The 256,090-nt window shown below is 34.8% G+C and overlaps 6 protein-coding genes, 2 long non-coding RNA genes and 1 other non-coding gene across 23 annotated transcripts; 4 read left to right on the top strand and 5 right to left on the bottom strand.

Moving 5' to 3' along the window:
• Positions 1–1,422: 1,422 nt before the first annotated feature.
• Positions 1,423–33,875, bottom strand: LOC143246538 (SPARC-like). Of its 3 annotated transcripts, none has more exons than XM_076493415.1 (9): positions 33,274–33,424; positions 17,444–17,529; positions 15,598–15,769; positions 14,124–14,141; positions 9,770–9,885; positions 8,941–9,079; positions 7,205–7,412; positions 3,552–3,700; positions 1,423–1,891 (listed from the first exon to the last, which is right to left on the bottom strand). In XM_076493415.1, exons 2-9 carry the CDS (start codon positions 17,504–17,506, stop codon positions 1,839–1,841), a joined length of 918 nt encoding a protein of 305 aa, XP_076349530.1. In that variant the 5' UTR covers positions 17,507–17,529; positions 33,274–33,424; the 3' UTR covers positions 1,423–1,838. The 3 variants fall into 3 exon arrangements, with proteins under 3 accessions (XP_076349530.1, XP_076349531.1, XP_076349532.1); XM_076493416.1 differs by lacking the exon at positions 33,274–33,424 and adding an exon at positions 21,589–21,690; XM_076493417.1 differs by lacking the exon at positions 14,124–14,141 and having other exon boundaries at positions 33,274–33,875.
• A 9,314-nt stretch (positions 33,876–43,189) lies between these two features.
• LOC143246539 (UPAR/Ly6 domain-containing protein bou-like) lies at positions 43,190–54,175 on the bottom strand. Of its 6 annotated transcripts, none has more exons than XM_076493421.1 (4): positions 53,556–54,175; positions 53,244–53,325; positions 46,393–46,542; positions 43,190–46,071 (listed from the first exon to the last, which is right to left on the bottom strand). In XM_076493421.1, the coding sequence occupies exons 2-4, from the start codon at positions 53,296–53,298 to the stop codon at positions 45,842–45,844; spliced, it is 435 nt and encodes a 144-aa protein (XP_076349536.1). In that variant the 5' UTR covers positions 53,299–53,325; positions 53,556–54,175; the 3' UTR covers positions 43,190–45,841. The 6 variants fall into 6 exon arrangements, with proteins under 6 accessions (XP_076349536.1, XP_076349533.1, XP_076349534.1 ...); XM_076493418.1 differs by having other exon boundaries at positions 53,453–53,590; XM_076493419.1 differs by lacking the exon at positions 53,556–54,175 and adding an exon at positions 53,517–53,540.
• Positions 54,176–57,988: 3,813 nt separating this feature from the next.
• On the bottom strand, positions 57,989–97,740 carry LOC143246542 (uncharacterized). 2 transcript variants are annotated; one of them, XR_013026025.1, is made up of 3 exons: positions 97,667–97,740; positions 69,896–70,141; positions 57,989–58,097 (listed from the first exon to the last, which is right to left on the bottom strand). It is a non-coding gene; the product is annotated as an uncharacterized LOC143246542 (long non-coding RNA). The 2 variants fall into 2 exon arrangements; XR_013026024.1 differs by lacking the exon at positions 57,989–58,097 and adding an exon at positions 64,335–65,018.
• Positions 58,013–58,094, bottom strand: TRNAS-GCU (transfer RNA serine (anticodon GCU)). The gene has a single exon. It is a non-coding gene; the product is annotated as a tRNA-Ser (tRNA).
• On the top strand, positions 60,492–63,626 carry LOC143246541 (uncharacterized). 2 transcript variants are annotated; one of them, XM_076493429.1, is made up of 3 exons: positions 60,500–60,602; positions 61,083–61,238; positions 63,051–63,626. In XM_076493429.1, the coding sequence occupies exon 3, from the start codon at positions 63,081–63,083 to the stop codon at positions 63,447–63,449; it is 369 nt and encodes a 122-aa protein (XP_076349544.1). In that variant the 5' UTR covers positions 60,500–60,602; positions 61,083–61,238; positions 63,051–63,080; the 3' UTR covers positions 63,450–63,626. The 2 variants fall into 2 exon arrangements, with proteins under 2 accessions (XP_076349543.1, XP_076349544.1); XM_076493428.1 differs by lacking the exon at positions 61,083–61,238 and having other exon boundaries at positions 60,492–60,602.
• LOC143246540 (glutamate receptor ionotropic, delta-1-like) lies at positions 91,640–124,016 on the top strand. Of its 3 annotated transcripts, XM_076493425.1 has the most exons (9): positions 91,645–91,831; positions 93,739–93,845; positions 94,655–94,755; positions 99,624–99,714; positions 101,408–101,569; positions 107,799–107,940; positions 112,057–112,274; positions 121,417–121,706; positions 123,714–124,016. In XM_076493425.1, the coding sequence occupies exons 2-9, from the start codon at positions 93,753–93,755 to the stop codon at positions 123,913–123,915; spliced, it is 1,299 nt and encodes a 432-aa protein (XP_076349540.1). In that variant the 5' UTR covers positions 91,645–91,831; positions 93,739–93,752; the 3' UTR covers positions 123,916–124,016. The 3 variants fall into 3 exon arrangements, with proteins under 3 accessions (XP_076349542.1, XP_076349540.1, XP_076349541.1); XM_076493427.1 differs by lacking the exon at positions 101,408–101,569 and having other exon boundaries at positions 91,640–91,831; XM_076493426.1 differs by lacking the exon at positions 93,739–93,845 and having other exon boundaries at positions 91,647–91,831.
• A 4,409-nt stretch (positions 124,017–128,425) lies between these two features.
• Positions 128,426–152,661, top strand: LOC143246543 (transmembrane protein 19-like). Of its 2 annotated transcripts, XM_076493432.1 has the most exons (7): positions 128,426–128,538; positions 136,904–137,020; positions 138,928–139,065; positions 143,253–143,507; positions 145,523–145,738; positions 148,824–148,957; positions 149,822–152,661. In XM_076493432.1, the coding sequence occupies exons 1-7, from the start codon at positions 128,457–128,459 to the stop codon at positions 149,834–149,836; spliced, it is 957 nt and encodes a 318-aa protein (XP_076349547.1). In that variant the 5' UTR covers positions 128,426–128,456; the 3' UTR covers positions 149,837–152,661. The 2 variants fall into 2 exon arrangements, with proteins under 2 accessions (XP_076349547.1, XP_076349546.1); XM_076493431.1 differs by having other exon boundaries at positions 148,824–152,661.
• Positions 152,662–156,873: 4,212 nt separating this feature from the next.
• LOC143246544 (glycylpeptide N-tetradecanoyltransferase 2-like) lies at positions 156,874–207,815 on the top strand. 3 transcript variants are annotated; one of them, XM_076493433.1, is made up of 14 exons: positions 156,875–157,056; positions 159,216–159,263; positions 165,338–165,422; positions 169,795–169,942; positions 171,734–171,858; positions 179,686–179,777; positions 181,720–181,836; positions 183,438–183,608; positions 183,818–183,926; positions 184,853–184,924; positions 191,649–191,747; positions 196,881–197,045; positions 200,821–200,958; positions 201,340–207,815. In XM_076493433.1, the coding sequence occupies exons 1-14, from the start codon at positions 156,911–156,913 to the stop codon at positions 201,358–201,360; spliced, it is 1,536 nt and encodes a 511-aa protein (XP_076349548.1). In that variant the 5' UTR covers positions 156,875–156,910; the 3' UTR covers positions 201,361–207,815. The 3 variants fall into 3 exon arrangements, with proteins under 3 accessions (XP_076349550.1, XP_076349548.1, XP_076349549.1); XM_076493435.1 differs by lacking the exon at positions 196,881–197,045 and having other exon boundaries at positions 156,874–157,056; positions 201,340–202,577; XM_076493434.1 differs by lacking the exon at positions 159,216–159,263 and having other exon boundaries at positions 156,879–157,056.
• Positions 207,816–218,550: 10,735 nt separating this feature from the next.
• LOC143246036 (uncharacterized) lies at positions 218,551–237,974 on the bottom strand. The gene is made up of 2 exons (XR_013025733.1): positions 237,581–237,974; positions 218,551–218,767 (listed from the first exon to the last, which is right to left on the bottom strand). It is a non-coding gene; the product is annotated as an uncharacterized LOC143246036 (long non-coding RNA).
• Between the last annotated feature and the right edge of the window lie 18,116 nt (positions 237,975–256,090).

A 256,090-nucleotide genomic window follows, 5' to 3' on the forward strand; every position in this document is an offset into this window, starting at 1 on the left:
TAGCAAAGCCACATCGGGCTATCTGCTGAACTCACCGAGGGAAGTCGAACCCCTAATTTTAAGGATTGTAAGTCCGTAGACTTACCGCTGCACCAGCGGGAGGCACACTTGAAGAAAACAAAAAAGTAATATTTTATGGCACAAAGGAAGGACCCATATCTGGATAAATAGGAATACCAAATATTTTTGTTGTATTATACATTAGGTAACACGCTTTCTTCAAGACTGAAAAGCACATAACTTATTAAAAAAAACAAACTATACCCAACTTACGTTCAACGAATCAGTCTCTTAACCCTAATAATTTCTAGTAGAACTGTGAAAAAGCAGAGAACAAATTAGTAACTTTTAAAGTAAATGCCCCCATGCTAAAAATAATTTTCAGGTTAACTGATTACTATTTTTAATGGTAGTTTGTTCACTTTAGTACAAAATACATAATAAGTCGCCCCCCGCTAGTACAGCGGTATGTCTCCGGATTTACAACGCTAAAATCAGGGATTCGGTTCCCCTCGGTGGGCTCAGCAGATAACCCTTTGTGGCTTTGCTATAAGAAGACACACAAACACACACATAATAAGTTATCTGCGCTCTTTCATCAACAAGAAACTGTAATCCCGGGTTTTATCGTTATACGTTTACAAACTCTTAACTGACTCATCTGGGCACTTCGTTTTAAAAACAGAAACCACACTTTTTGTTTGGCATGGTCAGGTGGTTAGGGCGCTCGAGTCGTAATCTGAGGGTTGCGAGTTCGAATCCCCCCCAAACAACTTCGCTCTTTCATCCGTGGAGGATTATAATATTACGATCAATCCCAATGTTCGTTGGTAAAAAATAATTGGTGGTAAATGGTGATGACTAGCTGCCTTCCTTCTAGTTTAAAGTTCTAAATTAGGGACGGCTGGTGCAGATAGCCCTCGTGTGTGTTTGCGGAATTAATTTCATATAGCAGACACGGCAAATATTACAATGTAGCTTTGAGTATCTGTATCGATTAGGTTTCTTGATTGTATGGATACAAAGAGTTCTAAAGGCTATTTGGGAATTATTTGTCGAGATTCTTTGTTTGTTTTGAATTTGTTGCAAAGCTACTCGAGGGCTATCTGCGCTAGCCGCCCCTAATTTAGCAGTGTGAGACATAAGGGACGGCAGCTAGTCATGATCACACACCGCCAACTCTTGGGCTACTCTTTTACCAAACGAATAGTAGGATTGACCGTAACATTATAACGCCCCCACGGCTGAAAGGGCGAGCATGTTTGGTGCGACCGGGATTCGAACCCGCGACTCTCGGATTACGAGTCCAACGCCTTGACACGCTTGGCCATGCCGGGCCCATTTGTCGAGATGACAATGCCCATTAACGTGTAACTTGCAAAAGTTAGTTCTGTTGTAAAGAAATGCATCTACGACACTAGAAAACTCGATCGGTCATCTTTATTTACAGGAAATTATAATTAATCACTCTTGAAATTTCACTGTTTAGGAAAAAAAAATTTAATATGATAATACAATGGTTTTCACTGATCAGCTACTCAATTACATTCTAAAAAAAAAATTAGGCTTAGCTTCAGTAAGTATTTCTATTTAAATGTTAAACGTGGACACATTTTCACGTATATTTATCAAGTAATGCATCACGGAATTACGAGTATCACTTATATAGCAAAATTATACAAGTACCAAACTGTGTAAGAAGTATCAATTGAAAACAACAACAACATAAGCATTAGATATATGCATAAGAAAATAGAATAACTGATTTGTTTAACTGCTTAAGAATCTATTCACGTTTCATAACCAAAGTACATCTTATTTTCGTCTGCTTCTTTATTCTATTCGTTTTGTATGTTTCCAATCACAGCTGCACATTTATCTTGGATTTCGTCTGAAAAAAAAAAAAAAAAACAATTACAAGTTGAAATGTGCAAGAAAAACATTTTGGGATCTCTATTGCAAATGTGAAAGGAAATTTTCAAATTATTGTTAAACTTACATTGTTATATTGTTGGTACTTCCACTTAAAAAAGAAAATACAACCAACAAAACTGACTTAAATATCACTTTTAGCATTGCACAATTGGTTGATAAAAACGATTTCCTGACATATTTTGACCTCGCTAAATCAAAAGTTCGTGCAGCTTAAGTAATAAAGGTTTAACAGGATCAGTTTATAACCAACTTGAGTAATAAAGGCTTAACAGGACCAGTTTGTAATCAGCTTGAATAATAAAGGCTTAACAGGATCAGTTTATAACCAACTTGAGTAATAAAGGCTTAACAGGACCAGTTTGTAATCAGCTTGAATAATAAAGGCTTAACAGGATCAGTTTATAACCAACTTGAGTAATAAAGGCTTAACAGGACCAGTTTGTAATCAGCTTGAATAATAAAGGCTTAACAGGACCAGTTTATAACCAACTTGAGTAATAAAGGCTTAACAGGACCAGTTTGTAATCAGCTTGAATAATAAAGGCTTAACAGGATCAGTTTATAACTAACTTGAGTAATAAAGGCTTAACAGGACCAGTTTGTAATCAGCTTGAATAATAAAGGCTTAACAGGATCAGTTTATAACCAACTTGAGTAATAAAAGCTTTTCCAGTTAGAATCTCCTTAGTTGAAAACTATACCCAACACTGCTATTAAAACACATATGGTTTTATTCCACCTATCCACTGTTTGACTGGTAACACACAGAAAAACATTAAGGACCAACACTTGAAACATTAAACTATAAGTGGAGTTGTTTACTTGTATTCATAACCGTAGATTAACATGCTAACTATTCCACAGAAATTACCAATTACTGGCATGTGGTCTCGAGCTTTCTCAAATTACCAGTCATTGAAATTTAGCCTCAAGCTTTCAGAACATATCAGTCACTACCATGTGATCTCAATATTTCAGAAATTACGAGTCACTGAAATGTAACATTAAACTTGAAGAACATACCAGTCATGAATACAGAAACCATTCATAGATATAAGTCACTAAATGTTAGGGCTTATGGTAGCCCTAACTTTAACGCTTAAAACTATCACAAGCTTTATTTACTTAGAAAGAATGGAGTGAATTTTAAAACTACTACACGCTCAGTGTTAAACTTAGTTTTCGTTACAGTGTACTGAGTAGTGATCAAATGATGAAACAGACCGAAAGTTCTGATTGGTTTTGTTCTATTACTTCAAACAGGCTTAATTAAAAACTGAAACAATTACTTAGTACGTCTGTTATGTTCGAACTTTCATGAACAATTGAACACCTTTTAAGACTTCTACTACTCACGTCTCACATTTTTGGTTTTAATAAAATGAATTTCAAAATTTTTTTTTATATATCCTTTCATTTTTTTTATCTAAATAACAAAAGAAAAAATAAATGACTGAAACAAAAATAACCAACATATTTCTAAGTATTTTTTCCCTATACCTTGAGTTTCTTTTGCGCATGGAAACTCAATCATCTGGCTATAAGCAAACCACGGATTCACGTTAGAAAAGCACAAGTCGCTAAGGGTTTGCCCTGTCAGAAAGAGGGTTACTTACTTTCTTTAAGACCGAGACATTTTCCCCATTCGGCGAGGGTTATGATGAGGTCGTCGTCAACGTCACAGCTGCTCAAAAAAGGGGCGATACAATGTTCCATAACAAGTAGAGGTGCTCGAATTGGGAAGAGTTCGTGTCGTGAAATAGCCCTTAGTGTTAGAAACAAAACATGAGAAACAAACATGTAATGTAAATATAACACTAACTGCGTAACATACAGAACTGTACACGGTTACAGTAACAAGGTACACTGTTTACAAAAAGAACTGTACACCGTTATAGTAACAATGTACACTGTTTACATAAAGAACTGTAAACCGTTATAGTAACAAGGTACGTTATTTATAAAAAAAACTGTAAACCGCTATAGTAATAAGGTACGTTGTTTACATAACAAACTGTAAACCGCTATAGTAATAAGGTACGCTGTTTATATAACAAACTGTAAACCGCTATAGTAACAAGGTACGTTGTTTATATAACAAACTCTAAACCGTTATAGTAACAAGGTACGTTGTTTATATAAAAAACTGTAAACCGCTATAGTAACAAGGTACGTTGTTTATATAACAAACTGTAAACCGTTATAGTAACAAGGTACGTTATTTATAAAAAAAAAAACTGTAAACCGCTATAGTAATAAGGTACGTTGTTTACATAAAGAACTGTAAACCGCTATAGTAACAAGGTACGCTGTTTATATAACAAACTGTAAACCGCTATAGTAACAAGGTACGTTGTTTATATAACAAACTGTAAACCGCTATAGTAACAAGGTACGCTGTTTATATAACAAACTGTAAACCGCTATAGTAACAAGGTACGTTATTTATAAAAAAAACTGTAAACCGTTATAGTAACAAGGTACGTTGTTTATATAACAAACTCTAAACCGTTATAGTAACAAGGTACGTTGTTTATATAACAAACTGTAAACCGTTATAGTAACAAGGTACGTTATTTATAAAAAAAACTGTAAACCGCTATAGTAATATGGTACGTTGTTTACATAAAGAACTGTAAACCGCTATAGTAACAAGGTACGCTGTTTATATAACAAACTGTAAACCGCTATAGTAACAAGGTACGCTGTTTATATAACAAACTGTAAACCGTTACAGTAACAAGGTACGTTGTTTATATAACAAACTGTAAACCGCTATAGTAACAAGGTACGTTGTTTATATAACAAACTGTAAACCGCTATAGTAACAAGGTACGTTATTTATAAAAAAAACTGTAAACCGTTACAGTAACAAGGTACGTTGTTTATATAACAAACTGTAAACCGTTATGGTAACAAGGTATGTTGTTTATATAACAAACTGTAAACCGCTATAGTAACAAGGTACGTTGTTTACATAAAGAACTGTAAACCGCTATAGTAACAAGGTACGCTGTTTATATAACAAACTGTAAACCGCTATAGTAACAAGGTACGCTGTTTATATAACAAACTGTAAACCGCTATAGTAACAAGGTACGTTGTTTATATAAAAAACTGTAAACCGCTATAGTAACAAGGTACGTTATTTATAAAAAAAACTGTAAACCGCTATAGTAACAAGGTACGTTGTTTATATAACAAACTGTAAACCGTTAGAGCAACAAAGAGTATTGTTTACATAAAATAACTGTGGTCTGCTTATGTAATACGATGATGTGTTTGCCTCTTTCGCTGTTGATGTTTATATGGTATTAAGATGTGTTATGTACTGGTGTTAATATGCCACCATGATCGGTTGATCTGGTTTTGTTAGTGTTTAGGTTGTTAGTTGCTTTCTTTTCTACACTTCTTACCAATAAAGATTCAACCAATATTCCTCATTACAACTATTTGAAGTGTTTCTAACTGTGAGGAAGATGCTACTGACTTACCAGAAGAGTTGGATTGTTTGGAAAATAAATGGCAGATGATTTTAATTACTATAAACGCAATGTAATGCATGTGGGTTATTTACTTTGAATTATGAATATAATTTGGATAGGAACAGTGTTATGGAAGAAAAATATCTTGGTATTCTGGTGCATCAGTCTCTTGAGCCATCCAAAAAAATGTATCATGGCCAGTAGTAGGGAAAATACGATTTTAGGTTATATCTACAGAAACACTAAAAACAAGCCTAAAAAGGTTATATTTTCATTGCATAGTTCACTGGTTAGGCTACATATGGAGTATTGTGTTCAGTCTTGGGCTTCTTACTTTCAGAAGGACATTGAACTGTTGGAAATGGTTCAGAAAAGGGTTACTAGAATGATGTCTGGGATGAAAGATAGATTGAGATCTCTGACCTTCTTTTCTCTTGAAAAAAAAAGAATAGTTATGATTTGATTTAGGTGTTTAAAATTGTTAAGGAAGTGGATGGTGTTGGAGCATCACCAACTTTGTTGTTTTCGTATTCAATTGTAAGAATGGTAGGACTACCATTGATAGCCTTTAGAATGATCTGTTTTATAAGTGGTGAATATTTGAACAATAAGGATCAGAATTAAGATATTTTAATGTTTTGTTTAATTTGGTGGATAGGACAGCCTATATGGATCAAAATGTCCCCTACTGTCCTTTAATATTATGTTATAGCGTATGACAATATGTTGATATCTTTGTTGTATGATGGCATGTTTATCTGATTTAATTGGAGCATGTTTTATTATTATGCTATGACAATGGTTTGATCCAGTTTTTATTAGTGTTTATCGGAAATGATGTGTTTATTTGATTCTATTAGTGTTAATATGATATGATAGTGTCAGGTTTTTATGCAGCTGCATTCTTTACAGTAAATGTCTGTGATTTGTTGATGATAATTTCAACAATAAATGGACAGCACACATTCCACTTTTTTCTTTTCTTTTTTCAAAACGTAAGTACAAAAATTCTCTACACTATTGGTTATCACAATTGTATCCAAAGCTTTAAGTAACGGTTTCCTTTTCTTCAAATTCTACACATACTGTAGTGGTCCACTTACGTTCGAACACCCTTTCATAAAACAAATGATTCTCCTAGGCCTTTGTTGTTACAATACCTAATGGTTAAACCCACAATCACGGAGCCTAATTTCACTTCTTCACTAACTTATTTACTCTAACCTGGCCCCTTATATATGAAGCGTCTTTGATTTTATTTTTGTTTGGACTTGTTTTTGTTCATTTGAATATATATTTTGAATATATATATATACATTGTTCGACTGAGGCCTAAAACATTCTACAAACTACTGGACGTTATGATGTCGCAATACACACTTAGAGCAACAAGGCAAAAATCCGAAGAATCGAGTAACGTAACGCCGATTCATAACAACTGAACCGCACAACAAATACGTCAAAAGCAGTTACACACGTAAACTAGTGTTAAATTATCGCTTCTAAAATTATTAAATTCAACCCTAATTCCCAATAAGTCTCTAAATAAAATAGTTGTGTGCAACCAACAGGCAATGTGCAATTGATTTTTGTTAGCATTTACATGGTACGAAAACGTATTTATTTGACTTTAGAGTTAATATAGTACGACTATATTTATATGCATGGTGATGTGTTGATCTGTTTTCCCAAAAGCAAATACATTAAAGATAAACGTTATTCAGTTCGTCTTTCTGCCACGAGTTACTAATATTTTAAAAGAACAGTATTAGTTTATACGTCACCTATCTTCTGGATGGACGTCCAGGTCGCAGAATTTCCAGATAATAGCGTTCGCCCACTTGTTTTTATTATTTTCCGCTTCCTTTTCCAGTTCCAAGAAGTGTTGGTTTAGTTCATCTCGTTGGGCTAGTTCCTGCATCACAGTGAACAGCCATTCACGCATACGACGAGGAAAATCTGCCATTTCCTCTTCGGAACACTTCGAGATTTCTTAAGTATGGAAATACACGTGTTAAGCTGCCAGTCCGTATCATATTTGACCAGCGATATAAAACCAACAACTATGGGTATTTTGCGTACAATCACGCGAAAGTACAGGGGTAAATAGCGTGTAATAATGTATTAAAGCTGTTTGAATATAATGCTATTATATACTTTTTTGTACTCTTAATTTCTAAAGTCTAAAGAATTACATTAAGCCTTTAATCCAGACGAAAGTTGTTATATTGAATCTATATATTTAAAGCCAGTTAGAAAAACAAAAAAACTTTCTCAAACAAAAGAAAAGTGAAATGTAAACCATCCCGTATTGTTGTCAAACAAACTAAATATAAGATACCCAACTACATTAACGTCAAAACTGAAACATGATTTAAGGCAAAACCAACAGAGGGCATATTTCTTTACAAAAATACTCGTAGAGAATATTATTACATTTAATAGACTTAAGTACTTAGTGTTCTTAAATATGCATTCAGTTAGAAAATAATATTGGTAAAATGGATTTTACCAATGTGATACCAGTCTATAAAGTTGTCTGAACTTTAGTCCTACAAGAATGTCGCAGAATGGATAAAATTATCAGGTTATTGGCACACTACAGATATGGTTTAGTACTCGATACGGGAATTTAAAACAAAATTCATTGTATTGTTTGCTGTAGTCTTTATTTCGGGTTTTTGTTTCACGAACTTAATACTTACAAAACTTAGATACTAAAACGAAATTCTAAAAAAAAAAGGCCCAGTATGGCCAGGTGGTTAAGGCACTCGACTCGTAATCCGAGGGTCGCGGGTTTGAATCCCAGTCACACCAAACATGCTCGTCCTTTAAGCCGTGGGGGCGTTATAATGTTACGGTCAATCCCACTATTCGTTGGTAAAAGAGTAGCTGCCTTCCCTCTAGTCTTACACTGCTAAGTTAGGGACGGTTAGCGCAGATAGCCCTTGTGTGGCTTTGCGCGAAATTCGTAAACAAGCAAACAAATGTATCACTGGTGATACGTAGAGCCGATATCGATGGTAAACAACACAATTAGTACAAAAATTTGTAATAAGTTCTATCTGAGTTTTTCATGTACATATTCAAGTCGCTCTCCTCACTTGTAGACTCACTCTCTAATCGCATGCTCACTAATATATTCTGCCCTTCAAATTAACAAAAATAATTCCGCATATCCTTCAATCGTGCCATGACAAACAATCACATCCTTCGCATTAATGGGTAAGGGCTAAATACGTGGATTTTTTTTACTAGGTTTGTTTTTGATTACGTCTAAGTTTGTAATTTTAGAAAAATCAAACAAAGAATAGCACGCGGACCTGAAACGTTTCAGAACTACTGAGTTAAATAACAAAGAGGATTTGTTTATAGATTCGTTTTGCTAATCATCGAACTCGGGATGACCAATAAGTAATTGTACTTTTTTACAATCCAAAACGTAACCGTGAGTATTAGCTCAAACGACTCTAATCTACTATCCAGTGTAATTATCTGCAGAAAACAAGGATATCCCTACCTCTACAAGAACCATAATAATCAACGTGGACGTGTTTGTACTTTTCCTTGGCACATTCATCACGACCATCAACACACCAACATCTCATGCGATACAACTCGCAATAGCTGTTCCAAGTCTCGTTGTGGTTGCTACATACCTGTAGATGGCGGTAAATTCCATTATGAAAAATACGCAAAATAAAATTATTAAGCCATAAGGTAATGAAGATGAACAAAATACAATTTAAAAAAAAACACAATTCTTAAAATTAATTTTCAGTTGCATTTCTTTATTACAAGGATCGTTCTACTTATTAAATACTAAATTGGCGTTTACCCTACGAAACTAACCAGGAAAAACATACACAACTTTAAGTACAAAATAATGTTACTATTGTAGCAGAAAGAACGTTTTAAGAAAATACTCGCCCTTTTAGCCGTGGGGGCCTTATAATGTAACGGTCAATCCCACTATTCGTTGGTAAAAGAGTAGCCAAAGAGTGGGCGGTGAGTGGTGATGACTAGTTGCCTTCTATCTAGTCTTACACTGCTAAATTAGGGGCGGCTAGCGCAGATAGCCCTTGAGGAGCTTTGCGCGAAATTCAAAAACCAAAATAAACAAACAAGAAAATACTTTACAGACAAATAAACTAAATACATTTAAAAATTAAAGTCTGGGTTTATTTTTTTAATCACTCAATAAATGAAATGTTTTAAAAAGCTCAAACTAAAATGTGCTATTCGGCCTTATTTTCTACTTTCATTACATTTTTTTTTAATATGAACATGTCTAAAGTTCGGTGAGATTTGAAGTCAGTGTCCTCAAGAAAAGAAATGTCGCTTTTTACCTTGCGACGTTCATCTGTTTCTGCTGAACATTCAGAAATACATTCACAAGTAGGTTTGCCTTCATCATCTAGAACACAAAGACGTCCGGTTCCACAGTGGTGCTTAGCACAAGGATCTGTGGTGAAAGATGTTCCCGTCAAACATTAAACTCTTCACACACTGCAAGTCAATAAGTAATAAATAATCTCAAGTAGAAACTTACCCACACAGTGTTTTCTACGTCTTTAGTAATTAGTTATATACACAAACCCACATCACTCAGATGCAATGTTTTCGTAAGAAAAACTCGAATAGAGAAGGAAACATTCTAAGACATGAACTTAATTTTGAAACATTCTAAGAAATGATATTAATTTTCTTATTTCTTGACAAAATTATAAATGGGGCTTCTGATTTTCAATTTTTTACCCATAAATACAGATGCAAAGATAAAGAAATAAACTAGTGTATATCTAGAAAAATACTGGGAATGATTGCGCAATTCATGTACCCCCTATTCCCCAGTTCAGTGAATTGTTACCTCCCGATCCCTCCGTTCGGTGAACTGTAACTTACCCTATCCCTCAGTTCAGTGAATTGTAATCCCCTATTCCCAAGTTCAGTGAATTGTAATCCCTCTATTCCCCAGTTCAGTGAATTGTAATCCCCTATTCCTCAGTTCAGTGAATTGTAATCCCCTATTCCTCAGTTCAGTGAATTGTAATCCCCCTATTCCCCAGTTAAGTGAATTGTAATCCCCCTATTCCTCAGTTCAGTGAATTGTAGCCCCCCTATTCCCCAGTTCAGTGAATTGTAACCCCCTATTCCCCAGTTCAGTTAATTGTAACCTCCTATTCCCCAGTTCAGTTAATTGTAACCTCCTATTTTCCAGTTCAGTGAATTTTAACCCCCTATTTGTCAGTTCAGTGAATTTTAACCCCCCTATTTGCCAGTTCAGTGAATTTTAACCCCCCCTATTTGCCAGTTCAGTGAATTTTAACCCCCCTATTTGCCAGTTCAGTGAATTTTAACCCCTTATTTGCCAGTTCAGTGAATTGTAACCCCCTATTTGCCAGTTCAGTGAATTGTGCCATCTCACACCTTCCTGACTTGCATCTTTGTTCTGAAAGGGTTAAACGCGCCCCAACAAATGACAGAGATTAAATTAACATGAAAGTAATCGTCATATATGCAGTAAGTGATGTAATACGAATTAAAGTAGACACTGTGCAGTGAAGGCATTTTGGAAAATGCAGATGAAAACCTATTTTTACTTTTTATAAAATACGACTTTTTGTCCATGGACCTAAGACTCCAAAATAGTTATAAGAATAGAACGAAAAATTAAATTAATAAACACCGAAAATCAGAGATCCTCATTATAATCAAACGGCATAAACTGTCGATTATTATTTTTCGCTAAAGAAATGTTTATTTGAGTAAACAACTTTCAGACCCAGCATGGCCAGGTGGTTAAGGCACTCGAATCGTAATCTAAGGGTCGCGGATTCGAATCCCCGCCGCATCAAACATGCTCGTCCTCTCAGGCATGGGATCGTTATAACGTGAAGGTCAATCCCACTATTAGTTGGTAAAAGAGTAGCCCAAGAATTGGGGATGGGTGGTGATAACTCGCTGTCTTCCCTCTGGTATTACACTGCAAAATTAGTGACGGATAGCGCAGACAGCCCTCGCGTAGCTTTGCGCGAAATCCAAACACAAACAAACTAAACGATTTTCACGTGTTGATAGATATTATGAATTATCTTTATTTTCACGAAGTACTTCTCTTCGGGCATGACCTAAACTAGTTTGTTTATACATACAAAAATCATCCTCGATATGATAAATAGGTGGCGCTATATACTGCGCGGATAAAGAGCGTTCTTTTGACACAGAGTTATATTACCAGGGGTTCACTCAATAAAATGATGGTATTTATTTCGATGTAATCAAGATCTAATGGTATAATTGACGTTAGTACACAGGGAAAGTTCCCGAACACAGTCTACATAAGACTGCTTTTCACGCGCTAAAGCAGAAGACTAATGTGTCTAATTGACCTTTTGTTTGTTCATTTAGAATTAAGCACAAAGCTACACAATGGGATATTTGTTCTCTGCCCACCACGGGTATCAAAATCTGGTTTCTAGCGGTGAGACTCCAAACACATACCGCTGGGCTATAAGAGGGCAACTGACACTTTGAACACGCTGAAAAGATACGTGATTACCGTATTTGTGCAGAAACAAAAATATATATATAATTAAAAAGTAAATTGTTTTTGTTTGTTTTTTCAATTTCGCGCAAAGCTACACGAGGGCTATCTGCGCTAGTCGTCCCAAATTTAGCAGTGTAAGACTAGAGGGAAGGCAGCAAGTCATCACCACCCACCGCCAACCCTTGGGCTACTCTTTTACCAACGAAGAGTGGGATTGACCGTAACGTTATAACGCTCCCGTGCCTGAAAGGACGAGCATGTTTGTTGTGACAGGGATTCAAACCCGCGATCCTCAGACTACGAGTCGAATACCTTAACCACCTGGCCATGTCCGGCAGAAAAAGTATATTATGAATGTAATTACTCTGACAGTAAAACTTTAATGTTAACAAATTTTCCTAACGTGAGGTAAAAAAAAAAGTGAAATGAAGAAATTGGCTTAAGAAAAATCCATAATGGTTAGACAAAGAAAGCAGTGGTATCAAACCGTGAATAAGATTGAAATATATTATTTTAAAAATATTTGATGGAAAGAAGCAAGATTCTCATAAGATTAGTTCATTAATTAGTCAGCGAGATTGAATATTTAATTTGTGGGATACTAAATATAAAAAAAAAAATAAAACCACTCTTTCGTAACAGCTGAATTCTCATTCGCCGTATTAAGGCGGTAAAAAATTGAAATGTGTTTCAATTCGAACAGTTCGTCTGATTGGTTATTTCTTTCAACTCAATCGTTGAGCCCCCCCGCTCCGAGTTTCTTTACCGACTGTCAAAGGAGTTCAGCTTCTCACAATACTTGCAACATCAATCAGACAAACAATACGAAAACATGCGTCTAAAAACAATTAGTAAATATCCCATTGCGAGCCCTAGTCGTCACCTTAAAGTCATAGCGGATATTACTTTGTGGTAATAATACCCAACTGCGTTGAGGATATCCCATTTACCAGACAGAGTCCAAACACTGATGTTAAACTAGCCAGTAAATATGGAAAATGAATTAAGGGTACGGAGCTGAGTGCTTACATCCGCAACGTCACAACTCCCACTGCCTTTCACTGTCTGCAGCCAGTTGTGAAAGAGCAGTTACACGTAGTTCTTATAATTCCTAAAGTAGAAACGAATACATCAGCGTTTGAGTTTTGTTTGTCAGATGGGTTATACGCGACACATTTCGGAACTATTATCACAGGCCTTATCTGCTGTGACTTTAAGATGACATACTAGGAGTGACAACAGATTCTATAATAAAGTCTTTTTAACTCTTGTTTTATTTTACGTCCACTACTGTTTTATAATGCTGATTTTAATCGCTTATTAACAATTAATGTAATTATTAGTACTGAACACATTGAAATTAAAAGAAAATACGCTGAACTTTTAAAAAAGATCCTAGAGTACAAGCTACAATGTGGGATTGTAAAATGTATCCTAGGTTTTGGAGGTGACTGAAGAAATAGAACCCACATCGCGGTGGGGATACACCGTCTATCAGTCTGTATGTATATGATTTATTACCGCCATATTTTCGCTAGTAAAGGTATCGTCAGGCAAAAAATTTTCACTCTTTCGGTTTTGTTTTGTTTTTCATTCTGCTAAGGCCTGAGAGTTTAGCACCAAGAAAATCAATACGAAAAACCTAAACAGTTTGAATACATGAGTGTGTGTATATACACATAAACATTGGTACATTAGTTACGAAAAGTCTGTGTGTATGTGTGTCTATTTGTGTTTGAGAAACTGCTCGACCAATTGTCACTAAACATCGCAGACACCCTCAGGTCCCTGATCAGGAGTGTCGGAGTGAAGGAGGGTTCAGGAGTCAGATCTGATACTTTATATCCCCCCCCCGAGAGCCACATATATCTTTCCCACGCGTTGAATGGGTGCGTCAGTTAGTGTTAGTACAAATATATATATTAATCGTTAATTAAATCTGTGTTATTTATTTGTCGGGTGAGAAAAGCTGAATCGCAAAAAGCACTGTGAATGTTTATTTTCATTCACTCCCGGATTAGGACAAGCTGTAGATCTTATTGCTGGCATTAGTTGCAACATGTGGGTTAAAGCTGAAAGTACAGCAGTTCTATTGCTACAAGTTTCACACCTAGCGGAACAGCAACACAGCAGTTAAATATAAAATTACTCACGTTTCTGTACGCTCTTCCCTGAAACAGAAAAAAAAAAAAAAAACATACGTATTGGTTAAGTGTTGTTGTTTCCATTGTTTCACGACATATTACAAAATCGCACTGAATATTGTTCATTGAAACTTTTAAACAATTTTGAAAACACAAGAATGAAGTGAAAGATCAAGTTTCTTTTATCGAGTTTTAGTTTAAATTGTACATAAAATTCATCGTATTTGTTCGGATAATTGATTAATTTTGATTAAGCTGCTTCCAGTAAACCGAAACAAAACGTTACAATAACACAAGTTATAGTAGGGCAGCAGGTAACACGATAGCAAGTTGAAAATAAATTTAATTATATTTGGGAAACAGTAAACGAGAAGTTATTGTCGCTTGTTTATAAAATAATTATTTTTTTAAAACTGATGAAAGTTTCATTAGAAAACTAATTTTCTTACCTTTTAACATCGATGACAAGTCTGTTTGTGGAAAAAAAACTTTTAAAAATGTTACATTTTTTTATTTTTCTGTTATCAGTTGGTCTTGTAATATATTTAAATACTGACTTAAAATGAGCTATGAAAACTTATAATTTTTCTATGAATGGCCGTCGTAGTGGAAAGTCTATTTCAAACGTTTAAACCTACACGATGACGTTCGCATGAAGTCACAAATGACGTATAGCGTTGAACAGAAACTTGAAAAAAAACGTTTTCAAGGTTTGTCATTTCTAAATTATACGTTAAAACTTTTCGAATAAGTTTTATTTACGAAGCCTAATAGAAACAATTATTCGACACAATACATACAGATAGCAATCCCATAATATAAATACTTAACTTTCTGTAACATAATAAAAACCCTCATTATTCGACAGAAGTACACAGACACTAACCACACAATCCAAATATTTAATCACCTGTAACATCGTAAAAAAAACCTCACTATTCGAAAAAAGTACGACTACTAATCTTATAACTCAAATCTTTAATCACATGTAACACAATAAAAACCCTCATTACTCGACAGAAATACACAAACACCAATCCTGTAATCCAAATATTTAACCGCTTTTAACACAATAAAAACCCTCATTACTCGACAGAAATACACAAACACTAATCCTGTAATCCAAATATTTAACCACCTGTAATATAATTAAAAAACTTCATTATTCGAAAGAAGTACAGACATAGTAATCCTATAACCCAAATCTTTAACCGCTTTTAACACAATAAAACCCTCATTACTCGATAGAACTACACAGACAACAATCCTGTAATTCAAATCTTTAACCACCTGCAACACAATAAAAACCTTCATTAATCGGCAGACGTACACAGACACTAACCTCACAATCCAAATCTTTAATACCCTCTTCTAAAGAGAAAAATTCAATTGTTTAAAGAACGTAAACAGAGTTAAACTGTATTTATACACTATATTCAATCTTTACATCTTGAACATCTAACTAAAAACTCCGTCTTTCTACCTTCTCTGTATCCTCCACCCTCCCTGTCTAGTTCCTCAATATCCTGTTCATCATCCTCGTTCTGGTCATCTTCCTCAGCTTCGTCATCGGCGATCAAGTCCAGTTCGTCCTTTTCATCAGAGTTTGCAATTTCCTCCTCAAGGGTTCTCTTCTCCTCGTCTTTCTCACGGTGCTGGTAATATCAGTAATTACTCTTAGATTCTGATCTTTTCATCACCACAGGATTCAGTGATTTCAATGAACAATAGTTTAAACATGTGACACAAAAACTACATGTGGGCCAGACTGGAGTAATTTTTCGTTGTGCTGGAAAATAAGTGATTCAGAATGCCATGGAATTTTATCCCCACTGGATTTACACCGCGAAAAACAGGGTTTCGATACCCGTGGTGGGCAGAGCACAACTAGCCCATTGTGTAGCTTTGTGCTTAATTCCATTTAAACAGGCAAATCTAGCAAAGTGGGAGGCATGTCGTGTTTTTGTTTGATTTTTCAAACACACCAACGAGGTATTTATTGTTCGTTTGACCGAAATGAATATAAAACTTTGGTTATTTTAAAACTGGTTAAAGGACAAATAAAATAGGTGTAAATATTATATAGGAAATTGGTAATACACGCTTCAATATTTTTGAGTTGTTAAGCCACAGTGTAAAATACTTAAACATATAACCCATTTTTAGCATCACATACACGGAAAGGACAATTGCTATAAAAAATCGACACCTGCAGTGGCCGGACAACAAGTTAATAAAGTGTATAAGCGAATTATGAGGTTCAGAATTTCTTCTCACTAAAGTTAAATCATTTTGTTTGTTTTACTGTACAAAATACTACAGTATTAGCACTGGGCTTATTTTAGTGTTAAATCAGTTTGGTTCACAGAGACTGTGAAATTCCTTCTGGGGTTGGTGCTGCTAATCTTACCCCTCACCACTTGTAAAAGACCCCTGAAAGCTAGAGCTGTTTCACATGGTGTAGATGGGTCCTGTGGAAGAGATCTGTGTTTAGGAGGTAGGTTAGAATCCCTTCATTTGCAAGTATATATTACGTGCACTTTAAGCTGTAGTTGTGTTACAAGAGTGAAACTCAATTACTTGATGTGAACTGTGATGTGGTAGGGTACAGTTGATTGGCTGCTTTCCCTTTGATCAAAAGTTCAAAATTAGGGACAGTAACAGATAACATTAGTAGCTTGACGACAATTACAAATCGATTTTAAATAACTACTGATATTTGGTATAACTTGTAGCCCAAATGGCCAGAAAAAAACATGAAATCCAATGCACATTATGAACAAACGGAGGAAGTACTAGTAATTCACGTTTTATTTTGTTTAATGAAAGAAACGAACAACAAAATAAACCATTAGTTTATCACGTCGTTGCTGGGTGATTTATTTCCACAAATGATAAAACTACTGATTCACTGAAATTCCCAGAGTCTTAAATACAACGTGTGGTTAGAATGTTATGAAATAACTTCTCTTTATCTGAAGCTAAATTATACTACAAACCTGTTACCTTAATGTTTTATGAACAATCTGTTCAATTGGTTTCTGTAGTATAGCAACACTATATACGCATTTGATAAAGTTAACAAAGAAAATAATAAGAATCAGGGACAAAGAAAAATATTAATTTTCAGTAAAAATGAAATGTTTAGTTTTCAAAAGGTAGTTTGTATTTTAGGCCCCTCCTTCTAGTAGAACAGCAATATGTCTTCGGACTTAACAACGCTAGAAACATGGTTTCCTTAACCGTGGTGGGCTGGAAAAATATAGCCCATTGTGTAGCTTTGTGCTTAACTTCAAAACAAACAAAGGTATATTTGTTATAAAACTTACTTTTTTGGCCAAAATGGCGGTACACAAAATGACGGCAAGCACAAAACAAAACGTAAATTTCATCTTTCTCGACTGTATCTAAACACCTAGAAATATATAACAAGACAACACTTAGTACATACAAATGTATAAAAATAACATCTCTGAAAGGAATATTCTAAACACTTTAAATGTGAAAATTATATACACATAATTTTAGCGAAATTTGAATTCAAATTAGATTCGTATCGAATCTGCGAGTATCATGTTTCTAGGTGTTAAAAGGGGGCGCTATTTTTACTTGTTCATAATCACTAACGTATGTGACATAAATATTTATTTACTTTATTAATTATTTGGTTTATGAAAATTTTAAACCAACTCATGAAAAATAATAGTCTTGTTTCCGGTTTAAAGTAAAATAAGTTATCAGAGTAATAATGTTTATCAATGAATAATTATATTCCTTTATCGTAAATATATGGTAATATTATTGAAGTGAATTAAAACTACTTTGAAAACACATTTAATAAATCCTCCAAACAGGAAATTCGGTAACATAAGGTATTACGAAACAGTAATGAATGTATATACATGCTGTGTTTTAATTTAGGTACAACTGAGCTGAATATAAACCCTAATACATTGAGAATGCAGTCTTTATTAAACATTTAAAAGAAAAAACGTCGTATGTGTACTTGTTTCAGCTCGTCGTTTCTTCATAGAGTCATAAACAGCTCAATCAGACTAAATGCACGAGGTAATTTTATCTAAAGCAAAATCACATATTTACTTAACGTGACTGTGATACTACGTAACTAGTCATCCTCATTCCCCATTGGTGGAACTGTGATTTCTATATGTTACTTGAAACAACCTGGGATGAAATTTGCTATAACCTTACATAATATTGCACATAGCGAGCAGCAGGAAGTATCACCTCATGACAAAGGTACTTATGATAATGAAACAAAAACGAAGGTAACTTGAAACAAGATCAACTTATCAGTTTTCTTGACCACTTGTTACAAAACAAAAATCCTGTACATATTTTGAACAAAGAAATGAATTTAGAATTAGCATTAATACCATAGAAAGAAAGAAACCAACGGTGTATTTTTATACCAGTGATGTAAGGGTTAGCGGTTTTCTCCTGAATCCCCTAATTCGATTTTGAGACTGTTTGCGTACTTTAAATATTACTAAGTAGAAGTGATCACCCTTAAACATTCACACAAACACCAGGTGGTGTGTCCTATCTTTCAGCACTTTTTTATTTGATCTGTTATTATTGAAACTACTTTTTATTTATGAGTAATGTGTCACATTGACTTTTCCAGATAACCTTATGTCTAAAGATTTTAAGTAATGTGTCACACTGATTTTTCCAGATAACCTTAAACCTTATGTCTAAAGAATTTTAAGTAATGTGTCACATTGACTTTTCCAGATAACCTTATGACTAAAGAATTTTAAGTAATGTGTCACACTGATTTTTCCAGATAACCTTATGACTAAAGAATTTTAAGTAATGTGTCACATTGACTTTTCCAGATAACCTTATGTCTAAAGAATTTTAAGTAATGTGTCACATTGACTTTTCCAGATAACCTTATGACTAAAGAATTTTAAGTAATGTGTCACATTGACTTTTCCAGATAACCTTATGTCTAAAGATTTTAAGTAATGTGTCACACTGATTTTTCCAGATAACCTTAAACCTTATGTCTAAAGAATTTTAAGTAATGTGTCACATTGAATTTTCCAGATAACCTTATGACTAAAGAATTTTAAGTAATGTGTCACATTGAATTTTCCAGATAACCTTATGTCTAAAGATTTTAAGTAATGTGTCACACTGATTTTTCCAGATAACTTTATGTCTACAGATTTTAAGTAATGTGTCACATTGACTTTTCTAGATAAACTTATGTCTGAGGAATTTTTTTTTTGCTTTTAAAATTATTCTCCTTGGAGGAAATTAACACAAGATAAAACTAATTTGGAAATATGTTAAGAAGGAAACGAGATATATTTTTCTTGCCTATATATATATCGGATACGACAATCACTGCAGTCAAGTGATTATGTTAATAGTTCTGTATCCGTTTGTTGTTAGTAGACAACTACCTTCTGTATCCTGATATTGGACAACCTTTCGCCATCCAGCACTTAGACTTTACCTGCAGCATTCTGTGACTTCCATTTTCTAGTCCTATTTAACATTTCATAATCCCGTTATTCTCAAAAGTAATTTTGAGGCTTACGACGTTCAAAATCAACAGAAAACAGACAGCCCATTGGATACCTTTGGGTTTAACAATCAACAAACAAAATCAATGTGGATGTGAAAACACTTATTCTGACGAATGTCGTGAATTCACATTTTTCTTGGGTGTAGCTTACTCCGAATACTTGATATTCATCAAAGTGTGAAACTCACATTTTTCTTGGGTGTAGCTTACTCCGAGTACTTGATATTCATCAAAGTGTGAAAATCACATTTTTCCTGGGTGTAGCTTACTCCGAGTACTTGATATTCATCAAAGTGTGAAAATCACATTTTTCCTGGGTGTAGCTTACTCCGAGTACTTGATATTCATCAAAGTGTGAAAATCACATTTTTCTTGGGTGTAGCTTACTCCGAGTACTTCATATTCAGCAAACTGTGAAAATCACATTTTTCTTGGGTGTAGCTTACTCCGAGTACTTGATATTCATCAAAGTGTGAAAATCACATGTTTTTTTTCAGAGTACAAATAATTATAATCATATTGCTCAATCAGCGCTGATAAGCTTCGTGTAAGCATGACAGAGATTAACCGTAGTGAACAGAGACTGCATTAAAAAATAAAAATCCTTCCTTTCTGAACACCCAACGACTCCCTGCGATGGGCAGAGCGACGTTAGCCCACTGAGTAGCTTTGTGCGAAAACAATCAGAGATCAATTGAAACTTTTGCTTCCCCCTGAGTCAGTCAGCGATAAGTTTAAGAAATCAGAATACAAAATGTTAAGCTCAGCAATACGATTCCTAACTCATTGTTTAGTTTAGGTTTCCATTATTTCTTGCTCCAGTGTATTTGACCATACAATACATTGTTTCATGGATGATTGTCTCTCTACATATGTTTGACCATTATTTTATCTAATAATGTTTGGTGATAATTAGGTCCAGTAATACTGGTGAGTGATAAACGTTTGCACAAAACGAAATAGCAAAAACCTCCAAACGTTTCTTACATTCGAAACACACAGTGCGATGAAATACAAAAATATGACACAGTGAAAGATTTTCGTGAGTTTTAACTTTCTGGACTCGTTTCCTTATGACATTAACCATGTTATTAAATCTTACACTAACAGCCTTGTTTGTAAGTTACTTAAGTAATATATCTATATACATAACGCCTACTGGACAAAAGGTCTTATCGACACTAGATATAGGAGAGTGGCATGGCATGGCCTGTTGGTTAAGAAACTCGACTCGCAATATAACGGTAGGAGGATCGAATCCTCGTCCCAACTAATATGCTCGCTCCTTCAGACGTGGGGGCATTATCATGTGACGGTTAATCCCATTATTCGTTGATAAAATAGTAGCCCAAGAGTTGGTAATGGGCGGTGACGACTAACTAGCTGCTTTCCCTCTAGTCTTTCACTGCTCAATTAGGAACGTCTAGTGAAGATAGCCCTTGCGTAGCTTTGTGCAAAATTCACAATGAACCAAACCAAGACATGAGGTTTTGTTCGGGTTGACGTATTGTAACATATTATCCTTTACTTTCACTAATGGGGTCTTTCAATCTAGTGCATCATCTCACTGAACGCTCGAGTGTTTACAAGATTAACATACCACCACACCTGAAACTTAACATTAATTCGCATACCACCACATACGAAAACTTAATAATCGTTATTTTGCGACATCAACTTGCATAGCACCACACTTAAAAAGTTAATACTCGTGTTTTCACGACACCAACTAACTTATCACCACACCTAAAACTTAATATTAATTCGCATACCACCACATATGAAAACTTAATATTCGTTATTTCACATCACACTTAAAAAAAAACCTTAACACTTACTGAGTCGTGGCATTAGCAACAACAACAAAAAAAACCTTCGCATGTTTATCGCGTGTCTTACTGCTACACCTACCTACTTGTTGGAGGAACACCACAAACTACTGTTAGAACAGCTCATTAACCTGGGGTTTTGTGTTGCGATTAATATTGTTACTTAAGACATCCGTAGATAAATGTGATGATAACACTGCATAGACGCCATTGAATTGTCCCAAATCAAAGGTATGCTTTTTATAAAGATAATATTTTGCGGCAGTTTATAGCGTCCCAAATATAATGTCTGGTATTCAGCAATAACTAGAAAGGTGTTTCTGCTGATAAGATAATTTTTTCTAAGTAAATCAGAAAAATGGTCGTTTATGTTGTGTTCCTGCAATGATTTCATTCCTGGTTGTTGGTATAGTTACCGACGCAACGGCGATCAACGCTTATGGTTGAACATTGTTTTACACGAAATTCTCAGATTTTGTAAAACCAGAATTTGATACGTAAATAAGCAAACACAGTTCGGTTTTTATCTTTCTTTCGAAATCATTAGAGGATTGAATTAAAGTTGCCTTTTAGAGATTCGTATCAGAAATCACATCTAGAGTGAAAAAGGGTAGATTGTGTTACATTAAAATGACTTTGGTGCTTCACTGCATTATTAAGCCTGGGTTATCAGGTCCAGTCATGCTCCACCTGAAAACCGTGCATCTTGACAACAACCCCGCAGCATAATTTCCATTACGAAAATATTGTCTTGTCCAAAGTACACCAGTCCTTCCTGCGTGCCTTTCATAATCAATCTAGTGTACGAGGATGACAGTTTTTCAGTAGCTATGTGAACATACTAGCTGTACAGACATCCACAGACGCTGCGTCCGACCACTTGATTTCTGTTTTAGAATGAAAAAAAAAATGAACACCTGTTTTATTTTTCAGCTGCTGGAGGTATTCAACGGTTGAACGGAAATATCATTGAATAAAGTTGCGTACACATAACATCTTGTGTTGCTTTCTGAAACGGAGATCCTTTGTTATATTATGCATTGTTGCCTGGGGCACATGGACAGCTTCTACCACCACCCTTTGTGTTCATTGATTTTCGCCTGTTGCAGGGCGCCGCACTTTGTTTACCATAGCTTGCTGTGCGTGTTTTTATGGGTGATCTTACTGCCCCATGTTGATTCGTGTTCCTTTGTCTTACAATGCTGTTAATTACATAGTATGTTCTTTTTGGGTGTATGAATATTTTGCGTCGCAAAGTGCTCTCCCATCGCCTTCCCAAAAGCGATCAGTCTTTAACTTTATACTGGCTCTGATTGCTGGCTTGCATATTAAAAATATTTTCAACTCAAGTCCAACTTGATGATAAATTAGTAGTTTTGATTTAAAGTCAAGTTGCAAGTTTTAGAGTTACAAGCACCCAACTAGAGCTCTGAGCGATCGAGAGGACATCTAATGACGTAAGAGTTCGAAATCTTTGGGTTTCTTTTGTAGACTTTTATACGAAAACCTGTCCGCAAATGAACGTTTAAAATTGGTTCACACATTTGCGCGTTATTTTTGTTTTTTTTCTCTGGTTTTGAGCTTTAAAAAATAAGAACGTGGCCAGTAGAGCCCTATCTTTCAAATGTTTCACATGGAATACAAGATGTGAGGAATTTCACTGTATAATATGTACTTTTTTTAATAGCTTGGCTGAAATATCTGTGTATTACAAACTTTACATTGTTGCTGTTTGGAGCATCCACCTTGATAATATTAAATTCCAAAATGAATGTAATTTAAGACTGAAAATTTACTGTACTCCAACACTCGTTGTCCACTCATAAACCGTACGGAAACAACCGTATACAATCTTAGTTAAATTCCTCCTAATATTAAATTTCAGTGTGTAATGTAAATAACAACAAAAAGGTGGAGTGGTCTTGGAAACACATTTCTAGTGCGCATGATCCCAAATAAACAAACGACAAGCATTGAAATTGACGCTGACAGCCATCCCAAATTTAATACGTACCAGATGGTTGGTTCCGTTTTTTTCCACTGTGAGTGAATGTCGCTTTACGTAATGTCGGTGAAATGCGGATTTCATCTCTCATGAATGCGGTTGTTAAATAGTTTAAAATGTGTCAGTTGTGCATTTTATTCCTTTAACATAAAAATTCACATCAGTAACGAAGCCTGCATAATGAAAGAAAGCAAGGTCACACGTTCTGTTTTAAATGTCCTGGAAGTAGCACGCAACAAGCTAGACCGAATGTTTCTTACAATATCTTATTTAAAAGTAACAGATACAATACTAGTCAACAATACATTTGAAACTACTTGTGTTACATAATAAGTACAAAGTTTAGAGTTCAGCATTAAAACCTTTGTTATTAAAAACTTGAAATTTCACCTCTAACTGTGAAGAAAAGAAGGTAAGTTGTCTCACAAATGATTTACAGTCAAATTTTCGCTTTTTTTTTAAATTTCTAAAATAATACAGAAATTCTAATCGCAGAAATCTACAAGTTCGTTTGTCTTAGGCCTAACATTAGTTAAATTTTTATTATGCACGGCTTATATTCGATAAAGAGATAAACTAACACTGTAACTTGTGTACGTTTTTTGCTTTAGTTTAGTTAGGGATAACCTTTACAGTACCTAATAGTATCAAGATATAAATTTGTAATGTTATTTTATGACCTAACGTTAGACCTTAATAAAAACTTTGTTTGTTACATCCGTTGAAATTCAGTGCGCGCATGCGCAGTTAGAGTAAGAGTAGCTCTTTTAAAAAGTATGCCTCCTCTTTTACCAACGAATAGTGGGATTGACCGTCACATTATGTGCGACCGGGATTCGAACCCGCGACCCTCGAGTCGAACACCTTAACATACCTGGCCATGCCGGGCCTAGTTACACCTGAATACTACTTTAAAAAATTTGTTAAGAAGATTTAATTCCTCCTAATACCTAAAACTATTAATTAACATTTTAAAATATATGAAAATGAGTTAATTAAACGAAGTATTTTCCGTTAATTGAAAAAAAAAGGTATGTCACAAAGGCTTAGTTCAACTTTTATACAATACGTTTTTCTGTGACGTTCGGTGCACGAAAATTACAAACATATACGTATTTGTGCGACATTTTGTTCTTGCAATCCGCCAACTTCTAACAGATTAATGACTACCCAGTTGCTGAAGGCAATGAAAACGAAAACTACGTTTAACTGTCACATGTTGGACAGCCACACATTGGACAGTGAAGCCTACTATTGTTTCACGACTAAAATAAATCCCCTTCAAACAGCTGTCAAAAAAGAAAGACAGAGAGATGAATCCTTTACTTTTTTTATTCCCTCTACATGAAGCTAAGCGAATCAGTTTGACGGAGTACACGTGTTTATATTTAATATTTTTATTACGCCCACGTGCTTCACTTGAAGTAACAGGACTTCGAGAAAAAATTTAAAACATGTGGGAAATGTTGAATGAAAGAGGTTTCCACGGTAGGCTTAGAACCGGCTGAAACTCACAAGATGTAGCGCAAACTAGATTTCATCTTATCTCGGTGACGTGTCTGACGAAGTCGTGCCTTATTCAGGTTAGACTTTGGATGCGCATTAACTATTACGTTTTTTTATGTGAATAAAAATCAGTTGTTAATACTAGAAATAAACGATCTGATAATACCAGAATGTTTGTATTTAATGAAACGCCCAACGTTTCTCTATACAGCTTCCTCAGGAGCGTTCAATAAAACATACAAACAGAAACTGACGGTACAAAGCTTCAAGCATGCCTACATAAAATGTGTAAAGCAACATCCAGTATGCAGAATACAGTAATTACCTTATATAAAAGGTTTAGTAAGGAACAAGCTACATAATATTTAAGCTACCTTAACCAGAAAAAATTTGGCTGCAACCCGCCAGATTAAACATGGTTAGGTTACTTAAATATATATAAAGAATTTATAAAATAAATATGGTCTGACAGTAACATTGAGAATATACGTAATTGTGCAATAACTTATTAAAGAAACTTAAGTTCTTCAAGTAACGTTCCAGAAATAGGTGATGAATAACTTAGTAGTTAGGGTTCCGAACTGTAAATCCAAAGGTTCAAGCTTCGAATTACTTTGTCGCAAAAACGTGTTTCGAGTTCAGATCATGTGCGTTACAAGTGTAACAGTTAAATCCCACCATTCGTTTGTTTTTTAATTTTGCTAAAAACTACACGAAGAGTACCTGCGCTAGCCGTCCCTAATTTAGCGATGTAAGGCTAAAAGGAAGGCAATTAATCATCACCACCCACCGCCAACTCTTGGGCTACTTTTCTACTAACGAATAGTGGGACAGACTGCACATTATAACTCTTCACGGCTGAAAGAGCGGGCATGTTTGTTGTAACGGATATTCGAACCCGGGACCCTCAGGTTACAAGTCGAGTGTCCTATCCTACTATTTGATTAGAGTAGTCCAAATGTTGGCGGTAGGTGCTGTTGACTAGCTGAATTTCCTCCAGACAGCTGTAGTTTACCAAAAAGTTCCGAAACAAACAATGCATAAACTCAACTACGGTACAGTCCTAATATTCAAGTTCCCTAAATAATAAACAACAGTTGTTTTTGACTAATTAAACATATTTTAGGAATATATTTATATATAAAGCTACTTCAACTTCAAAACTATTAAAATTAACTTTGTGTGGAGAATGAGTTTCGTATAATTTGTCATATACTAAAGGAGACTATTTTATCTAGAAAATAATTAAAGTAAGTTATCGTTAAACAACCAAAGCGGTTTTTTATCTTTTGTTCTGGAGATGTTTGGAGATTTTTACGCTCTTTCCTTTACTTAACCTAAATATTTATCGATAATGCCAGCCTCGCCAGTGTTGCTACCCGCATTAAACAGCTTTTCAAGTGTCTGTTTATCCGCTCTAATCGGTTTTTACGTGTCTCGGTTCTTTTCGGTTCTCTGAACAAAATTCACCGACTTTACTTCATTCATTTTTCCAGAGTAAATAATGTGAAACAAAGTAGCTGGGTCATGAAAAGTCTTTGTTACAAAATGTTTCGTGGTCCTATTGTGCTTTTTTTTGTTGTTCGGATCAAAATATTTTTTTTAAATTAAATCTGCGTTACGAGAAACAAAGTATCTTAAATAGATGTGTGAGGCGAGATTATTATATGCATGTATATATACATTGTTATCTCGACGTTATAAACATGCTTACTTTTTGACTTAGTAGCTAAATCTGTAAAATCGAAAATAAATCTACAGTGACAGTTAATGTTGTTTTGAATTAAGCACAAAGCTACACAATGTGCTATCTGTGCTCTGCCCACCACGGGTATCGAAACCCGGTTTTTAGCGTTGTAAGTCTGCAGACATACCGCTGAGCCACTGGGGAGCTACAGTGATAGAAGCGACAGACACCCCCCGCTAGTACAGCGGTAAGTTTACGGATTTACAGCGCTAAAATTAGGAGTTCGATTTCCCTCGGTAAGCTCAGCAGATAACCCAAGTGGCTTTGCTGAAAGAAAACGCACACACACATAAGCGACAGATTTGTCATTACACGAAAAAACAGACGTCATTTTTTAACAGACGAATAGAAAAAAATATTAATAACCAAGATTCGGTATTAAAATATGTTATGTATTTTTTACCCACATTCTGATGTGTTGTAGTATAAACAACCAAAACAATTATAAGGATTTATACTTCACAGACGTAATTCTTGTTCGCACTGTAGTGTAACACTTGTCAAACAATTTCGTAATATAAATAATCTTAACCATTCATTACTACAGTGTCTGTCGTATTCCCCATCGCACCAAACATGCTCGCCCTTTCAGCCGTGGGGCGTTATAATGTGCGGTCAATCCCACTATTCGTTGGTAAAAGAGTAGCCCAAGAGTTGGCGGTGGGTGGTAATGACTAGCTGCCTTCCCTCTAGTCTTACACTGCTAAATTAGGGACGGCTAGCGCAGATAGCTCTCGAGTAGCTATGCGCGAAATTCAAAGAACAAACAAACTGTCGTATTCCAGCTAGCCTGATGAATCCTCGTATTTGACTTAAGGTCTCCTTAGCACTGGATATAGCAGTATAGAATGGTTGACATATTACTATACATTCTTCTTCACGTCTGCTCAGAATGCATTATTAGAAATTGTAATATAATAGTACGTACAAAATGTCAAAGATATTTTTTACGCAAATATTATGGAAGTGCAATATATCAACTTTATTACTTATTAGTATTAATCGCCAATTCATACGTATCGATACGTATAGTTTATTTAATATGTTTAATGTAACTGATTTCGAAAAAAAAATTATCCTGTTTTCTTTCGAAAGAACAATGTATTTTGGAAATAGTTTCTACGATTACTAAGATTATAGTGAAACTAAGTCGAAGACACCTGTTGAAATCAAACAAAATCAACTCTTGAGACTTAAAATTGTCTAAGGCGTCAAAAACGAAATAGAGTATCAAACATGTAATTCAGTTGCATATGAAAAACAAATAATTTTAAAATACAAATGTTGTGATATTCTTACCCAAATGAATTGAAAAGTATTATTTCTGGTATTTTCTTCACGACATTTTGTAATTACTTAACTAGGCCCTTGAAAAATCTGCTTTTCTTTCTTCTGTGGAATGTTTTGCCGCTATTTTCAAGTTTACAAGTGTTAGTCTGTTGTTTTCTATATTTCATAATTAATTTAGCCTTACCAAATAAAGAGACTATGTGAAAATATTTAAAACATTTTCTAAAAATTTGTATGAATTGTCATTCACTGAACTATACGTTTTCGATAAAGTTTCTTCTAATTAATGATCAACTACGTTAGTAACACAAGCCAATTAAGCCTAACTGGATTGCACGTGTTACGTCATTTTGTAAATGTTTATCGACATCCTGACACCAAGTGGCGACAGTTCAGAGTTAATGTTTTCATCTCCTACATTATGTTCGTGTGCTATTAGCAAGACGTTAGTAACAAGAGGGCGTTGTATTTCAATATGTTTTATTTTGCCGGGGTTGTTAACCTTTAATTTCAACTCATGTCATTGGTGTCTTTTTTTTTTTTTTACCCACAAATAAACTGGAAGATGAGAAAACATCTCTCATCAGCTGTTGGATCATATTGTGCAAATTTACATTAATAACAAACCCACTATCAAGGCCACCTCGGTTCTACCAGACCTATGATAAAAAAACGACCCAAGGCTTTATGTTGCTTCAGTATGGAATCGAACAGTTTAATGTTGTATATATTTAATAGAAATTATGGAAAAATCGAGAGGCCTTTTAGCCTTTAAGGAAGGCACACAACTACACGATGGTCTATGTGTGCTGTACCGCGACATGTATTGAAACCCAGTTTTTGGCGTTATAAGAGGTAACTTTGAAAGCTGGGAGGAACAATATTATGAAAATTTATCTGAATTAAAACTTCAAAACGAAGTAACGCAGTACAATTTAGTTTTAAGTTAAATATATTAATTAAGGTATGTAACAAAAATTATATTCTTTTCGTTGTTTTCCACAAGCATATCACAGATTATGAGAATGCGCATGCTTTTCTAAGCTCAATTTACACTCGCATCTTTATCACGTGCAAATATTAACATGTTCGTTCATCGTTTGTCTCTTACAGATCACACACCAACCATTAACATTTGTAGTTTGGTGTAATTGACGCTTTTCTAGTTCGAAGTGTGTCTTTCAAACTTTACTTGTGATTAATTATTTTGGTTTATCATGTGTTGTTTCACAGATGCTTTTTTTCTCGTATAAATTTCTGTTTTGGACACAAAAGTCAGTGGTGTCACCAATCGAAAAAATCCCAGTAGTTTACATGATCGAGTAACGAATGAAATCTGGATTATCGGCATGTGTTCGAGCGTTTATTTTTAAATCCCTGCAGTATTTTATATGACCGAGAAACGAATTGTATCTGGATTAACATGTGTTTGAGTGTTTTTGAAATCACTGTGGTATTTTACACGACCAAGTGTGAAACAGAATCTGTATTAACAACATGTGTTTGAGTGTTGCTTAGTGCACAGCTCTCTGCGTTTTGTGCACCTAGGGGAATCGAACCCTGGATTTTAGAAATTGTAAGTCGGTAAGCTTACCCCTCACAACCGAAGACCATCAGCACATGAAAGAAGTTTTAACACTGGATTAAGAGCTCATAGAAATCCTGTGTGGTTTAAAAAACTACATTTTGTATATGTTAGATATTTTAAACATTTCCTTCCATTTATGGCCCGGCATAGCCAGGTGGGTTAAGGCGTGCGACTCGTAATCTGAGGGTTGAGGGTTCGCATCCCCATCGCGTCAAACATGCTCGCCCTTTTAGCCGTGGGGGCGTTATAATGTTACGGTCAATCCCACTATGCGTTGGTAAAAGAGTAGTCCAAGAGTTGGCGGTGGGTGGTGATGACTAGCTGCTTTCCCTCTAGTCTCACACTGCTAAATTAGTGTGATTTAACACTAATAATTAGTGTTTTAACACTGGATTAAGAGCTCATAGAAATCCTGTGTGGTTTCAAAAATTACATTTTGTATATGTTAAATATTTTAAACATTTCCTTCCATTTATGGCCCGGTAAAACATAGACAGTTTTACCTGTCTATGTTTGGTAAAAACATATTGTTACATGTTGTTTAAAGTACCCCTAGAAACATACAAGTCGCACGCACGCAGACACACACATAAATTGTTTATAAAAATATGCCAAAATTTCAACGAGATCTGGACCTCATCGATACTTTTAAGGTAATCTAATTACATTCAGTCATTGTTACGGTATTAAAATTTAGTTTTTTTGTGTGCGTGTGACTTGTATGTTTAAGAGACCCTCTAAACCAGTGGTTCACAACCTTTTTTATGCCCCACACCCCTAAAAATTTTTAATATGTTCTTGCACCCCTCACAGTAATTATTTATTTACGAATAAAGGTGAAGGTGGCCAAAACAAATGTTATATCGCACCCCTGGTTGGGAACCACTGCTCTAAACAATAATAACATGGACCCACTTGCAAATTGGTGCAATACTTTATTAAGATATGCCTAAAATCGACGACATCTGAACTTCATCAATGCTTTTAGGATTAATCGAGCTAAATTCAGTCATTGTTATGACATTAAAATTAACAGTATATGAATGCCGTAACAAATGCCTTTTCGTTTCGACATTTGACGAATGTAGAACCAATATCGCTTTCGTTTCGAATGTTAATAAATGGACATTACATAAAAAATAAGCTGTTACGTCATTATAAAAAATATTATTCAACAAAAGTCTGCGAGTGTATTTAACCACTTATAACTGGCAAACCGCTTGACCGATTGTCACAACCCTGTAACCCAAGTACCGTTCTCTCCCCCCCCAAAAAAAAAGCGGACAATCTTTTTACCTGCACGAAATTATATTACTATTCTATCTACGTCACGTGGTTGATGTGCTTCCAATCAACAAAGTACTAATACCGAAACAGTAATATATTGAAACAATACTCAGTTTTGTCTGTCCTTCAAATGTGCGTGCACCTTACCATTTAACTGGTCATGCGCACGCACCTGATGTCAACAGATATAAAAAAGACATTTGTAAATAAACTTTAGTAGACATTTTGTACAATAACATGTTAAAAATATATCAAAGTCTTTAAAAAGATATAACGTTAGGTCTTACAATAGCAGTATACATTTACTTATTGATAGTATTACGGTAAAGTTTAATCCTAATTAAACATAGGTGTAGGAGACTGGAAGAGCATTTGTTTGTTTGTTTGTTTGGGAATTTCGCACAAAGCTACTCGAGGGCTATCTGTGCTAGCCGTCCCTAATTTAGCAGTGTAAGACTAGAGGGAAGGCAGCTAGTCATCACCACCCACCGCCAACTCTTGGGCTACTCTTTTACCAACGAATAGTGGGATTGACCGTCACATTATACACCCCCACGGCTGGGAGGGCGAGCATGTTTAGCGCGACGCGGGCGCGAACCCGCGACCCTCGGATTACGAGTCGCACGCCTTACGCGCTAGGCCATGCCGGGCCGACTGGAAGCGCAATCCCCTTACTTAGCATTACATACAGCCATTTGAGCAAAAAGAAGCAGAAGATATAGCGATTCGGGCAATTTTTACTTTCACTCATTAAAAACAAACAATTGTTAGCAGAAGTTTCCTACTCATAACCTCATTGGGGCAAAACATTTTACAGCTCCCCTCTGAAATACCCCACGTACACCTATGTAACTGAAGTAAAATAACACGTTACAGTGTTGTTTCTTTGTTGAATACTGATCGTAGCTAATATTAGGCCTAAGGCCAAGGGAACTTGTAGATTTCGATATTCGCAATTTGAATTATTTTGCATCATTCTAGAAATGTTACCTTTAAAGATCTCTCGTAGTATCTGCCAGAACCTTGTATGTATTTAACGATTAAACATGTGATTAATTTAAACAAATATTTTCTCTCTCTCAAAGAACAGTGAAAAAATACACACATCGAAACTACAACTCAGTCTACACGAGCAAATATCACACGAGAGCGTTTTGAACGATAACGTTCGTTCCGTACCTTTTTAATGAAATAACCTAAACGTCTTTTTTACAAACTATAGGGTGGCCCGTAACTTCCTACCCATCCATATGTCTTATGTATCCAGTGTATTTGTGTGCTGTCTCTCATTCTCGCTGCATAATATTATGCGACTCCATGTTCTGTTGGCCCGGCATGGCCAAGCGTGTTAAGGCGTGCGACTTGTAATCCGAGGGTCGCGGGTTCGCATCGCCGTCGCGCCAAACATGCTCGCCCTTTCAACCGTAGGTGCGTTATAATGAGACGGTTAATCCCACTATTCGTTGGTAAAAGAGTAGCTCAAGAGTTGGCGGTGGGTGGTGATTACTAGCTGCCTTCCCTCTAGTCTTACACTGCTAAATTAGGGACGGGTAACACAGATAGCCCTCGAGTAGCTTTGTGCGAAATTCAAAAACAAACAAACCATGTTCTGTGAGACATTTTCAAGTGTAAATGAGCTTATATCGGCCATATTTCTCCGAAACAAAAGAAATAATTTTATAATACCTGCGTAATTGAATATAACATATTAACATATGGATGGGTAGGGACTTACGGGCCACCCTGTAGTTTGATAAGACACCTCTGATTTATAACTAACTAATTCGACAAGCATAACCAAGAAGAAAATAATGAGATTTCGTTAATGATATAATAGGGCAAACTACTTTAGGGGCTAGTCACCTGTGAAACTCTCGTACGTTTACTATATTACACTAGCTAAAATATCTTCACCCTTAAGAAGCAAAATATAACAAACACTATGCCCGATAAAAACAAACAAACATAATCTTATCGTAACTTTCCCATGTATCATGTATCAAAACCAGTAGATCTTATAAATTGTTACTAAATAAATCTAAGTAATTCTTTATTTTATTGTAATTATTTGTTTTCGGCCTGAAATTGTGTTGTTACTGGAAATCATTTTACTTTTAGAACACTACGAATTGCCTACGTAAGTAACAGCGTTACTAATAACTAAATCCAATTGTTTCTTTATATCCATGGGTTGTTATATGCAACGAAACAAATGTCGTGCCAGGATTTAGACTTAAAAATCTTTAAAGACAAACAAAAACGATTGTTGTGATTGTAATTTTACAGCTATAATGAATTATTTTCGTATGCAAACTAACTCAAGAGAAAATAATTATTTTCTTACCTTTAATTTCTTGGGATGTATATCTCGCGCTCTAGAATTTCCCGCCCAATGAACACACCACTTATGAAATGTGCAGTTTCCTGTATTTGATAAATAAAGCCACAAGGCGATCCCTAACGACCGCTTGATAAGTTGAATGAAGCTGGCAATTGGTAAAAATATATAATGCTCCCTCTATCGGATTATCTCCTCACATGTGTGTCGCTAACGGGATGTTGTGATTGGTTGTTACCGCCTTTTTGTTATTCTTTGTCTTGTTTGATTTTTGGTATTATAATCAGAGACAAACCTCCTACATATATATCATGTCAACAAGAAACACAAAAATGAACTCAAGTATCCCAGCTTCGGTTATGAGAAACAGCTGCGTTTCAGGATATTTGTATATATATATATACATATATATAATCCGCTCGATACGTTTAGGGGGAATAGAAAATATTCCTTGACTGCCATGTTAAAAAACAGAGAAAAGCGTCGCCTCTACAATTAATTAGCTTTCAGCGATGTTTACATGAATAAAACCTTTCTGTATTCTCAAGACGGCTGGTATGGGTATTAGCACTTTAATTCAAATAAAGTACAGAACAGCGTTTCGACCTTCTTAGGTCATTTTCAGGTTGACAAAAAGAGGTAGTTTCATATGCTGACAATTTCATATAAATATTCAGTTGAAGATTTCAGAGAAAGAACGTAGCATAGAAGAAAAGAATAATAATTTCTATAACTATGAACCTCGTGTGTGTACGTTCGCTGACGTGTCACTCAACCCCAATTATTTCTTTAATAATTATTTGTATGCAATGTATCTCGCGTGGGTTTGTGACAACGTGGGCTGTTTATTTATTTGTTTGATGTAGCACACGAAGTTATACATCTGTACTCTTACTACCAAGGGTATCGAAACATAATTTTTGGCATCATAAGTTGAGTGATTGGACTGTTTAAATGGAATTTCAATACCAATGATATTTGTTCGCACGATTGCCGTCAGAAGTCTGTTATTCGATGACATTATTTTCGTATTTTGTAACACTAGCAGAAACAACTGGTTATTTTTTTATGCAGTTTGCCTTAGAAGCTGTATTATTGTACGGGATTTCTTTGCCTTTTTTGTGACAGTATCAGTGACTGTTCGTTGTCTTTTCTACGTGGTTTTGTCAGTAGTTGAGTCCTTGGATGATATTAGCTTGTTAATAACAGAAGTAACACTAGAAGAGTTCTATTTATAGTTTCTTATGTCAGTGACAAGTTTGTATAGAATACGTGGTGGGAATACTGATGTTTACTGTGATCTTTCGTTATACTTTAAAAACAAACAAACAACAGTAGTGTGAAAAGGATTCCTAGTGAAAGTCGAAATCAGGAGCCCTAACACATGATAGGGTTCCTCGTGTGGTATTCAGCGTTATCATTCACGATGGGGTCTCTTACACTCAATAACACTATGTAACACAAATTTTGTTCCTGGATAGTATGTGTTATTACACTATGTAACACAAATATTGTTCCTGGATAGTATGTGTTATTTCTTAATTGCTTATGTTGTAAAAGTACAGAAAATGGCCATTATTCTCTTCAAACTTCGCTTTTGTGACCTGGATAATGAAATTTCGAAATTAACCTATTTTTCAATATTAAAACGGGCAAATTTGCATAAGGTCTAAATAAAACAACATGTGAATCAAGATTTACATGTATTTATACTGAAGTTACACAAAAATGTTTAGAAGTGAGTAGTTTTTCGAGATTTGCGACTGTAATGTAAATCACGCTCACGTATCAGCCACCAAATATAGTCTCGGCATTCGACTTTGTTAGACTACGATCTCTGATCAACTCATTGAGGTCTCTTTAGTTGGAATGGTATTGGTTTCTCTCTCCAGCTGCACCTCTGAAATTGTAATCTGGATCTTCAACATCTAACTCCTCTTCTGATTTGCTGCTCTATTCTGAGGATGGCTGCTTTCTCTCTGGCGGAGTGGGTACAGGGAGCTCAGGGCAGTGTGGCACTGGGGTGATGGATGATGGAAAGTCCGGATACATAATAGCAGATGCTTTCTTGACAGACCGACGTTTAGAAGGGTCGACCATGCAGAAGTAGTAATTGCTTGATTGGTCAGTGGGTTCACGCCAAATTCTTGGAATAGCGAACTTCATGGCTCTCTTTTCCCCTCTGTACCATCTTCCAAAAGAAAAGAGCAAAATAATATTGTTATTATGAAGAATAAAGTTATTTTATCTACAACTAATGTGTAAGAGGTTCATGCAAAATATTTTATATGTGATAGTTTTTCTATACCATTGGAAATTTAAAAAAATATTAAAATATATTTAAATTTTAAAAGGTCTAAAATTTGTATAATATAAAATCTTACTATTCTAGCAAGCAAAAATTGTCCGTCTTACCTTCTAGACTTTTTTTTTTTTTTTTTTTTGCAGTGCTTGCAGGTAAAAGGGTTTGTTTTGATCCCTAACAGGTATGCCGAAATATGACTTGCAGGCTTCACACATTTTAGCAGATGCTGTCACAGAGTACTTTTTCGCTCTTGTCTTGATAAATTTGGCCACGTACACAGCAGAATGCGTCTGGAGAATGCTTGCAGCTTCTTGATTCCATCTCTGATAAAATCAGATAGGTCTATGTGTTCACTTAGGTAGCTATAACTAAACTGAAGTTGTTAGTGGTAAGCCCCTGTATATATATATTACTATGGAAAGTTCTAGAAAATTCTCGCAAGTTCTACAACATTATACAAAATTCTTGTAAGTTCTACAACATTCTAGAAAGTACTTCAAAATTCTTGTAAGTTCGAGAAAATTTTCTGTCAGCTACTCAGCACTGAATCTAACTGGAATGTTCTGGAAAATTGGTAAATCTGAAAAGTTCATTACCCGGGTTACAAAAGCAAAGTTTGAAGAGAAAAATAGGTCTTTTCCATTTACTTTAGGCATAAGCAATTGGGAAAAACACTTTCTGCCCAGGAACAAGAAAAAATAAAAATTTTGTTACATAGTGTAATAGGACACTGTGTTTGGTGTAAAGAAACCAATGTCAGAACCAACAACATAGGATAGGATTTCTCGTATGTTCTATCAGATTAAGAGTATCCTTCAACAGGATAATTTTTACGGGGAAGGGTAAACAGAGTTCGTTTAATATATTTAAAGTAACAAGAAGCGAACGATTGAATCTTATCACTTTAAATAAATAAAATAAAAAAAACATGCGGCCAGCACTTCCAGGCAGTGAGTGCATTATGAAAGTTACGGCTGTATCCTTTTATTCGATCTGTTGAAAGAAGCCCAAGAGTTGGCGGTGGGTGTTGATGACTAGCTGCCTTCCCTCTAGTCTTACACTGCTAGATTAGGGACGGCTAGCGCAGATAACCCTCGTGTAGTTTTGCAAGAAATTTAAAGTAAATCAATTCTAAAAAATATTGATAAATTCATAATTGATTTTTTTACTTCATGAATCTCACATAAAACAGCTGAAACAGAGGTTAATTAATTTCGGTTTGAGAAAATTGCGTGTTACACTACATAAACATAAACAAACATTTATTGTTTATCAATGACTCCGTATCTACCATAGTAGATTTCTTGATAGTAATTTAAAAATCATTTAAATTAAAAGTGATCCTTGTTACAGGTAACAATTGGAGTAATACTGGTGAATATTTATATATCATATAAGAGACTGGACTAACATTACAGCTTCTATTGGGAGATAGTAACACGTGCTCTATAATCCTCTAGCAAATAAAAATAAAATATTGTTAACGTCACATAGCACTTTGCTGTTCATTCTCCACTCCTAGTTGTCTTAAGATGAGCAAAAAAACAAACAAACCAGACAGTATTTAGACTTTATACGGAAGTAAATATTCCGAAAATGTAATGTGTTGTTTCTTTTGTTACCAGCAGACGGCGCTACTGTTGCACGACGATAAAACTTGAAAATGCTTGCGTCTTTCTTTTTTTTCTTGTTATATCAGACATGAAATACAATATGTTTCTTTAAAATTCACAAGAATCGATGCAGTCCATTGATCGTCTAACAAATGTACAATGAGTAGCAGCAGTTATTGGCTCTGGTTAGAAACGAGAAGTTTAGTATATTTTATTCTTATGTTGAATAATCGTATAAAATTACCACAGGGACTCCATGAAAACGCATAAAATTAACACCAAAAGACTCCATGAAGACGTATAAAATTACCGCCAAAAGATGCCATAAAACTTATGAAATTACAACCAGAGGACTCCTTAAAATTTACAAAACATGCCTCCAGAAGACAAAAATAAAAATCTCTAAAATTATCACCAGAAGGTTTCATAGGATAGTAAAACATAGTATGAAATCCTGAATATCTTTTATCATTAAAGATAATGTTTAATTTCTCTTTGCAATTCATCTAAGAAGAGTGCTATTCCCAGTAACGTGCTGTTAAGAACAATCCAATAACAGTAATAGAATATTTAGAAAAGTACGATTGACACATCTTCCATTCTATAAAAAAAACAAACTGAGAAGCGTGGGCTTGAGGTATGAAACACACACTGCTTCAAAGAAACACGAAGACGGAGTGTGCACACGTAATGTTCCCAGGAGTCACGATCAGATGGAGTGTGCACATGTAATGTTCCCAGGAGTCACGGTCAGATGGAGTGTGCACATGTAATGTTCCCAGGAGTCACGGTCAGATGGAGTGTGCACACACAACGTTCCCAGGAGTCACGGTCAGATGGAGTGTGCACACATAATGTTCCCAAAAGTCACGGTCAGATGGAGTGTGCACACACAACGTTCCCAGGAGTTACGGTCACGTAAGCTTCTTAAATATTTCTTATGGTGAAGTAAGACTTCTTTGTAGGGAAGAGTTTTATCCTGTTCCTGTGTTTACATTTTAACACTGAATTATTTCATGAAACCATTGTAAGTAAATATTTCACCTTGTATGAACTGATATGTTTTCAAAGAAGTATTAAAATATGAGACAGAACTGTTTTTGTTCTCCCCTTCCTATATATTACAGGTGGAAACAAGAGGGTCTAGAGAACAGGGGGAAAAGAACAATTACAGAAAATTTGTTACTCGCTTTGTGAAGCTCTAAAAAAAAGGAACAATTATTCTATGTTTATTGTTAATCTTATATTTTTGTACAAGTTCTTCCCCCAATTTCCAAACTCTTGTATCCGCTCTTGCGCATAGAAAGATGTAATATAGTTATTTCCTTTGGGATTTCAAAACAAATTAAAACGTGTAATACAATGGTTGCGATATATTCAGATAATTGTGTCATATCTGAGCCGTTAGATGGAGATACGTGAGCTTGAAAGTAAAAGTTATCTTAATTAGTATTTTTAAAAAAAGGTGGCGTTGATTGTTTGTTTTTGACTTTCACACAAAGCAATTCGAGGGCTATCTGCGCTAGCCGTCCCTAATTTAGCTGTGTAAGACTAGAGGGAAGGCAGCCAGTCATCATCACCCACAGCCAACTCTTGGGCTACTCTCTTACCAATGAATAGTGGGATTGACCGTCACATTATAACGCCCTCACGACTGAAATGGTAAGCATGTTTGGTGTGACAGGGATTCGAACCCGCGACCCTCGGATTACGAGTCGAACGCCTTGGCCCACCTGCCCACCTGCCCATGCTATAAAAGGATTAAAACAATTCTGGGCCACAGGTAAGGGGTTGAATCTAGGGTCGCGGGTTCGCATCCGAGTCGCGCTAAACATGCTCGCCCTCCCAGCCGTGGAGGCGTTATAATGTGACAGTCAAACTTTCTTTGGTAAAAGAGTAGCCCAAGAGTTAGCGGTGGGTGGTGATGACTAGCTGCCTTCCTCTAAACTGCTAAATTAGGGACGGCTAACAGATAGCTCTCTGATTTCAAAACAAACAAACAAACAAGTTAAAATCACAGGACTATATAAACTCTAACTGGGGTCAACTAGTTAGTGACATCTAAAGTATAATATCTATTCTTGAATATTACATAATTTTGTTATTTGCATACATATTTTGGTTTATATATAACATTGAATAATTCAGTATTATTTGTTTCTAAAAACATATGCCTATATATAAATTATTCACCTTCATCTAGCTTATATCAATATGTGTTTGATCTGACGTGTGTGCTCGAATTATTGCTCACTAAAAGCTAAACATAAACAGACGTATTTGTTTTTATCATTACGTAATTCATAAATCATAAACGTGAGCAACAACAGCTTTAAACAAAGAGTTGTTTAGTTTAAGAATACAACTAACGTCAACTTGCTATATTTTAAGCAGTCGAAGCATAAGATAAAAAAACTTTATGAACAAAAATATATTTTACCATAAGATGTCAGCAGCTGTCCTATACAGCACCGTAAACACAAATAGAATTAATGGATAATTGTGGTCGAATCCAAAAATGTTAAGTAACGAGAAAAATACAAAATTTTGCTTTAGTTTAAATAATAAATTATATACACACAGCAAAGTAAAGAACATTGCATCACTTCATTCGCGTGCTTTAAAACTGAACTTATGTTTGTTTCTGTTCTTGTTTGTTTGTTTTTTCATTCAAGCGTTTTTTGATGGATTTCACTTGTGTTACATCAGCCCAAAGATACAAACGCTGTAATATGAAAATTAGAATATTGCTAATGTCACATCCATTATTAAGTATACTTAATTAAAGTGGAAAATGCGTTACTTTTAAGGATAAAAACGTGCGAGAAAGAGCGGGAAGCGGCAGTGTCACGAGATGTCATTCTTTGCCGAGTTATGTAAATTAAAGACTGGTAACGAGAGTAACTAGAAGAAGAGGGAAAGTTTTTTTTTTTTTATATATTAATCTTTGTTTACTCTCGCCGCTGATGTGGTATTATTTCAGATTTATTTAAAATATAAAATACGAAGTGGGTATGATTCAGCTACCTAGACTTACTGACGTCATTAACCTTGTTGCTAGCCCTAATATATAGTTGTAAAATACACACATTTGGTAATATCTTGGTAAAATAATGTAAGGAACTGCTTGCTATTGTCGCTAGATGCCAGCACCTCTTCCAGCATTCGATATGACATTTAACGTGCGTGGTTTTCTCATAGTATAAGCCACATCGGGCTATCTGTCGAGGGGAGTCGAACTCCTGATTTTAGTGTTGTAAATCCGTAGACTTACCGCTGTACCTGCGGGAGATGACATTTAACGTGTTTGGTTGCGGTTTTTTGTTTGTTTTTTCAAGCGATTTTAAAGTAGATTTGACATTTCTGACAATAATATTACAACAGTCACCACTCACCCTCGAGCTACTCTTTTACAAACGAATAATGGGTTTGACCGTAGATTATAACGCCCCCACGGCTGAAAGGACGAGCATGTTTGGCGCGATGGGGATGCGAAGCCGCGACCCTCAGATTACGAGTCGCACGCCTTAACACGTTTGCCCATGCCTGGCCCTATTATCGTCTCTCACACAATTTGTTAAGATACCTTAAATATAACAGCCATCTTAACATATATTTTTATTGTAATCAATACAGAGTAATAGTTGCACAAATTTTTTTATATAGTTTATCTGTGTTTCCTAGATTCGGTATGGCCAGGTGCTCGACTCTTAATCTGAGTGTCGCTGTTTGGATTCCCATCACACCGAACATGCTCGTGCGTTTACCCTTGGGGGAGCTATATGTGACGGTCAATCCCACTATTCGTTAGCAAAAGAGTAGCTCAAGAGTTGGCGGTGGGTAGTGATGACCAGTTGCCTTTCCTCTAGTCTTACACTGCTAAATTAGGGACAGCTAGCGCTGATAGCCCTGGCGTAACTTTGAGCGATATTCGAAACAAACCTATCAGCGGGCAGTGATTGAGTGCAATGAATATTTTGAAAACTTTACGTGAATCTTAGATCAAAAGATGGAAAGGATGTTGTATTGAATATTACAGATCTGTTCTAAGGGGTATATAATGTTGAGAATGAAGCTAAACATTTACTTCTAATTCTGTAGAAGAGCAATAGACGTATTTTATGCTTAAAAAAACTATATAAGCAGAAAAAGACTACAACAGCTTTTGTTGTTGTTTTTTACTGTTTTGGCTATAAAACTGCCATTTTCTTCGATATATCACAATATATTTAACACGTTTTATTGTAAACACGAAACTTTTGAAACAATACGTTTCTTTTACGAAGTGATATTAATGACAGATCTTTGTTTCTTTTTTTTCTTTGCCCCCTAGTGGCACAGCGGTATTTCTGCGGACTCACGCGGCTGCAATTCGAGTTTCGATACCCGTAGTGAGCAGAGCACAAATAACCCATTGTGTAGTTTTGCGCTTAAATAAAAAAGACAAATAACTTTTTGTTATTGTTTTGTGTTGAGCATAAATCTAACACAATGGGCTATTTCTGCTATGCTCACAATGGGTATCGAAACTCGGTTTTAGCGATAAGACATCAGACGTACCGTTAAGCCTTGAGAGGTGAGATCATTATGAAAGAAACTATTAACAAAAAACAGTAGCAATATTACAGGTAACTATATAAACCGGTGATCATCGTATTTGACTACGGATCTCAAATTCTGTGATTTGCACCTGTTACCCTTCCCACAAAACTTCTTTCGCATCTTTGGGACGTTGATATTTTAAAAGAGTGACAGTCAAATCCTACTATTTGATTAGAGTAGTCCATGAGATAGTCTTGACGTTATCCACATCAGTTCTAAATTAGCGAAGATTGCCCCCAGAGCAGCTGCGGGCGAAATTAAACAAACATAGGCAGTGTTTTATTTTGGCATAAACAGCTTGTATATTTCTCTAATAAACAACAACACAGGAACAGTTTGATTCTTAAAAGTAGAAATTACGTGAAAAATAACTACGTAAAGATTTCTTTAAAAAAAATTTTTTTCGTTTTACACGTTACAACATCGTTACGACAATTTACAAGTTTCTTCAGAAAACTGAAAAATTTATTGTTTGATGTTAAACACAAAGCTACACAATGGACTATCTGTGCTCTCTCCACCACAAGTATCGAAACCCGCATTGTAGCGCTGTAAGTCCGCTGGGGGGAGCAAAGTTATTTATACATGTATTTCTTGTGTTTCACAGATCTAATGTCATGAATTTTGAACTCAGCTTTGAATTTTTCCCGAGATTTTTGCGCTTTTGTTGAGGGGTAGGTGAGAGGGGTGAAAGTATATAACAAAAATTAAGTCCAGTGAAACGATACCACAAAAAGTTAAGCTTCCCTTGGTGGGAGAACACGAAGTCTACGGATTTACAACGTTAAAGTCGGGGATTCGATTCTCCTCGGTGAGCGCATACAACAGATGGGCCGATGTTGCTTTGCTACAAGGAAAAACACACACACGTATACACACAAATAAAACTAAGTTAACGACTTTGTGAGCTTCGTATGGGTTTTCTTCTCGAGGCCCAGCATAGCCAGGTGGGTTAAGGCGTTCGACTCGTAATCTGAGGGTCGCGGGTTCGCATCCCCGTCACACCAAACATGCTCGCCCTTTCAGCCGTGGGGGTGTTATAATGTTACAGTCAATCCCACTATTCGTTGGCAAAAGAGTAGGCAGCTCAAGAGTTGGCGGTATGTGTTGATGACTAGCTGCCTTCCCTCTAGTCTTACACTGCTAAATTAGGGACGATCAGCGTAGATCACCCTCGTGTAGCTTTGCGCGAAATTCAAAACCAAACTAAAACACTTAACGATTGTTGTCAGATGCATCTTTAAAAACTGTAAATTATATAAAACGATTACCTCAAACCATACATTTACTATAGTGAGGTATGTAATGACACTACCAACCGATGGAAATTCGTTATCATTCGTTTTGTGTATCACCAAGAAACCTGAAACAATAAATATGGAGATTCATAAACTAGACAATATTTTTATCGTCCACCAGAACATTTATTTCACAAGTTATATAAACATTAAGTTCAGCACAGTATTGTAATAAACATAATATTTACTGTTTTTAACAATGAAAACTATTACTTTTTAATAAAATAAAATACACCGAAAAAACAATGATTAATATAAAAGTTTCCAAACATTAAGTACTGTTTTATATTATCATAATACACGGGTATCAAGAACTGGAAACAGATACACTGGAAGACAGAAGCGAGATTCACGATGATAGGCAGGAAATTGACATACATTGAAACAGGAAGTACAGGGCTTCGAAATAATAGGAAGGAAACTGACAACGGAGGCGGAACAACAGGGTTTTTACAGTGATAGGTAGGAAAGAGTCATACAATGACAGAGAAAAGATATGAATACATACATTAAAATAAATAAGGATTTCATCCTTGTGGATTACGTAGACATTTCATGTCTTTAATTAAATATAGAATATTTGAGGGGTAACACTTCACTACACACTATCAGTACGAGTCGCTGCATAGAAATAATAATACAAAAAGGGCCTTTGGTGATAAAAAGGTTGGAACCACTAGGCTATGTCAAGTACCCCATGTTTTGAGATATTGTGCCTACTCAATATTGAGAGCCAGAGAAACTGACAGTTATTAGAACAGTCTCAGTTTTTTTTACGTTATCACTTCGTGTCCTTCCATCTATTATTTAATTAAAGAATATTTCTTATGGTCCCTCAATAACTGCTTCGTGGACCCCAGGTTTGTAACTGGTATAACCCACACCTGTAAATATAGTAGTGGACTACTATACATTTCACTGTAAGTATTAGAAGACAAGGTACCCTTGTCCTCTAATAGGCTCAACATCATTAGAGCATTTAATATATGAACATATGCAGTAATAACAAGCAAACTGGCTTATATTCATGTATCTTAAACGATGTCCTTGCTTTTCTCGTTAAAAAGACTCATTCTGCGACGCTTCCAGAAATAGACCAAGTTTAGAGTTCACTATCTAAACTGTTTGTCGTTTTACTTCTGATCTACGTATTACACACTTTAACAGCGCATGAATATTACGGTACATTCACGATATATGAATGTGTTAAACCTAATTCTTATAGATATAGACCACCAGCTTCATGGTTTTTGAGCCTAACTTGTCTTCATAATCATAGAACAGATACATTTCCAAATTTCAACTGTTTGGGACAAATTTGTTGTTGGAATATTAAATGGAGAGATATTTATGTTAAAAACGGGGAAGGGTTTAAAAACTTACAGTAACTTTTTTTTTAAAGTAAACTATTTACTCAGGGGTCATCTACGCTCCGCCCACCATAGGGAATCGAACGCTATATTTTAAAATCCAAAGTCTGTAAAATTACCACTGACCCACTGACAAAATCGTGCAATTCGAAACTATATAAACAAGCCTCACTGACGAGATGGAAACTTCAGAATGTTCAGACTGACCATATGTCCTTTATTCTCTGATGAACCTCTCTTAATAAATCAGCTGTGTAATCTGCTTTAATTCTGAGTTTTATATTTAAAATCATTTAACAACAATATATACTCGTGCACACAAAATTAGTAGCAAAAATCCACAATGTTTATATTTATAAGCATCACTGATAAAGTGATAACTGTATATTAATAAACAGTAAACTTAGGGAGTCCAGACCTCAAAATCATGGTTTGATTCCCTGAAGAGAGCCCATTGTGTAGCTGAAACCTAATCATTTCACAGTAAGTAAAAACTATGGTAACTCGTAAGCGTAAAATATGGTGAAACAGAAACCTAATCATTTAACTGTAAGTAGAAACTATGGTAACTCGTAAGCGTAAAATATGGTGAAATAAGCCTAATCATTTAACTGTAAGTAGAAACTATGGTAACTCGTAAGCGTAAAATATGGTGAAATAAGCCTAATCATTTAACTGTAAGTAGAAACTATGGTAACTCGTAAGCGTAAAATATGGTGAAATAAGCCTAATCATTTAACTGTAAGTAAAACTATGGTAACTCGTAAGCGTAAAATATGGTGAAACAGAAATCTAATCATTTCACTGTAAGTAGAAACTATGGTAACTCGTAAGCGTAAAATATGGTGAAACAGAAACCTAATCATTTAACTGTAAGTAGAAACTATGGTAACTCGTGAGCGTAAAATATGGTGAAACAGAAATCTAATCATTTCACTGTAAGTAGAAACTATGGTAACTCGTAAGCGTAAAATATGGTGAAACAGAAACCTATTCATTTCACTGTAAGTAGAAACTATGGTAACTCGTAAGCGTAAAATATGGTGAAACAGAAACCTATTCATTTCACTACGAGTGAAACATACGTAAACGTACAAGTCCAAAATATGGAGACAAACAATATAAATTTAAGAATAGAAAAAGAAAACATGGTGAAATTTAAGTTAAAAGTAACAAAACAGAAGACTCCACATTGCACTTAAACTGAAAATGTATTTCGGGAAATAACATTTTTCTGGCGCGGCTTTAGAGCACACGCCTTACAACCATCAGTGTCTCAACAACAGCTCTAACAAATATTGTTGTAACAAATACTCTAACAAATATTGTTGTCTTCAGTAAAAGTATTTCAACATTCTTGAAGCCTTTGTTTTCAAACCTTGAACTTCATATCATTTTACACCAACCGAATAACACACGCGTTACAATAATAAGAAATGCTGATAATAAGATGCTGTTTGTGCTCCGTTTCTTCCACGATGAGGCGATGTTACAGCCATCTCCCGAGCACGTGTACACGCACGAACGGTATTCACGATCGTCGCCAGGCCGACGAATATACTCACAATAATTGCCATGGTGACGAGATGAGCAGAAGCGCTTCGTGCCTATTTCACCTGTAATACAGAAAGACAACCAATCACAATGCTCTTAATAAATATTTAAGTAAATGCAAAAGAAAAAAATCCTAATAATTAATACAAAATTTCAATGATTTCCTTAAAATTATTGTTGCTTGATCAAAGTGTGAAAAAACATAACGATAATTAAAAAAAACAACTAAAAACGTGAGTTAAGTCTGTTTTCAAAATAAAATAAAATAGATAGTATAGTCTTAATTAATAAACCCTGTAAACACGTCTTGTATATAGACAGATGCACGCTGTAAACAGGAATCCACGGCAAGTCACTTTGTAGAATATTATATCGTCCGTTACCTTCATACATTCCTGTAGTCTTAACGCAAAATTGCGACTCAAAGATATCGTCACACGACTGAGGCTCGAGCTGAGAGTACTTGGAGTGGAAATCTTCGGAGCAATGCATGTCAGTATTGGACTCGCATCGATAGCATCTGATGGCAAACACTAGAATATAATTGTTTTAAAATATGTTATTAAACAGCTAGTGGATATCAATAAAATGCCGACATACTGAAATACTCTTTTGATATTCTATGCTAAAAGAGAGTCCGCCATAAATTCAGAAACATTTTAATAACTTATGCCACACAATCAAACTAAAACTACTGAATTTTTCCACTTTATTTTACGACTTTGTAAATAAAAATGTTGTTTGAGATGGTTACTTTATGTGGCATTCTAACCTTACCATCTGCGGAATTTTTTTTACCAATATACTTCTTGAAAAACAACACAGGAGTTCCTGCTTGTTTGTCGCGTTGAATGACGTTTAGGCTTCTGTAATGAGGCCTCGTCGTCGCGGGAGACCTTCAATAGCAGGCTTATAAATGATGGATTTTTAACTGGTAAACTTTTAGTTAAAAACAATGAACGTTTACGCATTTAACAAGGGTAAAACTAGACACTAAAATCTCGAGCCAGATGTAATCTTACGGTTAACGTGAAAAAAACTGTGAAACTGACGATTTCAGTTCGTGTTCCGTCTCCACAGAACAGCTGCCTTACCTCTAATCTATCAGTTCAAACGTAGGGAGACTGGCACTTGTGCAGATTTGCGTGAACATTTTAAAAAGAACAACAAAAATATTTCACATACTTACCAAGTGAACTTCGAAACAGAAATGAAATAAAAACAACAACATAAATTTAATAACCATTTTTAAAACTATAAATACGAACCTGTTTTACATATTCAACAGACAAGTTTGAAACTAGAAATACAAAGGATTTTCATATATATATATATCCATCAAGACGGATGAAAAACTTCCTGGAAACTGATGTATTTGAATCCTTTCAATATAATCTAATATTGTTGAAATATACAGCTTCGATGGTGGATATATATATATTTTTCCCCTCCAGTAGATTACTGAATCTCAGTTGTTTACATCATAAACTAATCCATCATGACTACATATATCCTATAACCTGGAACAGAAAACGGATTATCAAAGCTAACAAGCTAAAAGTCGTTATATTTGAACAAGATTGAAACCGGACTGCTTGATCTAACGTGTAATCGTGAGCTATAAAGAATTCTTCACAGAATACTGCGGAAATGTACAGGGTGGCCCGTAAGTCCTTACCCATCCATATGTTATTATGTTATATTCAATTACGCATGTATTATAAATGTTTCTTTTTCTTTAAGAGAAATATGGCCGATGTAAGTTCATTTATACTTGAAGAGCGTATTGTCACAAGTACATGGGTACATGAGTGCAAGAATACTGGTGACAGTACACAGATACACTGGACACAAGATATATGGATGGGTAGGGACTTACGGGCCACCCTGTATAATCCTTTTAGATGTGCCTCAAGTTTGCTACTACTCCAATAAGAATAGATATTTTCGTTCTCTATCAAAAATATCTTTTTATATATCTCTTATTGTTAAAATTAGACAGTGTAATTTTATTTTTCTTAATGTAAAACTATTAATTATTACGTAGATATACAACTAAAAACTCAATATTACGTCAAAATGTACACAACTAAAAACTTAGTATCAAGTCCAAGGTTTGAGCCCGTGATATGCCACTAACTATACTCCGCAGTTTCGAATGGGGATTGTTATAAAAGTGACAGTCAGGTACACAATCCATTTAGGGTGTTCGTATGGGCTGTTGAGAAGCTGTCCCCCATCTGATCACTCGTAAATAATTAAGTGCTATAAACACCCCGTTTAGCCCCTATGTAGCATAAGGTTCCGCTAGAAACGAAAATATCAAATTTGCAAAACTGAAAGAAAAAAATATCTTTCAAAGTTGCAGCTGAAAAACGTATCTAGTCTTTGAAATCTCTTGGCATTACGTTCTTGTAACTGCATCCCAAGTATCTTTCTACGTGACGTTTTCTCAAAATTCTCGAGTTCTAGAACATGACTTACCTTCGTTAAACCTCATTTGAACGTAGCTCGTTTGGCGAATGCTCACTTGTCTCTGGAACTTCTAACAATGCCTTCAAGACGACAGTGACATTAACGTGCATTATTAATCAATCGAGATTAATTCAAATAAACCGTATTATAAAGTAGCAAGTATGGGGCCTCAGCCCACCCAAATCTGCTGACCTCAGATAACTGAAGGAAACAAGCACGGATCAAAAGTGTTGCTTAAAAGATATGTACATGTCAGTTTTCTTCGGAAAGCACATTAACATGGTATTCAAACGTATTTCACACACACTGATGTTATTGCGTATCTACGAAGATATTAAGGTTTATTATTTGCCTAGGACAACGATTAATTTTAATACTAATATTGTAATATTCTGTTGCTTCTTATTATATTATTTCGAAGTGTTTTTAGTTACTGATCAAACACACGTTTCACTTTTTTTTAATAGGTTCTCTCTCCATCTGACTATCATAACGGTTTGGTTGACGGCTTCAAGACCTCCCTGTGACAACGAGTAATTATAAACCTTCCTCACAGGAAAAGCAAAGAACCATTTGTTTCCCTTTATATACAACTTTCTCTAACTTACAGTTTCAGGTAATGTTATTAAATTAATATTCGGAAAAATTAGTTACATAGTTTACAAATGATTGGCCAAGTATAAACACAAACACGTGCATACCGCTTATATTTTAAAGTGTTTATATCCTAAATGTGGATATGTAACAATAAAAAAACGTTTTGTATATCAACGGCATCAAAGTTTTCAATCACTAAAAACATTCTTATTAATAACTTGTTGCACTGTTTGACGTTTGTGAAATCAATGTGTTAGCTCACGCAAATAAACTACAATAAATAATACCATGTTTGTACATCAATTGATTATTTTCCTGTACAGCTACTCAATAACAAGAAGTTATTACAAGTGTAGTTAATTAAGGTTTGTCTGTTCTCTGTTTGTCTACTGTCATCAACTAAGTGTTTCTTGTTCATTGTTTGTCTATTTCATTGTACAACCATTCAATAGAAGAGAGCCACCAGATAGGTTAACAACTAATGTTTTATGTTCATTGTTTGTCCATTTCATTGTACAACCATTCAATAGAAGAGAGCCGCAAGAAAGGTCAACAACTAATGTTTTATGTTCATTGTTTGTCTATTAACTCTATTTCATTGTACAACTACTAAACAGTAAGGAGTATCACAAATGTTATTAACTGAGGGATAGTTGTTAATATTTGTCTGCTTTGTTGTTCAACCACTAAGTAACAAAGATCTGTCAGAAAAGAATCACAAAAATTTTTCCGACAAATTTTTAACTGAGATCTAAGTTTGATCTTACATTGTTAAAGCTGTTTCCAAAATAATAACAATATCTCTGAATCCATTTCAACATCTCTAATGTTCTTGGCGACATGAATACTGGAAAGCATTTTTTACGCAGTATTTTTACCATGGTATATTCCAATGGTAATATAGTTTTCTCTCCTCTTTCTTATTATTAAGTTTGTTTTGGAATTTCGCGCAAAGCTACAAGGGTTATTTGCACTAGTTGTTCCTAAGTTAGCAATGTAAGATCAGAAGGAAGGCATCTAGTCATCACCACCCACCACCAACTCTTGGGCTACTCTTTTACCAACGAACAGTGTGACTGCCCGACATAATATAATGCCCCCACGGCTGAAAGGGCGAACGTGTTTGGTGTGACGGGAATTGGGAGTCGAATGCCTTAACCACTTGGTAATGCCAGGTTATTATTAGGTAGGGTTCAACAGCATTTACAAATACTTTATGTGCCGAGAAACCACCCTATTGAATTCCTAAGCGAAAATTCAACCATTCCAATATTTTACTATATAAACAATACAATACGTATACATAATAATGTAATGAGATCGCCGACATGTCTGGTGTAACAACCAAAAAAACATTTCTAAAATAGCAGCATTTTCGTCTTCTACCTACCTACCTGTTCATGTTAGCAGGGCTAGCCCCTAGAAGGATCGAGCTATCGCTACAAGATTTCTCCAGCTTATTGACTGCTCTGTGTGTATCCGCTTTTGATATTCTAATGAATATATACGATTTCTTTTTTTTATAAATGGTAATCTTGTAATGCACGTATTTAAATATTTTTAAAACCAATGCAACCCAACAGATGACGCTATATACAGATAGACTACCGACACTTTCTAAATAAAGTATATAATTTATACAGGTATAATAAAAAAAAAAAAAACACGAGCATTAAATACTATGAATTTTAAAATGAAGTAAAGATGTTACTAGTTCGATAGGTCTTCACTATACGGATCACAATGCCAAACAAACTAGAGATTGAAAATTGTTTTAAAATCTGTTCAACTGGTATCGCTTTAATTATTTGTGTACTTTTAATTACAGCATTTATTTTGTTTGTTTGTTTTTTGAATTCCATGCAAAGTTACTCAAGGGCTATCTGCGCTAGCCGTCCCTAATTTAGCAGTGTAAGGCTAGAGGGAAGGCAGCTAGTCATCACCACCCACCTTCAACGCTAGGGCTACTCTTTTACCAACGAATAGTGGAATTGACCGTCCCATTATAAAGCGCCCACGGCTGAAAGGGCGAGTATGTTTGGTGCGACTGGGATTCGAACCCGCGACCCTCAGATTACGAGTCGAACGCCTTAACCCACCTGGCCAATTTATTTTGTGTTGGATACTTTTTATAGCAATTCTACAAGTAACCAACGATCCATACTTTCCCGTTAAAATTTTATATATAAAGCACAAAAATCCGTGTATCTGTCTCTATCCTTTAACTACTCCTAGGTCGCTGAGCCAGTTTTAACCAAACTTTGTAGAATGATAGTCTGAAACATGCTAATTGGGGATTAACAACTCTCTCTATACCCATTATTGTTCTAACTGAGCATTTATCATATTTGTTGTAAGTTACTGTTAACAACATTCATATACAGTACTACGTTCTTAACCAAACAAAAATTACTTTATTAAAATTTTCTATTCCCCGATAGAATAGAAAAGCGGAAAGTCTTCAGATTTACTACGCTAAAAATCAGGGATTCGATTTCCCTCGGTGGAAATTGCTCGATGTAGCTTTACTATATGAAAACACACATACATACTAAACTTTCTATAACACAACATACAAAAAGTTGAGGAAAGAGCACACACAACCATCTCTGGCGCTAGCACTCGCTACGGAAGATTGCAATTAAAAAAATGGTTTCAATTATTGGAGTAATACATAAACTCAGATAAAATTGATATTACAACAGCCACATAACGTTGATATAAAAGAGACGTTCCTTGAGTTATAAGTGCATCCCACTTTAACCCGTGACCTTACAACTTCATCCCATAAAGACACCTCTGCAGCCAACAACCCTCAATTGATTAATAGCATGAAACATTGTGGAAGGATATTAAGAAGTGGGTGTTGAAAGCGGGTAGCATAAAGCACACCTACTGTCACTATTTTTTCCGCTACCTCTCCGCACAGTCATCTTGAAAATCGCACAGTGTACACCATGTCATAAGAATATACGTATTAAGTTTTTAAAGGTTATATAAAACCTCTGATGAGGTAATAATGACTATTGTAATAATGTGTTGTGTTATAAATAAATTGTGTGAAATTGAAAGTAGAGTTTCTGTTATTTATCATAGCATCCACACCCCGCACACCTTTTTAAGTCCATAACCTGGACAAAGAACGGGTACCTCAACTTGTATGTAAAAACAAAAACAAAACGTTAACCCAAAGTGACATATATTTGTGCCTGTAATGTAAAGGTTACTTGCCAACAGTATAACAACTGTGTTTGTTTTATTTCCCACACACGTGTGACGATAGCGATACACTAAAGGAATCACACTTCACACATACCTGCATAGAACAGACGAATGAAAATTTGATATTTAATTTTCAATAACCTTCAATAACTAAATATGTGGCGCGTAAGTAACAAAACTAAACAATAAGGTTAACCCTAAAATACCTCAATACCTGTTTATCACAAGCTAACGTAGAGCTGAGAGTGGTCTAGTGGATAGCGTGTTCGGTCAGTGAATTCGAAGGTCGACGGTATTTTTTTTTGCCACGCTTTGGGAAAACTTTCAAGCTCACGACCAGATGAGAGTAGGTGTACAGTTGGTAGTAGGTGCTTTCGACTAACTGCTTTACCTCTTATTTATTAGTTCAAAATTAGTGACGACTATGTATTAATGCGTCTCTGCTCAAATATTCTGAAACAGACCCTTAAACTTGTTTGTATCGTATCTTTCACTCGCCACTCAGAGAATTTCAAAAATACACAGCACTCATGCTACTATTAACATTACAAATACTAATGTAATTTTGTAAAATATTCAGCTGACAAACTGCTTAAAACAATAAAAAATAAACGTTAAGCCGAATCTACTGTTCGAATTATCACTGAATTAAAACGGTTAAACCTTAACAATATCAATTACAACTTAAATTAATATAACTTATAAAGTTACGATACAGAGACTAAAGTAAAATTATTTTCAAAGTTCATGTTATTTCAATTCGTGACGTAAACAAAAGTAACATCGTTTCAAGAATACTGGAGTAACACTAACATTTTTTTTTGTTCTTTTAGTTTTATTTTCAAATGCATTTCTTACATTACGTTAACTAAATACCCTGTTTGTTTTTTAATAGCTCCTGTTTTCTGTAACGACAACATAAACCTAAAGGGGGCCTCACCTGTATTCACAACCAGCAAGTTGACGAAACTACACAGCACCCATTTCGTTGTCATTATTATTTGTTTGAAATTCGTAGACTTCTGAAATAATTCAGAATAATTAAGTTTTACTAAAGTTTAACTAGCTTTAAAAAAATTACAAGCAAGACATCCATTAACTTTAAGTGCTATATTGAATGGTATTAGCTTTCGATTAAAGTAATATTACCTGACTACATATGCATTCGTACTACAGTAAACAACTACATGTATACGCAAATATTCTACTTTACCGACGAGCCGCGTATCTATCACCAACGGTATTTACTTACGGTCAACCAATCAACGTAAGGAAGTGACGTACACTGGTGTTCGAATTGCAGAAAAGAATTTGGTGAAACCTATTATCACGAGGGTAGGTAAGGTGAAAAATGGGCGTATTTACGTTCACGTTTCCAACGGTCAACATACTGGTATCTAATGTACAGGGTGACCCGTAAGTCTCTACCCATCCATATATCTCATGTGTGCTGTCCCTCATTCTCGCTGCATAATATTATGCGACGCCATGTTCTGCGAGACATTTTCCTCAACATAGCAGGGGTTATTGTTCCAAATGCCGCGGTAACAGTTACCTTCAACTCATCATAGTATTATAACGTTGTTTAGACACAACGTTCTTTATTTATCCCCAAAGAGAATTATCACATGTTGTACTTGTCACAATACGCTCTCTGAAAAAAAGAAAAGAAACAAATTTATAAAACATGCGCAATTGAATATAACATAATAACATATGGATGGGTAGGGACTTACGGGCCATCCTGTACATTGCGGTCAAACATTCACACTAGTTGATAAGTACTAAGTTGATAAACAACGATTTACAAGCATAATAAAAATTATTTAATGTGGTCAAGTACACGTTTCAACAACACTTTGGTTTGCTTTCTTAAAAAGAAGATAAACCAGTGTTCTGTGGCTCAGCGTTAGCAGGGGCGTTGCTAGGATGGGGGTGGTATAAAATACTGAAGACCACCTCATTAGTATTCTACAAAATCTACTACTTTCTAATGTTTCAATAAAAAAACCTTGACTTTCGTGTATCTCGCTTAAATTCTTTGTAGAAAATAACAGCTCTTATTATTACTGTGAGAAAGTTGTTGTTTGTAATTAAAAAAAACAAAGCTATGAAAACAGCCATCTGTGCTCTGCCCACCACAGGTATCGAAACCTGTTTTAGGAGTATAAGCTCGCAGAAAAAAACAGCTTCAGTCTGTAGTACTGGCTACGCCCTTGATGCAAAAAATCGGTTTTAGATACCCCCAGCAAACAAAAAAATGTCAAGGCACTTCCACCAGCCTTAAACTTTACTAAATAAAAGTTAAAACCTGAATTCGATATCTAAGAAATATAACCGTTTTAACAACAGTCGTCACCTTCAGGTTTTCCTTTTTCTATTTTTAGTGAATTTTAAATCTGATAGAGAAACCTAGAAATTTGTGCTTGATCGTTGTCATGGATGAAGCTACGCAATGGGTTATTTGTGATATGCCCAAAACGAGTATCGAAACTCAGTTTTTAGTATTACAAGCCCAGGGATTTACTTATGAGCCACTGGAGAGTAATTTGAAAGGAAAACAAACAAATGAAGCACTGTTGTGTAAATAATTCCAACTGTAGCTAAACGTATTCTTGCTAAAATTTATAATTCATCGGTTTGTCACAATGTGTTACCTTATCCACCGTTTACATTCTCCAAGTTGAAAACTGTTAGCACCACCTATCGAAAAATCACGAACTGTGCAATGATTGGTCAACATTTATCATAATAATACTCAGTTTTGTTTGTCATGTAAATATGCGTGCGCGTGCACTTCATTTCAACGAATGTAAATTAACGACAAATGTAAATATATTTCACTCAGTAGTCATTTTGTATAACAAAACACTGAACTTTTACCAGTTTTTAAAAAAGTGTAACGTTATGTCTCAGATTAACATTCAAAGTTTATTTACTGACAGCATTTGGAAAGGGAAAGTTTAGCCCTAACTAAAGTGAAAACACGAACATAAGTTTCAGCGTTATTTCTTAACTAATGTTACAAATAAGATTAGAATTGTTGTAACGGATTCTTGCAGTCCTGCAAATGAAGTATTATTATGACAAAGCTATTAGTTTGAACGTAGATGTGTCGTGGGTCTGTGCTACTATTTAACATTCGACCATTTTGGAACGGTTTGTTTGTTTCAAGTTAGGCACGAAGCTACACAATGGGGTATCTATGCTCTGCCCACCACTGATATCGAAACCCGGTTTCTTGCGTTATAAGTCCTCATACACACCGCTGTTACATTGGGAGTATTAATGTCTTGTGATATGTTCAAATAAATGAGTTTAATATACATAACAACACGAGGATGTTTGTAAAATGGGTAAGATTATTATAATTGAATGATATGTTGTTTTTCTTGATTTAGTGGAGGAGGCGGTGTTTGAGAACGGACATTCGATCGTTGGCGATCTTTACCTCCATCAGCTATGCCAATTTATACCTAACTTTGATACGATATTTTGTGCAGATAGATTAAGATAATGAAATAGTAAAAAAAACAGTAATATGGTTACTACTATCCATATCTAGGCCCGGCATGGCCAGGTTGGTTAAGGCGTTCGACTCGTAATCTGAGGGTCACGGGTTCGAATCCCTGTTGCACCAAACATGCTCGCCCTTTCAGCTGTTATAATGTGACGGTCAATTCCACTATTCGTTGGTAAAAGAGTAGCCCAAGAGTTGGCGGTGGGTGGTGATGACTAGCTGCCTTCCCTCTAGTCTTACACTGCTAAATTAGGGACGGCTAGCACAAATAGCCCTCGAATAGCTTTGTGCGAAATTATAAAAACAAACAAACAAACAAGGATCGTAGAATGTGTCGATATGATAGTATCGCTATGCCTTTGCTTTTGGCTGTGCCCCGCATGGCCACGTGATTAGGGCGTTTAAATTCCCATAATGCCAAAATATGTACTTTTTTTTTTTAATCTACTAACGTCATTGTACATGATTGGATTTAAGTGTTGTTTTTCTGATACAATTCATTGGTTGGATGAAGAATGTTAGGGTTAATTTATGTGTGGATAAAACTTTTAAAAACAATACTTTTCTGAAATTTATAACATCTTTTGGAACAGGGATATTTAATTTCTTCTGTTCATTTTTTTATATTTTATCCTGTTGATTCTTTCTCAATTTGATGAATATTATTACACTGTAGGTCCAAACTATTCTGTTGAATATCCTTCTCCGAGACAAATAGCAGTTCTGTATCTCTCATATTATACTTTTCAGTGTGTTTACAAGAAAGCTGAAAATGTTACAGCTACTCGTGTTATTTATTACACTCATTGAAATTCAGAGAATTATATTTTTACCATATTTTGTCTGTCTCTGGTCAAGTTTTTAATCAAGACTTTAAAGCTGATCATAACAAGAGAAAAAGCAATTAGTAATGATCAGAAGTTTGATATATAACTTACTTTAAAGGTACTTTACTAAGCCTGGCCTTACAAAATATAGCAAATAGCCAAGAACAACATCCAACATTAAACACAATTATTACCAAATTAACAGAAATCTTGTATCATTTTACACTAGGTCTAGTGATAATAATCAGTCAAAGAAATTGGACATTCTTCAAGTTTTATATTCTATCAACACTAATAGTAAAGTCTCCCGATAGCTCAGGGGTAAGAAAGATAACAATCGGTGGGGCAGAGCGGAAATACCCCTCAACAGGTAAATTCTCACGTATCTTAATCAATGCTGTAACCAACCAAACAGCTAATTTAACTTTAAACAGTCCTGCAAATTAATATAAACAACTATCAATTGTTATGTTTTCAAAATATCTCATTCCTAGAAGCAACGACACGCACCGAACATTCTATATTATATATTCAATCATTAAGGTTTTGTATTCATACTAAGCCACAACAATTCAGACCTCTTTAAGCCTTAGCTATATTACAAGTTTATGATCCAAATATCAGTTGGTTTTGTTGTTCTTTACTCAGAAATATATTCTTTGTTTATCATTTCAAAAATGCATGATTGTATAAACACAGAACAAACACATTCTAAACTGACGAAATAGCTTATGCATTTTAAACGTTTTGTTAACTCTAAAATCCCTCACATATTCCTGTTCTTTTCTAAGCTTTCTCAAGCTAATTCTTGAAAAACCGTAAAGAAAACGAAATAAAGATGTCCAATACGTATTACTAATATATAGTGCTGCCATCTAACAAAATAATATATAAAGTAAAATCGTTTTGCCATCAAATCATGCTCTCATTCTCTAATATTTAATAAGTGATTATAATCTTTTGACTGTTTTACTATATGATTTCTTTCACACAGTGTGTTTGATTTATTTGATTTTAATGCAATTATAAATAAAATTGAGAAAATCAAACATTTAATTTAATATTAAGAAACATTTAAATCTAATTTTCACGTAACTACTCTACAACTTCGTCTTATTAGCCATCGATCACTAAACTCTTTAGAAAATGTACATACGCATTAAAGATTTTTAATATTTTTTACACTTGAAAATACATTTAAAGTAAAGTATTTGGTATTCAAAAGCAAAATCAGTATTAATATATATTACAACTTAATAACAAGAATTTATTATCATTATTATGTTTAAAGGAATACTTGTACATGCACTGCGTATTTTCAAATGTATTTATATACATAAGAGAAAAATTGCAAAACTTGAACGACGAGGATGGGATTCGAACCCACGCGGGCAGAGCCCAATGGATTAGCAGTCCATCGCCTTAACCACTCGGCCACCTCGTCTTGCTATCAAAAATTAAATGAGACCTTTATCAAGAAATATTCTAATATTTTTAATTTTTTTATTAATTTTGTATTTTAGAAATTTACATAAAAGTTTGGTTTCATTACTATTATATATAACTAATACTAATGCGATGTTGAGTCATAAAAAAGCAAGTTCCGTCTGTTAAGCCTAACGAATCATATAATACTGACGTTTATATTATCCAAAACGGCATTGGTGCAAGAAGTAAACCATCCCTCTGTTTGCATCGGCTCAAGAGTTCCAACCAGGAAAGCACAAAGTTACAACAAAATTACGAAATAAAACTAAAAGTGGGATATTTAGCTAACATCACATTAAACTTAAGAGGCGCCTGACCTGCGATTTCCTATAATTCGACTTGTGTATATATTATGATGACATGCTTCTGTTGTCACATGCGTAATAAAACCGAATTTTATTTATACTGATAATAGATGTGACTGTTGTTTTCGAAAAGTTATTTTCAGTTAAATATTATAAAATTATCAATGGTATATATATATTTTATGAATGTAGAATTAAGAAAACTTTTAATGTCTTTTGATAAAAAAGGGCCTCAAAAGAAGGTAAAACAGAGAAAAGATAAAATAATGTGTAATAATCAATCAACAAAACTGTAAGTTTTCTAAAGGCATCTCAAGAACATTATTCACCACAAAAGTCCTAAATACGCCAAATTAGAAAAAAAAAAAAAAGGAATTTGGAGGCTCATAAATTTTCTAGAGCAACCCGCGAAAAATGTAATTTGTTAACACAAACTTGTAAAACGTACCCTAAAATGTTTTTACTCATATATATATAAACTCAATGCATTGATTTTACAGTTCGATGTATGACTTTTATACTTTGATATTATATTAAAATACAAAACTAAAATAACAGAGAGTAAGAAAAATCTTCAAATAATGTTCGTTTATCAGGAATGACTCGGATTGTTCATTGAAAAGTGTTTTAAATATCTGCTTAACAGGTCATCAGAGCTTTACAATACTGTACATTATTTCTGTTTATAACGGTATCTTTGTAATGACTGAGTCACAAGTTCTGGAAAAGTATTTAAGTATCATAGCAAACGAGTTGAATTTCTTGTTGATCTGCTTCGCTCCGATTACATGATAATTAAAAAAACAAAAGAATAGTGGCAAACAGTTTCACGTAAATGATACAGTTTCAAATGGAGTATCGCTTTAACAAGCTTTATTAATAGCTACCAGTAATTTAAAAAAATATATACAATTACAGAGTAAACGATGTTAACATTATCCATTGAAGTTTTTGGATTTTTTACAGTAATTTGATAATCATTGAAGAACATAGGTACAGGGTAAAACAGGAATTGCCAGCAAATAATGGATAAACAATAAACATTACAGCTGGAGCTTCATTGTATTTAAAACTTCATACAACCTTCCTATGTCTATTGTAGCATTATATTAAAAAGAAACAAACAAACAATTAAAAGAAAGCCTTTTCAAAAAAATAAATAAATGTAGAGATGGCCAATATCAATCCTTCGAAATAATGAAAACAAGACAGTAGGGATGGCATTTGTATCATCCTTACATAATAGCATAGGCAAGAATTAACATAGACCAATATATGTAACTATTCAAATTAATCTGAGTTTAATTCTACTGCACAGCGTGTCTGCACTGTTATGTAGAGATGATGCAAACGCTAGTCCTACTATCTTGTTTGTATTGTTTTTGAAGGACTCGTATTAGCCACGCCTACAGTTACTCCCTCTTTTTTTGAAAAGTTTTCTTCCCGTGTTTATATTTATCTGTTCTAAGCCATTTTACTGTGAAAATGCCCTGGATGACTTGTTTACTTTTCGTGTCCACTTAAAAGCGCTGACACTCGTTTAAGTCCATTTTTACAGTTGACGACAGTGAAAACTTAGTTTTCTTGTTTGTTTGTTTTTTGCAACAAAATACAAAACGCAGACTAGTAAATAACCAAACTAAATGTTTGAACTTGTCTTAAACGTATTTTAACGTCCTAGTGTAGCACCTTTGCTAACATGTTACCAAACCACTACAGTGCCCCCCACTAGTGCAGCGGTATGTCCACGGATTTATAACGCTAAAATTAGGGGTTCGCTTCCCCTCGGTGGGCTCAGCAGATAGCCCGCTGTGGCTTTGCTATAAGAAAAAAAAAACACCAATCCAGTAATGAAAGAGGATTCAAACCATTAAATTCCTATGACACATATGTGAAAGCTTTCTAATGTCCTATATTATTCTGCATTCTTATAACATGCACTTACGATAAATCAATACTATACTATTCAATCTTCACAACCTCTCCTAGCAACCGGTAAACAAATGAGGTTTATTTCTTGCTTGTTTTGTTACAGGAATGCACGCGATTCAGTGATTTAGTGTAATAAGAACTCGTGCGCTTCGTAGTTGTTAAACCGTGGCTGGTAACAATCAGCAACTCTTAACAAGTTTCTTACCCCGACTTTCTTTAACAGAAAGGTAATGTCAATATTTTCTGTTCTGAATCTCAGTTGTTTTTTTGTTTTTATCCCCTGTTTTTTAAGCCTTTTCTTCTCTACACATTGTAACAGTCTTTTCTCTACATGTATAATGTTTGAATTTGGATAATAATATAAGATATACCACTGTAATAGGTTAAGAAAGTCATCGGTAACTTGTAGTTAGATGCCAGAACTCATGGAACAAAACTAAACATTCAGCTATTTAAATAATTAAAAAGGTTCACCTTACAATACTCGCCATCATCAGGTCAATAGATAACGTAAACAATAATATATATTATTCATAATAGTTTCGTCGTGTATTGCATTAATTGCGGTGAAGCTTTGAAAAACAAATAATTCGATAAAGATTATATTTTAGAGATATTTTCATTATTAATAGTAGTTAACTTATTGAGTCTAAATGTTGTACGACACATACACACAATAAGATAATTCGTCTTTATTTTTCTTGAAGCGAAAAAAGTCTCCCACGGTAGCACAGTGATATGTCTGCAGATTCACACTGCTAGAAACCGGGTTCCGATACTAGTGGTGAGTAAAGCACAGATAGCGCATTGGGTAGCTTTGTGCTTAATTCCAAACAAACCAACAAGCAAAAACAAAGAAGCAGGTTAGGTTTTATCATGCTTTGCTATGTCCAACACTTGTTTATTAAAGTTTATTCATTTCATACAAACATTTTAAAACTCTAAAATTAAAATTTGATGGGGCTGTTTTTTAAAAGCAATGATTTACCCCAAAAAATATATTTTTATGTATATTTTAATTTATTTCGTATATTCTATTACGTGAGTGATTTTTTTTCGTTGAAACTCGAACATGCGCTAGGTGATCCAATAAAGTCCTGTCTTTGTTCTCTATATATATGTTTATTAATGTTATTATTGTATTTCATGAAATGTTGTGAAAACCGTTTCGACTGAGTACTTTATAAGATTCTGAAATTGTTCAAATATCCAGTAATTTAGCTCACTTTATAAAAATGCTAAAAACGGAGACTTTGTAGTTTCATGAGTCAGGTCTATCTATCTCGTCCTACAACGTTAAAATACAAAGTTCGATTCCTAGAGGAGGGATGCGCGCGTGTAGCCAATTGTGTTGTTTTAGGATAGCAATCTAACATCCTATCAGCTGTAAGTTTGTTTTTGCATTTCGCTCAAAGCTATGCTTGAGAACTATCTGAGCTAGACGTCCCTAATTTAGCAGTGTAAGACTAGACGGAAGGCAGCTAGTCGTCACCACCCACCGCCAACTCTTGGGCTACTCTTTTACCAACGAATAGTGGGGTTGACCATAACATTATAATGCTCCCACGGCTGAAAGGACGAGCATGTTTGGTACGACGGGGATTCGAACCCATGACCCTCAGATTACGAGTCGAACACCTTAACCCACCTGGCCATGTAGGGCCTTACACAGAATCATTTAACATTGTGCGAAAATTCTGGAACAATACCATTAGCAGTGTTCGAATTAAAATCTTTATTTCTCACTCAATATAGTTTAAGAAACACAAATTGAACCAAAATACTTGTGTGGAAAATACTAATTTAGTTGATAAAATAAATAAAACATTCCAGCAGACATTATCTATCTGAAAAAAATGCTGTACTAAATAAGGGAGTGTGTATCCGAAGTTCTTTTGTTTAAGTCCCGTCACCGACATAAGAATCTAGTGTTTTGTACTTTGGGACCATGGGTGCATAATAAACACGATACTCAAATCCCACTGTACAATAAGACTAGCTCTCGAGTTGGCGATGGAGGGAAGTAGGGCTAACTAGCTGCCTTCATGGGTTCGAATCTTATCACTGAACATCCTCGCCTTTTCAGCTGTGGAGGCGTTATAATTCACGGTCAATCCCAATTTTCATTGGTAAAGGGTAGTCCAAGAATTGACAGTGGGTAGTGTTTGACTGGCTGCCTTCCTTCTCGTCTCACTTTTAAATTAAGGTCAGCTAACACAGTTGGTCTTTGAGTATAGTTCTGCTTAACATTTATATTTCTCAATGAAAAAGGTGAATTATAATCGACATCATGTGTAAGTCGTTATTTTATTTGGATAATAATGCACCAATAGCACTGGCCTTTCCCAAAGATCATGTGACAGTATGGATTTGCGCGAGCGATTTCATTTATACAGAATTTCACCTTGTTTGATATAAATGACATTTTATAATTAATTTATTAATTGTATTACCTGTTTAGTTAAACTTCTGTAACACCTTTTGTGTAAACTTTTCTAAAAATACGTGTGTGAAGAAACTATTCAAATAGAATTTTGCTTCGTGAAGTTCGAGTGCAATTTATAAATGAAAGAAGGTTCAGACATTGAAAGTAGTTTTCTATATTAATATCCAAGAATTCGAGTACATAACGATAGTTTCACGATTTTACGAAACGTTTCTGTTTGTTTCAACAGGCACATTTCAGGTCAAAAGCCGCCGTAGAGATGAAGCAAGCTATTCGTGCGTGTTATGGAGCCTCGATTGCTGCATCTGTGGCGGGAATTTTGGTGCTTTTGGCGGGAGTTGTCGCCATGATGGTGACAATTCGTTTTAAAGCAGGATCGGATGGATACGAGAGTCTGCAATTCGTAGTGGCGGTAGTAACATTGGGGTTTATTATCTTACTGTTAGGATTTGCTGGATGTATCTTAGGGTTCTGGGCTCACATTAAAAGAGATCAACCAGTCCCGAAAGAAGAACCGAAAAACGATGACAGTAAACCTGCTGTTGTTCCGGCATTTCACTTGGCAGCTCCGGCTACGTTCTTGTACGCTACTCCTTCAGTTGTCGCTCCCGTCTATTCAAGAAACTAACTACTTTTTAGCAGGACAACCGAATAAACTTACACCTCTAGTTCCCGAACCTAAATAAACTGATGAAGAGAACCAGTAAAACATTAACGAAATTAAAAGTTTATCCATCGTTGGGAAATGTTCAGTGAGTCTGGGAATTTTAAAGAAAGAAATTAAAATAAAACTGTGTCAACTGGATATATGTATAACAAATTTCATAAAACGCGGGTTGTCTTTTTGACAACTCAGCCATGGTTTCAATTATGACAACTTAAATGGTGTAGTTTATCCGACTTCCGTAATCTTTCTATTTCTGCAAAAGTTTAGAATTATAACTTACTGTCAGAAATGTTGTCAAAGTACGTGCGATAAAAGTAAACTTGAAACCGAGTTTATTTAAATAAACTACTAACCGTTAAGATAAATGGGACAGAAATGAATAAAACTTGTTTGCTTTACCACAACTTTGCTAAAAGTTTCTCTTCAGAGCACGTTATCGAGAGGGCGTTGCTGTTTTTCGTAATATTTTCTCTTGTAATTAGATTTTAGTGTATTTCTACAACATGACTCAGTGGGTTTTTCAAATTTTCCGTACAGTTGTTAGTAACAAAACATGAATAATATTTTATCTTTTATCGTTTATTAAAAGTGGTTAAGTGGAGATAAAACGTACTTCGTTATGACGTATACACTAATATTTATCATTTTACTATAGTTTTTAACTACTTTTAAAACTAACTTAGAATGATAATGAAACTTTGATCAGATATATTTTTGAGACTCTTTCCGTAGTTGGTTAGTTTTATTTTTAAAAAAATAAGCAAAAAAAAACACAACCATACTTTTTAGTTGTTATTATATTAGAAGTCTTTACGAAACTATCTATCGCAAAAGAAATGTGGTACGCAAAAGTTTTGAGGAACCTTTAAGGTAGTTATAAAAATGTTACATTTTGTGATCCTATTATTAGTTAAAGAGTTTTGAGGACCATTCAAGATATTTATAAAAATATTACGTATTGTGATGTCATTAGTTAAAGAGTTTGGGACCCTTTAGAGCAATGGTTCCCAACCTTTTTTATGCCCCGCACCCCTAAAAAAATTTTAATACGTTCTCGCACCCCTCACAGTAATTATTTATTTAAGAATAAAGGTGAAGGTGGCCAAAACAAATGTTATCTTGCACCTCCTGGAACGCTATCTCGCACCCGTGGTTCGGAACCACTGCTTTAGAGGATTTATAAAAATTGTACGTGTTGTGATCCCATTTGTTAAGTGCAATAACTTCCATTGAAATAATTCTGAGGGTGAATCAATATGGGGCCTTATATTGAGAAAATACTCACTAATTCTTCTGTTGCCTAAGTAAAAATATTTAAGGGATTCTTAAAGGTTTTTCAAATGATTAATAAGGATCATCTGAAACAAGGATCAGTTATGCCAACAGCAGCCTACTGGTTGCCCGCTCTCCCTCTTTGGTAAACATATGTGAATTAGATGTTACTGTTCGTAGACACCAGGGGTCTTGGAAGTTGGCGTTTCGCTCGAGTGTTGCGAAAATTAATGTTTCGGGTTGAAAACAATATATTTTCTAGAAAAAGAAAAATATTTGTTACATCCGCTTTTATGACATATCAATGAAATTGTTAGTCAGTTAATGTGAAATAACAAGTTTAGGTTATATAGCAAACCACATTTTGTTCATTCGAGTCTTGCAATTTCAAGATATGTGAATTTTCGTCAACCCAGTTGTAAATCTATGGGGCCTGGCATGGCCTAGCGCGTTAAGGCGTGCGCTTCGTAATCTGAGGGTCACGGGTTCGCGCCCGAATCGCGCCAAACATGCCCGCCCTCCCAGCCGTGGGGACGTTATAATGTGACGGTCAATCCCACTTTTCGTTGGTAAAAGAGTAGCCCAAGAGTTGGCGGTGGGTGGTGATGACTAGCTGCTCTCCCTCTAGTCTAACACTGCTAAATTAGGGACGGCTAGCACAGATAGCCATCGAGTAGCTTTGTGCGAAATTCAAAAACAAACAAACAAAATGTAAATCTATGATACGAGATACCACCTACCGGGGCTTTATTTTACTATAAGTAGAAAGTTTAATTGGTTTATTGTTTATTTATTCATCCAAACTTTTATTAAAAGTTAGAAAAAAAATGTCCAACTGATTCTAACGTTTTTTTATTTATTTATTTAGCTAATAAAATATCGACATAAATGGGGAAACAAAAATGTTATAGCGCGATATTAAAGATATTCCAAGGTTATAGCATTTAAACACAAATCCCATTAGTTTTAATAATTTCCTTAATGTAATAACCTCTCAGGTTTGATACAGAAAAATACACTTACAGCTAAAAATGAGTAGAGTTATTTCAAGTTATTGAGCTAAACAAATTTCAGTCCAGTCAACTTGGTTAATAATAGGACGAGAGAACACAAGTTTTTGTACAGACAAACCAGGCATCTGTTAAGACAGTTTTTTATTGTTTTTGTTCAACAGTATGTTTGACTTATAGAATGAATTTCCGTCAGAATAGTAAACACCAATGCTTTACAGGAATTTATGAGAAAAAAACGATGATTTAATGAGAAATAAAGGGTGGATTTAAATATATCCATTTGCCAAGGGGGTGTTACGATATATCAAGTAATCAAAGTGAAAATTATCCATGCTATGGCCACCTAAAGAGTTAAGTTCCTATTTTCATCACTTGAAATGAATCAATGATAGAGAACGTAATAGTGCACTCTTAGAATAAAGTTACACTGTTTCTGTTTAACTGAGGGACATAATACTTGTTTAAAAACATAGAAGTAAGAAAATAAAGAGTTCTGAATAGGAAATACAGTGTTGGAAAATATGATTAATACGGTGTAAAACATGGTATTGTTGAAGGAGCTGAAGTTATTGTTACGTAGTGAAATACAGTGTTGGAAGATAAGATTAATACGGTGTAAAACATGGTATGGTTGAAGGAGCTGAAGTTATTGTTACGTAGTGAAATACGGTGTTGGAAGATAAGATTAATACGGTGTAAAACATGGTATTGTTGAAGGAGCTGAAGTTATTGTTACGTAGTGAAATACAGTGTTGGAAGATAAGATTAATACGGTGTAAAACATGGTATTGTTGAAGGAGCTGAAGTTATTGTTACGTAGTGAAATACAGTGTTGGAAAATAAGATTAATACGGTGTAAGACATGGTATTGTTGAAGGACCTGAAGTTATTGTTACGTAGTGAAATACAGTGTTGGAAGATAAGATTAATACGGTGTAAAACATGGTATTGTTGAAGGAGCTGAAGTTATTGTTACGTAGTGAAATACAGTGTTCGAAGATAAGATTAATACGGTGTAAAACATGATATTGTTGAAGGAGCTGAAGTTATTGTTACGTAGTGAAATACAGTGTTGGAAGATAAGATTAATACGGTGTAAGACATGGTATTGTTGAAGGAGCTGAAGTTATTGTTACGTAGTGAAATACAGTGGTGGAAGATAAGATTAATACGGTGTAAAACATGGTATGGTTGAAGGAGCTGAAGTTATTGTTACGTAGTGAAATACGGTGTTGGAAGATAAGATTAATACGGTGTAAAACATGGTATTGTTGAAGGAGCTGAAGTTATTGTTACGTAGTGAAATACAGTGTTGGAAGATAAGATTAATACGGTGTAAAACATGGTATTGTTGAAGGAGCTGAAGTTATTGTTACGTAGTGAAATACAGTGTTGGAAAATAAGATTAATACGGTGTAAGACATGGTATTGTTGAAGGACCTGAAGTTATTGTTACGTAGTGAAATACAGTGTTGGAAAATAAGATTAATACGGTGTAAAACATGGTATTGTTGAAGGAGCTGAAGTTATTGTTACGTAGTGAAATACAGTGTTGGAAGATAAGATTAATACGGTGTAAGACATGGTATTGCTGAAGGAGCTGAAGTTATTGTTACGTAGTGAAATACAGTGTTGGAAGATAAAATTAATACGGTGTAAAATGTGGTGTTATTGAAGAAGCAGATATTGTTACGTATTTAAATACAGTGTTGCACGATTAAATTAGTACGGTGTAAAACATGGTATTGTTCAAAGATCTGAACTTGTTACGTATTTAAGACTAAAGTTTTATTGTGTTGAATTATAGTTACTTTTTATTGTTCATATTTTTCATTCTTCACATTGTGACTTGTTATTCTAGATGTTGAGATAAATATTTCCTTATATTCTACACAATGAACTTTGGAAGTATTTTTTATCAAGTGTGAAAGTTTTACTCATTGCGTATTACTACATTTCTTATCACGAATGCTTAGTTAGACGTGTCTTCCGCGTGAAGAAATAGTTGCTGTTTTGTACTACAACCTACAGACACGAACCAAGTTATCGTTGTTTGTTCGAATCGATCGGGTACAAAATAAAAATTAATTCTGTTGAACAATCTGAACTTACTCAAAATGTTTTAGCACTAGTTGTATCAAGCGATAATGCGATTTAAATATGACGTCATAGTTGTTTCAGCGGAGCTTTAGGCAGAGCGGACATGGTTGATTTGAGAACTAATCGACTGCAACTGCTCGTTAAAAAAAAAAAAAAAATGATACGACGTTTCGGCTACTATGCTGAGGTCTTTTCAATAAAGGAATTTGCAGTCTATTGCTATTTTCAAACCTGCACCATAGTGGTTTCACATTCTGTAGTTTTTAACGTGAAGCGATTTCACTTCAGATATCGTATTGTTTGTGTTTTGTCTAACCGTAACAATAGTTCAATACGATTAATACGTATGTATTATTTGTATTTTGTCTAACCGTAACAATAGTTCAATATAGCGCTAAGTTAACTACTTGCACCACTATACACTAAGGCGTTGTATGCCAGTCGGTCAGTAGACAGTAAAATGACGAACACAAAGGACGCTTAACGATGCAAGTTATACTGTCGTAACGTGAATAAAACATGCGTATGCCATTAATCACAAGAAAAATTATGCACTCTGTAGGATGCAACACATGACATATGAACTTCAAAAGCAAAAAATAAAAGTATTTGTTAATTTTGGCTTTAGGTTCTGTTGTTTACAATTTTATGTGTCATAATTCGAGGTGAATTTAATATAGCACCTACACTATTTTATGTTATACCGTCTTGTACATTATCAGGTTAAAGTTTGGTGCAGCGTTTATTATTGTTAAATAGTAAACATTAAACTTGAGTAATAACAGTAATAAGACCTTACAGTATTGTATTACTTGCATTAGCGAGATTACACACGGTCACGCCTGACATGATCTGATGGTTAGGGCTCTCGACTTGAAATCTGAGGGTCATGGGTTCGAATTCCCGTCACACCAAACATGCTCGACCTTTCAACCGTGGGAGCGTTATATATAACGTGATAATCAATACGTTGGTTAAAAACGTTGACGGTGGGCGGTGACGACTAGCTGCCTTTACTCTAGTCTTACACTGCTAAATTAAGGATAGCTAGCGCAGATGGACCTCGTGTAGCTTTGCGCGAATTTCAAAATAAACAACACAAAAGGTGATATTATGAACTGTATATAAAACAAACTCAAAACTCCATAAATATTGTGAATATTATTAACATAAAAAAAAGATTTAAAAATAAAGATCAACGGTTGACATTTTATTAACAAAGAAACACAAATAGTTTAACACTAGAATTCTGGGTGAATTCAATAACTATTCAGAGTAATTCCATGAAGATAATTTACGTCGCCGCCATCTTGAACGTTTGAGATGATTGGTCTGTTTTGAATTTCGTGCAAAGCTACACGTGGGCTGTCTGCGCTGGCCGTCCCTAATTTAGCAGTGTAAGACTAGAGAGAAGATAACTAGTCAACACCACCCACCGCCAACTCTTGGCTACTCTTTTACCAACGAATAGTGGGATTGACTGTAACATTTTAACGCTACCACGGCTGAAAGGGCGAGCATATTTGGTGTGATTCGAACCCGCGACCCGCGGATTACGAGTCGAGAGCCCTAACCACCTGGCCATGCTAGGCCAGGTTGGGATGAAGTAATAAGAAAAGTCTTAAACCTAATTATGATATTTGTTGTTTATTGTCAAAATAAGATTTTGTTTACTCTCGGGGGAATAAAAGCAGTTTACTATCGTATGATATACAATGCACTGATACTTTGTATACTTGTTTGTACACAAAGCAGTCAGGCTAACAGTGAAGACACTCTTTAAATAAATCGTTACTGAAATGTGGATAAAAAATTAAATATAGGAAGCATTCAGTTATGTTTGTATTTCATGTTTGTTTATCTAGATCACAAACAATAAATATCTGGCACGTTTGTTTGACGCTATTTTGTAAAATTATTTGTATCAAAAGGAGACAGAACTAATATATAGTAGTGATTTTTAAACTATTTCTAAATATTTGATTAATATTAGTCAATGTTATAACGGAACGCAAAATATACCTGGTCAGGTGAGTTAAGGCGTTTGACTGGTAATCCCAGGGTCGTGGGTTCTGATCCTTGTCGGACCAAACATGCTCGCCTTTTCAGTCGAGAGTTGTGGAGACGTTATAATGTGACTGTCAACACCACTATTCGTTGGTAAAAGAGTAACCCAAGAGTTGGCGGTGGATGGTGATCAGTAGTTCCCTTCCCTCTAGTCTTGCACTGTTAAATTAGGAACAGCCAGCACAGATAATCTTCGTGTAGCTATTGCGCAAAATTCAAAACAAATAAATCAAACCAAAACCTTGAATAAAAACAACCTGAATTACGTCAAGACTTGTTTTAAGGATTTTAAAGTTTTGTTTTGGTAAAAGTGACGAATAAAAAACTTATTTTTTGCTTGACTATAGACGAAGCCAGAATATCCAATATTTGAAAGAACGAATAAATATGCTTAACGTAATCTTTACTTTTTAGCATAGGTAAAACAGTTGTTATAAAACAGAGTTTGTTGTTAATTATAATTTAAAATAATATCGATAATTCAGTGTTGCCCCACCATAAATACTTGAAACCAGTTCCCTGGTGGAAAAACTCAAAACTATTTCGAATAACAAACTATGCCTTTACAGTTTAGGATAATTATTTGACGATAGTCATTAAAAGTTCTGCCCTATGGAAATGTTTACATAGTGTTAACGCTAAAATCCGAGGTTCGATGCCCTGCGGTGGACGCAGCAGATACCTCAAGGAGGTTTTGCTCTGAAAAAAAAATGAACAAATAAATATTACAAAATTATTGTAATATTAATATTAGAAATGCAACTCTGGCGGAAATTTAAATCACTAAAATGTAATCCTGCACAAAATAGGGCGGGAAAATTAAAATACAGCGAACAATCTATAAAGCAAAACTTTATCCCAGTTCGTTTGATTGGGTGTTGAAAGCTGGTTTCTCGCGATAAAAGTCCGTAAACGTACCGCCATGCCACTGGAGGGTGATAGAAAAATACCTGATACTGCTGTCTGTAATGGAAAACCAATTAGTTTACATTTCTGAGTGTTCTAACTCAGAGCAGACACTGTTTTCTGCTATTGTTTCCATTTTAGTCACAGAATTTATCTGTTTAGTCAATTAATTTCAGTCGATAACCTGAGTTTTCGTTTTGAATGTTTAATGGATTGCAATATTATAATTAAATAGATGGTATCAAAGTTACCGTTCCTTGGCAAGATAAATAAACAAGTTTTATTCGTTAATGCTTGGTTAACAATAAAGGTTACCTAGGTAACATTTAACTCGTCATTTACCTAAAGTACAATGTTAATTAATTCGGCATGTGAAAGTCAGTAACCCAGAATGATTAGACTAAACTATATCAAATACTCTTCTGTTGCACGCGAGTTATAATAGCGTTTTAACTTAACTTAAAAATATTAAATTAAAACTACAATTCCAAACATAACGGTAATTACAAGTCATTTTTATTTATCAAGAGAAACAATAAACAGAAACCTTAAAAAATACACCTTTTGTTGTTTAGCTGAATTTATTTCTAGCCTGGTTATTTCTATTTATAAAACTGGTTTTAAACAAATAACTAAAAGCGACAAAATACCCTTTTAGGGATGCAAGTAGAATAAAAAGCATACTTTAGACAGACCCGGCATAACCACATGTGTTAAAGGTGAATTTTACAGAAAAAAGAAAACTTTGCAGTCAAAGAACTACTCATACTGATTAATTTTGCAGATTCACATTTTTTATAAAAAATATGTGCTAATAAATGAAACATAGAACTTGGTGCAGAAAGAGCCCTTTCCGAGCGGCAATCCGAACGCTTTAGTTTTTACGTTTGCCGCTAGAAAAAGTACTGTGACGTAATAGTTGCCAAACAAACCCCCAACTCCAGCGCGTTGAATGTAAATAAGCATGGCCAGTGCATACGGAGAAACAAAGGTGGAGTCTGTTTTGACTTTGTGTTCTGAACAGTGTTGAGTAGCACCATATTAATTCGAACCTACTCTGAACGAACCTAAAACAGTTACTTTTGACACAGCTCTGACAAGTTCTAGTGATGAGGACAGTTCCACGAGCGAGTTGTTTGTTTTGGAATTTCGCACAAAGCTACTCGAGGGCTATCTGTGCTAGCCGTTCCTAATTTAGCAGTGTAAGACTAGAGGGAAGGCAGCTAGTCATCACCACCCACCGCCAACTCTTGGGCTACTCTTTTACCAACGAAAAGTGGGATTGACCGTCACATTATAACGTCCTCACGGCTGGGAAGGCGGGCATGTTTGGCGCGATTCGGGCGCGAACCCGTGACCCTCAAATTACGAAGCGCACGTCTTAACACGCTAGGCCATGCCAGGTCTCCACGAGCGAGAGCAGCGGAACTGGGAGTGATACTGATAGCGCCCAAGCCGGTTGCGAGTCGGTCATACCTCCAGTGGAAGAATGGTAAGCCTAAGTCATGACAACAAATATGAGCTGTATTATTTCACGTGCAATTTTAAGCATCTCGAAACCTGTCTGATGTTTATAAATTATTGGTATCACAGACTGGGTTTTATTTGTTTATACTTTGCCGACTATGGAAACTAATACTCGGCCCTTCCACAATCATTGTTTCGGGTATTTATGACTCGTAACAAAATGAATTTCAATTATACGTCATAATTCTGTCTATAAAATCAAACTAGATGTAGCATTATATTGTTTTGGAATTTGGAATTTCGCACAAAGCTACTCGAGGTCTATCTGTGCTAGCCGTCCCTAATTTTGCAGTGTAAGACTAGAGGGAAGGCAGCTAGTCATCACCACCCACCGCCAACTCTTGGACTACTCTTTTACCATCGAATAGTGGGATTGACCGTTACATTATAATGACCCCACGGCTGAAAGGGCGAGCATGTTTGGCGCGACAGGGATGCGAACCCACGACCCTTAACGCGCTTGGCCATGCCGGACCACCATTATATTATAATAGTTATTGTTTATCGCTTTATACTGCACACATACCTTTAAGTTTGTTCTTTTCGTGATGGCATGGGATGGCTTCAGAGTGGTGGAACCTGTACGCTGCAGGCTGAGATCAGTCCTCAGCTCTACACGAGGAAAGATGGTGAGGACGATCCTGTCTACTGCCGATGGTTTTTTCAGTCTTAACCTGCCTGGCTTGAAACTTACAGAATCCAAAACAGTGGGATCCGACACAAAACATTAGCGTTCAAAGTTATCTTGACAAAGCTTTGCATGGTGTGAAGGAGTCCAGTGTTTCCTATTGACCATCCGCACCCATTGTCGCCATCTTGCCGATTCCTTCTCTTTGCACGGAAACGAAAAGAAGCTTTTGCCCGATGCCGAACCGTTTTTACAAACATAAACAACGCAGTCAACCATGTAATCATGAAACAAACATAAAGTAGCAATATAAAGACAAAAAATAGTCTCACAAAGTATGTAATCCAAAAAAAGCACCGATAGATTTACATAAAACAACAGCACTGAAAGAAACAAAATGATCGGCGCGCACCGAAGCGTGTTTGGCAACTATTACGTCATAGTTGTAAAACGTCACGGAAAAAGCCGAATGACCGAGAGGAACTTGAGTTCAAGGACCCGCATATTTTGTTTCATTTTTTACTCAAAAACTAAAGTGTTTCAAAATATGGCAACCACACAGGAATTATACCGAACCAAAGTACGGTTTCTAAGGCAATTATTACATTTGTTGGAAATTCACCTTTAAGGCGTTCGACTGCTAATTTGATGGACACGGGTTTAAATCCCCATCGCTCCAAACATGCTCGCCCTTTCAGCCGTGAGGGCGTTATAATGTGACGGTCAATCCCACTATTTTTTGGTAAAAAAAGTAGCCCAAGAGTTAGCGGTGGGTGATGATACTTAACTGTCTCTAGTCTTACACTGCTAAATTAGGGACGGCTAGCTCACATAGTTCTCGTGTAGCTTTGCGTGAAATTCAAAACAAACAAACATGTCTTAGGTCGAAACGTTGTTTTCTGCTTTATTAGTTAAAAATGAAAACAATTTAGTTATCAAGGAAACATCTTTGTAGAAATTATATAAGAACAAAATATTAATGACGTTTAATTTAATACACCTATAACAAGCATGCATGTTTTAGAAATACTAGGTGAATTTAGTAAGTAATTTAAAATACAATCGCATCAATATTTTTGCACTGAACATAGCTTATATAGAGTACTTATGTTTCAGAAAATTGTGATCTCCAGGTGCGACAGCGGTAAGTCTACGGACTTACATCATTAAAATCAGGAGTTTGATTCCCCTCGGTGGACCCAGCAGATAGTCCGATGTAGATTTGCTGTAAGAAAACACATACGCACAGAAAATTCTGTCTAAAGCGAGCTTGACACGACCTGGTAGTTAGAACGCTCGATACGCAACCCGTCTGAAAGTCGAGGGTTCGAAGACGCTCACCCTTTCAGCTGTGAGGCGTTGTAAAGTAACAGACAATCCTACTATTCGTTCGTAAAATAGTAGCCCAAGAGTTGGCGGTGGTTTTTGTTGACTAGTTTCCTTCCTTCTAGCTTATCACTGCTGAATTAAAGATGGCTAACGCAGATTTTCCCCAGATAACTTTGCGCAGAATTAAAAACAAAAAAACAAAAAACGTAGAAGCGTCGCCCAACAGACAGAAAGGATAGCAGTGTGGACACTTAAAAGCGATAACTATTATTCTTTTAACTGACATCAGCTTGTCTGGTATAGCATAGTTGAAATACGAAAGTCTTCGTGGGTGTTTTGTGCGATCCTTATTTTTGTGTGTAATGTATAAAAATATCGTTACATACGAAACTGTTGGTCACATGTTCTATTAATAAACAAGTTCGCATTAGCGTCAGTACGAAACTGTTGGTCACATGTTCTATTAATAAACAAGTTCGCATTAGCGTCAGTTTTTGCTCGCGTTAACTTTAACGTCCTTAATTCACTTCCACATTTTGCGATTATATATGTGTGTACATATAAATCATTACTTTAAAAACAAGCCGAAACAAATATAAATTAAACAAAAAATACTGAACTAACTGAAAATATCCAAGGGTACAAGCTATAATGTGGGATTATAAAATTACCCTTGGATGTGGAGGTGACTGTATAATTAGGACCCACACTGCGGTGGGGATGCACTGTCTATCAGTCTTAACCTCCATTCGCCAGTATCACATAAGGAATAAAAGAGCAGCAATAGATATAGAAATAGAAATTAAGAGAGCGAGATGTGGGTGCTCAAGCCCACAATGTCCTACGTCTACATCACCCTTCATTGCCTGCAGACAGTTGTGGGAAGGTGACTGCTTCCCCACGTAAAGAAGGAAAATAACTGAAATAAAAGTAACAAAAAGAAGATATGGAAATAAAAAAACTAATATAATTAGTGAGAGGTTTTGATTTGCTGTTTTTAACACAGTCCTTCTTTATGATTTTGCTTATTTAACTTCAATAAAATATATATATATATAGTATTTGAACTTTTAACTCAAGCAATACACTTGAAGGATGACCACCTAAAATATAATGTAGACAATATGTCACAATATAATCTAATATTATTTAATACACCGTTCCGTGGAGTTCTGTTTGTAAACTGTAAAGAAAATCTGTTCTACAAAGTCTCATGGAACAAATATTTTTTTGTAAATTACGTGGAACTATTTATTCTTCCTTGTTAATATAACACTGTTAACTTATAACAGGATACTTGTGTATACAAGAAACCATCTCTGAATCAACGGCAAAGAATATAACTATTTTGATAGGTGGTCGTGTATCCTATCAGGACCGGAATCCCAAAGTGTGTAGGACACATTGCTGTGTAGAACATAATCCACAATCGTTTTGCCATTCTGTTTTGTTCAATCCCATTACTAGTTAAGGCAGCGCATCCCAAACTTTATCGGTTCACGACGACCTTTAGGGTTTCAACAATTTCTTAACGGCGCCCCTAGGCAAAAAAAAAAAACATAACAGACCCATTTATTAATGGTAAGGTTCAAACAACATAATACTTAATAAGTATTTGTGTTCGAACAACTTAGCAGCCGCTTGAAAAAACAACACGCTTAAATTGAAAGTAAAAACTATATTTTTATTTCATTTTTAAATGACCACAATCACTAATGGGATGTGTGCGCCTGTTGAGCACTACACAGTTTCTCAAACCTTGGAATCTGATTGGACACCGACACCTCATTTCCTGTTCCACATTAATTTTCGCGCGGTACTTGCTTTTTATCACAGCAACCGCCAAAAACCCAGCTTTGCAGAGATATGACGTCGTACATGGAATTAGGATTCGCTGAGCTTTAGCTTTTACTGATGTCCAAAACCCAGCTTCATGCTGCCAAAGTTTGTTCTTAAAGCAGTCTTCCCCCGGAATGTGAAAAGCCTCACACCATCGCAGAAGAACTGATTGTACCGGGTACAGTGGATATTTTGAAGCTTTCAACATTTTGCAACTCTATAAGTCACCTTGTAGGATGCTAGCAAAGCATTGCTTGGTATTGCTGCTTGTTTCAAAAATGTACTTTTTTGTTCTTTCAATTCTTCAAACTACTAACGAGATTTATTAACCATATTAGGGTGACTGGTCTCCAAGTGGCGTTTTAGTTTACTTGGAAGTATGCACTCTGGAGCCAAAGTTTTTGACATAATACACACTATGGACACTCTTCATGATTGTCATCTACTGAAGTAAAACCAAAATCTGGATAACTATCGTTATATTTCCAATATTTCCGTTTCTTCACAACTTTGCCACTGGTCTGTGGTTCTCTTCTTCACTCCCACACTTCTTATTAATGTTTTAAAAAATTCCTTTTTCATGCACAAGGACTAAAAATCAGCAAAATAATTCACTGAACTTCGCTAGACCTTGCAGACACTTGATCACAACACCCTTCAGTTATTTCGATTACTCACAAGGACTAAAAAACAACAAAATAATTCACTGAACTTCGCTAGACCTTGGAGACACTTGATCACAACACCCTCCAGTTATTTCGATTACTCACAAGGACTAAAAATCAACAAAATAATTCACTGAACTTCGCTAGACCTTGCAGACACTTGATAACAACACCCTTCAGTTATTTCGATTACTCACAAGGACTAAAAATCAACAAAATAATTCACTGAACTTCGCTAGACTTAGCAGACACTTGATCACAACACCCTTCAGTTATTTCGATTACTCACAAGGACTAAAAATCAACAAAATAATTCACTGAACTTCGCTAGACCTTGCAGACACTTGATCACAACACCCTTCAGTTATTTCGATTACTCACAAGGACAAAAAATCAACAAAATAATTCACTGAACTTCGCTAGACCTTGCAGACACTTGATCACAACACCCTTCAGTTATTTCGATTACTCACAAGGACAAAAAATCAACAAAATAATTCACTGAACTTCGCTAGACTTTGCAGACACTTGATCACAACACCATTCAGTTATTTCCAATACTCACAAGGACAAAAAATCAACAAAATAATTCACTAAACTTCGCTAGACTTTGCAGACACTTGATCACAACACCCTTCAGTTATTTCCTTTACTCACAAGGACTAAAAATCAACAAAATAATTCACTGAACTTCGCTAGACCTTGCAGACACTTGATCACAACACCCTTCAGTTATTTCGATTACTGACGGACCCGGAGAGTCGACAGGTATTTATATACAAAATCTAAGGAACGACTAGGCTCGACAAGTTACTGGCGAAGCCAAAAGTACAAGTAAACAAAAACGTATCTCAAACATTCGAGAACCTCATCAAAAGGAATGTAGCACGATCTAAAGTTAAAACTGTGAACTACCTCGAACTACCAGTAGTTCGCGCAGTGTCTGACAAATGTCGATTTCGATGTATTTCTTTTCGAAAATTTGAAACATTCTGCGGCCCACAGTTTGGGAACTACTGAGTTAAGGTGTTTCTTGCGGCCCACAGTTTGGGAACTACTGAGTTAAGGTGTTTCTTGCGGCCCACAGTTTGAGAACCACTGAGTTTAGGTGTTTCTGACCAAAACATTATTACTATTCCATCATTAATTTAGTATTCCTCTTTCCTCGACCCGGCATGGCCAAGCGTGTTAAGGCGTTCGATTCGTAATCTGAGTGTCGTGGGTTCGCATCCCCGTCGCGCCAAACATACTCGCCATTTCAGCCCTGGGGGCGTTATATAGTGCGGTCAGTCCCACTATTCGTTGGTAAAAGAGTAGCCCAAGAGTTGGCGGTGGGTGGTGATGACTAGCTGCCTTCCCTCTAGTCTTACACTGCTAACTTAGGGACGGCTAACACAGATAGCCCTCGAGTAGCTTTGTGCGAAATTCAAAAACAAACAAACAAACAATCTTCTTCCCTCGTATCCTTCTAAATATATTGAACTTAATTATAAAATGTCTTCGTATTTTTTGTTCTTCCCCCTTTTGTTCTCACCTTATTTGAGAGCAAGACGTTGGATACACTTTTCTCATCCTCATTTGAGAGCAAGTCGTTGGATACACTTTTCTCATCCTTATTTGAAAGCAAGTTGTTGGATACACTTTTCTCATCCTTATTTGAGAGCAAGTCGTTGGATAAACTTTTCTCATCCTTATCTGAGAGCAAGACATTGGATACACTTTTCTCATCCTTATTTGAGAGCCAGACGTTGGATACACTTTTCTCATCCTTATTTCAGAGGAAGTCGTTGGATACACTTTTCTCTCACGACTAGGCTGAGCTTCCTCCGCCAAAGTTTCTCTAACGTCTCTTACGGGTGATGTTTTGAGCAACCAGTGTGCCATCCACACCTGTTGCGCGTAACACCTTGTATCTTGTACCACTTTACTTTTGCAGGTTAAATTTGAACCCAACGTCGATTTTTCTCGATAAGAACAAACAGCCAGAAATCTTGATTCGTTGTCTCAGCTGTTCCTCATGGCTTTTACAAAAAGTTCGAGAAAGGTAAACGTTCCGTACAGCGCTGTATCAAGACGATCGTAAGGCCTAGCCACCTTCTGTTCGTAGGCCCTACCAGCCGTATAAGTTAAACCACAGGTTAACTTCTAAGGAATATTTTCATTGACCCATAGCTTTCGTAAGCCCTCAAATTTTTGTAGGACCTATTGTACCTAATAAATAATTCGGCCAAAATTCTATAAATAATGTACAATAGCAATGCTATGGCAATTATCTAAATTAGAGTAAACAAAATAACCTAACTCTTCCGGCAGAAACCAATTATAACGTATTTGGACGTCATCCAGTAACAAACCGGCGTATACCTTTGGATTACTCATAACGTACGTAATACATGTTCCTGTTGATGTTAAAAGGCAGGGATACTAATTACAACATGCCCCGCCAATTCTGCCTCTATTGAAATGAAAATTGTTTGATAAACAGTGTATGATTCTGCCGTGTAGGTAAGCAATAACAATGTATGTATAACAAAAGGAAGTTCAAATCATTAAATTACCCATGTTATGAAGCCTCGATGTAAAAAAATGGCGGCGAACAAAAGCAAAAGGAAAACTATCGAATAAATTTGATTTAGCGCAACAGCTTATATTACGGACACTTTATAATGTTTGTGATTCCACTGAAGTTAACTTCTTGCTTTGTTCCAGAACATATGTATTTGCAAATCGAAAAACTTATCGCAGTTTTAATTTTATCAAAGTATACGGTAATATAATAATATTTGTTTGTTTGTTTTGAATTTCGCGCAAAACTACTAAAGGGCTATCTGCGCTAGCCGTCTCTAATTAAGCAGTGTAAGACTAGAGGGAAGACAGCTAGTCATCACCACTCACCGCCAACTCTTGGGCTACTCTTTTACTAACGAATTGACCGTCACACTATAACGCCCCCACGACTAAAAGGGCGAGCATGTTTGGTGCGACCGGGATAGAATAATATAAATATATGCTTAACGTGAACAACACTTGCGATATTACCTCGAAGTCATCTCAATAACGTGTACATTTCAATACACAAAGTGATATTGATTAGTATTGTTAACGTCACTTAAAGCGACATATACTGGTTAAACTGTCAGGTTAGAGAACCATAAGGCTTAGACATGGCATCTCTGATTTAGAATTGCTGACTTTAAGAACAGTAACCAATCAACAGCATCGGTCACCGTGTAAGACAACTTTTAACCAAATAGCAGCATTGAATTTCACGTTTATAACTCCTGGATATTTGAAACAGCGATTCGAGCGTAACCGCTACGTAGCCCAGAACGATAGCCACTAGATAATGTTTGCATAGCTTACTATTTAAATCTTTGAACGCAGCTATTAAAATATTATGAATATATACAATATTTACATAGTTCAAATATAAAAGTTACAGCCATGCATATTAACAATGAATAAAACCAGAACGCAAACTAAAACGTGAGGTAAATTACGTTTCCCCCAAAAAGAAAAATAAATTGTCACACACAGTATTTCTAATACTATACTTATAACTTATACTTATTACGTCTCCTATAATAGTTTGAAATGCACATCGAATCTGAAGTGATAAATGCGTTTCTATGGTAATGGTATCAAACTAGACCTCGTTTTCACTGTCTCAGACACGCAAACTGTAAGACCACATCCGGTCAACTCTCGAAACATATCTAAGTAAACTATAATTACACTTAATTTTGCACGTGTGAATTTTGAAAATGTGTGTCTTTTCATATACTCTACGCTTTTCGTATTGTTTTAATTGTCAAGGTTACCAAAGGATTGTGCAGGTGGTTTAGCGAATTCATTCTTCCTGCATTATTCGAAATTTGTTTTACCAAATTAAAAATAATAAACTATTCAACTATATTGATTTTATCTAAGTAACGATACAACGTCCCCCAGTGGGACAGTGCTATGTCTGAGGACTTATGCTGCTAGGCACCAGGTTTTGGTGTTTTTTTTAACTTCGCGCAAAGCTACTTGAGGGCTATCTGCGCTAGCCGTCCCTAATTTAGCAGTGTAAGACTAGAGGGAAGGCAGCTAGTCATCACCACCCACCACCAACTCTTGGGCTACTCCTTTACCAACGAATAGTTGGATTGACCGTCACATTATAACGCCCCCACGGCTGAAAGGGCGAGCATGTTTGGTGCGACCGGGATTCGAACCCGCGACCCTCGGATTACGAGTCGAACGCCTTAACACGCTTGGTCATGCCGGGCCTCAGGTTTTGATATCGGGATGATGGACAGAGCACACGTAGCCCTTTGTTTAACTTTGTACATAATGAATAAAACAAACAAACAATAGAAACAGTTTTAGGTTTCGTTATCTGTATGACGCTTCACTTACGTGTGTCTACGTTTCTAACATACTGCTGAAACGTAACCCACATATTAAGACCTGAAAATGTGGTTTTTGTTGTCAATCAATGCGTTTCTTTATAGTTAAAACTGTCAACAAAACATTTCTTTTATTTAATCTTAGTAGTCGTTAAAATTGTATTAAATGTTTTTTTGCAGTTATTGGTTAGGAATTAAAGAAACTTGTACTAGCGACGACTGACTTCCTTATAACAAATTAGAACCCAACATTTTTTTTTTTCAGATGAACTTAATTCAAAATAAACTCTCTCTCTCTCTGTGGGTATTTGGGTATTGATGTTTATATACCCAGTAGGGTCAGGTTTCGTTAACCTCTTCTTCATTCCTTTAAATTCTGGGTTTGCAACTGTCGAGTGTATTTATACATTGTACAGGAGGACCAAAGTATCCCTCACTTACTCAGGCCCCTTTCAGGGCAATGTCCGTGCACAACCTGCACACACACATGGTGCAAATAAAACATTTCTCTCATAGTTCCATAGATTATTTACACTTTCATTAGTTAGATATTAACTGTAAAACGTTTACATAAAAAACCCTTTCAATGTTTAGTAATTAATCCCTAACCTAATGTGGAGTCTAGTTAATAGGTGGCCTTTTATTTATTTATAAAATATATATTTACTGGAGAAAGTTGCTCAGGTCTATCATCATCAGGTAAACAATACCTGTCTAGTTCATTTACTAGTTCGTTTTTCTCCAGTTTTTTGTCAAAATGGTTTATTGTACTATATAGGAGTCTATTGTTTTATGTGTGTGTATTTATGCATGGATTCTGATGATGTTGTTCTGGGTATTTCATAAGCTGTTGTAAGTAGTGTATTTTGTATTGTCTCTAGTTTTGTTTGAAGTTGTTTTTTGCTTACATTTATCCATGCAGGGGCTGAATAGTCAATGATGGGTCTAATTATGTTTTATATATTTTCATAATGTTGTCTGCCTTAGCTCCACTGTTTTTGCCAGTTAGACTCCTAGCATAGTTTGTTCTTCGTCAAATTTTTGTTCTAATATTATTTATGTGGTTTATTTACGTTAGTTTTGAGTTAAGTGTAAGTCCTAAAAAGTTTGCAGGTGTACCAGTCTGAAGTGGTGCTCCATTCATATAAATCTGAGGTTGTGCTTTTTCTGTTTAGTTAACTTTATGAATAGTACTAGTGTTTATTTTGATTCTATATTTTTGACAATATTCACTTATTCTATTTAGTTGTGGTTGTATGTTTGTGGGGCTGATATTGCTGGTGTTGCTGCACTTGTTCAGACTGCCACATCGTCAGCAAACCGTGAGGAGTATCCATTATTTGGATCTTTTAGAGACATATTATTCACATACATGATGAATAGGATAGGGCTAACTACCCCTGCTTGAGGGACACCAGCTTCTGGAGTAAAATGCTTTGAGAAGGTCCCTTCAACATTAACTCTAGATATTCTGTTTTCCAGAAAGTTAAACAGCCAGCGAATAGTTCCCTGCGGTGGTTCCATTTCTTGCATTCGGAACCGGATACCGTTATGACAATATATCAATATCGAGAAAGCAAGCGACAATGTATTCTCGTTTATTAAAACTATCAACAGTTGCTTCGGTTAGCTTGAATAAATGGTTTGCAGTTTGTCTGAATTTCCTGAATCAATTTTTTTTTTCTGGTAATTTTGATGTTGTCTCCAGGAATGTAAAGAGTCCGTAACTGACTATTCTCTCAAGAATTTTTCCTACACAGCTGGTCAGGCTTATTGATCGGTAGCTATTTGGGTTATTGGCTGGCTTTCCTTCTTTATGGAACATTAATACATTTGCATGCTTCCAAGAAACCGGAATATAACCAGAGTATAATGATAAAATAAAAACTGCTGTTAGATGTTCAAGTAATTTCGGTGTGTCTTTTTTAAGAAGAATGGCTCGTATACCAACTTCTCCTGGAGATTTATTTTTGGTGTTTGTTATTGCTTGTATGAGTTCCAGTGCTGAAATTGTGTTTGTGTATTTGTTTATATTGTTGATTTGATAGTTATTTAAGTTGACTGGAAAAAGTGGTTCAAATAGTTCACTGTTATTCATTATAAAGTTGTTCACTTTGTTATAAAAATATATCCAAATAAACGAATTTTTAATTTCACGCAAAGTTACACAAGGGCTATCTGCGCTAGCCGTCCCTAATTTACCAGCGTAAGACTAGAGGGAAGACAGCCAGTCATCACCACCCACCGCCAACTCTTGGGCTACTCTTTTACCAACGAATAGTGCGATTGACCGTCACTTATAACGTCCCAACGGCTAAAAGGACAAGCATGTTTGGTGCGACGAGGATTCAAACCTGTGACCCTCAGATTACGAGTCGAACGCCTTAATCAACCTGGACATATCGGGTCACGAAAAACAGAAAATACAATTCAAGAAATTGCAGTAAAGAAATTCATCCAATAAAGTGCAGTATAGAAGCGATGTCACAGCGAAACAGGTCACGTGAAACTAGTTGCAAGTTGTTTTAAGTGAAAGCACCAATCCAAGACTTCAGAAAAAGCGAAGACGCACAAACATATACACGACTTATTTCTTTAAAATAACAAAAATTCCAATTTACCCATATCATAACATCAAAGAAATTATATATATACATACCTTTACTAGATGGCGCTAGTGACTTTCCAAATCGTAAACGACTTTATTTGCTTATCTCTCGGTGCAACAGAAAACATTGTTCGAATCTCATATTTGTCCACATTACTTCGAGCTAAGGAAATGCACTCAACTTCGCATAATGTAGGGTGTACAGTTTTTATCCGTATCTTGTTTTTCCGAGGTTATTAAAACGTATATTTCTTTGATCGCAATGAACTTGAAATGAGCAATTTTAATGTAATTTTAACTTAATCTGAATTTTATTCGTGGCTTCTTCAGTTTTTCCTGTCGCACCGTGAAATACTTCTTTGAGTATTTGTTCACCCATTTCTAACATTAATATACATTAAATTCTACACTTGAGGCAAGAAAAAAAAATTTCACACTGTGGATTTAACCTTAAGGCTTCAAATACATTGTGTAACTGTGGGATAACAAACGTACCAATGTTATTTAACGTTATAAACATGTACTTTCAAGTCAATGAGATATTTTACTTACATGGTATGATAAATGTATATGCAACTTGATCAACGTAGCATCTTATAATCCTATGACCAAACGAGTCCTACACTTTTTAACCCTTCAAGTCATTTTAGCTCTTGTACATCATAGTACCTGGTAAAAGATTGAACATATCATATAGTTTTGTTATGTAAAGTACAGACGAAACAATGGAACAATGAATTCATGGTGTAATGTACATCATTATTCAGTATTTTAAACTAGCATGTTAAGCATGCTCGTGGTACACCTATATTAGAGTTATATCCTTCTGTGTACCCATGTTATGTGGCGCACCTAAGAGTTTGAATTATATTATATAGCCCGTTTGTGTTACGGTTAAATCATGTGGCCTGCCTAAATTGTGTTTTTATCGTGCTGTGCACCTAAGAGTTGGAGACATATTGTGTGGAACATCCACGCATCCGTTAAAAATCTGTTCAAACGAGGCTTTCCTAATTTGAACTTTCGCGCAATACATTTTCTTTGGTGCAAATGACAAATACGAAAGCTCAGAAGATTAAATATTCAAGACTTATCCAGGATTCTGAACATATAGAAGGAATGTTCTCATCCATACTAGAGTATTCTGAACTTATAGAAGGAATGTTCTCATCCATACTAGAGGATTCTGAACCTTTCGAAGGAATGTTCTCATCCATACTAGAGGATTCTGAACCTATAGAAGGAATGTTTTCATCCACACTAGTGGATTCTGAACTTATAGAAGGAATGTTCTCATCCACACTAGTGAATTCTGAACTTATAGAAGGAATGTTCTCATCCATACTAGAGGATTCTGAACCTATAGGAGGAATGTTCTCATCCATACTAGAGGATTCTGAACTTAGAGGAGGAATGTTCTCATCCATACTAGAGGATTCTAAACTTATCGAAGGAATGTTTTCATCCACACTAGTGGATTCTGAACTTATAGAAGGAATGTTCTCATCCACACTAGTGGATTCTGAACTTATAGAAGGAATGTTCTCATCCACACTAGTGGATTCTGAACCTATAGAAGGAATGTTTTCATCCACACTAGTGGATTCTGAACTTATAGAAGGAATGTTCTCATCCATACTAGAGGATTCTGAACCTATAGGAGGAATGTTCTCATCCACACTAGAGGATTCTGAACTTATAGAAGGAATGTTCTCATCCATACTAGAGGATTCTGAACCTATAGAAGGAATGTTTTCATCCATACTAGTGGATTCTGAACTTATAGAAGGAATGTTCTCATCCACACTAGTGTTGTCTCTATTTTCAAACTTAAACAGTTTTCTAAACATAAGAACAGGTTCAGGAGACACGAAGATCGGAAATGCAGAAGGTGTGAACAAAATGAAGATGGAACATGAACACAAGTTTGAAGAGGTGCAGAAAATAAGAAGGAAATAAATGGATTGAAGAGGAAAGAAAGTAGGAAGGAAATGGGTGGAACTGGAAGACGGGTGTATTTGTATTTTTTACTTATAGTAAAGCTACTAATTCTATCCCTAATTTTTAATTGCTAACCAGAAGATTTGTTTGTTTGTTTGTTTTGAATTTCAGGTTACTGCTGATTTCTTGCCTTTCTTCTGGTTAGAGCCATGCATGGCCAGGTGGTTAAGGTGTTCGCCTCGTAATCTGATGGTCGCGGGTTTGAATCCCCGTCACACCAAATATGCTCCCCCTTTCAGCCGTGGAGGCGTTATAATGTAACGGTCAATCCCGCTATTCGTTGGTAAGAGTAGCCCAAGATTTGGCTGTGGGTGGTGATGACTAGTTGTCTTCCCTCTAGTCTTACGCAACTAAATTAGAGATGGCTAGCGCAAATAGCCCTCGAGTAGCTTTGTGCGAAATTCAAAAACAAACAAACAAACAATAAATCGTTCAGAGAAGCTGCGATTGTGAATGGGCTGCTTTACTGTTTGAAAATGGGTTAGGCTTATACTTGGAGTGTAAGTGCTAGGAAATTGAGAATAAATTTGGTTAACAATAATAGCGCAGCGCCTTCTATTAAAACTTTGGGGGGGGCATAAATTACATTTACGTGATATAATGTGATCTCAGGTTTCACCTGAAAATATACGCATTATTTCAAAGCTATAAAGAAGAATGGTAATTGGAAAAGAAACAATTTTTTCGGATGTTTCATTGAAAGGAATGTAAAATTCTGAAGTCTTGATATGAATATTCTGCTATTAATGAAACTAGTCGAACCAAATTTTGTGAACCACAATTCCTATATAAATGTATTTTCACCACAGTGAGCATATATGGAGCGGTTTTATCCGCCACGCTCACACCTAAGTGTTTCTATCCACTACACATATTCTTCCTAGGCTGGAGAAATATTGGTGACATTATCTCTGGTGAAACTCTATTAACGAGACCACTGAGGTCTTTTTCTTTTTCAGTTATTCTTTGAAGAAACCCAGTTAGATGCTCCTTCACTCACGTTCAATTACTGGTGTAGAAGTTTCCGCTGTAATGGTCATGTTTTATCAACAGCTGTTTATCCTTCACAGTTTCCACTGTAATGGTCATGTTTTATCAACAGCTGTTTATCCTTCACAGTTTCCACTGTAATGGTCATGTTTTATCAACAGCTGTTTATCCTTCACAGTTTCTGCTGTAATGGTCGTGTTTTATCAACAGCTGTTGATCCTTCACAGTTTCCACTGTAATGGTCATGTTTTATCAACAGCTGTTTATCCTTCACAGTTTCCACTGTAATGGTCATGTTTTATCAACAGCTGTTTATCCTTCACAGTTTCCAATGTAATGGTCGTGATTTATTAACAGCTGTTTAACCTTCACAGTTTCCACTGTAATGGTCGTGATTTATTAACAGCTGTTTAACCTTCACAGTTTCCGCTGTAATGGTCATGTTTTATCAACAGCTGTTTATCCTTCAGAGTTTCGGCTGTAATGGTCGTGATTTATAAACAGCTGTTTATCCTTCACAGTTTCCAGTGTAATGGTCGTGATTTATTAACAGCTGTTTATCCTTCACAGTTTCCACTGTAATGGTTATGTTTTATCAACAGCTGTTTATCCTTCAGAGTTTCCACTGTAATGGTCATGTTTTATCAAGAGCTGTTTATCCTTCACAGTTTCCGCTGTAATAATCTTGTTTTATCAACAGCTGTTTATTCTTCACAGTTTCCACTGTAATGGTCATGTTTTATCATCAGCTGTTTATCCTTCACAGTTTCCACTGTAATGGTCGTGATTTATTAACAGCTGTTTAACCTTCACAGTTTCTGCTGTAATGGTCATGTTTTATCAACAGCTGTTTATCCTTCACAGTTTCCGCTGTAATGGTCTTGTTTTATAAACAGCTGTTTATCCTTCACAGTTTCCGCTGTAATGGTCATGTTTTATCAACAGCTGTTTATCCTTCACAGTTTCCACTGTAATGGTCGTGATTTATCAACAGCTGTTTATCCTTCAGATTTCGGCTGTAATGGTCATGTTTTATCAACAGCTGTTGATCCTTCACAGTTTCCACTGTAATGGTCATGTTTTATCAACAGCTGTTTATCCTTCACAGTTTCCGCTGTAATGGTTGTGATTTATCAACAGCTGTTTATCCTTCACAGTTTCTGCTGTAATGGTCATGTTTTATCAACAGCTGTTTATCCTTCACAGTTTCCGCTGTAATGGTCTTGTTTTATAAACAGCTGTTTATCCTTCAAAGTTTCGGCTGTAATGGTCGTGATTTATCAACAGCTGTTTATCCTTCACAGTTTCCACTGTAATGGTCGTGATTTATTAACAGCTGTTTAACCTTCACAGTTTCCACTGTAATGGTCATGTTTTATCAACAGCTGTTGATCCTTCACAGTTTCCGCTGTAATGGTCATGTTTTATCAACAGCTGTTTATCCTTCACAGTTTCCACTGTAATGGTCGTGATTTATTAACAGCTGTTTATTCTTCACATTTTCCGCTGTAATGGTCTTGTTTTATCAACAGCTGTTTATCCTTCAGAGTTTCGGCTGTAATGGTCGTGATTTATCAACAGCTGTTTATCCTTCACAGTTTCTGCTGTAATGGTCATGTTTTATCAACAGCTGTTTATCCTTCACAGTTTCCGCTGTAATGGTCTTGTTTTATAAACAGCTGTTTATCCTTCAAAGTTTCGGCTGTAATGGTCGTGATTTATCAACAGCTGTTTATCCTTCACAGTTTCCACTGTAATGGTCGTGATTTATTAACAGCTGTTTAACCTTCACAGTTTCCACTGTAATGGTCATGTTTTATCAACAGCTGTTTATCCTTCACAGTTTCCACTGTAATGGTCGTGATTTATTAACAGCTGTTTATTCTTCACATTTTCCGCTGTAATGGTCTTGTTTTATCAACAGCTGTTTATCCTTCACAGTTTCCACTGTAATGGTCGTGATTTATTAACAGCTGTTTATTCTTCACATTTTCCGCTGTAATGGTCTTGTTTTATCAACAGCTGTTTATCCTTCACAGTTTCCAGTGTAATGGTCGTGATTTATCAACAGCTGTTGATCCTTTGCAGTTTTCACTGTAATGGTCATGTTTTATCAACAGCTGTTTATCCTTAAAATTTCCCCTGTAAAGGTCGTGTTTTATCAACAGCTGTTTATTCGTCACAGTTTCCGCTGTAATGGTCATGTTTTATCAACAGCTGTTTATCCTTCACAGTTTCCGCTGTAATAATCTTGTTTTATCAACAGCTGTTTATTCTTCACAGTTTCCACTGTAATGGTCTTGTTTTATCAACAATTGTTTATCCTGCACAGTTTCCACTGTAATGGTCATGTTTTATCAATAGCTGTTTATCCTTCGCAGTTTCCACTGTAATGGTCATGTTTTATCAACAGCTGTTTTCCTGCACAGTTTCCACTGTAATGGTCATGTTTTATCAACAGCTGTTTATCCTGCACAGTTTCCACTGTAATGGTCATGTTTTATCAAGAGCTGTTTATCCTTCACAGTTTCCGCTGTAATAATCTTGTTTTATCAACAGCTGTTTATTTTTCACAGTTTCCACTGTAATGGTCTTGTTTTATCAACAACAGTTTATCCTTCAGATTTTCGGCTGTAATGGTCATGTTTTATCAACAGCTGTTGATCCTTCACAGTTTCCGCTGTAATGGTTTTGTTTTATCAACAACAGTTTATCCTTCAGATTTTCGGCTGTAATGGTCATGTTTTATCAACAGCTGTTGATCCTTCACAGTTTCCGCTGTAATGGTCATGTTTTATCAACAGCTGTTTATCTTTCAGAGTTTCGGCTGTAATGGTCGTGATTTATCAACAGCTGTTTATCCTTCACAGTTGCCAGTGTAATGGTCGTGATTTATTAACAGCTGTTTAACCTTCACAGTTTCCACTGTAATGGTCATGTTTTATTAACAGTTTTTGATCCTTCGCATTTTCCACTGTAATGGTCATGTTTTATCAACAGCTGTTTATGCTTAAAATTTCCCCTGTAATGGTCATGTTTTATCAACAGCTGTTTATCTTTAAAATTTCCCCTATAAAGTTCATGTTTTATCAACAGCTGTTTATCCTTCACAGTTTCCGCTGTAATGGTCATGTTTTCTATATTTATAAAATCTCCTCTCTACCTTCTTTGTCTCCTGATGTCTTTGAAGAGCACTTTTTATTCCATACACGTTTTTGTCTCCAGTTCCTGGCAAGATGTTCTTTTAAGTTACACTTGAAATATCCATTTATTTACACTTCAAATGCCCATATAAATATTCCATTCTTTGTGACTAATTGTCTAACTAATCATTTCAGTTTCTCTCGCGTATTCCCAGGAAGTGAGAGATAATGTGATGTGTCTGTACTAATTGGTCTATAACCTCTAGGTGAAACCTTCAGTTATTTATCTGCGAACTTAATGGATTTAAGCTCCATTGCCAACTAGAAGAAGGAATGGACCTACTTTTCTCCAGCCTCTTGTGCTCTGGTATTGATGGATTGTTCACACGCCAGTGAATTAACCATTTCATATAGAGTATCTGGATAAAACAACTAAGCAACTCTTTCCAAATCTTTTAAAAGTCTGGTTAAGATCTTTTGTTTCCTTCTCATTCTACTCCTGAAGTTTGATTGGTTAATTCTTTTGGATGTGTCTTTCCACACCGGTCAGTTAAAGCATCTACCAGTACTTTATAATTATTACGGCTCTTTGTTAATATTAAATAGGCACTAAAATGAATAGTTTGTTTTTAACTATTGCGTCGTTCACATTGGAAACGACTTCTAATTGAAACTGATATGCCTCTAATGGTGCCTTTCCATCATAATAAGTTGTTTTCTTGACTGGGTGGTTGTGTTGAACTGACCAGCTAAGTAACGAAACTAATCTTCGTAGTAACAAAGTTTTAGTTGTTATGACACTTCTACGGTTACAGATGGACAAACCACAGTACTAACCGGTGTATACCAAATAGGTTCTTCTATTCCACATTTGGATGAATTATACTGGTGACTGGTTTATTCTTAGAATTTTACCATTTCGTTTTACGAATATTTCGTTCTGCCCTTGAAGTTGTTTCTAACCTCATTCATCTTTTATTTGAGGCATCACTAGATATGTAGATGCCTCGAATAATTATTTTAATAAACAGTAAGCAATGAAGTATAAGAAAATATGTTTATGAAGCAATAGTGTTTATACAGGGTATTCGGAAAGTCACTGTGCACTTATATATTTATTAACAGACATGTTTCAATATAGAATACAGGAGGTAAATATGAATGACAATTATAAACAATGTTGAAAGTGACCCCCCGTTGGCATCAATACATACTTGGATCCTTCTTATTTTGTTTCTAAACACCGCTATCAGTTGCTGGCTTGAAATAGACTGAATGAAATATTATTACAAAACTGCACAGTGACTTTCCGAACACCCTGTAGAACAATGACAACTCCAAGAACATACCAAGAAAGTTTCCACTGTATGATCAAATGATATCAAATGAACTGACACTATCAAGGATAACAGAGGAGCTATTTCAGACAGATATTCAGAGATAGTCACTGATAAACTTCTGCTACAAGTTTAGATTGGAAGAAATAGACGCTATCAAGATGGTACGAAACGTGGATGATGAACCTTAGATAGAGGACCGACAGTACAGTATAGGCTATTGTTTCCAATGAATGATTAAGTAACAAACTTAGAGGTTTGTAAACAGGAAAGGAACTTTGACCATTTGAAGACGCGTCCTGACGAGCTTAGGAAGTCATAAACAGGAAGCGAGCTGGCACTTTGCACTACGAATAGGCCGACAAATCACCTCTCCACTTATATAAGAGGTTCTAGAACAGACACAAGAATATATAAAAATCTTCAAAAATCTCGCAGGCACTTCGAACTGATCTGATCATTCAAGAGGAAGGAGAGAAGATGTCTCTTATCGTTAGTAGAAACGCAATTTCTCGCCCAAACTCTTTGTAAGTATTATTATACCATTCTTGCTTAAACATCAGTCATCATGTTAGTAGAGTTAAAATAAGTGCCTATGATAAACATGAATAAAGATAAATTGTATATATATATATATGTGAGTGTGTGTAAATACTAAGTGTTTGGTGACTTCAATAAAAGTGTTCTTGGAAGTCTTAGTTTCGAGTTTTTTTGTTTTAACTGTAAAGCCTCGTGTAAGTACCTGTGTGCTCCAATCACCCACTGCATCTTCACTGCAAATATATATTTCATGTAACAGCAGGTTGTATTAGTCGAAACTCCAACGGCTAAGCCAAAACAACCCACTCGTCCTGCCTGCAAGTTAGCCCACGACGATGCTACATATTATAATATTCATATAATTCTTCAGTTTTGTCGTCACAACATTTCTGTTTTATCGTCGTAACCCGTCTCTACATCTCCAACATCTTCGTTGATTTCGTCTTCAGTATGATTTGGTTTACATAAAAGCAAACTGTTATCTGTATGTGTCACTTTTAAATAAGAATCCGTTAAAGTCTTATTGTGTAAAAAGTCCTGAATAGATTGTTTATCTTAGCCTGATAACACATTGAGTGGGGTCTCACTTCACTCTGTACATATATATATATATGCTAATTTATTTATTTTTACACCATGTGTTTATATATGTATTTATTTTTACACCAGGTGTTTATATATGTATTTATTTTTACACCACGTGTTTATATATATATATATGTTAATTTATTTATTTTTACACCATGTGTTTATATATGTATTTATTTTTACACCATGTGTTTATATATGTATTTATTTTTACACCAGGTGTTTATATATGTATTTATTTTTACACCATGTGTTTATATATGTATTTATTTTTACACCATGTGTTTATATATGTATTTATTTTTACACCAGGTGTTTATATATGTATTTATTTTTACACCACGTGTTTATATATATATATATATATGTTAATTTATTTATTTTTACACCATGTGTTTATATATGTATTTATTTTTACACCAGGTGTTTATATATGTATTTATTTTTACACCATGTGTTTTATATATATATATATGTATTTTTACGCCACTTTCTTTCGTGCTTCGTAGACTCAAGTCTAAACAATACAACTAGAAGGTATAATTGCTGTGTACCAACTGTTCTGGCAAACAAAATAAGCAGACATGCAATAAATCAGTTTATGTTTATAGCTTTCAAAAGCATTATTATATAAATATAACAATAACAGTAAAGACCTGCAACATAATAGTGACTTATTCAGACGGAGGTAAATTCGTATAATTTTGAAGTGACTCGTATTTGCTGGGAAGAAATAGTCTACCAACAATGAACGAATACGGAATCCAGAAATACAGATCCATTGTATACCTTGCTTTCTTTGTAAAGTTCTCAGACAAAAACTAGTTTCATTTTTATTGTTTACGCTAACAAATCAATCTGAATATGATTATATACATTAGATGTTTCTTATTCACCACAACAACGAACGGCTCTAAAACATGTTACTATTACAACTCGACAAACCTAGTTCTGATAACCGTGGCGGGCACGGTGCAGATAGTCCATTTAGTAGCTTTGTACCTAACTACAAACAAACAGATTCGTAATAAACGAAGAACAAAAAAAAACTATAAACAACCAACCAAGTTTAAATATTTACGTGGATCAATTTTATCACGGCCGCAACTCAACGCGTTCTCGAGCACATCACTGTCACGTTCAGAAGAACGTCACAAAATCTATACCTGTGATTGGACGAATTCGTTATTCATTTCACATAGAATTATTCTAACGGCCAACGGTAATTATTTGTCCGGGTTCGTTAGTTTTGGTACCGAATTGATTAAGTATGTACGATTCAAATATTTGCTGAACATTCATACAGAGCAGCAGACCAATATGAGGGATTACTTCAACAAATGTACCATTGCTGCTTTAGGAACAAACAATCTTAGCTTCTCACCTGATGTTTTAAGAATCGCGGCTGATGAGGTATAACGTTTTCATAATACATCGCATCTTTATTATATTTACTTAATGATTTAAGAATCTCATATAATATTTATTATTAATTATCAATTTTATACAATATTTTGGTTAAAGATTTGCAATACTGTATTTAAAGTTTAGATAGAACATTTCATTATTATTCAACTTTTGAAATCCGATAAAAGGTTTATTAGCTGTCAGCAGGTTATTATATTTTTATTCTTTAATAGTTTTACGTAATTTTTAATAACTACTATTTGACTATTTAGGCAGTTCTATGTATTAGACTCAATGACTTCTACGAACGTACCAGTAAAAGACATTATAGAGAGAGAACAGAAGGAATTCTTAGGGGGTACCCTACAGTGTGTTTGATGGCGTATAGAGGTCGCTGTATTAGGCAACCCCAATTCTCTCACTACCTTAAAACCCCTCTGTTTTACATTAATAATGTGTTACAAGTTCAGTAAAACGCACACGATACTACTTGAACTACCTTAATAAATTATAAGAATCGTCATTTATGTGTCACGTTTCCTGCCAACTCGAATAATCTAATGCCTTTTATCCTTTTACGATCGAATTGTGAGGCTAATGTAGCGATGGAAAACAGGCGGAATATAACGACTGAATTATTAGGGTTAGTTTCTTTCTCTGTAAGATAAATATTAAAACTTTACGTAAACTTTGTGCACGTAATTAAGCCTATTAAGAAACAAATATTATTAAAAAATATTAACTTTCACTAAGTTTTAAAATATGCCTGTTATTTTCTTAACTACAGTTTAAGCCATTTCTGTTCATTTTGGCAGTATCTACCATATGTTCAGGTGCAGGAGAGAGATGGACTTGTTGAACTATGTGGACCAATGGCTAACCTTCTAGACATACTCTCGACATCCTTGTCTTTCGAGTAAGCACCCAAATTTGTATTATTTTAACAAATGATTTATATAAACAAATATTTATATATTTATAGCATAAAAGTCAAACCAAGGCAAAACTGTATACAAAAATGAGATAAAACTCAGAATGAAAACGAAAACATGTTTTCTATTTATGTTCAGTTGTATTCTTTGTTTGTTTGTTTTTTAATTTCGCGCAAAGCTACACGAGGGCTATCTGGGCTAGCCGTCCGTAATTTAACAGTGTAAGACTAGAGGAAAGGCAGCTAGTCATCACCATCCACGACCAACTCTTGGGCTACTCTTTTACCAACGAATAGTGGAATTGAACGTCACATTATAACGCCCCCAGGGCTGAAAGGACGAGCATGTTTGATGTGACGAGGATTCGAAGTAGCGACCTTCGGATTACGAGTCGAGTGCCTTAACCACCTGGCCATGGCGGGCCAGTTCAATTGTAGCCTGTCAGTAAACTGTTATTAGGTCCTCTCATTTGCGAAAATATAATTTTCGAACTTAATTAACAATTTAAATTTTTCTTTTGCAAATTCCCTGAATATCCATAAGCAAAGAAACGAAAAGCGTTTACTGTTTATAATCTACATCATGAAATAACATTTTAATTCTTTATTTATTCGTACTTCAAACAACAACAACAACAAGAACTTTCCATCACTTGTAGTATTTCATAAACTTTAAACTACCAGTTAATACCTGTTGAATACGGTTTTTATACGTTCAAAATATCGAAATGTATATGGAACAGATTAAAAATATATTTTCTGTTGACTGCACCTTCCCAGTATACAAAAGTTTCACCGATTTTGAAAGTATGGTTTAATGGAAAGTAATATAAAGTACAGAGGGCGCTTTACTTATGCTTTTTGGTTAGAAATATACGCTTACATAAAGGTTCATAGAGCACTGCTGTCAAGCGATTTTGACTTACCACGATGGGTAGCGTTAATTTGCACAAGGCCATAAGAGTGTTTCTATGACAACCCAACATACTTAAAATTATTGAAACCTAAACATGAAGTACTGCGAAACAGACAGTATGCGCTTTGAAAGAAACTTATTACGACTTTCTTGGTAGCTGGAAAGCCTACGCCTCCAGTGATTTAGAAGTACGTAAATATGCAGGTTAACGCCGCTAAAATTAAGGTTTTGATACCTGTGGTGGCCAGAGCATAGACAGTCCATGGTGTAGCTGTGCGCTTAACAACAAACAAACCAAAAAAGTCAATATTATTTTAAATAAGAAATATCTGTCTTCCTCCAGATTTTGCCAAGAATTAGTGTAAGATTGTCAACCTTATGAAACCTTTTTTAAAGTATTATATCCCTCAGAAGCTCAACGGAAAGCCTGAAACTTACAACGTTAAAATGGAGTTTCTATACCCTTCGTGGGGTCATCGAAGATAGCCCATTGCATGGGTACATGCTTAACAATAAGCAAACAAGGATTTGCTGTTAAAAACGTCTCACCTATTAATTCTTTTTACATAAAAATTCCGTAACATTTATCAAAAGTTCTTTAGTTTGGATTTAGATATATAAAAAGGTACAAAAGGTAAAAACATTTAACTGAATTTTTAGAATGAAAAAGTAGCAAAGAACCTTGTTTATAAGATTTGGAAATGTTAAGACTAAAAGATTTAGTGAGTTAGGACATCGAGATAAAAAATAATACGATATTTTTTATATATACGAAGGGTCCATCGTTGGGTCAAGAGTAACTTTGTAGAAAATTCGGGAATCAGTTCTCCGAATGGACAAAACACAGAATAGCCAATTATTCAGCTTTTCGATAAAAACAGAAATCGAAAACAAACGGATACACGGAGATAAAGGGAGGTGGACGTATACTCTGTTACCTGAACATTACTGGCTTTATATGTACCTGTTGTCACAAGAAATCTTACCAAACCAAACTGTGCGTGTATCTAACTGTTGACACCATATTGTTATCACACTATATTGTATATGTACGTCTAATTATTGCTACCACATTCTTATCACACTATATTATATTCGTACGTCTAACTGTTGCCACCACATTCTTATACTATGTTGTATACGTACGTCTAACTGTTGCCACCACATTCTTATACTATGTTGTATATGTACGTCTAACTATTGCCAACATATTCTTATCACACTATATTAAAAATGTACTCTAACAATTGTCACACATTCTTATCACACTATATTGTATATGCATGCCTAACTGTTGTCACTACATTCCGTACCACACTAAACCGGGGGTTCTTAATTTATGGTCTATGGGAGGGCTTCAGAGAGTCCGTGAATGGGGAGAAAAAATTTCCCTCCACTGTTTTGTTGGTATGTGTATGCGAATGTGGTTATGTACATTTTTCTGAAGAAGTAGTCCATAGTTTCAAATTAGATTCTCAAAGAGTTTCGTGACCCCATAAACGTTACGAAACACTTCAGGAAATCGTATGTGTGCCTAACCGAAATATACTCAAGAAATGAACATTTAATATTTGTTTTAGTTTTTTTGGTAGACCTACTAAGTGGCCAAGTTTTATTAGAACAGGCCTAGTTTTAGATAGGTGTCTCCAAGTTTAAAAACAGCTGACTGACATAAAAGGAGACAGATACTTACAAAACGAACAATGAAAGTCACAATGCCTAATCGTAGGTATTTAATGAGAATGTAGGAAGAATTTTCATTCTCTCTATTTTCTAGATAACTTTTATTTTTGTATTTTCTGTCAAACATAATTCCGTCAACAAGACAGTTATAATGATTTCTTAAGAATGTACCGTTCTTTCTCTTTGCAAATAATATATAATCAATTACCTTTTTTGGTAATTATGCGAGTTTTTAGGGGAAATTACATTTCGATAGAAATACATTTTAGTTCTACTATATCCCACATTCCAACTCACCATCCGTCCAGGTTGAGCCCTCCAGGAATTCGTTCGTTACCTTCAGTTTATGGCCGTCTATACTTGAGTAAATGTGACGATGTTATGAAGCAGTAACAGTGGCTCAAATTTGGCTTTTTGCCAAAGTTGCTGTTTATTATTTTTCCTACTTGAGTGTCTTGTGTGGAAGTAAGTTAGTACATGAATGTGAATGTATATCAATAGTGATGTGTGTTCAGGGGTGTTTGTATGAGTTAGAATACCACCCCTTACCATTGCATTATTTGTCACGAATTTGTTTCGTACAAACGATGGTATTGCTGTAATATATTTTCAGAATCTCGTGTAAGCTTAACACAATACTAAGTACACCCGTGACAAGTAATATTGTTCAACTACGAAACTTACAAGAAAGTTTACATGATCGTAACAAGTAATATTGTTCAGCTACGAAACTTACAAGAGAGTTTACACAACCGTGACAGGTAATACTGTTTAACTCCGAAACTTATATGAGAGTTTACACAACTGTGACAGGTAATACTGTTTAACTCCGAAACTTACAAGAAAGTTTACATGATCGTAACAAGTAATATTGTTCAACTACGAAACTTACAAGAGAGTTTACACAACCGTGACAGGTAATTCTGTTCAACTCCAAAACTTATAAGAGAGTTTACACAACCGTGACAGGTAATATTGTTCAGCTACGAAACTTACAAGAGAGTTTACACAACCGTGACAGGTAATACTGTTTAACTCCGAAACTTATATGAGAGTTTACACAACCGTGACAGGTAATAGTGTTCAACTCCGAAACTCACAAGAGAGTTTACACAACCGTGACAGATAATAGTGTTCAACTCCGAAACGTGAAAGAAAGTTTAATCTAAAAAATATTTTTTTTATTTTTTGACAGATTGCTTAGGCAGGGTACTCACGATGAAACTGAACTGAATGTACGGCAATTTCTACTCATTCGATTTTGCTTTGCTTAGTAATAATGACTAAACTGTATTTGTATTTTAAATTAAAAAGAAATAAAGAGACACCTACAAATATTAAAACTGAACCACTATTACAATTACATAAGCTATACTTATTTCTTCACATAAATTAAACAGGTATGTAAATTTAAAGATTTATAACTAACTAAATCTGATTGGCTGAGTAACAACCAATCATAGTTTAAACTATCAGTACGTCCCTCTACTCTGGAGTAGTACGTAACCTCTGTCTTCTGTTGGTACTTTTATTTGTGTGTTTTGTTTGTTTTCTTGGAATTTCGCACAAAGCTACTCGAGGGCTATCTGCGCTAGCCGTCCCTAATTTAGCAGTGTAAGACTAGAGGGAAGGCAGCTAGTCATTACCATCCACCACCAACTCTTGGGGTATTATTTTTACCAGCGAACAGTGGGATTGACCATCTTAATATGATGGGGTGGGGCTTGGTCTGTTGGTCATCACTCCCTCCCTGAATGTCCCAATATTCATGTCGAGTGACTTGTTATCGTAAAAACGCGCTCCGCACTTCGGTAACAAGTGATGACCAAATGTAGTCAAAACTGGCCCAACATGACTAGGTAGTTAGGGCGCTTGACTCGTAATCTGAGGGCCGCAGGTTCGAATCCCCGTAACACCAAACATATTCGCCTTTTCAGCCGTGGGTCAAACGCACTATGCATTGGTAAAAGAGTACCCCAAGAGTTGGCGGTGGGTGGTGATGACTAGCTGCCTTCCCTCTAGTCTTACACTGATAAATTATGGACGGCTAGCGCAGATAGTCCTCGTGTAGCTTTGCGCGATATTTAAAAGACAAACAAACAAACAAGCAAAGCCGTACAGAAAGTTTGAAATGCGAGAGGACATTATTAACAAAGTTTCATTAGTAATCTGTTGATAGTTATTATTGTATTTAGTAAAGATAAGATGTTAATGAAAAATACACACGTTGTAATCATGAGTTGAATTCTGGCAGATACAAGGTATTCATTCCTCCTGACCGCAAGTGGGGAAGAAATATGCCAAATGGGAGCTGGAACGGTATGATTGGTATGCTTGAACGTAAGGTAAGTTCATATAAAAACACCAGCTACATCAAATAAAATGTAATAAATATATTGTTTTGGAACTGAAATAGCCTGAACTATCCGTAAAAAAAAGGATATTTCTTGTTATCCTTTTTCTTCTTTCTCTCTCTTTCAGGACTGATTAAAAACAAGTACCTACAAGTATATAGGCTGTTGTTTATATTAAGCTCCTTTGAACTACAACGCCTCTATGATCTATATAAATATACGAATACTGACTGATATAGGTTGTATGGATCTTCACAAAAATTGTTAATGAAGATCAATACAACTGCTAGTACAGCGGTAAGTCTACGGATTTACAACGCTAAAATCAGCGGTTCGATTCCCCTCGGTGAACTCAGTAGATAGCCTGATGAGGCTTTGCTATAATTAAACACCCTCATTAGATCTACGCGGTGATTCAAATTTGCGGTTTTACATTTTGTGTTTGCAGTTTTCATGGGAGGTTTTGTGTTTTTTTTACAATTACATATAAGGGAAGCAACTTCTTATGTCCTAAGATAACCTTTCATTAATCATGAATTTACACAACTTACATCCAGGAGTGTAATACTCCGACTAATAATAATAATAATGGTGCCCACCTATTACCATGACAAGTGTAATTTATACACTGAACATTGTTTGAAATGTATGACTAATTTAATAGGCCCGGCATGCCTAAGTGGTCAGGTTTATTTTGAAAGCAAATACATTTGCTCAGATGTGCTACATGTTTATTACATTTTTGTATGTAAATATCATCCCAACGGCCCCGCCATCGCGAGGTGGTTAAGGGACTCGACTCGTAATCTGAGGGTCGCGTGTTCGAATCACCGTCACACCAAACATGCTCGCACTTTCAGTCGTGGAGGCGTTATAATGTGACGGTGAATCCCACTATTCGTTGGTAAAAAAGTAGCCCAAGAGTTGGCGGTGGATTGTTTGTTTGTTTGTTTGTTTGTTTTGAATCTCGCACAAAGCTACTCGAGGGCTATCTGTGATAGCCGTCCCTAATTTAGCAGTGTAAGACTAGAGGGAAGGCAACTAGTCATCACCACCCACCGCCAACTCTTGGGCTACTTTTTACCAACGAATAGTGGGATTGACCGTCACATTATAACGTCCCCACGGCTGGGAGGGCCAGAATGTTTGACATGACGGGGATGCGAACCCGCGACCCTCGGATTACGAGTCGCACGCCTTAACACGCTTGGCCATGCCGGGCCCGGCGATGGATGTTGATGACTAGCTGCCTTCCCTCTAGTTTTACACTACTAAATTAGGGACGACTAGCGCAGATAGCCCTCGTGTAGCTTTACGCGAAATTCAAAAACAAACAAATATTCTTTTTTATTTATATCGGAAGCATTTTAACGGTTAAAACCGGAAATAGGAAGCTTTAAATGTTTATCTTTTTTATGAACAAGGTGAGTAATAAACCAATAATGTTAGAAATGTATACTCTCCCACAAAAAAAATCTACTGCTTGTTTTCTTGAAAATCCTGTCGTTATTATTTGTGACGTACTTAATATTTATGTTTGTAAAACAAACGTCTGTTTTCTACAAATTCTAACCGTGTTTTGTTTCATAGTTTGTAAACGTTTACTGTTAACAACAAAACAAAGCTTTAGATGAAATGGCTATTAATATTTATGATTATATATGATAAATATCGTCTTTTGCAGGAAGTTGATGTGGCTCTTGGTCCATTTTCAATCACATTCGGTCGAAATAAAGTGGTCAGTTTCAGTTACCCACTGATGATAGATTCCTACGCCATTTTAACAAATCATTTCAGTGATGATAAACTTGCCTTATTTAGTTTTTTTTTGTCCTTTGACTGGCAGGTTAGTATACTATTTAAACATTTGGTATGAAGCTTATTTTTAACAAGCGGTCGAATAAGAAACTGGACCTTTAAAATAAAATAATAAAATTTTAGTTAATATAAGATTGATCAAAACGTCATTCGATGATGAACCAGTTTAATAGCTTTTACTACTCTTAACTTTCTTTTTGGGTTATTTCTTCTGTTCTGTATCACGATATGTATTATTGATAACATACGTGTTTTTTATGAATTACAATTATATGGTAGAATTAATACGTTTGCTGATGCTCTTTGTTAACTTATACTTCTAGTTCTGCGTAAGAATACAAAATGTTACAAATTCTGACCTACGAACTGTAAAAAATTGATTCAGTGAAAACGAGTTATTTAGAAGTGTTTTTAAACCTTTGAACCACGTAAATACACCAAAAGTAGAAAAATTACTGTGTTAAAAATAATGCTTATTTAAGTAAAATTCAGAGGTTAGGTGTCTAATTTTCTTTGCGCAATGCTACACAAAGGATAGTTATGCAGATTCATCCGGTAGATTCTAGAAAGCAAACAGTGAATAACGTCTACCATTACCAATTGGGCTTCTCTTGTTTGATTGAATTACAAGATTTAACTTTTACACTTTTCTAAAATTAAGAAATGCTAGCGCAGATATGTCCCGAATAACTTATATATCAATATCCTGGTGAAAGTTCACTGCCTTCTGACAAGCAATTTACTTACGTAAAACTTGTTTTCGTTACTATTTTACTCAATATTCAGTTAAATAAAGGTTTGAAGTTATAAAATGTGAACGTTATGGGTCCAGCCTTGATAGCGTTTTATTTGGAGCTAAAGTATGTGAAACAGAAATTGTTCGTAAAACGTTTGAATTCACCCTAAAAAGAACAAAAGTGCGAAGCATGGCTAGGTAGTTAGGGCGTTCGACTCCAAAGCAGGTTCGAATCCTCGTCACACCAAACACGCTCGCCATTTCAGCCGTAGGAACATTATAATGTGACGGTCAATCACACTTTCCTTTGGCAAAAAAGTAGTCCAAGAGTTAGTGGTGGGTATTTATGATTAGCTGCCTTCCCTCTAGTCTTACACTACTAAGTTAGGGACAGTCGTCTAAGTTGAATGTGACAGTCGTCTAAGTCACGACCCGAAAGAACGAACGGAACACTGTTACACAAACTGTAACTAGAAGTCGAAGGCGGAAGGTGTTACATTCCACAGCTAAATAAAACTTTTTTTTTTTTTTTACTATAACATAGTAAGTTACAGCGTACGGCATTAAACAGGCGTGGATATTAACATCTAGTTTCAAAGTATACATGCGAATTGTTTTTGAAATGAATTTCACTAAACAACTCAACATGACAGGACAGTGTGACACTTTGACGTAAGATGATGACTATATTAAGAATTCAAATGAGTTGAAATGATCATTCACGACATTCCAATGTCGCCTGCTTACCATACCAGTCAGGCTATACAGAGACGCCGCTAAAACATACATTGTCTATCTACAGATACAAATGTTATGTACATACACTTCATATGCTACCACAGAGTGTCAAAGTAGAAGTTAATCAAATATACCACTTCGTTTAATGGGTGAGAGAGGAAATCTGGGTTAATTTGTATGGTTTAAGAGAAGTCCTGATCAATGACCTTATGGCTTACCCTGAAAATTATTTAAACATTGACCCAGTACTGACAAGTGGCAAAATTACAGGTAGCCCCTTCCACTCAAAACTCCTGTCAGTGTTATTATAATAAATAATCAGTATGCAGTACAAGAGGCCCAAAATATTTTGTGTTGCTTGAACAAAAACAACACATTAATGTAACTGTGGCATTTATACAAAAGAGTGCTTATAACAGAGTTAGTCTAGTTTTATTATACTATGTATTTACATGCCTTTCTATTTTGTTACATTTAATTGTAATGTATGTGGGAAATATTAGTGAGCGCATTAAATGTATAAATGTTTTGCATAATATTTTCCCGCGTGTATACTTGCATGTTTACATTAAAACAGAGTAGTGGATAGAATTATGAACTGTTCATTTAATGGTGAAAATTGTTGATTATGCTACAGATACGTATGTTCCAGTTTATCGTGAACGTTATTATTTAATTTATTTTGTGATTTAATATTCATTTATTGTTTAGTTTTCATAACAAGAGAGTTAAAAAAAGTTAATCATTTTAATGACGATAGTTATGACGAGTTTGGTTACGTAATTAATTAAGAGTCGTACGTTGTGTGTGTGAGGTTCGTTTGTTGCAGTGAGGTTCATTTGTTCTGGTGTTGTTGATGCCAAGCTACTTGAATCTTCGCTTTATTTCTAGTTACCTTGAATGACTATTGTTACGTTATAGCGTCGCTTGCGTAGCTTATAGAAAGTTCGAGGCCTCAGTAAATAAGATATATATGCGTATATATAGACGACCAAGCGAGAGCAAGTTAAATGTGAAGTGAAAGTTCACTCAGAAGAAAGTTATAAAACGTAAAGTCAGCTAGCTTGTGGGTGATAAGCCATAACAGACGATATTTTAAAATTGTTTTCACAGTTTAACAGAATAATTTGTCAAAACGTGTTCTAAAATAATTGAACCAATGTGTGTGGACTTTGACGAAAAGAAGACAATTATAATTATTTAAGATTCGAGATATAATTATGGTAACCCACAGAATAATGCAAGCGAATCTATCGCAGATTGCACAATAAGAAAGAAAGTAGAGAAAAATAGTTTGTCTTATCAACTGGATTCCCTAAAATAATTGAATCAGACTGAGTGAAATTTTGACAAGAAAAGATAATTATTTTAAAGTTTTAGATAAAACTGTGATTTCTTATAGTGGAAAGAATTTTCGTGGATGCGTTTGACGAGTTTTGAATATATTATTTTAAAACAAGTGGATTGTGTGCTGTCTGTTTACTGTTTGAATTTATCACTAATAAGTCACAGACATCTACTGTAGAAGAATCCTCAGCCCATTTATGTTCAAAATTGTGACAAAACTAACCCATTGTAGTGTACTATACTCAGTTGGAAAAGTCAAGGCTATGTCCTTGGTATTTCTCTACTCAATCGTGTTTGAAAGATTTGTGAAATTACTTTGTACCATACGTTATCTACATGTCTAGAGCATGACACACACGTGGACTTACAGCAGATATTGAACATATATTATGGTATACAGATTAGACAACGCTAGACTAATGAAAGTAACACGTCTCATTTGTTTTTTAATTATTTAAGTATGTAACCATACATTTAATCTATTTATCACTTAAAACTTGTTTGCACATTAATATTTATATTTGTATTTTCATAACTTGTCATATTTTTTCTGAACTAACCACCATTTAAATATACCAGATCAAATGTAAACAGTATTTTCACACGTTGATCTGCACATGTCTTGTACTACACCCACTGGTAATATATGATTTTCATGTAAAATAAAATAGTTTGTATAATTAAGTAACCTGACTTTGTTATGTCGACGTTCAAAGGTGATTCCCACTATGGGGAATGATATTTAGTCTTAATAGTAGGATGTTCTTGAGAGCCGTGTTCTAATCAGGAAAACGTTAACATTTCATCCAAAAGATTTCGTTCTGCTTTCAGAATAATAAATTTAGTGAAATATCTTAATCTGGGTTTAACCAGGTGATAAAGGTACAGTATCCTGATAAATTATTTATGTTTTCTTTACTATTAGAGACTGGTTACGTACACGAGTTAAGTTGCACTAAAAATTAGAGAATTGTAACAAAGTTTTCCCCTAAACTTCAAGTCTTTAATTATAAGACCTTGCAAAGACCATTTGGAGGGAAGAGGCTTAGATCCAAAAGACCTAGTAGGAGGTGAAAGGAGGATGCGAGAAGATGATCACTCGGTCATAACTCGGTAAAATGAAGAAAGGGGAATTTTCAAAAGAGTAACAGTGGTATATTTATTGTCTTTAGATCTAGTAAAGTATATTTAATGCATCATTGATGAAATAGGTGTAATGATTCATATTACTTCTTTTTAAATTCGTCTTGTATATCATTTTGTTTTCAAGAATTTGTATCATTTTTTGTCATAAATTATCAAATAAATGTTATTATATTTATTTAATAAATTGTATTAATTATTTTCACCCACTTCAATTAAGAATGTTGAATGATTGGAAGTGCAGATGCAAAATAACATTCTTCACCACCCTAAGAAAAGGACATGACGCGCTACCTGTTGTTCATTGGCGACAACATTTGAGATGAACATTTTTCTTTGACATGTAATAAACACCAAGGAAAGAGAACATTTTACTATTAAGATTTAATGTATTCTTCATATTACAGGCAAGACGTGTATTTTGTGAATGATTTTTGCACGAATTTCAAAGTTAGAATTAGGCTTAGATCATCCTGGCTTGACAAATGTATTAAAATAGAATAACAAAATTATCCAAACGTCTAGTTTAGATGTAAAACTACCATAAACTATGAGACGGGGTTGCCTGGCCACTGTAAGTTCGACTACTACAGATCACGTGACTATGCTACACATCACGTGACTAGTGTTATTTATAACTATGGGCGTGCCATCCCTTCCCATTTTCGTTTAAGATTTCAAAAGACCTGAGTTGCGACTATCGAAGGTTATATCTAAATAAAACCTAGCTTTATCTGAATAACACCAACAAATATAAAATTATTATAATATCACGTAATAGTATTGAACATCTTTATTGACTAAGAGCAGGATAAATTTGGGATATGAATAAGTAAAATAAGAGAGATTTTCGTGAAGTTCCCATGGCAACAATGTTTCAATAGCCATTCAACGCAAGGCAATAAAACCTGACCTAATCTTGAACGAAACGTCGATTAAGTATATGGAGCGATTAAATTAAACCAAAAGCCTACAGCAAATTTACCACAAAACAGATACAATTACCGTAATAAATAATATATACATTAGTACACTTCCTGTCAGTTTTATAATTAATGTGGTTAGTTTATGTATAATTTATAAATATATTTTCGTAGATGGGCAATTTAAGCTATTTATTTTTGTCTTTCTAACTGAGCACGAAGCTACACAATTGGCCATCTTTGTTCTGCTCACCACGAGTATCGAAACGGTATAAGTCCGCAGATATACTACTGTGCCACTGGGGAGGATAACATATAATGCACTCTGTACAATATAATTCCATTAGTACTGAAAGTAGTATATTTTCAAGGTTGTAGAAATAACATTTTTACTTTCCAGTTTTTTTTATGCAATTACCATATTTTTTAAATTGTAAGTCCAGAATAAATGTACATTTCATTCTCTCTTCTAAAGGGTATTTTAAAAGCAAATGCATTTGCTCAGATGTGCTAAATGTATATTGCGTTCTTGTATGTAAATATCGTAACAAATGGTTCAAGATGGCCAGGTGGTTAAAGCACTCGACTCGTAATCTGAGAGTTGCGGGTTCGAATCCCCGTCACACCAAACATGCTCGCCCTTTCAGCCGTGGGGCATTATAATGTGACGGTTAATCCCCTATTCGTTGGTAAAGAGTTGCCCCAGAGTTGGCGGTGGGTGGTGATGACTAGCTGCCTTCCCTCTGCTTTGCTTGTTTGTTTTTTTAATTTTACGCAAAGCTACTCGAGGGCTATCTGCACTAACCCTCCCTAATTTAGCAGTGTAAGACTAGAGGGAAGGCAGCTAATTATCACCACCCACCGCCAATTCTTGGGCTACTCTTTTACCAACGAATAGTGGGATTGATCGTCACATTATAACGCCCCCACGGCTGAAAAGGCGAGCATGTTTGGTGCAACAGGGATCCGAACCCGTGACCCTCAGATTACGAGTCGCACGCCTTAACCCACCTGGCCATGCCGGGCCTCAAACCCTTTGCATCTTTGATGTTTACAACTTAGAGGCAAACAGTTACAATACTTTATTTTCACTAATTAATGCTAATAGTTTTCAAAAGTGTCGCCCCTACTGAAATAGCGGTAAGTCTTCAGATTCACAACGCTAAAATCAGGAATTCAATTTCCCTCAGTGAACACAGCAGATAGCCCAATGTAGCTTTGCTGTGAGGAAACGCACACACAAAAGACCTCTAAGAGGCAGCTACATTTGTAGATAGTTTGTAAAATACATTGAAGTTTTAATATATTTGATATTCTTGCGATTAGAATAGCCAGAAAGCCTGACGTTTATAACTTTCAATTATCCACAGGTTTGGGCTACACTGGTTCTAACTCTTGTCCTCGTTATGCTGACCGATGCTGTCTTAAACGTCTACGATGGACATCATAAATCATTTACTGTCCATTTGAGAAACTCACTGTGGAATTTTGTACGAGCCATGCTTCTTCAAGGTAATAACTGTCACAGTTTTCATATATGAATAACAAATATAATTTTATAAATGTGGCCGAGTAACTGCTAAAGTGAGTACGTAAAGGGAAGGGCGCAAAGATACAAAAAGTAGTTCTAAGAACTTACGCACAAAAGTTAAACAATAGACTGGAGCACTCATAAACTGATGAAAGATATAACAGTAACGGAAGTATTAATAGCCATCAAAACCACAAAAAACAAAGCACCTGGAGAAAATGGTGTGCAAGCCATCCTTCTAAAAAATGATAAAAAATGAAATTATATGAACATCTAACAGCTCTATTTTACTTATCATTTTCAAATGGATATATCCCTGTTTCTGGGAAGGAAGCAGTAATATTAATGTTCCAGAAAGAAGGAAAGCCAGCAAATAAACCAAACAATTACCGCCCAATTAGTCTAACCAGTTGCATCGGAAAAAATTTAGCAAAGAATAATTAGTGACCAACTATCTTTACACTTAGATGCAAATTCAAAATTACTTGAAATTCAAAACGGAATGAGAAAATATAAACAAACTATAGACCACCTAATCAGATTAACTGAAACAATTACAGAGAGCTTTAACAAAAACGAATCCATTGTAGCTTGCTTTCTCGACATTGAAAAAGTATTCGACACGGTGTGGCAAAACGGATTACGTCACCGGTTAACGGAAATGGATTTACCCCAGGGAATTATTCGCTGGCTATCTAACTTTCTGGACAATAGAACGTATAAAGTAGATGTGAATGGGGCCTACCTGAGACAGGAGTCCCACAGGGAGGGGTAGTTAGCCCTATCTTATTTATCATGTATGTGAGTAGTATGCCACTGTCCGACCTTAATTTGGTTTTGCATCACAATTTGCTGACGATGTAGCAGTCTGGAAAAGTGCTCTCACTCCTTCAACGGCAGCAACAAACCTCCAACCAGTCCTGAATAACTTAGAAGAATACTGCCAGAAATATATAATAAAAATAAATATTCCGAACAATCAAGTAATACCATTCACCAGATTAAATAAACCGAAAAAGATCTACCAAAGTTATATATGAACGGGTCACTTTACAGATTGCTACTTCGGCTAAATTTAAAATGGATACAACATACAAACAATATCCTGACTGGAATCTGGCTACATGTACACTCTTCTGAAAAAAGTTATTGTAAAATGACTGGTGGGACTCTGGAAAGTATCGACAAAATAAGGTTGGTTTGTTTTGAATTTCGCGCGAAGCTACACGAGAGCTATCAGCGCTAGCCGTCCCTAATTTAGCAGAGTAAGACTAGAGGGAAGGCAGCTAGTCATCACCACCCTCCGCCAACTCTTGGGCTACTTTTTTACCCAGGAAGAGTGGTATTGACCGTCACATTATAACGCCCCCACGGCTGAAAGGGCGAGCATTTTTGGTATGACGGGGATTCGAACCCGCGAACCTCGGATTGCGAGACGAGCGCCTTAACCCACCTGGCCATGCCGGGCCAATAAGTTCGGGAGCCAACATGTTAAAATGTGGCTACACTTGTCAATGAGTTTGTTTCTCATTTCGTTTTCTCTAGCAACGTTACATACCATGTCTATGATGGCTAATCTTTATCTTATGATTAATGGATCCAAGTAGTTTCATGTATATATAAGATATAAAACTTAAGTATCTATAGTTCTTTTAACTTAAACATGATTTATAATGTGGTTCTAATGTCTTGTCTTTATTTTTGTGTGAGTATAAAAATACAACGTTGTCATCTATTTTCTACATCATAATTTATATTTCTAATTCTATACCTCATGTTTAGTTACAATGACAAAGTCTAATCTGTTTATCAAGACAATGTACACACATGAACAGTGTGAGCGTGATAGTTTTAACACTTGGTTTCTCCCCGCTAATAAAGTCTACGGATTTACAACGCTAAAATCAGGGGTTTGATTCCCCTCGGTGGGCTCAGCAGATACTCCGATGTGGCTTTTCTATAAGAAAACACACACACTTGGTTTGTGAGTCAATAATACTTAATTTTCGAATCATAGCAACAGAGGGACAGCCTGCGGGTCAGTAAGACCGAATTCTGGGGATTAAGTTGGAAACAAAGAGATGTCACGGTTTTTCGGTTTACAAATTACTACCTATGATACCAAACTAGTCAGAAAATTCCTTCATATACATGCGTTTTAACCACTACTTACACCGGTTATGGTTTCACACAATCTTGACTTGATTATTCAACATTATCCTAGTACAACACGTTCAACCCACTTTATACTGTTATGTTTGGTTTATAATGTTTTTATTTGTTTGAAATTAAGAACAAAGTTACACAATGGGCTGTTTGGAGTCTGTCCACCATGAATATCGAAATCCGGATTCTTAACTCACCTGGCCATGCCGGGCCTGTGAGAAAGGAGACAATTGTTTAAAAAGTTAGTTCTAAACATACCGAAATCTACCGAAACGTAAGAAACCAGTAAGCCTAAAGTCACTTAAACTGCAGATGTTTGTATTTTCCATATTCCTCTTGTCAATTTCGGGTTCCAAAACAGTCGTTTGTAAAAATAACATTTCAAACAAAATCAAATGTGAAATGTTACTTTAACAGCTCTCTGATTTTAAATTCGAAAACTTAACAGGGGTTTAGAAAAATCATTTTCGGTTTATGTGATTTAAACTTATACTTAGTGGACGGTTGGGAAGATATTGCTATCAACATTACATTCTGTTAAAAAAACTTTATCAGTTTCATTATGATCCCGTTTAATATTGTAATATTCTACTTCAACACCAGGTAACTAAATATATTTTATTTATGTGAAAAGATATGTACAAGTAATTACGTTAAGAACAGTTTCTTTATGTAGCTAAATTCGAATGCGATTTTCGTTCCTAACTCTATTGATGGATTCAGTGACTGGTCATAATATTATAACCACACTGTTCCAAAACACTTCATTTACTTGTTTTTGCGAAATAGACTGATCTTGTGATGCGTCGGTTGAAATGTATTTACATCATGCTAATCTTAAAGACGAGGGGTAAAAGCATTTCCGGGATCTCCAAAATTCTGAGATGCCTGAATTTGTGTATTATGTAATAAGAACATCATTGTTGGAGACTTTTTCTGGCCGGCTGTTACATCTCTAGTAAGAGTCTGTGATAATCGAAAGAGAGTATATTTGCCACTTGGAAACACTATAACCACTATCCATAGATGTCAGAAATCAGGACAAATGTTACTGTGTAGACATATGAAAGTAAACGAATCATTCGATTATTTCAGCTTTTAATGTTTGGTCAGGATTTGACTGTATTGATCCGTACTTGCGAATAAAGTTACAAAAACTGTGTTATGATTGTTGTTTTGAATTAAGCACAAAGCTACACAATGGGCTATCTGTGCTCTGCCCACCATGGGTATCGAAACCCGATTTTTAGCGTTGTAAGTCCGCGGACATACCGCTAAGCCACCGGAGGGGAACCCGTGTTAGGAATAGAGTTAACAATCAATCCTGTAACTATAAGTTCACAAAAACTGTAATGTTTCAAAAACTGTTTTAGGAATACAGTTAACAATCAATCCTAAAACTGATTCTTCCAAATGGAAACAGTAAAACGTGGCATGAGTAGTGTTTAAGCCGCAGGCTATGAATAGCGAAAGTCTGGAAGCGCGTGTTATGATTTGTTCAATTAGGCTTCGTTCTTGTACTGCACTGATTGACCAGTGCGCCCCCCAGTGGCTCAGCGTTATGTCTGCGGACTTACAACGTTAAAAACCGGGTTTCGATACCCGTAGTGGGCAGAGCACAGATAGCCTATTGTGTAGCTTTGTGCTTAATTCAAAACAACAACTTGACCAGTGTCTTCCGAACGCCCTCTAGTGGTACAGTGATACGTCCGTGGACTTACAACGCTAGAAACCAGGTTTCGATGCCCGTGGTGGGCAAATAACCCATTGTGTAGTTTCGTGCTTAATTGCAAACAAACAAAGCCTTCCGAGAAAAAGTTCCACGTATGTATTCTTACTCTTCATCTAAACAAAATAACGAGCAGACGTGCTGGTCAAGAAATTAATTATTTTATGTTCTTAATTATTTTTTTCCGATCGTTAATTTTCAGGTACATCACCGTCCCCAGTAAGACTATGGAGCAAGTTTTTACACAGCTCCTGGTGGCTGGCAGTACTTGTCTTGATAACTGCATTCGGCGGCCAACTGAGTGCGCTACTATTACTCAAGAAATCTACTGTTTTGATTAACAGTCTAGAAGACTTGGTCGAAGCTCGTGACATAACGCCATTGATCGGACAAGGGAGTTCCTTTCACGAGTTAATTCAGGTATTTCATAATATTTCATAACTCTAAAAAACTGGCGAATCAAGTACTTTTTTATAACTGTAAAACAGTTGCAGCAGGAAACCTAAAAGTTGGCAAGAACTAGTAGGAAATCGTAACAGAAGTTTCTGGAGTAATTCTTAGGTGGCCCGGCATGGCCAAGCATGTTTAGGCGTGCGACTCGTAATTCGCGGGTTCGCATCCCCGTCGCGCCAAACATGCTCGCCCTTTCAGCCGTGGGGGCGTTGTAATGTTACGGTCAGTCCCACTATTCGTTGGTAAAAAAGAAGCCCAAGAGTTGGCGGTGGGTGGTGATGACTAGCTGCCTTCCCTCTAGTCTTACACTGCTAAATTAGGAACGGCTAGCACAGATAGCCCTCAAGTAGCTTTGTGCGAAATTCAAATACAAACAAAACAATTCTTTGGCGGGGACTGATTTCGAATCAGGAGGGCAGGAGGCATAAGAAACTAACACGTATGACATAAGTGGTACGTACCCCCCTCGTTTCTAATTAGTGTTTGTACACAATTATCAACAACCATGTCACATTCATTTTGATTAATTGTCCCCATTTTCCAGCAAAGATAAGCCCAAGAAGGGCAACTGTCCCCTCGTCTCTAATTAGTGTACATACACTCTTATCACCAACTATATGAAATGTTCGAATAAATAAGTTTAACGTATAACAACACAAGAATGTTGTTATACAACAGGAGAATATAGTCACCATTGAATGATGTTTTGTTCGGCTTGACTTACTGTTTTTTATCCAACATTTTAATGTTCACAAGAAACGTGTTATAATGTCACACCATTATAGTTTTTACTATTGTAAGCGAGTTTCTTTTATTTTGGTAGGCTATTCTGTCACGTGTATGTTTGTATCAGGGAAGTGTGTGTGTGTACACAGTACAAACTTCTAAACGAACATATTCTTCTCACTCTACTAATGTCTCTGTCTCTCCATCTCCACAAAAGTACTGTATAATATTTTTGTAGTGTGGAAGAATAATGCCCCGTTTATTTAGGGAGGTTAATCCTGCCCAGTAATTTAATATGTGCTGCTCTTCGGTTTGGTCACTGTACAGTGAATGTCACATCGAAAATCAGTCTAGCTGGTGTTAGAATTAAAAATGGAGTAATTAAATATCGAAGTTGTGAATTAACTACTAGTCCAAACAAGAAGATTCACGTGTTTCTACTTACGTAATAAAAATAACTAACGTTTGTTTTGGGTTCAAAACATTCTTTGTCACAGCGAGTTTCAAGTAATCGTAATGATGTTTCTAGAATTATTTGTTTAATCTAAAAGTTATTTTTCGAAAGATTAGTTCTACTATTTCGTAAGTGGAAACATTATTTTTAATTACTCGTGGCGCCAGTGCATTAGGTCCGCATGTGGCGTATACATGACGTCATACAAGCACCCTAAGAATAGAGACTAATAAAGTTCTCCGTGACGAGAAGCAGAGGCGAATTCGGGAAAATTGTGACCCCTATTGCAAATCTACATGCACCCAGGATAAAAATTTCGCGAAGTTACGAATTGCACATTGTGTAATAAAAACGTTTTCCCAATATCATATAAGTAACAGTTCCATTGTAATATGATGATGATGATGAAACTCACAATTTTTTTTGTACAATGAACATTAAAATATTTTAGTACATTAAAAATTATACAATAAAAATCACGCGCCCTGGTGAAATAGAAGTTAAATGGAAATTAATATAATATAGTTATTCTTCTTTGCAATATTCCTAATAGGCGCCCCCATTGGCACAGCGGACTCACACCGCTAGAAACTGGGTTTCGATACCCGTGGAGGACAGAGCATAAAAAGCCCATTGTGCAGCTTTGTGCTTAATTTTAAACAAACGAACAAACTTTGTGTAGGCCCATGCCAACTGTATTTACCGTATTTTGCAGTGACGAACGAAAGGTTGTAAGTGTTAAAGTCTGTAAAGGGTTGGTTTGTTCTGAATTTCGCGCAAAGCTACAAGAGGATGATCTGCACTAGCCGTCCCTAATTTAAGAGTGAAAGACTAAAGGGAAGTCAGCTAGTCATCACCACTCACCGTCAACTCGCGTGTTATTTTTTTTATCAATGAATAGTGGGATTGATAGTAACATAATAATGTCCCCACAGCTGAAAGGGCGAGCATGTTTGGTGGGACGAGAGATTCGAACCCGTGACTCTCGGATTGCGAGTCGAGCGCCCAAATCCCCTATCCATGTCATGTCTATTATAAGGACTTAGCCGTGAGCCACGGAAGGAGGTTAAGGGTGGAGTAGGGGCTGTCAAATTTATAATGACTATCTGGATCAAAGCATTGTATAAATGTCATATCGATTTGTAAGAAAACCTTATTGTTGCACAAATAAACGAAAACCTGCCAGTTCTGAAGTGGGTCACAAATACAGATAGAATAAGATGTATTTCTCATGTTAAGATGACAACTTATTACACCAGATGGAAGAATAGTAAAGTCTGTTGAAGCTCCATGTATTTTTAAAAAAAACTAACAGAAACAACTGAGATGAAATAAGTACATACAACTAGTTTGCAGAATCATAAAAACATCCAAAATGTTATACATGTTTTGGGTAAAACCAACACCAAACAAATTTCCGATGTAGGCAAAAGCAAGCAAGGTTATGAATACCAAAAACGTGCCATCCTTACAAAATAACCACAAAGTTATAACTTGATGGACTATACTGTTACGTCTTTACCCGAAAGAAAGTCAAATGTCGTTTGGAATGTCACCTATTTTAACCATTCAATCCACTTTACACTTGTGTATTGTCTGTTAGTCAGTCAGTAGACGCTACAGTGATGTCACACAAAGGACACTTAACGTTGCAATTTATACTGTCGTAGCAGTAGTAAAACGTCCGCGTGTCATGAATCACGAGAAGAATCATGCACTCTGTGAGCTTCAACACAGCGTGACATATGAACTTCAAAAGTAAGAAACAAAAATGTTTTTTTTTTATTTTGGTTTTTATTTACTCGTAACAGAGAACACTTTCGGGGAGTCGGCGGAAATACATGTAGTATGTAACAATACTTTCGAGATGTCACGATGTCTTAGTTATTATTGTAAAGTTTCTCACTTTACAAGGAATTTTGTCTTGTGTTGACATATGTTTACCTGGATGATTTCGTTATTCCTTTATATTGCGATTTTCTTTGCCACTAGGACAATATGTATTAAATTTGTGAGGACATTTCATTTTAATCTCTTCACAGCGACAAAACGGCATGTCAGTGGACTCACACCGCTAAAAACCGGGTTTCGATACACGTGGTGGGCAAATCACTGATGGCCCATTGTGTAGCTTTGTGTTTAATTGTTTGTTTTTTAAATTTCATGCAAAGCCACTCGAGGGCTCTCTGCGCTAGCCGTCCCTAATTTAGCAGTGTAAGACCAGAGGGAAGGCAGCTAGTCATCACCACCCACCGCCAACTCTTGGGCTACTCTGTTACCAACGGATTGTGGGATTGACCGTCACATTATAACGCTCCCACGACTGAAAGGATGAGCATGTTTGGTGCGACGGGAATTCGAACCCGTGAACTCAGATTACGAGTCGAACGCCTTAACCCACCTGGCCATGCCGGGCCGTTGTGTTTAATTCTAGACAAGTAAATAAATAAACAATACAACGCTACAACCTGGATTGCAATACCCATGGTGACAACGCACAGATAACCCGTTGTACAGCTTCGTGCTCTAACTTCAAACAAACATTTCAATTCTGCGAATGAAGTGGACAGGCTTCAGTTATACTGACATTCCGCAAAATTCGTTCTACCCAAAATATTTTAATCACAATTTTGTCTATTTCTGTTTATTGATACCTTTTTTAATTTGCACAATCGTTGCATTTGTATTTTCATTTCAATCCTGCGAGCGAAGAATAATATCCTAAACACGCATAAAAGCTGGTTTGTAACAGCGATTAATTTGTCCTCAAGTTTTTTTTTATGCCATGAAATGGCAATTGAGCGAACTCGTAACTGAAATAATACTTGTTCATAGTTATACGCTAATACCTTACATATTTTTGTTATATATCTTTCTTTAATCTAGGGCGACGTCTCTCTGGAAAATTAATATATTTTTTTAAATTTTCATTTGGTTAAAAGGATTTTTGACGAAAGATTCTGTGTATATCGAACCCATAAAGGCTTCAGTTCTGATTAAATTGCAGTTTATAAAAGGTTTCTCAATGAATTAATGACTTCCTAGTGAAACTTTGTGTTTCGTTTCAAAATATTTCCAGCTGACATTAAATATTTTTCTTACAGTCCTTACGTATTACAATTGAAATATCCTAAAACTGAATTAAATTGTTAACTTAGATTTTTGTTTGTTTGTTTTTGAATTTCGCGCAAAGATACAAGAGGGCTATCTGCACTAGTCGTCCCTAATTTAGCAGTGTAAGACTAGAGGGAAGGTAGCTAGTCATCACCACCCACCGCCAACTCTTGTGCTACTCTTTTACCAATGAATAGTAGGATTGATAGTACAGTATAACGACCCCACGGATGAAAGGGCAAGCATGTTTGAAGTGACGGGGATTCGAATCCGCGACCTTCAGATTATGAAGCCACCTGGTCATGCCGAGCCGTAACTTAGATTTAGAAGTTAACTAAATGTCGATATGTATCTAATTTATGACAACTGCCAACGCGATTGATACACGCAGTTTTCTTTTTCAATACAAGTAAATCTTAATTTACAAACAACAATAGAGTGTATTAATACAAATTTTTACAAATAATGATTTATTGACAAAAGTTTAACAAATTTACAAACAATATTGAGTCTTTTATCTGGTCTGGAACTTCTATGATATGATATCGAGAGTTCACGATGAGCGAATTAATTCTGAGTTATATAGGTACAAGTTACTAACAAGGAGCTAGTTAGCTTTGTATTTTTCTTTTTCCCGCCGGTCACAAGTCGAGTTTTTCCACCGACGATGTTACGTAGTTTTAGTAAAATACTAATGACTGATGTGAATCTGCTGAAGTTACATGTTTTTTTAATGTTCGAAATTTAAATTTATAAACATTCCTAATCAATATATCTGAAGTTCCCGATTAATAAGCGAGGAAATGTGTAGGCAAAATTATAGCTTTCGAGGTTCAGTGTATAACAACTATAGTAAACCAATAATATATACTGTCTCTTTGCGCATCGCGTTGGTTACATTTATAGGCGTGAAGAGAGTTACTAGAAATTTCAGCCTGCACAACAATATAGACGATACACTAGTGTTTACGTACACAAATATATTGTTCGTTCTTACCCTCGAGAATCTTCTGCAATTTTAGTGAATTGGCAGGAATTTTGCGTATAGACTTAACGATATAAGTTGTGTACATTTCTAAATATAAATTTAGCTCAAACGAACATCGATATTTAAACACATATAATGGTAAATCCATCACACAACAGTAAAATTTAGTCTGGAGAGAAATCATAAATCGAACAGATTTGAAAAGTCGATTCCAACACAAAATTCAGATTGACTTCACCTGTTTGATTTTAGGGTTACTAACTGATAATGCATTATTTTCCAACTTTCTTTTCGTTAATGAAGCCCCCTACTGGTACATCGGTAAGCCTACACACTTTCAACGCTAATATCAGAGGTTCGATTCCACTCGGTGGGCTTAGCAGATAGCCTAATATGGCTTTGCTATAAGAAAAAACATACACACGTTAATGAAGTATCCTAGTTTGATTATACAAGGCGGAATTTTGTCCTTTCGCTTTAAGAAGATAACAAAGGATTTAGTTCCAAATGAAATGCTATTTCAACTTGTTAATAAAGATAGAGACAGGCTTTTATCTTTTAGACCGTTATGGCCGATGTTCGCAATTAACTCTGATTGGCATTTATGTTTTTATGAAAATCTGGCTTTATATGAGTGTTACGGGGTTCGAAAATCAAGGGGATTGCGATATATTTTTTAATTTAAAAGCTATTCTCATCTTATCAGGTAAAGGAGCGAACAAACTGGGCCTTTCTTTTATATGAATGCGTATTATGTTGTTATTCATATATGTGCTCCAGCATCTAATGGCCCGGCATGACCAGGTGGGTTAAGGCGTTCGCCTCGTAATCTGAGGGTCGCGGATTCGAATCCCCGTCGCACCAAACATGCTCGCCCTTTCAGCCGTGGGGGCGTTATAATGTGACGGTCAATCCCACTATTCGTTGGTAAAAGAGTAGCCCAAGAGTTGGCGGTGGGTGGTGATGACTAGCTGTCTTCCCTCTAGTCTTACACTGCTAAATTAGGAACGGCTAGCGCAGATAGCCTTCGAGTAGCTTTGCGCGAAATTAAAAGAAAAACAAAAACAAACAAACTCCAGTATCTATTTGACCTCTGCTGCCCCCAGTAGCACAGCAGGATGTCTGAGGACATACAACGCTAGTATCCATGTTTCGATACGCGTGGTGAGCATTCTGTTGCTTTGTGCTTAACTTCAAACAAACAGATCTCTGCTAACCGGAACGAAGTTTGACTGTTCTGAACGCTAAACTCAAATCGAATTTCTAACAGATAATAGAAGTCAAAAATGTACCTAACCACAAAGTTTGAGACTGAATACCAATGATGAAATTGATTATAATGAAATTTGATGTCATTTTTTGTATATATATATATATATTCCTTTGTCTCAAAGATATTATTTGCGTAAATCTAGATGACGTAACTTAATTTAGGTTTCTTTTTTCTTTTTTTTTTACCTCGCTCAGTGAAGACCAAAAGCTCTAACTCTATAGGCTAATGTTGGTTTTTGTGTATAGGTGTGATTTTGTCAGTGAAAAGTTGGTCTAGGTTGTTATGTACACCAAGGGAACTCCAGCCACTACAGGACCATAAGCGTCTCATCAACTCTCATTAAATGAAGAGTTGTTTCTTGTTTTCCTGGTTCTTTCCATCTCTAAGTTCACTGTTTTATGAGTATTTACGCTACCTTGATTTTATCTTTCTTAAAGTAAACAGGCTATTCTTGTCTTAAACACCTCTTACCCCTTGTGGGTAATCTGATATTTTAATTTTATCTCTAATTACGTAATTATAAATTTTGTGTTCCGATCCAGTAAACTAATTGTTAATCTCCTAGCAACAAAATCACAAAGTAACCCTGTTATTGCCAATGGATAACTAGTTGAATTCCTCTGTTACACTCATAAATGTTCTTGGCTTTATCGTACAGGACAAACATTTAGTTTAACACATCTGGTATTGTTCTTGGTTACGAGGTGGGTATTTCATGTGGTATTAACAATAGAGTTGAGGCTTAAACTGTGGCAGAGAGGTAGCAAGTCAGGCATTATTATAACCTGGAATTCCACAATATCAACATTAAAACCAGGTCTACTACTAATCCGGAGGCACGCTTACTGTAGAAAGAAATGGTCCCTCTACAAAAAGAGAGGAAATGTTTCGTGTGCACTAGAACACAGCCTAACTGAATTGGTTAGATGAGTGATGCTTCATGATGTTTCTGTAATACCCAGATGTTTGACTTGGGCTACAGAAAATATTCTAAACGCTCAGCTTGTTTGATTTGCACCCCCATGCTAATCGTTGAACCAACAAAATCCATCCACTAGGCTGAACTAACCAAGGCTAAAATTATTATGGATTTAATCAAAGCACAGTCCCCGCTTTCTCGTTTAACTATGGATCCATATGCATGGAAACATCAGCAGAGACAGTTCTGGAAGAGGTGAGAGAAACAGAACCAAGTTAATTTTCTGGGGGTTTGGAAAGGTCTAGAAAGGAAATTACTTGTAAAAGTTGAGAAAATGTCAAGAAGTACCTGACTCCATTTTTTAAAGTCGTTGGGAAATACGTACCCGCTGGGCTATTTGTTCTCTACCCACCACTGGTATTAAAACTAACGGTGTGAGTTTGTAGATATACCACTGTGTCACTGAGGGGTGGGAGGTGAAGGAGTGAGAGGACTTAGTTTCAAAGATTTGTGTCTCTGCATCAGAATACATTTGATGGACTTTGACAGACGTTTGGAGCATATCTCAACAATGCATTGCTACGAGATATGTTAGACCATTCAAAGAGACATAGAATCTGCATCAGCCACCAAACACTACGGAATTATTTTTATAAGTAAACATGATTCTATTTTTAAAACATAATTTAACTCATAGCGATGAAGTAATTTAGCAATAATAAAAGTTAAAATACTGGTATTTGCGCCACCTGTCGTCCGTTGAATAATGAAACGCATTAATACGTCAAACAATGATTTTTTGCCGTCTTTTTTTTTTCTTTCTGTTTTGCAAGAATTCAAATTAAACAACTGAAATAACTTGTTAGTATATTAAGTGATTATTGAACTGTTCCATTGTATCTTTAGTGACTTATACACACGATTGGGAAATCAACATTTTATATTCGCTTACGTAATATATCAAGTTTCGACACCTTACGTGTAGTGTTGTTAATCGTCTGGCTCACTGCTGAGCTAACAGAGGGAGGAGATGTTTGTATAACGAGGCTTACCATATTGAAATAAAACTATCTTAAAGAGGATATTTTTCCTCTTTTCTCATTAAAAGAGATTGGATCATTGAAATCGATTCTATACACACAGTTTAATTTTAATATAAAAACGAGGAAGTAGCTGGGTTTTTAAGTTTATCTACTGTCACGATACTGTTTACATTTATTTCAAAACGTATCGCATAATTATTTAGACTTTTAATTCATGCACTATGTCTAAAACACTCTCAGTGTAAAACCCAAAACAAAAACTGCATCGTCGCAGGTCTTTTCTGTTCCAAAACGGTGCTCTGCCCACTACGAGTATCGAAACCCGGTTGCCAACGGTGCGAGTCCGAAGACATGCCGCTGTGCCACTGGGAGAACTATTTCTTAAGAGTTTGTGTACCTCCGCAGCGAGTAAAATAGCAACTAAAACAAGGCTGTATTTAATATTTCTGTCAGTGTTTCGTTCATTATGTTTAATCTCTGCAATGTTAAAGCTAAAAGGTAAAGGATTTTTTTTTTTTTCTTTTCAGAACCCGTAATTTACTTTGTGGAGTTTTGAGTCTTAAACTGATATTCTCTGTTTTTCTGTATGTAGAGCAGCAGTGAAGGAAGTTTGCATGAGAAGTTACTCAGACGAGTACAAAATGAAAATGGTTTTGTGTTGGTATCGGACACCACATCAGATTTTGTTCTCGACTTAATTGAAAAAGGAAAGCATGCTCTATTGATGAGCACGTTCAATATTCAGTACGCCCTTTCCAGGAGAGTTGCAGCAACAGGCAGATGTAATTTTAATATTATCGAAGATTCTATCTATTCCAAACCGTATGCAGTAGCCTTACGTAAAGGCTTAAACAGAACCGTCGTAAGGAAACTAAATGAAAAGTAAGTATGCTATAACGATAGTTATTATTAATAAATTGTCAAATAATTGTAACACTAATAAATAGATGTACACATAAAAGTTCATTATTTACTTCTGTACGTGTTTTCTTATAGCAAAGCCACATCGGGCTATCTGCTAAGTCCATCGACGTGTGTGGCGGAGAAATGATTCATAGTTACTACGGTGTGGTTTGTTTTGAATTTCGCACAAAGCTACTCGAGAGCTATCCGCGCTAGTCGTCCCTAATTTAGTAGTGTAAGACTAGAGGGAAAGCAGCTAGTCATCACCACCCACCGCCAATTCTTAGACTACTCTTTTATCAACAAATAGTGGGATTGTCAGTCACTTTATAACGCCCTCACGGCTGAAAGGGCGAACATGTTTGGTGTGACGAGGATTCGAACACGGGACCCTCAGATTACGAGTCCAATGTCTTAACTACTTGGCTATGCCGAGATTAGTTACCACGCTAAAAATATTAGATATAATATCTCTGCTTAACTCTTTTTCTTGATATGTCAGTAATTTTGCACCATAAATCAATGAATGTCAAGTTTGGAACATGATTAAATTTATAACAATTAGATTATTAACATCAAATTTAGTTATGACTGTCTTCCGTGTAGCCAGTGAAATATCACTGAAAAATGCACCATTATGTCATTGAAGAATGCTAGCTTAAAATGAAATTTAAAAGACAGTTAGACAAGCCACACTTGCTAACGACTAGTAATCAGACATTAAGGTTTAGGGTAAAATGCTTTCTTTACAACTTATCAAAGGGACGACGGTGAAAAAATAGGATATTTCAGGTTTCACATTCTAATCACTGACATTAAGAACAAGAGAACATCTTCGTTTGACAGTTTTCTACTTAACGTTATCAATGAATGAGACCCAAATATTCCAGAATACTTTTTGTTTCATACGGTTAGAGAATGAAAATAGTTCAAAGTTGTTTGACAGCCTTTTACTTCACGTGACCAGAAAAGGATATTTAAGATGTGAAATGTTGTTTGGCATGCCTCTGTTTCAGGAATATCGGCTAAAATTTGGAACACGATGTGTCATGCCTACACAGTAGTTTAATGGTATTTGATTTGAAGGACTTGTACGTGCTAGCGAAAAGGCGCGTGGCTACAGATGCGACTCCTGTCGTTCAGCAAAACGAGTTGATGATATTTGATGATTTTAATGGTGAAGGAAGATGACTTTATGCAATGCGTTGTTTTTCGAATCGGTTTGGAACACACCAAGTGCATTGGATTGTTGCTTACAGTTTTCGAAGAAACATCACTCATAAGAGTGCTTCACAGATTCTGCGATCCATTTCCCACAGTTTGTATGTACTCTACACATTACTGAATGTTAACGGTTCTCAAACAGGTTGTTAGTCTGGGATGACTATATCATATTGCTCTTAGCGCCATCTCGTTGAATATAGTTGAATCTTCGGAATTGCAAAAGGGTTTTATGTTTTTTTTTGTTTTGCTTTGCTTATTTGTTTTTATGTTTTACTTCTTCAAGCGTATTTTATTTCTGACAGATTCTAGCAATCCTTTACTGACACACTACATGATCATTCTATTTTTATTTGCAAGTAAATGTTCTCATGTGTGTGAGGTCTTAATAAAATGACCGCAGATATTACTTGTTTGCCTGCTGTGAGATACACCACGCTATAACAACGAAGAAACAACAATACTCCATAATGTTTCAGGAGAAAAAAATTACATGTTGTGAAAATAATCTTTTTCCAAATAGTTTGCTTTTCAAAATAACTTTGCAGTAAACTTTATTTTATGTAAAGTATTATCTATACACTAAACTTGTTCGAAATAACTCTAAATTTATTTTTAAACTTTATTGTATGAAAGTATAGTTAAAATTGGACATTAAATGATGAAAATACAATAACAGTAATTTACAATATCTCATCACAATATATTTTCAATCTTCTAAAATACAGATATTTTTTCGATAAATATATTTCTTTTTCGTGATAGGATATCGTTTGTGGTTGACAACGGGCTCTTTCAGAAATGGAATAAGGAAATGTTCAGAAATTATAACAATTGTTTAATGCCAGCCGGAGATTATGTGAACCAACTCAAAATCCAGAATTTTACTGGCGTCATCATTTTGTTGCTTGCGGGGTTCTTGCTATCTACCCTAGTTTTTGTCTCTGAAAAATTGGGTTACTGTTGATTTCTTCTCAGTGGAAACTCACGTTGAGTTGTGTAAACTAAAAAATCCAATATTAGTTGGTAATTAAACATTATTTCAGCTATTAAAATGTATTTGTTGGTGTTTAATTTTGGATTATTCATTATTAGTAGAAGTCTTCACATTAATGAAATGATGTGCAAACCAATCGCTTAAAATTAAACTTTTTTCATAAACAACAAAATGCATAAATAAACAGACATAAACAACAAAATGTACTGGGTCTGACGAAAATATCCTTACGTTTTTGTTTATAATTACTTTCGTCGTGTTTTTATTATACTGAATTAATCGATAAAGAAAGCGTCTGCACTGCTAAGTCGACCGAATCAATGAAAGAACATTCCTATTTCTTATGCTTATTACAGGTGTATCATTAAATATTTGTATCACGCAACATAAATGTTTAGAAACAACGATACATCATACCAATATTTACGTTAATTAATTATTCAATAACAATGTATATAACCTCAAATCAATGACTTAAGACAGAACCTATAACAAACTAGCACAAAAAAAAATCAGAAAAATTACGTCATGTTTTTGGTTTGTTTTGATTTTTGCGCAAAGCTACACTAAGCTAGAAGGAAGGCAGCTAGTCATCAGCACTATCCACCAACTCTTGGGCTACTCTGTTACAAATCAATAGTGGGATTGACCCTCAAATTATAACGCCCCCACGGCTAAAAGGGCGAGCATGGTCGGTGTGACGGGGATTGGAATCCACGCCCGTTGGATTACGAGTCAAATGCCTTAACCACCTGGCCGTGCTGGTCAATTACGTAATGTAAACGATTTCGACTAGTTCATCGGAGGTAACATTTACTAGCACAAAATATTCAGTTTTAACTATATATTAACATATTTGTTTACAGTTAGAAAAATCACCTTGTCAAATAATAACAATATTTTTTTAATATCTTAATTTTCAATAATTTTCTATAGAGGTGTCGCTAAGTGTTTAAAAGATTCGAGGCTCGGAGATTGTTGACATTTTTGTATGATATTGATCAAAGTTTTCTGTTCCGATTTTTCAAGACACCAACTGAGTATTCGAGGTACGAGTCCAGTGTGTCAGTGCGTAGTGATGTCCTTTATTCTCTGTAAACTTTCGATAAACGTATGTATAAGTTTCCAGTATTTTAAATGCTCAATTTTATACATCTCATAATCAGATAAACAAGTACAAATTATTTTGTGCTTGTTTGTTATACACACACAATAATTCAAGAAGTACTTTAATAGTTGTTCATAAAATATTATGCGTCAATAACTATTTAAGGTATCCTAAGCACTCATTAATTAATTTGATTGAAGCTCTCTACACAGATAATAACTAAAATATTTAATTAGTAATGAACAAACTACGTTACTTATAAAGGCTAGAAGACATTATTTCAACTGGGTACCCCAGCTGTTAACGATATTTTCGGCCATAAACTCAACATTATCTCACGAGGTTCGACCAACTCGGAGGAATTAGGTTAGTCATGGATCCACATACTGAGCTAACAGTGTAGGATAATCATTACAATACAAAGCTAACTGAAAATAGAAAAAAAAAAAGTTGATATATCAAACATTCTAATCAACACTGCTCGATTAAATTTTGAAATATTAAAATGTAGACAGCTTGTAGAGTAAAAATGATAAACATTTTAATTCACTTATACATTTTGCATGTGTACTTTAGATCGCGGATGGGCCCGGCATGGCCAAGCGTGTTAAGGCGTTCGACTCATAATCCGAGGGTCGCGGGTTCGAATCGCGGTCACACCAAACACGCCCGCCCTTTCAGCCGTGAGGCGTTATAAAGCGACGGTCAATCCCACTATTCGTTGGTAAAAGAGTAGCCCAAGAGTTGGCGGTGGGTGGTGACGACTAGCTACCTTCCCTCTAGTCTTACACTGCTAAATTAGGGACGGCTAGCGCAGATAGCCCTCGAGTTGCTTTGCGCGAAATTCAAAACAAAACTTTAGATCGCAGCTATGTGAAAGTTTCTTAATGTTAGACGAAAAAAGTTAAATAATGACATGTACTGAGATATTGTTTAGCCAACGGAAAAACGGGAAGAATGGAACAGGGAATATTTTTGATAAAAAAGAAAACTTACAGATAAGTTACATCATATTTCTATATAAAAACAGCTTCTCTGTACAAATTATTAAACAACTGTTCGCAATAAACAATATCAAAATAAACATTACACATAAAAGTTTGTCGTTGTTTGTTATCAAGCACAAAATTACACAAAAGGCTATCTGTTCTATGCCCACCACAAGTATTGAAGCACCGTTTCTAGTAGGATAAGTCCACAGACATACCACTGTGCCCCTGGGATCTCCACATAAACGAGATATAAATAAAACCGGGGTACGAACTACGATGTGTGAATAGTAAAATACAACCGAAAAAGAAGAGTTTGAAAAGATAGCATTATATTAAGTTGTCCACTAATAAATATTTTTAGCTGCGAAGTTTGGTAAAGTAAAACCAATGTTGTAAAACATGCTTTAATTGAAGTACGCACCATTTGCTTTAACAAACTTTTGCCAACGTGTAACTATGCTGTTTATGTCTTTGTTGTGGAAATAAGAGTTTCTATGGTAAATGAATTCCCTGAAAGCTTCTTCTGTAGCTGCCTGGTTTTGAAAGTGTTTATTGTTCAAAAAGTTGTCAAAGTGCTTGAAAAATAAAAATCTGTAGAAGAAAGGTCTGCGGATGAGGAGAACCGCGATTCCCCATTTGTTCGATTTTTGGAGCGTCATCCTTGACAGGTTTCATAATTCCGATTTTGTTTATCTTCACTCAGCTCATGAGGAACACACTTATCCAACTGTTTTGTCTGTTCAATTGCACTCAGGCGGTTGGCAATGCTTGACTTGCTTGTGCCGAGCTTTTCTGCAAGCTCGCGTACCGTTGTGCGAGGATCTGTCTCGACTGCTTCCCTTAATGTGTTTTAATCTTAGAATTTCTTCCTTCCACGACCTTTGTGGTCTTCAAGACTTTCATCTCCATGTCGAAACGTTTGGAACCAGGCTGAACTATACGTTCAGTAACAGATCCATGGCCAAATGCGTGGTTGATGTTCCATGTAATTTCTGTAGCTTTTCGTCCAAGTTTGGAGTCTTAGAGGAAAATCAGACAAAAGTTCTTCTTATCCATGCTGCCTTTGAGGTTGCAAAATTTACTCTGAGTAGAGTTGAAATAGCAGACAATTAAGACACCCTGTAAACGACAAACATTGGATTAAACCAATGAACCAACGATAAGTTACTCAATATTCAGCTTCTAAATGTCATGTGAGTATTCCGACATTTATTTCTAGACAGTCTAATATAAATGATGAATAATGTTACTCGTACAACAACAGCAAAGCAAATTTAAAGCTATAAATCTATTTGGAAAGTACGAAAAATTTTCGGAATAATTGCATGGACATTAATTATTGGAAAACACATTGTTGTGTAAGCGATTCTAGAAAAATGATGCATAATAAACTAATAAAATAAAATAAATATGACTAACAATGCCAACGATTGATATCTGATGGTCACAAAATTGTCGTTAGTGGTTTTATACGACAGTAATATTTTACAATATCTGTTTTTATTTCATTATTTATTACATTGTTATTTGAGTAATAATGAAGAAACATTTAAGTAATGTATTCTACATCCTTTGCATTGTGTTCTTGTTACTAGTAATTAAAACAACAACAACAAGAGGAAATCATAAACAGCTGCGGCACTTGAAATTATTGTTGATAAGATTAGAGTAAATTAATCTATGCGAACTTTTTTCTTTCCTTTTTATTAGCTATATCAGTACTAGTTATGAGGCGCGCATATACCAAATTCGAATTTATTACTTATTAGAATCCTTTCCAACCTACTTTCAAAGTACTTTTTTCAGACAATGTTAGAGTAAATGAAAACTTGGACGCGATCAAATACATCAAACGAAAGGATTTAACTTTCTGAGTCTTAAACTGTAATTAGATCTCTAACCTGTCAAGAGATGGCAGAAGTAGATGTTAAAAGTTTATTCTTGAAGATTCTTTGGAGAAAACTCGGTTGAAGAAAGTTCGGAGCCATTGTATGAATTGTTATGTTGGAGCTACATAAAAAAAATAAAAAGAGTTTGTTTGTTTTTCGCACAAAGCTACTCGAGGGCTATCTGTGCTAGCCGTCCCTAATTTAGCAGTGAAAGACTAGAGGGAAGGCAGCTAGTCATCACCACCCACTGCCAACTCTTGGGCCACTCTTTTACCAACGACTAGTGGGATTGAGCGTAACATTATAACGCCCCTACGGCTGAAAGGGCGAGCATGTTTGGCGCGAGGGGGAAGCGAACCCGCGACCCTCAGATTAGGAGTCGCACGTCTTAACACGCTTGGCCATGCCGGGCCAATAAAAAGAGAGAGAGAGAAATCTAATATATATATATATTTATTTTTCTATAACTCGCTAGATGTCATTATCAATCACATGTGGACTGACTGTTGAGACTTTATCAACATGATTTTGGCTTGTTTACTTGCATGTCTTCTCTTAATATCTTTAATATTTTGGTTTGTGTACTGTGTAACAGGATTATTTGGTACTTTCATATAATACTTTCGATATATATTTTAATATCAGGGTAATTTTTGAAAATATAGTTGTTATTAGATATAACTAAGATGACAACTACCGGCAATAATATTATTCGTAGCCTAATGCACATGGCAATTTTAATCTATAGAGTTCGAGAAAGGTTTTGGTGATATGTAAATTCTGGCTTTTCCGGAATGTATATCTCACCGTATTACGTAGAAATTGGTGTATCATGAGATAATTTAAATAAAGAACAGTCATATGAATTATATAGTTCAAGGTTAACTTTTAAAACCAAAAAAGGCCCAGTCATCACTGTAACTGAGTTAGAGATAGTAGTAACCTCTAATCTTTGTTTCTCAATGAACGGCCCACCAGAAAAACATTAAACCTTAATCTCATATTGGTAATCTTACCAATGTCTTCATCTTGTTGGGGTGAACTTGTAAGAGTTGAGTAGTGTTGTTTTAAACATTGACCAGTTGAACGGTTTGATCTGGTTTCCTCAGGTTGGAACTTAAATCATGACCTTACTTAGCAGCCATTTAGTCCTTATTGTGGCACTGAATGATAGCCAATTACAGGACTTCACTTCCCCAATGTGATTAAGGCAACTTTAAGAGTTTAGAAACCTGATTCAGAGTTAATCCCATCTAAAGAGATTTTTATTAATAAATACACACCATGAAACAATTTTTTCAACTAGCACTAGGAAAGAATTGTACTTGCATGAAGATCAATATACATTATAATGTTAGTCTCAGTAATTGATTAGCTGAGTAACAACGATATCAAGGTGCTTGATGTAGTAATTAATTACAAAATACCATTAGTTTCAGACATTTCTCATGTGTTTCCTTTAATTATTGGGTATCTATCAAGCTAGAACAAATGAATGAAAAAGAAGATATAATATTTTCATCGAGGTATACACGAATTAAAGCACATGTTACCAGGATAATGTTCAAAAACCCTCTTTTTTTTTTTTTATACTGAAAAAGGGTTTACACTCAACAACAAAAACCAAAGCAAAAATCCTTTTTTTAACTCTTATCAAAACTTTAGTAAACTCATTTTAAAATAACCCTATTGCAAGTAATAATAAAATACTATTGAAAAACAAATGGATGATTTTTATTTTGTTATACCATGCAACAATATATACATGCATTTGCTATGAAAAGTTAATCCAATAAGTCATAAGTACTAACATTATTGACAGTTTTAATGATAGAACAACTCATTAAGTAGCTTTCTCTAAAAAACAGTTGTATGGGTTGTGTCTTGCTGTATACCATTATCAAACAATTCACTGGGCTTGTGCATGTAGATACGACTGGCAGGTAGTTTACAATGAAATAAAATGAATATGTATTATGTAAAATATTCCGATATCATTCTTAGGAAGGAAATAAAATATAAAACTTAGAAGAAGACATAAAATGATGAAAGGAGAAAGTAAAACATATAACAGTATGTATGTCGTTTTATAAGTAGACCTGGCGTGGTCAGGTGGGTTACAGCGTTCGACTTGTAATTTGAGGGTCACAGGTTTGAATCCCTGTTGCATTAAACATGCTTGCCCTTTCAGCTGTGGGGGTGTTATAATGTGACGGTCAATCCCCCTATTCGTTGGTAAAAGAGTAGCCCAAGAGTTGGCGGTGGATGGTGATAACTAGATGCCTTCTGTCTAGTCTTACACTGCTAAATTAAGGACAGCTAGCATAGATAGCCCTTGTGTAGCTTTGCACAAAATTCCAAAACAAACAAACATTTTATAAATATTATAGATAAATGTATAAAGTACAACTTAATTAAATGTTTAGCTATGTATGACATGAACCTTTTCAATTCAAAGATTTTCCTTCTCCTTATATTTATTACAGGCATCAGTGTATGTATATCTCAAGTATGTTTGACTGTTTTTTTTATAATATGAAAATTCATAAACAATGAAAAAGTTTTTTATTAATTTGTCATGCCAAATTAAGAGTCTCAAAATTATTAAAAGTTTAATTGGTTTATCTTGAAGTCCCTGCTGGTACAGTGGTAAGTCTACAGATTTACAATGCTAAAATCAGGGGTTCGATTCCCCTTGGTGGGCCCAGCTGATAGCCTGATGTGGTTTTGCTAAAAGAAAACATACACACACATTTTATCTTAAAATCTTAACCTTACCTTTGAAACCTTAGAATCATTATAAACTAGAAGTTGAACCTGGAACATCTATTCATTAAATTACTGTTGCATCATGTGGATATCAAATGTCATAAAGGCCACTTTTGAACCTAATCATCATAGTGTCTTCCACATGAATCAAGTGTATGTAGTATGATAGCTGTCTAGGATAAAACAACTAAAAATTTTACATCCATTTATAGTAAATAGTAATCTGACATAAACTAAGGCCCCCAATACTTTGAATTTCACAATTACTTTTCACCTGTCACACCTCAGTAAAAGAATAAAATCCAACTTTGTTTTCACTGAAGTATATAATCTTATGAAAAATGACAGAAATTACATCATCTAACAAACTGGTGTGAAGCTTTAATAAATGTATGTTATCGCTTAAAACTGTTTATAGTATATTTTGTGATAAAGATATTGTACTGATACTTCATATTTAAATGGCATAGCATGGTTAGGTGGTTAAGGTATTCTACTCATAATGTGAGGTTCGCAGGTTCAAATCCCCATCACACCAAACATGTTCGCCTTTTCAGCCTTGGGGGTGCTATAAGGTGACGGTCAATCCCACTATTCGTTGGTAAAAGAGTAGCCCAAGAGTTGGTGGTGGGTGGTGATGACTAGCTGCCTTCCCTCTAGTCTTACACTACTAAATTAGGGATGGCTAGTGCAGATAGCCCTCATATAGCTTTGCTCAAAATTCAGAACCAAACCATATTTAAATTATTTTAACATATTTTTATATGTTCCCTGGCACTTTAATAATATTCTAAATTGGCCAGGAATCTCTTCTTTTTAAAAAAATTTTCAAAGATTATCATAATATCCTCTTGGTTGAGTCATGGAGTCCAATAATCAGTTTGTTTGTTTTACTACATCAGTATCATTGAGTTTGTTAATTCTATATATGAGGATGGCAAAGGTACTCAATAAATGTAATACGAGTCTGCATGATGAAAAATTAACAATGACAGAGTTTTACTTCATCAGGTGGTTGACACTCATGTTAATTTATTTCTCTACTAAATAAGGCAAGAAACCATTAATAAGATACCAAACCAAAAAATGACCAACTCACCAACTTGCTTATCTTTTTACTTGTTTTGGTGAGATATCCATACAAATAATTTATCACTAACGTAAGTGTGTTTCTGATCAGTGCATGATGTCATTACTTAGTCATAATAACAAGTAGTAACAAAAATAACAGTTAAATTATGTTGTCATTACCCCTTGATATCAGTGTTTGTACAAAACTTTTGTGTCCCTCTAAAAAGCTTAAGTTCAGGGTGAAACAAGAATTACCAGCCAATGATACATGAACATTAGATGACTTTAACATAAAGGATATCCAGTGTTTTGTACACTACACAATCTGTGTCATTAGGGAGCCAACTCCTGAATTATATGTGATCAATACAAAGAATTAATATTCATATTAAATCTTACTACACACATTCATAGAATACACCAACTTTCAATCAGGAAAAAAAATGTCATAAAACAACTGATAAAAACCATTTTGTCGATGTAAATCGACATAGGAGTGACAGTACCAATAAGAATGCAAACAAGAATATAGGAACCTAATATATAAATATGCATACTTTAATTTAATATTACTGCAGTTGGACGTTAAGTATTCCTGAGTAATGATATACGGTTTATAATAATATCATGGTCCTGTCAGAGTAGATCTCAATGTAGTCAACTAAGAGCCTAGAACTTATGTACAAGGAAAAGCAAGCTAAGATAAAACGTAATTATTAAAAACTCTTGGTACTAGGTCAGTCAAATGGACCAACCTCGTAACCATTTTGTACTTATGCATTTTACACTGTAACAGTAAATTTTAGTATTGAAAGTCACGTGGGGATGATCTATGTATAACTGTATCATTCCTATATCCTTGATTGCATTATTTTTGGCACTGACATATCTACTGCTATAAACTATTTTTTATTATTTGTTAAAATGTGGATGATTTATTACTAGGCAACAATTATGCATGTGCTTGTGAAAGGATAGAAAGTTTATTGTCAAGTAGCCTATTTATAACTTTCACAGCAAAATCATCTTATACATTTTGCACTTTCACCTTGTCAAGTTGCATTTATCATACTTGTCTAAGTTATTCATTTCAATGAAGAGTGGATTGTACTCTAATCTATAACAGTATCATACCTTTATTATTTTTGGCACTGCTATTCCCACATCACTTTACATTTACAAAATGTATTCTATTACTTGTATTAGTGAGTGGCTTGAAGTACTTTATTACTGTGAATGTACAACTCTGTCTAGATATGTAATTTTGTTTGTTCCGACTGCCAGTAAGGAATAAGAAAACTAAACTTCATTTTTATGATAATTCAGAAGCTACAGATACAATTAAAATAGAACAATTATATTAATTCTTGCTGACATAACCTGTAAAAAAATCTTAAGATTGTGTATTATAGTTTTACATAATGTGTATAAAAAATGTTATGTTAGGGTTATCTGCCACTTATGTAGAGTTCACACATTCTGAACATTAATCTGCTGTACTTATCTAATAAGATAATGCTGGTGGACATATCTCATTAGAGTTGATTAAACAATATTTATTTATTTTATAATTTAAATAATGATGATGATATAACTCAAAGTTCTTGTTGGTCTTTCCTGTTATGTTCTCTGTAATTTAATCAGAAAGTATATATTATTAACAAATTTAAGCATTTCAAATTCCTGTATGTTTTACTTTGATTTGAGTGTATGTTTTTGTATTAAATGTTTTCATGTATTTTAAAGGAACTATTTTAGTATTAAGAACCTTTGAAAAAAATTTAAATTTTGTTTTGGAAATCACATATTAGGTACTATCATAGAAGAGTGAACAACGTTTGACCTTCTTCAAACGTTGTTCGCTCTTCTATGTAAAATATTTTCTCAACCCAAACGAGCCGTTTTTGCATATACATTTCTCTACAAGTGGGTTTTCTCGACATCACTAGGTACTATCAGTTGTACCCATGTGGTACATGGTGATAAGCTTATGGAAGCTGATTTTCTGAAATATGCTAGTGTCAACATAAAGATTGAAAGTATATAATAATAATATTCTTTACAATCAACAGGAATGATCATTTAAATAGCATTTTTTTCCTAGATTTAATTGTTGTTGTTTTTTTAATCAACAAAGCGATCTATAATATAAAAGCTAAGTTATACATCTGCTTGTTCAAACCTTTCAGCCACCTGTTCCTTATACATTTTCACATTTCTTGATCAGTCAGCACCAAACTTGACACAGTGACATTAGATGACATGAAGAAGGTTGTGAAGGGGTGGGTTGGACCCTCTATCATCTATAAAAATAAATGTGAACATGTGCACGTGTGTGTTCCTCATATATTTCCACATTTCTTAATCAGCATCAAAACTGACACAGACATAAAGGATGAGATTTGGGGGGGACCTACCATCTAATTTCATTTTGATAGAATTATTGAAAATGGTTCAATTTTCTTTTCAGTGTTGGTACCTTTATATACTTTTATTGTACTTGTAATGTTTATTATATTGAGGAGAAAATAGAAGCACAATTTCCTATCCTTTATCAGAAATGAGTTTTTATTTCACCTATCCAATAGATAGGTGCTCCAGCTAGTAAATGATATATGACTTAAAAAACATACTTCTTAATTTAAATGCGTCTATCTTGAAAGAATCTCTGAACAGTATGTGAATAATAAAAGTATACTTAATTATATGTTTCTAATTTTTTATATAACTTTGTACATCTTTAAAGGGAACAACAGAATTCAGTAACCCAACTTTTTGAAACTTTTTCTCAGAAGTTAAATATAAAACATACAGTGATCACTTTGACAAGCCATCATTTTTTTACATTTTCACTGCAGTTTAGCAGATAAATATTTCCTCATAAAATGTTTTTATTCCTGAAGAAGTAAAACTGAATTACCAGATAATTCCCCTTATTTTGATCATTAGATAAACTTGTAACTCTGACTTATTGTTTTAAATTTTTAAACAAATTAGTTATATTTTTATATATGTTTTCACATTTACAATTTGTGACACTGTAACACAACTAATGATCTTGAAATTCCAACGTGATTATTTCATGAGAAAAAGTAAAACGTTAGATTCTAACTTCCAATGGGCCACCTTCAATTCTGTCATTAAGTTTTTATCAACAAGTACATGGAGTACCAGTAAACCATAATTACCATTTTTTTTCATGGGACTAGACAGGAAAACTACCAGCTAGCTATTAGTGAGAAGTATTTCATAATAAGCACAAATATATGGCAAAACATCTTAGTTTCTCAGTACTAACTTCTGTTTAAGAGCTTTGTGGTGGATATAATACACGTAGATATAATATACATATAATGAAATCCTTAAGTCTCAAATAGACTAAGTCATAACAGCACCATCTTGTAATACCATTTTCTTGAGTGTACTTGTTTGTTCAGTGTTTTAATTGGTGTGTAACTGCACCTACATGTATTTAACTATGTGCTTTTGGTACAATTTTCAGAGATATTTGTTTGCCATTTATCTGGTTCTTATTTTATCAAAACAAGTGGATTTACTACTTTTCTTTAACTGATAGGTATGTCTACATCTAACTTAAAATTTATGAGATAACTTACTGAGTAACTTAAGTGTTAGGACTCAACCATCATTCAGTTATTTTTGGGACAGCATTTGCATCAACTCTCTTCCATTATGTCTACCAATCTGTTTTAGTATTTTTACTCACATGATTGAACTGTTTAGGGAAATCTTTTATTGTCTCTCAGGTATCTATCTACAACCATGTTTACAAGTTGGTTAATATAACAGTTAAGGGCAACAAGGGACCTCTTGTTCCATTGAAGTTGTCTCATTTACTAAACTAAACTTTTAAAAATATATCTACAAAGCCAACCCAAAAGCAAAATGTATTTTCATTCTGGTAGTGTTCTGAGTACCGAGTCATACCTGATCATCTTAAGATATTTGGATTTATCTCTTGTAACATTCACCTATATTATTGTAAAATGTATCAATAATTATGTAAACTATTCTCTACATTGTAGGTTCTCTGTGTTTGTATCATATTGCATAACTTGTCTACAGATACTTCAGAAATTCTTTTAGTTTTAGTGCAGAGGAGTTTAAGATAATTTGTGTTTAAAATTTGTAATCTGTGTTGTTTTATTTGTAGCTTATTTAATTCTTTAGCATTTTCCTTTATTTTTATGCATTTCTGCCTTTGTATGAAGACATAGCTTAAAGAGGAATTTTATCTACAGTCATTGGCCCCAGTATAATAATAGATCAAGGACCCTTAACAGCTAGAGGGTCAAATCAATGAAGGTAACAACAAATTTTACACAAAGTGCTCAGATAGAGTGTTGCTCTCAGATTTGGTACATTATACACACACAGACAGAATATATACAGATATATTTTGAGAAGGGCCCTTTTCAGATGCAGGCCCTCTGCATTAGATGCATCGACATAGTTATGCCCCTGTCTGCAGCATCACCAGAACTGAAGATACTTTAATTAATCTATAACACTATTTATACCTTGTCTGTGTTCTCAATTTGCTCCATTAAGCTCATCACTTGACATTTTGTATGTTTTCTTTTCCCCAGATTCCCATTTATTGTGTTTCTCTCATTTAGAATTGCTACTTCCCTTGGTGGATTTTTATTTGGTACATCTAGATGTTTATTAAACCATAGTGTACATTCACAGTGAGAATACAATCTTATTGTCTTTGTTGTACATCAACAGTGTCTCATGTCTTGCATGTGATTTCCAAGTTTGAATAAATTTTCTTGTATGCCTTTAATGCATTGCTCTTCCTCTTTTTCCACGCCATATTTCCTTTATTTGCACACTTCCTTTAGTGGTATTGTAGATTCATGTTCACCAGAAAGGAAATGATTGTATTTGTAACTAAGAATTCCATTGGAGTAAACAGTAATGAGGGTGTAACCTCATCTTCTCCATGTCCATTGTCTTTTGCACTATAATCATATTTCCCTGTGCTTTGAAAATATAGATTTATTAGCTCATTAGTCGTGGCATACTTTTCTCCCATTTTCACATAAAACACTTATTTCCTTAGTTATTCAAAAGAATTTCACACTTTTGCATTTTCATTTTAGCTTATGAAAAAGAGCTTCCCTCTCTGGCTAGGATTTTCTGGGCTGTGTCAATCCCATTGGTTGTTGCTGCTTGGGGTCTGAAAGGGAGGAGTGTTTCTTGGTCAGGTGCTGCTTCAGGTGAGACTTACAGAAAGAAATTCAGTTCAGAATTTGTTTGTACAGATCTCTAGATGCTCTGTATTAATCACACACATTTAATAGTGTTTGATACAGTTGTGAGGACGTACTTTACTTAAAATATTGTACTGTGTTTTATCTTGGCTGATAAGTGTTTTGATATGTCTTTCTATATATAATTCAGTACAACTGATTTATATTTTAAAATATTTTCAGTATTTCACTTTTAGTGCTCAGAATAGGATGAATAATGCTAAACATCGGTAAAATACTTTGGTATAGTATGCATGTATGTTATAAAAAGTTGAAATTTGTTTGTTGATGGTACACTAATTATGAACATGAGTTCATTTGATCTTACAAACTTCTTTATGTCATGAGTAAACTTGAAATTTTCTTGATTGTACTCTCTATATGAGATGTTAACAGTTTTAACAGTCTTCATACTGTTAAACATGACACCAGTCTCTTTTTCACTTATCTACATATTGGATTTTGTTGACATAAGAACCCAAAGAGCTATCTCTAATATTTGAGCAATTATGATGCTGAATATATCTGAGTATTGGATGTGAAAAAATACAGACAAGCTTAAGGTCTATTTTAAATACATAAAACTTTTCTTTATAAGTAAACAAATTTGTAGTCGTTGCACAAAAGTGTTTTTTGTTATTTTTTTATTCTGAAGTGACACCATTTAAAAATTATTGACATTGCTGTAGTGAATTAGTGATTAGATGACATTTTGGTTTATGGAAGAGGATTTAGAAATTAAATAACATACCAGTTCGAGCAGCAAATTGGCCATTTCAACAACAGTTTGTTGTTTATTAAAGAACAAGACTAGTATACTGATGAACAAATAAGACTGAAATTTTAGAAAAAGTCAAAATATACCATAAATTTATTGAAGTAAAGCATCATTACATTAAGTATAGTGCTAAAAAAAACAACAAGTATAAACATTTTGATTTTATGTAAGTAAAAATTAATTCCAGAATATGACACAAATGATCATTTGTGTTACAGTGATGCTACACTGTAGATTACTTGAGCTCTATCTATCATAGGAAAGAAACCAAACATTGTAGCACTATAAGTACTAAAGTTTACCACTGAACTACAGGGGAATACCATGTAAGGAACGAAAAAGGATATCAGTTTTTTATAATTTCTAAAATCTGCTAGTATGTGTAATGTGCATTTCAAGCTTTCAAAAATTTCTTGATGCGATTGCTTCAATCACATATTTTGGTTCTTTATTTTAAGATTTTATTCTGATAAACTTATGTTACATGAATATTAATAAGGACTTGAGTTTAAAGTGCATAAAAACTTTTGGTTTGTTTGGTTTTCTTATAATAAAATAAATTGTTAGTATTGTTTTTTTTTTAATTTATTTTGCATTAAATTTTCTTGATAGTACAACCTGTGTCATTGTATAGTACCACCCGTGTCATTGTACGCAGTATAGGTTTCATAAATTGTGATATAATTTATCAAATGCAGTGGTGTAGGAAGTTGAACCACTTTGAGTCTGGTGTGTAATAATGGGTGTGTCTTTAGAGCAAATCTCCTTACTTTGCTCAGTCAAGTAAATCTATTGGGGCATCCTACTTAATTTGCTTCCTACATCTCTGAAAAGTTTTTACTGGAAAGAATGTTTATTGTGATATTTATTAGTTGAATACAGAATAAATATACCCTTAAATAACGTGTGATGGTTACTGTTATTCATTTGTTTCTCATTAAACATACTGTAGAAATATGAATTTAAATTTTTATAAGGATTAGAAAAGGCAAATTGCAATTTAAAAATAGAAACAACATTGATTTTGTTTGCAGTATATATTAAATGCATGTTTTGCTTTGTCTGAGAATAAAACTTGCACTGTTCTTTACTACAGGATTCTTAGTTGGCTTTCTCCTAACAGTTAGCAATTACCAATTTATTGTTTGCTTGCTGGCTTTCTTTGTGTCATCTTCGAAGGCAACACGATTTCGCTCTTGGCAAAAAAAGAAATACGACAGTGAATTTAAAGAAGGTTTGAAACGTTTTATGATTGGTTAATTTATTATTTCTTTTCACAACCATTACAAATTACTAATACATATTTAAATTTTATGTGATTTACATATTTAAACTCTGTCCACACTTCATACAAATCTTTAACTTTGGTAAGTATATAACAGTAAATGTACATGAGAATTGTAATTCCATAAATTTCTCTGGTTGAATGCTTTTAAACATCAGTGAGATTCATAATCAATTTTTTCTCTTTTATGAAACTAGATTTTAAAAAAAGTCTTAACTTTCACAAAAAGTAGTTTTGCTAGTTTTAACTATTAACAAAATCTTGACTTTTTTTTAACATCTGAAATGTATCTGTTACAAATATTCCCAGTTTTACAGAAATTATATAAGTTATAACTTAATAAAGGATGATTTAATAAATATTGTTGGAAAGGTGTCTGATGTTGGGTAATTTTTTATTTAGTTATTTTTTTTAATCAGAATACAAAGTCTAATCCACTTAATAATAACAAATGTGTTTTATGTCTTCATCTAAATTTGCTGATAAGATTAAGTTAGCAGTAAATGTTAATACAACAGTTTCATTTACTTACTAATTCTCTTTCTGTACAAAACTTACAGCATATCTCTTACATGTCTTCCAATACGAAAATTCTTTAAAAGTGCTAATAAGGCTTAATTGACTTTTATATAGTTTAAATAATGTCTTAAACTTTCAAAAAGATTCTAGTCACAAACATAAAAAAATTAAGGACAACAAGGATCAATGTAAGCTGTCCAATCAACTAAACAAAATTAAACTTTAAAGAAAATCAAACCTAACACTTACCATTTGATTATTCTTTGAGCCTTCTATTAATTTTACTGAATCCACCATTTGCTGCAACTCATTCTAAAAGCCAATTACCCTGTTATAAAAATAAAACTGTCTTAGGTGAAGATGAATCCTACCTTACCAAAATTGATATTTGTTTCTCCTGAAAGATAATGCATCAATATTATCAATATCCTCAATAACCGTGAAAATTTCACTCAGATCCCTTTTAACTTTATTTTCTGAATTTCAACTTGTCATTGTATAACAACCTTTCTAACCCAGGTATTATTCTAGTAGCCGTTCTTTGAACCCTTTCCAATAGTTAAATGTCCACATTGAGAGCCAACCTGGCCGTTTATTTGTTGTTACCCTTTTCTATTGAAAGAGTACGAACATCTTGAATATTTAAAAATTTATCAGTATCTTTAATTAATTTATTTGCCATGTTACACTACAGATAATTCTAATTACATTCATTTAAAATTTGTTTTTTTAAATTTGTTATAAAATCGTGTTATTCCTGATGTACTTATCCAGTAAAATGTGAAACTTAATTGAAAAATTATCACTGTGTGGCTATAGTAAAGAGTATATTTTGGCCTGTAAACCTTCATAACATATTACCGAATGAATGTTTGATCATTTCATGGTACTAATTCATATTATTTACTGATAAATAACTACTAGTTTGTATTTAATTGAAAATCCTATTATCTGCAATCCATATGAATGGAATAAAACATTTAATTGTAGTTTAAAAATATACTATATAGAACAGTTATCATAAATTTATATTATAAATATTGGAAAAATGTGCTTCATTTATATACTTGTATTTGATATAATGTGTAATACTCGTATGGCTATGTGCATTAACCTTGCATTGACAAAACTTCCTGTTGTTGGAAATTAAAAGAACTGCAGCAGATATAAACAAAACAAATCAAAGCTTTCTCAATATAAAATTGTTGTTGTTTCAACCTGAAAGTCTTCATACAGAAGCTAAAATCTTATATATTTCTTTCTCAACAGACAGTTACAATCCATTAAAGTTTTCAATCTTACCAATAAAAACTGTTGATTAATAAGATAATCATAATTAAGCAGTTAAACAGAACATAGCAACATTGACAGTTTAATTAGAAAATAAGTACAGACCTTCAACTACAACAAATAGTTACAAGAGAAAGTCTACTTATCAGTTATATATATTTTTAACAACATTGTTGATTAATTAAATGTATGACCTGTGAGAGGAGGTAAGTGTAGAATTGCACCACTGATCGTTTTTAAGTTCAAAATTATTAATGTTAGCATGCATTTTACAATTCATACTTGTCTAATTGTAATACTTCTCTTCTACTACATTAGGCATTCAGTAAACTGTATTGAAGCAATGTAGCTGTTAAATGTAGCCCCATGTACTTCACCTAAATGGTCTCATCTAATGCTCAAAAGTATCTGCTACATATATAATGCTTTTTCGTTTTGGTACAACATTTGTTCAAGTAACACAGGCCTCCAAATTTAAACTTCATAAACGTTGTTTTGGTTTTAATAATGGATTTTTCCATAATTCAGTAATGCAGTTTTTGAAAATAGTATTTTTTTTTATCACATAAAGGCTTTTAACAGGCTGGAAAGAAAAATTGTTACCTAGATCAAATTATAATTTCATTTACCACAATGAACATTGATTATTATTATGTTTGTTAATAGACATACAAACTGAAGAAAAGTGATGGACACTAATGTCAAACGAATATACATTCACATTTTTTATGAAATCTACACCTATTAGTCTCAAAATTACATGTTGTGTTCTTTCCTTTATGTATGAAATTATGATGTTTTGTGAAATATCTGTAGCTGATGGAGAAAAATGGATATCATTTTTGGATTCAGCATACTGAAATTACTGTGGAACATGTAAAAATTTTAAGACAATAATACCATCACAGGTCTGTGTAATCAGCATTAAACAAGTCAAAAGATTCAATTCTCTATGTGAGTGATATTTAATGTGTGATTACTAGGGGTGCATGTTGCATCATAGTGGCCAGCATAGTGCATATCTAAATATTGATGTTGCAATAGTTATATATCTAGACACTAAAATTTTGCCAGCAGTTTGCTACAAAGTTTGACAGTCTTGTCTGTAATTTATTATCTATGTTACTAACATTGTCTTATTTAAGACTTCACACTTTAAGGTGCTCTTTCAAATTTTCAGGTTTGATCAACTGAATGGCAGCTGACAAGAGAAGTAAAATATCCTCTTTTGTTATTGTTAATTTCTTATATTACTTTGCATGTATTGCTTCTTATAATGTTTGCTGAAAGTTTGCCAGATTTCATAAAGATACATAAATTATATCTGACAATGTATCAATACAGTTGTATCACATCTTCATGAAATGATGCTCATATCATTTCACCGTATAACCACACCTTCAGAAATTACTATCCAGATATTGTCATATAGTTTCTGTTAATAAGAGAAAGGAAAAAAATGGCACTTCTTGAATACCACCTGGTGAACTTTGAGATCATGAGGACTATCTGCAAATTCCTAAATAGTAAACAATCCTTCAAATGTAGAAGTGCTCCCTAATCTCTACCTCTGAAACCATTTAATTTTTAGAAGTTGGTAACAAACCTAAAATAGCATTGTTACTTACAGATTTCCTTGCCAAGTAAAGAAAACCTTCCTAAATAGTTTTAAAAAAACCTGTCTTCTCATGGTTTTATTCTAATATGTTTCCCTTTGTAAAATTTCTCAGTAATTTCATCAGTTGCATCTGATGGTCTGTGTCAAGTTCCATTTAAAACCACTACCAGAAACCCAATTTGATTCAGTCACTTTAATGTTAACTACAATATCCTCAACTTCAACAGGATGTAACTCACAATTTACATACAGAGCCACTTATTATATAAATCCTCCTCTTAGTATCTATTTCTGTTCAGTAACCTATAACCATGTATTTAAAAGAAGTTTCAGTCACCAAAACAGTCTACCTTTAATCATGGTTCAGCTATTCGCATAACATGAAAATCATCCATTTAGGCTAATCTCCAAGTCATCTATTTTAGTTTTTTTTACTTCAAGTATTACAGTAGTAACAATTTAGCCTAGTCTTAAAATTGGTAACAGTATATTGTAGCTTTAAATTTAGTTTTGCTGTTCAAGTATATGTTTCAGTGCAGAAACTTGCACGTAATTTAACAAATAAAGAGAAATTAAGAACATAGATATTTTTGAAAATCACAAATGATATTACCAATTAAAACTTACAAAGAATTTGTTTGTGCGAGAGACCATCATTTGTTTTGTAATAATGTTCAATTTTTGTGATTTTTGTTTTTTACAAATTCAGGAGGTGAAAGAAATTGGGTTCAAGTGGTCTGCAATGGAGGGGTGGCTTCTGAACTGGCTCTTCTTTTGATGATAGAATGTGGTGTGGGAGAGAGACCTATTAATTTTGATAATGACTTCAGCTGCTCCTGGCTTACTGTTGCTGTTATTTCAGCACTTTGTGGAGCAAATGGTGACACATGGGCTTCAGAGCTTGGTCCAGTCTTTTCAAGAGCTGACCCAATATTAATTACAAACTTGAGAAAAGTTCCCAAAGGTAAAATTTGTTTCAGCTAAGTCTTCAGTATAAGTGATAATTTACAGTTGGGTATGACCTAGAACTTCAATTAGAATAGCTCAGAGTTGGCAGTGAGTGCTGTTGGCCAGCTGTTTTTCATCTACCGATTCAGAGTGTGAACAGCTAGTGCAGCTAACCATTGTGTAACTTTCCATAAATTTCTGAAAACAAACATCCAATTTTGATTATTTGTTTTATATTAAAAAAGTGAAACACTTAAGCTAATAACTTGCAAGTGATTTAACTCTAGCCTTAATTTTCAATCAAAAAATTATTTGGGATTTAGAATAGTTTTTCTTGCCCATAATAGTCTTATTAGATATTTACAGTTTAAAACTATAGTCGTTTTACATTATCAGATCAAATGAATGACTTGATAAATTTATAATCCCAATTGGAATTATTAGTATCTTTTATTTTAATAGATAGTTATATGAGGGTAGATCCAGAGCTGAACAAAAGAGGTAGCAGCTATGGTATGCCACCTCAGATGTAGGCTTCTTATAGACTCAAAAATTCTATTTTTCATTTTAAATTCTGATCTTTGTTAAAAATAAAACATTCAGGTAATTTTAAAATCTCAAGTATTCTTGTGACAACCATGTTAGACCAAACAATTCAGTGTTTCATTCTCTTCTTCCTTGTCAAGAGATTTCACATATGGTCAGTCTTCCGTATCATTGTTTATATCTGCCATTGGAAACATTATTCACTCCCACAGATTTTATATTGTCCTTTGAACCGTGCTGCCTCGTTATAGCCATAGTAATGAATTTTCTCATTGCAGATTTATTTCCTAGTCTACTACGATAATCATTAAAATTCCTTAAACAAAAATAGCCTACCTGAAATATACACTCTGTTTTCTTTTTTTCCTTTTTATAACCACTTTAACACTTCTAATAACTTATTTTCAATCAATTATCTCTAAGTAAAATTGAGGAAAGAAAGAAAGCAAGCTACAAACATGAACTTTCAAAATGCTGTTGTTTACAACACAGAAAAGTTCAGAATTAATAATTCATTAAGTAATAAAATAAATTCAGTCTAATTTTTTATTGAAAATTCCTGCAATTTCCTTAATGATATGAATTTCATGATTTGAAATAATTTGATTGACTTTGATATTGTTGTGATTCCCGTGAACCCTTACAGAAGAAGATGATCACATGAACATGAAACTTGAGCATCACAAGGCACTATTCTATAATCTTGTGGCCTAGTGTCAGTGTTTTATCATTATAAGCATTTCACTTACAGGGCAAGATACACATGATAATACAGATGTTAAGCAAATATATCTTAATTTAAAGATAAACAGTTTGTGGTTCCTCTATGTCTGCCAAATTACTATTTTCTCAAAAATGTGACATTGCACAGGTAAATGGAAAATGGTTGGTTTCTAATGTAGTCTTTATGAATATTAACAACTTCAATAAATTCAAAAATAATTTGAATTGCGTATTCCATATTTTGTGAGGTTTCTCTCATAGCTGCTAAAATTCTTAAGCTTTATTCCAAGGATTGGAGACATCAGTAGACTATGTCTACCTCTATTTTAGTTAATTGTATTTTGTACAGCTAATTTATCAGTGTGTTGGTTTTTATTGGTTTTTCTTTACAATATCATTCATCAAATAATGTTGAAACACTTACCATTCCTATTTTTTCCAACAGTTCCACACTTTTTGTATCTAGTATCTGTTTTTCCAGGAGAGAGGATTAAAGAAAACTTAAGCTCAATTAAGCCTTTCTAAGGCATTCAGAATTAATTTGGAGCCATAAGGACTCTTTCAAAGTTTTAAGACAGCACTGTAAATGTAAGTTTGGTGACAAGAGATCTAAACTAACACAATCATGCCTTATCAGTATCGTCAGATTTTAGTGATAATCTGAGTACAATTATTAAGTAAGTTAAAAAGGTACAATAAATTTTTTAGTGTTTCTTGATCATCACAAGATGTCTACATGACTTGATTTTTCAACACAATCAGGAACAAATGGTGGAGTGTCAGTACCTGGTCTTCTGTTTAGTGCCTTTGGTGGGACACTGATTGGAACGTCTTACTATATATCCCACCTTATATTTCACAATGAAGAGCATCTCTTCACCAGCATACCACAGTGGCCAGTTATCATCATAGCTACATTTGCTGGTTTCTTTGGATCATTTGTGGATTCACTACTGGGGGCAACTATTCAGTTCTCAGGTTTGATGTTATTTCATTATGTCCCATAATTTGCATATTACTTATCTTGTACTCTGCAGTCTTACATTGCCAGAAACTGGTTTTGATGGACACAGCACAGGTGGTCTGTAGTGTAGCTTTGTGTTATCTACAAATAAATTTAGTTTGCAGTTAAAAACTTGGATTTTTATTTTCCTGTCACCTTTTGTTTTTTGTTTTTTTCAAAACAAATCACATATTTGTATAAACAACCAAAACACACAAAGTTACACCTGTTGATACAAATAATAACAAACATTATATTTCTTGAACTCTTCTGTTTTTCTTCTTGTTTTGTGATGTCAAAGGTCATTCTTCAGGATCTGAATTGACAGTTAATCTTTAATAAATGTATTTAAATTCCTCTTTTCAACTGAACAGAAATATTCTGAATCAAATACATATGTTTCAATAGATACAAAGATAAAATATAGTCCTTACATAAGTTAAATGCTCAAAAATGAATTAATTTGATCTTATCAAACATGCTTTCTCTTCTTTTCTTTTCCATTATCAGCATAACTATCTGGAAGGTGTTACATTATAAAGTTTTAAAATTGGTTTATTTATCTTCTTCAATAAAAAGCATTTGGACAGAGAGATTAGTAGGTGTGAAAAGGGCCTGTCAGTAGTTTAAATGCACATATTGATGTTTGTTAATGTACAACCAAAACAAATAGAAAATAAAACTCTAAAAGACCTTTTCAAAAATAACTTATTTTATCAAGGAAGCAACTTAAAAGTTATCTAAGTTATAGAATAAAGCTTATAAAAAACAATTTTTTTAAGAAAGGTATTTTAAGTTGTGGCAAAAGAGTAGCAGCATATGTAATTTTCACATTTTGTAATGTTGCATGAAATTTTTTTTTTAATTATTAATATCTACTTAGCTTTTTTTCCCAAATGGAGACAAGCACAATGTTCAGATTAAGATTTTAAGTTTACCATGTGAAAGTATGATATACAAGTGCCACACGTGCACACTCCTGTAGTATGTATTTTATATTCACAAAAATCTTTAAACAGATCTGACATTTAGAATAAGTAATTAATATGGGCAGTTAACCTGTTTACCTAAGATGCTAAAATGTTAGGGTAAGTAAGAGCTTCATTGTGAGTATTGATACAGCTTTAATTTCTGCTTAATGTGCAAGTTGACCTCTCAGTGGCTTTGTGTTTAAATTTCCTAAAGTTCTCATTTGTAACATGGTAAGTCCAGCTGAGTTCATTTACTAAATCCAGTCACATTTGTGTACTGAACTCAGCCCTTGGTGTTACTTTCAGTAGCTAGGTCTGTTTCATAAGATGGTGATGTTGAATCCTATTCATCCTTTTCTTAGCATACAGTTTGTTATATTGATCCTCTAAACTACAAAGAGAATGTAAATGGTGAATAGAGTTTTAGCATTTTCAAACAGATTTACTTCTGATTTGATGAAATGTTTACAAATTGTCTCATTCCCCTTTTTTTATGTATATGAATTAAAGTTGGTTCCAAGAAAGGTACCTGGTATGAAGGGATGGTCCTGTGAGGAGAGGTTGAAGTTTCTCAGATTGTTTTCTCTTGAAAACAAGAAGAGTAAGGGTGGATCAGATTGAGGTATTTTAAAATTGTGAAAGAAATTGATAGTGTTTATGCATTATCTTTGTTCATATTTAACAGTGAGAATAGTAGAACTAGGGGAACATGACTATAAGTTTTGGCAAGGTAGGAGTTATCTTCAACTAAGATAATTTTATTTTTCTCTCAGGGTACTTGACCTTTGGAGGATGTTGCCTTCAGCTATTGTAGAGGCAGTAAATTTAAATCAGTTTAAGAAAAAGCATGATAAGTATATGAATGGTTAGGGCTAGCTTTAAACGTTTTTTTAAGTTAGTTCAGAGTGTGAAACAGTCAAGATGAACCACTTGGTCCCATGTTGTCTCAAAACATTATGTTATTTTATCAGTTACCGCCAACAAGAAGAATCATTTGTTTTGTTATATCAAGTCTTTAAGGCTGGATGACTGACTCAATCACTATAATCAAGTAACTATAAACAGTTGGATTACACAGATTGGTTTCACATGAAGTAACTGATTAATTGTCTTTGGGGCTGGATGACTGACTCAATCACTATAATCAAGTAACTATAAACAGTTGGATTACACAGATTGGTTTCACATGAAGTAACTGATTAATTGTCTTTAAGGCTGGATGACTGACTCAATCACTATAATCAAGTAACTATAAACAGTTGGATTACACAGATTGGTTTCACATGAAGTAACTGATTAATTGTCTTTGGGGCTGGATGACTGACTCAATCACTATAATCAAGTAACTATAAACCGTTGGATTACACAGATTGGTTTCACATGAAGTAACTGATTAATTGAAATTATTATTTCCATGTATTAGTGTATTTGATTATTCCAGTTATCCAAATAATCAAAGATATTGTTAATTATGCTTTTTCATTATTATTTTTTATCAATTCAGTGTCATTAAGCTTAAATTAGTAGTGTCATAATTCACAGAAGTAATAAATTAATCTAAATTAGTAGCTATTACTATTACTGACTATATCTATTTCATCTATCCAAATATTTAGTGGAAATAATTGATTAGTTGAATAGAACTGATTAATGAACCCAAGATTAATTGATTATCACATTTTGCTAATTGCCTAGTTTTACAGATCAGGTGTAAAAGTACAATACAATAAGTTGTCAGATTGCAAATTACAACTGTCATTAATGCGTCTTGACTTGTTTTGGAACATTCTCTGTAGCTCACTAATGTCCATTATCTGCAGGTTGGTTTTAACGTTAATTTCTGTAGTTTCAAAGTATTTCACTGAAAACTAGTTTTTCTTTTTCTTATTACACTGATATACTGAAACCACAAATATACTTACAGCAGTGATTTGATTTTATTTAACATCAGTTCCAAGTATTAACTAAATAACAGCTAAATTTCTAATTTATTTTAAATAAAAAATGTGTACACGTACATATATATGTGATGTACATTTTTCTTAAATGTTACACATTAATGATTAGTTAAACATGCTTTTTTCTTCAGGTTTGAATAAAAGAACTGGAAAAATTGTAGCAGCCAGGGGAGTTGAAATTAAACACATCAGTGGGATTGGACTTTTAGACAACCATGCTGTCAACCTTGTATCTACACTTGTCACAGCTCTTCTTATGCCTGAGGTAGCAGCTTCCACCTGGACTGTGTTTCAATAAGTTATTCAAAACCAGATATTTTTTTTTAACTATCTTGTGTTGTTTCTGAATATTTCAGCCAATTGATATTAGCTGTATATATGTTAACACTTTAGATATGATAAGAAATGATGTATTTTTTGTTTTAGAAAGCTTTATGTGAGAAAACTTCTCTATTAACCTTTTATGTTGAGAATGTTTCTGACTGCTATACTTATCACATGTACATAATTTTCTTAAGGTCATAGTGATTGGCAGTTGTTGTTTTGTTGTTTTTTTTTGCTACTTGTCCTTCAAAAACCTTTGAACTTATGTGCATTCATGTAATTTACATGTTCACTAGAATAATGTTCATCTTTTGCAAGTATTAATACTTGGATGTAAGACATTAGTTGTTTGTTTTAATTTTAATAAGCTATAAATCGTGAGACTGGAAAAACTATGTCAACTTTAAAAAGATCTTATAAGTTAACAAGTAATTTGATGAAAAGTATAATATACATCAAATACATGAAAATATTTGTATGTTTATGATGTAAGTGGAAAAGAACAGTAAGGATAATATTAGTTGGTTTGGTTAATTCATTGTGGGCAACATTACAGCCAGTTTTCATTTGTATTGTGAAAAAAATTGAAAAATAGTAAGAAAATAAATATCTCTCAACTCTAAACTTATCCTCGGCACTTGTAAGTAACTTGTTAGTTTCAACATCACAGTTTTGAAGGTAACAAATGAACAATTAATTGTGGTTACGTATCCTTATAATGTACATTGTTTGATTATACCCATTTGTAAGTAATAATTAGTGTTATCTATGATCATGCCTTCTCTATAGAACTCTTTTTTTGCAGCTTAGAGTCTTGTGATCGGAATAGTAATCTCCATCTGAACGTCGTTACAGTTACAACTTTCTTTTTCTACTGTTGTCTCTGCAGCTGATCCCTAATTTGAAATGTTTGTGTTCTGTAGGCCTTAAGATAGTATATTTTTTCACCTCTTCAACTTGCATGCAGTTAAAGTCTCAGTTCAGATAGAAATTCTCAGCCACAAAAATGTTTATTTTCAAATAATTTTTTAACAGAAATGTTTATTTGCATAAATAAATTTAGTAAACTTTTTTACATCATTCCATTAAAATGTTTATTTCATGTTATTTCAAACAGTCATAAGTGTTTTATTCCATATAGCATTATATAAATGGCTATAAGATAATGTTCACATTATGTTTTTGAAGGCTGTGCCTTCTTTAATGTTATGATATAACTGTTATATATATATAGGTTAGGAACTAACTGGAATATTATTGATATATGTACACTCTTACAATTGATGTACCATATCCCATTTTATTCTGTATTTCTTCTTGTGTGGTTTATCACCCCAGTGAAGTTATTCTGAAGTACTCTCTGGGATTTTTTAGGCCTTAAGACAACATTTCTATGCTGAGTCCTTTGTTAGGTTTGGAGTAGATGAAGGAAAATGGTGTCTGTTGTATAATGGAAATAATAAATGACACAACATAGATCTCTAACTGTATTCACATCTGATTGGTTATTAATATGAATCCAATTTTGTTGATTTCTTTTAACAATAGGTTCCAGATGCAGCTAAAAATTAGTAGTGAAAAGTTGGTGCAAAGGTAGTGAGGAGCAAGGTTGGCTTCTCTGGAATAATGGAAAACACACACTCTCTGGAATAATGCCCCTTGCTAGTACAGTGATATGTCTACGGATTTACAACACTAAAATCAGAGGTTCGTTTACCCTTGGTTGGCTCAGCAGATAGCCCGATGTGGCTTTGCTATAAGAAAACACACACTCACCTCTGGAATAATAACTAGTTGACAGCTAATAATTTTCTAACAATTTATATTGGAATATGTTAATAATTTTAAAATTGAGAAGCAGATCTTCTGGTTAAATTAATGTGATTTTAAGTTTTATTTGAAAAATTATGGAGTTCATTACATTTTGAAAATCACTGGTATATCCAAAACACTAAAATAGGGACAAGTCATCCAATTGGCTAATGGAAAAGTAAGTTTACTGTATTTGCAGAGAAAATTGTACTTATGGTCCTTAGGTAATACATATAGTTCAGGGGGTCTGAAACTATTAACCAGTTGGTGGATAAAATTTTCTGATATTATAATTTGTTATAGTTGTTTCTTCCACTGCATTTTTAATTATCACTGAAAGAAAAATCTAACTCTTCTTTATGAACTTCCTAAGCTGTGAATCACAAAGCTAAAAGTTTAAGACAATATACCACTTAAAATGCTCAACACTTTCAGTTCTGGGTATGTTATAAAAGTGATAGTCAATCTGTTATTCAGTTACAGGAATGAGACAGGTCCTTTTTGAGGTAATGCTAACTGACTGCCTTCCATTTGCCCAGTAGTTCAAATCTAGGATGACTAAACTTGACTGTTTAGACTATGTGCACCTAAGTTTATGTTCACCTTGAAAATACTAATACCAGCACTTTAAAAACTTCTTACTAAATGACAAAGAAAACACTTTAAGAGTTGAAGAAGTAATTACAATTTTGTAGAAAAGTGTTGGTTGTCAGGACAGTGCAATGGCTGATGTATTATTTTTACAATCATTTGATCTTTTGTAGGTTCTGTGTAGAAATGTGTTCAAACTAGGTGGTTGAACGACAATATTTCTACAGAATAAACTTGTGTATGTTTATCTTTTACCATGTGTGAACTGTAATTACCTTGCACATTTAATGCATTTAAACCTAAAATCAATGATGCACTCTTTTATACAGTGTAATCTAAATTCCTTTTGACATTCTGAATATTTAAATATCTTTAGTTTAAATATTTGTTGTACTATATTTAGATCAGTTTTGTCTTTTCTTTTTTAAATTTGTAATCATTGAATTGTTTTATGGATTTTGCTTAATTTTGTGTTTGTATTGTTGCATAGACTGCTTTACTGTGAGGTGGAGATCTCTGTTCATTCACTTTTTTGTTTTGTTTTGTTTTAATAACAATTGTGAGAGCTCTACTGAACTTCAGATTTGAATAGCAGGTATCCTACAAAGTTATAGTGTTTGTTCTAAACAGTGATTTAAGTTTTCATGAGTAAAAGACTAAACAAATCATTTGCCAGAAGACTAATGTGTTCAATGTGCAACTATACATTTCTTAATCTTGATATGGTTGTGATGACTTTGTTCAGTTCCCTTCATTTTGATTTCACATTTAATTATTTAGGCATAGAAATTTTCAGTAATGCAGAGCTACTTAAATATATATTAAAAATGTAAATTTTCAACAATTACTTGAAAATTCTAATCTAAAGTCATATTTTACAGGTTTTCTTATAGAGTATATCTGACATTTATTAATCAGAATGCACTTCAGGTTATATATAATTGTTTTAAAATATCTTATGTTTTCTTATGTTCCTTATGTGATAAAAGGCCTATTACATAGTCCTAAGAACTTATATAGTTCAATTGAAGCTCAGTTTTTGTATAACGTAACATTAGTAGAAGATTCATTTCTTCAATGTTATGTCATAAACATTATTTCCAAGGAAAGTAAGTTGTTATACAGATAGAATATATAATATTCTATGCAAATATGAGTTTGTTAATTTATTTATTTGAGAAGAAAATGTAGAATAAATATGTTATAAAGGTAGTTCCGAGTAATAAAATGGTTATATTTCAAGTGGGTAGACAGTCATTTGATAATGTTTTAAGAAATATGTTTGTTACCATGGAAATTTCCATTTTTTATTTACACAGTACTTTATCATCCTAATAGCTGTTAACAAATATAAGTCAAACAGGAATTTAAATTATGGCCAGGTGGGTTAAGGTGTTCGACTCGTAATCTGAAGGTTGGTGGGTTTGAATCCCCGTTGCACCATACATGCTCGCCCTTTCAGATGTGGGGGCATTATAAGTGATGGTCAATCCCACTATTCATTGGTAAAAGAGTAGCTCAAGAGTTAGTAGTTGGTGGTGATGACTAGCCGCCTTCCCTCTAGTCGTACACTGCAAAATTAAGAATGGCTAGTGTAGATAGCCCACATATATTTTTGCACGAAATTCAAAAACAAACAAACAAATTTATGAGTCATTGAAACATAAATTTCTATGTGATCGTCAATTAATTATTTTTTTCGTATGTATTGAGTAGTTATGCAGCAAGAGGTCTAATACAGAGAATATTTCTTGACCTAAAGATGACCTAGGAAGGTCGAAACGTTGTTCTCTCCTTATCAATAAAAGTGTTAATACCTATACCAGCCGTTCTGAGATACAGAGAAGTATTTCAAATTATAAAGAAGTCACGAGTGTATTGTTCAAGTTAATAATGTAATACGTTTAGTAAATTAATTATGTCGTATTTGGAATTTCATCTAATATGCATTACTTCCTCAGAATTACTTTTTACAATATTATTTGTACAGATTTATGTAATAAAAGGGAAGGATTATTGTAATACCAACACTTCTGGTGAGATGTTGTTTTTACATTTTTATGAGATGAATATGTAAATTATTCATGTAAACTTAATATAACTGAGTACTTGCATGAACTAGACTATGTGAATGAAGTTTTAGCTGAACACTATAAAGAAGTATAGTGAATGAGTATACGTTAATGTGTAGTTCATGATGACGAGAAACCAGCTTGAAGTAAAAATGTATCTCAGGACAAATGGTATGGATATTAACACTTTTTTCAAAATAAAGCAGAGAACAACATTTCAACCTACACTGGTTATCTTTAGGTTAAATCAAGCTGAAGATTAACCTGGTTAATTAACTTGGTTGTTCTCTGCTTTATTTTGGAAAAACTGTTAATACCCACACCAGCTGCCCTGAGATAGAATATTGTGTAGCCTTCCGCCAAAAGAAAGTAGGTCAAGAATTTATGTATTTAGGTATATATTATATATGTGTATGTATGTATGTGTGTGTGTATATATATATACTACAAATATTGAAAACATATAGTTCTTATGATATTTTTAATTATATTATATGGCTGTTTAGTTTTAAATATAGTTAAAACAATTTACCACAAGCAAATAAACATTAATTTTGAAAGTTTAATCATTTTTAATTGAAGCCAATCTACTAGACCCCATTTAGTGGATGATAATCTCAATGCATTTGCTTTTTAACAAATGTTTTCACTTTTCGCTACGTATTTTAATTCGATATTTGAAAACAATGATTTATCACTTTAGTAATTAGAATGTGTTTCACTCTTTTGATCATTCATAAAATATTATATGAATAAAATAAAATGTGAACAGCTGAAAACGATACTTTATAAAGTACATTACCCAAGTTTATTCACTATTTTATAACGTATTTGTATTCGACACTTCTATTTCTTAAAATATCTTAGTGTTACTTCATAAATATTATTGTAATACGAAAAGTGAAATTCAAATAAATAACCTTGAAAAATTGGAGGAATGGAAGCAAATTACTTTGCACAATGTAAAATTACTTCTACCATCTGGTTCACGTTATTAATTCCCAATATCGCTTTAACTGCATAAATATATACTCTTCAAAACAAGAAACGCGAAAGGGATATTTTTTTTATTTTAAAGAGAAATATATGTAATAACGTTACAAGCTCAGAGTATGTAATGTTACACGTGTTAAGGCACTGATTGTCAGACCAAAATGACAATAAAAGTTGTGCACTTTGAAAACGGATTTCGCCAAAACGCATGCGTGCCCAATAAATTTGTTTGAGAGATCTGCATGTTCTGCAAGTGCAACATGTGCAAAATCCCTATAAAAGTGACGGGTTCTCGGTTTCCACAGCTCAGTATTAAGCCACCGACACGCAATACAGTTACGCCAAGACTGACTGAAGCACAACGCAACAACGCCATTGGTCGATGGAAGCAGGCAAATCTCGATCAGATGTTGCCAGAGCTGTGAATGTCCACCCAAGCACCATCACAAGACTATGGAATCGTCACTAACAACATGGATCAACTCGTGACCGTCCACGATCTGGCAGACCTCGTGTGCAGGATGTTGACAGATTTAGTGGTGGCAGCGTCGTGATGTGGGCTGCCATCGCCCACAATGCCAGAACAGACCTTTTGCACATTCGAGGGAATCTTACGGCTCAACGATACGTCGATGAGATTCTTAGGCCCCATGTGCAACCCATCATGGTGAACGTCAACAACATTTTTCAACATGACAATGCCCGTCCTCACATAGCCCGACTCACCACTGTCTTCTTAAGACACCACAACATCAACGTTCTTCCCTGGCCCTCCAGATCACCAGATTTAAACCCCATCGAACATCTTTGGGACAAGTTGGACCGACGTCTGTGACAGCGACAACCTCAACCGTAGATTACCTCAGCTTGCAGCAGCTTTGCAGGCTGAGTGGACAGCCGTTCCACAGGATGTGATTCGTCGTCTCATCGCTTCCATGGGCAGGAGATGCCAAGCAGTTATTGATGCCCACGGGGGGCATACTCGTTATTGACGTTGAGTGACGTTAAACTTCAACTAGTGAGCGTGGACTTCGCCTTTGCAGACTTTGGATGTTCAGCAGTGAATGTGCAAAGTTTCACACATGTCATACAGAACTACCCGGAATAAACTTGTTAACAATTTGTCTCATATTTTGCCTTTTGCGTTTCTTTTTTTTTTTTTTGAATAGTATATTATGTCGAGCAGCATGTCAAAATGAACAAAAAGTGTACCAATGAGCATCATTCTCATAAAGAGGTCACCCTAATTTAGAAAATCAAACTAAGTTAAAACATTATTCCATTATAATCATGCATCTTTTAAGTAAGATTATCAAATGTATCAAAAAATATGAAAATATCATATTAACAACTGGAAAACGTCCACAGCGAACTTTTACCAAAATAGGACAGGATAAAATTACCATAATATTTCATATGTAGTCTACAATTTAGGCTAATTTCACCGTCGGTATCGAATGTACTTAATAAAATGCTAAATATTATTTGCATTTTGAAACTTCGATTTGATTGATGATAAAGTATAAATTTAAAATGATATTCAGTGTGATTAATATTTTTGGAGTATTAATTAAATTTTAATTTTTGCATTTCTGGACCATTATCTTCTTCCATTTGAGCATCTGTTAGGTACCAACGGCAAGTCTGAAAGCTTTCGACTCTGAAAATCTGTTTTTGATACTCATGGGGATATAGGATAGACAACCCATGGAAAGAGAAGAAACATTTAAATAAGTATATCAAAGCATAAAAGAAATATAAGCTTTCGATATTTAACACAGGAAGAGTATAATATATTTTCTAGTTTTGTTTATTATAATACTGCTAGCTTTCTATCTTTAAGAGATTAAACATAATGTAACAAAGGTCTTTTCGGTCTTCCAAGGACGTTGTTGCAAACACACCCTTCGAAAAAGTAAATATTTAAACTTACCTTTTATTTTCGGGAAATCATTGACTCTCCCTTTTAAATTCTTGTAAAGTGTCGTCCTTCACCTTTACCGACAGTATTTCATTCCATAATTCAATCACCTGTTATAAAAATAAAACATAGCGTAGAATCTCTTTAACAATTCTTAAACTTCTATCTTCGTTCTATTACTTTAAGATATTGTATAAATAAAGCAGGAGCTTTTATTCTAAGGATTTCACGAATAATCTTATTATTATTTTCTTGTCTACCGATGGGTTAGCTGTAATTTTGCGGACTAAATTTTAGCGCTTAAGTCCACAGTTCGATTTTCCACGATAGACAGAGCACAGGTGGTTCTTTGTATAATTTTGTGCAATCAAAACAATATGTATTTTTCTTTTAAGTTTAACTGAGCGCAGGTAAAATAATATGTATGATAAATTCAAAATATGTATTAAAAACTATACTTTGCCTTCTAAACATCAAGTGGCGCTGTGATATTGGACATTAAATTATGGCGGAGGAAGAAGGATTCCCAGGAAATGAAACTAATCACCAACCTACGGAAAATGATTTAGAAAATGTTGATATACCGATAGATTTAAAGTACAATAATGCGTTAGAGAAGACTAAAATGGTCTCAAGTCGATGTACAGAAAAGTATGTTGGACATGTACTTAATGTTCTTTTTTTTCGATTACATAGGACCAATGGAATTTCTGAGTTTATTATTTTTATGCAGTTAAACTTTCAAAGATATGCGCTTTTTGAAGCGTAATGCTTTTGGTTGTAATTAATTAGGTATGACCACTTTATCAGACGCGGTCACACAAAAGCTCTTACAATTTTAGTTTTGTTTGTGTTTCACGGAGTACTTCTAAAATTTTTTTATGTGAACATAATATTTTAGTATGATTATTACATTTACTTTAGTAGAATTCTAATAGCTCAACGTATTTTTTCATTTCATTTTCATTTTAATGAAATCGTAAAGTTTCACTATCTCAGTATTGCTAAGATTGAAGTAGAATTAAGTTCAAAGGAAGTTTTAAATATATAATTGTGCTATACTTGTATCAATTCTAAATTATGCATATATACACGTGTATGTATGTGTATACTTGTCTGTACTTTTATTTATTACTTCACATTCAAAGAGGATTGGATACACATTGTTTAAACATGTCTAATAGTGGCTTGCACACAAAATAATTTGTAGTATTGACTTCTGCAGTTTGTTTACATAGGTTTAAAAATGTATAATTTTTTGTTCCTCATTGTTTCTAGGTTTGGTAGTTTCATAACAGAAATATATATTATATGTCTCAACCAAATTGCATCAGGTTTGAACAAATTATATTTCATCATTAATGCTTACTGTTATCTTAAGAGTTTTACTCGTACATTTTGAGTCATATTCTGAGCAAAGATTATTTCATATTACAAATTTTATCATCTATGTCATATATGATCTCTTATGATTATGTAGAGCATCCTTTATTAATCTTACATTGCAAGTTTATGCCCATGTGATTTTGTTGTTTTTTTATCTGCTGTATATGTGAGCTGAATAACAGGGCAGATAAAGTCTTGGGGTTTAAATCCTTAGTGCTTAATTAGCAAAACAGTTGATAAATGGAAATGAGATCAAACAAGATGACTGAATTAATTCTCAGCTGTCTAAGAACATATTGGGAAGTTTAAAAAAAAAACAATAAAGCTCCTAGGCCAAATAATATTTCTCCAAGGGTTTTGTAGGAGGTTAAAGATTGAATACATGAATGACTTAATACTATTTATTTTTACTCCTTAAATAGTGGGTAGGTACTAGAGAAAGTTAACTAATGAAAAGGCTTATGTATATGAGGATAATGGTGTCGGTTTGGTGTATCTGGATTTTCAAAAAGCACTTGATAAGGTGCTACATAAAAGGCTTGTAAAAAAGATTGTATCTATAGACGTGGAGGGTAAGTAAGGTAATTGGGTAGAAGAGTGGCTGGTTGGAGGAAAGCAGAGGGCTGTTACAAAAGGAACTTCGATAAATTGAATTAACCCTTAAATGGGAGCCATAATTAATTGATGCTGCTACCTATAACATTCCTACTGTTTAAGGGTTAATGTCACAAGTTGAATATCACAGGGCTCAATGTTAGGAGCTTTGCTTTTTTTGATTTGCAACAATGACATAGATGAAGTAGTAGTCAATAAGTTACTTAAATTTGCAGATAATGTTAAGGTCTTGGATGTTGCTAACTATGAAGAGGATGCTGCTGATTCACAAGTGTTTAGATCATTTAGTGAGTTGGGCAAATAAATGGCAGATGGGTTTTAATTACAATAAATACAAGTTAATGCATGTGGGTTATCATGATTTGAATTATAAGTATAATTTGAATGGGAATATTAACAGTGTCAAGAAAGAAAGAAATATTTTTAGTTTAATATTCAGTTGGTTTCTAAATCTATCCAAGCAGTGTGCTGTTTTTAATGGTAGAACAAATATTGAAATATCGAATACAAGGCTAAAGAGGTTGTAATTTCATTGTACAGGTCACTGATTAGGCCACATTTGGAATATTGCATACAGTCTTGGGCTTCTTACCTTAAGAAAGACGTCAAATTGTTGGAAAGGGTTCAGAAAAGGGTGACTAGAATGGTCCCTAGGGTGGAGGGTTTGTCACATGAAGAGAGACTGAAATCTCATATTGTTTTATCTTGACAAAAGAAGAGATATAGGAGTTTTGTTTTTAGGTGTTTAAGACTGTAAAGGGAATTGACAATGTTATTGCATTTTTTTTCATGTTTAACGGTGAGAATAGTAGAACTAGGAGACACGTAAATTTTGGCAGGATAGCAGACATTTTCAGGTAAGACAGTTTTTTACTAACAGGAGGGTTAGCCTTTGGAATGGGTTGCCTTCAGATGGTGTAGAGCAGTGGTTCTTAACCTTTTTCATCGTCTTACCCCCTGAGGCTCTCCAGGGTATTACCGTGACCCCTATAATAATTTTTGTAATGGTGAACTTTGCGTAAAGGTAGAATAAAACAAAACTGTATAAAGATCCTAATTTATTGAAAATGTTGCAAATAAATGACCTTGAGAAATGCTACAAGTTCTAAACAAATGTAAAATCCATGGAGTTACTGAACATCATACAAAACCAACTTATTCACTCACTGTTGTGAGGGTTGATATATATGTACAGGGTGGCCCGTAAGTCCCTACCCATCCATATATCTTATATATCCAGTGTATCTGTGTGCTGTCCCTCATTCTCGCTGCATAATATTATGCGATGCCACATTCTGTGAAACATTTTCAAGTATAAATGGGCTTACATTGGCCATATTTCTCTGAAAAAAAGAAACAAATTTATAACACATGCGTAATTGAATATAACATAATAACGTATTGATGGGTAGGGACTTACGGGCCACCCTGTATATATATAATGAGAAAATATACTAAATACGATGGAAACTTTGATATTTAAATCTTAAGTTCGATGTATTAATATATAGTTAAAAAAATTTAGGCAATTCAAAACGTTGTAATATATGAAAATTTTTACTCAACTAGGTTCAACTGCCACACTTCAGTGTGTTTCTCATTGATGGGCAGTTACAGGCACTTGCCACGAAAACTACAAACTGCTCCATGATTTCCCAATAATTCTCAAACATTCTGTGACCCCCTGAGAAACTTCAAATTACCCCCAAGGGGTCACAAATCCCAGGTTAAGGACCACTGGTGTAGAGGCATGAAATTTAAGTGAGTTTAAGAAAAAGCTTGATAAGCATGTGAATAATAATAATAATAATATGGCTTTAAATTTTTTTATTAATTTTTTTAAAGTAAGTTTAGTGTGTGGAACAACTGAGATGGACTAATAGGTTACATGTTGTCCCAAAACATTATAACATTATGAACAAGGAACCACTTAATGCTTCAGAACTGTCACTGTACATCCAGCCTTGGTAAAAAAGAACTAATAATTTAAGTCCGCTTTATTTTTTCCAGGAAATCATCTGTTGTTCTTACACTTCCTTAAAGTGCCAATTTCTACTACTACCAGTTGCAACTCATTCCATAAATTGATCACCCTGTTAGAAAAATTAAACTGTTTTAATTGGAGCCATATTTCCTTTTCCAAATCTTAAGTTTATGTCTCCATGTACTGTTGTTTTGTCTTCTGGATATGTTAGAAATAAATCAAAAGCCCTTATTCCACTGATCCATCGGCTGATCTTTTAACCTCAATAATATTTCCTTGAGATATCTTGAACTATCCATATCTTGCTCACCTTCCTTTGGAATCCTCTCCAATAATGCAATATTCTTAGTGAAGGGTTTTAATATAACTAGTGATTTTGATAGAGATAATTACCTATTTTGATTTGTGATCAGTATGTCTATACATAAGTCCTAAAATTATTTTACCTTATTTACTAGCAATATAAGTGCTGCCTCAACATGTTAAGTAACTTTTCTACTTGCATTTGCTACACTTAAAGGCTATTTTGCAACATAACAATTTATCCATGACATCAAGTAGCACTTTAACATCCTTAATGTGGTTAGAAATATTCAACATTTAATGCCATCAGTATACTTTAATATATATGGTACTATAATATCATTAATATAAATAAGAAAAAGGAAAGCCCAACTAGTGACTCCTGAGACATGCCACAATTTGATTAAGCTCTTTTTAATAATTTGTTTTCTTTCACCCAGCCACCATATAATCTAATTTAGTATTTCTCCAACTGATTTTATTCAGTAGTGTTTTGTCTGTCACTTTATGAAAAGCTTTTCGAAAATCTAAGTATACCAAATATACTCTCTTCCTGTCATGCACGTAAAAACTTAACACTTTGAAAAGGATTAACAGATTAGCAAGATTTATATCCAGCAAATACATGTTGGCTCTTTAATATCACGTTTCATTAAATGATTTTGTATAGCTTTTTTTTTTTAATTAGACTCCAGAATTTTTCTTATTATAGAAGTAAGATTAACTGGCCTGTAATTTATGGGGCAATTCTTATTACCTCCCCTTCAGAAATAGTTGTAATATCAACAACTCTCCAATTTTCAGGTACCAGCTCACTGTCTAGTGACCTGCCAAAAATGAAAGACAGACTAATATATCTGATCTTTGTCTTCCTTAATATCTTTGAAAACATAGTCTGGTTCTTGGACTTTATCTTTTTGTAAACCTCTATGTCTTTTAACATTCCACCAAGGTGTGAATATATGTGCATGGTTTAAGAGAAATGTAGCATTCCCCAAAGAATTCTTAGTGTTCGGAATGTTAATCACATTTTTTATGTAAAAAGGGACTAGGAAAAAAAAACATTTATGACTTCTGATATAGTGCTTAACAAATATTTTGTCATCAGCATCCTTTGAGGGTTATTTGTCCACTTAACATTTTACTTACTGTAAACATACTTGAAACACTTGGCTGTTGTGTTTTAATGTTATTAGTCAACTGCTTCTTATAAGCCATTTATGATTTTCCAGTTTTTAACCAAAACTAAGAAAATGTTCCATATCTATCAGGTTAAATTTAAAATTCTCTATAGTTAGGTTTGATTTCTTTGTTTTCCTTTTCAGAAACATGACTGTTTTTAATTAAAAGCAGTTTATTTTGAAAATATTTCATATCTGTCTTATATTACTTTTATTTTATTACTCCAATTGACTAATGGTAGATCTTTGTGGTTCAAAATTGGCTTTATGAAATGTGGAAACTAAAATTCCTTGATCCTTTCATGTTATCACATCTTAAACCTAGTTATGTTGTGGTAACCTCTCTGAATCTCCTTCTCCAACTTCAACTTTAATAACAACATTGTCAATTTGTGTTCAACAATACATCTGAGATGTAATCCCATCTGTTTGGGTTCCTTATCATTAGATTTAGAAAACCATCTCTTTCCTCACTACCAACCTCCATGCAATCCTAATAAATATATCAAATGTTTAAGTCTTCCATGATTACTTTATTAGTACCTTAATAATTTAATTTCATTAAATTTCTCATTGGCACTCTGTCTAATGAGAGGGCTTAAATCAGTTGCAAATTAAAAACCTTCTACCCTTGAAACCGCGATGGCAGAACATGAGGTTTTACTACTTTCAAAGGAACAAAAAATAGACAAATGTTTCTAAGTTTTTATAACCAATCTTTAATCTAAATAGGTTGCAGCTTGTCTACTGTACAGTTGCTTCACCTTTTATAGAAAAATTATTGAATAACTTAAATGTGGAATTTCAAAGTAATTTATTATTAATGATCTCTCAATAACCAGATTTCAGTAATTCTCATTTTATCATTATCTTCCATGCTAACTGCAGCCTTGAACTCATCTATTTTATTTTAACATAAGGACAGTAGCAAATAAACTTATTCTTAAATTTAGTGTTTACATTAAATCAACTCTTTTTTTGAAACTGTAAATCTCTTCTCACCTAGCTATCTTGTCAAATTTCTTCTCCATTGGGCAACTTTTGTTTGAACTTTTAGTAATTAAATTCTTCAAAGCTTCTGTAAATAGTCTTTTACTTAGTCTATTTAAGTGGAGCTAAGTTACAATGTGTCTTCACCTTAAAAACCATCTTTCATGTCAAAACAGTCCACCTGTTGCTCTGATCATATTCTTAAACCAAGTGGTTTCTTCCTAAACTGGCCACATGTTAAAGAAATTTATTAACTCTTTAAGCAGGTCTTTTTATTCATAACTCTAATGTCAATTGTTTCTACATCTGCTACAAGAAAGAGAGTGACCCTTTGCACTGGTAACTAAACTGTTAACACTTTAATGTCCATTACTTTCACATATGGCAAGCAGGTCATGGTCCAAGACTTTTTCTGCTTCCTTCAAGGTTATTAATGAGGAATGGAATTCTCTGAAACTTGTATAAACCAGTAACACATGCTGATCAAAGTGTGGACTGAACTGGACTTCCCTTGAACTTAGACTTTGAGATTAAACAATTTTTGGAATATTAAGTTTGTTTTGTTATTACTTCCTAATATAAATAACTTAATGACAATTTTTCATCACATCTTTCTTCATTCAAGCAACCAGTGGCTCAAACCCATTAGAGCCTTTGTACCTGAACATTAACTGATCTGTATAATCTTAACTTTTTACTATTGTGTACTCTTGTATACCAAGTATACCCTCATTCTTGTCAATCCTTAAAGTAATCTTTACACTAATCTTATACATTTCTTGTCTTCCTTTCTTAACTTCTGACCTATAATCTTATATTTTCCTTATCTAATTCAGCAATTTTACTTAAATCTATATTTCAAATAAGAGAGCAACAAAATATATCTTTCTGAGCCTTTTAAAAATTACAATCGTACCTACAGTTCTTGAACCCAGTTTCTAAAAAAACTGCACTTCACTTATTCCTATACAACCTATAACCATGAAAAAGTGTTGCTGGTCTTAATTCTCTGCAACCAGTCTAGCCACACAGTATTCATCAATTTGACTAAAAGTGATGTACAGTCAATAGATTAAAACACAAAAATATATAATGCTAAAATACCTTTGTTAATTAACACTCACACTGTTAATTACTAGTATCACAACTATGGATGTACACCACATCTAGTTACAGTTGATCAATAGTAATTCTATATTTGATAAAGAATACAATACTAATAAATACTTAGCTGCTATCACAGTTTCCATTACTAATAATGGAGACAGTTTTCACTCTTAATGTAAATAATCCTTATTTCTCTATGTTTCTTAGCTAAAACTTTTAATTATTTCCAGTTAAATAACTTCAGATTGTACTAAAGTAAAATTATTAACCCTTCAGCTGTGGTTGACATTATATAATGCAGGCAATTTGTATGCAGCATTTTGAATGACCTGCTGCAAAAATTTGAAAATCTTTGTGTATGGAATTGTAGGGAGACGTACACAAGCCAGAAACAAGGGGTTAAATAACAAGAGAACAAATTAATGTTAGGAAGATTAGATAAAGTTTGCATGCTTATGATCCAAGATAACTGTTTTTGCATCTTGAAGAACTAAAGAGGTAGAATTTGTAGATTCATTAAAATCACCAGTTATGATGAAATCAGTCAATTGTTTAATGATTGTAATCACTGATCAAAGTTTGTCACATTCCTATTAAATAACCTAGCTCCATTAATTATTTAAAAGTTGTTTGTCTTAATTGACTAATTTTGGGATTCATGAAAATAATCAATAAATTGAAATTGGTTTTATCTAGTTATCAATATTTTTGGGTATTACTTTTGAAGTCTTATGTGATAATCATTTATTTCAATGTAATAAATTAACAAGTCTGACAATTAGTCAATTATCAAATCTTAGTAATTGCCCAACTCTAGTTTTACACAGAGTATACATTGCTTATGACTACAATGTGACATTTAAATGTTTTAAATATAACAAATCCTCTATTTTAACTAAAATGTACTATACGACCTTCAAAGTTATGCCATTCAGTTAGTGAATGGTAACCACCAGTATTAATCCCTATTTGATTTATTAGTAATCACATTTATTCCTTGTGTTTTTAGAAGTGTACGTCAGTATGTCTTTCGCTGAAACTGCTGATGTTTTATAAACATTCAGAAGTTCAAAATGTACAAGTAGAAATTTCCTACTAAATTTTATATATTGCATTTCTTATAGTTTGTACATAAGATGGTTTCAATTAGGTAGTGCTATATAAAGTTCACTTTGCCATATTTATTAAGGTATAGAATTATCACATTTTAATGATTATTAGCAAAATAATGTTAGTAATGGAGATGATGGAGAAGAAAGCTAAACCACATTTGATATGTAAGGAGACAATCACACTGTCAAGTAAAAAAAACTGTTAAAAATCTTTGTAATATAGTTTTCTGACTTATGTGTCATTATGTTTTTAGTCCAGGTGAAGGGGAATCTAAAAAGAAATCCAAAAAGAAACGACACAAAGATGTAGATGACCATGACTGTAAGAATGACATGAAGGTAAATTACTTGAAATTACCCTATGTTTTGTTCGGAAATGATAAGTGGAAAAATAACTTAAGAACATAAGCAACTACCGAAGAGGCCATTTGTCCCATCAAAACTACAAATCAATAACAAAACAGCCTTTGAAACTACCTGTATGTAGTTAACAAAGTTGAATCCACATAATTAAGGCTTTTTCGTTGTGTCAAAAGTAAATAATTTTAGTGCAACCATAACAAAAAAAAATCAAGTTAAACCTGTTGTACGTAACAGATTTTTAAAAATTAGTTTTATAAAAATTTGGAATAACTTATGCTGCACTAGTTTGTATCTTAGTTACACAAAATATCATGTATTTGTTAAGTAACATTTTGTTGAGTTCTGTTCTTTATTAGCTATATTATTTACTGTACATTTTCTTGTAATAATTGTTAGCTATTTGATTGCTATTGCTGTATTATTTCTTGATTTGGCAATTAAAGTAGCTTAAAGTAAAAATAAACAACAGTGAAGTTAAGCAAGTTCCAAAATAATGATTTATTTACATTAACAGAAATGCTTCTTATATAATATTGAATGCAAATCATTAATACTATTGTCATTAAACTAAGAATTCTACAAGATTAAAAATTCTGAAGTTAAAGGGAACTGACAAAATTATTGCTCATTTTTACAACTACAACTTGAATGATCTAAATATTGATTTTTATTTTTAAAATTCTGAAGAAATACTTCTAAAATATTTCACCTTTGTCCAGATGGTAAGATTCAGTTAGAAACTGGCTATGGAAATTTAACACTCAAATAATAATAGAGAAATAGGATTTGCTTTTTTAATTTATTGATAACATATTTATTAATGATTCAACAGAGCACATATTAATAAACATAATTATTGTTTACTTTTGTTGTGAAAGCCTGGCATAGCCAGGTGGTTAAGGAGCTTGACTCGTAATCTGAGGGTCATGGGTTCGAATCTGTGTTGCACCAAACATGCTTGTCCTTTCAGCTGTGAGGGTGTTATAGTGTGACAGTCAGTTTTACTATTTGTTGGTAAAAGAGTAGCCCAAGAGTTGGCAGTGGGTGGTGATGACTAGTTGCCTTCCCTCTAGTCTTACACTGCTAAAGTGATCTGTTGTATTGTATATTTTTGTGGTATTGTTGTCCACTGATGTTACCCTGAAGTGTTACCATATAGTGAGTCAATTATTGATAACGAGAAACCCACTTGAAATAAAAATGTCTCAGAATGGTTGGTATGGATATTAACACTTTTATTGCTAAGCAGAGAACAACATTTTGATCTTCCTAGGTCATCTTCAGGTTAATCATTCTAAACCTGAAGATGACCAAAGAAGATGGTCGAAACATTGTTCTCTCTTTAGCATTAAGAGTGTTAATACCCATACCAGCCGTTCTGAGATACAGTAAGTCAATTACTACTGCCCTTCATGTGTCAGTTTCTCTCAAGATGTCAATGAGGCCTGTATGATAACATCTTGCTATTGAAGCTGGAGAAAATGTAGATTAGTTTATGGATTTAGTAGATAGCATTGATTCTGAGGTGGTGCAGTGAACAGAAAAATACATTTAGAAGCCATAGTTGCTTCTCAGCTGCAGTGAGTGGGTTAATGACCTTATCAACGGTCAATGTTACAGTGGATGATTACTTGCAAATTGTGTTAGATAAAGTAGTAATTCACTTCATTTTGAAACTTTCCAAACTTTCAAAATCATTTTTAACTGAAAATTAAGGGTTTATTCATATAAAGGAATATTCAACTGAAACTTGTTCTGTAAGTGTAATCTATGTCAGTTTTCTTTATAAAGTTATTCAAATTTTTCTCTATGTGTAGTTTAGAGAGTTCTGCATTTAGGTTGGTAGGCATTCTGGATGTAGCACTGATTCTGTTAGTAAAATGAAGAATATGATATTGGCCACAACAAAGATGTTAGGCAAGTTCATGAAAACGTCTATTGTTTACTTTAGCATGCATTTCTATATAACTGGTCTTCTCTACTAATCAGAAAGTATCACTATCTCTATCTATTTAATCCTGGTAGTAATTTTAATTTCAAAATGTTGCAAAGGGGCTTGGAAGACAACCAGGGATGTTCATAAACTGTTGTTTCTCTTTATCCAGCTCTCAGGATATAAGTTTAATCTTTCAGGAAATGTGATAGTATTGAGTCATGGGTGAAATGTTAATAGGCATGATTAGACTTAAGCTGCAGCAGCATTAGTGATATACAGCCTTAAGTCATCTAGAAAAGGTATGAATATTATAAACTTAGAACTGGAAGTCCCTACTGAGAAGAGGAAGGTTTGACATGGAAACCATGATAGATAAGATAATGGAGATGTAGACATAAACCATACATCCAGTTCCAGAAAGATCTTCATCTGAAAACAAATACCACAGCTTTTAGAAGTGAAAATGTGGAGGCTTAAACTTAATTTTTAAAGTAGACAAGTACATGAAAATATATATTGTAATTTGGTATGCAGTTCTTTGTACTAATCAGGGATTACCACTAACCAGCTATATGAAAACATATATTGCAGATGGGCATGCAGTTCTTTACAAATAGTTTGTGTGTGTGTGTGTCAGAGAGTACCACTAGCTATATACATGAAAACAGATAGTGAAGTTAGGCATGTGGTTTTCTGCACTAATCAGCAGCTGTTTCACCAGGTACCTGGAAAACTGGGCACCCACCCATCAGGGTTGTTACCAGGTTCTTAAAGAAGTTATACAAATTTTAAGTAATGTAAACAAAACTGCAGACAAACTGTTATATATAAGAAAAAACATGAAGCAAAAAGTCAAGACACAAAGAGTGAAGATGAAAGTGGATACAATCGTAGTGGTAGCGGCCGATTCAATTATAGTGGTGGGCTAACGACATTGCTAAGCAAGTCAAGTCTTTAACAGTGTACAAAAATCCTCACATTTCAAACAAATGAAGTTATTCAAGCATTCATGATACTTCTAGAATTTGCTTTATTTTCTTCCATTCACATTAATGAATATAGAAGGCAAAGAAGAAAAAATAAATTTTAAATAGTCCGTTTACATTGTTTTTTTAATTATTATCAGCCTACTTGCTACGTGCAGTTGTTGTTTACTTCATTGCTGTTTAAATAAGAAACTTGCACACGAATCTTAATTAGTAATTTTCAAATTTTTGTTGTTGAAATATTTGATGTAAGTTCTGCACATCAATTGTGCTTTTTTTGATATTACAGTCACATTCAATGGTCTTGTAATCTCTCAATGCATGTTATAGTGACAGGTGGCTGTAGCTACTGTAATGTCAGCGTGTAAACATATGTATGCACACCCAAAGTATTGTTATAGTGTACAAATATTGCTTGCACAGCACAGGTATTTTGTAATTACAGGCAACTAGGGTAAATTGTTAAATATTACCTTGTTTCAGTACCAGTGTCATTAAGTTAATGGTATCCAATCAAAGAAACAGTTGGAAGCTTTTTACTTTAATTATAATTTTATGGCTACTAAATCAGTGCATATTACTAATTTGTAGAAAGGTTAAAAATGGAGAGACATTTGTTTGAATTTGTTTTAGTACCTCATGCAACATAGTGAGAATACATACAAACTGTCTATACTATGTAGGCTTTTACTATAGTATACGTGATTGTTGTAAAAGTTTTAGGGTTAACATTGTTTTCATCTAACACTAATAATCATATTGTTTACTGGTTGCTTTTACTTTTGCATCCAAACATTCATAACCTCGTATTATTGACAGTTTTAAACATACTTTTGCTAATAAAATAAAGACAATGTTTCACAAGAAGTGAACTTAAGCTGTGTGACATCACAGTTCATATTGTCATGTTTTCTGAGTGTTAGAAATTGTTCTGTTGATAGTCATCAAAATTTGTCGGCATCTTGATATCAAGGTAAGATTTTATGTACCTGTTCAAACACTATTAATTAGGGATTACCACTAGGTAAGTACATGAAACAATATTGTGTAATTAGGCATGCATTCCTTACAGTTGGTTTTGTGTACTAATCAGGGATTACAACTAGTTAAGTACATCAAAATGTAGATTTTAATTGGATATACAGTTGTTCAAAATTGGTTTTGAGTACTGATCAAGGATTACAAGTAGTTAAGTATATCAAAACATAGTTCGTAATTAGGTACACATTTCTTTACAATTGGTTTTGTGTACTAATCATGGATTACAAGTAGTTAAGTACATCAAAACGTAGATCATAATTGGGAATACAGTTCTGTATAATTGGTTTTGTGTACCAATCAGAGATTACAACTAGATACATACATGAAAATCTATAGTGTGATTGTGGGATGCAGCTGTTTATAAATTGTTTTGTTGATTAATCAGGGAGTGCCACTAGCCAAGCTTCAACATTTAAAGAAAGCCATGGAAGTACTCACTCTAAACGTGGGTCAGGAAGGACCTGCAAAAACCCCAGAAGAAGCTCTTCATAAACGTTATGAATTTTGGGAGACTCAGCCTGTTCCAAGATTGGGTAAAAATGCTACTTGTCTTTGATGTAAATTTTATATTTTGGGATAAATGATATAAACAGTATTGTGTTCTACCCAAGGTAAATTATTTTCTACACAAAATTTGGCATGTTTTATTTTGCATATATGTAGGTTAATTGAGGTCAAATGAAAGTTGCCCTGAAAATAAAAAATATATTTTCTTTTTTTTTTACAATCAATTGAAAATGTAATTAAATACCTTTGTTTACATATTATCTTCTCCTTTGAATCAAGTCTGTGCTATCATACCTGTTTATAACCTCTGTGAAAAATTATGTATCCTTGTGGCAATTTTCCATTCTTGGATTTTAAATTTGTGTGAAGCTATAACTGTCACTTTGAAGTTGCATTTTTATTTTTTCATTCACGTAGGTATGTTTACTTGAAAGTTTAATATTAATTCAATGAAGCATGTGAAATATTTTTGTCTTAACAGTTAATGTTTTTTGTTGACTTAAACCTGTGTGGATGTATATATATGTATTCCACTTTGTAAATAAGTTTGCTTGTGTGTTTTATTCAAATATTAAATTACTGTTTATTTATGTTTAACCTTTTTGATGAGATTGCATCAAAAGCTACATATAAGTAGAACATTCCTAAAGTAATTATTTAAGATTGGTTGTTTTCCAGTTGGTATATTGCCAATTTGAAAAAAAACACTACAGATAAGTTAAATTTAACATATAAAGGAAAGTGAGTATAATAAAGCAGCGTCTTCCTTTCTTAAAACAATTTTTTAATATCAAACAACTAGTCCAAAAATATTACTTTTATATGTGTAGGACACAAAACTAGGGTACAAATTATGCATATAAATGGTAAAAGTTATTCTATAGGGATAGATTTTTGACAAATTAGAACTGAGATAATAATGAAGGATATACCATTTATCAGATTTGTTCATGCAAATCTTATTTATGAAACAAAATTATAATTGGTAATTAAGAACTATTACAAATGCTAAAGGCCATAACTTCCTCAATATAAATCTACCATTCACTGTCTGCTGCTCGTTGGAAGCTAATTTCTCACAATGAAGCTTAAAATTAATGATTTAAAATGCTTTACTTGTAATAGTTTAGTAGAGGTGGTAGTTGAAACCATATCTTGAAATTAGTGTTCCAGCTTCCATAAGTGTTGTGTAGCTATGTGAATAATGTAATGAAAACTAAGGTGACTAGATCAGTATATACTACTAAATATAGTAGAAGGTAAAAATAATTTGTCTTATTATTATTATTATAAAAAGGAATCCATTATCTAACATCTGCTTTGGCCACTGTACTGTAAAATAAATAATGGTTTGATTACAAACAGTTTGAAGTAACCACATATAATAAAAGCAAAATAAGTGTTTTACATTGGTAAATTCATAGTATGCTTTATAACCTGAATAACCATAATAGTTGTGATAAAATGATAACTACTATAATAAAAAAATGTTTCATATAACTACCCCACAAAGTAGGAATGCCAGTTTATTGAGATAATAATAATTTGTAAGTAACTGTAGACTAGTATTTCAGTATCAATCATTTTAAATTGTTTTTTTAAAATTATCTCTAAAAATTCAGTGTGTTCATGGTAATGTACTCATAGTCTAGTTCAGAGGTTATTTTATCAAACATTTCAACAATTTGCCATATTTGTTGGTTTTGTTTTTCTGATTTCATTGCCATTGTACCTTACAATATTTTTTTAACCTATAATTGTGCAGTTGATTACAAAGTAAAGATGTGATAATGCTATCAGATTTCTTTTCTTTCCAGATGAAAAGGTTGTAGAATTTGGTCCAATTGAACCTTCCAAAACTGAAAATGACATAAGAAAAACAGCCTACACTCTTCCTCAGGGTTTCAAATGGGATACACTTGATATTAATGACCCTTTAATTGTGAGTATAATTTGGGTAATTATTTTTCAAAGTTGTTTTGCTATGCTATCCTTTTTATAACTTACATATATACTTAATTTAAGAACAAAAGATTTATAGGTCTTTCTGAGCTGACCCATTAATGAAACAAAACCTTGAAACTCCCTTAAATTAATTGCATCTACCACATCTGCAGTGCACCTGTTCCAAAAACCAACAACCCTGTAAGAAAAATAAAATTGTCTTAATTGAAGGTGACTCCTACCATGCTAGAATTTATAATCCCTTGTCCTATCATTATCATACGTGAAAAAAGATGATACATCAACACTATTAACTCCCTTAAAAATCTTAAACATCCCAATAAGATTCCCTTTTGACTCTTCATTTTTCAAGGGAAAATAATTTTGGAGATTTCAACCTCTCCTCATATGGCAACCTTTTCATCCCAAGCATCATTCTAGTAGCACTACTGCGAGCCATTTCCAACAGTTCAATGTCCTTCATAAGGTAAGGACCTAAGGTTGAACACAGTATTCCAGTTGTGGCCTAACAGGTGATCTACACAGTGAAAGCATAACCTCTTTAGACCATTATTCATTATTTTTTTAGAAACAACCTAAATTCCTATTTGCTCTGTCTCCACTTATTTAAATATTAAAATCATAATTCCAAAGCATGCTTGCCATCTGCTGACACTATAACTATTCTTCAACATCTGTTTTACCTATCTAAGCATTGGTCTCACTTGCTCCAGTCTCTTATATCCTACTTAAATGCTCTTTGCAATATCTAATTTGCAAATTCCTCTACCCTTATTAATGCACCCTCTATCCCAGTACTGTATCTAAGAACCTTGCTTAGATAATGTAGTCACTTTTTCTCAACAAAGCTTTGGTTATGGTTTTCTCTGATAGTGTTATGCATTGTCTCATTATGGATTGTGATTTTTGCATTGTCTTGTGGATTTCAGTGTAATTATCGTTACTTTAAAAAAAACTTAGTATGAAATTCCTGTATTACTGTCATCATTTGTGGTGCCTAATTCAAACTACACTACTACTCCTTTGTTATCTAGCATTTATCTACACATAGGGAATGGGGAGGCAACTTTCAGTTGGGCTGTCTTTATATGAATCCATTGGAAGATGGAAACATTCATTTGACCCAGGGTGTTTTTTTCTAGGGCTTCTGAAGTTTTTTATTGATCCTGGGAGAATTTGGAACCAGTTTTCTCATACCTTTGTTTGGTAAGTTGGCTTCTCATCAGTACAGTTTGGATCAAACATCAAACATTCAGTTTAAGTGATGAACTGGTGTCACCATCTTGTCTCTCTTTTACAAGGTCCCTTATATCTTGCTTTCATTGGATCTCACTTTGTGGCTAACGTTGCCAAGACAGGTGTGCTTTTCTTGATCCAATTCCACACTACCAACCAATTTGATTATCATACTACTGGTTGCAACAGGCTCTGTAGAAATGAGGTGTTCCATAAGACCATCTGGAATCTTAACATATGGTATTATCATGTTGTCATGGACTATCATGAATAAAACTAAAGGGGATTTTGTCTATCTCTGCTGAGCATCAGATTGAATAGATTGGGTTTGGTTTGCTTTTAAAAAGTTGGGGAACTTGGTTCATCTATTGCACTGTTCCTCGTTTCTCCCCAGTGTGCATTACTCCCCAAGTTATACTGGTGGAATTAGGAACACACCCAAGTTTCCAGTCACTAGGTTTTTCCTCCAAAGTGTGTTTCTCCACTCTTAGATAAGAGGTGAAGTTGTGGGCCATCCCACTCGGGTATCTGGATACTCATCCCAGATGTCAGTAGTAGTGGCAACAGCTTCCATGGGAACCTCCTCCTTGTACCTGTTCAGATTTGACACCATTTGACAGTTGGGGTGTGCATGGCTCTTCATTTTGATCAATGTTGGTTTCATATCTTGTTCATGGAAGGTAGTTCACTATCTCATAATTTCAGACATATAAGTGGGCCCATCATAGGTCCATGGTTGAGCATGGATTTCATACTCACTCCATAATTCCAAAAGCAAATGGAATACCCCTAGTTCAGTTGGAAAGGGAGGAAGGATGAATTTTCATAATTCCAGACCAGATGTATTCTGTTCCATTGGTTGAGTATGGCATACACAATCCTGTCATTTCTGTGCCTAGGATGTTGCCTTTTTAACTTCATCAGGTGGAGGACAAAGTTTGTCCTCTTAGGTGTTACATAATTCTCATCATGATTCTGGTGATGAGAAATGCATCACTGTGTGGTTCCAGGCTAGAACTGGAAAAAAAGTATATATATGTAACATTGTGGTCCAATACCTCTCCCCACCAATGTGGAATATAAGGACAGAGACCCCTTAAATCCAATCCCAACTTGTAGAACCTCAGAGTTTCTGCTTCAGGCTGGCCTCTAATGATGGTTACTCATGTATTATTCCATCCTTGATACAGGAACTATGTTCCAGGTTAAAAGCATACCTGTTCTGGATGTAGTTCTGTGCAGATGCTTTCTGTATGGATCATGTTTGCACCAGACCCCCCACCTTTTCAGTGTGCGATTTTAGTTATAATGTCAGTGCATGGTACATATGTTTTTGAAGTTAACATTTTCTCAAGCTGAAAATGTGTTTCCAATAATATTTTCTCCGCCACTCCCCTACATTATCTCCCCACTAAAAACTGGTGAAAGTGTCAAAAAAATGATTGTATTATGTAAGGAGGTATCAGGATAGAGGTGCATTGACAAAAGTGGAGACATTTTCAAATTAAATATTGCCAAGGGCATTTAAGTTAGGTATAAAAGACAATAGCATATAAAACCAATATTTAGTTAGAAAAAGCCGATACCAAAGAATGGCTGTAGCATCAGTGGAGGTAAGTATTATTGGAAATACATTTTCAATTTAGGAAAATGATAACTTCTGATATAATTACTTACCTTCTCTCACAGTTACACCTATTCATGATTTTAGTGTCATCTAGTGCACAAATTTTACACATCACTAGACTTGAACTCCCACCTAATTTCATGTGTATACCACCTGGTTCAATTGCATTTAAGTATGCAAAAATCTCTTCACCAAGTGTGACATCCTCTTATCACAGCTGGCTCCCTCTATGCAGTTGAACCTTGTCTTCACTTTTTGGTTTAACACAACAGTGTTAAGCCCTAGTGCTTGATTTCAGACAATGTTTTTCATTAAATGCATTTTGAAAATATTCAGTCACTGAATTTTGCATTTCAAAATATTGAGTTGAATTTTTTTTTATTTGATTGTATATTCTATTTTTCACTTAATTACTGGTAGGTGGTCAATTTTTTTGAATTCGTAATTAACTATTACAACTACGTTGGTTAATGATGGTATTAGCATTCAACAGCTTGTGACAACAAGTGTAGGTGTACCATTATTGGCAGAGGAAATGTCAGCCATAGTTTGTTTGGAGGTGGCTTCTTTCATGTGGGCTGAGGGATATCCCTCAGTTTTACAGGAACATGAGGATTTTGATCAGAATTATATGGACTTAGATATCTTCCCATTCCTTTGTTTTGCAGGTGAGTTAGCCTGTTGAAGCACCTAGGCCTAAGATGCCATTCTTAGACTTGATATCACAGGTATGTTGTGTTATATCTTTGTCACCCATGCCTTTGATATCTTCATTTCCTTTTTAAATGTAGCACCTAGTTCTGAATGTGATTTCCCTTCACCTAGTATTAGTACTCATGCTAAACATTTTGCAGATCACTTTTTATGCAGGGGTTAGTGTGCCATCCCCATGTGAATGGGAGAGGCTCGTGCATTTTCATATCTTCATTCAGTGGATAACAGGATGATAATTGAATTCACTTTTTCCTCGTAGGTCTATGGACCCTGATATTTCAATGCATTTTCTCAAGTATACGTTGCTTAAAACACTCCATTATTTGTCATCAGTCCACCTATTGTCTGAGGGTTGTCCTTAAAAGTCCATATATTTCTACTTGCCAACTTGTCCAGATTTTTTTCTGCCCTTTCTCTCTGCGCTAGGCTTCTTTGTTGCTGGAATCTCTTGGGTTGGAATGCTTTATTGACACTTGCATGTCTTACCCTCTGACTTACTTCCAACTTTTTATAAAGTAGATCTTTTTCCGAGATCAGTGATTTTTGGTGGGCTTCCATACACCATGGATACCCACATTCATGTAAAAAATAAATAAATAATGAAAAAATTGATTATTGGAAAATGACCATGCATGGATGACTGTTGTACAGTTACCATCACAGTCAGATTCTGTATCTCAGTTTTTAATTATGCATTCCTTATACGAGAAGTTCTTAGGACAAATGTCTCTCTTTTTTTTTTTATTCAAAAGTGATTATAGGGGTGTGCTTGGTCCCCCAAGTCAGTAAAGATGTTGCACTTTAGAGATATTTTGGTGAAACCATCTTTACCACAACATATCAAACTCCTCTTGAAATCAAAGGCCATTTGGGATTTACCATCAGTAACTTTTAATTCTTCCAGAGGAGTTATAGTTGAGAAATATTTAAAGAACATTATGATACCTAATAATGTTCAGATATTAATGTTTATCACTACGTCCTCTTGCCACATTCAAAGGAACTTGTCTGAACTTTTATTAATAAAGCAATGGTAAGTTGCAAACTCTCTCTTTGTTAACCTGAAGATGACCTAGGAAGGTCAAAATGTTGTTCTCTGCTTTATTAATAAAAGTGTTAATACCAACACCAGTCTTTGTGAGATGCATTTTTACTTCAAGTGGGTTTATTACCATCAAAGGTTACTTGAACTGTAAAGTACAGCCTTACATTTCCAACCCTCTTAGATGTTTCCAGTGTTCATGGTTCAGCCACTTGAAGACATCATGTCATGGTTCTTTAACACATATTCATTGTGGTGGCAAAAGTCATGATGAATTGTAACCACATGTATTAACTGTAATGGTTCACACCCATCTTACTCTATTTTTTGCCCTAAATGGATGGAGGAGAAAGAGGTGCAATGCTTGAAGACAATAATTGTTTGTTTGTTTGTTTTTGAAATTCACACAAAGCTACTCGAGGGCTATCTGTGCTAGCTGTCCCTAATTTAGCAGTGAGTATAGACTAGAGGGAAGGCAGCTAGTCAACACCACCCACCGCCAACTCTTGGGCTACTCTTTTACCAATGGAAAGTGGGATTGACCTTAACATTATAATGCCCCCACTGCTGAAAGGGCGAGCATGTTTGGAACGACAGGGATGCGAACCCGCGACCCTCAGATTACGAGTTGCACGCCTTAACACGCATAGCCATATTGAAGACATTAAACAATATCTCTTACCCAGAGGCTCACAAGTTATTCTTCCCCACTACATCTTAGACACATGCTGCTGCACTATGTTCCACTGCTACAGCAGGAGTGCAGACAGATCTCTCTGCTTCCAGCAGTCATTTGCAAAACATTTGAATCTTTTGCCCTTCATGGTTAAAAGAGCTGATGAATCTACATCTATTTCCATTTCTTTCCCTACCACTGCCTGAGTCCACTTCCTTTGGCTTTGGGTGCTTCCTCAGGTCCACCCTCTTCTGCAGCCCTGAGATGTAAAACAATTACTCATTCATGCCCTCAGTTGCTGGAATCTTTGTCCACAAACAGAGACCTGGCTACTAAACCCAGGGCAGGATCCATGGAGGTTGATAGACCTCCATCCAATAAAGAAAAAATGTGGTGGAAAACAGAAGAGTTCCCTGCCCCATTCTTCTCCACATAAATAAAAGTAACCACTTTTTTGCAGTGGAACTGTTGGGGTTTTCATTTGAATATAGACGACACTTGATTGATTTTTATCATTCTAACAGGAAATGTTTCTGAAACCTGCAGATGCAGTCACACTTTGGCAGTTTTCTTTGTACAAAAATGACAAGTGCTGGTTGATCAGCATGCTCCCACCCTGTCTTTGCCACTCAGCACATCCTTGGAGGCTGTAGCCATCTGTTTCTGTGGGTCATACCATCACTATTTGTTCTCTCTACCTTTCTTCTGAAGAGATCTATGATCAGTCAGACCTAGATGCCCTTGTTGAACAGTTACTCTCTCCCATTTTAATCGTGGGGATTTTAATGGATGTATCCCTCTGAGGTGGTGTTGATATTGATGGGAGGGGTCAGATCACAACCTCAGTACTGGTTCTTATACGTATTTTCCTGCACCTAGTCAGTATTTACTGCTGTTGATCTCTCCCATTCACTTTCCTCTTAATTTCCTTTGAGGGTTGACAATGATCATTTTCCTATCATTGTGATAGAGACTTGCCATGGCCTATATCTGCAAATAGCCTAGATGCTTTGTGCTAATAAATGCCAACCAACCAACCATTCAACCAATAGGTACTTACATCCTTTCACCCTTCTAACCCATCCTCCTCACTTCCAGTATTTTTTTGTGTGCCTAATCTTGAAGTGAAGATTAGGATCAGCTGCAATAGGAAGTTGTGTTGCATTCCTGTTGGTGAAGGTTGTTACATGCAGAAGAGAAAGGATGTCAAACACTTTTAATGTTATTTAATCAGTAATGTATGTTCCATTATCACTAATTACTTCCTGCCTACAATTCACAAGCTTCTGAATGTCATTTCTATATAATATTGTTGGGGTTTGAAAGAAAATAATGTAGTTTTGACATCTTCATATGTTCCAAGCTCTTTTCCATCAAGATAGTTTTGCAAGCTCTAGAATAGATGATAATCAGATGGGACAAGGTCTGGAAAATAAGGAGGATGTGGAAGTTTTCCCTAGTCTAGCTCTTCAATCTTTACTAGTGTGATTCTTGCTGTATGGAACTGTGCATTATCGTGATGTGACACAACACCTTTACGATTGATCAAAGCAGGCCTCTTTTCTTTCAGTGCAACATTCAAGTGCTCTAACTGTTGCCAATAGAAGTCTCATAATCGTTACATTGAGTGGCAGCAACTCAAAGTGGATCACACCAAAATATCCCACCAAATGCTTAACAAGACTTTTCTAGGATGGAGGATCATTTTGGGCTGTGCCTTAGTCAGTTTACCTGTACTGAGCCATTGTATGCAGCACTTAACATTTTTATAGAATATTCATTTTTCATCTTCAGTCACTAACCTGTTCAAAAAAGATCAGTTACGTTTACAAGAGTGCAGAGAAGTGCAAATGTTCACTCTTGCTCTGAGGCTGACTTCTGTCAAATCGTGGGGGAACCATTTTCCAAGTTTTGACATCTTTCCAAGCTGTTGCAGATAATGGTGAACTGTTTAATGGGTTGAATTAAGCTTCTGTACTAGTTCTTCAACTGTTAGAGCACAATCTTCATCACGTGCAGCCAGCATCAAGTCATCATTAAACTCGACAGGACAACCTGAACGTGGCACATCACTTGTGCTGTAGTCACCTGATCTGAACTTCTGAAACTACCTTTGACATTTTCTTTCACTGAGGACTTAGCACCATAAACACCTTGAATGTTTTGTGTAGTTTCTGCTGCACTGTTTAATAAGGGTTTATTTGATTAATGATTTGAAAAAGTGGAGTTGGGTTAGTTTCTTTTATTTGTCTGAACATTTTTGTACATGTCCTACTGCATATTATAGGCATTAAAGCCTTCTACAAAGACAGAAATGATGGTGCACTTTCTGTATTAAATTTTTGGACATTACTAATGGGATGACCTGATTTATTTTCAGTGTAGGAAAATATTAACATTTGAAAGACTACTTAGCAAAGAAACATTTGTTATGTATTCATGATGTTAATTAGAAAGAAGTTTCTTAATACAAAATGATTGTCATATATATTTTTGGTTTTGTATCTAGTTGAAGGAACTGTACCTTCTGCTCAATGAAAACTATGTTGAGGATGATGATAACCTGTTCAGATTTGACTACTCACCTGACTTCCTTAAGTGGTAAGTAATTCATTGTTCATTAGGTATTAGGATGTGCATAATTCAAGTGGAGTTTCCTGTCTGTATAGGTGTTTTTTTATAAGTAATGGCTCATGGATGCTGAAAATATGCAATTGGAAGAAATCTTAAAAGCATTTATGACAAAATTTTATTCAGTTTTAATATGTTATGGTATAAAACCCTTACCCAAAATACTCACTAGGAAATAAAGTTAGCCACAGTAAAAAAAAGTGTATCTCACATGAATATTTTTTTTTTCCCTGTTGGGGAGAAAAAACAACTGGTGCAGGCAACCTGGAGTGTATTATTTCTGTGTTGTTTAAAGGATGCTAGGGTTGGTTTATTCCCAAGATTGAGATTGCAAGGTATATGTAATATTCTAAAAGCATTATGCATGGCATAGCATCTCAAATACAATGGCATGTTATTGAAACTGGAAAGTTTAACATATTTTAATGAAAAATTTATGAATTGTGCACAAATTTGATTTAGTATACATAAAGGAATCTTTAAAATTTACAGTAAAAGTTAATATCTTCCCTTTGTTTTGACAAGAATAGGATGGAAATGAATCATTTAAATTTTTTCCCATTTTCATTCACAAGTGATTGTTGGAAATGATAATAAATCATTAGAAGAGAGGCTAACCTCCAAATGTCTTTTTATGATAGTAAGGGGCTGTAATGCATGAAATAACTAATGCTTAGGGTGGTTGAACATAAAGTTTCTGAGATTTACACCGTGGGCTGTGAATGAAGGACAGAGGGTCAAATTTCATGAAATTCATGGCCATTGGTGTGAGACTTATCAAGTCTGATATTTCAAGTTTGTGATATTATGGGATTGCTGGTATAAGATTAAACTTAGACTAAATTTTAAGTTGTAGATCAGTAAAATTTTACATTCTAAAAGTCCCTCTGTGGGAAAGTGGTTAGTCTATGGATTTACAACTAAGATCAGGGCTTCGATTCCCCTTGGTGTATATAGCAGATAGGCCAATGTGCTTTGCTATAAGAAAACACACATGCATTCTCAACAATTTGTAATTTAAAGACTTGTGAAAAATAATTAATCTCCAGTTTGAAGCAGTCATTTTAACAAGGCATGAATTAGTTACTTTTGACCACTATTTTTGATTCTTTGTTCACAGAAGTTACACGTTTTGTTATGGAATGGAAAAAAATTAAAATTAATTTATAAGTTATGTTCTTTGTTCATTATAATTGTTAATCACTCATTCTCTAAAAATGCTATATAGATTTGACTGCATTTTTTAACTTCCTGTTTACTTACATGTCAGAACAGGATTATGTTAATTTTATTCAAAAATACCTAAAGTTTCAAACTAAATGCAAAGCTGAGATCTTGGTTCATTTGTCAAATAACTGCAGTAAGCTACCTCAAAAGTTTCAGTAAATACCAATGAAAATTCTTAAAATACTATAATAATTAGTGTAATTATTATTCACATATTTTAGATGGATTATTAGTAAGGTTTGAAGACTTTGCTTCAATATAAATTATGCATAACTGCAAATGTTCCAAACAACATTGTCCGTAAATGTTTCAAATAAACAACACACACTCACACTCCTAAGCTACAGTTTTGTTGTTTAGAGAAAAAAAAAATTGGGTGTGGGGTGGATATTCATGAAGTTGTGTAAAGAAAACTTTGACATTCTCAGAATAATATAAATTGAAAATTTGTATGTATGAAATTTTGTGCTCTATGTTAATAAAATGATTCTTTTTCTCCCTTTTTACAGAATTTTTTAGCCAAATCTAAGTAAATTGACCATTTCAAATTAAAGGACAAACTGGGTTTTTGGTTAGCTAGTTCGTTCCCCAGGTACACTATTTTCACAGGTTAGACAACAATATAAAATAGTGTTCTATTGGTTGTTGTTTTATTAAACTTATTTATATTTTGTTTACTGTTTAGGGCACTTCAGCCACCAGGATGGTTACAGGAATGGCATTGTGGTGTATGGGTTGAGAAAAGTAACAAACTTGTGGGTTTCATCTGTGCTGTTCCTGCCACAATAAGAGTTTATGACCAGTACGTTAGTATTTATTCCAACTGCTGTGTATATCTTTAATCCATAGCCAGTGTTATGAGCTAGTATCAAGGGAACCAATCAGTATTTAACAAAACCTGATTCTTAAAAGATTAGCAACAGTGAAGTATTTATAAGTGTTAGAGCTAATGAGAAATTTAAAGTCCTTTTTTTTATTAATATTGTAATAGTTATTGTTGCAGTAACCAGTATTGTGTTAGCTAATACCATATCTGCAAACATATTAAAATTATAATTTAAGTTCAGAATAGGAGTTGGAAAGGTTATAGCTAAGGCTCAGAGGTATTTATAATAAGGAAACACCTATTTACTTGAAAAACATTTGTTTATAATCTATACTATTTTACACAGCTGGTTCTAAAGACCAAAGCTGATTCAAACACAAAATTTCTTACCATGTTACAGGTTAGTAAAGCTTTATGAAGCTAGAACTACAAAAACAAGCATGTTTGATGTACTTAACTGGAGATGTGAAAATATTGCCAACTGCAAAAACTTTATTAAGACTACTTTATGTGCAAGTAATTAAAACATTTTACACAAAAATTCCACAAATAACAACAAAGATATCAAATAACTTAGATTACATGTTCATTTTACTGTTGCATAGTATGAAAAGCAAACTCTTTCCTGCTGGTTCTGATTATGTAGATGAAATTCTTTTTTACATCTTACATAATATTTTTTTAGGTTTATGTTATTAAATTTTTGATGTTCAATAAATCCGTATTGTTTCTTGTAACTTTTGTGCACATAATCAGGGTTTCAGCTAGAAGCATTTCAACTTGATCAGTTAAGTTTAAAATTAACTTTGGTCTTCTGCATTACAACTGGGGCTGTCAAAACTTATCATTTCTCTTTAGTGTTTAAACGACTTGTTGTTCCAAAATCTCAATATTAACTCTTTCCTTGTTTATTAAACTCTTTTCTCTGAAGTATTAAAATGTTTATTTTATAATTAATTGGACTTTCACTTTGGATTATTCTGTATTTGTTCAATTTTATGTTTTGTCCACTTTATTCATAAATCTGTTTAGACCTATTCTGTTGTACTTCATATTGTTTTATGTTAGGATTTTGTTGGAAATGTATGAAGCTTGTTACTGTTCATGCTGTTTGGACATAAATCTATAAAAGCTCAGAATTATGTGAAGAATTTCACTATATATTTGTAAGTGCTGTACCGAAAATATGAACATTTTACAGATAAACTGGCCATGAAAGATTGGTTTAAGTTTTGGTGTAGTAGTAGTCATGATTCAAGATAATAGTTTTAGCTTATAAAAGAAAGGACATGCTTTTATTTCGTATACAGTAGTATTTTTCAATATCGTTCTTATTATTGTAATATTGTAGTGTAAGTTTTGAGATTATATCAGATACCAAAGTGATAAACACTAAGTTTCTTCTGTGTTGTTCAGTATTATCCCATTAGAATTGGTACTTGAGAAAAAACACTCACTATTACTGTTTACCCCATGAAACAAGTAGGTATTGCAACTACACTTTTTTTTTTTTATTTGTGTGCTTATTAGACATTGAAATTTAGAATTATGTAGCCTGGTCTTTCTCTTTCTTTCAGTGTTCAGAAAATGGTGGAAATTAACTTTTTGTGTGTCCACAAGAAACTTAGATCCAAGCGAATGGCTCCTGTACTCATTCGAGAAATTACAAGAAGAGTGAACTTGCAAGGAATATTCCAAGCAGTGTACACAGCAGGTGTAGTTCTGCCAAAGCCTATAGGAACCTGTAGGTGGGTGATGTTTCGAATGTACAGTCTTTCAATTAGTCTAAAAAATCTATGCCAACATTTAACTTTTATAGCTTCTTAGATATATTAAAATAGTTTTATTAAAACACACAACGATTCCAGAACTTCTAATGTCAAAGGTTTCTTTTATAACTTTATGAAATTAACCTGAAGTGTATGAAGAAGTTATTCATTTTTTCACCCTTTTTCAGGTATTGGCATCGCTCTCTAAATCCTCGAAAATTGATTGATGTTAAGTTTTCCCACCTGAGTCGGAACATGACTATGCAGAGAACCTTAAAATTGTACAAACTTCCTGAGGTACACTTTAGTCTATCACCTATTCATACTTCCGTTGAAATTCCATAAATATTTTGAAGCATCCTCAACTTAATCTTTTGTAACCAAACATTTTATACGACACTCAAATTTTGAAACTGTTCACAAATTACATCTTTACTAACAAAAACATATTGCAGAATTTTGCCATATGAATGTTTAATAACAATTTCTTAAATAAATGAATGTGGAACAGCTTAGCTATAACTTCTTCATGGATCATTGTAACAAGGAATTGAATAATAACCCTTTTTATCAGTAGAACATAGAAAAAACCTTCAGTTTTTTTATTCAGAATTAAAGGGAGCATATTATGCTTAACCATTCATGTATTAAACATTAATTTTAAGGTAGCCAAAATCAGGAAAAAAGAATTATAAGACCAACAAAGTAAAATGAGAAAAATGACATGAAAAGTGACAAACTTTCTAACAATTACGATGAAAGCGTGTAACAATAAATCGAAATAAAGCTATTGTTAAATGTATGTAATTATAAAATTAAATTTGCAGAGAGAACTCTTAATTATTTGAAGGCTTGTGTAAGTAGAAACTAAAGGCTTTCTGGGCAGCGACTTGTGGAACACAAAAAACATATTTGAAATGCTATTTTTTACACACCAATGAATGGAAATTCATAAAGGTCAGATTAAAAGGAACGTGGAAAGACAATCTGCATTCTGAGTGACCTCTCTTTGAGTTTGTGTATCTTGATTATCGTAGTCCACAATGTTTCATTGCTCTTGTTTTCTGTTACCTTTATATTTTGAAAAGACAATACTCTTAGTGCTGTGAATAATTTATTTGCTTTTTTTTACCAATCTAGCAACCCTGATGTTTTTCACAAGAAAAAATAATTAATGAAACATTCTCCTTAAATAGTGACAGTGTTTTGTTCTGTATTTACAGAAACCCAAAATAGAAGGATTCAGACAGCTTGTTCCTAAAGATGTCCATCAGGCTCATGCGCTTTTGAATGAGGTTAGCCTTTGTTTTGTTTTATAGATGTTTAGGATGATTGTTTCTTTTAAAGTTTCTTGTTTCTTGTTGAGTGAATTGTGATTGTTGAAATATGTTATATGGTGAAATGTATTTTGTAGGTACACTGGCTAATTTACATAATGATGCAGTTAGTTGATTTCTGTGTTCTGCTTTTAAATAATATTTGTATATTTCTGTGAGCCTGTTTCTAAGAGTTGGTAGGTTACTGATTTGGTGTACGTAGCTTACAGGTGTGTATGATGGTAGTTTATTTGCTGCTTTTATTATTTTATTGTGTTGTACTTGGATTTTTTCTAGTGTGTTGTTAGACATTACATATGACTTGACATCTGTATTCTATTAACGGACGGATGTAAACGTTGTATATTTGGATGATACTCTCTGGTGTGTAGTTTGATAGATATGGTCATTGAATGTGAAATGCATTTTTTGATGGATGAGTGTATGTTATTGACATGTTTTTTCCATGTTAATCTTAAGTCAAATGTGATACCAAGGAATGTGATGTGTCTGCTCATGATGATAGGCGTATTGGCGAGTGTGATGTTTACTTTTGTCAGAGTTTTTCTGTGTCTTTTTAATTTTCTATAAAAAGTGATTGCTTGTGTGTTTGTTGGATTTAAAACTACTCTCCACTTGTTGCTCCAGCTCGTGATATTATTTAGTGTTTCTTGAACGCGAGACGTGGCCATTAGTGGGTTTCTAGAGATACTCCAGATAGCAATGTCATCTGCATATTGTGAATTGTAAGTGTACTTTAAACTGGGAAAAGGTATATCACTGACAAAAAGAATGTACAGGAGTGGTGACAGGACAGATCCTTGGGTCACTCCTGCAGTTATATTGAAAGATTTTGATAAAGTTTTATTGACCTTTACTTGAGCTGTTCTATCAGTTAAGAAGTTTGATATCTATTTAATAACAGTGTGATTTATTTTCAGATGGGTTAATTTATACTTAATGGCATTATGCCAAACACTGTCAAGTGCTTTTTTTTTTAACGTCTAAAAATACACCTATGGTTACTTGATTGTTGTTAAATGCTTTGTAAATTAATTCAGTGAGTTGTGTGAGGTGATCTATTGTTTGTCTGTTTCTCCTGGAAGCGTTTTGAGATTCGGGTAGGATGTTATTTATTTCACAGAAATGGAGGAGTCAATTTGAAAAGATTTTCTCCCTCAATTTGCCAAGACAACAGACTGATGAGTAGGAAGTTATCAGGATTTGACCTGTTTGTTTCTTTAGTATTGTGGTGATAATGGCTTTTTTCCATGTGTTATGGTAATAATCAGTTGCTAATGAGATATTCATGATACTTGTGAGATGTTGTAATAGAACACTGGAATCTTTTTTGAGAATAATATTTAGTATTTGATCATGTCCATGTGAAGTGTTTTTCAAGTTTTTAATGTTAAATTTGAGTTCTGTGGTGATGATTTTTCTACTGATTGAACTTAATAGTTTTCTAGTGTCTTACTGTGGAATTTTGGTGTGAAGGAAGATCGATTTGTATGTAGTTGTTAACATATTGTTGGTGTCGTGTGTTAAAGTCAGCCGATTTTAGGTTACTGAAGGAGGATTCATAGTAGTCAGCTAATAGGTCAGCTTTCTCTGAGTCCGTCTTTGCGATTGTGTTGTTGTATGATGTGTTGCAGTAAGTAATTTGTGTTTTTGTTGGAAGAAATACTCTTAAATTGTTTTCCAAAATTCTTTTGGGTTGTTCTTGGTTTTTTCTAAGTTTTTGCAAAAGTTATGCCAACTTGTTTCTTTTGCTATTTTAATTTGTTGTTTAATTTTTGCATTTATTCTGTTGATCTGTGTTTTGATAGCTGTATCACGTGTTGCGAAGTGTGTTCTTCTTACCTGCCTGCATTTGATTATGAGTGTCTGAATTTCTGGTGTTAAAGTCCAATGATTAAGCATCCTCAATACTTGCTGCAAAAGCTTTTATTCTGCTTCATTTTCCACATTAGCCATAAAGATTCTGGGAAGAGCATTGCTTCTTTCCTCTTGGGCTGATTGTCTCTGTGGATTTAATCACCCCTTTACACAGATGGAACTCAAACTTGCTCTTTGTCAGTCTGGCAGTACATCAGTTGGACCTTATGATATTCACTACTAGATGCTGCACCATTTCTCTCCTGCCTCTCTTACTAATCTTCTGGTTGTTTTTAACTGTATCTAGCAGAATGCTTTTCCTGGTGCTTTGTATTGGGCTATTGTCCTCCCTTTTTCCAAACCCAGGTAGGATCCCAAGATTCCTTCAGACTACTTGCCATTTGCTTTAATGAGTTGTCTCTGTAAAATCTCAGAGAGGATGGTTAATGCTGCTTGTCTTGTTCAGGTCCTTGAATCAAACAACCTCTCTCATCCACTCAGTGTATGTGTTGATGACAGCAAACCATGTTGGACCACCTAATTTGATTTGTAACATTATTCAGGGAAACCTTTCTCAAGCAAACATCTTTTTTCTGTTATGGGTTGTTTTTTTTTCCTCCTCCTTCATGAGAAAGCTTATGGTACTACATGGAGGTGTGGCGCTTTGATAGACTTCCACTCTTATGGGTTGCATTGCAATTTAATCATTTCTATCAAACATTTTTGTAGTGAACTGATGATTCCAAGTTTGTGTGAGTTTGACACTTTCCCACAGAACATGGAGTCCATCAGGGCTGTGTCTTGAGTGTCATACTTTTCATTATAAGATTAATGCCATTACTGGACAACTCCCCTCTACAGTTGCAAATGAACTCTATTGAAGACTTCCACACCTTTTGTCAGTCATCAGGCATGAGGTTTATTGAGCAGCAGCTACAAACTACCCTCAATCCTTTACTGAAGTGTAGCACAGCATACAGTTTTATCTTTATTCTCTCTAAAACTATTTGCATGCACTTTTGCCACCAATGTTGTATTCACCCCAATCTCAAGTGTCTCAGTGAAGTTGTACTTCCTGTGGTTCCTGAGGCAAAGTTCTTGGGGCTTATATTTGACTGCAAGTTGACTTTCATTCCACACATTAAAACAACTATGCATCAAGTGTACAAAGGCACTGAACATGTCTTCTCTTCCACCTCTTGAGGAGTGGATTGATGTTCTGTTGCTAAATATCTATTGTGCTGTCATTTGATCCAAACTGCACCATGAGTCTCTGGTCTATGGCTCTACCAGAACCTAGGTCTTAAAGGTGTTGGACCCTATTCACCATCTGGGGCTTCAGCTTTGCACAGGGGCTTTCTGCACTTCCCCAGTCCAGAGTTTATACACTGAGTCTCATGAACCTCCTCTACACCTCCAATGTTTACAACTGTTTTTATTGTATGCTTCAAAACTTTGATCCTTACCACAGCATCCCACCTAGGGTTGTGTTTTCCTTCCTCAGTGGGACATATTTTTCAGAATAGATTGTTTATCATTGTTCCTTTTGGTCTTCATATCCAGATGTAGTTGGCTGAATTAGGTCTGCCTTTGGATGACATTGCTGTCTCTGCAGGTCAGCCCATTCCACCATGACATTACCATCCCTAAGTGTGACCTTTCCTTAAGTCATCTGTGGATTCTCCCAATTGGAAGTACCTTTTTCTATTTGCTGAACAACTTTTGAACCATCCTTCCATTTCCATTTATATGAATGGTTCAAAATTAGGTGACTCTGTGGGCTCTGCCATGGTTTGATGTGATTCAGTGGTTGAAAACAAGATTCCCTCTACAGTTTCTGGAATAATTGTACTTTACTTCTCACCCTATTATCATCAATATTCATAACCGACTAACCCATTTCTCTTTATCATCTACCTTTATCCAGTTTTTCTGGATACCAGGCCACATGGAATTTGCAGGAAAGAGCTCACTGACACTGTAGCTAAATCTGTCTGCTCTGGTGCTATTGCTGACATACCTGTTCCATACATGGACTATATGGCCCTTTATTCAAAGTTCAGCTCCATGCTAATTGACAGTTGACTTTAGAGTGAGCAACATGACAAGAAGCTTTTCCAGATAGAACCTTCTATTGGACTTTGGTCATCTTGTTTCTGTAAGGATCAGGAGGAGGAAGTTGTCCTCATTAGACTACACATTGATCACAGTTTTTTTAACTCATCACTTTCCTTTACCCAGGACTGATGCCCCAATGTGACCCTCAAGTCACAATAGCTCATATTTTACTGTCTTGCTGTCATCAGGACTGTGAGCAACAGCACAGTTTTAGACATGTTTTTACCCCTGACATTGGACAGTCTCATTGGCAATAGTGACATTACAAATGTTTTTAATTTGTTACGGACCATGGGCTGTTTTAATTTGATTTACGTTTTTATCAGACCACTGGGGCCAGTTATTGGGCCACTGTTTTTGGTTTAACTTAATTTACCTTAATGCTTTATCGTACTTTCACTATTATTTTTTAATAGTTGTTTGTTACAGCTAACCTAGTTGCTTTGCATCATAAAACACCAAACAACAACAACTTTCCTCACTCCATTGTCTCCTATATTGACACCCTTTCTGTTACCTAGAGATCTTGCTACCAGTCAGTGTCTGCCTAAAGCTGTGCAGACTCTTCTGTCACAGAGAACTATTGAGCCTGTCAGCCAGCACTTCCCAGGTTTTTTCTCCAGACTTTGTTGTTCCTAAGAACACCTCAACCAATTTTTGGATCTTCCCTGTTTTATCATGGAATCCTTTCTTACAGAGAGATGGCTTTCTCTCCAAGTGTGTGTATGATAAAAGTAAATGTCTTAAATGTTTATCACTATGTTCTTATTTCTCATCAGTTCAGACACTGTTTTTAGTTTGTCCAATACAGAGTTGTGTATCAAGTTCACTCCTTGCCTATTGGCCTTCCTTTGCCACTGGATGTAATTTGTTAGGTGGTCAAAGCCTTTGCCCAACATCTGAATGCTTTAGGATTGCATTTACACAACGATGTGGACAAATAGCTCCTGTTAGCTCATTTCGACCTGAAGTCTTTTGAATGCACACACATCTTCCACATAATTGGTGGTTGAACAAGGACAACATGATGGCAGGACTATCATGTATGTCAAAGGACATACATATGTCCTTAAAGCAATGGGTAAAAATGAAGTTCACAAATGCTTCCCCACACAGTTGGAAACTTCTGGACAATGATATCTAATAGAAAAGCCTTGCCATATCAACATTTAGAGCTTCTGGTTGTACAACATGCTTTGGATCATTTTCTTTACATTGTATAGAAGTGACTTGTCATGATCCATTCAGAAAATTCAACAGTTGTGGCTTATATCTATTGCCAAGGAGATACCTCTTCCCACTTCCTTTGTAGTCGAACATTAGAATTCATTTTTAGGCCCCTACACTGCAGATTTGTCTCATTGCATGTCATGTTCCAGGTGCTTTCAACCTTGTGGTGAATTGATTTTCCAGGCATGATGAGGTTTATCCCATGGAAAGGTATTTTGACCTTTAGGTTTTCAGGTGACTATACATTGTCTGAGTAGTTTCTTGGCTTCACCAATAAACAATTCCTGGATCATCTTGTCCTCTCTACAAAGATAAATCAAAGACTTTTTTCACAATACCCTTCAAAATTAACTAGGATTTTACATTGTTGCAGTTGAATCAAACTTGGAAATTTAGTATCTAGCATCGTTTAACTCTCAGAATCTAATATATACATGTGTGTGTGTGTGGTTAATTTTTTTTTATTATCATATTGAAGCATTTTTGAATACAAGTTACTAAATTTAAATGAAGTTGGTGCTTTTCTTGGTATTGAAAATTGTAGTGAAATATTTAATATGCAACAATGTACATCATTAGAATGTAAAAAGGCTAATGCTATTATCATGAATTGAATGGAGGGTTTGAATAATGCTGACAGAAGACCATATAGTTTTTAAAAACTGGACTTTGTAATAATGCTATAATGGAACTCTTGCTTATATGATGCTGGAAAAATTTTTTGTTAATCAATGTGCAACCCTCAACTTCACAAAATTGTGATGTGTGTATGCAGATTTGCAATGGGGGTCACAATTTTCCTGTCAGAGAACTTTTTCTCCATTCTCAGGGTGTACTGGCACCATAGATAATCAGCTAAACAACTGATGGAACAAACCCTGACAGAAGATTAAATATACATACTGTTTAATTCATACTTTTTCTGTCTTTCTCTTTTCAGGAAAACTTTAACATTAAAAATAAATTAAGATATGGTTTGCAACTTCCTTTCTCAATCCATGAATTTGGTGATTGTCTTTACCCAAACAATAATACCACGTGAGAACTTCTATATGGATCAATTATACTTAATATTTTACAATTTAAATTACAGACGTCTAGTTGTCTTGTATGTTTAGTTTGAAAGTTATTATTAAAACATTTAACATCTACTATGTTTTTGTTAACGATTTAGTAACAAGTGAGTGAGTTTTTTAAATCATTTTATTGACAGTTTCGTGTGGATGTTGGCAGTAAATGTTTGGAAGTCTTAAAATTTTGTTTGTACTTACCAAATTTAGTTGATAATTTACAGTTTTAATTAATGGCTGGCTTTCAGCAATGTGTAGTGAAATTCATCATGTAAGAGAAGAAATATAATTAATTAATAAAGATAGAACAGTAACAGATTGAAGTAAAACTCTACTATTTATTTACCTGTCTATGACAGAAAGAAAATTAAATACTCTGTTTTTTTCTTAATTTTTGTTATTTCCAGTACCTGGAGAAGTTCGACCTTTGTCCTGTGTTCTCAGAAGAAGAATTTTGCCATTGGTTTATTCCTCGACTGGATATAGTAGATAGTTTTGTTGTTGAGGTTAGTGTTTTTTTTAAATTTCAAACACAAAACAAGTGTTCTGAGGTTTGTGTGAGAAGACATCAATGTTACTGTAGAAATAAAGACAGTTAAGGTTTGTATTCATTCTCAAATTGAGCCTTTCTCAGTTTCCATGTCTGGAAAGTTCCTGAAAAATGGATGAAGTACTTGGAAATTTCATTGAATTTTGAAAAAACCAACTTACAGTTTATTGTTCTTGAGTTAAAATGTTTTAAGCATATATGCACATTAATTGTTATGTATTTATGAGTTCTTCAGAAGTCAGCCTAGCTACCTGTGCAATGGCCAATACATATCAATGAGTAGTGGAACAACGTCATGTTCTGAGATCACTCAGAATAGGAAACTAAAGCTTGAATCTTAAAAGGAAGTTTTATGCAACATGTCACCAAAGAATCACCTACCCGAAGAAAAAAACATTGAATTTGAAACCATTCAGTCTGTAAAAAATACATGTAGATTTTATTTTTAACAAGCAGTAGCTAAACGTTGGACTAGAATGGATCTTGCACAATGTGTTTAGATTGTACAGAGATAATTGAAAGTGTTGTGTCAATAGTTTTGACATAAGAAACAAAAGAAGAGAGTGAACTAGCAGTAATTGCTGAAGGATTTAAATAACAGATAATATCCAGAGAAGAAACATGCACTAGTAATACAGACTTTTTGTCACATTTGTGTAAAGTTTTAAAACCTACCATGCTCCAGGGGAACTATTTTACTGATTTTTAGTAGTAGTAATCAGGGGTTCGATTCCCCTTGGTGGGCTCAGCAGATAGTCCAATGTAGCTTTGCTATAAGAAAACATACATGCACACACTTTTTAATAGTAGTATGGAGAGTTAAGCCAGTTGTTTTGAGATGTAAATAAAATTCATCAATCTCATGGTGCATGAATTATGGAAATAAGAAGGCTGTGCCTTATGAAGCCTTCATATCGTTTGATCAAAATATTTGTAATCTCAATGAATCACTAATGTGTGTTACTCTTGACATTTCTAATTTACATTCTGCTGCTACACACTGCTCAGTGAGGCTTATTCTTTTGTGTTATAACTGTATAAAAGACTTATTCCTAGAACATTCCTTACTAGTTACACTGTTGAGCAACACTTGTTCTCACAATTTTAAGAATATTATACTATTGAATGATATTTTGCTATTTTTTTTTTTGCTACACATGTATAGTGAATATAATTTCCATTCTGCCATGATAAGCATCTCTTACACCTTCCTACACATCACTTGTGACATACCTTCCATTTCATGTTTTCCTATTCTTTACTCTTCCCATAATGTCATTGGTATCATGAGGACCTTTTCTCACCACCTCCGTAGTCTAGGTGTGTCATTCCTTTTCTTGGTTGATTGTATTCTATTAGCTCTTTCTCAGGTGGTGTCCTGTTGTTAGATCTAAGTCCTTTCTTATGCTCACTCTATATTTGGTACTTCTGGGTGTATTATTAGCCAACTTCAGCCTTCTTTTTGCCTGTGAGCTATATTTATCTGAACATCAAGTTTTGTGCTTCTTTGCCGATGAGAGAGGTTCATTTGGTTTGGGGGATTTTGGGTCTTTTGGATCCCCTCATTCATTTGGAGCATGAGCACATGTGCCTCCTCCAGTAGACTTTGCTGATCAAAAGAATTCTATCTTGAGTTCCATTGTTCTTTTCTTTTTCCTTTTCTTTTTCTTTTTAACCTCTCATCTCTTTGAGGAATTGCAATTGTATCATGCCCATACTACTTCCAGCATTCCCATACCAACTCCAAAACAAGATCTATCTCTTCACTGATGCTTCCTTTTGATTGAGTCACATTTCTGGACAAGAATATGACTTCTGGCATTTGGATGCAGGACGAGTGTTCAATCCACATTAGTGTGCTTGAAATTCTTGCTGATCCTTGGACATTTTCACATTCCTGTCCACACTGATGGATTACTTGGTTATGATCCATCCAGAACACACCCATTCTAGGACTTTATTTTTGGGCATTGGACCTACTCTTCTGAGTCCATTTACATCTGGTTTGTCTTGTTGCCTGTCATTTACTGGGAGCTATGAACTTGAAGGTGGACTGTCTCTTTCAGTCAGTCTACATTTTACCAATGGAGTGGTTTCTATACCACTGGGTCTTTCATTGCATTTTCTCTTGGTTGGACATATCTCTTAGAGACACCTCTGCCACCCTTATAAACTCCAGGCTTCTTCTTTTCTGGTCCCCTGTTCCTTATCCTTTGGCTCTCAGCCAGGCCTTGTCTCACCTCTTAGGTCCTTATCTTGATATGTGATTCACCATGTTGGGTCTTATTGTTGGCTCTTGTTTGATCAACTCACACTTGGTTCCCCCCAATATCCCTTCTCTGTTCCCTCGTTGTTATATGCCCGTTTCTTCGTAGAGGGATATTTTCTCTCTCTCTTCCCATGTGGGTTTTCTCTGGTCCATTATCTGTCAGGCTTGACTCCTTGATCATGTGGCATTCCTCTTGTCACATTCCTGTAGCTCTTCTATGTTTTTCTCCAACAGTAGTGACAAACTTTTTTTTTTATTGGTCGATCTGCCACTCTATTTCTGGCCATCATATTGTGTACCACCTTTCTGCATTTTAACCTGACCATGTGCCATATGTCCATGGTTTGTCAGTCTCCACCTGTGCTGGTTATTGGGTGGCTTTGTTCATGGAAATTTGCTTTCCTGGATACTACAGGGGATATACTCAAATCCTGTGTGTGACCCACCTGTTGTCTACAGTTTTGCACACACTCGTGCCTCATTTGAGCCATTGGCCTCTTGCTTTTTGTACTGTCTTTCTTTCTTTCTTTCCAGGCTTGTTTTCTCCTTCTCACTTACATTTACTAATATTTGAATGTCTATACTATGGATGCTTCTCACACCCTCTTCCACCAAATTTATTTCCTCTACCTAACCAATCTTATCTACCTAAGACTTCTACCATATGGTAGGGAAACCATATTTGCTTTTCTATCTCCCTTCCTTCCATATTTCACCTGTTTGATCATTAGGATTTAGATAAGCTCCTGTGTCATGTTTAAGTTGCTCATTGGTGTTCGTCGATGACCTCTCCCTTTCTGGGTCCCAGCCATAATTTGTCTCTACCCTAGGGTCCCTCTTATTCTCCTTCTACCTTTATTGGACGGATCAGTTTACTTCTCTAGATGTAGATGCTTTACAGACTATTTCACATTTCTTTGTAATTGATTCATCATCTTTCTGCTTTTATTGCTTCTCATCTTCACTGGTCCAAGTAGGCATGTGTACAACTTTCCACATATTCATCTCTCATTATCTACATCATTTGGCTGTTCTTCTTCTGCTGGATTTTGGCTTCTGCAAGTTCTCATTCCTCACTCACTCCACTGTCTTTGAAAAGAATACATGCAAATTCTTTCTCAGAGTCCATTTTTAATTTCATAGGATCCCACTAAGTGGCTGGTGTCACCTCCCAGTATTTAGTTACTCAAGATCTGCATTGAGTCAGGATAACAGAAAGGTTTCATGATATCTTTTGTGGCTTTACCAGTGCCTACTGTGAGATGGGGTGTTATGCAAGTCCACTTGGAGTGTCCTTGTTGAAAACATATTTATTCAGTTCTCCTGATACATACTGCATATATTCCATGGACTATCATGAAAAGTCCAGCATCAGGGAAGTGTTTCTCTCACTTCTTTGGCCTACACTGTCTGCAGTAAAAAGTCTTTTTGAGTCTCCCAAGTATGAAATCTCTGTCCCCTTCTTCTCTTCAGATGGGAGCTTGAGAGACCCTTATCACTTATCAGTTTCTAACTGATGAGTTAGTCTATCATGAAGAATCCCAATATGTTGGACTTGGCAGGATATGCCAAGAAGTGGGGTTGCAGTGATGCTGTCAGTGTAATGCAGGTCAACCTTCAGAAATTATGATACATAGTTATTGTGTTGACCTCCAGCAGTGAGAGTCAGTTCAGTAAAGTTGAGATGAGCATACACTGCATGGTCTGAACATGCCCCAACTACACTACACCTGTTCACTTTCTGACTACTTGTGTGTAAGCACTCAGGCAGTCATGTTCTTGTTCTGTTTGTCTTTGCAACATAAAGCTTATTTGCCTCTTTCTCTCCTACTTCATGGGTGAAGAATACACCATGATTGAGATAAAATGCAGCCTTCCACAGGTGTGGTAGACTTATGGAGTCATTACCATCAGGGGTTACATTCATGGGCTTCCCTTCAAGTTCTTTCTGAAGGGACAATGCTAGGATCCAGGTTTTGATACCTGCAGTGGGCAGGGCACAGATATCCTGTTGTGCAGCTTTATGCTTAATTGCACACAAGCAAGTAATCTTTCTGAAGGGAGCTCATTTTAATAACACTTTGCACCAGTCCATCCATCACTTTAACATGGAATTCTAGAACTTTTACATGTGGAAGTGAGTTACCATCTCAGAAGTTTACATTTTCCTTACCTGAAAATGTATTTCTGATAGACACTCCCACCCATCCTCCCTATTTTCCATCTTGCCTCGTTAAAGAGTGAAGTTACCTTGAATGCAAGCTTATAAGGGGAATAACTGTGCATGGAGGTTTAGTAACCCTCCTATTGGTAGATAGCTTGTGTCACATAGAGACACCATCACTCACCAACACTGTGTGTATTAAAACTTGAAATTGTAGCAGACAGACTTCACAGGCAGATAGGCAAGGGATGTTTTGTCTCAAGACTGGACACTTAGATTTTTATGCAATGAAATATTCTTCCAAAAACATGAAGGATGGTTAATCTTTAAGCTTGTAGTGGCTTCAGTTTCTGTTAATGTAATCTAATTTCCCAACATTAGAGTATTAATAAAATTTGGCTTATAGGATATTTTTAAATTGACGGCTAACCTAATGTGGTGACATTTCAGTTTTGTAACATCATTTGAAAATAAACTGAAGAATGGTGATTTTAAATTAGTAAGTTAACCTCAATGTTTCATTGTACTTGTTGCAAACATTCTTATTTCAGTTTATTGTTATAAAGTTTAGCATGTACATTTTGACTACTTGATATAAACTAGGTAGTCAGTAATAAAATTATTCTGAGATGTATCAAAATGATAATTCTGTACAGAAAAATGGGAAAATAACTGATTTTGCCAGCTTCTACTGCCTGCCTTCAACGGTCATGCACCATCCTGCCTACAACAGTTTGAAAGCTGCCTATTCTTTCTACAATGTCAGCAAGACTGGCAGCATATGTGAACTACTTCATGATGTTTTGGTTGTAGCAAAAAATGTAAGTAATGTAAAAATAATAGCTCTCCAATAGCAATACATAAACTAGCCTGTGTTCATCTAGTTTAATGTGTATTGTAAGAAAATAACTTGTTAAACTACGAAATTAATAAATAAAATAAGTTTAAACATTTGTTCTAGAATATATTTGTTGTTTTTAGGGAGTAAGTTAAACAGTGCACTGTATGATAGTTATTTTTATTTTTAACATAACCAATACCTTCAGTCGTAAGAAAACTGTAACATGTAATCGTACCACACATATGCATCACCCGAATTCATATTTTAGACCATTTTAACAGCTGGTTTTTGATGCCTTATCATTCCTGTGGTGTGTGAAAATAGGTAAAGTACCCCTACTCAGCTTTGTAATTCATGCTGGTATCTAAATTAAGCATCTTTTGAGGAGCATAGTTTAAAATTTGTTATTTTGTGGTGGTGGTGGTGGTGGGATAGATAGAAATATTTTCTGAGCCTCTTTGTTGAATTTCTCTTACTGAGTGCCAAAGAAGATAGTATGATTATGTTGAACAGAGACAGGGCTCACACAGGTTACTAAAATTCTGTAAAATCATGGAGTTTTACAGACAAATATTTCAGTACCAAAAATCCTGTATAATTGATGTTTTATGTCATCAGGCCCTTGGAAGCCTAACTCCATGGGTTCCATGCTACCCATTTCTATAGACAACAAGCAGTACCATTATGGTTCGAGTCAGTTCTGGAAAAGAGGATTTCCAGAAAGTGGGAAATGTTCTGACTTAAAAACACTGACTAGTGACAGACTTTGAAATATGCATCTCCGTGTGCAAGGAAACAGGTGTCGTTACTGTTGTTGGAATGATTTTGTTGGGATAAAATAAGTTCAAGATTTGTTTTGCAGAAATCCGAAATAATAAAATTGTTTCTAGGATAATGATCATGGACATCTAAGAAGTTTCTTAATCACATCTTTATCAGAAGCACTTCAAAAATAACTAACAAAGTATCTAATCGAATGTTTACATTAGTTATTTCCTAAAACTTGTTAGTAAAAACAAGAAAAGAGAGAAATATGAATAGAAACATTATGATAAAGTGAGTGTCATAAACTACACTACTGTGCATGAAATCTCTGTATATATTTAATAGTGAAAAGTTTGCCTGTCTGTTTTACTCTATCTCCTGAACTGCTAATCAGTGAAATAAAAAATGGGTGTCAGTGTGGTTCTTTTCAAGAATACATTACAGGAAAAATTATTCATTTTTTACAGTTCAAATTGATCTCAACATTTGACCTATCAGTCGTCTGTGCTGGTCAGTCAATCTGAAAAAACAAAACTTATTAGAAACAAAAATTCTTTTTGCAAAGGAATTTCATGAACAAAATAGTACTTCCTCCATTGACTGAATAAAAAGAAATATTTCAAGATAGCAGCATAAATGGAAAAAATATGTAAAGATAGGAATGTGTTAGAGTATGTATATCCATTATTATTCAGTTTTCTTTCATATGTATGTATTTTCTTCTTTCATGTCACCATTATATACATGCAAATAAGTTGGTTTAAATTGAATATTTCCTTTTTGACAGTTTTTATAAAAATTATAACTATCACAAAAAGTACTCACTTTGGAAGTGGTTTTTCTTGCACACAGTAAAATGACAAGGAATGGAAACATTCAGCAGGAAATTTCCCTGTGGCTGTGTGATAAATCTGAGCACTATTGTGCTGGGTGTTATTCTCACTGAAATAACATATGGAATGAAATAATATAGTTGTAAATGGCCCTCTAGACAATCAAATTGCACATACAGTCTAATCCAACACATTTTATATTTATTATTTTTAGAATAGTTGTTGTCATAGAATTATTTCAACAAGCATCAGTTCGAAGTTAAGTATTTTTTAATTCAAGATCATCTTCATACAAGTATCTGATTAGATCACCTGTTATTTACACATGGCCAAGCGTGTTAAGGCATTCGACTCGTAATCCGAAGGTCGCGGGTTCGAATCCCGGTCGCACCAAACATGCTTGCCCTTTCAGCCATGGTGGCATTATAATGTTACGGTCAATCCCACTATTCGTTGGTAAAAGAGTAGTCCAAGAGTTGGCAGTGAGTGGTGATGACTAGCTGCTTTCCCTCTACTTTTACACTACTAAATTGGGGATGGCTAGCGCAGATAGCCCTCGTGTAGCTTTGTGCGAAATTCAAAACAAACAAACAAATTCCTTTTTTTTATTTTAGATTTATACTTAGAAGAATTCTTGAAATGCTTCATAATCTATTCACAACCATACCTTGTTATAACTAACATACAGGATCACACTCTTCACAACATATAAAATTATCCATAACAGTTCTGTTTTTAATATTGTTTAAACATAGGTATGTATTATCATACAAAACCTTACAGTCTAAACACCACATTGAAATATAAAGATTTTTATCGATCCACAAGCATTCTAGTACCTTTAAGTTTTGTTTAGGTAAAATTGCAGCAGTAATTGAGAAAACCTTTTCAAAATAATGGAGCACAATTGTATTAGAAAATTACGAGATATACAATTGTTAATGCATGAACAATATGAAGTAGTTTTGCTAACAATATAGGATTATGAATCTTTGCTTTGATGGCTTCTTGTGTCATGTTCCATATTCAGCAACTAATCAGTTGTTGTCATACTTACTAATATTAATATCCACAACCAAGCAGTGCTTTATAGTTCACAATTAACAACCTTATTTAAACCAACTGATGGTTGTAAAATTCACTATATTTGTCAGCATGGTTTTGTGACATCTTCAGGAATGTAAAAAGCATTAGAAACCTTTAAAATGTTGAAACAAAACAATTTATGTTAAATAAGGATGGAGGGTTAGAAAATCAGAAAGTATGTAGGTGGCAGGTTTTTTGTTTTTTTTTTAACTACAAACTACTATCACATGACTGGCTTTTTTATTTATGTAGTACATAGTAACTGTTCTTCATGCTCCTAAAGATAATGTGAAACCATACTGAAATATGTGAAGTGACTTTTACAACTGTTGTTCATATGTGGATTTTAATATTTTAAATATATTCACAAGTTTGTTTTTAATTTTAACCTTTTAATACAATATTGACAAGTTGAATTAATATGGCCATTAAGTATTATGTGATTTAGGTTTGTACACTGAGGGAGGTTTTAGCTCCAATTAAAGTTTAATATTTGGGAGAAAGACACAAGGTTTTATTGTTTGTTATTAAACTTAGAGGACTAATGAATAATTTTATTAGTACTTTGTTCAGTAACAAAGTCATTTAGAATTTGTTTTGATCATTTAATGGATTGTTTCATATCTTTTTTTATTGCTTGAGTGAAGTTTTTTTTTATAGCTCAGGTGTTACATTTATTGATGACATTTTTTTTTTGTTCAACAATTATTACTGCATTTTTATTAAACAGTTATTTAATTTTGGTGGAGTTTTCTTTCTGTTGAAGTTAGTAAATTAGGTCCTTTAAAATAACATTTTGGTCCTGGTATTTTTTTCTGTTAGTCTGTTTGAATTATGCATAGAGTTAACTAAATTTTTTTGTTAATGTAGAGTAAGACATTGTCAAATCCAAATGTGGCTTTAAGTAATTATTGAACTTTGAGAAAACTTGTTTTAAGTATTTGTTCTTAAATTATAGAAATATAATTATTTTAAAGAAATTAAATATAAGGTATATATTTCTGTTGTGTTTATTTAGTTCTGTAAGGGTATTATGAAAGTTTTAATATATTTTTTTTTTATATTTTTCAGTCTGGATTTGATGTTTTTAATGCCTTAGATCTCATGGACAACAAAGAATTTCTTGAAAAACTTAAGTTTGGAATTGGAGATGGAAATTTGCAATATTATTTGTATAACTGGCGTTGTCAACCTATGACTCCAAACAAGGTACAATATTCTGTGATAACTGAAATTTCACAATAGCTGTTTCTAATATTCATTGTATATTATTACTATCTTTCTATACATGTTTATTTTTTACAATGCTAGAAATGTAGTTTTATTAATACCTGTGGTGGGAAGAACACAGGTAGCCCATTATATAGCTTATTTACAAAAAACAGTTGTAATTAAATATAATTCAGTGGTTAATTATTTCTATTAACGTATTCATATTTTGAAATTCATAAATTTTGTTAAAGGCTGTTATTGCAAATGCAAACATTATTTGTTTCCCACTGCTTCACACAGTAATAACCATGTGTTTAAATTCATTCCAATAGTCAATTATTTTTTTTTTATTTTTTTTTTTGTGATTTTATTTCTTAGATTGGTCTAGTCCTACAGTGAAGCAAAGAAGGGAACCTTACACAGAAATATTGTTTACTGGAACGTTTATTTTCCCTGCCACCAGGAAATTATACTCTTTCCCCCTCAATCATTATAATTAAGCATCATGTTTTGTGCCTTTTTAATGAAGATGGATGTTATATGAAATGAATATTTCTGATTTTTATGAACTTCAGTGAAGTTGTCTAAACAGTTATGCTGATTGGTATATGTCAACAACATTATTTAAAAAAGATAGTAGTAGTAACAGTGATAATCTTAACAAGTTGTACAAATTATTTGATTTTTTTTAATGTTGGTATTTGCCCTCATAAAAATAATAGAGTTTATGGTAAATGTTTATCACGTAAGAGTAAGAATCATACTGAGGATTTGATTAATGTAATGAATGATATTATGGATATTCTTAAATAAATAGTACTAGTTAACCTGTATGAAATTATAGTATCTAAATAGCATAAGTAAATCAGCTGATGAAACTTCAGAACATTTTTTTGTTTATCTCCACATAAATATACAAATTTTTTATTTAGTTGAATTTGAATTTTTCTCTCTAGGTATATAAATTTAAGTTCTTAATTTTAAACTTATATGTGTACAGATGTCAGTATATGTTGTTATTTTTTGTGTGTGTATATATATGTATAAAAAATATGCTTTGGATTTGTTTAAAGTCTGTCGTATCACATAGTAAAAGTATTTCAATTCTGAAAATCTTTCAGCCATCTTTTATAAATCTTTGTAAATTTAATACTCTTGACAGAAAACGTAATAAATAAGCAAAATAATTAAATCAATATGCTATAATAATGGAATCAATATATGTAGACGTAATACTGTGCTCGAGTTAGATGAAATGAATTCTGTACCTTTTCTGGTATAAGAAAGGTTGCAATAGGATCTATATTACCAAACCCTTTTATTTTTGACTTGATGTATAAATTAGAATTCCATTGGTCCAGAATCAGGTATATTCTTCTTAGTTTGGTTGAGATGTGAATATTTTTATGTCGAAACATGCAGCTGCAATTTGACTGCCATATTTTAATACCGTAAGTGTTTTGAATAATTATTGGTTCATCACAAAGCAGTTGCTACTTTAATTTATGCTATAAAAGGCCAATAGGTATCTTTATAATTTCTGTGATGTCATTTTGGACAATTTTGTCTTCTATAAAGAACAAAGAACGTGATGTAGCTCATTTATTGAATTACCCAAGTTGTCTAGTTTTTGTTGTTTTCTTAGGTTTGATTTATTTAAATGTTTTTTGAACAAAAAAAAAGGGAGAGAAAGAGAGAGAGATAAGAATATAAAAAAAGAAGTCTTACGAGATTTCATCTAGTAGTGAGCAAGTGGGTGAGGTTGAACTTGAATAAACAAATGGGCAAAACTATCATATGACACACTATTGAACTTATTATAAACTAAAATAAATTATTAACTATTGTGACCAAATGTATATTTTGTGTGAAAACACGTTTTTAGTTCTTCACTATTTTGGTTCTCTAAAAGTATAATGTACCTGAAAGGTTTAAAGGCCATTTTAGTCTTCACTTATTCTCAGCTCATTCAAAATGCTAGTTGTACACAGTCTAAAAGCAAGTAATTCATCTGTGATGAGTTACACAATTTATTAGCAGTTTGTGTCTGACTTGGTCTTGGGTCACTTGTAAGAAACACCTGTGCAGATTTTGATGTATACTGTTGGGGTTACAAGGTAATTAACTTGTTGAGTATTAGTGCCATACAAAGCCCCCTTTACCTTCAACTTAAAATGATAATCTAATATCAATAAGTGTTCCATCTAAAGCTTTTTACTGAGCAGTTTGTTTACACAAGTCTTACAAATGAATAATATTTAAAAATCCCAGTCACAAAAAAACCAATTGCTCTTGGCATCACACCAAAGAAAGTGCTGATTGGTAGAAATAAACTACTTGACTCTACTGTTACAGAATATTTTTTCAGATTTGAAATTCATCAAGTACAGTGAGCAAAAAAATTGTATGACCACAATATTTTCCCAAATATATCTTGTGCCAAGAAGATACACACATAGAAGCACTTAACAAAATATATATAACCACAATGTGAATAACATAAACAAAAATTGCATTTTCGACAAACTTAACAGTTAATCTTCTTACCAGTCCATAACATCAGCATTCCATTCTTGAAACCAACTGTTAGTTGCCTTGGAAGAATGTATAGATGCATTGTCTTGCTGAAATATGAACCCAGTCCCATAATGCGGTTGCACAAACAGTAACAGGTATTCGGATAACGTATAAATGTAGTCCTCAGAATTCTGGTTCCCCTCCAGAAACACCAACTTGCTCTTTCCAACAAATGAAAATGAACCCTAATATCATAACAGATTTTCGTATCTTGCCGCCCCTTTTCGATACCAATATGTCTGAGAGCCATTCGGCCCATCTAAGTTCCATTTTTTCTCTTCTGAAAAGATATCCGACTTCTGTTTGTCTCCCAAACCGACGTTCTTGGTTGCATATTCCAACTGCTTCAACATGTGACTTTTGGAGAAGGGGGGGGGTACTGTCTCGTTTGACGTAGTTCAATTCTGAAGGATTTGCTGGATTCTTCTAACCGAAACATCAACATTCACATTGTCTTTGATATGCCTGGTCGTATATTTCCCTGAGGATGCTTCCTTGATGATGCGCCTCTTGAATCTTCTGCTGACCTCTGGCCTTCCAGATCTTTTCTTTGTCCCATAGGATTTCATATCACTCAAAACACATTAATAACACCAGGAGATCAATTTAATTAGCTAGCAATCTTAATGTTATTCATTCCTGTGCTTTTATTTTACCTATCTTATCTTCCGTCAGTTTTTTACCTCTAGGCATTGCTAGACCTCCCTAAAAAGCAAATTACAGCATAAATTAAGATAGAATAAGCAACAAATAAAGCATATTTAATGAGGAAAATCAGATCAAACATAAAAATACAGCACCATACTTGAATTGACTTTATACTTTTTTCACTTATTCTATGTATGAGGGTGGAAATTAATGAATGATGTATATGGTAGGAAATTTATTTTGGCGACAAAAAGAAGTGTCGAAATTTTATTGGCTACAATCTTAATTTCTCAACATCTAATTGGTAAATATAGCGATTTACAACGTGACTTTATACTTTTTTTGCGGACTGTATGATTAAAGATATGGCTGTATATAACAGTAATGTTTAAGAGGCTTCAGTGTTCCCATCTTCACCAGAATGAATATCACACACATTGTCTAATCTAATTTAATTGTGACCTTTCAGGTCACTTGTCCTTCTCATTACTCTTCCATTTCATCACTTACGGTTAATATGGATTATTTTATTCTAGCATGACTCTAAAGGTACCCGTGTTGTGTGTATGTGTTACTTAAAACAGTCTCCTTTCTATAGTTATGTTTCTGGCAAGGTATTTTACAAATTTCACGTATGATTATATTTTTCCAATCATGAGAAAAAACTATTGGATTACAATTACATAATCTGGTGCCTCCAAACCGTTTTACGGATCTGACATTTTTTTTCCTAAATTTGTGTCAGTTTTTAGCAAATAGATGAGGATCTTAATGTCTTTTCTTATATTAGACTTATGTGGTATTTTCACTTTTAGATATGTACATTTTTAATAGGAAGACCTTCCTTAATATGAGAAGTATATACTGTTTAACATCAAATTAATTTATGAGTCAGCTATGGCCTCATGCTTACCATACTGGGTTATACATCCAAGGGCTCGGGGTTTGAACAAAACCATCCTTAGTGGGAAGAAGGTTAAACATCTTGGGGTCAAGAGTGAGTTATAAAAGTAAAAGTCATATCTGCGATTCAGAGAAGTAGTTTAAAATCAGAGACATCTGGTAAAACTACCACCTATGTGAGTTTACATATATCTGAAACAAACCATAACCCTTTTACGGCACGTCTTAAATGTATTTGTCAAAATGGCTGCCACGTGTATTCTACATGAAGGTCTATATTACATTCATGCAATTAATTTAAGAAACTGACAATCTATAAATTTGGTTTAATGAGTTAGTTTTCAGTTGAGAAATATAACTCTTGTTATAATTCTAGAAACAAATGCTTGTTTTCCCAAAAAACATTGGAAAAGTGTATTTTGTGTGTGTGAAGATGTCTGTTATTGTTATGGCTGTACATTACTTCATAATTGAATTTTCCCTATTTAATATATTTCTAAGGTTTTGAATTCTGTCAAAAGGTTATGAAACACTTTTGTTTTATTTAAACTTTGCAGGTGATTTTTTACCTGAAGATCACACACGTTTCTTTTTTTGTTTTTTTTTGTACTTCTACCACTTGTGCTATTTTCAGTTGACAGTTTTGTGGTCACAGGCCTTTAGATTAAAAAATAAAGAGAGAGAGAACCTTTTTTCCAATTTTAAATTAATTAATTTTAACTAAGCAACTTTTTTTTACTGTAAACTAAGACTAAAATATTTTCAGCCGTGGTTTTTATAAAGTTTCTGCACTTTGTGTATCTACAGTAATAAGTTTGTGTTAAAATAATGATGGGTTCTATAACTTTTTTACATACATATAAATGTATGACTGACAAAAGCAATGAAATTTTATAAACAGTGGAGGTGGACACATTACCAGTTGTACAAACAATGAATAGTTGTGTAACACTTGCACATTTAGAGAAGTATATATGCAGATGTTTCTCACGTTCTTCTTCGGTCGTGCATTCATTTGCTTTACACATAAAGCACTTTTGAGAATATTAAGTATGACGGGAAGTACACGACTCTTAATGAAAGTGTTGCGTAACAATAGAACAATAAAAGACAATTCATTTCTTCAAGTATTAATCACATTAATATCATTAGAGTATTGTAGTATATCAGACCATAGCATTAGAAAGTAATGAAATAGTACAGTTCCCTGGAAATCTACAGTGCTGAAAGTATTGTGAAGGTTTTTTAGAAGTTTATCACAGTGTGAAAGATTTTATCGGTTTAAGTTTTGGATATATTTAACTTGATACACCATGTTTCAAGGAACGAAGTTAATAGTAAATATTTAATATTTTGTAACTGCATCTTAATAACTGTGTGTGAGATAAAAAATATCTTCCTATTCAAATTTTACCATTTTTATGGGTCACAGTTTTGTTGTAATAAAATTCCTTTGTAGTTGGATGACATATCAAACCTGTTGGAGGAGCAAATCATTCTATAAATAGCCACATCCACTGAAAGTCTAGGTTTTTCTCTTGCTAATTTATCAAATGTATGTTGTAATTTCATAATCCTGAAATAATGCTAAATTATTAATAAAAAGACATCTTTAGAAAGCCTTTAGTACAATGGGTAGAGTATATATTCTCTGAAAGTCTGCTTGTATTTTCAAAGAATTATATCACCAGTACAAAAACTTGATTTAGTGTTTGTGTTCACCAAATTAAATATTGGACATTCTGCTCAGGTAATCTATTGTGGAGCTCTCTACTGATGCAATCTCTCTCTGTCTCTCTTTCATCAAAGTTATTTGTGATAAATTACTAAATATTACTTTTGTATGTAATTAATATTATACTAATGATGTGGCTGAATGTAGAGAGAATACATATCATTCTATACTATACTGGTTTTAACAACTTGTTTTGTCTTTCATAAAGTATGAAAATTAAACTAGTGTACTCATTATAAGTGACAAAGAATTAAAAATAGATAATTGTAATTTTCATTTCAGATAAATGACGTAAGAGAAATGTTAGTTTTGGATGTCATTCTGCTTAATGGCATATCTTACCTCTTTCTTGTAATATTATACTATTGTATCTATAAAGGCCTGAAATTAACCTACTTTCTCAAGCTATGTTGACACTTAAAGAAATTATTTTTAACCAGAGTCCATGTGCAATTGATTCATTTTGTTTGGCTTTCAATGTGGATAAATAGAATAGGAATTATGTTAGCAAGATTCATGTTAATACAAAATATGGTATAACTGTGCAATTTGTTGTCCTAGTGGGTAAACTCAGGAAATGCATGTTTTGAGAAAATAGAACTTGAAGCTTCCTACTTTAGTAATGACATGATCTTGTTAAACTGGGTCACAGCTATGGTACAAGTAGGAATCATTTACACTATTTGAGATCCTAATGTAAGTTAGCATATATCCATGTGGTTAATGTGAACTTGATTTAAGGTGTTTCTAGTCTACTTGGCCAAAAACATCTTATGTGGATAGTTGTGTAATAATGTTTCAGATTGGAAATAATTTCAGCATATTACATAAGCATTATTTATTGTTAATAAAAGAAATTTTGTCATATGAAAATTGTCCAGATCTAATTTTCTGTGTGTGCATTTTCATTTAATGTTGTTGGCAAAATAAAAAATGGTGGAATGTACTATTTGGTTAATAAAATTACTGTCCCACTGACTAGGGATAATACAGAACCTTTTTCTTTCTTTGGTTAACTTTTCCAGTGCTACATGTAGGCTAGTAGTTAGCATTCTGAGCTGTGAATTTTACATTCCAGAGGTTACATCTCATTACTGCAAAACCTTCCTCTATAGTATGGGACTGTTGATGTATTTATAACAGTAGCAGTCCAGTCCGACAACTGGGTTAGAGTAGCTCAAGAATTAGTGGTAGGGACTGCTGACTAGTTTTCTCTCCCTCAAGTCTATCAATTCAGAACCTGGCACAGCTCGTGTGGATAGCCTTTGTGTATTTCTGAGGAAATATCCTAAACAAAAAACTTACTGTGAAAATGATTTTAATATTTTTACTATTTCTGTCTCAAAGACTTTCAGAATTTCCCACGAGATAAAAAGCAGAAAGTCTGTTTAAAAACTTATAAAACTTTGAAAGTTAATCAGATATTCAGAATTTATTACAAGCTTTAATAATTTATTAGTTTTAATTTCGAGATTCTGTGTATACAAACAGCTAAGGAAAGTATGGTAGGTGATCCATCTGAAGAGAATGTTTGAATGTTAAAGGCATAATAAGGAAGTTTGGAACCAGATATTTCTTAAGATACTGTATTATAAAATCAAGGTTTCATAAAGTCCGTTATTTTATGAATGAAATCCAGCCATGTGTAAATTAATTTGTTTCTAGCCTTTAACAAATCACAGCAGCTAGTACATATATAGCTTCTGAATTTCTTCTCTTCAGTACAGCTAAGTACACTTATGGATTCTTAATATAAAATTCACATGTGAGGAGTTTAATTGCAAATGTTTGTTGTAATATTTACCGACGTTTTATTACATGTCATGTAAATCAGTTATGTTCACCTTCTTTGCATCAGTTTCTGTGAAGATGTTAGAGGCCTGTACAACAGTATCCAAGCTAGGAAATAATTTTGATTATTATTTGAATTCATTAGATAGCATTGCTTCCGTATTGATACATTAAACAGAAAAGTAAATAAAAAAAAATAGAACCCGTGTGTACGTATTAGCTGCTGTGGATAGGTTAAAGAAAATGACGAACCATAGCGAGCATGTATGCAGTTATTAAGTTTCGCTTCAGGTTTTGGTATAACTCAGAGTAGCAGTTTTATTAAGTATTCTGATAAATAGGTAATCGAAAAATGCAAGTCTAGTTTTCCTTTTATAGATCTACAGTCAGCAAGTGTTAATATATATGCGAGCAGTTCTTAAATTTATTATTATTGTAGTGACGAGATAATTCTAGATTCAGTATTATTCGCAGTGAAGTTGCTGTATTAATAATAACGGAGCTTGTAAACTAAAAATCTCTCCATCAGAAGGATATATACACACAAAATCAGGCCATCGTATTTAGACAATTTGGAAATTTGAACTCTAATAAAATTTATAATAAATACAAGAACTTATTACAGTAGGTTACTGCATCTAATAATTAGGTATGCTAAGAAAGATATTTAATAACAGCTCATTCTGTACGAGACTTGTGAGTGACGCAAGTTTGAACACGGTTGACTACATGAGGTCTGATTTGGGCAGTTTCTGAAGTATTGCCTTAATTTAGGTTGAATAATTTGTGTAGCGAGTGGCAATCTAGATTCTTTAATGAAACGTTCAAAGAAGGTATTTATTTGTTTTGTATTGATTGACAAAATAAAATAGTACATATCAATTTAGTCTATGTTTATTATGAAGAAAACACCTTTAAATATTCTTCCTAACTTCGTACTTGAATCCCTGACACACTGAAACATTTTAACCGAAATAAATATCTAATGCGCTTTACTTGTTTGAGCCTGCAAAATGGGGAACTTATTAGAAATTAATTGCGTCATACGATAATTCTTTATTAAATATATATATATATATCATAAATGATAGCAAGCACAGCCTATTTCTTTCCAACTTTACTATAAACGTAAGTGCTCACTACCGCAGTAAATATAGTAATTGATTATAAGTGTCAACAAACCCTGTGAAGCGGTCTTGCCATGTACGAAGTTAATCTCCTTTGATTAGCACTTTGTTGGTATTTGGGTATGTTTAATATTTGAATACCCGGGGGGGGGGGTCAGGTGCACAAGACCTCTTTCTCCATCCCTAACTTTCATGTCGGCTTCTAATATGAATTTGTTGTTGTTGGAGATTTTGGGCCAGAATATCCCACAGTACTCCAGCCCTGTTCAGGGCAACATACATGTACTGTCTTGATTTGCCCTTTTTTTTATCCATTTTTTACTTCTATTTCATTTCTTATTTTTATATTTCTATTCGTTTTGTTTTTTTTTACTTATATATATATATATATATATCCTTTTTTCATATATATTTGTCGTAAAAATTAAAATAATAAAAAATAAAATGAAAAGAAAGGAAAAAATAATAATAAACAAATAAAAAGCATAATAATAAAATAAAACTAGTTTTAAGCGGCTAGTACATGGTGGCCAGCTCGATTTATATTTCGTAAATATATATTTATAGGAGAGGTATTTAGGCCTATGTTCATCATGCACGTAGTATCTGTCGAGGTCACACATTACGTCATTTTTATACCAATTCTTATTAAACTATTTAGTGTATTAAGCAAGTCTTTCAGATATTGTTTCTATGTTTTCATACATGGTACTTTATAGGCTGAAGTTAAGATTGAATTTTGTAGTTTTCTAATTATTTTTGTGTTATGTTTATCCAGGCAGGAGATGCGAATTCTATTATACATCTAATTTGATTGGCGACATAGTCGTATGCTGTAGAGTTAAAAAAAAAGGGCGGGAAAATCGTGCCCTACGTGACATTTATCAGTGTAGAATTAGGTAGGAACAATACAGTAACCATTATTTATCTGTGAGGTTAATATTTTTTTAAACCACAATTCACATCAGTTTTATTCAGACGAACTCAAAAGATACCTCAGATCATGAAGGATGTACATAGTGTGTAGAAAAAGAACAGATATAATATTAAACACTATATCCCTGCGAAAGAAAGATAAATATTAATACTACTTGTAGGATTACCAACTGAAATAAAATGATGGAGAAAAACATCTTCTGGCATCCAGGGAAGAAGGCCAATGGTTATACCTAATATTTGTCACATGATGAAGAATCTAGGAAAACTCAATATTGTCTAAAAAGGATATACGTTAGAGGTCATATCCTGGCATCTCTTCATGAAAGATAAAAATTACTCGGACTGTCTTGTGACACTATCAGAATTGGCGAATTAATGGGACCTAAAAATTGTCAAGCTAGAATACTATATGGAAAGTGTCGTTGAAAGAGCAAGAGTTATTACGAAGGATACGAGTCTTTTTTCCTCTTTTACGTTTGGAGTGCTGTTTGGAAATTTGTTATAGGAATGAATATTTTTAAATCAATATGTCGGTTATTAACATTTAAAAAATATACAAAAAAGTTAAAATGTCCACACATCTGTAAACCATGATGTATTTTTAACTATGAAGTAAAGTTTATCATCTTAAAAAAAAAACAACAAATATGCATTAGGGGTTCCATCATTGTTTATTGTCCCAGGAGGCATCACTGCCTGCTTGTCAGCAACTGTTCAAGTCATAATTATATATATTATTATTCAACAAAATCGAAAGATAAATCATATTCACAATACGGCACACTGAATGGGTAATAGTTCACGAACAAAACTAGTTTGTGAGTTTTGTAATTAAGTATTAGCATTTTCTCTACCGATTGCTTCATTAACAGGAAAGCATTGAACATTTTTTGGTGTAGCGAACTGTGGGCCTGAGCTCTCAGGATTTGCGTTTCGTTTCCTCCAGGAAAAACAAAAAACTTTCCATTACAGGACAGTTGGTACTTATATTAGCAGTTAAATAGTTCAATCAGAGGAGAGTAAACTGTGGGCAGCGTTGACAAGCAGCTCACTTCGCTATAGTTTATCACTTCGAAGTTAGGGATAGATAGCCCGCGAGCAGCCTTTTATGAAGTCCAGTTAAGGCGTGTATGTGTATATAACATTTATTTTATTATTATGAGATGTATATATTTACTTCAAGAATTATGTTGCATGGTTTAACTTAGTATGTGAATTTATGATAAATCCTCTAAGCTGGCTTAATCTTGTGAAACATTATTAAGATTACTGTCAACAATATCGTTAACATTAGGTTTAACCCGCTTGATGAAACAATGAATTTTAATAATAACTTAAAGTATTAACGGCAGACCAAAGTAGTTATATTAATTGTAAAAGTTTCTTAAAAGATCAAATTTGAATACCTTTTAATAGTAATGGCCATTACGATGAAGATGAATCAGTAAAGCAGACAAATTTAGATTATACTCACTAGAGAAGTAAACAATTTCAACACAGTTTGAAGAAAAATTAGCAAAGATTTTTTTTTCCAGAAATCCTAGTGAAAACAAAACCTGTGAATCTTGAAAATTAGTTCCATTCTAAATATTTTTATAAACAGGAAAGCAACGTGCAGCTCCATCTATAATCAATCTTGAGACACGAAACGGTATGAAGTAGTAATTAAAATACTATTTATAATACGAGGAACATGTGACGTTTCGCCAGACCGTGGAGTATTTACATATATCTAACGTTCTACTGCAGTATATCTGATTTCAGAGTCTTCATGGGCATAGGGCCAGGTGGGTTAAGGCGTACGACTCGTAATCTGCTCGCCTTTTAGCCGTGGGGGCGTTATAATGTAACGGTCAATTCGTTGGTAAAAGAGTATCCAAGAGTTGGCGGTGGGTTGTAATAACTAGCTGCCTTCCCTCTACTTTTACACTGCTAAATTAGGGACGGCTAGCGCAAATAGTCCTCGTGTAGCTTTGCGCGAAATTCAAAAACAAACAAACAAACATCATGTGCATAGTGAGATATCACAGAACAATAACAAACTGTCACGTGCTCGAAAATTAAAACTTATACAAGAAACTTAAGATCCGAAATAAACAACAGTACAAATGTTACGTCCAATTAGGATTATAAAATGCTAATAAAGCAAAAGTAGTTTACATGTTTATCAAAGTATATGTTCTAATTTTTGGCTGTGAACTTCGAATCAATGGCCAGCAATTCAAACATTTTGTGTTATTGTTATTCATAACTCCAATATGGCGCAACTAATGCGCCATCTTGTATGTTTACTAACTTAATCATGCAGTACCGTATAATTAAAAAATACAGTTTGAGATTCAAAGAAGTCACTCAGTGGTAAGATTTTATACTTACAACACTAAAATTCAGGTTTCGTTACCAGTGGAAGACACAGCATAGATAGCCCACTGTGTTGGCTTTGCGTTTGACAATAAACACAACTAAATAGATTCAGTAAAGGTAATATATGTTTATTTTAGTAATTAGGATGGCGTTGTTTGTGTCGAGTTTATTAAAACACTACAGTATTAAGTCTATTTTTAGGGTTTTTGTTTATTTACATGTTTCGTGCAACTATTTATCGTAAACAGCCTAAAAGGCTATTGTATCATGAGTAAAGCTAAATGAATTCAATTTGTGTGAAAATGCAAACAATCCCAATCTCCACTCTGAATACCAGGTTCGTTGACGTGTACAGTACGGACTATATTCAGCAGGCACTGTAAATGTACTTATATCGTGTTTATTCTGCAAGATGTACCTGTTTTCCAGAAGTGTTACGTAGTAGATATCTGTTTATAGTCTATAGGCTATTCAAAGACATGCCATAAAAGTCTTATCGACACTTTTAACAAAAGCCCATCAAAATTTTTAACAGTGGCAATAAAAAGGAAAGGAATTCGTCACGGTAAAAAAAAAAAAAAGTTAGGCAGTCGAGAGGAAGAACGATTCGTTAGGCTTACAAGTATCCAGACTGATCGATTTCATCAACATCTTGTTTTTAATCTTACTCACAAAGGAAATTAAAGAAACTACAATATAGCAGCCGTCAATCCCTCTAAACCGTACTTACTTCGGATGAAGAAATAGGAAAATATAGTTTAATTAGTGCTTGGAGTGTAAACTATGGACAGAAAGTAATTTATTTGTTTTTGTTTGAATTTCGCGCAAAGCTACACGAGGGCTATCTGCGCTAGCCGTCCCTAATTTGGCAGAGTAAGACTAGAGGGAAGACAACTAATCACCACTCACCGCCAACTCTTGGGCTACTCTTTTACCAATAGTAGGATTTACTGTAACGTTATAACGCCCCCACGGCTTAAAGGGGGAACATGTTTGGTGTGACGGGGATTTGAACCCGCGCCCCCCGGATTACACGTCGAGTGCCTTAATCACCACGAAGTGATGGGTCGTATTTCGCACTTGTTTGTATTAATGGTGTTACGAAAGTTGTCAAATATCGTGTAAAATGAATAATCTTCATGGAAGAGTCGAATCCTTTGTTGTTGTTGAATAGTGATTAATATCCAGTGTGTACCTGATCGATGTTGCTGGTTACGTTCATTTCAGAGGCGATATTCTTTACAACTCTCTGTACTCAGAGAGGCGACCATACAACAAATAATATTACTCAGACGTGTAGTCTGTGATAGAGTTTAATAACTATACTAAATATTCCGAAAATTATTTAATCTCGAAGTCTAAACTCAAGGAGGCCAGGAATAGCCAGGTGGTTAAGGCACTCGACTCGTAATTCGAACAGTGGAATTGATTGTATCGTTATAACGCTCTCACGGCTCAAAGAGCGAGCGGCTCGGCATAGCGAGGTAGTTAGCATGTGAATCGAAATCGAAGTCACACCAAACATACTCGCTCTTTCAGCCATGGAGGCGTTATAATGTAACGATCAATCCCACTATTCGTTGGTAAAAAGTGTAGCCCAAGAGTTGGTGGTGAGTGGTGATGACGAGCTACCTTTCTTCTAGTCTTACACTGCTAATTTAGGGACGGCTAGCGCAGATAACCCTCGTGTAGCTTTTATTCGTATCATAAACACAATATCAAATTTGTCATTTCAAGCCTTATCAACAGATGACAGCACTAGCAAATAAAATTTCTTGCTATTGATTTACTCGCAAATAGAACACGTTTCACGACTCAAGGTTACTGGCACAAACGACTACTTTCGCAGTAGTAGGGTACTTACCATGATACGGACTTTTTCTCGTGCAGCAAGATTGCATTTTAAAGATGTATTCTCTGTTTATTAACCAGTAACACCAGCTTGAAGACAACGGAAGCTGTTCCCTTATATCTTTACAAGGTTTATTTTCCAACGGACAGATGTGCAATACTTGATTTTACATTGAAATACGAATTATTCAGCCAAATGGGAAGTGATGTCATTCGAATAATTGTATTTCTGTTGTCTTGCTTCACGTGAACGTGGTAGCTTGTCAGACAATAACTTAAATGCTGTCTATGCAAGGCTTCGTTCATAACTCGAGGTTTAAAACATTTCATTTACTAACCTTACACTATACAATGTAGTGTAGTTAGAAGAACGTAAAGATAGGTATTTAGACAGGATTAGTTTTTAAGGAGTGGATTACTGTAGTTTTGTCACCAACAGATGGATTGTTGTGAACTGAATGCCTGTAAATAATTAAACCAGTTCACACTGCAACCAGCACTGTTGTATAAGCGTTTCATACCTTTAGCTAGAACTGTTAAAGTTTTATGTATTGTTCCTCTGTGGCCACCGTGTCTTCTGCACTGGTTCTTCTTTATTGTTCCTCTGTGGCCACCGTGTGTTCTGCACTGGTTCTTCTTTATTGTTCCTCTGTGGCCACCGTGTCTTCTGCACTGGTTCTTCTTTATTGTTCCTCTGTGGCCACCGTGTCTTCTGCACTGGTTCTTCTTTATTGTTCCTCTGTGGCCACCGTGTCTTCTGCACTGGTTCTTCTTTGTTGTTCCCCTGTGGCCACGGTGTCTTGTGCAGTGGTTCTTCTTTGTTGTTCCTCTGTGGCCACCGTGTCTTCTGCACTGGTTCTTCTTTGTTTTTCTCCTGTGGCCACGGTGTCTTGTGCAGTGGTTCTTCTTTGTTGTTCCCCTGTGGCCACGGTGTCTTGTGCAGTGGTTCTTCTTTGTTGTTCCCCTGTGGCCACGGTGTCTTGTGCAGTGGTTCTTCTTTGTTGTTCCCCTGTGGCCACGGTGTCTTGTGCAGTGGTTCTTCTTTGTTGTTCCCCTGTGGCCACGGTGTCTTGTGCAGTGGTTCTTCTTTATTGTTCCCCTGTGGACCACGGTGTCTTGTGCAGTGGTTCTTCTTTATTGTTCCCCTGTGGACCACGGTGTCTTGTGCAGTGGTTCTTCTTTATTGTTCCCCTGTGGACCACGGTGTCTTGTGCAGTGGTTCTTCTTTATTGTTCCCCTGTGGCCACGGTGTCTTGTGCAGTGGTTCTTTTTTATTGTTCCCCTGTGGCCACGGTGTCTTGTGCAGTGGTTCTTCTTTATTGTTCCCCTGTGGCCACGGTGTCTTGTGCAGTGGTTCTTCTTTATTGTTCCCCTATGACCACGGTGTCTTGTGCAGTGGTTCTTCTTTATTGTTCCCCCATGACCACGGTGTCTTGTGCAGTGGTTCTTCTTTATTGTTCCCCATGACCACGGTGTCTTGTGCAGTGGTTCTTCTTTATTGTTCCCCATGACCACGGTTTCTTGTGCAGTGGTTCTTCTTTATTGTTCCCCTATGACCACGGTGTCTTGTGCAGTGGTTCTTCTTTATTGTTCCCCTATGACCACGGTGTCTTGTGCAGTGGTTCTTCTTTATTGTTCCCCTATGACCACGGTGTCTTGTGCAGTGGTTCTTCTTTATTGTTCCCCTATGACCACGGTGTCTTGTGCAGTGGTGGTTCTTTATTGTTCCTCTATTGCCACCGTGTCTTGTACAGTGGTTCTTCTTTATTGTTCCCCTATGACCACGGTGTCTTGTGCAGTGGTTCTTCTTTATTGTTCCCCTATGACCACGGTGTCTTGTGCAGTGGTTCTTCTTTATTGTTCCCCTGTGACCACGGTGTCTTGTGCAGTGGTTCTTCTTTATTGTTCCCCTGTGACCACGGTGTCTTGTGCAGTGGTGGTTCTTTATTGTTCCCCTATGACCACGGTGTCTTGGGCAGTGGTGGTTCTTCTTTATTGTTCCTCTATTGCCACCGTGTCTTGTACAGTGGTTCTTCTTTATTGTTCCCCTATGACCACGGTGTCTTGTGCAGTGGTTCTTTATTGTTCCCCTATGACCACGGTGTCTTGTGCAGTGGTTCTTTATTGTTCCCCTATGACCACGGTGTCTTGTGCAGTGGTTCTTCTCTGTTGTTCCTCTATGACCACGGTGTCTTGTGCAGTGGTTCTTCTCTGTTGTTCCTCTATGGCTACCGTGCCCTGTGCAGTGGTTCTTCTCTGTTGTTCCTCTATGGCTACCGTGCCTTGTGCAGTGGTTCTTCTCTGTTGTTCCTCTATGGCTACCGTGCCTTGTGCAGTGGTTCTTCTCTGTTGTTCCTCTATGGCTACCGTGCCTTGTGCAGTGGTTCTTCTCTGTTGTTCCTCTATGGCTACCGTGCCTTGTGCAGTGGTTCTTCTCTGTTGTTCCTCTATGGCTACCGTGCCTTGTGCAGTGGTTCTTCTCTGTTGTTCCTCTATGGCCACCGTGCCTTGTGCAGTGGTTCTTCTCTGTTGTTCCTCTATGGCTACCGTGCCTTGTGCAGTGGTTCTTCTCTGTTGTTCCTCTATGGCTACCGTGCCTTGTGCAGTGGTTCTTCTCTGTTGTTCCTCTATGGCTACCGTGCCTTGTGCAGTGGTTCTTCTCTGTTGTTCCTCCATGGCCACCGTGCCTTGTGCAGTGGTTCTTCTCTGTTGTTCCCTCTATGGCTACCGTGCCTTGTGCAGTGGTTCTTCTCTGTTGTTCCTCTATGGCTACCGTGCCTTGTGCAGTGGTTCTTCTCTGTTGTTCCTCTATGGCTACCGTGCCTTGTGCAGTGGTTCTTCTCTGTTGTTCCTCTATGGCTACCGTGCCTTGTGCAGTGGTTCTTCTCTGTTGTTCCTCTATGACCGATATGTTATTTTATACCATTGCTCTTTTGTATTATTCCTTTACAACAGGGATTCCCAAACTGTGTTAACCAGTATTAGCGGACCACCTTCCGTTAAAAGTAGTGTTTTTTTAATCACGTGAAACTAGTGTATCATATACGTACTTTACCATATTTTACAGCTTGATTCTAGTTTTAAGAAAACATTTAAATGTGGAAAGTTAAAGAAAATCTTACAAATTACTCTCATGTGAAGATACTGCTTCGTTTAAAGAATCTGGTGAATGTCTGGTAGTTTGAAATGATGATCCAGGGACACTTATTTCCTTACTTCCATTTTACGTCAATCCAACTGGAGATCAACTGGCAACGATGCTAGGTCCACAACGAATTTATATAATTCAATTTAGGATTTATATATGTTACTACATTAGTTTCATAATGTCTTAACATTTCAGTTTATTCGTTACTCTCTTAGTAAATCGTGATTTCATAAATTCGATGTGCAACCATGGGATCGTAGTTTCGGTATACCGTATACTACAAGTTAGGACTATCACCTAACTATGCCATGATGTATACTAGAATTATTGACCATTCTTAATGTATACTGTTCACTAAAAGTGTTATTTAGTCCTAGTTTACAGTATGGAACGGTTATTACTTAACCTTTATTAACATATTTTACGTATTTTTTAAAAAACAACACCGATACACATAAACGTGTGCGTTTCTTATATTAAACTAATACAATTCACGTTTCCTCCAGTTATCACCAAAACCATAGTTTATTCAAGGTGGTAATACAAACAGTGTTTTACCCATTACCAAGTTTCATACAGCTGGACTGACTAGCACTACCATTACGCGAAAGGCCTCGTCGGTACTGAATATAGCAGATATAAAGTGGTTGACAGATTCTTATACATTTTTCCTTCTTTCATAAGTTCTTCGAATTTCAACTCAGAGCCAATACAGCCCGGGACCTAAGAACGAAAAGCTTTCTGTTTTTAGTTTGTTTATTTGTTCCTTCAAGTTTGGTTTGTTTGAATTTTACGCAAAACTACATGAGGGCTATCTGCGCTGGCTGTCCCTAATTCAGTAGTATAAGACTAGATGGAAGGCAATTATTCATCACCACCCACCGTCAACTCTTGGACTACTCTTACTAACGAATAGTGGGGTTGACAGTCACATTACCCTGTCCTCGCAGCTGACAGGGCAAGCGTGTTTGATGTGACGAGGATTCGAACCCGCGATCCTCAGATTACGAGTCGAGTGTCATAACCAACCGGCCATGCCATGCCTCTTTCATAAAGACCAGCAAACAATTACTATTTAATCCTTAGACGGTGGCCATCATCAGATGCTGCTGCCACCTACAACATTCCTGTTGTTTAAGGGTTAATACGGTAAGTAAGGATTTAATAACAAAAGATACAAAAACGAGAAAGGGTACATTATTTAACATTGTCCTTTATGCAGTAAGTGCTTCGTTAACTGATACCCTTACATAGTGTACATAGTTTTCACAGATACTGATAACGTATCTACCAGAATGGGCGGGGATAACTGCTGAATGTTTATCCTTCAGACTTGTTTAGACTCGCTCAATAGATGGAGCTCAGTAGTAGTTTGGACACAAACAAAACGTTTGTTAAGCAAACGCTGCAGAGTGGACTATCTACACTGTGCCTACCCCAGGAATCGAGCCCTATAATCCCTTAAGCTTACCGCTGATCCGCCGGAGAACTGTACATGAATAAACGTCACAAAACGAATTACTCGGACAGCAAACTGACAAATTAAAACCACTCAACATAGCAAGATATCACAATGAAGTTTGCGATGTATACATCCAAAACTTGTATCTTAGAAACTACCAAACCGATCATCACCAGTCATAACTAAGTAATATTTTTATAACAACGGTTTTTATAGCAGAGCAATAAACATATCGGTTGAAATTTCCACAAAAACTATTTGTCAGATTTAACCAATAAAAATTACAAACAAAACACAACAACGGAGTGCGTTTCAACTATAAAACAAGCTAACAATGTTTTTCTTTAGTGAAAATCTCTCGAGTGTTGAAACATAAAAGCAAGACACTTTCATTGATAACAGTGTCTACAAATAAATACTTCAATAAAATTACTCTTATAACTCATTTTTAAACTAAAATTTCAATAAAATCCTATTTCTCGTAAATGCTGAACGTTAATAAATGGCCCGGCATGACCAGGTGGGTTAAGGTGTTCGATTCGTAATCTGAGGGTCGCGGCTTCGATTCCCCGCCGCACCAAACATGCTCGCCCTTTCAGCTGTGGGGACGTTATAAAGTTACGGTCAATCCCACTACTCATTGGTAAAAGAGTAACCCAAAAGTTGGCGGTGGGTGGTGATGACTAGCTGCCTTGCCTCTAGTCTTACACTGTTAAGTTAGGAGCGGCTAGTGCAGATAGCCCGCGTGTAGCTATGCTCGAAATTCAGAAACAAACAAACAAATTAATAAATATCAAGTACAAGTACATTGTTGTATGGCTGCAAGACAATTCCAGAGAATATCCGAAGGCTCAATTGCCTTCCGTCATATCTAGCAGTTATACCTGTCCGGAAGACGATTACTTCTGCTAATGAAAGACAGGTTCGATAATTTATCACGAGCTTTTGAAATACTTTACAGAAAAACACCAGTTAAATAGGGTACGTAGTTAATATCAGTGCTTTATGTTGCTAAATACTTGTATAAATACACCACTTGATATACGGTTCACTGTATTCATGACAATGTGATATCACTTTGTATATTGTTTGATGTTTATGTTTCTTGTTCTATGTAAGAAATTACTTCTGTTTTGTTATTGTCTGGTTAGATGGGTAAAATAAAAGCTTGTGCTTAACAGGGTTAGGAAATTGGACTCTATTTCTTAACATAATAATCATTAAAATTACAATTAAAATACATAAAGGTACAATTGCTGAAAAGTGTTTGTTTGAAGTTAAGCATATATAGCTACCCAATAGGCTGGCTACACGTGCTCAGCCGATCACGGTTATCGAAACCTGGTTTCTAGCCCACTGAAAAGAAAGAGATGCTGTTTTCAAGAATTATATCAAGTTGTGCTGATTTAATTTCCGAAATTAGATACGAAATTTGATGGGGATCTAACCCCCTCGTGACCTTTTGTAATGTCATCCTGTATTACCGCGTTAAGTTTAGTGCTGATTAACCAAGAAGTGTGGAAACGTGTAAGGGATAGACGCACACATTTACGTTTATTTATATAGATTACATATAAAAGTCTACCTTCACTGTCTAGTTATTCCTACTTTTGTATGCAGCTGGGCTTCTTTCGCAGTTACACCACTGACCTTGTCCAAGGCAGTGGGCAACTAATAAAATAAATAATATTATACAATTAATGTGAACCATAAATTCAAGTACCACAGTAACTGGTTATTTTATTTAATGTAGATTAGGAGCGGATATTTAATAAGAAAAGGTACGCCTCATTCCTTCGGTTAGTTTACGTTGTTATCTAACTACCACACTTGAAGTATTCTTCACGCGGTCAGAGAAACGAGATTGTGTTTATTGTGCGCGCGCGGACTGACATGCTCGATGAAAGCTGCGGGGTTTATCCGAACTCTCAGGCACAAGCTGTTGTTATTCGTGCGAAAGAACCGCTGATGTAAAGGGTCGCTCATACCTTCCACTTTCAGAGCGCGCGAGTGTGCTGAAGTATTTGTGGTGTGGCTTATAATAAGGGTTCTTGAATCTCGTTGGGATCGAAAAATCAAGGGATGCTTGAGAGCGCGTGAAGAGTGTGCAGCTAAAAGTGCAACAAAACAGTACAGGTAACTGCCAAAACTCTCACAGAAAGACTCGCTTCGTTTACTTTTTGCAACTAAAAGTCTAACGATTTATTTTTAAAAAAACTCTCATAATCTGAAGATGAACAATTTTAACACCAAAGAAAAAAAAAATTTTCTTAGAACCCGTGATCAGGCAGAGTTCACAGTGGATTTATTTGTATCTCAAAATGTCTATTATGCTATATAATAAAACCATAAGTCATTTTAAGGGTTCCTGGTTTCACCGAGATACATTTTGATCTATGTAAATTATTAATACCCATATTTATTTACAGTTAGCCCTTAACTGAAGCTGTCACAAAAATCTGTAACTTAACGCCATTCTGGTGTAACAGTTATAAAAAAAAAAAAAAACGGTTGTGTATATGGGCTTAATGAATCACAGCATGAACTGTGTAACTGGGATATAGTATAATAAGACGAATAAGGGTTGAATGTTAGGCCTAGCTATTAGAGAGGTTGATCCGCTATCAGCGAGTTGCGGGATAGAAATCTGCCCGTTCCTTCATTCTTGGGGAGTGTTATGGTATAACGGTTAATCCCGCTATTCGCTCTCAAAGAGTAGCCCAACTGGTAGTTGATGTTGATTATCACTTCTAAGTTAGGGACAGCTGGCGCAAATAGCCCTTCAATAACTGCGTAAAACGCAACAAACAAAAATGTCATTAATAAAGTTGATACAGAGAACACGATTAGTTACGATTGAAAAAGACCAAAGGAAAATCACATGTACAGACAAATCCGATTATTCATTTTTATATCGAGTACGCTGACTTCAGGTAATATATCGTATAATCACGAAATAGTGCCACTTCTTATGACGTTTTGTTTGTTTGTTGTCAAGAGCGAAGCTAAATAATGGAGCATCTGTGCTGCGCTCACCACGAATATGTAAACCTGGTTTTTAGAGTTATAAGCTTTCAAACTTAATGCTGAACCACTGTGGGGCAGTTATGAATGATAGGTACATTTCCGATTAATAAATAAACTTTCATAAAACTAAGTTACACGTTGCTAAACAAAATTGCTCAAATGGCGTACCGATACCGGCAACTCGGCCGCTGATTTAACCGCTACACCCTGACTCTCAACTATCATGGCGTGTAATAAAGATGTATTTCTGACTTAACAGCGGACAACAATACTTATATATATATATACACACACACACACACACGTACAAGAACCGTATTAGTGTATCGGATAGTCTGAGGAGTTGCTTTAGTTTCGACAATAAATATATATTGGCCGACTGATTTTGCAAATCAACATCAATTTTAAATGAAAACCAATTTCCCAACAAACTGTTTAATTTTCAAAGAAAAATTTGAAAGGTATAATTTTAAAGTTCTAATCTCAGGACGTTGAATGTTAAAGTTCTGTAAAAAACAAACAAACAAACACGAACTAAGATAATCTTCCAGCATGAAGAAGTAATGAACAGAGATTAGTGTCACTATAATAAATAACTCTATTAAGTGTTTAGAATTCTCAAAGATGAGTATCACTCTAGCCTCTGTAGATAACAAGAACAAATACATTGTTTCAGAGCAAAGCTACACGACAGACTATTCACGCTGTATCCATCACGAGAAACGATACTCGAATTTTAGCACCTGAAAACTTGCGTAGCTTAGACGTACACCAAGCCTAGTAGTTCCTTGTTTGGACTTTCACAATCAGTTTAAAAGTAATACTTACTGATGATGTTTTGGGGAAATCAATTTCGTTTCCATAGCAACGAGAACACAAGTACACGAGGTGGTGATGGTTCTTCGGCCAGTCCAATAATCAATCGCTAGTGGTTAGTTTTGTTGCTTTTTTTTCCCGATAGGGTGTGCATATACTCCAGTGAGGTTTAAATAATTGAGGGCTCTTCGTAACGTAGAATTTATGACTTTTATATTGCATCGCAGAAATAATTTAACGTAGCTCTTCCTCATTCCATATAAGTCTAGTCACGTTTATTTTCAGCCATGTAGTTTGTACAATTTTAGTTTTCAAAGAACTTACAAACAGAATAGCCTTCGAAACTTCGTATATCACCATATTCTAACTGTGTGTCACTTACGAATCATATTTTCCCGCGAGGTATTGTGTTAAAGACATCTATATTTGAAAAAGATTAATTACATTGTGTCATGTTACACTTCCAGTCTGGCCCGGCATGGCCAGGTGGTTAAGGCACTCGACTCGCAATCTAAGAGCCGCGAGTTCGAATCCCTACTACACCAAACACGCTCGCCCTTTCAGCCGTGGGGCGTTATAATGTTACGGTCAATCCCACTATTCGTTGGTAAAAGAGTAGCCCAAGAGTTGGCGGTGGGTGGTGATGACTAGCTGCCTTCCCTCTAGTCTTACACTGCTAAATTAGGGACAGCTAGCGCAGATAGCCCTCGAGTAGCTTTGCGCGAAATTAAAAAACAAACACTTCTAACCAATTGGTCAGGTCGTCTGGAGATGGATCAGCGGAGTTACAGCGCTAAAATCTGGGGTTTCAATTGCCGCTGCGGATAGAGTGCAGATTGTCCGTTGCTTTTATCTTTAAACGAAAAAAACAAACAAAAAACTATTTATCCCAGGTCTGTTCGGTAAAACTTCCTCCTAAAATAAACAATAAAACCGATGATTTTGTTTTAAAACGTTTACATGTTATACGGTAATTCATGTACGCTGAATACGAAAATAATTTCCATTTTTCTCCATCACGTACAGATTTTTCACAAAACGTCATATGTAGTTTAACATAAGTGAATTATTTTCTTTGAAATCGGGTTTCATTCTGTTTTATTTAAAACGTTGACAACCACTGAATGTAGATTTCTCAAGACCAATAGCGACATAAGTGTCACTGAACGTTCTGGAACCGAAACATAAAACAATGTTCATTGTGGTAAACGGAATAATAATTAGACCTGTATTCTAAAGACAGCTGGTATGGGCATTAAAACTAGTTAAAATTAAGGTACAGAACAACGTTTCGACTTTCCTAAGTCATCTTCAGGTTAATAAATAATTTGCAACTGACAGTTACGAGGCACGTTTTACGAACAAGAGTATAAACAGGTACGGGAATGATTGTATCCGAGTTTGTTTTCTTTTTACCTTCTGATTTGTAAAAAAAGAAAACTCTCTACCCGATAGGAAAAAAAATATTATTATGGAAAACTCGTTACTAATACCAAAATAACTTTTCGGAAGTTTAAATTTGCAAGCCTTTAATTAATTTTATAGACTTATAATTTCGTGATGACGAGAAACCCACTTGAAGTAACAATGTATCTCAATAAGGCCGATATGAGTATTAAAACTTTTAAAATAAAGTAGAAAACCACGTTTCGACCTTCTTAGGTCATCTTCAGGTTAACAAAAGTTAACATTTTTCTCTGTCTTATTTTAATAAAAGTTTTAATACCTACACCAGCCGTCTTGAGATACATAGACTTATAATTCGATTGTCGTGATTCTCAGTATGCACACTCGACTAATTTAAGCTGTTCGAGAACATTGTAACTCGTGAAACTACTGCTAGCAAATAAATGGTGTTCTGTGGCGCTTGAAAACCAACGTGTATTTATTGTATCTCACAAACTACGTGTATCCTTTGCTACACATTCCCCTGCGAGTGTTTTCGACAATAAATTAAGATGATTAGGATAGTGAAACAAGTTTAAGCCGTTTACAACCGACAATAAATTTTACCCAAATTCAAAGTTAAACTTGCTTCTAATTGAAATCACGTGGTACTTATAAAGAAAATGGTTTCAATAAGCAAACATCAAAGACAATATGTATCATCTAGGGTGTTGATGTACAGGGTGGCCCGTAAGTCTCTACCCATCCATATGTAATGTTATATTATATTTAATTACGCATGTTTTATCAATTTGTTTCTTTTTTTTTGTCAGAGAAATATGGCCGATGCAAGTTCATTTACACTTGAAAAACGTATTGTGACAAGTACGTGGGTACATGAGTACAGCGAGAATGAGGAAGTTTGTTTTGAATTTCGCGCAAACCTACGCGAGGGCTATCTGCGCTAGCCGTCCCTAATTTAGGGTGTAAGACTAGAGGGAAGGCAGCTAGTCATCACCACCCACCGCCAACTCTTGGGCTACTCTTTTACCAACGAATAGTGGGATTTACCGTCACATTATAACGCCCACACGGCTGAAAGGACAGGCATGTTTGGTGCGACCGAGATTCGAACCCGCGACCCTCAGATTACAAGTCGAACGCCTTAACACGCTTGGCCATGCCGAACCGAGAATGAGGGACAGCACACAGATACGTTGGATACATAAGATATATGGATGGATACGGGCCACCCTGTACAATGTCCAGAAGGTTTCCTAAATAAAACTTGTGATACTTAATATGCCCTCGGTAAAATTTAATCCACCTTAGAACTTGGATATTTTTAAGACATAATAATTTCAAATATGGAGTTTTCATTATAGGTGCACTCCATGTCATCTCAAGCATCAAAAATAACAATTAACTAAACTTCTATATGATACGAATCCGAAAGCAAGCCTTCACTGCCACTTGTCTCCTGGTGGGGGTAAGTTTTAACTTTAAGGCTTACAACAGTAAAACCCGGAATTCGATTTATGCGATGGATGCTGTGCAGGTGGTTCAATTTGCAACTCCACGTGATAGACAAAACAAAGGCTAGTGTTTGGTTTTTTGTGCGGTTTGTTTCAGGACGTTTAAATGTTTCGCGTAACAACGAGTACAATTTTTTAACTACAGAGATCTTCCCTCGACATAACGTACTAGAAATTAGCTTGATCTACAGTATTTGTTTTGTACGAGGTATATTTTAACTCACAAAGGTTTCTTTGGTCTTTACAAACAGTTGGACAAAAAAGAAAGGATGTTCTAACTCCATAAAACGTAAAAACAACATGAACCGAAGACCAAGAGTTTAGTTTTAATAGATATTGTTATGCAAAGCAATTAATACAATCACTCCTAATACGAAGAATTGTCAGACTAAAGAAAGACAAATTGTCGATAATACACAAACTTAAAACAGTTCGATCACCGTGGTGGACAGTTTGTTTTGAATTTCGCGCAAAGATACATGCGGGCTATCTGCGCTAGCCGTCCCTAATTTATCAGTGTAAGACTAGAGGGTTTGTTTTTTTGAATTTCGCACAAAGCTACTCGAGGGCTATCTGTGCTAGCCGTCCCTAATTTTGCAGTTTAAGACCAGAGGGAAGGCAGCTAGTCAACTCCATCTACCGTCAAGTTCTGGGCCACTCTTTTATTAACAAATAGTGAGAATAACTGTCATATTGTAACGCCCCCACGAATGAAAGGGGCAAATATGTTCGAACGCGACCTGCAGGTTACGAGTCCAGCACCCGGAATCACCAGGCCAGAATTGTCGCTCAAAGCAACACAAGGACTAATTATACACCCCCTTCCAAATTTTGAACTGATATATTAAAGAGAATGAACTCGCCCACAGCCAGCTTTAGGCTACATCTACCTAGCCGAACAGTAGCATTTGACCATCACTATTATGATACACCTACAGCACGCTGACAACTCGGCCCCGCTCGACGAAAAACGAAAGCAAAATATAAGTGTTAGTAAAACAAAATCAAAAGTCCACAAGCACTATATATATATATGCAAAATAATAAACTACTCTCGAAACAGTTTAAAGCAGTAAAAAAAATTCTTCTAGGGCCAAACTGTAGGTCAGTATTTTCAGGTTCATTTCGAGTCACTAAAATCAAGAAATGAAAAGGTCAAATTACGAACTCGTTTTTTGACAAATGAAATTATTCAAGGAAGATATGCAAAACAAAACAGTGTGTCACAAGTTCAACAACCGTAAACTGTATCGACACTCGAACCGATAAGTTGGTACCAAGATTTCCACAAATCTCCTGAGCACCTTGTTTCTGTCAGTGTTAGCTGTAGCTCTGAGGTAATGGTTCCACAAATCTCCTGAGCACCTCGTTCCTGTCAGAGTGTTAGCTGTAGCTCTGAGGGAAGGGTTCCACAAATCTCCTGAGCACCTCGTTCCTGTCAGAGTGTTAGCTGTAGCTCTGAGGTAATGGTTCCACAAATCTCCTGAGCACCTCGTTCCTGTCAGAGTGTTAGCTGTAGCTCTGAGGGAAGGGTTCCACAAATTTCCTGAGCACCTCGTTCTTGTCAGAGTGTTAGCTGTAGCTCTGAGGTAATGGTTCCACAAAACTCCTGAGCACCTCGTTTCTGTCAGAGTGTTAGCTGTAGCTCTGAGGGAAGGGTTCCACAAATCTCCTCAATTTCTTGGAGATACTAATTTAAGTACTTGTAATTCGTCATCACACACGAACGTAGGGGTAGGGGTTCAACTGAACATGCTATTTTTGTAGTGTAAATATAGATTATATAGTTATAGTGGAGATTCTTATGGTGTTTAACGTTTTGGATGTTTGTGGATTTTGATTCAACGACCATTCAATTGCTTAATTTCACAAACGTAGAAATGTTTAAGTTCACTAGGGCAACGGGGTCACGACACAGGAATTAGAGAACATATTTTGTGTAGCTCAAAAATAAATATCAGTCCGAAACGTTTTTAACTGCAAAACATGAAGGTATTTTAAAGTGTCCACAAACCGTTTTAGTGTTAATATCATTGACGCGTTTGCCACTAAAAAAACACTAAATTAGGACAATCGTTATTCGTCCACTTGTTGGATAACAGTAAGTTGATGAACTGATAATGCCAAAATTGGGCGTTTGATTGTCCCCGACGGACAAGGGGATATTCTAATGTGACTTTGCTCTAAAAAAAGACAAAAAAAAAAGACATAATGTTGAGGAGAATAAAAAAATATACCAAGAGATATTCAAACTCGTGCCACTACGAGAAGGCTTAAGGACATTAGGCCTTAATCCTAACTTCATTGGTTTATTAAGACGAGTAGAGCTAAATTAAAAATAACTTCTAAGTGGACCTATTTTGAGGCCACGTTGGGTGAATGATATCTGTACAAAAGTTGAACTTCATTCCATTTTTGAGGTGGAGTATTGGTCATTTGTCCCTCTTAAGAACAATAATAAAAGCATAACATAACAATTCGTTGTATAGTAGCAGTATATAGTAATACTATATTTTGTGTTCTTTGTATACAAAATTTCTAACATTGCGTAGAATTGCTATGGAAATTTATAGTATAATTATGAATTTTAACACTTTCAACTAACATTCCTCCAATCCGATTAGTATGTTTGGGTTGTTGCTTTTAGCTTTGTATTTTAGTTACAAGACTTCATGATATCATTTATACACAGACTTACTGAACCTACATGACAACAAAGAACCCTAGAATCCAAGCACTTTCGAAAGGCGGATCTTTTTTCATCTGGGGAGAGCTGTTAATGGTGGTGTAATCGAATGAATGATACATCAAGGGAGTTGAGAGACGTAATGAAGGTCTACTAGTCTTCCAGGAAATACTTAGTGTATTTTTTTCCATGTACCGTTGGGTGTTCCATTTCCGGTACAATGTGGCCGGTGACAAAACCGTTATGTATTAAAAAATGTTAAAAAGGTGTATTATAAAGGTGTTAGGGATATTTTAATATAAGAATGGTTTAAAAAAGAAAGAAAGAAAAACTATACTTAAGTGTTTTAAGTAAAATTAGGGTGACATCTGGTGACTGACTAAAAAGCAAAAGATGTTAAGCTAATTGATTTATATAAATTATGAAAAATTGTCTTAAACACAGTAAATTTCAGAAAAATGAGGGCTCATGATACATGAAAGAAATAAAAATAGAATGAAGATTTTTTTTTCTAATAGATATGAAACCAATGATTCTAGAATCTAGAATAATAAGGAGAACAGTGTTTACTTAACCCAATTGGCCAGACATGCCCAAGTGGTTAGGGGCGTTTGACTCGCAATATAAGAGTCGCGAATTACCGTCGCACCTAAAGCTCATTTTATAGCGAAGTATCACATTAACTACTATCAGTTCAGGGTGAATAGCAGACAAGAATGTTACAACTTGCAAGGAAATACTTTATGTTTATATTAATACTGCATTTATTTATTTACTTATTTGTTAAAAAAAAGTTGTTTTTTGAATACGAACGCGATTGGTAACAATTCCTTCGACTTCAGTCTTTGGCTAAAGCTCGAAGTTTGGAATTGAAAACAACGTCTACAACTTTCAATATTAAAGTAGAGACGAAAATAAAAAGTTAAAACTTTCATAGTTACTTTTGTCATCTGTCCATAATAATTCGAGCTGTCATATCTCTGAACATGTTTCAAATACTCGTTCAATTTTAATTAAAAATAGAGTGTAGCTCAGTGGTAGGGCGTTAAGGTCCAGCACGACCAGGTGGTTAAGACACTTGACTCGTAATCCGAGGGTCGCGGGTTCGATTCCTCGTCGCATCAAATATGCTCGCCCTTTCAGCCATGGGGGCGTTATAATGTGACGGTCGATCCCACTTTTCGTTGGTAAAAGGAAAGAGTTGACGGTGGGTGGTGATGACTAGCTGCCTTCCCTCTAGTCTCACACTGCTAAATTAGGGATGACTACCGCAGATAGGCCTCGTGCAGCTTTGCGCGAAATTCAAAACAAACAATTGTATTTAAACTCTCACGACTCTATACTTACCCTTTCTGTTATACAGAACAGGGGTCATTCCATGTCAAATCATCCAGGGGACTGCAGGTGACCCCCACAAAATACCTTGAAAAATTCACACGTGCTCATCTACCCATATAATGACAAATTGCCAAAGATTAGATCAATATCTCTAATAGTTTCTGATTTACAGCCCTGTATTTTTTTTTTTTTTTTGCGAATTCATTTTCGGGCAACTTTGGCTGCTTAAAGCTGCAAGAGTAATGGTGGTAGAAGGCAAAAATTTGCTACACTGACTGCATTAATCTCACAGAATTCAAAAATGGTCTCAAACCAAGTTTATCTCTCTTTGGAGTTTTATAGTGAGGCAGTAAAATCACCTGAAAACCCAAAATCGTAAAAACAAACATTGGTTTATTTAATAAGCCATAGCTCTAAGACTTAATAGATACAAAGTTGAATTTTGTTTTCAAAATTCCTATAACATAACAGCTGATAAATCGGTAATTGTTGTAATTAGAAGTCTATTAAATCTGTAAAAAAATTTAGTTGCATGTTCTACTTCAGGCCACAGTTTGACCATGTCACCAGTTATTCAGTCTTTTCAGATTTTTACCATATATTCTTACATCTCTGAATATGATCTACAAAAAAAAAAAAAAATCAGGATGGTGTTTAATCTACTTTTTGAGTTATAATTTTTTAAAGTATCCTCTGACCATACGTTGTTTACTTGAAAAAACAAACAAACCTCAATTCAGGTGTGTTACTGTGTGCAAATATATCCATACAACTTTGAAATAATTTATGAATCCCATTGAAATATTCTAACCAGCCTTTATCATATATTTTTACATCTCTGAACATGGTCTTCAAGGTTGTGCAAAATAATAAATTATCAAATTGTAAGTGTCTCTGATATGTAACATTGGGCAAAGGACCACATTCAGGGCATTCAGTTCTTTCTTGTCAATCGTGAATCAGTCCTGCAGAATTGTGTAAAGTTTGATCTACTTGAGTGCTATGTAAAACACAAAACTGTGGCAGGTATTAGGTCACATCATAGCTTTATTCCCCACTCTACCAACTAATTGTATTTGAGAAGGTTATCAGATGATGTGTACACGTTGTAACTGTTGGTAGTAGCAGTGAAAGTGATGCTGCAGCAGCTCAAATAGGGTCTGATGATAACAATGACAATTATCAGTCAGGGAAATATGTCACATGCATATACGATCATGAATGGTATGTGGGAAACATAAAAGATGGATCAGATGAACATTCCGATGTGTTGGTGTCATTTATGAAGAAATCAAGAAACGAACTGTTCTCATGGCCTGCAAGGTCACATAAAGATGAAAGCTGGATTCCATTCCAACATATTTATTGTCTGATAAGTGCACCTACCATGCAAGGCACCAGTGCTTGCTACTATGTTCTAATTCAAAATAATCTCAACATACTCAAACTCGAATTTCAGAAATTTATTGAAGCTGTCTGAACAAAGCAATGTTTATTTGATGTTGTTAAGGCTAATTTATCACCAAAGCAGTTTTTTTGAAACATTTCATCGTCACGATTATTGCAGTTTGGTGTGACTATAATCTTTCTCAGTTATCCCCTGTTGTAGCACTGTGCTTTTTGTGTCTGATTTACCTTTGTATTTATTTTATTATGAATCTTAAACTCGGCCATACCTGCATGACTGTAATGCATACACAATATATTTGCATTGCCATTTAACTAGTTATACTAATAAACTTGTTCAGAAATGAATTAATTCTTTCTTGTTTCTTATAACTTCATTATTTAACATTGTGAAAGACTGGTTAGAATATTTCAGTGGGATTCATAAAATTCTGACAAGTATTTTTCAAAATTGTATGGATATATTTGCACACAGTAACACACCTGAACTGAATTTTTAAAAAAATAAAAAACGTATGGTCGGAGGATACTTTAAAAATTTTTTGTAGATCATATTCAGAGATGTAAGAATATATAGTAAAAATCTGAAAAGGCTGAATAACTGATGACATGGTCAAACTGTGGCCTGAAGTAGGGCTATTTTTAGTTAAATCATAAAAAGTTGCAAGCAGCTAAATCTTTTTACGGGAGATCCAATAGACTTTTAATTACAACAATTGCTGATTTGTCAACTGATGTGTTATAGGACATTAGAAAAAAAATTGAGCACATGTGAATTTTTTCAAGGCATTCTGAGGGGTCACCTGGAAAATGTTTCAAAATCTGGATGATTTGACATCGAATGACCCACAGTACAAGAGTTTCTCTCACAAAGGACAGATAAACACAGATATCCGAACATACCTTCTATATGTTCCATTCGTCGTTCAAAGCACGTCATATGCGGCAGCGTTTCGCTTAGCACGTGGTTGGCTTTGATGGACGATTCATCTTTCCCTCTAATCATTGGACATATTTCGAAAAGCCACACACAACGAGACCTAACTTAATCGAATTATTTTGATATAAACGACAATAAATCATGACTTTTTATTGCAGTGTTTAGAAATCATCTTTTTCACACCACCAGCGTGTCCTCGAAGGCTACCAATTTAATATTGTAAGTGAAAAAAACAAACAAAGTCGACTGGCAAATATTGGCTAGAGAGGATTCATAAAAGGAAAATACTTATAGTTATTAGTAAAGGTTAAGGCGAAAGTGATAAAATTAAACTACGTTAAAGTGTCATTCTTATATAATTCATGGTACTCTTCTCACCGGCTGGAATACCATAGCAGCTTACTGAAAGAGGACAACGGGACAATGTCTCACACATTTTTTTACAATCTACCTTTTTATTTATTTTTATTACTTTTTAGTAAACATCATAACAGTTTGTTTGTCCGCAATTTTAGGTTTGTGTGTTTCAAATTAAGAACTTAATTACGTCAGGAAAATTACTTCAAAAGAGTGTTTGTTTCCAAGCGAGTTTTAGGATTTTGCGCAAAGCTACACGAGGGCCATCTGCGCTAGCCGTCCCTAATTCAGCAGTATAAGACTAGAGGGAGGACAGCTAGTCATCACCACCCACCGCCAAATCTTGGGCTTCTCTTTTACCAACGAATAGCGAGATTGACTGTAACATTATAACGCCCCCGCGGCTAAGAGGGCGAGCATGTTTGGTGTGACGGGGATTCGAACCCACGACTCTAGAATTACGAGTCGAGTGCCTTAATCACCTGACCATGTCGGGCTGTTTCCAAATAAGAATCTAATTAGGTAGGTAATGTTGTAATTACAGCTTGCATTTTTCAAGATGAGAAATTACACATTGTTACAAAAAATTCGATACTTCGTTGCATAAAATTAGCGTCTTACGAGAAAGAAAAATCGTTCTATTTCAACAAAACAATTGTCAAATACAGCAGACTAAAAATTTTCAGCGAATACTTAGAAAATACAAAATACATGAAAAAACGTTGTTAACACAAAACAACAAAATATGACAATTAGATTCTAAATTAACACTGAAATGAATTACCAACCGATTCTGCTAGTGATAAACTATACTATTGTGCTATTATATATTGTAACATGTGCTGTAGCCTGTGCGGTAGTATACATGATGTATCCTGTAATATTATACAATTGTTTTTCGTAACGTAAAATTTAAGAAATAAACAAAAACATCTAATGTATTTCCTTAATTTTTTTCTCTGGTGAGACAATGTCCTGGATTTACTTGTTGGCGTTCATTTGTATATAGGAAAGCCTAATTTCTGTAATAGTTATATTGCTAGTTTTTATCGTTGTTGTTTTATTTTTAATATCAGAAGTTAGAAACAAGTAAGAACTAAACACAAAAATGCGCGGTTGTAAAATACCTACCAACCCCTGCATACAGTTTTCCAATAACCCTGCTCTTCAAATTGGATAAATATAATTCTCACACTGCTCTACTATAAGCACCTGGACACCCCTTCAAAATCTAAAACGTTCTACCTAGATTTTCCTCAAGAAATGTTTTAAAGTCTCAATACAGAGATACATAGGTAAGGTCAGTAGTGTAAATGTGTGCAAATGAAAAAAAAAAAGATATAGAATAAATAAAATAATTTACAAATCGATACGTGCAACAATAGCGGTCTTGAGTAAGCAAAACCTGATGTTCATTGGACAAGTCAACAATATTAAAAAACTTCATGGTACCACGTTGTTAAATTGAAAGGGGAACATTCAAGTTGCTGAGAGGTATTTTTAAGTCTTCCTTCAGTTCAAAGAGAATTTAAATTTGTCGTCTTTGGATGAAAAGGTGTGGACGACTTATCTGGTTTCCGACCGTTTCTCCTCCCCTCTGGATGAATCAAATATTGGTAATCTGACCCATTCCTGTCCAGACGTAGCTGGCCTTCACCGGATTTTTGAATGGCACCATAGTTCGCGTAATGGTTCTTTTCATAGTTTCTCTGCTGGTCAAGACCCATTTCTGTAGGGGATACGAGTTGCCAAACTACATACACGTTTTTCCTTTGAAGCGCACACTTTTTGCGGAGCAATCGAGTATTTTACCTACACCTATCAGATGTTTTACCTTCTTGAAGGTTTCTTGCACTCCTTTATCATGTTGTTCACATGACTGTCATTGTTGTCTTTCTGTGGTTGTCCTGAAACTTCTTATGCCCTTATTACGTGTTAGTTTTCTGGTGGGGCTCTATATGGCAGAGCAGGTGAGCTGGGTTCGAATCCACGAGAAACATTCTCCAATTTTAGCTGTAATAAGAGTGACAGAGAATTCCTTAGAGTTGATGGTGGACTGTACGGTGTTGCTGACAAGTTCCTTTTCCTCTGGGCAAATTTTAGCAGTAATAAGAGTGACAGAGAATTCCTTAGAGTTGATGGTGGGCTGTAGGGTGTTGCAGAGAAGTTCCTTTTCCTCTGAGGGAGCAGCAGCAGATATCTTTAGCAGCTTGGCCATAAATACGAAATACATTTACAAATCACACGTCTTACAAGTCAGAGTGAAATTCATGTCCGCGATATTGAAGTGCAGAATTGAATTAATTAACTGACGTTTCATTTATCTCCATTCGCTTCATGAAACTCGTACCATCATGTTGCTATCTATTGTAATCTTGAAGGAAACAGGTTAACCGTCACTGTTGGATATAGAAGACTATTTAGTGAGGGCACTATTATTTATTTTGTGAGTTAATATTTAACGATTGTTTAGTTTTTCATGACAAGAAAGTTAAAAGTTAATCATTTTAAAGGCGACAGTTACGGCAAGTTTGGTTAGTAACTCTGTACGAATCGTAGTTGCGTTTGCAATTACATTGTTGTGTAGGCTTCATTAATATTGATGACGTCACATTATTCGAACTTTAGTAATTTTCTCGTTACCTTAACTGTTAAATAATCGCGTGACGTAGTTTAGAAAACATTTCAGAGGCCTCAATGATCAGGGTATAAATAATGGCTACAAATTAGCAGACGTCAAGCGAAGTAAAGTTTAGGAAATGTCAAGTGCAGTTCAGTCAAAAAAATTAGTTAGCGAAAAAGAACGTGAAGTTAGCCAGTGTGTTTATGAACAGCCTTAACTGTTGATATTTTAACCTGTTGACTGCCAAGTATTTCAGCTGCCACAATACAACTCTAATGCTTCATATTGTAACTTTTTTCGTGACGCCATTTTGGATCTAAAGTGAGACAATTTGTAAGTAGGTCAAATACATGCGTGGTGCGGACATCTAGCGTTGAAGTTAGATATTATTGAGGACAAATTAACTCGTCTGTGGCACTGTGTTACAGATTAAAGCGAGTTTCACAGTTTAATATATTTAACTGAACCCGGCCTGAGCGGACTTTGACGAAAAGAAGGAGACAATTATTCAAGGTTCAGGATACAACTGTAATTAACCTATGAAATAACGTAACTGAATTATTCACTGATAATATTGTGGTAGAAATAGAAAAAGTAAGTGCTCTGGTTAATTGGATTCTAAAATACTTTAATCAGCTTGTGTGAACCTTTGACAAGAAGAACTATTTGTAGTGTGAGATACAACTGTGATATCCACAATAAAAAATATTTATACAATTTATACATATAAATTGACTTGTTTTAAATACATTATTTTAAAACAAGTGGAGTGTGTGCTTTCCGTTTATTGTAGAATTTATCGCCAACAAGCCAAAGACACCTACTTTCGAAAAATCCTCATTTCATATATACATACAAGTAAACTTCGACAATCATTTCCCCATTGTTGTTGCTAAGTGTTTAATAAGCTGATATAGAGCATGTAGAACGATTGTAGTATTTACTTGACACGTCTGGTAATGTTTCAAAGCTATTGTGTACCGCAAGCTCTGCATAATACAATAGCATGACATGTATTCTTTCCCAAATATCTGAGGTAACGAAGAAATTCAAAACGAATTAGCTAGAGCTACATACTTTATCCACTGGTGTTAATGGCGTTGGATCCAAATACACATTAAATAGCGAGAATGTTAGGAGTGATAATTTTTATATTAGTCATAATTTTAATACTAGAATAATAATTCTTACTACTCTCTTTGCTTGGGTTTTCCTTCTTTTTCGCGGTCCGCCATGGTCAGATGGATAAGGCATTCGACTCGTAATCCGAGGGTCGCAGGTTCGAATCTATCACACCAAACATGCTCGCCCTTTCAGCCGTAGTGGCGTTATAATGTGACGTCTAATACCACTATTCGTTGGTAAAAGAGTAGCCCAAAGGTTGGCGGTGGATGATTATGACTAGCTGCCTTCCCTCTAGTCTAACACTGCTAAATTAGGCACGGCTAGCGCAGATAGCTCTCGCGTAGCTTTGCTGGAAATTCAAAACAAACAAAAAACATTTTTATTCCACTTGTTACAAGTTGTAATATTTTAAATCTTCTTATAGTAAATTAACTACACGAAAAACGAGGCGTTCGTTCACGTATTTCTCCGACCCGTGTCTCTGGATCTTTACTGACCATCAAAATATAAAAATTATGGCATCTGAGAGCTCTGTAATCGACGCTTTATATCATTTAAACCTTAGCCTAATGATTCTCAAACTTTTGAACTGGCCACACCCTAACCAACTCACCTTGAGCTGCATGCGCAATACCCCTTCTGTCAAATGATTTTTTTTAAAGCTGTTTTTAAGTTCTCAATCATTTTTAATTTGATAAAACTCTCGCGACTTCCTTAGTAACTTACAACGACACTGCTGTTTAAAAACCAATGCTTTAGCCTGAGTCACCTGGCGTTGTAACAAACAAGTTAAACGTTTAGACCAAAAAAGAACGAAAAACAATGTCGCCTTACCTGTTCTCGATATATCAACAACAATGCATTTGTTACGTTTGATTAACAAAATGACAAAATAATAGTCTTGAATGTCTTAGTTCATAAAGCGTGCGGATTATTCGTCGTCGGAAATAAATTAGATGATACTACGCTTAAGTGCTGGCTACATCTTTTGTCGGAACACCAACTACAACAAGGAAGCTGGAACAACTGGTTAATTAGTTGTAATTAAACGATACGCGTCGACATTTGGAACGTCATAGATAAACATTCAAAAAATTACTGCGAGAAGATATATAGGATACGAAATTATCAGAAACGACTAATTATGGGGCTGATATAAGTGTTGTGTACATTTTTACTCGCAGTATAACGGCTCATGGAATGGCTTGGACTTTTTCAAGCACAAACTTTTAACTCGTAGTACAGTCACCTCTTGACCAATTTGAGATCTAATTACCGTTCTGGACTTAGAAGACCAAACCCTTTCGGTTGATGCATCTGAAAATGCCAAAGGGGTCATTGATTAATTTATTCTAATGCTTCCTAAAACAATCTGAATTTAAAGGTAGGTTGCGGAGATCCTGATGAGTAATAAAATCGATTTGGGGATACACACGCCACCAACGTTTGGTATTGCAAGCTCATAAAATATCGCTAATAAACATGGAAATAAGGTCTCAAAGGTTAATTTACTCTAATTCTGCCTTAAAGAATGCCAAATGTCGCGGGTATTGAGGACTACCTCTTCTTTCAAAGACACAATAAACCTGATGCAAAATCTGATAAAGATTTTCTTGTGGGCTCAAATTTACAAATATGACTTAAAACAGTCGCAGATCCCTTTTCTAATACTGGTCCAATTTTTCAATGCATACTTATTGAGCATAAAAATGCTTAGACTTAAACGTTCTATAAATCCTTCGTAAACAAAATACTGAAATCACGATCTTAGTGGATCTAAACTCGCAATTCTGTTTATATGTTATACAGGTTATAACCAGATAATTTACCTCAAAAACAACACTATAATGAGACCAAAATCAGCACTGTAATACAATTACTAGTCCATGTTGTTATCTTTAAATCCTAATGGTTGCTGTCTATGGCACATTCAAGAGCGATGGAGGGGTATTCAATGTACAAGACAAAATACCTACGTCGAGTAACCCAAGCGTTGGCGGTAATGACTAGCTGCTTTCTTTCTAGTCTTATACTGCTAAATTAAGGACGGCTAGCGCAGATAACCCCCGTGTAGCTTTGAGCGAAATTGAAACCAAACGAAACCCTACGTCAATGTCAAATTCGCCAGCAATTGAGAACAAGTTAGGGTTAGGAGTTGAGGGCTTGAACAATGTCTCAACTTCTACTGCCTTTCATTGTCTGTAGCCAATTACTGGAAAGCAGTTTACCCTTAATATTTATATATAACCTTAAAATAGAAATAAATCGCCCTAAACTTATATAATGTAAAACTTCCAACTTCTATCCTCCTTTTAAATAATATTATAACTAAATACAGAAAGCACCTTACATTTCTACAAAACTATCAGCCTCAGTTCTTTTATTTAATAATTACTGACATTGAACGAAACTAAAAACTGAAGCCCCCTCTTTTTATCTCAAAAAAATGTTTAAATATAAAACAGGTGAACTAAAATAAGTCTACCTACCTGAACTTCGGATACAGTTCTGACACCACTCTGGTATACTATACAAATATATAAATCTGTTAAAATAGTCACCTACACCTAAGTTAGCATTGAATAACTAACGCCCTCTAAGCTATCTGCAAAATAATTTCCGTGAAAAAAAGAGAGGTTTATATTTAATATAGTTTCATATTAATTTTGAAAAAAAAAAATTATGATAGTTTATATATATCATCCCAATAAGCATTATTTTTCAATGTATTTAACATTATCAATGGAAGAATTACTATAATCAGAAATTATTAAAATGGATGCTGTCAATAATATTAGGACTAATTGTGTTTAAACCACCAGGCAGAAGATAACATTGCCAATGTAGGGATATCGTAGATTGTAATCACAACTTTCGCATGTCTTTTGAATTGTTTGTTTTTGGAATTTCGCAAAAGTCATCAGGGCTATCCAGCCGTCCCCAACTCTTGGGATACTCTTCATCACCACCACCACCAACTCTTGGGCTATTGATCGTCATATTATAACGACCCCACGGCTGGGAGGGCGAGCATGTTTGGCGCGACCGGGATGCGAACCCGCGACCCTCAAATTACGAGTCGCACGCCTTAACACGCTTGGCCATGCCGGGCCTGTCTTTTGAAACACTGCATTAAAAATAAAGCGAATGAATAAAAAACTTTTTTCAAAATTAAGTGAATGTCGAGATGGCTAGTATATATCATTCAAAAACAAAGCATTTGTTTTGTGAATTTCCCGCAAAGCTACTCGAGGGCTGTCTGCGCTAGCCGTCCCTAATTTAGCAGTGTAAGACTAGAGGGAAGGCAGCTAGTCATCACCACCCACCGCCAACTCTTGGGCTACTCTTTTTACCAACGAATAGTGGGATTGACTGTCACGTTATAACGTCCCCACGGGCTGAAAGGGCGAGCGTGTTTGGTGCGACCGGGATTCGAACCCGCAACCCTCAGATTACGAGTCGAGTGCCTTAACCACCTGGCCATGCCGGGCCCTAAAACAAAGAAAAGAAAATAGTAGTAATGGCATTTGTATCATCCCTACAAAATAGTACAGCCAATAATTAACATATAACAATATATAAAACCATTGAGTCACTACTCTTTTGTCTGTTAACGTTCTACAATACTGAGTGTTTGTGCTATTATGTAGGGATGGTGTAAATGCCATCCCTAGCGTATTGTTTGTATTGTTTTTTTTAATGATTGATATTAACCAGGTCTATATTTATTTCCTTCTGAAAAAGAATAATTGTAGTTGTCCGTGTATATACAGGAATATCTGAACTGCCTGTTTAACCTGTTGTGTGCATAGTAAGGTGAACAAATAGCATCACGATGGTACATTTCTATTCTCACTGGTTTGTTTATTATTAAGATTGTAATTTGAATGTATTGAAATGATTTTAGACGTTTGTTTAATAGTGATATTCAAGAAACAAATAATATAAAGTAACATTTTTATTTTTACTGTTTTGTGTTAAGATGTATGGATGTAATGAATAGATTTTCGGTGTTTGTATTTGGGCCGTTTAAAGCAAACTAACAATATGATGGAAACATCTTTATAGTTTTATATAAAAGACTGTTGTGCGGATGTATTTAAACTATTTTACATCTTTGTATTGGGTCCGTTCTAAACAATTAAACAATATAATGGGAGAAAATACAGTTTTGTATTAAATATTGTTGAGTTGATGTATTTAAGCTATTTTACACTTTTGTATTGGAGCCGTTCTAAACAAATAAACAATATAATGGAAAGAAAATACAGTTTTGTATTAAAGATTGTTGAGTTGATGTATTGAAACTATTTTACACGTCTGTATTGGGGCCGTTTTAAACAAATAAACAATATAATGGAAAGAAAATACAGTTTTGTATTAAAGATTGTTGAGTAGATGTATTTAAACTATTTTACATATTTCTATTGGGGCCGTTCTAAACAAATAAACAATATAATGGAAAGAAAATACAGTTTTGTATTAAAGATTGTTGAGTAGATGTATTTAAACTATTTTACATATTTCTATTGGGGCCGTTCTAAACAGATAAACAATATAATGGAAAGAAAATACAGTTTTGTATTAAAGATTGTTGAGTAGATGTATTTAAACTATTTTACATATTTCTATTGGGGCCGTTCTAAACAAATAAACAATATAATGGAAAGAAAATACAGTTTTGTATTAAAGATTGTTGAGTAGATGTATTTAAACTATTTTACATATTTCTATTGGGGCCGTTCTAAACAAATAAACAATATAATGGAAAGAAAATACAGTTTTGTATTAAAGATTGTTGAGTAGATGTATTTAAACTATTTTACATATTTCTATTGGGGCCGTTCTAAACAAATAAACAATATAATGGAAAGAAAATACAGTTTTGTATTAAAGATTGTTGAGTAGATGTATTTAAACTATTTTACATATTTCTATTGGGGCCGTTCTAAACAAATAAACAATATAATGGAAAGAAAATACAGTTTTGTATTAAAGATTGTTGAGTAGATGTATTTAAACTATTTTACATATTTCTATTGGGGACGTTCTAAACAAATAAACAATATAATGGAAAGAAAATACAGTTTTGTATTAAAGATTGTTGAGTAGATGTATTTAAACTATTTTACATATTTCTATTGGGGCCGTTCTAAACAAATAAACAATATAATGGAAAGAAAATACAGTTTTGTATTAAAGATTGTTGAGTAGATGTATTTAAACTATTTTACATATTTCTATTGGGGCCGTTCTAAACAAATAAACAATATAATGGAAAGAAAATACAGTTTTGTATTAAAAGTTGTTGTGTGGATGTGTTGAAAGGTTCTTTGTGTTTATGTTGGGGCATTTTATGAAGCTTTTGCCAAATGGCAGCATGAGTGAATATGAATTCTATTTGAATATGTAGTACATTAAATTAACATGTAAATAAAATGACTTTTTACCGCGTATGTAAATGTACCTGACTACAAATGGGACTATTTCTATTTTATAATTTTTTTTGTCATTGTTGTTCGTGAAATAACTTGTACTTCATATATTTTCATGACATCACATCAGTCTTTCAAAAACACTTGACTAGATAAAGTTATTGTTTTTAAATAAAACAGTTTGTACCAAATGTGTCTGGAAACGCTCGTGATTGTCATTGAATTATATCTGTTTAGATAGAGCTACATGTACTTCGCAACTTTTTGTTTGGCTTTGATATAAATTCTAGTTGAAATTTTGTAAGCCTAAGCCATCAACAAACCTATGTGAGCATTTCATTTATCTATAGCATTGATCTTTTACAACGAAAAGCAAATGCTGTTATTAGAATAGCTAGCCATTAAATAATATACAGTTTCAACTAATTTATTTCTTAATCTCAGTACAGTGTTTCAAAACTGAATATAAATTATTAGAAGTAAATATATTTTAAAAACTTATAAATCTGAGACAGTATTTTTATTGTCATAATTGTAAACTGAATACAAATTATTAGTATTAAATATATTTAACAAACTTATAAATCTGAGACAGTAAGTATTTTTATTGTCATAATTGTCGTTCTACTTTGACATTGAATCAGGATATCTCTAAAAGCACACGTGGAACCATAATTGTCAAACAAACGTTTTTATCATAATTATCGTCCTGCAATGACATTAAAACAATGATAATTGTCAAGGCACAAGCAAAACCATAATTATAACACAAAGGTTTTTATCATAGCACACAATTATTTCTGAAACACTTTGTTATTTCACATACTCAGAATACATAATCTAATAATAGTAATAATCTAATTATTAAAGTTTATCAACACTTTATGTTATTGAATTTGACGTGCATCAGTACTGCCTTTTATCAGCACTGTGTTGTCGTGCTGTATATGTAACGTATCTCAGCACTATAATGTGAACCGAGTTCTTTATCAGCACTGTTTCTTTTATCGTAATGGTCATCAGCACTGTATTATTGCGCTGTGTATGTACCGTATTTTAGCAATATTATATTGAATTATAATGTCCATCAGCGCTAGTTGTATATTAATGTATATCAACATTGTATTATTGCATTTCGATATTCATACTACCATACTATTATTTTGGTTGCTCATGCATATCACTGCTATTTTGAAGGATGTCTGAATCACATCAGAGCTATTCTATTGAAATACTGATATAAATTAAGTAACGTGGAACGTTTAACGTGCGTTCATACTATGATGCTCAATATCTGATATGTATACACCACATTTATTCTTTAATCGCTGCTATTTTCAGTATTGTATTGTTGGGTTTCCTTGTTGTATTAGCGTTATGTTGTTAGTTATGTTTCAGAACTACAAAACGACTTAGGCTTTGTTAACACTTTAAGTTTATCAGTATTGCATTTTTTGAGCTGTGATGTACATTTATAAAACACTATAGGATCCCATCCGACATCAGTTGTTTGTTTGTGGGTTATCTCTGTCCTGCTGACGACGAGTATCGAAACCCATATTCTAAAGTCCTCAGACATGCCACTGTGCCGTTGTGGGGTGGGCAACATTAATACACTAAATACTACAGAAGTCCCCTAGCATTAATACAATAAACACTACAGGATCCCCCTGGTGTTAACACATTAAACACTACAGAAGTCCCCGGGTGGCTTAGCGAAAAGTTTGAGGGCTCATAACATTAAAAGTCGGGATTCGATATCCGCGGTAAACAAAGCTCTAATAGCCCATTGCGTATATTCGCACTTGACAACGAATAAATAAATACTGTAGGAATGTATACGTGAATCTAAAATGCTAACAAACGAATAAGACATTTTACACAGAACGTCCCTCTAATTTTCATGATATTATCCTTATAAGTTACTTATACCGTTAAAATTATTCGTCAATACAGTTTTTTTTTGTTTGTTTTAAAATCTTATGATATTATCCTCACAAGTTACGTATACCGTTAAAATTACACTATGTAACAAAATTTTTACTTTTTTTTGTTCCTGGGCAGAAAGTGTTATTTCCCAATTGCTTATGCCTAAAGCAAATGGAAAAGACCTATTTTTCTCTTCAAACTTTGCTTTTGTGATCTGGGTAATAATTTTCACATTTTTTCATTTTCCAGAACATTCCAGGTAGATTCAGTGCTGAGTAGCTGACAGAGAATTTTCAAGGACTTTCTAGAATGTTGTAGAACTTACGAGAATTGTTTGTTTTTGAAATTCATGCAAAGCTATACGAGGATTAACTGTGCTAGCAGTCCCTTATTTAGTAGTGTAAGACTAGAGGGAAGGTAGCTAGTCATCACCACCCACCGCCAACTCTTGGGCTACTCTTTTACCAACTAATAGTGGGATTAATCGTTACTTTATAACGCTCTCACGGTTGAAAGAGCGAGTATGTTTGGTGTGACAAGGATTCGAACCCGCGACCCTAGAATTACGAGTCGTGTGCCTTAACCACCGGGCCATGCCGGTTTCCCTTACGAGGATTTTCAAGAACCTTTTAGAATTTTCTAGAACTTTCCATAGTAATATATATACAGGAGCTCATAACTCACCACTTCTGTTTAGTTCAAGCTGCTAAGGTGAACACATAGACATATCTGATTTTATTAGAGATGGCATCAAGAAGCTGCAAGCATTCTCCAGATGCATTATGTATTTCCAATTTATCAAGACAAGAGCGAAAAAGTACTCTGTCAAAGCATCTGCTATAATGTGTGAAATCTACAAGGCATATTTCTGCATGACAATTTTTGCTTGCTTGAATAGTAACATTTTATATTATACAAATTTTGGACCTTTTAAAATTTAAATATCTTTTTTTTTAATTTCCAATAGTGCAGAAAAATATCACATATAAAATAGTTTGCATGAACCTCTTACACATTAATTGTGGAGAAAATAAATTTATATCTTCATAATAACAACTTTATTTTGCTCTTTTGCAGGATGGTACAGAGGGGAAAAGATGGGCTCTGCCTTTACCACAATGTATCCGGTCTGTGCGAGGCAACTGGAATTGTCTGTAACCCTAATGAGTGGCACCTCTTCATTGATATGAAGAAGCCTCAAAGCTGTGCTGCTCCATAACGGGAATAACTATCCGTCTCTTCCCCTGGCTCGTTCAGTGCACCTCAAAGAGGAATACAACAGCGTCAAAACCTTGCTAGAAGCCTTGAAGTATGATGAGTATGGCCGGGAGGTTATCGGATACTTCAAAATGGTGACATTCCTGATGGATCTTCAAGGAGGCTTTACTATGTTTCCCTGTTATCTTTGCCTTTGGAACAGCAGGGACACCGCAGTGCACTATAAGAGGAAGCACTGGCCACAACGGACCGAGTTCTCTGTTGGGAGGCACAATGTCAAGTGTGAGCCACCAGTGGACCTCCAGAAGGTGCTGTTCCCACCATTGCACATAAAATTGGGTCTTATGAAACAATTTGCCACAGCTCTTGATAAGGAGTCTGCAACTTTCAAGTACCTTCGAGACTTTCGTAAGCTATCTGAGGCAAAGGTCAAAGCTGGTGCCTTCGTTGGACCACAAATGAAGAAGATCCTGGAGTTCACATGATTCCCCAAGAAGCTCAGTAAAAAGGAAAAAACTTTGGGGCACCTTTGTCGCAGTGGTTCGAGGCTTTTTGGGTAATCACAAAGCCGAAAATTATGTGGAACTGGTTGAGGCTCTGGTGAAAAACTACGGCAAAATGGGATACAGGATGTCCCTGAAAGTCCATATCCTTGACGCTCATTTTAATAAATTCAAGGAGAACAGGGGATCATTCTCAGAGGAGTAAGACGAGCACTTCCACCAAGATATACTGGACTTTGAACGCCGCTACCAAGGAACTATAACGAAAACATGATGGGAGACTATGTTTGGGAGGTGATACGTGGAAGTGATTTACATTACAATCGCAAATCTCGAAAAACTACTCACTTCTCAACATTTTTGCATAACTTTAGTATAAAGACATGTAAATCTTGATTAATATGTTGTTTTATTCAGGTCTTACGTGAATGAAAATGTGCAAATTTGACAGTTTTTACATAGAAAATAGGTTAATTTCTAAAATTCATTATCCAGGTCACAAAAGCAATGTTTGAAGGGAATAATGGCCATTTTCCGTACTTTTACAACATAAGCAATTAAGAAATAACTTACACTATCCAGGAACAAAATTTTTGCTACATAGTGTTATTGGTCAATACGTACACACGTAAGTTTTTTTTGTTTTTTAAAATCTTTATCTAACTTCCAATAACTCGTGTCTCCTTGGTAAATGACACACGAACAAACGTATAAGCAACATATTGACTAGTGCAGCAGTAAACCAAACAATAGCCAAGATTTTAAACGTAGATAATTGTTTAAGCTGAATTATTTTATTTTAGATACAAAATAGCAAACAAACCAGTTTTTGACTTGATTACTGATTAGAATATAAATTCGAAACCGTTGGAATTCTCTACAGTAGAATTGATTTGTTTTTAATTTTGCTCGAATCGACACGAGGGCTATTTGCGTTGAAAGAAGGCAGCTAGTCGTCAGCACTCACCGCCAACTTTTGGACTACGCTTTTACCAACGAATAGTAGGATTGCTTTTTGGTTTGTAATTACCCACTACGGGTATCGAAACCCGAATTCTAGCGTTGCAAGTCCGCAGACATAGCGCTATGCCATATGGGAAGTGAGATTCAACATAACATTATAACGCCCACACGACTGAAAGGGCGAACATGAAAGGGTGGAACAGGGATTCAAACCAGCGATCCCCAGTCTATAGTACGAAGAACAAGTAATAAATTTACATTGCGGATTAAAAAAGGCGTTGGTTTGGTTTGTTTTGAATTTCGCGCAAAGCTACACGAGGGCTATCTGCGCTAGCCGTCCCTAATTTAGCAATATAAGAATAGAGGAAAGGCAGTTACTCATTACCACACACCACTAACTTTTGGGCTACTCGTTTACCAACGAATAGTGGGATTGACCGTACATTATAACGCCCCCACGGTTGAAAGAGCGAGGATTTTTGGTGTGACGGGGATTCGAACCCGCGACCCTCGGAAACGAGTTGAGTGCCTTAATCACCTGGCCATGCTTTGCCTAAAGAAGCCCTTCTGATAACCTGAATTAAATTTTTATTCAACTGGCCTGTTCAGTATAAAACTAAATTCGAACATTTAAAATGTATAATTTTAATATTTATTGTTTACTAATCGTGTATTGGTAGATAAAAAAAAAAAAAGTGAGTAAACTAAGTTTATTATCGGAACAAAATCTGCCAGGAGAGTCGAGAGCCAGCACGAGCCACGGAGCAAACAAACTCTTTGTTTTGTATGATTAAATCAATGCACAGTCTAAATTTACTTTGTGAGCTTTATGTTACTTCCACCTACCCCCCGTAGACTAGTCTGGGTTCTCAGAGCGTCTGGTATGGATATTAACACTTTTACCAATAAAGCAGAGAACAGCGTTTCAGTCTTCAGGTTATCAAAAAGATGACGACCTAGAAAGGTCGAAACGTTGGTCTCTGCTTTATCAAAAAGAGTGTTAATATCCATAACACGGCCTGGCATGGCCAAGCGCGTAAGGCGTGCGACTCGTAATCCGAGGGTCGCGGGTTCGCGCCCGTGTCGCGCTAAACATGCTCGCCCTCCCAGCCGTGGGGGCGTATAATGTGACGGTCAATCCCACTATTCGTTGGTAAAAGAGTAGCCCAAGAGTTGGCGGTGGGTGGTGATGACTAGCTGCCTTTCCTCTAGTCTTACACTGCTAAATCAGGGACGGCTAGCACAGATAGCCCTCGAGTAGCTTTGTGCGAAATTCCAAAAACAAAACAATATCCATAACAGCCGTTCTGATATACATTTTTATTTCAAGTGGGTTTTTCGTTATCAAGAATGGCCTGGATACTGCTCTTCATTAGAAATAGCCACGTCGTTTCATATAATTTAATAAAATACGCCTTGGCTTTAACTCTTATGGCATTTAACAGGCATTTCTTTATCACTGGATCGTAAACTGAAATATGCCTTGAACTTAACCCTAAGTATGTAACCACGATTTGTTAATGAAATATGTCATGACTTTACCCCTCAGTACATAACATGGATTTCTTTGTCATTGTACACTAAAGAGTCAGTAAACGCTTTACATAATAAACTGGGACATGCCTTGGATTTAACCCTTGTGACGTAACCAGGATTTGTTTGTCACTGGAAAAGACTGAGTCAATATTTTATACATTAAACTAGCCGCCTCAGTAACACATGTCAAATGGTCTTATTTTCCGTAGGATAAATGGCTTAAGGATGTAAAAGTGAAATAAAACAAATGATATTCTAGTTACTCTATTATTCTACGCACACACAAACCCTTGATATTCGCTGCAATGCCTCTGGACAAACAATACCTTTGGTTATACTCTTAGGAAGCAGTAGGTAAAGACTGTCCACTACAAACTCTGGAACAATACGCGCAGAGCTGACCACGTGAAAAGGTCGTATTTGCAGATTCGGACCAATTATTTTCAATGTCCGTCCTTGGCCCATGTCTATACTCGTAGTGAAAGTTGTGCTGATTGGAAATTGGATCCGCTTAAACTGAAATTCGTGGCTTCAATTTGTATTGCTAGCTCAGAGGCATAACGTTTTCTGTGATCGTAGTGAATTATATCTTCATTTTTTCGTCGCCGACGACGAAGGTCTCGTGTTTCCTTTTAACGGCGCTCTGCATGGCTGAAGCCGTCAATGTCGCTGCGAGATTGCCGCTCTTGTTCAGTCTCTCTCGGCTTAACGATGTGCGCTTTGTCTTTTCTGTCAAGGTTTCTCTTTCGTATAGATTCCCTTACTCCCTGCGAGCTCCCTTTTGTTTCGTACGTTTTGCTACCTGTGATCGGCAATCAGAGTTGTTACGTGCGCCCCATAGAACGGCTCCGAATGTTTTTTGTTTTTTCGAGTACAAACATCTAGTTCATAGCTCCGTCATCTCTTGACTGATTTAAGATGTAGTTACAGGTTTCGGCTCAGGAGGTCAAACCCTTTCCATTGACATATATGACCCCGCCCAAGGTCTCGCAGATTAATTTACTCTAATCCTATCTAAAATAATTTCAATTTGAGGGTAGGCCTAATGAGTAATAAAATCGAATTGGATATGCACACAAAAATATATATAATAAAAAATGAAATAAAGGTCTCATAAATTATTTGATTCTTATCTGGCCAAAAGGATTTTAAGAGCCGCAGCTATTGAGGGTTCCCCTTCTTGTTTTTTTATTTTTTTTCCGACATTACATAAAAAGTCAAAATCAGAAATGCTTATCACATCTAACACCCCACTCCCAAATCAGCATCAGAAATGCTTATCACATCTAACACCCCACTCCCAAATCAGCATCAGAAATGCTTATCACATCTAACACCCCACTTCCAAATCAGCATCAGAAATGTTTATCACATCTAACACCCCACTCCCAAATCAGCATCAGAAATGTTTATCACATCTAACACCCACTCCCAAATCAGCATCAGAAATGTTTGTCACATCTAATACCCCACTTCCAAATCAGCATCAGAAATGTTTATCACATCTAACACCCCACTCCCAAATCAGCATCAGAAATGCTTATCACATGTAACACCCCACTCCCAAAATAAAGTGAATAAAAACCTGTTTATTTTCGCAGAATTTCACGCGTTCAGCTTGTTTATTCTATAAAACATTTTGTCTTGTTTGTTAGTAAACACGACAACGTTTGATGGATGTGTCTGAAACCACAACGCCAGCACACCTCTCTATAAAATACACATACATTTTATGACATCATTTCCACTTAAATCAAACTAGAAATCCATATTACAAAGTTTTCACTGACTCTAAAATATGATGTCACTGACATTAAATCTCAGTACACTGAATAAATTCGGTTATAGGCCCACTATAATAAGGGCTGAAAGATGAGAAAAAACGGACACAAACCTAGTTTTATACTTACGTCAGACTAGAACACACCTTGACTTGTTTGTTTTGTCTTGTTTTTTTTTTTAAATTTCGCACAAAGCTACACGAGGGCTATTTGCGCTGGCCGTCCCTTATTTAGCCGTGTAAGACTAGAGGGAAGGCACTAGTCATCACCACCGACCGTCAACACTTGGGCTGCTCTTTTACCAACGAATAGTGGGATTGACCGTAACATTATAACGCCCATACGGCTGAAAGGGCGAGCATGTTTGGCGCGACGGGGATGCGAACCCGCGTACGTATCGCACGCCTTAACACACAGCCACAAAACTAAATTTCATAAGGTCGAATATCAAGCCACAAATTTATCAGTTACTATTCTGTAGTGGGGTTGTCCATCCTAACAAGTTTTTCGTGTTATATTGGTTGTTTAAATTTTTACCCAATAAAAAAAAAAATGATTACCAAAAACCATCGCCGAAGACGATGCACAAGAAGGTAGAATGCAAGACCAGTAATGGACGTTAACGAGAAACCCCCTTGAAGTAAAAATGTATTCTCAAGACAGCTGGTATGGGTATTAACACTTTTATTAAAATAAAGAACAATGTTTCAACTTTCTTAGGTCATCTTCAGGGTTTACAACTGACCATTGTTAGGCCCATGTCGCAGGAACGAGTGTGAACAGGTGCGAGACCAGTAAGGTTTTCGAACGACTGCACTCGCTCTCTTAGCCACAAACTTTAACCCACAGGTCTAAAACCGCGGCTTGGGTAGTACTCTAGCCAACCTAAAATTACTTTGTGTACATCAATTTCAGCAAGCTGCAGGATTTCATTGGCAGCTTTCACTGCAGTGATTTTATCATATAACTAGATTTCGTAAAAAATGACGTGTTTTTTCCATATCACTGGGTGGAAAAAACAACAAACACACCTCAAATTACTGTCCACGATATTTAAAGCAACTAGACATTCCTGAATATTACTGTAAATTTATTTTGGATAAATTGGCCAAGTGTTTGTTTAGACACCAGTAGAAGCTCGTAACCGTTTAGTAAATAGACGTAAGTCTGTAATATAAATATACGCTTCAAAGGAAGGACTTTAACTCAGTACTAACTTTCTTTTTTCACCATGGCCTTTCAGGCATAATTACAGAAATTAACTTCTGGTTTGACATTATCAGCAAATCTTTGTAACCGAGATAGAAAAGTATGAAAAACAAAAAAATAATTCGTTTGTGTGTTTCGAATTTCGCACAAAGCTACACGAGGGTTATCTGCGCTAGTCGTCCCTAATTTAGCAGTGTAAGACTAGAGAGAAGGCAGCTGGTCATTACCACCCACCGCCAATTCTTGGGCTACTCTTTTAGCAACGAATAGTGGGATTGACAGTAACATTATAATGCTCCCACGAGTTAAAGGGCGAGCATGTTGGGTGTGACGGGAATTCTAATTTGCAACCCTCACATTACGAGTCGAACTCCCTAACCACTTGGCCATGCCCAAATATCTCGTTCCACTTTGTTTTAGAGCAAAACTGCACTGGGCTATATGCTATGTCCACCTCGGGGTTTAGCGTTGTAAGTCGGCCGTAAACTTACCGTTGTCCAGCAGAGAGACCGTTACACCTGGAATGTGATTAGTCGTTTGTGTGCGTGTGTTTTTTTGTTGTTTTAATGCGGCTTTCTTTTACCAAATAAATGGATAGACAACACAAGACTTAACGAAGTGCGGAAAAATCAGCAATATATTGTGGCCCTAATTTTTGGATCTTTTGTTCCTCTTATAAGTATGCTAAGAACGAGGCTACTCCTGACCCTAAATTATTCTAAGTAATATTTTTACGATAGGGTTCGAATCGTGGAGTATAATGACAGTTTATGAAACTGGTTTTCACTTTGCAACGTCTGCTGATAGACATTGTATTAGGCCCGGCATGGCCAGGTGGTTTAGGCGCTAGACTCCTAATCCGAGGGTCGCGCGTTCGAGTCTCCTTCACACCAAACATGCTAGCCTTTTCAGCCATGGAGGCGTTATAATGTGACGATCAATCCCACTAATCGTTGGTAAAAGAATAGCCCAAGAGTTGGCGGTAAGTGGTGATGACTAGCTGCCTTCCATCTAGTCTTGCACTGCTAAGTTAGGAACGCCTAGCGCAGATAGCCCTCGTGTAGCTTTGCGCGAAATTAAAAAAAAAAACAACATTGTATTACCAATTTGCTTTCCTACCCCCTTCTCTAAGGTTGGTTAAGTGTCGTATTTTGTTATCACTACACTACAGGTACTGTTCAAACCGTGTGCCTGGCTTTAATGGAAACTATAAGACAAACAACATCCGATATTGGAAAAATATCAGTATCTGCTGGTTTGGTTAGTATTTTTAACAACAGTAGTATGGTACGAACTTTATTACAGTGTACGTGTTTAAACATACGTACAATTATACATGTTTTGATAGGATTCGACTAAATAACGTTATTCCAGGTTCAACGGAAGAAGAAAGAATTTAAAATTATTTTCCTTTTTTTATTTTGAGCTAGACATCTTCTGAGGGTTCGCGTGCCCTGACTGTGAATTCTGGGTTTCGTCGTTGCCGAAGCGTGCCCTTGTAGTTCGGGATCCTGGGTGGTAGTATTATGTTTGTTTGTTTGTATTTGAATTTCGCACAAAGCTACAAAAGGGCTGTCTGTGCTAGCCGTCCATAATTTAGTAGTGTAAGACTAGAGGGAAGGCAGTTAGGCACCGCTACCCACTGTCAATGCTCTATTAGGTTACTCTTTTACCAACAATTAATGGGATTGAACGTAAGTTATAACCACCCCCACGGCTGAAAGGGCGAGCATGTTTGGTGTGACAAGGATTCGAACCCGCAACCCTCAGATTACGAGTCAAGCTCCCTAACCTATGCCGGAGCTAGGTGGCGTTATGAAAGTGTCGTCTGTCAGATGTCACTATTCAGTAAAGCAATAAGTGCAATTCAAGTGTTGATGGTTGCTTTCTCTCTAGTTCATCACTTTAAAATTAGTGAGAGCTGCTCGCAAGTAGGCCTTTGAACAAAATTCTCAAACTTTGTTGTTTTTTTTACTTTGGATAAGTATATTCTAAAACAATTAAAACTTTCCTGAAGATGGCACTAATTAACCAATCACTACTAATACTCTGCTTCTTGAGAAATCATTTTTAGTCGTTAGTTTTTACCTTTGTGTAACAATCTTGTTTTTTACTAGAATAATACGTTGTTTTTACGTCACTTTGTACATGTATACTCAGGTGTGATTGTTTCATTGACCGAATTATACAATTATATATCGTTTTAGCTCATTTGCTGTATGTTTGGAAACATCGTCTTTCTGAAAGATTTCTTTCTACTCAATAAGTACGTGTGCCATCAAATTTATGTCCCATCACCGACACTGACTGTTGGTCTGAATGTAACCCAATACTTGGCCTAATTTCCCGCCATGTTTCACTGTAAAACAAACTGTTGGTTAACAACTAAAACATTGATTCATCTGTACAGAACAAGTCTATGGTTTTGTTTTTTTCTACTCTTTATGGTCTGATGCCAATTACAACCTTTTACTTGGTTATTTCTTGTCAGAGGCAGTTTTGGAACACCGATCGAGATCACTTATCTTATTGTTACCGAGGTAACATTCACCTCCATACAGTATATGCTTCAAAGTCATTAGATAGATCTATAATTAACCGTCGTATATCTCGTAAAGAAAACGCCCGAAATACGTGAAATCACTTTGAATAGTTTAAGTTCTTTACTCCAGTTATTATTAACGGTATCAGTTCTACTACCCTCTTTCGGAATCTTGCATAAAACCCGATTCTGTTTTTTCACATGCATTATTTTTAGTCAATCAAAACTTTCTTTTACTCGCTTTTTATTCAGTATTCCCTTCCATGGAACAATTACTGGATCCATACTATTCCTACCAGCCATTATATGACTTGTATTTTTATAGGCTGATGTGGCACTTTCTGATTGGTTGGACGACATAGTATCAGCATGTGATTGTACTCCGATAAAGGTTATTTTCGTACGATAAAGACGTGATATTCCTGTTGTATTTCCTTTTCAAACATTTTCCTGCACAGTTTCCACAATCATTTTCAATGCTGTATGTAGGAGTTCCAGCTATCGATCGATTACGTGTTCAAATTCAGAGTTGGAATTGTGCTTTAAAGTTTAATAAACAGCTTTGCCTGTTTTACAATAACTCTTAAGATGCAGTTTGAATTATAAAGGCACTGTACTAACTACATATTTCTACGTAGTATATAGTTCTTCATGTGTATACTAATTCGAAAACTACGGCCCGACATGGCCAAGCGTGCGACTCGTAATCCGAAGGTCGTAGGTTCGAATCCCGGTCGCACCAAACATGCTCGCCCTTTCAGCCGTGGGGGCGTTATAATGTGACGGTCAATCCCACTATTCGTTGGTAAAAGAGTAGCCCAAGAGTTAGCGGTGGGTGGTGATGACTAGCTGCCTTCCCTCTAGTCTTACACTGCTAAATTAGGGACGGCTAGCACAGATAGCCATCGAGTAGCTTTGTATGAAATTCAAAAAACAAACAAATAAATCGAAAGGTACAGTTCTAATTCTACATGTCACTACACTGTTTACAGTTCAGCCAACTATTAGGGTGCATTTTCAATATCCCAGACCGTAAACCTCTACCTCTCTGTGGTAACACCTAAATTGTCAAACAGGAAATGCAAAATAAAAGCAGACCTGTTGTACATTGGACTAGTATTTTGTATCCAAGAGATTTGCTTTACACGGAACGTTACACTCTGCCAACAGGAGGGTATGCTTTTGAAAATAATAAAAAAAATATTCAACATAGAAATATAATAGCAAAATTTATATAAGTTTTGTAGAATCACTTCTTCATTTAATGGAAATATTTTAGAGGTTATGATGCAAAATCTGTACAAGTAAGTTATCCATCAGGTTAAATCGTACTTAAATTTTAACTACAAACGCATTTTAAACATTCAAATTAAAAGAGCAACAGTTACGTTGTGTCCAGTGGAATTATCTTCGACTAATATTCGTTTATATTCGTCACTTTCCTTTTTTTTTTTTTTTTTTCATTTCGGCCAGGTGGTTAAGGTACTCGACTCGTAATCCGAAGGCTCGAATCCCCGTCCCACCAAACATGCTCGCCCTTTCAGCCGTGGGGGCGTTATAAAGTTACGATCAATCCCACTATTCGTTGATAAAAGAGTAGCCTTAGAGTTTGTGGTGGGTGGTGATGACTAGCTGTCTTCTCTCTAGTCTTACACTGCTAAATTAGGGACGGCTAGCGCAGATAGCCCTCCAATAATTTCATTGGATGGAGTGTAATAGTGTGTAGAAGAAATAGATACAGTCGCACTTGACACGGTGTAAAAAAGTGGATATTCTTTCACTGGGTATATAAAGGGGTGTTCATTTAAAATGGTTTACCGAGTGTGGTGCAAATCGGTGTAGTAACAATAGTATTAGCATGATGTGATCTTAAGTTATTTGAAAAAAAATTGGACTTCACGCATTATTTATATAAAATGACAACAGTCACTGGACATGATAAGAAGTAGTGTAAAAAAAGTGGAGGGGTCCACGTTAGCTGATGTACTTGAAATTCCTTTAGGCATGGATACAGAAACTGTGCACCAGCAACACCTGTTGACGTTATTTCACATCAGGATCTCTACCGCCCTACCCTCAAATTGAAATTCTTATCGGCAGAATTAGAGTTAAATTAATCTATTTGACTTGAGCGTCGTCAGATATATTAATCGAAAGAGTCTGACCTCTCACGGACAAAACTGTAATTAGATCTCAAATCGGTTAAGAGATGACGGAGCTATGGGCTA

The sequence above is a fragment of the Tachypleus tridentatus genome, chromosome 3 (genome assembly GCF_004210375.1).
Source record: "Tachypleus tridentatus isolate NWPU-2018 chromosome 3, ASM421037v1, whole genome shotgun sequence".
NCBI lineage: Eukaryota > Metazoa > Arthropoda > Merostomata > Xiphosura > Limulidae > Tachypleus > Tachypleus tridentatus.

Excerpts from the sequence above, each read along its gene's own strand:
- LOC143246544 (XM_076493433.1), top strand. The coding sequence starts at position 156,911 with ATGGCGGAGGAAGAAGGATTCCCAGGAAATGAAACTAATCACCAACCT. Across the intron at positions 183,927-184,852 it reads AATTGTACAAACTTCCTGAG|AAACCCAAAATAGAAGGATT; the intron begins GTACACTTTAGT and ends CTGTATTTACAG. Across the intron at positions 191,748-196,880 it reads TAGATAGTTTTGTTGTTGAG|AAAAATGGGAAAATAACTGA; the intron begins GTTAGTGTTTTT and ends AATTCTGTACAG.
- LOC143246539 (XM_076493421.1), bottom strand. The coding sequence starts at position 53,298 with ATGACAACGAAATGGGTGCTGTGTAGTTTCGTCAACTTGCTGGTTGTG. Across the intron at positions 46,543-53,243 it reads CTTGCTGGTTGTGAATACAG|TGTTTGCCATCAGATGCTAT; the intron begins GTGAGGCCCCCT and ends ATTATATTCTAG. Across the intron at positions 46,072-46,392 it reads GACTACAGGAATGTATGAAG|GTGAAATAGGCACGAAGCGC; the intron begins GTAACGGACGAT and ends TCTGTATTACAG.
- LOC143246543 (XM_076493431.1), top strand. The coding sequence starts at position 128,457 with ATGATTTTGGCTTGTTTACTTGCATGTCTTCTCTTAATATCTTTAATA. Across the intron at positions 143,508-145,522 it reads CTTGAGAAAAGTTCCCAAAG|GAACAAATGGTGGAGTGTCA; the intron begins GTAAAATTTGTT and ends CAACACAATCAG. Across the intron at positions 145,739-148,823 it reads GGCAACTATTCAGTTCTCAG|GTTTGAATAAAAGAACTGGA; the intron begins GTTTGATGTTAT and ends TTTTTTCTTCAG.
- LOC143246538 (XM_076493415.1), bottom strand. The coding sequence starts at position 17,506 with ATGAAATTTACGTTTTGTTTTGTGCTTGCCGTCATTTTGTGTACCGCC. Across the intron at positions 7,413-8,940 it reads TTATTATGGTTCTTGTAGAG|AAATCTCGAAGTGTTCCGAA; the intron begins GTAGGGATATCC and ends TCCATACTTAAG. Across the intron at positions 3,701-7,204 it reads GACGTCCATCCAGAAGATAG|GGCTATTTCACGACACGAAC; the intron begins GTGACGTATAAA and ends TCTAACACTAAG.
- LOC143246540 (XM_076493425.1), top strand. The coding sequence starts at position 93,753 with ATGAGGGATTACTTCAACAAATGTACCATTGCTGCTTTAGGAACAAAC. Across the intron at positions 101,570-107,798 it reads TTTTGTCCTTTGACTGGCAG|GTTTGGGCTACACTGGTTCT; the intron begins GTTAGTATACTA and ends AATTATCCACAG. Across the intron at positions 121,707-123,713 it reads GTAAGGAAACTAAATGAAAA|GATATCGTTTGTGGTTGACA; the intron begins GTAAGTATGCTA and ends TTTTCGTGATAG.
- LOC143246541 (XM_076493428.1), top strand. The coding sequence starts at position 63,081 with ATGAAGCAAGCTATTCGTGCGTGTTATGGAGCCTCGATTGCTGCATCT.